The following is a 288,358-nucleotide window of genomic DNA, read 5'->3' on the forward strand; positions in this document are numbered from 1 at the left end:
TACAGTCCTCCTCCAGCGACAGGCAGGGTCTCCTCGCCCCAGGGGGAAGCGAGGGTGGGCACGGGAATGCTGAGGGGCGGAACCGAGACAAGTCCCCCGCAGAGCCACTGCTCAGCTCCCCTGCGCAGGTGCTGTGGCCGGAGGATTCGGGATAAGCTGGGCCCGGGGCCGCAGAGCGGGGGCAGGCCGGCGGGGCGGGCAGGTTCACGGCCGGGGGCCGAGCGCAATCCCTGACGAGAGCGGCGCCAGGGGGCGCGCGGGTGCCGCTCTGCCTTGCGCGGCCGCGCATGTGCCGCGCCCTGGCCTCAGGCGGCTAGGCGCGGCGACGGCTGGAGACGGGGGCTCTGGCCCAACTGAGCCATTTATCCCTGAAGGAGGTAAAAGCCTCCGGAGACCTAAAAACAGCCCTTGCCGAGGCCGAGCCGGCGGTCACGGCTGTACGAAGGGCGACGAAGGAGGCTGCTGAGTTTTGGGGTGGGGGCGAGAAGGACTGCCTTGCGGAACCCCAGGGCAGCCGTCAGCGGGGTGTTCAAATCTGCCTGCGTTTGGTCATAACTAAGTCAAAGCAATGGAGATGTCGGTGGAGGGCAGGGGATGCTGCGCCAGACTCCGACCTGGGGTGCTGGTGGTGCCCGGGGGCAGCGGGCGGCGGCGGGCACGGCCCTGAAAGTTGCGGGTCAGCCACGGCAAGCGCAGAATACCGCCCACCTAGCTCCGTGGGGGTCTGGGGTAGGATTCCCCGTGCTCTGCAAGAGGACAGATGTGCGAGGGGACACGGGAATCTCGCCTTGGTAAAGCGCGGCCGCCTCCCGCTACTACTGGTCCGGCAACACAAGCGAAGCTTTCTGAGAGCACCCATGGCGAACAAAAGCCGCAAGTGGCCCGGTCCCTTCCAAGCCGAGCTGCTGCTTGCGCTGTGTTTGCGGCATCCTGACTTCATATTTAGCCTCTTTACGGAGGCTTTATTACCGTCTGAGGCTTGGAACGCATGTGCGAGGAATGCTGCGCTGCCGGCCGCCTGCGTTTTGACTGATCTTGTGGCGAAGCGCCGCAGCCCGCGATCGCTCACGGTGGTGGAGCCGGCGACGCGGAGCAGGGAGGCAGCAGAAGCCGCAGCCCCTGCTCTCTCGGCCTCCGTGGAGGCACCCGGGCCCTCGAAGTCTGCCCCGCACACCCGCGGAGCCCGCTTGTTTCAAAAGCACCGTCCCGGGTGGACCTTGTAACAGGGAGAGAAAGGGCCAAGCACAGTAAAAGCGCCTAACTTCAGGAACAATGTCAGTATTGCTCTCTGGTTTTGTAGGTTTCCCCTGCTTGTCAAAGAGAGTTTATCACTATCCACCAAGAACCAGGAAAAGGCAACTCAGGTACATTGCAAATATAGAGGGATTAGAGGCTCCAATGTTCGAGTGGCGTCGATAATAATCATACGAAGAGGTTACTGCATAGGAAAAAAAAAAGGTATTATCGATGAGCACATAAAGGGGGGGGGGGGGGGGGGACGACGACACCAAAACCCCAAACCCACAGGGGAAAAAAATCCCAACCGAACAGTTTATTTTATTTCTCCATGAAATTTCGGACCGTTACTGCTACAATTAGTGTAAGTGGGAAACAATGCGCATAGTTACAAAGAGAAAAAAAAAATTCAAGAATGATTTAAAAGGACAGGGGGCTAGCAAGCAGCACACAAAACATCACAGAGACGGTAGCCTTGTTAGACACAGGGAATGTTTATCTAGATGGTTGCTCACTCTGTTTTTTCATAACAAACACTGTTTTCATAACAAAGCAGTTATTGCTCCCTACCATAACAATAATCAGTATAGGAGGAGGATTTTCCCCCTTTCTGTCGTGGATAATGATCATGTTCTGTTGCTGAGGATGTAATGATTTGGAGCTACGAAACTCGGATTTTCATCTTTTCTAGACACTCCCCGTACACGCATTTCAACGCCCCAGTGGAGACTAGTTTGCACGTATTTTACTCACTTGGCTTCATTCAAGTCTCTGGTCCCTGGCCACGAAGGACATCGTGTATGACGACGCTCTTGGCGGTAACAGAAAACCCTGTGAAGAAGATCGCAGTGATCAAGCCCTTAATTCAATGCAATGTTTTTGCTAATGTGTGCAGGTGCCCAGACGCCAGTGGTACGAGAACTTTCCAAATCTACAGCCATGAAGTTTGAAACTTCTGTTACCATTTCCGCACCTCAGATTGTACCTATTCATATTTATAAATGGTATGGCATTATCATCTCACGGGCGCTAGCTTTTTGAAGTCTAAATTAATGTAATGCACTCTTTGAGGCATCACTTGACAAAAGCGGATTTCTCCCTTTCCCTTCACACCTACTTTGTTGTGTTTCTTCATAGTGCTATTTATGTTGGACAGCTCGTAGCTAAACACAATGAGACACGTTTTTTAAATGGACACAGCCGTAGTGTCAGCTGAAAGCTCCAGGACAACGTGGCAGAGGGGAAGACGACAACATTTAAATGTACTTTAAAGTACTGTTACAGAAACTGTAGATGCAGAACTGCAGCAGGTCAGGGGCAGCTATTATAATGATATTTGAATTGACCCGCATTTTTAGTGCTGTTTATGAAGTGCATATGGGACTCCCCAAAACTGCTCAGCAAGTGCCGACAAAATGTATTTATCGAGAGGACAGGGAAGTATGCAGTATTTTTATCATTTCTTACTTATTTTGATAGCTGGGCACACAGTTAAGGTCACCATAAGGGTAGCACCTACAGTAGATTTCCCAGTTTAATATTTCGGGTATTTCCCGACAACATTTTAGAAACGTTTCTTTACTTAGGCGCTTGTCTACTTTGTTGAGAATGATTTGCCAAGCTAAGGGAGCCATTTCCTATAACAGGTACTTTGACAAGGAAAACCGACGTTCTTAAATATCAAAGAGTAGTCAAACCGCAATGAGATTCAAAGCAGGGAGTGTTGGAACATTTTGTTCCAGCGAACGAGCTAAAAATAACAGCCCCCACCCGTGTTGGAAGGAGGTTGATTTGACCACTTGGAGGGGCAAATATAAATTATTAAAGCAATCAAACAGAAAAATCCCCACCGGAGAGGTGAAGGGTGAAAGGGTTTTGTTCTGAAGTGTCAGTGATTTAAGCACACCCGAGACCAGAGCCGAGCCTCTGAACGGGGTTTGATGGGTGGTTTGGAGCTTTAATCTAATTTTATACCTTCCTCGTGGCACATCAGAAGCCAGACTGCAACAGCCAAGTGTAAATCCTGCTACTCCAGCCTTTCTGCCACTCGAAGCCAGACCTGAAAGTCTTACTTTCAGCCCAAAAGCAAGCTCTTCCTCCAGCTTCACGTTTTTGCTTACCTGCAGGACAAGCTCTCTAAAAGATGTCGGAAACTGCTTTGACATCCATTTCGGAGATTAAGAGGCTAAATGTGGAGTATGTCAGTGAGGAAATGCTTAACAACATGACAGTTACACCACGCGGGTTATTGAGATGTTTGTTTAGAGACTTTCACCATTCACGCTGCGGGAAAAGAGAGCTTGTTTAATTGCAGACCATAGGGGAAAATAAAAACAAAAAGCAAAACAACAGCAGCAAAACCCCGAACTCCCGCATTCTTAATTCTCCAGTCGCTTTTTTCTGCAGTCAGGGAAATCTTCCCCCTTTCCCAATAAACACTTTTCCAGATAGCTGTTAATTCTCTATTCCCGCGAGCAGCGTGGGGTTTGTTTTGCGGTTTGGCTGTTTGAAGTACAATAGAAACGTCCTAGAAAAAAACAGCCGGCGGAGTGGTGCCCCAACAGCTCTTTGTGCGGAGCCGCGCTGTCCCGAAGCTGCGTCCTGGGCTCTCCCCGTGGCCCCGGGTGCCGCAGCTACTGCTACAGCCCTCGAGCATCCCCGCCCAGCGTCGCCGACCCCAGCCCTTCCCTGCTGTCCGCCGGCGCTGGAACAGGCCCGCTTCGGCATTCCAGCCTTCCCGTCGGGGGCGGGGGCAGCCCCTGCCCCCTGTGACCTGGTCTTACAGCACAGACTCTTGCGACCACCGCGTCGCTCTCTGAACCCCTCCGCCCCAGGCACAGACACAAGCTCTCTCTACCCGCAGACCCTTCGAGCCACCGCCCCCCCCCCATCGGCCCACAACGTAGGGCGGCCGTGCCGGCCTCTCCCTTCCCCCGAGGCTAGAGGCTTTCCCCTCCCCTCCCAGCGAGCCGGGGCCGGACCTTCACCGTTACCTCTCTCATCCGCCAGGAGCAGGGAGAGCCCTTCACTGCCGCCCGCCGCCCCAGCCTCCCTCCAGGTCCCGCCTGCGGGCCTTCAGCGCTTTCCCCTTCTGTCCTCCCGTTTGTCTGCCTTCCTCCTTTTTACTTTCCCTGCCAGTGCTCTAAGCCCAAGCCAAAGGAGGCACAAAGAAAAAAATACAGCGTTGGCCTCCAAGTTTATAAATACAGCTCTGAGAGAGCGCCCAAAAGTTTAGGAGGAAGGCAGGAAGGAGAACGGCAGCGTACAGAGACAAAAGCTGCCCCCGCTCCGGCTCCGCTCGGGCTCCGCGGCGACTGACCGAGCCCGTTCCTTTCCTGGGGTGGGCTGTTTTCTGGGGCGGGGGGGGGGGGGGAGAAAGTTGGGTTCACTCGGGCCCAGCCCGAATTAAGCATTTCGGGCTTAAATACCTGAATTTTAGCGAAAAAAAAAATAATAATTACAGTCGATGGATCAGCCAACTTCGCAGCTGCTATTGCAAGTGGGAACTTCCCTAACGCGGCTGAAGCCGTTAGTACAGTGTGAGTTCTTTTGTTTGGTATGGTTTGGTGAAACCTAAGATGCTGAACATTTCCTTGTTCTCTCCGTGGTTTGTGTGCCCACCGGCGAGGGAGAGAAAAACCAGCAGTTGTCTCTCTCGCTAAAGGAGGGGTAGTGGCATCTCTACCTGTTCTGTGTCACTGTCACGAAGGAGTTTCCTTCGGGACACCGTAAAAGCAACACGGACATGTAGGAGGGGAAATGGCCAACATATGTCTCCTGTATCCTAAGTATGTATTTACGTTAACTACTTTCTTCTTCATCCTATGTAAGCAGCTGGTATTGGGGTGAAAGCATTGCTCTTTCTTAAGACTGAGCAATACCCGGTTGTACTGCGGTCATAATAAAAACAGCAGCACAGAAGAGTCAATGAAATGTGATACACAGGGTGAAACAGGGAGAAACCGACCCCGTTTTGGAGGTCGTCTATTTGAGGGATTGGGTTTGTAGGAAGCTGATCTGCAGTTAGGAAACAAAACTAGCAAGTGCACAAAGCGACTTTCAGTGCGCAGGCAGCCTCTGAAAGCCCCAGGAGGTTCGAGCCGAACTGCTCTGCAGTGAGGGTGCCAAGTGGAAGCAGTGAGAGGCCGCAAAACCGTGTGGAAAGATGCTGCCTGGAGCGCCCGTCTGCTGAGCCTGCGTCTGCCCGCCGGGACAGGATAGGACCGGACGATTCCCCCTTGTCCTTGCCCTTTTCCCTGCCTCTGCTTTTGCTCCTGTCCCTGCTCCTCTTCCTGCCCCACTGGCTGCCTCTGCCCCTCCCGGCTGGACAACGAAGTACTCGGCGTCTGCTGTAGGACAGAAATAAAGGGTGCTGAGGAAATAGGGGCTTGAGGCAGAAGGAAGCAGAAGGAGTTAATCAGCAGGAGCAAATAGCAGCTCAGCTCTGAAGCTTCGCAGGAGTTAGTGCTTGCTTTGCACCCCAAGCGCTATGCAGAAGGAGATACCCCCTGAAGAGATCCGCAGACTGAAGTCTTCAGAGAAGCTGTATTGGAGACCCTCCTACATCTTACACTGTTGCAGGAGATAGCTTTATTGTACAAAACGGGGGGCTGGAAGCTCCTCCTCATTGCCCTGCCCCATGACACCGTCACCCAATGAGGATGAGTTGAGTTGGCTTGCTGGGCTTTGAGGTTCGTGTTTGCTTAGGGGTGGCAAGAATTGTCCATGGCATTATGTTTGGGTAGGGAATGGGTGAGGAGAGAGAAATCATTTATCTAATTTATTTTTGAAAATTCACCAGTGATCAATGTCTGATGAAGTAAGAGTACTGTGCAGTTTTCATGTCACTGGGGCCATGGAGCCTTCCCACTCCCTGGGCTAACTCTAGGCACACTTGGCGTTTCAGACATGTAACACTTGGAGTGGGAGCTTCTCCCTCCATGCACATGTGCTGCCACGAGGCCACCACAGCTTTATTGATGACAGATTTCTAGTAACTGCAGAGTTACTTCCAGAGGATAGACTGCATTGCCAGGAGCAGGGAGCAGCGAGGGGCAGAAGAGAGCTGCAGACAGATGGAACCAAGACACTCCATAGGTGTGGGCATGGGGTCAGCGAGATGCAGATCATTCTGCACCCTCAGCCAGTATTCCCCTCACTGGGGCAAAGCTGACAGCCTTCCGGGAGCAGCCTGCAGCCAGGGCTCTGTCTATTTAAAGCCTCTGCTGTTGCTGCAGACTCCAGGCAGTGTGTGCCAATCCTCTCGGCTTGGCAACATTATATTTGGCTGCAGCTCCCTCCCGCAGTGTAGGAAACACAATAAAACTAAAACAAACAGGAAAAAAAAAAAAATGAAAAGAAGAAGGAAAAAAGAGAAACAAGGGGGGGGGGGGGGGTGGGGGGGGGGGGAAGGAAGGAAGGAAAGGAAGGAAGGAAAGGAAGGAAGAAGGGAAGGAAGGAAGGAAAAGGAAGGAAGGAAGGAAAAGAAAAAGAAAAAAAAAGAATAAAAAGGAAAACAAAAGGGAGAAATAAAAATAAAAATATGCTGAGCAAAAGATGCTCCTGGTGCCATGTATTGACCCATCATGATCACCTTCTCACTGCCCGTAACACCTCCTCCTGCCTGCTATGGAGTGGCAGGTGTGGGGTGACAGGAGGTGGCAGTATCGCTGCCATGAGGCTTTTTCCACAGCCGTTGCTGGTCCTGCCTCCCCTGGGCTAAAAGAGGGTGGCCACCCCTCTGACTTTTGCCATGGGGGCAGGACCATGTTGCAGGTGCCAGGGTGTCTGCTGGGGATGGGTTTGGCACCACCCTGGACTGCATTTTAGGTAAGATAAAGCTCTCTGTGTGCACTCTGCCAGCTTAGGGATGATGTTGTGTCCCGTTAAGTGTCATCCGGCTTTAGTCTTCACCCTGCCTTCAGGAAGAGATATTAGGATGCACTGTGGCTGTGCAGGTGGAACCTGAATTCCAATGTTGTCCATTCTTCTACCACACCTCAGCTGTGCAGGTGGAACCTGAATTCCAATGTTGTCCATTCTACTACCACATCTCAGCTTTAACAGTGAAGTAGTAATGAAAACAAGACTTAAATAAAACCTATTGCTGAACTGAGGCCATGGGAGCTGTAGGCACAATGCATATAAGAAACAAAGAAGCCCATGTTTTCCCAGAAAACTTTATCTGTCAAAACTTTACAGAAAATATTAGAGGATGTGGTTTAGGGAAGGAATATTTTCCATCAGGGGAAACTGTCAGGGGAAAAAGAAACCCCTTTCACTGGTGCAGAAGAAAATGCCACATAACTTTGTAATTGGAAAGCACTGCTTGATTGTCTTTCTTTCCTCTAATCTACCAGCCTATGTGTTCACTTCTATGCAGAGAGCATGATATATATGCATTTATGTAAAACACATCTTTTACTGGGAAAAAAAAAAGGTAGTATTTGTACTTACAGGCTGTAAAAACCTATAAATTTTGCCACCTTCTTTGAAGAGGTTCATGTATTACTTTCCTTCACACATTGTAAAGACTGATAGAGCTTTCCCCATGCCCTTTACACACCTTCCCACTGCTTCAGCTCCTCCTACTTCCAACATATTTTCCTTTCTTTGGATCAGTAAGAAGCAGAAGGAAGGGAGGGAAGTCTAATGATAGACATGAGGGGGGTGTGGGCTGGGAGAATAAAGAAAGAGGTGGAACTTGCTTTGCTTTGCTTTTGCTTAGCAATCAGTATGACTCTTGTGACAAAGCTTGTCTTTGCTCATCCCGGTCAGACAGAGCTGTCTTTGGCTAGACTGACCTCCTGCTGCTGGTAGTCACATCTTCCTCTGACTTTCTCTACTTCCTCTACTCAAGTGCTGAGTGCTGTCCTGCTCTGTCACTTGCTTGCGCTAATGCATATTGTACTGCAAAATATATTACTTCATTAATCAGTTCAGCTGGTTAACAGGGAGATTAATAGTCTTGGCTTATTAACTTGAGTGCATGTGTGTCTACATTCAGAGTATTCAAAGAACTACAGGGTATGATTAAGTTACAGGGAAGTTCCATTATAACCTTGTTTTCCATATGTTCAGAGTGTTCCAAAAATGTCGCCTTTGGAACTCAAATTTCCTGTGTCTAGTAAAAACTATTAACATGCAAGGAAGTCCTCCTCTGAACACAAAACCAAGCCTTCCAGAAAATTCACTGTATGTTCGAAATACGAAGCAGGACTTACATTTTAGCTTAAATACTTCCAAATAAATTTTTTTGCTCTACCTTACATGTCCTTTAGAGCCAGGATTGCTTGTCCAGCTGCTGGTACAGGCAGGATATGGGCTGCATTTTAAAATGGGCTCTGAAAGTCTGTGGGTTGGCTGCTGTCAAAGTCCAAAACCCAGGTTTTGCAGGGCTTTGGTAGCTCCTCAGTGCTGTACTGCAGTTCTCTAGGCCTGTACTGTTCCACTCTTCTTCATTCTCTTGGCTTATTTCTGCAGAACACAAATTAGCTGTGGTCACTTGTGGCTTGTACACATGTAACTCATGTCATGCAGCTCATTCTATTTTTGCATGTTTGTCTGACCCTGGACATGCTGCTGAGGTTAACCAGCTTTTAACAGCACCAGGCTCATTAAAGGGTTTGGTTGCCCCCAGTGTGATCCTGGCTTACAGTTTAATTTTGGTAGGTGCTCAGAAAAAGAACACTTACAGCAAGGCACGTTCAGAGATATAGATGAAAAAGTCTGCCGTGATTTCAGGGTGTGCCATCATGAATCCACTGAAGAAATGCAGTTGCAAAATACGGTAACAACACACCTTGCTGTATGCCTGAAGCCATGAAGTGTACAGCCGTGACTATGAAGGGTCCCTATGACTGCCCCAAATACCTACTTTTGACCTAAAGATTTTATTTTTTTTAAATAAAACTGTGAGGTTTGAGTTAGCCATGACAGCTTTTTTTTTTTCTCCAGTGCTCCCTGTAACAATCATACCAGTACAGCAGCATAGAGTGATACTCCTAGAACATTATTTCCTGTAGTTCACCAATGTTTGCATGTAGTATAAGTCTCCACCCAAGGATGTGGAATTTAGATTCCTTGAGGTTGTCCATTCACAACCTCATGTCCTAGCAGAAAATAAATTTGGCAGTATCTGCAAAACTTTACCTTAGTGTTCTGTCAGTGGCTGCTTAAATTTTCCCTCTTCCCTACTCAGGACGCTAGTATTTGCCTTTAGCATTCAAAGGTTAAAATATCGTCAGTCAGTAGGCTTTTTGACCAGAACAAACTTATGTACCTAACCAGCCCTCCCTCTAACATGGTCTACTGTTCACTCAGAGGCTCATGCAGGGACAGGTGGAGCTTTTTACACCTGAGAAAGTTACTTATCTTCTTACTAGTAATCTCTCCTTACTAACATCCTGGAATGACCCCTCAGTCCCTTTTCCCCAGGTTTTCTTTCCAGTCAGTTAAGAAACTAATCTGAAATCCCTCACATAGTGCACCCATGAGCTGGGAACCTTGTTGCAAGCAGATGATGTATGGGCCAAAATGCAGGGGAAAGAAAGAGGTCTGTGGTGTTGCCATGTTAGAGAATATGAAGGAGCAATCATTTTGCTTCTGTGAATAGAGGACAGATTATATAATTTACATTTTTCCTGGAAGAACTTTCCTCATCTTAGACTGGGTCAATAAGCAGAGCAGAATCAACAGAGTACAATAAAAGGACTCATAAGATGCATGAAGTACATACCAAGTCTAGACGAAGTTGGATGAACATTCGAGCCAGCAAAGTGAAGAAGAGCAATGACCACAAAAAAAAGGGAACCTGTGGAAAAGGAGGAGGGTAGAGTGACCTCTCTTTATGAACGCTGAGATGCAGCTCTCTGACCAGGACTGGAAGAGCACTCAACAAAACAGAAGAGGGAGAGGAGCTAAGTGGCTGGTTATTACCGCAGTTTCCAAGGTGAGGGTTCCCACTCCTGAAGCTTGCCTTTGCTCATCCCAGTCAGACAGATCTGCCCCCAGTATTTTACTGGTGCTCTCCTGTGTGCTATCTTCTTGTACAGCCAGTGCAGTCTTTAAGAGTATAAGATTTTCAGTGACTGGAAGCAGGTACTGCTCCCCATTCACTCTGTTCCCACATGGAGTATTGATGGGTGATCAGAAGGAAATAGTACTCCTCCGAAGTCCTTCTCATGCACCAGTGTGACTGTAGTACTAGCTCTTAGTGGCTTATCAAATCTGCATCTTTGAAAATTGTTATTATAAGGAGTTAGAATGCCTGTAACGGTTCAAAAAATGCTTAAATAGCATATTATTCAAAATAATATCATCTTGTTTTAATATTTTTGTTTAATAAATTGATTAGACAATCTTCACACGTATTCCCAAGCATGTGAATGTTCAGAAGAGAAGTCAGGAAGACTCCAACATATTCATGATAGTAAAAAAAAACAAATGAAAACATATCCATGGGTACTGGACAAGTGCGTCATGTACTGTTTTATTTTCCTAGCATGATATTTTCTCTTGCACATTACAAGCAGTGTGAGGGTGAGTAAATACAGGGCTTTCCTTAAGTTCTTTCCCAGGTTACTGGGCCCTGCTCCACCAATGATGAGTACTTTCTAACCACCTGTCTCAAGTCTCCGGCACCTTGAAAACTGGTGGAGACCCTTGGACATTCTTCTCCTTAGAGACATTGTGCAGGACACTTCAGAAGGCTGGAGTAGAAATGAGACTTCCATCAGAAGTGATTTGGTAAAGAGGAGTGTTTTTTCTTTAGCCTGCTGAATTGACACTCTACCACTCTCCTCCAGGTGATGTTTTTCAGCTGGTTGCAGTGATACCAGCACAAAGAGGGCAAGAGACATTCTAAAAATGACACACATGCCTTGCCAACATCCATACTCCTGGAAGGGAGCAAGTGCACTGCTGTTCAAACTTGTAAATGTCATCTCTGGGACAGCATCCTGCTGGTCATCTTTCTACTCTGTGGGTGACAGAGCTGCCTTTTGGGCTGAAATAGCTAGGTTTTCTCTGTGATCAGTGAACTGCAGCATCCGCAGTGTTAACACTGGCTGCAGACCAGTTTGGGAAGCCCAGTCTTTCAAACCTTAGCTATTACTTTAAGCACATTAGCAACAGGAACAAGATCATCGGTCATGTCAAAAAATCTTTCCTATCATGAGATCCTCAGCTGTCTTACTAACGCCATAATGACACAGACCTGTAGAAGTCTGGAAAAAAAAATACACCAGGTGGCAAAATCATCCATTCTGGACAAAAATGTCTGCCCCATGGGTAGATCCTGGAGATGGGAGGGCAGGAAAACCCAGTAGTCAAACCTCATGCATATTCCTTTTCCTTGCAGAAATGCTGAATGTCCCTAGACCACACTCTGAGAATAGTTTTCTTTTGCACAAGCTGTCATGCTGGTGTGCCTACAGAGAGCCCATAGTGACTGTGGCATGCAATAGGTGTCTGCCATGCTGTCATATCAGCACCCATTAGCAGAAATAAGCTCTCTTCCATGATTTTTATTTTTTTTTTTCCTGGAGATAACAGTGTAAAAGTGACATATTTACATGAAAGCAACTTTTGCTGCCTTCCCTAACTTCTCCTGCATCCTGCTACAAGAATACTTCAGCCACATTCATGAGTGGTTGATCCGGGTTGAGGCTGATGTGATAGGAAGGACAGAAATGAAAGCAAGAAGCTAGGTTTGCAGGTTAAAAGCACTTTTTCAAAGGAGCTTGGGAGAGGCAAAGTTCTTCCTTTGACCACTTGGAAACATGCTCTCAAGCTGATGTGGACTAAAAGCCCTGAAAGTCATGCTTAGAAATCCCAGTGCCAAACCTATCCCAGGGCCAAATACAACCATCTCTGTAACCTGTAACGTAGCTAAAGTCTGTTATGTGAGTATGAGCCATGCCCATCTTTTCAGGTGCTCATTCACATATGGGTTTGTTCAGGTCAGGTAAGCATGCTTGTGTCCAGAGCAAGAAATACTTTGCCAAGTCACTCTGGATGTTATAGGACCTATCTCAGAAACAGTATGGTATGTGAAGGTCAGTGGAATGAGACCCCTTAACTGGAGCAGGAAGAAGACTTAAATCTGGCAGATTGGTTTGCAAAAAATAGGAAACCAAAATAATTGTCCTCTAAGGGCCTGCCCTGGCTCCACTTCACAATGTTCCGCCATTCCTAAACCTACAAAAAAAAAAAAGAGGAATTAAAAAAGGTTAAAAACCCACAACCTGCTACAAAAATACAGCTGCTACAAAGTTAGGTAACATGCTCCTGGTCTGTTCACATAGCTTGGCTGAAAATGCTGCAAGGCAAAAGTAACAACAAAGATGTGCACCCCTTCCCTTCCTGTTCACCTTAACGAGATGTGAACTCAAAAGACTCTGTAAGCCATTTAAATGTTACCATTAAGCTTTGGCTTTTTTTTTTTTTTTAATTATTATTATTTTTTTTTAAAAAAGATGCTACAGCTCCTCAGCAGGGAGAGAGAAAAGTGTCTGAGGGAAGATATTACACTTTGCTGTATTATTAAGGACAACTGAAGAACTGAAGGCAGTCTGCTGTGTGGAATGTATAGGAAATTTTATGCTTCACTCTGTAACCTTATAGTCTTCCTTTAATTTGTTCTGGTGATGATGTGGCTGTACGGTGATGTTGTGATAGTGCTTCCAGCAGATTTTAATAGAAGGACAGGATTAAAGTGAAAGTACATAGTATGAGATTATTAACTAGGAAGAAATAGACGCTGCGCATCAGGATTCTGCAGCTGCTTCCCTGGACAAGGGAAGGGAGACCTGCTGCTGACTGAAATTTTATATGCCATATTTCCTCTCCTGTGTTGCTCTGTTAACCACAAATCTGATCTGCTGTAATCTGTAACAACTTTGCTACTACTTGCTTTAGGATTTTAAAAATAATTTTACAAAATCTCCTTTAATTCTTTCTTACCTTTTGTGTCAGAGCAGGGCTTGAAACAAATGGCACTTTTCCCTGTTGTGGCAAGTAGGAATTCCAGGCTTTGGCTGGCAGTACAGGGAATCACTAACACTTGTCTCTGTGAGCCTGCTGACCAGCACTGCACATCTCTTTGCCCAGTGCCTTATACCCTAGACTGCAGAGTACTTGCCTGGGGGAAGCAGCAGAAGAAACCACTTCGGTGGTGCCAAGCTCAGAGTTATAATTCTCCCTAGTTGTTACAAAACTATGCAGGAGGCTCAGCAGGGCCAGGAGCTCATAAAGAGCACAATGGCAAAAGTATGAACTTTCAGAAATAATGAGCAAGTGTCGTGCACATGTTCAAATCCTTCATTTTCCATGGTGTGTGGCTCAGAAGAATCTGAATGTATGAACAGAAAGCAGTACCTTTTTAGCTACAGCAGCCTTTCCCTGAAAAATGTGAAGCTCCTACTTGAAAGCTGGTGGGATGAGAGCAGGTTTTCACATGTGCAAAATGATGGGTTTGCCCAAAGCTACCTGGTTTTCTCAGTTGTCCTGTTATGCATGACCCCTCATGCACACAGCTGAACTGCACTGAGAATCTGCCTACCGTACTGTTGCTTAAAGTGATCCTGTTTACTCAGCTTGTTCTGTGACTGTGCTACTCACAGACTTTACTGCTGAACAATTGATATGCCAGATCCTCATTCACTCCTTTTATTTTCCTGGTTTGATAACTGGTGAGGAAACCCTGAAAAGGCAGAGACTTTAGTAAAACAAATTATATCAGCAGCTTTGAAAATAAGTCTGGAAAAATTTGTCCATTTTTACAAATTCTATTTTAAGGATGTGAAATAATTGTTGATTGTTTTAGTGGAAATTCTGCAAATGAGTCTTTCTCACTTCAGATTGTTATCTACTCATATCCAGATAGGTAATTGTTAAATGTTAAAATTATCCATGGAGGAAAACTCTTTACAGTCTTTTCATGTTTCATCCCTTATGAACATTAAAAAGTATCAAGTATACATATATATATATAACCAAAACCATGCAGAACCAACAGAACTTAAGGTCAGCCTGTTATGAAATATATGAGCTTTTGATTATGTCTGTGTAAAAAGAAAGCCATAATCAAGACAAGTTAGTGCTATACAGCTGAGGAATGAAAGGCAATGGAAATGACACATAACAATTTCTGGACTTAAAAATACGTTCAAGAAAGTTGCCTGTGACAAACAATCTAGACTTAAACTAAATTGAGTAACTATAAGAGCTTTGAGTAACACCATTTGTCTTTCTAAAAGACTAAAATATCCATAATTGTCCCTTAAGCTGTTATTTCTCTCATCTGATATAAAAAGTTCCTGATTCATTGCTAAATCACCTGCAGAGTTGAGCTTAGTAAATATGCAGGCTCAACAAGAACAACAGTCAATCAACTAAAAGAGAGAAATCTGTACAGAGCGATGAGCTTGTCTAGCAGAAATTGATTCTTTGTCAGCAATCACAACAACATCACAAGAATTAAACCTAGGAACAACAGAAAGCCTGGAAATCTATGATGAAATACTGCTAAACTTCTTGTAATGCATTCTGCTGAGTGCTGATGACCTGCCCAAATCATTGCCTGTGACTCCGACTCAAAGCTTGAAATGTACAAGGAAAGAAAAATATTAGTGTTTTAAAAAATTAACACCCACAGATTCCCTCTGGTGTGTAGGAAGGTCTGCCCTCCACTTGACTGACTGGCTGTCATGAAATTCACAAAATCTGTGCCATGCAGCATGAACAATCATTTCTCCCAGTCACTGACCACGCAAATTTGTAATTTAATTTTTCTAGATCTGATTTCTTCATAAAAGAATCAGAAAAATACAAATAAGAAAAAACCTCCATGGACTTGGTTGTTCTTAAGTCTGAAACCTTGTGTTTGGCTTTTTGTTTTGGAGGTTGTTTTTTTTTTCTTTTTCCCTATTTCATGGCAACTTGTGCTTAATTTTAAGTGTGGAATGTACTTTTAGCAGCTTAGAATGTTTTTCTTGAAACAAAGAAGATAAAATTGACTTCCTGAGAGGCCCCCATATTCCCAGCAATAGTCTCTAGGCAATTACGAAGATTCTTCAGAGCTTGTACTCAGCAAACGTTGCTGTTTTTCTTTTTTTTTAAACAGAAAATAACGTGCTTGCTATCTGACTGATTAAAACTCTTCACACACTTTTGCCTCATGCAGTTCTGTTATCTCATGGTAAGTGCCTCAGTTCCAAAAGATGTTTGAGATGCAGAACCCTTCTTTGCGAGGTGCCTTACTGCCTTTCTTCAGGTTTGGGCTAGAGGATCGCAGCTCCTCCGGGGAGGAGGAGTTAATCCTGCAGGGAGGGACTGGTATGATATGGTAAATTTATAAAAGGCATCTGAAGCAGTGAAATTGCACAACCTGTCTGCAAAAGCCTGTTATAAGAGCACGTGTGAAGAAACGTACTCCTCAAGCGTGGCCTGTGAAGGCTAAACTGAAATATTTTGGTGTAAATTTTATAGTTAAAACTTTAAAATACAACTGCAAGCGGCTGAGCCCTCCCTGTGCCCCTCGCCCAGCCACGCTCACTGCCCTGCCGCCCCCCGGGACACACCGGACCCGAACCGAGGCCGCAGGGTCCCACCCGGCCCTCAGGCCCCCACCGGCCCCGCCTTCATGCGTGAGGCCCCGCCCCGCGCTCTTCATTGGCTATTGCTTTCCTAATATGCAAATGACGGCAGCGGCCCCAGCGCGTGCGGCAGCCGCCAGGCGGAAGTGGAGAGCCGCATGTCCCGCGCCAGCAGCGCGCGCTGCAGCGGCACCGGTTTGCGGGAGAGAGGCGAGCGGCCGCAGCGCGGCCAGGACATGCGCGCCTATATCGGTATATATTGCATACATGTGCGTAGCTCTCTCTCTGTGTGTATAGATATAAATATATATATCAGTTTAAAGAAATGTGGGAAAAAAAAAAGTTCTTGGACCACGTTCAAGCCTGCCGCCACTGAAACGTGCTCTCCAGCCTGGCAGCTCGAAAGAGGAAGGAAAACTAGGAAAGAAGGAAGGGGGGGAGGTCGGGGAGGGAAAGGAGCTCGGGCTGCTCGCGGGCTGTGACTTTACCGCGTTTTCCCTCGCTCCAGCCAAAGAGTTTTCATCCTGTTCGGTGTCAGGCAAAAAGCCGGCAACCAAAATAAGATAAAAACAAAACTAAGCCAACAGCTAGCCAGAGCAAATAATACTTACCCCGCCGCCCTTCAAGAAAACCCAAACACGCCCCCCACAAAGAAACCAAAACCCAGCAACAACAAAGAAAGCAAAAATACCGCAACCCAAACAGAAATATAGAAGGCCACTTCTGGAAATGAAAACCAATAATAATAATAAAAACACCCAAACACACCGAGTCCCTGAGAGTATAATAGGTCTGTCTCCTGGACAATGTGAAGCAAACGGCCCAGTGGTGTGTGTTACAGATTTCGAGATCTCCATTATTTAGTGCCATACACTGCAATGGTACGTGGTATTTATTTTTTTTTCTTGCTTGCTTCTTGTTTTGTAATTCCTCCAGGCTAAGACTCTGGCTCTGTCTTTTGCACGTGGATGTTATACCCTCTTCTTAAATGTTGATACCACTTCTGCTTTACAGCAGGAGATGTAAGTGCTGGCTTGTTTATATTTTGCTTTTATTGTCAGCTTTTGTCTATGGGTCACACTTTTATGCCAGGAATCAGTTGATGGACGTTTAAGTCCAAAAGTGCTGAACTTGGCTCATTTCCTGTTTCAGCTTTGCTGCCCCCCCCTCCCCCTTCACTTTCTTCTCTGGCAGGCAGCTATCAGTTAAATCCTGGAAAGGATTAATGCAAATGCTACTTTGTTTGTAGCTTGAAGACAGTTCTTTCCCCCCTTTTCTTTTTGCTGTAGAGATTGCTTCTTTACTCACTTTTTAATAAATATTTTCTCGCTGGCTGTCTCGGTGGTTTTCGTAGTTAGTGGGCTGCAGTGTTAATGTGTAATGTTGAGGAAATGGCATTGCTGTTGTGTATGGTCTGCTCGATAAACTGTCTGGAGGCTTGTGCTGGTCTCTTTCACGGTATATTGCAGGATGCAGTGTTCGGGTGGCATTTCTGGCTTGTTTTTTGAAGTTACATTAGAAGGTTTCTCTTTGTCCTTTTTTTTTTCTTTTTTTTCCCTGCTGTTTTGTTGTGGGACCTGTGTGTGTGTTTTAATTCATTCCTTTCTCTCGCGTGTCTGTTTGTGTGTGTGTGTGTGTGTGTCTGTCTGCTTTCCCTCTTGTCCTCTCTTTGCCTGTGTGTCTGGGCCACATTTTAATACACAATATCCCATCCATTAAGTTGTGGTTGAATGCAGAGTGTGTGAGGACTTGGCAGCTCTCAGGTTGAAGGGGGCGGGGAAGCCAGTTTCGACTCTGACACAAGATGCCGATGTGGCGTGATCTGAATTATTATTAGGGCTGCGAACATGGCCATCCTCTCCTCCCGCTGCTGGAAAGTGCTGCCATTGAACTTGAGACGGGACAGACAAGATCTCCAACTCTTTTTTTTTTTTTTTTTTTCCAAGTACAGTAGCTGGCAGGGAAAAGGCGCCAAAACACACAAGATTAACTCGTAACGCTCTCTGAAGCAGCGTGCACAATTTTAACCTCCAATCACAAGGAAAAAAAAAAAAAGAAGAAGGCAGTTTTATAATTCTAATTTGGGCAGACATTTAAATCCAGCTCCTAGACGCCATGCCCCCTGCCCCTCATGTTCTCAAAATCTAGCAAGGGATATAAATTGGTAGAAAAAATGATGCCAAAATGTCATTGTTGTTGTTGCTGGTTATGTGGGGGCATTTAAGATCAGCAAATGTGAATTTTTAAAGAATTTATTGCACTGGGGTAAGAGAGTTTCCTGCCTTTGTAAGGCTGAGAAAGTAACCCACAGTGAGGACAAAAACTGCACACTTGTGTAACCCAAAACTTTGTGGTTTACAGCTTTACACTTGAGGTTTGGTGTTTTCATTTGCTGGTCTGGAAGCTGTGGAAAGCTCAAGTATTACAGCCCCCATCAAAACATATGTGGACAGGGGTCAAGCATGCACACCCTTCATGCATACATATGTCACTGTGTAGAGTCAATAGTGAGTTTCTTTGCTTCTGATAGTGTATGTGCACATTTTCTATGTGATCATACATATACACAGTTTATATAGGGTGTGCATTTCTTCTATCACTCAGAAAAACCAAACAAAAGTGCTAGTAAATATTGTGATACCTACCTTTATAGGTGTGATAATACACGACTTAGGAGTTTTACCGGTTGCTGTTTGCATTTTAAATCATAAATACCTTACAATTCAGCCACATATGAAATGCAGTATATTATCAGTTTGCTTATTTAACTAGTTACGTTAATTCCCTGAATGTTCTCTACCCAGCTTACTGTGCATATATGTGCATTAACACATACATACATATCCATAAGCATACACAATACACATGTACATAAGAACACTGACCAAGGCTCTGGTTGTTCCAGAGATGTGAAACTTGATTTTGTAGTTTAATTTTGTGGTACAAGAGGTTTTGCAAGGCACAAAGACTGGTCATACAGACAGAATCACTATTAGATAACGCTATGGTAATATAGTATGGCTAAGATAATTTGTTACTTGTAGTTGACATAAACCACACTATATTGGTGTTACTCAGTATTTATGTATGTACCTAAGTAACTATATATAATGGACATGTGTGTGAATGGCATTTTCTAACAAAGGGTGGAAAAGAAGTTAACAGTATCACTACTAAGCTAGAGGTAAAAATCAGTGTAAAGCTTGTATTTTGAATCACTGAGACCTCTTACGTAAAAATTTTGGAGCTGGTTCTCAGATGTTGAATCATTTAGGTAAATGCCATATGCCAGAAGCAATTGTTTCTGATTTTCACAAAAAGACCTCTGGAATTTTCATGAAAACTTAGTCTCTTGGTTCAGTATGTGTATGTTTAGATATAAACTGCCTGCTTGTATTCTGAGGGAATCTTAGGCTGCACACTTAAGCATTAGCAATACCTTTCTGTGATTTTTGGTGCATAATAATAGAATCATAGAATAGTTAGGGTTGGAAAAGACCTTAAGATAATCATGTTCCAACCCCCCTGCCATGGGTAGGGACACCTCACACTAAACCATGCCATCCAAGGTTTTGTCCAGCCCAGCCTTGAATGCTGCCAGGGATGGAGCATTCACAACGTCCCTGGGCAACCCATTCCAGTGCCTATCTCAGATGCTGCAGGGTGGGCAGTGGGTGTCCTTCTATCCTGGGCACCCCAGCCAGGGGTGGGTGGGAGGCATGGAAAAGGTGCAGGAACAGTCCCCCCTCTGAAAATGACCTCTCAGTGAGGATGGTTCACACACAGCCTCAGCATTTGACACTTACTGGTGTGGAAGGTGCATTTTCTTCCCAGGCGCGTGTCTTTGCTGCACATGTGCCCACCTGTGCATGTGTCCAGGAGTGTCTTAGCAGTGCTGATATACACATGAGGGCAGGATCCCTCAGGCCATCCCAGTCCCATGGAGTTGTGTCTCTCACCATGAAGGCTGGATGGTGACTTTTGTTTTCTCAGTTGTCCACCTGGGAAAGATAGCTGTACTTCCACATACAGTGTGGAGGCTGGCATAACTGGCAGTGAGGACAAAAAGCAACTGTTCGCCAGACTGGAGCTTCAAGGATAGAAAATGTGTGCCAGCAGCAGGGTTGTTCGTGTGTGGGGTGGGAGAGAAGGGTTTTTAGGGTGATGGGGTTAATGCAAGCCGGAACATGAAAGCAGTTGGACCACTTCACTGCAAACGTATCCCACATGCCGGTGCCCAGCCACAATGACTGCTGTCATTGTTTTGATACTGTGTTTCTCCAGGTTAACCCAGTTCCCAGCACCCTTGTGATAAAGTGGTAGAGAGTTTCTCTTTTTAAAATTATTTTAATGGAACTCTCTTCATTCTCAAAAGAATCTTTAACTTGCTTTCCTGTGAAAGAGGTGTGTGTGTGTGGAGTGAAATAGAGGGGGCATGTGCACATGTGTGTGTGCTTGAGTGTGTGTGTAGGGTTCTCCCAGGACAAAACCTCCCTGCTGTATGGGTTCCCACTGGGATTAACCAGGAGGAGCAGAACTGAAACATGCCTTCTGGGTGCTTACTTGAGCCTGCTATTACTGATGCACTGGGAGCCTGTGGGTTAAACTGAAGACACACCCATGGCTAACCGTACCATGGTCGCCTTGGCTTCTGGGTCTTGCAGAGAAGATGCTGCTTGAGCTGTGCTGGCCAGGCAGCTCCATTTCCCACAAGCATGCCTTCACATGAGGGCCTGCTCAATCCTGGCCAACAGATGGGCTCAGTGGAGGGACAGTCTGGCTTTTTTGTGATCTCCAGCAATGCTATTCTGGGGATACTGGCACTTGCTGGTGGGCTGGCTGGCTCAGTCCCTCCCTGACCACTCTGTGTAGGGATTCAAACCCACCCTCCGTCTGCTCTTGTGGGGATGCAGACCCAATTCCACCTCTTTACAGTAAGCAGAGAGAGATGCAGAAAGTAACCAGCCTGGTGTCTGCCCTTACCTTGCTCCTTTTGCTTTTTCCTGCTTGCCTCTTGTTGCTCCTGAGACCTTGCCAGATTGTACTTGGTTTTAGTGCACAGGCCTCTAGCACAGAGTGGTCCCTTAGCCAGTACCTGGGGGGGAGAATGAGGCCTTCTGCAAATGCTGCTTGGGAAAGGGGATACTTCTCACATGTGTGCAGCTCACAGGGATAGCTTTGCTGATTCAGTGTTGGGGGCTTGTCCTGATTCTCACAGAGGGGTGCAAGAGAGAAGGAGACAGAATGAGATTACTATGCTTTTAAATCAGGTCTGCAGTAATGGCATGTTGTGTAAGAAAGAGTTCAAGTGCTCAGAGAGGTGTGTTCAAGGACATCAGTGCATTTGTGCCAAGGGGAATGTCTTTTATGGTAAATTAACTCCAGTTAAATTTAATATTTATTCAAAGGGAAACTCCAGTATTTAAAGCTGGTGTTATCAGCTTTTTGCAGTGTCTGGGTAAAGGAGAAGAAGATAGGATTTTGGGTGTATTCTACACCAGATATGAAAACAAATGTTGCTCATTGTGGTTAACCCCGCGTTTGCCTCATCTCTCCTTGCCTGAGCATATGCTCCAGACTTGTCACTTACCAGTGTGGTCTGTAGGAGGAAAAAGCCGTGGATGTTTGCTTGAACCCCGCAAATCTGAGGAAACCCGGCAAGTGCAGTCAGAAATTGAGCTGCGAGGTTGCAGCGTGGTTTCTGCAAGGGGTTAACGCATTGGGCTCTCGCTGTTTCCTTTGACATTACCTGTCTCGTGTGGACTCCCTCCTTCCCCCGCCCATCCCCCTGCTTCTTTTGGTTTGTAAATTTATAGGAATTGCAGCTAGTAGACTTGGCAAGCTCCCCTCATTAAGAGCCCTCTTTGAAAATGGGCTGTGTTTGACCATTTCCCTAATGAGGACAGGACGGGGTTAAAAAGTGACCATTTCATGGTTGACTTGAACCTGCCTACTTTTCCTTGATGTGTCGTTGTGAAATGCCTGACGTGAATAAACTCTCACTTCGGGCAGGGAGGAAGTCAGCGGTCCCTCCAGGGCGCTCCGGGGGCCGCGCACCGGCACCGGGAGTGAGGGAGGCAGCGCCAGTGACGCCCAGCAGCCCCTTTCCACCGGCGGCGAGGTGGTGGTGGTGGGGGAGATCGCAGACACTGAGCGCCTCCGTTACCCGCTGTACGCTGCTCTTCTCACGGGAGCAGGAATAAGTTTCCTTCACTGCTTCCACCCAACACTCCCCTTCTGCCCCGGTACAAGCGGCCCAGGGAGATTGAAACCGGACCCGGCACCCTACTGCTGCCTGCGAGTGCCGGGACAGCAGCCATCGGCGGTGCCGGGTGATGGGGTGCAGGGAGGGGTGATGGAGTGGGGGGGGGGGGGGGGCTCTCCCTCCCTCTGTCCTCTGAGGGGGGCCGGGGGCCGCAGAGGGGGCAGCAGCTGTATCCGAACTCTGCCGCCAAGGACGGGATCGTACCCCGAACGGTGGAGGGGGAAGAGACCTCCTGCAGATGGCAACCTTCCCCCCGCGACGCCTTTCTCTCCCCCCCCCCCCCCCCGCAACTTTCTCCCATCAGAAGAGAGGGAAAATGAGGGATGTTCGCAAAACGTGCTAGCTCCTTCTGCGGCGCTAGCTGGTGATTAATAAAGGGGGAGGGCAGGGGAGGGGGATCTGAAGAAGAAGGAATGTGTTTGCAGGAGGAGGAGGAGGAGTGTAAGCGGTGATTGTGTAATTAAATAATAATAATAATAATAAATACTTGGGTTTCATCTGGGCAGACCGCTGCCGCAGCAGCGCGGTCCGCAGGGTGTAACCGCCCCGTGTTCCAACTCCCAAGTTTTGAGGAGCGAAGGGACACACGCGCGCACACGCGGGACGCGGCGCTGACGCGCCGGGAGCGCACCGGGAAGGAGCGACTTGCCGTCTGACTTCCCGAGGAATCGCTTCTCTTACAGACGGCGTTCGGGAAGAAGCCCCTCGCCATTAAGCCCTCGGCGCGAGGGCGGGAGCTACCAGGCCGCGCGCTGCCCGCCCCGGTGCGCGCGCCCCCGTCCTCGGCTCGCGCCCGCCGCCCGCATGGTCGCTGCCCGGCGAAGTTTGGGCTGCCATCTCTGCCAGGGATCGTCCTGCTCCGCTGCGGGCTGTAACCTTGAACTTTGGCGAGCGCGGTGACAGAGCCGAGATAACAACGCACCGACACCGGCGTCTTTAGGGGGGGAAAGAGAAAGAAAAGGAAAGAAAAGGATAAAAAAATATAATAATCCCAAGCAACAACAGCAACAACCAAATCCTCCCCCCCCCCCCCCCGAGTCCTTCCCCCCCTCATCTGCAAAACAACCACCAGCAGCAGCCGCAGCAGCAGCAGCCAAAGCAAGACTCCTGCGCCGCCGACTACAAGAGGGTTAAAAGTGTAGATTGGATTTCACCCCGGGAAATCTAGCACACGGAGTGAACTTGAATCTTTGGCTATTTAAGGAGGACTGGGGTTTGTTGTGAAGTTCTGGTGATACAGGGCAGAGCCCCGTCCTGATTGATTTCATCTTTCTTGAGTCTCAGATGACTGTAAAATGGATAGATGAAATTATTCCTTTTTGAGGCTTTTCTTAGGGGCTCTCCGGGCAGCGTGTTCTCAAAGCGAAGTCATGATGTATTCTCCAATCTGTCTCACTCAGGTATAGACGCGTTTTACTTATTTATTTAAGCTTTTTTTTTTTTTTAATTTTTGCATGTATCTGAGTTGGTAATGAGTCATTTCTAGTCGTAATGGGTTAAAGCACAGTTGTAATTGCTTCGCTGATCAAAACTCCCTCTCGCAGGAGGGAATAGTAGAGAATAAACTGTACCAGGCCATTGTGTTGGGGAGATCCATTCAAAGTGTCACCCGCAGACAAGTACTGTTACTTGTTGGTGCATAAGAAGTCAAAGGTTAAGAAAATGGAAATGAGCATAATTACGCTAAGAAGCATGCTTGAGAAGTATTGATTTGATTGGAATCAAACGATTTGCTCTCTTTTCAGCTCGCCAGGCTAATTAAAGGGTTTGAAAGGAAAAGTGGTGGTTTTGAGGAATAACCCACCCCCCCAAAACCTAACGCTAGCCGGTGCGAAGTAATCCTGCCGAATGTTTCCTTAATAATAATAGGTAGCCTGCCAGCACCGAGGGCAATGCGAGCGGGACGCCCGAGCCGTGCAGCCTGCCTGGGTCGGCGGTACCAGGGCATGGCATTTCCCCGCTGCCGGCTACCCCGCGACGCTGGCAGGCGGGCGCATCCCCCCGAGGGCCGGGAGAGATACAGCCTTTCCTCACCACCGCCCTTGCGGCTGCTTTCCCGGGGGGCGGCTGTCACCGGGACGGCGGGAGGGAACCGGGCGAAGCCGCGGCCGGCGCGGCGCGGTGCACGGAGGGAGCGGGGAGGCGCAGGGCGGTGCGCGGAGAGGAGGGGGACAGCCCGAGCGGAGGTCTCCGCGGCGGCAGAGTGCGGTTTTTGAGGCTGGAGGGAGTTAAGGAGCGGGCTGAGAGAGTTAAGGAGCGGGTTTAGGGATTTCCTCGGCTGCCCCAGGAGCGTCCTTGCCGGTCGTACAGTAACGGGGAGCTGGCGCCGGAACACCGGCGAGCGAATCTGGTCTGTAAAGCCCAGGGATAGTTTTCAGAGGTTTTTGTGAAAGTCTGTTTTAGGAGGATGTGATGTAAACTGATTAAGCGATAACTGCTGGCTTTCACATTGGCGCAACAAATGGCTAAAGAAGCAGAAAATGGGAGAAAGTAACGTCTCCCTCAACGCTGTAGTTCAGCAGCCAGCGATGCTCCTACAGTGGCACGGTGAATAAATAAATATGATTTAAGTTATTCCACAATTAGAAAGCATTGTAATTCAAAAGGACTGAAGTATTCATAAATTGTGAATGAAGATGGAAACAACGATAAGGCTTATGCAGTGATTGGATACAGTCCTGTAGCTTTTTGGCTGACACATTTTTTATTGTTTATATTTTGTTTGGCATATAAGTGTGATTGACTTAGATATGGATATTTTCAGCAAGTAAATGTGAGCTGCAGCGAAGCAAAGCTGGAAAAGAGTACTGTTGAGATGCTTCTTCAGCAGAAAAAATGAGTGCATGTAGGAAGCGTTATGTGTAACAGATACGCACATGCTTGCAGGTACACACATAGAAATAATTACTTATGGTGGGATCTGCAATTAGTAAAAATGAATTCTGTGTGGGCTGTCCATCCTGTGAGATTATTGACAAGCAATTAGACCTGTGCACCGGAGTAAGACCTCAGAACAACCTGAGAAAGTGAATTTCACATTGGAAACATGCAAGTTTTTACTACCACCTCTATTACAATGAGTAGTTCATGTTATTTCCTGCCCTAATGACATTTCCCCTCCCCCCCCCCCCCCCCCGCCCCATGTTTGCTTATTGGACTCACAGATGTAATAAATTTCCTCATTCTTTACAAATCTGTATTAAAATACTGCACTCAGGTGTGTATGAAAACATTGCACTTCTACAGCCGTAAATATAGGAAAGCAGTTCCTGGCTTTCATGTGTCGATGAATTCCCCATGATATTTTACAATCATGCTGTGTCATGTGCCATGCAGAGACAGTTCCCATTTAGTGTTGCATGTGTGGAACACATTTGCAGCAAACTGCTTGTAGTTTGGAATCTTTCTCTACCTGTTTGAAACGGTAAAGGCATTTTAAAAATCACCTTTCCTCTCCATAAATTAAAAATGAAGATTTCACTGATGATGAGAATTCATACTTTGTGTTATTTATTTATTTAAAGCAAAAGAGTGAGTTGCGACTGAGTTAAAATAGCACTACCAAAATTGTTCTCTCTATTGTGTTCTCGGTCTCCAGGGCTCCTGGCGATGCATGTTGACTGTGGTAGTGTATGCTCAGAGGAAAATATTTTGGTAAAAGTTCTAAACACAGAACACCTGTTTGAACTGAGCTCCTGGCAAAAGCAGTAGTTCAGTTTGTGCTGCAACGGTGCTGAAGCAGCTTTTAGATACAAGTTTAAAACCCAGAGTACAGCTTTAAGACAAACCTTGGCATTTTGAATGCTACCCATCACTCTTCCAGAAAAAAAATGGTGGGTGTAAAATAACTCCAAGGAAGAAGATGACTTACCAAATACAATTTAAATTTTATTGGGGTCCTTTCCTCTCCTTCCCACATACCTCTTTCCCCCTATTTTGGAACGAGTGGAAACTGCATTTATCTCTCTTGCTGAGGCTTGATGGGATGCAGTTACTGCAAGCCTTTAAGTGCTTGGTCTCTTGTGATATTTTTGCCATGGTTTATTTTTATGTTAATGGTGGTCCAGGAAACTCAGAATATGTTCTTCTTTTTCTTTCTATTTTTTTTTTTCTTTCCCTGTCCTAGAATATATTAAGTCCAGAGAAGGGAAATTGAGTACATGAAGTTTTCCCTATAAAATTCTTGGACTTCTTAGAACAGGTGTATTTATTGTGTGCTCCTTAGTTCAAGCTTGCATGAACTGTTACAAAGTTTATAAAAGTGAAAAATGGGAGAAGGGCACTGCATTTCCCCTTTACCTTTCACCAAAAGAAAACCTGGCCTATCTATCATCATTAGATGACTGTTATTTTTTCCTTTATTTACAAGCTATACAGATGTTACACAATAACTTCCACCTTAATTTAAATTGCCAGTGCACAATGGTTCACCTGAAATATTTGATATGACAATTGAAAATCTTACCTCCATAAATCACTTTATTGCAAGAGCAACTGTGGCACATGAGTGAGAACCACATAAAAAAATAATTTCAGTATTGCCTGTATGAATATTAAGGGGTAAAAAAATCAAATTCTGTAGATGGCTTTTTAGGAGGTTTAGTGGAGAATGTGTGTGATTAATTGCAAATCTCCATTTAGGATCATTTTTATGGGCACTTCTTCTTGTCAAGTAATGTTTCATTTGAAAGGACTCCAGATGCACAATGAATTTCTCAAAAATCTCTGATAATATTGCTTTAGAACAGGATGTTCTTTACTGTGTTTCTCCTTCACACTCTTTCACATATATTTTTATCTTTAGGACTTACTGACATTATGAAAGAAAAGCCTGAATTAAAAGTCACATTCCCCCTCACCTTTTATTTTATTTTATTTGCTTTTTTTCCTCCATTCTCCTGAAAGGAAGCATTCGACCACTGTAAACAGGAATTTAGAAAGTTCATTTTTCCTCTGTAACATTTTCATAGATAAAATGCCATAGGTTATTATTGTAAATGCTATGTACATTACCTGAAGACAGAGCCATTCCAAAATAGTTTGTGTTGTTCTTAGAAATAGAAGAATGTTTTCTTTCTTTCTTAGAAAACTAGGTGTTCAATATTCTAGTAGCACAGAATATTTCCACATTAATTTCATTTCCATTTTCAGTTATGAATGTTGAAGTCTGTGTAGATATAGGGGAAGTCATTGTACTGGGGCAAAAATTAATTTCTACCAAAGCTCTTCAACCCCCTGCCTTCACTCCACCTTTAGCCCCAGCTGTTAGAATTTTCAAGATCTGTAGTAGACTGTTTTATTCAGTCTAAAATGAATTGTAAGGATTTAACACCATGTAGTCTTTATGCTTATGTTAATTAAAAAAAATAAAAATATTTGAATACTTCTATTAAGATGACTTCTGTTGAAGTAAAAATAAACTTTCTTTAGTAGTTATAATTGAGGGGGAAAAAAGCATGGCATCAGAAAGTGTATGAAGATAGGGAAGTCTTATCATGGGCTGTGGTTATTCAGAGCCGTATTGCCTTCCCACACAAAGAGCAGATTGTGGTTTAACTCTTTCCATGGCCTAGTTTTATGTGCCAGTATAGTATCAGAATTGTTCAAATCTCTGCCTGAAACTACTAATCAGTTTAATTATTGCCTTTGTGGCTCTTTGTCAAGCATCAGACTGTAATGCAATCTTTTATGTCCTGAATTATCTTCCGATATTGTCTCTCATTTTATTTTATTTTATTATTTTATTTTATTTTATTTTATTTTATTTTATTTTATTTTATTTTATTTTATTTTATTTTATTATTTTTTATATATAGCTTCCCCCTCCCCTGCGAAGGTAACATGCTCTTTAGGTAATCTGCTTCAACTTTCAAGTTGTTTTTTGTTTGACTTGAGAATGGTTAGGGATAAGAGGTAACTAGATCTAATGGGCTTTTTTACTATTCAGGAAATTTTAAAGTTTGTTTGAAATTTGAAGATTTAAATACTGAATTCTTGGCCTGAAGCTTCTACAATGGCAGTCTGAACCCTGTATAATTGAGACCATTAGTTATACTTTCATCATTTTTACCTAATGGAGTTAATCAACCTATTGATTAAACATAATTCATTCCTTGTCTAGCAGCGTGGCTAAAATATTAGTTTGATAATTGTATTCTTGAATATAATTGTATAAAAGAGGGTCAGTTTTAGTTTGATTGCACTGTGCCACTCAATATGATGAGCAATCTGCATGGTATTTAAAACTAAATTTGCTTGCACACAGGAAGAAAGATACCTCCCCTAAGGTCTCTCTTCCAAGCCAAAATACAGTAATGTTTGGTAAGCAGATCACGCAGTTCTAAACAGGGGATTTTCTCACAAAAAAGAAATTTTTGGGAAAGGCCTGTTTAGATATTAACATGAATGTGGAGGATGGTACTTTAAGCAGACAAAATGAATTAATTTAATTGCTATAGGATGTACTTGTAGACAACAACTAAGCATTACCTCCTTAATGCAATCCGTATCGCTGCTAGGCAGAAGATAAGAACTTGCAGGTGAAGCCAGATGTCAGAAAGGGATATTTTGGAACTGTAAATAAATTACATGGATTTCACAAAAGCAGCATTTCACCAGAGGTGCACTTGTAATGTCACTCTGCCACAGCATGCAGAAACACAAAGAATGCAAAGTTTGTGCCAAGTTGCCATTTTTCATTGTACACCTTAGATTGATTTTTAAGGGGTTTAGAATAATTGCCACACTCATGTGATCAGTTAACAAATTAACTGACTTTGTGAAGCCTCAAAACCCACAGTGAACCTACTGGAAGAACATAAATGTGATTTTTGTTTTCAACTTCATAAACTTTTATTTTACCTAGATTGGGGGCGGCAGGAGGGAAGCCCAAAGAGCTGAAAGTATTGAAGCTTCTGTTCAGGATTTGTATACGACACACTGTGTCTTTTGCCTGCTTTTCCTTAGTGTATACTGGTTTCTGTAGTTACCACCACTGGAATGGTGCTGTTTCAGTGCTGGAATGCTGGACGTTTGATAAGAAAATGGATCAAGTTTAATAGCGCATGCTCTTTGTGCCACCAGCAGTCTCTTGCTGAGAGCATGCTCCAAAAGCGGGAACTGTGTGGCATTACACTGAGCATGTATATGCTTTGTGTTTCTGTGCCACAGAGAAGAGAAATGAACTGTGGCATTCGCCTCAGCCTTCTGAACATTTCTGCTCAGATTTTTTAAAACCGTATAGTGTCCTCTTTGTGCAATGGTACTTTTCTTGATGTTAGCCGTTCACTCAGATATTTAAATGTTAGGAACGAAACATCTTGATAATGCATCTTTTTATCTTTTAAATGATGTTTCTGCAGTTTTGTGGGATGAAGTGAGGGGAGCCATACAAAATAAAATGTTCACATGGTTCTTTTGAAGAGTGAAATATAGGGAAAATGCAATTCTTTGTGTACTTTTTGTCTGCCGCCTGGCAGCGGTAGTAATTGCATAAAAGGTGTTATGCAGAAATTTGCGTGAATTTTAAGTGTTTATCCTATTTGTCTTGGATTTCACTTTAAAATTTTCAGAAACTTTGATTGATACTGCTTTGATTATGAGAATTTACTGACGCTGAGTTTTCTTCTTTTCTTTTTTTTTTTTTCCCCCTCCACTTCTTTCCGCAGGATGAATTTCACCCGTTCATTGAGGCACTTCTTCCACATGTCCGTGCAATTGCCTATACTTGGTTCAACCTTCAGGCTCGAAAACGCAAGTACTTTAAGAAACATGAGAAACGAATGTCAAAGGATGAGGAAAGAGCAGTCAAGGATGAGCTACTTAGCGAAAAGCCTGAAATTAAACAGAAGTGGGCATCCAGGCTCCTGGCCAAGCTGCGCAAAGATATTCGCCAAGAGTTCCGGGAGGATTTTGTGCTCACGGTGACTGGGAAGAAGCACCCATGCTGTGTATTGTCCAATCCTGACCAGAAGGGTAAGATTAGGAGAATCGACTGCCTGCGACAGGCTGACAAAGTCTGGCGTCTGGATCTAGTCATGGTGATCCTGTTCAAAGGCATCCCCTTGGAAAGTACGGATGGAGAGCGGCTCATGAAATCCCCACATTGCACAAATCCAGCACTTTGCGTCCAGCCACATCACATAACAGTATCAGTCAAGGAGCTTGATTTGTTTTTGGCATACTACGTGCAGGAGCAAGGTAGGAAGCAGATTGTTGTTTCTGTTTCCCCTATGGGCTGGCTTCTAGTGAAATGTTATTCTGCAGTCTATAGACGTAATGTGGGTGCACATCCATATGTAAATCAACATGTATACGTATATACTTACACACACGCACACACATTCCTACGCATCTGTGTAACTAACATGTATGTTTCACATACGTGCCTTGCTCTCTTTCAAGAGAGAGCGGGACATACCAAAGCAATACTTTAGTTTCACTGAATTTGCCTTTTCTTTTTGTCAGAAAGTGGCAATATTAGAAAGTGTAGTTTTTCCAGCGGTGACTTCAGAAAACATTCTTCTTGTTTTTCAATGTGTTGTTTTGTCTTTTTTTTTGTTCCCCAGTACTGTTAGTAACAGATGCAGGTATGTGCAATTGCTCAATCACAATAAATACTAAAAATATTTATTATTGTCTTTGTAGTTACAAATAATCAAGAATTCATCCTTAGATGGATGAACCTACTATCATTTTGAAGAGGACTTGTAGACTTTCTCATGTCTATAAAATAAAATACAAAAAAAACTTTAGCACAGAAATAGTGCTTTCTAGATGCCATTTGTAGTCAGAATTACAATTTACAGTACTTAACATTTTATTCATACTTTACCACACTAGCTTATCTTACCTATCCAAGCTTTAAAGCAAAGATCCAGGTTGGAATATTTTGAGAGAATTTTCCATGAAAAGTATATTTTCATAATCACACTTGAATACTTAATTTTATTTGACAGGTAATTGAAATGTGAAAAATTGCAGGAACACTGTGGAAAAGCTTCTTAAACTTAGTTTTAGAGAATGAAAACAAAAACAGGGCTTCTAATAATCATGTATCAGGGAAGAAAGTGCTAGTCACGTATTCAGATAACAATAATGTTTTGGCAGGTTCCATGAAATTGTAGATGGCTGTAAGTAGATAAAGTTTTTTTCCTCTCATACTAAGCCTTCTGAAATGCTTTTTCTCTGTGAGAGGTTATTTTGGTTCTTTCTGGTAATCATACCACCCTCTAGACGACTTTCTGTTGCTGACTAATCAGCAGGAATAGAGTATTTATGTTTTAGCCACAGATCTCAACTAATGAAAGTTTGTCTGGCTGCAGATGGTGGGCCATTTCACAGCTTGGCCTGGAAGCAGGCAGAAATGGTCTGCAGAAGGTCAGATGGCAGACTGTTATATGATGCCTGATACATAACTGCCGGATTTAACTGAAAAGCGGAATGGATTTTATTAGTAACAAAAAGTTAAAATTGCATGTTTTCATTCAGTGTGTACTCATCCTTTAAAAGAACAGATAACACGAAACAACCTTTTTTGTTTTCAGTGATTGGTCTTTTAGCATTTACTCATGCAAGTGGAGCACTATGTTTATGTGAATGTATAAATAGGGTTCATTTTTTTTTTTGGTTATTCATCATGAAAAAATATGTTCCATTGTGTTTTATTTTTTTTTATTTTTATTTTCCTGCTTGTATTTTTTGTATTTTTTCTCTCCACAGCAGTAAACAGCACTGTAGATGTTTTGCAGCGACTATAAGTAGCTGCAGAGTCCGGTAAATCTAATCCCCAATAACACAGAAAGATTTCTTTGATAGCATTAAACAAAATAGACTAATGACAAACAATTTGTATGTTTAAACTCCTTTTGTGAAGAGAAATTCAAATGATATTTTGAATGCATTTATTGGAAGACGTAGCTTACTGGTTAATTCTAATGGATTTACCTCTCTCTAAAAGTCAAAACTACAAAGGGAGGCAAAGCTGTTTAAGTAGCTCTTGAGCCAAAGAAGCTGGGGTCAGAGTACCCTTAGACACTGTCGAGTTTGAGTTGCTGGAAGCCAGTAACTTGAAGTGGGAAGAGGAATTGCAGGGCATAGCTAATATTCATTTAAATAGATTGAGAATATGAGTTTATTTAAAACACTTGTCTAACCAGAAATTAGTAAGATAAGCATGCTGTAATATTATAACTTTCAAAGTTATACGCTATTACTTTGACAATATACTGGAAGGTGAAGCTGGCTAATTTCTGTATACTAAGGCACTCTCAGTAGACCCTTTTGTTTATTGTAAACTGCATATATTTTGTATCTGTCTTGCTGTTCACAGTAAATCTTCCATTAACATCTGTTGGCTATTTACTTGAAGAAGTCATATTAAGTTATATCTTTGTATTTTTTTCCCCCCATTTTGTCAAACCTTGATTCTCTGTCCTCATTGGAAGCAGGTTAATTGTGGCACTTGATTAAGAGCGCAAGGCTTTGCAAAAGATAAGCATGAAGTCGACCAAAATGCTGCATTATACACATGCTGTTTAGCTTTTTATTTCTCTTTTAGAATATATAAACCTGCCTAATGGTATCACGTAAAAACTAAGCAGAAACATAGAAATAATTAAATCCCTGAATGAAATATGAAGAAGGAATTAGCACATAAAATGAATAAAGGGGCCAAGTAGTTTGTTTTTTTGTTGCTTTAAAAAAGATTAGGGGAAAAAAGAGGAGGAAGGATAGTTTGAGTGCCAGTGATGGTTGCCAGTGGCACCAGGATTGGCATCAGACCTTCTTTGTTTAGCCTAGGATGCCTGTGATTTGTTGGTTGGCATCCGCATTGCAGTGCAGAGTAATGTTACAATATATTGACAATTTCCAGATCCAGAAATGTCAATAATCCTTTCAGTTCTTAATAAAAAGAGCTTCTACTTCCACGCCTGCCTAGAAAGAAGAAATAAGGACCAACTTCCAAAGTTGACTAACTTCATCTGGTTCTACTTTTCGCTCATCTCCCTCAAAATTCAGCATCTTCTCCCCCCATCCATTCTTTTTCTGCTATCCTCATGTGCTTTATGAAGAAAAAAAAAAATAATAGAAAAAGGGGCTTGACATAGGTTGCAAAGCTGCTTCTTTGACAGAAATGAAGGAAGAAAATGGGAAATACACGCTGTGATCAATGTTTAACTTCAAAGTAACTCTTAATCATAACACCCTTCTACGGTGCTCTGCTTGTTGTGTGCATCAGGTCCACCCCCCCGCCCCCCCCTGAATTTTTAGAAAGCCCAGAACTTGAAAATAACATGAACATTGTTTCTATTGACAAAAATGCCTTTTCTTATTTTTTTTTTTCCCTTCTGTCAGGCATCAGAGAGTGTCTATCATTTGGTATGAAACGCATCTCAATCCGTAAAATCATTTGATGGTATTTGATTCAGTGCAGTGCTTATGCTGTGTTTCCGTTGCTACAAGAACCGCCATTTTGTTTGTCGAGTGCCAGGAGAGGGGGAAAAAAAAGGCAGACAATGTGCTTGATGCCAATAATGGTTGCCAGTGGCACCGAGGTTGGCATCAGACCCTCTTTGTCTAGTTGCTGAATGCCTTTGATTCGTTGGTTGGCATCCGCATTGCAGTGGGCACATTGGAAAGTTTTTGACAATCAGTGAATGAAAGCTGCAGTAGTTGTTTGCTGCAACAGAACCCAGATAATATAAATCCCTTCTTCTGGTAGATGTTTTACTTGCTCTTACAATGGCTAATAATAAAAATATAGTTAAAAATTGCCTTTGCTGTTTTTCTAAACCATAAAATATCTACAGCAATGTGCCTCCTCTGCAGAATTCCTAATCCCTGCATCATCTCTGCTGTTTTTTTTTTCAGCATAAATAAAATGCAAACTTGATGCTAGCACATACTGAATGAAGCATAGTGGACCTTGAGAAATTCTTTAGGAGTTTAAAGGGCTGAAGCAATGATACATATAAATGCTAAACATTTGTGTCTTTAATGCATGTGCATCTTGGAGTACATTTCTCCGATCAGTCATGTTGCTGTTTACACTCTCCTTTGTCCTTGCGTAAAAGTGATATAATTGGGGAAACCCATATCCCCAGCTGTTAATAAACTCTGAAGTTGAGGGAGGGGAGCATCTTTCAAACTATCCAAGAAGGAGGGCAGAAAATAGATGCAGATGTCCTTAGTCTGATAGTGTTCAGGCACTCCTGTTTTTTTAACTTCTTAAATCATTAAGATGCTGCTACAGTTCCAGCTGCATGACTTTGTTACCAGGAAATCAGCAAACAAACTAAATAATTTCTGTTGGAAGTTCCTAGATAGTTAGCATTACTATTGCTTTCCGGTTAACTGCTATTATCTCATTAATTAATAAGAAGGATTAGCAGCTCTACCCAAAGGGCTGCATAGAAGGAAGCCTGGCCTATGTGAATTGCCAGGCTGTGTCCTGTTTCTTAGAGATGGGGGGTGGGGGTGGGGGAGATGGAGGAAAAATCCCCAACCCAAAAAACAACAAGGGAAAGGAAGAGAAAGAAGAATAGAGAAGAGGGAGGGCTGGCTTCTGCAGCCAAGGTAGGGGAGAACTCTTTGTGCAGGAGGACCCCGTGCTGCGCTGCTAGGAGGTTGGCAGGTGCCCGGTGCTGGCTGCAGGCTGATGCTGCCTGCACACCACGTCTCCCTGCTTTGTACTTAGTATAAGTACCCTTTCAGATAGTCCCAGTAGCAGGGTGTGGAGTGCCGCATTTGTGTTGATCTGAAACTGGTTTGCTTTCCCCTAGCTGAATGCCAGCAAACTGGTAATTGTTGACCAAACTGGGATACCAGTTTCTCACTTAAGTAAGTCCTGGAAACATGTATGCACTCTTTCTTTCAAAAATGTGTTCTCCTTCCAGGAGGAATGATATTTTTTTTGTTTCAAATGTGATATATCTGAAGTGCAGGAGTGGGTGGGTAAGCTCTCAGTGTACCAGCTGTTTGATCTTTTTATTAAGCTTTGTGAGTTCTGTGAATTTGTTTCTATAGGGAGATCAAATTTTGAAATAGGTTGGTGGTGTCATTTTCATGTTATACTTTAGTTTTTATCTTATAGGTATAGGAAATGGATGACACAGTAATATTATACTAATACTTTTCATATTTGAAAATGATAAATAAAATTGTTTTGGTCAGTTTGCTGTGATCACAAGAAATTCCACTTAAAATCACAATCAAAATTATGTTTAAAGCAGTCTCCTGTATGTGTAAGTCTTTTAATGGTCATATGTCCAAATGTCACACCACCCAGATGGATTTTGGATGAGGGTTTGCATTTCTACTGTGCACTGATGCTTCCACTTCATTCAGTTAATAAAAAAAATAATGGCCTTAGAAGAATCAATCAATCAATCCATTGAATTGCTGATTGTTCCTACTTCCATTAATTTAATGATTTGCCTCCTTCTGAATACTTTACCTGGGAACACAGAGTAGAACATTTTACCTGTTTCGCAGAAAGATATGTCAAAGTACAGGGTGATTTGCTGGAGTTTACATAAATTATTAGTTACAAATTATTAGTTACACTAGGAACAACAGGAAATAGGGCTTATTACTGCCTGTACTTATAGGCATTTAGGTGCTCTAGGCGTTTGTTACATAGTGAAATGGCATGCTGATCCCTTGCATCAAGTCTCAATTTTGAATCAGAAAGCCAGTGCAAAAGCAAAAGTCTGAGTTTATAATTTATCTGCTCTTGTATGAGAAGAGCTTTTTGTAGTTTGAGCATCTGATAGGGAATAATAAACCCTTTTAAGACTTTGCATTACTTTGGGCAGTTCCAGTCTATTCAGGCATGTGGAAAACATAATTTTTAGAAAACTTTTTGTGTCAACTGAAAAAGACACTGTTTTGATTTATTTTCTAGTTTTCTAATGTAAAATTTTGGATCACTGCTTTGTCGAGTATCTCTATTGTGCTGAAAATTACAGGCAGAAGACAATTGTCGTTAGGAGAGGGAGGTTAATTTGGTATGTGTATAACAATGTTTTTCAGTTGATGATTATAGATGCTTTGTTTATGAAGATGTAGGATATTAAAACGTTAGAAAAGGTCACCCATCAGTTTTCAGTTTTCAGAATGTGTATGCGTGAATTGACATTTGGACAATAGATCTGAAGAATTCAAAAAGTATATATTTTTTTAATTTTAGTTTCCCTCAGAACAAAGCTATGGGTTTTATGACAGGTTCATGAGAAAGAAAAGCGAATTTTCCATATTTAATTTTACTGTTGCAGTTAGGAATTAAATATATATACATTTTAGGAAGGAGCTTTTATCTTGTTCTTTTTCTTACCTGATGTACCAAGGGGAGTAATTTTCACAGGGTTAAATTAATTGTGTTTAAGACAAAAGAGGCTATGGTTAAATAAATTCTGTGCAACCAGCTGAAAATTTAGAGGCTAGTGTTAATTTATGAATGACATCCATATTGACAGCAAGAAGCTATAAAGTAAAGAAAAGAATGGGAAAGAAAATGGAAGATTCCTGCTTTATGGTAGTTTCAGACAGAACAATGCTGGGAACAAAAAAAAATGCCTAAAAACTATAAATAAAGCCACTAATTCATAAAGGAAATGCTTCAAATAACAGCAGTGATTTATGGTTTAAATTTGTTAATTTTCATGCATATTGAATTCATTGTAGCTGTGAAAACTTCATTAAAATAATTAAACACTAAATACCACTGCAGGTTGGATTTTAAAGTTAATTGCATAAGAGTGCTCTCATGTCTGCTTCTTTTTCTAGCTTTCCCTTCTTCTCTGCTTTTCCTACTTTTCCTCCTCCCTGCTGCTAGCATAGTAATGTAAACGTCTCAAGGACTGGTGGCCCTCCAGAGCTCTGGTCCTTGGAGGAGCGTAGCCAAGCACAAGCACTGCCAAGCACAGTAATTCAAGAGGCTTCCTAAAGCGTTACGTTCCAGTCTCAACAGCAAAGTGGTACATTGATTTGCTGTAATAACTCTGGTTGGGGTGATCTCAAGATCAAGTTAAATGGCTAACTTGACTGAATAGCTGCTCTTTTTGTTGTGGGGTGGAAAAGCAATACCTTATCTGGAGACACTTTCCAGATCCTAAGTGAATGTGAAAAAGGAATGCCTGTGTGATTAGCCAGTTTGTTAGACAGATGTCAAAACAAGATGTCATTCATTATAGCAAGGTTTCATGATTTTACTCTATCTCTCCTTTTATCTATCTGTCTTTCTATCTATCTATATCTGTATCTATGTATCTATGTATCTATGTATCTATGTATGTATCTATGTATCTATGTACCTATGTATCTATCTATCTAATCTATCTATCTATCTATCTATCTATCTATCTATCTATCTATCTATCTATCTATCTATCTATCTATCTATCTATCTATCTATCTATCTCTGGTAGAACTTCTAGAAGCAGTTGCTAAAAACCTGGCTCAGGGCAGTGAAGCCTTGATTATAAGAGGTTTGAAAGGCTCAGAACTTAAAGGGGAAGTAAATCTTAGATCATTAGCTTTGTCTAAGAGAAAAGTGTTGATTTGGGTATGTATATTGTACTGTCTGAGAGCAGCTAGTTGTGTATGAAGCTGGGAATATTCTTCTATCACAGCCTCCCTCCACCTTTTTATTTAAAAAGATCGCTTTCTTACACTCTCCCCCACCAAACTCTCCTTTTACAGAGGTTCTTTCCTTTTCTGAAGTATACAGTGCTTTTTAAAATGTAAATAAATACATTTCTTTAGCAGTTTTTTAGGAGCCTCGTTACTAGTGTGTGACTTTTGTTCTAGTTTTTTTCACAGCTGGTGGGAGATGGGCCTTTCAGGCTTGGCTTTTGTTGAGAATTCTGTATGAGGAAGGGCTGATAGACTAAAGTGTAGGCACCAATAATAGCATTTCAAATATTTTTAACCAGCCTGAAGACTAAAGCTTTTGCCTTCGTGTCCCATGACTCCTTTTTGTTACACCCCTCTTGCCCCTATGCCTTTCCTCAAGTCAAAAAGGCATCTTACAATTATAAGGACATTGGAGTAATTTTAATGTTAGTTTCTTCCTTACTACTTACAGTGTCTACAGCCTTTTAAACTACATTTTTACTTCAAGAAAAAGAATTGAAATAAGGAGAAGTTGCTGTGGTATGGCACTGGGGAAAGCACAGTGCCAAAGCTTATCTGAAGCCCATTCAACCATTAAGTGTTCTTTTCCCTCTGAGAAACCTTGCACTTTCTAATAGTAAACACCTATTTCTAAAGCAGAAGGGAAACGTTTATGGTTTCTAGTGTCCTTCCATAAAGGCATCTTCACTAAAGGCATGTCTGTGGCTTCAAGTGGGCTTTTAATTATTTCCCTCCTGAAATAAATACATGTAGAAATTGAACAAAGCTGTTCCCCTTTTCTTTCTTAGAGAGTTAACAGGAAAGACAAATGCAGAAATGAACAGTTAGTGAACTCCGCTTGAGAAACTCACTGTGTCTGTTGAGAAATCAGGAATAAAGATAAGTTTTCTGATGTTGTTTTGACGGAAATGCTGTCTGGGCACATGTAAGTATATTCTATATTATTTGAAGACATTTGACAATTGCGAATTTTAAACATTTGTGTCTTGAACATATTTCTTACAAGTTTTCTCAATCTTAAAGTTATAGTAATCTGAATTACTTTGCATATTTTCATAAAGGACAAACTTAAACAATTGAAAGATAAGTATGAACTATTTACCTTAAAACTAGTATTGTATTTTAATTTTTAGTTATTTTGCTATGTCGTTCACAATTTTCTGAGAATATGTCGTAGGATTTAGGCATTTTTCTTTAAAACAGAAGCAGAAAAATGTGCATGCATTAGAATCTAGTAATTATAAACTCCATGTCTTTAGAAATTAAATGTAATGGGAATATTTACAGAGTATATATTTTTCACTTGAGAATTACATTGGCCTAAAATGCCAAATCATTTTCAACCTTTTTTGATGAAGTGACTAACAAGGAAATGCTGGATTTTCTTAGAAGATTATTAAGGAAGTGCCTTGTGCCTGAGAGATAGCAAGTATATTTACTGCAGCATTGGTTTTCCATTGCATGATTAATGCCATTGCAAATGATGCCAGGCTTCTTGAAAGGATGACTACACTCTAGTGTCTCTCATTTAAAAGACTGAAAATATCTCTTAGTCAAGACAACTTGTATTTTATTATTCTGACATCTGCAGTTTCTGGATGGATTACCTTAAATTTGTTATGCCGTGTTAAAAGACATGTTTTATGAGGCTGGCCTTAGCTCCTGGCCTTAGTGTCAAGAACCCTGCTATGTGGATGCAACATGTCTTGTTAGGTTTAACTGACCAAAGCCGATTTGTTAAAACAATTCATTTGTGCTGTAACTCATGCCCAGGCCAAGCTGCTACCTGAATCTCTTGACCTTGACTTGTCTGGGTCATGAAATGGCTGCGCACTGCTTGACCTCTCCATTGTTCAGCAGCTGCGACACCACTTCCTCTGGTTCTTTGCTGTAACCACTGACAAGAAGACCTTGGCCCTGAATTTACACCTCAGTGGGTTCTGTGGTGTCCTTCTAGAGCAGCAAGTGTCCTTACTTGGACGTGCTGTGATGTTGCCACCTTTTGTCTGCTGACAGTGGTGGGGACAACTTGATGGCCCTCTGCAGTGGGAGAGGTGGAGGGAAGATTTCTAGGGGCTGGAGGGAAACTCTGTCCTCTCTCAGTCTGCAGTGCATTTCTCTTCTGTTGGGGTGCACGGGTTTGCTGCGCTTTTCAAGGGCAAATGCCTTAGCTCTTAGCCCTGTTTCACTGTGAGCATTTTTTGAACGGAATGTGCTGGGAAGAAGGTTCTGCTTTGAAAATATTTTGTGATGAAAATGTAACGTGTATGCACACCGCTTAGATTTTCAAGAAACGAGCAATCAAAATCATTTCTTGACGTGAAATGGAGGAGCAGTTTTGTCTTCTGCCTTTTTTTTTCTTCTTTTCTTTTTGTGAAATGCTTTGTTTCTAGGGAAAAATACTTGTCATTAAGAATTACCTTTGGTGAGGGGGAAACACATTGGCCCCACATCCTGACAGGCTGCTTACTGTTAAGTGTCCCTGATGCTAATGTGAGCTTCTTGCTATAGGCTTTGTGCATCGTGTAATTACCTACAATTTGACTGTTAGGACAGTTTAGTTTTTTGAGATGGGTATTATGCCTAATCATCTGCTGCATTGTGCTGTGGCTTTAGGAAGACATGCCTTTTGAAATCGGTGACTGGGTCTGCTTAAAAACTGGTGGTATGATACAGCCTTGCTGGGTTAAGAAAGCTCATATGCTAGTACTGGTAATGTTATAAATGAAATGAATTTCTAATCCTGTGGTCAATAGATCATTGATATATCCATAATGTAAGGCTCTAGCCTGAAAACCTTGCTTACATGAGTATAGATAGTCAATCAAATTGACTTAATTTAAACCACATTTCCTTCACAATATTATGCATTGATTTTGCAGCATATCATCAGGTTTGTATTTCCACAGTCCACCTGATTTCTCTGTTGACTTGTTCTTTTTTTTTTTTTTTAAGAAGAAAACCACCAGATTGTATGTGTACATGCAGCATGCGTGTGCACTTGCAGACCACCAAACCTTTTCTTTCAGTGTGAATCTCCACAATTTAGGTGTGATTTTTAATTGTGGTTATATAGTTCCTTTGAAGGAAGAGGGTGGGAATGCTGATGCAAGAAGCTTGAATGCTGTCACTGTGATGATAATGTAAAGTATGACTCAGTGTTTAGTCCTTATATAGGACTTCAAAATCCTTGTCCTGGTCCCCAGCCCTGCTGCAGCTCCCCAGGTGACAGCAGTCAGGTTGGTTAGTTTCTGGTGCCTTCGGTCCCAGGGAGAGAGAGCATCACTCACATCAGCGAGGTTTGCAAAATACTGAGATAAGTACTGACTGAAAAGTTATAACCCTTCCTGTATTACATTGCAAGCAAAATCTGTGTGCCGGTGCCCAGCCCCCAAGTGGGCTCTGCTCTGTAAAGAAATGTCTTACCGGGTTTTCTCATGCCCGGACAAAAGAAACTTGCCCAAGCAGGGAGGGCCGGCGCAAAGCGTTCCTCCACCACAAACCCTGCGGTGGTACAGCTCTATGGGAGAGGGCGTCAGAGAGGAACTGTGCAGCAGCAGAGTCGGCACACTGCAGAACACCAGGTCTGTGGTGGGAGCACTCCTCAGGTCACCCCTGCTTCAGTCTGCAGAAGCCTGGAGCAGGGCTGGCCCCCCGAGGATGACACCACAGTGCAGGGGCTTTTGTCCGCTGAGAGAGCTGTCTGAATTTTCTTGCCCTGTGACAGTGAAGGGGAAAAAATATTTTAGACAGAAATATGAAAGAAACAATCATCATGGGCAGTTATATGTATGCTCATCCAGCTGGCTCACCATGGAGGAGGCACCTGCAGTGCCTGCAGGGATGGCCTTTGAGCTGTCTGTTTCTCCATCCCTTGCTCTGCTCTCAGCCTATGGTTTTTAGTCTGGTGGGACAGCAGCTCAGACCAGAACACAACAGCATGGGAGAAGGATGGATAGTCAGGATTTTGGACTGAGTGCAAGATGAAACCCAAGCTAATGTAACAGTGTTCTTGTGTCTGGAATATGTTGGTCATCCTGTTTCATCTCCCAGGCTTGGGCAGGTCGGGTTTGTAAGGCAGCTGCAGGGGAGACCTTTGGTTTATAAGGCTCAGGGTCTTGTATTGGAGAGCCTACCTTTGCCTGAACCCCCTGCTAGTTGTATTAAAATTCTCCTAAATGCTTCATTAGCAACTTGTGCATTTTGGACCCAGTGTGCCATTTACTTTTTAAGTCATTAGTTTCCTCATCCCTTCCTTTATGATGATAATTCAGGGTTGGTAGTGAGCCAGCTATAACATCAACACCTACAAAATTACTATGTTTACTTCTCAGAGTGGGAAGTGACATTAATTTACAAAAATGAGAAGTCTGTCCATGCACTTTCCCCAGGCGACAATGAAACAGTGCAGTCTACAGCTAACCAAGGGTTAACATAAAAGATATTCTATTGTTTATCTTCCAGTTAAAGAATAACCAGCTTGTGCAGAAAGGAGAATTGGAAAATCGATGAAGCTGTCCAGATTAAGACATGTAACTTAAAGTAATCTATACAATGTGATTTTACCATATATGCATTCATAGGTGAGTTTGCTGCCTGCAGTTCTGTCATCACCGTCATGTTGTAATCACGGACTTTTGGTTTTATTTATTTATGAGGGATATTTTTTAAAAAAAGCTATGTGTAATTACTTTGGCTTAATTGTTGTTTTTTTTTGTGTTTTTTTTTTTTTTTTTAAGTTAGGGCAACAGATATCACATTTTTACACAGTGCATAAGAATTTTTTTCTGCATTTTGACTGTAGTGAGGAGTGCTGGTATGTTTTAAAATACGTATCTAATCTTGCATTGTCATACACAAATGCAGTGTGTATATATATAGTCCTCCTCGGCCTTCCACATATTTTTTTCACTATATCGCTGATATAACTTGAATATTTCAGAATGAGATTTATAGTTGTCCTGTAATGATTTCTGTTCTATTTACAGCCTCCAAATAGAGGAAAAGCTGCTTATAGTAAAATGAGGATCACTGGTCTTTCAGTAATTAAATAGACTTGTTATACTGCATTAATCCTTTTTGGAACATTTGGGATGACTTCTTAGCACTAACAAACACAGCATTAGGGCCAGCAATTAATCTGTTGTTTGTCCTTCAACATTTGTGTGATGTGAAGCATGTACTTTTGAAGATGTATTTCAGATTTAGGACTAGGATCATTGCAGAGGCAAATAAAGATATTGATCATTCAGTAGCGTGAACCATACCTTAGAATGAAGTTGCAACAGTCGTTAGAAGACACCTAACTGTGTCCAGCTGAAAGGGCTTGGAGGGTAATGGTGTCCAATGCTGTCTAGTTTCAGGTGCTGCACATGAAAAAAAAGTGTGGATTATTTGAAGCTAGCCAGAAACTTTCTAATTTCAAGATTTCTTGTCCTAACTTCTTTGTAGATAGGAGAAGGAAAGGCTTAACATATCACCAGTTATGACTGTGTTAAAGTAAAATAAACTAGCAATTTTTTGGCTGATGAGGGTAGTATAGACTGGGAGAGAAGAACATGTTCTTTTTATCAAGGTCAGGTTGAGGAAGCATCTGCCAAAATGACACAGCTAAACTTGATCAAGCTGTCTAGCAAAGAGGTGGTTCAAGTGGTCTCTTTATGTACTTTATTGCTTCAGGGTCCAGTGATATTAAAGCAATAGTCAAATTTGCTCCAATTCTAAGCTTTGGCTTCACAAATAATGAGAAATTAAAATCACCTGAACATTGTCTCAGACTTTTGCAGGTTTTGTAAGTGCTTTCCTGGGCAGAGCCTGCTTAGTTTTCTTTGATCAGAAGGGTATACTAATTCTGTGATGCCTGTGCTGGAGTCCTGTGCTGTTCTCCTGTGTTGTTTGGCAGTAATTAACTTGAAGCATGGCAGAGCATTAGCTTCTGAGACTAGGTTAAATCAGCAGAAGAGTCTTATGCTCCCATGGTATATAGCCTTAGAACACATTATCCTATTGCAGTAAGATAGAAGTGTTTTTAAATATAGTCCAGCCAGTCTGACCTTGTCAGAATTCAAGCCATATTAATGGTAACTTGGGCTTGATGATGTGTTGCCCAGTAGGATGAGCATTAACAGAACTTCCTATTCCATCTGGTAAGGAACCTGCAGAGAGGGCTATACTTATTATAGACTTATTCTTAAATTCCGTATTATGGTATAACGAGATATTTTGTACTCCCTGTGTTCATGACACTTCCCTTGCCATTGATAGACACCCTGTGTCTGAGAACAACAGACACAGTTAAGAAGAGACACTATAAAGCAACAACGTTAGATCATGTAGATATGACCACCGAATAGTAATAGTTGAGTTGCACTTTGGGAAGCGGTGATTAGTGACAGTTAATTCTTCCAGGTAGTTGTAGAGTGATAGGGTACCCCCTAAGCCTTCTCTTCTCCAGACTAAACAGCCTCAGTACCCTCAGCTATTTCTCATCTGACTTGTTCTCCAGACCCTTCGTCAGCTTTGTTGCTCTTTTCTGGACCCACTTCAACATCTTGCTTGTACTGAGGCACCCAAAAACTGAACACTCTGTGGCCTCACCAGTGCCATGCTTGCATATTTCTTCTTGTCTAGATGGCAGACACCTGAGCAGCAGAATAACTACATCTCTGGACATCACAGGTGATAAGTAAATGTGCCAGCATTTCCTAGCTTTCCAGACCAAGTGTCTTCACAGAGGCAGCTACGACTCATAAGCATTTTTGGAGTTTGTCACAGTTTTCTTGGTGGCTGTGGGCTGTGTGTCCCTTCTGGCCAGTGGGAACTGCAGCAGTAACTCTGCTCTAGCCAGAACCTGGAGTGAGGTGAAAGAAAAATATGCATGTGGTGCTATGGAAGAGTGGAGTGTGAGTGATTGTGGGCAGTCGAGTGTGCTAGGGGATGCAGTGGAGTGTGCCCAAGGATGGGTGTGAGGAGGGGGTAGTGGAGGACACCATCTCAATTGCCAGCACCACTATTTTTGTTGACTTTTGTTTGACTAGTCTGTTGACTTCTGAATAGTCTCTGTTCTGTCTCCATGGTGACCCAAAGTTATGGCATACAAAATGCTTGTTTTAATGTTGGGAGAGGACAATATGCATATCCAATACTGTGCTCCATTTAGGGGAAAAAAAAAAACTAAAGGAGAAATTTTTTTTTCCCCTTTTCCCCAGTTTTGTAAATGCAAGGGGCATTCTTGTATTTTCTACTAATACGGATCAGTTCTGATGTCTTTGAACCTCATTTGACTCAGGAGGGGTTGTTTTACAGTAGTGTAAAGTCCTAATACTGAATTTATGTGGCAAGGACTGTGTTCAGATTCGTACCACTTCTGTAAAGGATGCTTAACGTGTTCGGGAGCTATTCTCGTGTACTGGGTTCCCAGGCAACACAACTAGAATACGTATGAAGTACTGAAGTACTGAAGTACTGTAGACTCTCTAGACTGTAGACCTAATCCTGCAAATCCCTATTTACATAAATCCCACTGATTTCAAAGGGTCTGCACATGAGAAAGCAGGTTTCATAGGATCAGGCCATTCTTCCTAGAGACCAACATCTGTTGCACCAACTGTGATAATCTCATGACTGTTGAAGAAAACTCTGAGGGAACATTTTATCTGGCCTAAAAGAAAACAGCAAAAAGGTAACACTGTTGTTGCTATAAAGTGGATTATTATTAAAAGCAACTCTCTGTATATACTGTGTCTCTTCTGTTCCCACATATTTTTATTTACTTGAGAGAAAATGCTATATGTAGTGGTGTGCAGTTGCTGTTGTTCTTCACCTGTCCTGTATAAAGTTTGCGTGCCAGACTACAAATACTGAGAAATGCTTAAATATTGAAAGAGGCTTCTGGCACATAGATTAATGACTGCCCGTGTCTTGCATTTTCTGGGAGTTTTTGGAAACTGAGTAAGAAATGTTTTTAATGAAGTTTTAAGGCATTTTGGGTCTTGCAGTTCAAGTCTAGGCAAAGTTTTGGCTTTGGCCAAATTCACTAAAGTAGTACATTCAAAGACTTCACTTGGCATTCACTGTGGAATGGTAGATGGTCAATTGGTAAGACTGCAAGAAAGAAATAAATCTGAGCAAAAGCAGATGGTAGTCATGTCGGGAAGAATAGGATTCACTTCCTTTGCTCTGGAACAGAGAACACCTGCCTAGCTGTGGTGGCACTTGCTGGGGCTGGAGCTGAGTATCTTTTGTAACTTCTACTTGGAGGTCTGGTGTGGAACAACAGGCTTCTGCCTTACCCTGCTTGACTCCCTGTTCCTGTGGGCCTGGTTTCACGACACACAAGAGTGTATGGAATCAGAGCGCTGGGCTCATTTGATGCGTAGCCTGGAGACTTCATGTTTCCTGCATGCCTTGGGCTGTGCAGCTAAAGATAGAAACAAGATGTTACTCACTGTCCCTTGCAGTACAGATGTTATAATAAAACAGCTTTAGAAAGTATAACAGAAAGAGCTTGGCAGCTCAGTTGGGCCATTTATGGGGCAGGGGAAAGACCTCCCTGAAGTCCAAAAGCAATGGGAGTCTACGTCAGTGATGCACAACACTTCTAGCATTTCCCTGCATTTTGGATTCCCTCCACTTTACAGTCTGCACATGGCGGACACAGTGATCTGGGATTTCCATAAGCCATATAATGGGCAATAAGTCTCTGCTACTCATGTCATCAGACCAATGGAAAAAAGGGGTAAGATAGCAAACATGCTGACAGTGCTAGCTTGCTGTCAGCAGCTGCAGGATTGGTGGACAGAGGCATATTTCTCTAGGCTGTAGTACATTCTTGAAACTTTTCCTGATAATTTTGAATAGTTTACATGATTATTCTTTTACCACCCTGAAATTAGTAAAATAATACTCAAAGCCTAGCAGACTAGGCTTGGGGTGTGGTGTTGCTGTTGTATTTTGGCTGATATGCAAAAGCTAGAATATAAATGAAGCCTCTGTGCAGTTCAAGTTGAGAATGTAAAATGTTCAAAGATGGTTCTTTTATTCACAAGCTGTAACTTTATAGCATCTTTTCTTCTCAGTATCTTTTCTGCTTAGTATAAGTCAAGTTTCCTTACATGTGCAGGAGTCATAATGAAGCAGACTTTTCACTAGGGGAACAAATGCTTTCCTATTGGTTTTCTTTTATGTCACATGTATCTCCACACTGTAGTTACCCCAGTTCCTCCTTCCTTATCATAGGTCTGCATTTTCTCTTATGTTTAGGTGTAAAGTCATTGGCAGTTATATTCTTAATGACATAAAATGAGGTTTTAACCGTTCCTTTTTGCTCAGAAGTAACTGCTTTTGTGAAGTGGACAATGATTTTTAGTATGTATTTTCTAGAGTTTTATGGAGCTCTGTGGAATATAAGACCTATGGGAAATGTGCAACTTAAATCAACTGTACTATGCTTAAAAAAAGCAGAATGTAGAGGATTACCAACTGAAATTTCAAAATGTAAACCTCCAGGGAACAGGTCTTGGAACTGAAGGCAAAGCAATTTACACATCTATTTTCATATACATTAATATGAAATATTTGGAAAAAAAGGCATGCAGAATCTCTATGAAGATTATTTATACAGAAAAAATATATCAAGAGAACTCTTGTGCTAATTTTCTGTATTGGGATATTGTCATATTAATTTTCTAGGAGCAATTAATTAATTCAGGCAGCAGATTTTTTTTTTTTTTGGAACTTGTTGTGGTTTAAGCCCAGCTGGTAACTGCTACAGCTGAACCCAGGACAGAATAAGTATTCTCAAAATATGAAGTGTATAAGGTTAGTTTGCTCAAATGTGATTGTTTAGCCATCTCCCGTGCCTCAAACCCCCCAAAATACTTCCAGTTCTCTAAGGTCTAAATTTATATTTTATTTGTGCTAGATTAAATCCAAACATTGTGACAAACATTTGTGGTAGTTTTAAATTTTACTGGCTTTTTTTTCTGTTGTTGTTGTTTTCATTTGGGATTTTTATTTTGATATCTTTGAACAATCCTTGCCAGGATTTGCAAATATAACATTACAGCAGATTGTGGCAGCATGGGAAGAAGATGAAACTGATTTTAAATAAGAAGAAAACTAATTAGTTTTGATGAATAGTTCATTGTTTTTTGTGTTTTTTTTTCTCTTTTCCAGAAGACTACTTGTAACAAGTGATTCCTTGTCCCATTCTCCATAGATTTCTATATTGCTGTCTTGTATCTCAGGAAATGAGATACAAGATGTTCTTGTATGTAATGTTCTTCTGCATCAGAACTAATATACTTCACTAAGTCATTAAGATAACAGGATGTTCTGTTATTCTGCAGTGTTACGGGGCTCTTGCTGAAGGTGAACACCTTTGGAATGCAAAAGAAGTTTTGCATTATTTTCCTCTTAAAATAAAATTCTCTCTGCTGGCTACATAACTGAAACAACAGTTAATTTATATAAACATGCTACTTAATCTTGCTGCTTCTAGAAATGCTTTTACACATATTTGAAAGCCAGTGTCTGAGAGGAGAAGGAATGCAGGTTTTTGAGACTGGTGTTCTCTGATGCCCTAGTTTAGCACCAAGCACAGTTAAGATCCTCATCCCTCTTGAGATCGAGGTTTATGGTGGTATTTCAAACACCTAGTATGGAGTCTCTGTGCTAAAGCAATACTTGGGCATTCCAACTTGCAAGCTGTGATTCTCAGCACTTATTGCTAGACAAAGCAAATCATTGAACTGATCAAGTCCATTTGTTTGCGATAATGTATTCTGAACATACATTCTACGGGTTTTCTGTATGAATAAGAAATTATTTTTTCATGAGCATAAAAAAAATGTTCTGTGTCACATTCTTTACAGCAACTATTGCATTCGTGTATCTTGCTTTTTGCACTAAAATCTGAAGTCAGTAGAGAAATACTGCTCTCCTGCTTGTAAATGCTTGGATTTTTAACTTTTTCTCAGAATAGTTGCTGAAATGCATGTCAATCAATAGTGGAGACCCTGGAAGCAGGTAAAGTTTGATTTTAGAAGAACAGATTTCTGTTAGTCATAGTGAACAGTTAGATTTTTTAATCTGTTTAGCTTAAAAGCTTAATACACCTAAACACATAGCAGGAGACATTGTATATAAAAATGGTTATGCTTTTAACCTTACTAAGAGAGAAATGAAATAGTTTTTCAATAAAATTTACTTATTTGAAAAATAACAAATGAAAACATGTATAAACTTCAAGGATGAGTTCACTTTACTGGGTTGTGCTGAGAATGCCTGGTAGTCTTTGAGAGTTTGGTAGATGGTGCTTGTTCTTTTGAGGCTGTCATTGCTATTGGTGCAAATAGGATAATTTCTAAAGGCTCTGACCCTAAGAAATTCTAGGACCACAGCACATGTTTCTGTGAATTCTCTTTAAATCAATCATTTTTTTAAAATTGTATTAATAAATTAATAGTGTTTTTAAAATGACAATATCCATTTTTTAATTTCAAAACACTTTAGACACAGCTATGAGGTTTTGTTTTTTGACTGGCAACATGCACACATGCATAGCTTTCAGAAGTGAAAATATCCAGAAGAGGGTTTTTGAATCTTTGGTGTTTGTCCATGGAATCGTATTGAACAGTGTGTTTAATAGCCTTTTTAAATTAAGCATTTAATTCCAAAAGTATATGGTGGCTTGTAAGAAATGGTGAAGATTATTAGTGTAGTGTTCATTGATAAAAAGTGTTTTGTTAGCATGGGCAGTTCTTTTGCAGGCAGTTCAAACTCTCTCTAAAGGAAGTGAAAAAACACAAATCAAGATATATTTCTAACAGAGCCCTTAAGATGTTCTTCTTGGAAACCACAAAAGCATGACTCTGACACAGTTTTAATCCAGATAATGGTATCAAAGTGTTTTACAGACTGTATGAGTTGAAGACACCTTTTTTTTTGCTACACAAAGTAAATATTTGAACACGCATGGCAGGTAATATCCTCACACATTCGTTGAAAAGTGAGAAATTTGAGGCACCTAAGCAAGTCCAGATTTTTAAGAGCCTCTTCTTTTAATGTGAATGCATTTGTTCATGTGAATGAAACGAACTTCTGGCCTGCAGCAAATTAGTGTAAGACATTAGTGACCTCTATGTGCTTTTTGGCATAATCTATATTGTTGCTGTGATTGGCTTTCGTTTTGGTGTTTCAGGTTTATTTTTTTCACTCCTTTACCTATTGTCAAAACATGATTATTTATAATGTGTATGTTCACTAATAGCAGTTTATCTCTGCATGGTTAACAGAATTAGAAGCCAACAACTATAATTACACCCATGTTCATAGCTTAGCAGCAAGCTAGGAAAATGAAGTATGCCGCTGATGCAGTATATCCAATAAGAATTGCAGGGTAAAGTCACTGCTATACATTCTTTTGGTTTCATGATAATTGTTACTTAGACTTGGTTTTGAGGAGGTTACCACTGTCTGTTGTGTTTCTGTGACCACATAAAGAGCACTCAGGTTCTGTGTTTTGTGACTTTCTTCTTGTATTTATTTACTACTTCTTCTTTCTGACTCAGCAAAACTTTAAACTACAGATAATAACTTTCTTCTGTAACCTGGCATTTGTACTGTGTGGAACTGGTGCAGTTTTTACCTCTAGTGGTGCAAGTACATAAGCAAGGTTGCAGCATGTATGTCAGAATTCAACTTTCAAGTGTCATAGTCACTATTCTCTACCTGGCTTACTTGCTAACATTTGTTAAACGTATTTTAATAAGGCAGCTGCCTGCAAGGTTGAAATGACTATAATTGAGACTAATACACATCAGGGTTTCTGTAGTGATGGAAGCCTTAACATTAGGAATTCAACTCAATTGTATGATGCATAAACAGGTATAATTATTTTTTGTTATTTGGCAGTTAAATTTGCATGTTCTTTCAGTATGTAGAATATAGCTTATTTGTTGTGGTTCATGTGTCGTTGGTTTTTTTTTTTTTAACCTTTGACAGAACCATGCGATTATTTAAATATTATTTTCTTACTGAGGCAGACTTGAATTCAACACAAGAAATATGCAATTTCCTGAACAACCCTCCAACAGATGAAAAGATGAAAATCTTACATAATTTATATTATGAAAAAAGTTCAGCCAAATATGGGAGAATAGTGCAGACACACAAGATAGGTTTAAGTGTATATGACAGGCAGCAGGAGGTATGTAGAATATATAAAGTTTTTTCAATTAAAGTATTAAGCAACTTTCCTTAGGCCAAACAAAAAAAAGTCTATGGCAAATTGAAAAGGAAACTCTAACATCCGGTGTCTGGTTCCCGGGCCCATTCAAATCAGCCATGCTGCATTCTAAACTGTTGAAAGTTAGGACTCGTTTTTCTGCCCACATGGATCAGTATGCTTCCTGTTGGTCCTCTAAGATTCCACCAGACTCCTTTTTCTATTAGTCTTGTGCGGTACTATAGCATCGAGTTTTAGGAGCCAAAGCTCAAATTCCATTTTTATGGATGTTTCTGAGTGCTGATGTAAAGTGTGCTGGAGCTGGGCATTTTTGTCAGAACCTAATCCTTAGACAAAGAAGTCTAAGCTCACCTTCCAGGGAAGCACTTTGTGCTAAAGTGGATTAGACAGTAGTTACGTAAAGAAAATTGAAGCAACATTAGGACATATTTATATTGCTTTTTGTAAGCAGACCTAGCAAACTTTTTCTATGCTCTGAGCCAGCAAAACATGTTGCAGCAACTGCAAGGCACCTGGTCCTGGCCAGCTGGCTCATGGCACAGTCAAGGCTTGGGTACGGCTGCCTAAAAAATGCCATGTAAATACACCCATACTCGTAATAGCAACGTGAATAGGGGAGTGGACAGCATTGACCTCTCAAATTGCTGCTTTCCAGCTCAAGAGGCAGGCCATGTGTCAGGGGCGGGTGACGGTGTTCCTTTTCAGATGCAGCTTGTCTTCTAGCAGGCTGCCTTTGAAGTTCCCAGCTGCCACTTAGCAATGTAGCCCACCCTTGTAACATGACCTAGAGCAGCAGCATCAGAAGTGGCTCCAACTAATTATCTTCCCTCTTTGCACGACCTGGTTGCCGGTTTGCAGTTTGCATGGAGGGATGGGCTTGCTCTAGACTACTTCACTCTCTGTGTTTCCTAGTTGTAGAGCTTCCTTGTTTAATTGAATGTTAATTTAAAAACATTATTTCAGAGCACGGTATTTTATTTTTTATTGAGTTTTGGTTGCTTTTGGGTTAAAAGTCCCAGTTTCTACTGGCAATGACTGCAGCATTACCTTTTCTGTTTCAAAGCAATCCTTGAAAATGTACATTCGGACAAACAGAAGAATTTACAAGGTTTTAACCTTCAGTTTCCAGCTGTTCCTCTCTCTGTGGTCTCCAAACACTCAGTTCTTATCTGATGGCAAATTGTTTGACAATGCCTATTCTCATAATAAAATATAAAGAATAATCTGAAATAGTTGAATTATGTCATTGAAATAATTTTGTAATTTTTGTAATTTTTCTCAATATTTGTCAGAAAATTTAGCGAGGTCATTCTTTTTTAGGGACTGAAAGGAGACACTCAGATTTAACATGTGTACCTTGTTAGCAGTGTTTTGACAAATAGCAGCAGCTGTATAAACTAATCTTTCTGTAGCTTTTGCACATGGGACTCAATTAACAATAAGCCACTGTCAGTATCTACTCCTTTCTATCTTTTTTTAAAGTTTCCTGGTTTCTGTACATTTTTCCATGTGTACCTCAACTATTATTTTCACCTATAAAAATGAGGAAAGTGACAGACTGTAAATGGATTGACCTTGTGTGAAACTTTATATGTGATTTTTAGAAGACAATAACACTTGTGTTTATATTCCTGGTAAATTCAGATTAAAGTGAAGATTGAAGTCTGTTATTTGCAGAACCATATAATGATTGCAGAATCTAGAATAAAACTTTGAAAATCCTGTGTTTCAGGCTCTGAAGTATAGAGAATCAAGAAGTATTGCCCTAGGTGTGTCATTCAACCTTGTGGTAGCAAGTAAGAGGAGGAAGAGCTCTGTGGATGTTGATTATAATAAGCCTGTGAACCCATGGTATGTGTTGTGCAAAAGTCTGTATTTACCTGTGGCACAGTCCTAGCACAAGACTTAGACATTCCAAATAATTGTGCCTTTAATTAATTTTCAAGTGGAGCTACGGCCAGAAATTGAGGTATTAGAGATTTCCACAGTGAGACCTCTGGAATTTTTTAGGTGTCTTAGAATAACAGTAAGTACAAATGCAAGCTCCATTTTAAATTCACTTGACACTTGAACCTTCCATTTGAAATTCCTGCACTAGAATTAGCTAAAGAGGACATTCTGGAATTGCAAGGACTTCTTGTCTTTTGCAACTGAGCAGGAAGATGGCAAAAGGATATAAAGAGAGAGCCCAAACAATATATTAAAAAAAATTAATTTTTATTTTTCACCTAGTAAATCTCAAGTAAAGCTTGAATTGTGGAATTCAGAGTAGGCTATTGTCACTACTTGCCAAACAGTACATGCTTGTGCATCTGCCTAATCCACATTTGAAAGCCACAAACAGAAGCACATAATTTGGCACAGCACCAGAAACATGCCTCGGCACACTTCTGGAGATTCTTCCAAATGACTTACTGATTCAAAAATTCTATACTGTTTGCCTGGGTGCGCGTGGTGAGTGTCTGGAGGAGTTCAGCATGAATTCTGCCAGAACACTATGTGTGTTATGTTTGAACTGGGATATGATGGTTACGTATCTCTATTGATTTAGCAGGAGCTATAGAGGTATTACGAGGTTTTTTCTTTTTGTCTTTTTTCTTTTCTTTTTTTTTTTTTTTTTGGCGGAGGTGTGTGTGAGTGCAAGGAATGGTGGTGTTTCCAGTAACAAAATTCACAATGTACATGAAACGGGCTGTTGACAAAAGCTTGCTTGTTAGGCAGAATTGCTTTTTGTCCAGTTTCTTTGTTTTCTAATATTTCTTTGCTCTCTCTCTGTTGAATTTTTAAAATAGGGGATTGGCTAATGCTTAGAGACCCCAAAAGCAGAGTACAAACTGCTCCATAGAATAAAATCCACAGTCAAGAAATTAGGGTATTTTTTTTCCTCCCATAGTAACCATTGTTCCTTATGTTAATCCCCTTAGGCTCTGGCACATCCGCTTTTATTTCACAGTGAAATGTTTCAAATATTCAGATAAATTTAAGGGCACAACTCCATGAAAAAGCCAAGATGACTGCGTGGATAGCTGCTGCAAAAGGGGCCCTTCCCCACTGGTCCCCTCCACCTAGCTTCCCACAGCAACCTCCTCCCGCCCTGGCACTAGAGGTTTGTCTCACCACTATGCTGATTTCATGCTAGCGGAAGTATTTAGGCGGTCAGGGGATGAAGCTAGTGTGGGAAGTGATTTGGTTAAAATATTAAATTTGGAAAACAGATGTAACGTTCTAACATTTTGAAATACAATGCAATGAAACATAGCACAAAAGTAATCAGCTGTTTCACTTTTTGAAGGGGTTTGAGTTTGTCCTTTAGTTTTAAAAGAGTAATCTTGTTTCTCTCATGCCTCTTTGCCATATACAAAATAAATGTAAATATACAAAATCCTAAGCAATTTATTCTGTAGTAGTTATTCCAGCATAAATTACTGTTGTGGGCACAGGTGTTTTAGGAGTAAAAAACAATGCTTTAGAAGAGGAAAAGATGCTTTTATTCCAAAGGGGTATTATAGCAGAATAGTTGTTTTGGTAAATTTGCAATGTTGGACAAATCTTTATGTGAACAAATATGTTTTTTGATTGCAAAATTTTTGTACACAAAAGTGAGACAGATGCATCTGTACTGTGTTTCATACTTATGTCCACATCTCAGCAGAACAATAATAAACATCATATAAAAAATGAGAAATATCTCCATTTTCTTAGTTTTGAAAACCTCAGGTGTGGAAGTTTTGTTACCTGACAGTTTGCATTGAAATGTTTTTACTGATGAACAAAGAATGTGCTGGGAGATAGAAGTGATGAAAGACAACTTATGCCAGAAACTGAGCTTCTAGCTTTTAGTCGGGACAGTACTACTAAGGCAGACAGGGAAGTACAGTGTATTCTGTATTAACAAGAAAAAGACAAAGCCTGTTTTTGTCTTCTCCCATTGTGGTAGGTTGATCTTGGCTAGCTGCCAGATGCCCACCAGTCTACTCTTTTCCTCCTCAAAAGGACAGGGAATAAGGCCAGAGATCTGCTGTGTTGAGATAAAGTTAGGGAGGTTACTTACAAATTACCCTCATAGGTAGACCCTCGTTGATAGAACAGACCCAATGCGGGGAGAATTAATCTAATTTATTGCCAATTAAAATAGGTTTGGATGGTGAGAACCAAAGGAAAAAACCTTGAACACCCTCCCCCCACGTCTCCCTTCTTTCCAGGCTTAACTTCACTCCTTTGTGCCTGACTCCTCTACCTCCCTCTACACCCAGCCCAAGTGGCACAGGGGAATGGGAAATTGGGGTTGCAGTCAGTCCGTAACAGCTCCTCTTGGCCACCCTTTCCTCCTTTTTCCTTGGTCCAGGGTGGATCTTTGTCACAGAGTGCAGTCCTTTGGGAAATATTCACCTCCTCCAGTGTGGAGGAGGCCTCCATGGGCTGCAGTGTAGAGATCTGCTCTGATGTGGTTGTCTCCACAGGCTGCAGGGAAATACCTGCTCTGCTGTAGTCCTGAAGCATCTTGTCCATACCCTTCTGTGAACTTGGTGTTTGGAGGACTATTTCTCATGCTTTTTTTCCCCTCATTCTTCACTGTTTTGCTATTGCTGAAATATATTTTCCTAGAGGCACTACCGTCTTGGCTGAGGGTCTCAGCTGTGCCCTGCAGTGGGTCTGCTGGAGCTAGGTGAAGCTGTCTGTGTCCAGCACTCTTACACTGATGCTGACCCTGTAGCCACCACCTCGACACTTACAGAGAGTGCACCCAGCCGTACAGGATGTTCTTTCCTGTTAAAAGAAGACTCCATTACTGCATACACCATGGGGCTTTAAGCCTTCCTTTAACAGGTAATGAAGAAGGAAGTGAGACACTCTTCTTCCTCCTTCATGCTTCCTTCAAAATTACTGCATGAAGCTATGTATATATCAGATATGTAAAGCATCTGAAATGTATTCTGTAAGGAATTTCTCAAAGACTTGATATGGAGCAAAGTCTTTAACAATTACATTCACTGCTTTGAACACGGTTTTCAAACATAGCACTACGTGTAAGGAGGTGTAAAGGAGGATGAGATGTGTCAGCAGTTGCTTCAGCTGAGGTTTTGGGTGAGCTTAAATCATGGAGGTGTGAGTGAAATCTGTGTTAATGTAGGTAAACAGGTACTTGGCATCTGTGTGGGAAGCTGTGGTTTAGTATTACAGGACCTAATTGTTAATTTCAAAACTTTTGACATAAAACTTTGCATTTGCCTACTTTCATGTTGTGGTTGTAGGCTCCAAAACTGAATGCTATTGTTCTCCTGGTGCGCACTCCCTTCCACTCTCTCCCCTTCCCCAAACAATAGGGAAATTGCAATTTTAGGACAGTAGTATGATGTATTTATTACCCTTGAGATTAGTTTAGGGTTTTCTGTCTGTATGAAAGGCAGTTTAAAGGAAGCTAAATAAGCACAGCTGCAAATTTAGCTACTCTCTTCTACGCTCCAGTAAAAACTTTGTACCAGCTTTTGGTATGAACGTTCTCAACTTGTGCTGAGTGCCTTTGTGCATGGCAATTTATTGCACTGGCAGAGTTTAGTAATATGATGGCATTCCTAACTCTGGAGAATACTGCAGTGGTTGCCTAGTGTAGAAAGACCGTTAAATACATCTTGGAAGCTACCATATTTTCCTGTGTAAATGATGTGGATGGCTGTTGAAGAGAGAATTCAGCTGTTTATATGTTGTCCACATTCGGGACTTTTTAGAAGAAGGCTAAAAGCTAACTTGCTTACTCTAAAATTTTGTTGACAGTGCCAAGAATAAAATTTAGTCATTTTTCCTTGAACACTTAATAACAAAAAAGTTACTCAGTAATGACTTTTGTGAGGGTAATAATCATTGGCAGAATTGGGATTAAAAATTTGCAGAAACACATGAAAAATAACATGAAAATTAATGTTACAATTAATGCTATTCTACCATTACAGGATCACAAAAATGCATCTAATATAATGAATACAATTTTTATGCATATCCCTGACTTCACACCAAAGAAATTGATTTCTATTAAAATTATATAAAAGATCTGCTCTTGTCTTACTCTTCTAGTTTAGTGAAGAATTTTTTTTTAATTACTGATAATAAATGAAATGTGCATGGTTTCGGACCTGTATGTAGATTTGACAAGTACTTCAAAGATCCATTTCCATTTTGCATACACACATTCAGAGTGTAAACTGCCTGTTTTGATTGTTCTCGGTCAGTGGTCAGGAACTTTGATTCTGTGCAAACAATTCTCTGGGAATTTGGGTCAGGTTCTTCACGTTCATTAGTGAGCTTGTCATTAACTCCTGCCTGAATGGAGTTCAAAAGCAAAACTCCTTTGGACATCAGTAGGTGCTTCAGCTGCTCAGCTCTTAGGCTAAAACGCTTAATACATTTGCTTATCTCATCTCCCAGTTGTGGTAAGTCTTAATCATGTTTGTAACACACTTCGAAAGGCTTGGATACAAAGCTGCACAATGGTTATCAGCATAAAATCTGTAGTTCTCCATGGTTATTGCCTTGTTCTGTCTTGGAGACTGCTGTATCCCCTTGCTTCTAAAATAGGAAATTACTCTAGTATTTCAGAGGTTGTGGTTTTGGAACTGTCAATAAATCCCAAACAGGAGTATATGTAAGTCCGAAAGCTATGGATCTGGTTTTTTAGTGTTCTCTGTTCTGTTTTGGCTTGCTATTTGAGCGCAAGTTTTTCAAATTTTACCTTCAGAATTTAAGCTGATGGAAAAAGTAATTTTCATGAAGTCTATGAAATTAAAATGAAAAATTGGGCATACTGGTAGACCAACAGTAAAGATTAAGTTGTGCTCTCATGTAAAATAATGAAATCTTTATTTTTTGGGACTTAATTGTGAAAATGCAAGTCCAGTTTTGTACATGTAGTTTTGTGTTCTCAATTATGCCCAAAATCTTCTAAGTGAATTGTCAGCTGGCGAAAAACTGGGAGAAGAAAGGCTTCTGTTGAGTCCAAAAATGAGTTTGCAATTCTGAGTAAAGCATTGATGTGTCACTCTGGGAAAACAGGGTCCAGCCACTTTATTGCATAGACAGAGAGGAAAAATGATTCCACAATGGGTGGTGTAGTCTAACAGTAGACAACTGTTGGCAGTAGTGCCACATTTGGCACCAACAGTTTTGGTTTGGCTTAACGACAGTGAGCTATGTTGCTTTTAAAAATAATTTTGGCACCCAGCACCAGAAACATACACCCTGTTGGTATAATCTTTAATTGAGTGTGATTCAGAACAGAAATAGAAAGTGTAGTTACAGGCAGGACAACACGTTTGGACAGTCCTTATCTAGCAGTGGTGGAACGGCTGTTACAGTGTCTCTCATCTTTGGTGCTGAGGGGTGCTCTATGAGAAGACAGAATATATGAAAACATGAACAAAAAAACTCCAACAAACCTAAACCACAAAACCCAAACCACCCAGACTTGGAGTTTTCCCTTTTTATTCTTTGCTAGTGCTTGATGTCCCCTTCTCTGCTCTTCTGCAGTTCAGAGGAGGGCTGTGGCAGGGGTGGTTTCTGCAGCATTCCCTCCAAGCACTGTTGTTGTTGGAGCATCAACAATGCTAATTAATGATGTGAACATGGACAAGTATCAGTCTGAAAATGGTAAAAGCTGCCCCCAAAAGACTAGGAGCTACCACTGTGATGAACAGTTAAAGTCTGGAATAAAAGTTTTGTCAGAAGTGCCTGCCGAAGAGCATGATCTCACTGGCATAAAAGAGAAGACTGAGGGTTTAGTCTGGTGTCTGGTGGACTGGTGTCTCTTTCATAGAAATGCCCTGCTGAAATGGTTGATAATTTCAGCAGAGGAACCCAAGAATGAATAGACATGGTTAATTGAACAGTTAGTTGTTCCCCTCTCTGATGTGGTTCTTTTAGAAAATCATTAAGGCATATTGGTGGCTCAGCGAAAGAAAACTACTGCCTCTCTTTGTGCATGATTTGCTCTGTAGCTGGGGTACTTCAGCCATTAACAGGCCTATTTTACATGCTATTTCTACCTCTCTGCTCCCCACATGAATAAACTTAGTATGCAGTGTGTTTGGTCATTTTCTATTAAATCAAAACTGCCGTAGGAGCCCTGAGGTATGGGAACTCCTATCAACAAGTTTCATGATGAATGGCTGCAGAGAAGTAAATGATTGCAGAACTGTCTCTGGTTCTTCACTTTCAGAATGACTTACAGCACAGGGGCAAAGGCTGGGTGGACAGATAAAGGAAAAGAAAGTTGCTTGGCGTTGTTCACACAAATAGGCTGGAGAATGAAACCTTTTCAGTCTAAACCATTTTAAATATCCAGAGTGTCACTTTAGAAATGATATAGCCATATAGAGGAGGAGGAGAGCATTTATAAAATCAGGAGGAATCCTACAGGCCGCATTTATCAATAACAATTTAAAGAGGAAGATGTAATCACAGGACTTTTTTCTTGGTTGTATTAGGTTATTTTTTTTTTTCCTCCTGGTTGCATGTGAATACTATTGGTGATAACAGTATCTGCAGCTACAACTGGTTTTGAGCAGGTTTGTGTGCTTTGATTTTTTTTCATTTCCTGCTTTGTCGCACAAAATGTCATTACTTGTCCATGTAAGAACTTTTTTGATCAGACACCTTTGTGCCTTCAGATATGATCTTGAATTCATTGGCTTATCTCTTTAATGCCATTGGAGGTGAAAAAAAGGCTGTTTCCCGCTTGCTAATTATGGTGAAGTGACACGTTATGTTGTATTGTAGTTAACAACTCCAGGGGCACAGGGAACCTTTAGTTTTGCCTCTTGGGAGTGGGACTTTTCCTCTTTAGCTCAGCTCCAGGAAACTTGAACATTTGTGCTTTCAAGACCACATACCATTGGGAAGGAAGCAGGGGTGGAGATGTGTGCAGAGATTAAGTGGATATGAGAAGCAGCGTGCTTTGTAAAGATCTAGGAACAGCATAATTTTGAGAAAGACATGCTCTCTCTGGCGTGTCCTTTGGCATTTTTAAGAGTTCAATGACAATGTTGCTAAATCTAGCAACCTGTCAGAAGATTCCATGTAGAACTGCTTTTCAGTTACTGACTCTTTTTTGCATACCGTTCCCTTGTTGCACTTTAGCATACATAACATGTATGTCTTTGTGTGCAAGTGGACTCTAGCTGTGTTTTTCTGGAGTACATGTTTATTATTCATTATAGTAAAGGAATTCCATAACTGTGGGAACTTGTTATTAAAAAATAACAGTAAAAATATTTTGACCAGTTTAGCATTAACTCTTCCCACTCTGATGCTACCATCTGCAAGTAGTAGCCTGATTTTAAATTTGGACTCATGAATTCTGTGCCTCTACTTACTTTAATTTCTGATGAGATGGTATTTTAAGAAAGATAGAACACTCAGATGAAATACAGGTTTATAGGTATTTTGTAACTTGATGGTACCACTCAAACTTTTGTTATGCACAGTGTTGAAAATTCTGTCAACAGTGTACCAGTTACAAACAAATTTTCCTTTCCTTTTCTGTTAGAAACCCTTAGATATATTAGCTCAAGGCCAGATTCAGTGTGTTTCACAGCTATGCTTAAAAGCTTCTTCAGGGCAACATGTCCTGCAGCAATATGTACTCTGTGGGTTGTTACAGTAAAAACAGAAGCAGTACATTCCTGCAAATTGAATTATTCATCTCTATATCAGTCATTAAAAATTGTACATGTATAATTTTTCCTTTTTATTGAGCAGTTCATTAGACTAAAATCAGTAAGAATCCTGAATGTACCGTGCTCTTCCTCCTTTATTTCTTCACAGTTTTCCTGCTTTTCTTTTTTTTTTTGTGATATGAAGGAGCAATATGTGCTTGTGGATGTGACAAGGCAGGAACAGGTTGCAGAGACAACAGTGCAAACAGTTGTGTGGCAGGGAGTATGAGTGTAGCAGGGAGGAGCACATTCATTTTTTTTCTGTATATAGACGTAATCCTGCTGTGAAGGAAGCCATAGGCTTCCATATCAACACAGTAAGTCCCCAGTGAAAAGAATTTCTCAAAAAGTAGAGCTTTTGAGAAGACTGGATTAGAATCATCTTCCCAGGCATATAAATCTGTGCAGAACAGCCTGCCTGTGTGATTAATATATTTCCTGTTTCTGCTTTATTCAGGTTCTGCAACATTGACACATTCAAGTGACAGTAATTTATTTTCTAGGATGTGTCTCAGTCTTCTTTTTTGGCAAAAGTGAAGCTGAGACTGCCTTTTTAACATTTACTTTCTTTTTATGTCTATCAAGTTTGGGCTAAATGAAAAAGTTGAATAAATCAACAAAAATCTTTTGAATAGGAAAAATATATAATTGAAGTAAAAACAAATAAAAGCTGGCAGGTAAATTGAGGTTACAACATGGTTTTCTCAATAATTAGCATAGATATTACCTAAAAAATATGAAGAGGTTAGACAACCAGTATCGTCTTGTCTGAAAGTTAATTCTGCAGCATTTTTTTTTCACCAGAAATAACTCTGGAGGTCTTTATTTGCAAAGGGTGGTGGTTGCTACTAACACAGTGAAAAATATGCAATAGTGGGAGAAATGGTGTAGGTGAAGCTGACCTGTAACAAGTAATAGCGCATCTACTTTTTGGCTTTATGCTTTGTGGCTTACTTTTCAGTTCCTCTAACTGATAAAAAAAAGTATTTGTAGAGACATTTCTTGAAGGTGGACTCCTGGTAACAGCGAAGTTACTAAGCGATTCTCTGTGCTGTTCTGGAGGAAGTGCTGTTGACAAGGAATGAGTTGGAACTAATGCAAGACAAACACTTTTCCAACTTTATGTATTTAGTGCCTGACATTTTTTATTTACTAATTCATTTTTTATTCACTAAACACAATATGTGAATGTATTAATGGTTTGTTTACTTATCACTTAATTTTGATAATAAGAAAGTCTTGGAATTATTTAAAATGAATTAGCCATCAACTGCCCTTTGCATTTAAGAATCACTTCTGAGAGTGAAGTACACAGTGAGGTGCAGGGCTGTGTCTTTTACAGTGAAAAAGATGTCATTCTTTACAGAAAAGTGTTACAGTGGACAGGAAATGCGTACTTTTGTATATGAATCCCAGAGAACTTTGGAAGTGTAACAAATGAATGCATGATTTAACCTTTTTAGTTGAATTCATACTTGTGATTGAAAGAAGTAGAACATCATCTACATGATTTGTGGCATAATAATCCAGGATCTTCTGTAATCAGATTAGTAGGCAACATCTGAATATGGAGTGTGGCAATACTTTATCCATTACAGTCTGAACTAAGTGGAATCTGTGTGGCAGGTATTTTACATTTTGAAATTTTTATTCCTTTTGCTATTTGCCAGAGAATTTGGCATAGACTTTAGACTTTTTTTTTCTGTGGTATTTTCCTTACCTTAGTCCTTTTTAAGTGTGCTCCAGTGTGAAAACCTATTTTAGGTAAAGATATGCATGTTACATTTGGAGTAATAGAATTGACACTAAGGGGAGATGATATGTGCACTTCTCACACCAGGTTGTTATGGAATCATATGGAAACAGGATTTCTCACAAAAGAGCGCGCCAATTTACAGTCCTGCTGTGAAGATTACTGTGTTAATATGTTTTTCTTCCCCTTCTCTTCACAAAGCCCATACAGAGGTGTAGAGATGTGTTCTACAGGGAAGTTTTACCCACTCCTAGCTTCTCTTCTTTAGTTTCTGCCTTTGGCAAGTTAATGATGCACATTTTTAATAACTGAAAAGTGGAGGGCTAGATATTTTTATTCCGGACCTTTTTGCTGTATGTTTCCCTCCCCGAATGCAGAGTGTGTTTATTTCTACATGTGACAAGTCTGCAGTCATGTGTTCTTTCTGGGTTAAAATGACTCAGATGTCATAATTAATTTGATGAGCAGGTGGGGGTTATTAGCCTTGTGCTTCACTTGTTAATAGCTGCACAGCTTTTCTAAAGTACTCTTTCAACTAAGGAGGCATTTCTTCACATAGAATAAACAGTGCAGCACAAAAGCCTCAGTTAGATAACTATCCATGGGTTTGAAAAGCTGCCAAGCAGATGTTGTTATTGGAGCGGTCCCAGACAAGATTGGGCAAACCAGATGCGAGATGGGGGAGGAGGTTACACACAACCCAGGCGCGTTTGCTGCGGTGGCTGGAGAATGGAAGGCTGGGAGGTGTCTTCCCATAAACCAGATCCATCCTTCACTGGCCTCATGCTCATTCCTCAAGACCCACCCCGTAACTGTAAATAAACGAGGAGGAAGCCCCCTCCCCCTTCTTTGTCTTAATATCCATTTGGGAATGAAACTGAATGTTCATCCAGCAGTCAGTGACTTCTGGTTTGCATTAAATCGGCTGTGTGCAATTTTTGAAGGGCCTACAGAGACTTTGCTTCATACCTATCAACATATGTAATGAACATGACTGCACTGACATTTACCAGAACTCTTAGGTTCTGCTTTATTACTATAAATTAGGTTGTGCAAATTTAAGACAAAATGCTGTTTTGTTTCCTGTCACCTCTCAATATAGTTTTGTGGTTTTTTTTTTGTGAAATATTTTTCTTCTTTATTAAAAGATTACAAATACCAGTCTTCCCTTTTTTTTTTTTTTTCATAAGAAAACACTTGGAAGTCTGGTGGATTTGTATGTGGAAGACAAGTAGATTGGACTCAAAGTAGAGCTTATCTGTCTTTTACCCTCTCTGGATTGTTTCCCCCTCTGTGATTCTGGTCTCTTTAGAACATGTATCTCCCTCTTTCATTCTCTCTCTCTTGAACTGTGTAATCCCATTTTTTTTTTTTTAACTTGATCTCAAGCCACTGGTCTCGGCTTTTATTGCCAAGGCATGATTTTTGATAATAAACTATTAAAACACTTTGAGCTTCTATCTTATCTTTCAAATCTGTATATGCATAGATTGTCTTTCTGTGGAAAAAGAAAATCCCTTGGTTGGCAGAAATCAATAGATAGTATGTATGTATGGTATAAATGACTTAAAAGAAATAGAATAGATGCTTGTTAAACTAAATACAGGATAAAATATCACAAGACTCAAGTGACTGTACTTCATAAAATATGATGTTGTATGACTCTTGCCTCTACATTTTTTTGTTATCTGCAATGATAGTTTGTCAGTTCTTTTGCAGACTGATATGGTATATGCAGATGATGGGTTGACCTATAGTCTCCTTAACACTGGAAATTTACTGGTACATGGCAAGACATACAAGCCATTTGACCTCTCATTGCCATTTAAAATGTACTTAGTACTAGTTTTAAAGGGATGGAGAGCTTAAAGTACGTCTATATATTTTATGCAAATATGCATACAAAGTATTTAATATATTTTACTTGTGAATTTCGTTAGTCTTCTTCAGTAGGTATTATTGTAAGAGTCATGAGAGCTCAAAGGAAGAGTTTATTTACTGGGATGTTCTTGTTACGAGCTTAGGTTTGATTTTCCATATTGAACACAGTAGGCTTACATGCTTTGCAAGATAGCAAAATGTTAGTGACTTCTCAAATTCAAGCATTCTTTTTTCATTTCATGAATGAAATGAAGCTCCAGGCTGCAGTGGTCTAATGTTTTTTCCCCAACAGTGTTGTATTTCAGGAAGTTGTATTTCAGCAAGTTGTATTTCAGCAACAGTGTTGCTTCAGCAAGCCCAAGGAAGTTTTCTGACCTGCTAGAAACAATACCCCTTTAAAATCTGTATAGCTACGTTTGGATATAATACAATTACATAAAAAAAGAAACCAGAATAGGGAGATGTTTCAAAATTCAAGTAATCGCATACTTTTAGACGAGAACAGAAAGACACAGCTTCCATACATCTTCATGTGCCAAACAGGCTGACCCAAGAACATTTGCTTTGTCACTCTTGTTGCTCAAGGATGCTGAGGTTGTAAGACCTCAGTTGTCAATTCTTACCTCCAGACATTACTTCTATTTTGTCCCACTCGTTTTGCTCCCTTGACTGACAAGTATCAGATGTTAACATTGAGATGTTGGTCCTTCAACTGTGTTCCAAAATAGTGCTACTCTCATGTCTCATTTAGATGTATGCACAGGATTAAGACCTGTCTTGTGTCCAAGTCTGATTAAAAAAAACTCAACAGAAAAACCTCAAACACCAACTAAAACCATGTATCTACCAATAGACAAATGTGGTGGCAAACGAAGCAATTAATATTTTTTCTGTAAAAAAATTTATTCTCAGATTATCTGCTAGGAAAAAAAAAGGTTAGCCTGAAAAGGATATTTACAAAAAAATTTACTGCTAAGTAAATTTTTTTTTTTTGCACAGTTGCTTTCTGGCCTTTTTGCCATCTTATCTGTTTTGAAGTTGATGACAATTTTATTGGGAAAGGATCCAAATAAGAAATTGGAAATGAGCTGGTTAGTTTATATTTAACATTTTTAAAACACTGAATGATTGGCTATGTGTTTGCAGCATGGTTCGTTGTTTTTCTGATGGTCTTTCAATCTCTTTGCTGCACAGTATGTCCTAATCATGGAAAAAAATTAAGTCATAAGAGCTTTAATGTACATTAGAATAATTTTAACAGTCTGTAGGTCTGTGGCTCAGCACACTTCTAAAGAAAAAAAAAAGAGGGGTTAAATTGAATGTGAAATAAAAAGTTCCTTTTCATGTAAAAGTCCAACTTATTTTCATTATATTTTATATATTTATTTGAGATGGCTGTAACCATCCCTGTAATAGATTTGAACAGTGCAAATAATAACGTATGGAGCTGATGATCAATGGAAACACTTCTCTGACATAATAATCCTTTTCTCTTTTAACAGTTTCTGACATATTTCACACAAGACCTAAAACCTTTGCTGATAAAAAAATTGTGGGTACAAGGAGAGATGACATGTAATAACAACAACAACAACAACAAAATCACTGCCATTGAGCAGTCTGGACTGGTTCATATGTTTTTTCCTTTATGTCTTCTAACTCATCCAAATATAAAACTGCATGGAGAAAAGAATAATAATCACAAGCATGAGAAACATGCTGGAAAAGTAACTGGTAATAGACAATGAGAATAAGAGGAAAGTGGCAACAAGTGTGAATGAGTTATATGTAAATAGGAAAATTCTAAACAAGAAGCTGGTGGCATTTTGGTTGTCTGGTCCAGAAGCAGTCACTGATACAAGGCTTTGTTCTACCATATGCGATTTAAGACAAAAAAATTAACAAATGGGTTAATGAATGGTGCTTGTGGTAACCGTCTATAGCTAGTTAAAGCCAATTTTGAATCACAAGCATTTTAGAGGTGGTAAAATAGTTAACTGGATTTTCATCAACTTTTTTTTTTTTTTTCTGGCATCATTTTCCAGTGCATATTTCCATCTGGGACCAGAAATGCTGAAATACCACAAGTCAGTCAATTTTTACACTATTTTTGCTCCAGTTGGAGAAAGAAAGTATTGGCTTGATCTCGTAAGATTCTTAGTCCAACATTTCCTGAAATATCTTCTTATGAGGCAAGGGCCAGATCTATAACAAACACTTCTGCCAATTGAATAATGCTGGGTAGAGGCTATGACTTTTTGCAGCAAAACTGTAGCCTGTGCTTAGTTCAGCTGCAAAAATATTTGTGTTGGAGTCATCTGTTTTTCTGTTGCACTCCTAAGATTAGGTTGGGCTTCAGATAAGTTACTGCTCCTCACTGGCTTTTCTTCAGTAAGTTCTTAAAATCAGGTACTTTCCCCTGTTCCATATATTTTTTTTTTAGCAAAGAAAAATTAATATGCAATCAACAGAAGTAATAGCTGCAAAAATACAGAATATGATTAGAGCAAAAACACTGATAATCTTTGATAGCCACAACACAGTGTAAAGTCATAAAAACCTGTGTATCAGTTTTATTTCAAAGCAGTGAACAGCTATGTTTTCTCAGTGCCATTACTATCTACAGCAAAAGCTTTGCATTTTTAAATTTATTTCCATTTCTTTATTTCTGTTTATAATATTACACAAGTATTGAGATTTTAATTTCATTAACTTCTTGAAATGTGTGCGTTGGAAAATAGGAGATATCTAGATATTTCAAAATGCCAATGTGTTTTTGAAAATCCTAACCTGAGTGCTTCTCCATAATGTCTCCATAGCAATCATATGCTATGTAACTTGACTAAAAGTGACTCCTATGTTTGAGTATACATAAAGTTGGAAGAAGTGCAAAAATTCTCAGTTACCCCAGCCAGGGTGGACCACTTCACAGAGTCCAGGAATCCAGAGATACAAAGCTGTCCATGTAGAAGTACTGATAGGAGCTAGAATATCTGTGGTCCTCAGTCTCTCCAAGAAGCAGGGTCCCCTGAGACAGACTACAACACACAGTTCCCTCAAAGTCATACAAATCCCCCAAAAGAGGTAGTACTTTCATAGTTTAATTTGATTCTATGTCTTTATGATATACGACCTCAATGCATAAAATCTATATTTTATATTTGCTAAAGAAACAGCTGCTTTTTCTGTGTATTATTAGCTTGGTGATTCATCTAGTTTTTTACTGTACATTTTTCCATTTACAACTATTTTATATTGTGTTACTATGTACTTAGTTTCTTGCCAGTGTTCTCAAAAGCATGTTTTCAGAGGCAGATCACCTTAGGGTGAGTCAAGTGTGCTGCCTGCCACTGAAGGTTTGATGGGCAATATGAGAAAAGATTTCTGCATGGCCTTTTTACTTGGCATCATACTGAGCAGAGTTTATTGGAGGAAGACGTTTTCCTAGTCACAGCACTGGAAGGAGCTGCAAAGGAGCCTTCTTTCTTAAGGGGCAGAAGTTATTATATGTGTCTATACTATAGGCCTTAGAATGCATCTAAAGTGAGAAGAAAAGCCTCTGTTCATCAAGTAAATCTTAATATTTGACCTTATCTTTTCCACACAGCTGTGGAAGAGGTAAGCAGAAAGCTAGGCAGAGAGAGAGGTGCACAGCCATAAGTCAGCTGAGTACTGCTCTGAGCCCCAAACACTTCTTAGAAAACAGTGAATGTGAAGTGTCTCACAGGATAAGAAGAGTGGATTAAGCTTTTTCTTCAAGCAGCTGAAGAGAAAATAAAACTGCTCAACTTCTTTTGGGCCCAGAAGTTTGTCAGCCAGAATTGTTTCAAAGACAAATCCCTTAAGAGGCTAAACGCTGTCACTGTACCCTGTGGAGACCATACTGGATATCAAGCTTGGCTACTATTCGTTGCCTGTTTGGCAGTGATCTGGAGAGATATTTTCAGCTCTTGCCCCAAATAAAGGCTTTTGCTGTGTTCATGTTAGTACAGTCCTAAAATGTCTGAATTAAAGGTGCAGTTGCTTTCTTTTTTTTTTTTTTCTGTAAAAGGGTCATTCTTTTTATTCTAAGAGGAGATGGTAACACTCTTAAGAGTTAATGCAGCCAAGATCTTTCTATTACATGTATGCTTCCATTGCTTATCACTTATGAGATATGACTTCTCTATGCAGTGTCATCTGGAGCTGAATTTTACAATACAGTTTCAGCAGAACTGTGCTCAATGTTCCTAAAAATAAGATTAAACAAAAATATGTTAATTGTAATAAATACATCTTACAGCTGTTTCATTGAGAAGCACCTCCATGATTTGAGCAAAATCTTGAAGTTTGACAGGTCATTCTAGTGTCAGGGGATGCCTGTTGCTATTCTTGTGAAAAAATGCGTGAATGTGGCCAAGTTACAAGCCTTTGCCAAGGCTTACTTTGCACATAACTTATGGGCACATCAGACTTCAGCAGACAAATTCCTCAGAAGGTGCTGTCTGCTTTGAGCATGTTCCAGTCCAGGAACAGTGCTGGACTTTCTGCAGTTTTTGATACCCACTTTCTTTGCAGTTAAGATGAAGAATGTATTCTCTTTTCTCAGTTCTTCTTCAAATAGGCAAGCGAGAAGGAAAGCTTTTGGATTTTAATATAGTGGGGACAAAGGGTTACTTCAGAGGAATAGAAGAATGGCAGTAAACTAGGATAGAAGAATGGTTTACTTGTAAACATGCTGTTGAAAGTTTATACTGGATTTTTTAATTGATATGATAGAGTTTTAGAAGACGAGTGGGGTTTTTTAGGATCATTTTAAGTGAGAGAACAAGAAACCATTTTTGGCTTGCTCAAATGGCAGTAGTGAATGGAGGAAAGGAGGACCAGTAACTAGTGGTGCCCCTCAGGGATCAGTGTTGGGATTGGTCTTGTTCAACGTATTTGTTGGTGACACAGACAGTGTGATTGAGTGCGCCCTCAGCAAGTTTGCCAATGACACCAAGCTGTGTGGTTTGGTTGATACCCTGGAGGGAAGGAATGCCATCCAGAGGGACCTCGACATGCTTGTGAGGTGGGCTGATGCCAACCTCATGAAGTTTAACCATGCCAAGTGCAAGGTCCTACACCTGGGTCAGAGCAATCCCAGGCACAGCTACAGGTTGGGCAAAGAAGAAAGTCACAGCAGCCCTGTGGAGAAGGACTTGGGGGTGTTGGTCGATGAGAAAATGAACATGGGCTGGCTTCAGTGTGCACTTGCAGTCCAGAAAGCCAGACATATCCTGGGCTGCATCAAAAGGAGTGCGACCAGCTGGTCAAAGGAGGTGATCCTGCTCCTCTGCTCTGCTCTCATGAGACCTCACTTGGAGTATTGTGTGCAGTTCTGGGGTCCTCAACATAAAAAGGACATGGAACTGTTGGAACAAGTCCAGAGAAGGGCCATGAAGATGATCAGGGGACTGGAGCACCTCCTGTATGAAGACAGGCTGAGAAAGCTGGGGCTGTTCAGCCTGGAGAAGAGAAGGCTGCGTGGACCTCGTAGCAGCCTTCCAGTATCTGAAGGGGGGCTATAGGGATGCCGGGGAGGGACTCTTCATTAGAGACTGTAGTGATAGGACAAGGGGTAATGGGTGAAAACTTAGGGGAAGTTTAGATTGGATATAAGGAAGAATTTCTTTCCTGTTAGGGTGGTGAGGCACTGGAATGGGTTGCCCAAGGAAGTTGTGAATGCTCCATCCCTGGCGGTGTTCAAGGCCAGGCTGGACAGAGCCTTGGGTGACATGGTTTAGTGTGAGTTGTCCCTGCCCATGGCAGGGGGCTGGAACTAGATGCTCTTAAGGTCCTTTGCAACCCTAACGATTCTATGATTGTATGACTCTGTGAAATGAACAAACCTCAGCTATCCTTCTTGCCTTTCCTAGGCATTTTTTTTCTTCTTTGAAATAAAAATGATAATGAAGCCATGAAGCCAGAGAACTATTAAGCGTTTTTTAGACCTGATACTGGTGTGGTCAGCAGCCATTATTTATTAGACAATCAGTTCTTTTTCTTTGCTGGCTCTTTTCTGTGGCCAGTGCCTTTGTATGGTAAAGGTATGAAGAAAGATAAGCTCCCTAGTAACACAGAATCAAACTTTGATTTCTTCAAAGTATTTTGATTGCATCATATAAGCTGAGTTAGTTTAGATTATCTTCAGAAGCCTGCTTTGAATTGCAGCATTAATTGGCATGCAAAGGATGGCATAACAGTGTGCTGTAATTCTAAAAATTAGCCAGTCTGAAAAACGAGAGTTCTCTGTTTGTGTCTGAGCAACACAGTGTAAAATATCTTTGTCTGGTTTCCACGCTATCAACTTGCAAACTTAGCCCGAGCTGTTATAGCTGCACAGGGCTTGTTCCTTCTCATCTGTTACCAGGAACAAATATCCTACAGGCCAAACTATGTCCTTAACTGCACTTTTGCCTTGAGTCAATCTGCACAGGTGTGCAACTTTAATAAACAAATGTAGCTGTAACAGACGGGCTAGAATCTATTTCTCATGTGCTCTTCAAAGCTAATCAAAGTAAAAGTCTCTTTTATTTTTCAAAATGAGTAGGCTGGCCTTAAAGAAGCTTGTTGTTGGTGTTTTAATAATGAACCTACTTTTCAAACTTTTTTTTCTTTACTTATTTTTTTGTCCCTTTTTGAAGGTGAAATCCCCAGACCATATCCATCATGCACCTATATATTTGGAAAGACATATTAAAGACTAATAAAAATGTGTTCATGAAAACTACTAAATATATGCATTTACATAAATTTTGCCACATTTTTGCAGTTATTCATATTTATTCAGACTATCACTCAGACTTTATATTACACAGGAAAAACATTCTGGTCAATTCTAGCATTTAAGGAAGAGATTGCTTTCATAAACACTTCTCATGGATGAGAATAACAGATTTGGTCCTTTGACCTTTTTCCTTTAATCACTATGTAGCATATGTGTATCCCCAAAGATTTAGTATGTCCACATAAGTTTATCTTACATAGACCATCACTGAGATCTTAGTTGTTAGTTGAACTGCAGTCTAATTGACTAAACTTGCATTGTTCATTTTAGTCAGTAATAATTTTTCTTAAGAGAGCTGTAAACTCCTGCTGACTATGTTTTCATATGGAATTTGAGGATAAAGCTGCTGTTGTGTACATACTTGCATAGCAATCAATGCCAAGCTCAGACTTTTACATGAAAGACCATTACAGTTTTAGTCACAGATATTTTTTTTTTTGTGTTTCTGAAAAGGATAAAAGCTTCTGCCATAAATAGAGTTGAAGCCTCTAGTAGTAATGCTACACAGAGCAGCAGTAGTAGTTATGGTGCACAAAATTACCTGGATAAAAATTGGAATTTTTCACAGAGAACAATAAGGTGAAGTTGAGAAAAACTTCCCCCCTCTTCTTTTTTTTTTTTTTTTTTCCCCCTCTTATTTTCTCTGATATTAGAGCATTATTTCATGCATTGCATATTTTTGACAGAAATAAAATAATGGATGTTTCATTTGAGATTTCCACATTGTATTATCTTGAAAGTACATTTCTTGAAAATAGGAAATAGCAGTTTTAAAAAGAGTTTTTCTTTTGTACTTTCCTAGACTAAGCAGTAAAAGGATGAGCGGTGAAATTACAGCTTCAGTTGTGCTTTTCATTTTGGTTTGGGAAATTCACTGCTGCCTGTGGCACATAATATGCAAGGGGCTTGTCTTTCCGTAACCCTCGGTTATACAGGGTGGGTTGTGGACAACTGTCATAATTTGTCTTGCACAGCAGCATGAGCCTGGTTGCACAGATTGCCCAGCAGAGTACACAGAGAGTGTGTACTTGCACTGAATTGGCATTTACCCTCTGAGTATTTGAGGTTATTTTTCACTGCGCTATTCTGAGCCCTGATCTTCCCCCAGCCCTGTCCTGCCACCCCTCCTCCACTCTCTCCTACCATCTTTGATCCTGGGAACAAAAGTTCATTCCATAGCTCAGGTCAGAAAGAAATGATGCATTGCATCATAGCTGCTTTTATGAAAGTGTTTATTTCATATCTGAAATGTTTTTATATACATTTGCTCTGCTATGACTTGCAGGAGGAGAAAGAAAGCAGTTTTACTGGAGGCAAAACAGCCACCTGTGAAAACTAATTGCGTAGGTTGTGTTGTGCTGGTATCTCTGGGAATGATCCATCAGGAAGAAAGTAAATATCCTTAATCTGCTAGGAGATCACCTGTGTGCCAAAATGATCTCCTTTATCAAAGTGGTGATTGAAATAATCCCTTCAGATTTGCAGTGGTATGTTTATGGGGGGGAAGGAAGGAAGCATGACTCCTGTAGGGACAGGTGCCTCATCCAGCAAAGAGTATAGACAAATGAAAAATTATGAACTTGAGAGGCTCTAGTTAAATTGTCTCATTAAAGACTGTAATTTAATATGCTTGGCATCCAGTTACTTTCAAAGAAGAATTTTAAGAGACAGGGGTGCTCTTCAGCTTTGCCTTTTTTCCCTCAGTAGCACAAGGCTTGTAGTGTCAGTTTATGCCCCTCTCCCAGCAGAGTGTTCTGCTCTCCATCACTTCTCCAAACATCTCTCAGAGCTCTAAGGCACTTCAGCTGCCTGCCATCTCTGGGTGTGCTGCTCAGGCCGTGCTGTGAAAGCCTGCCACAGAACTGTTAAAAATTCATTGGGGCATTTCTGCAAGGAATGGACAGGAACAACTGCTTTGTTTCTGCTACATGGCTGCAGACTTGCTGCTGCTGGTCTCCCCACTCCTCAGACTGCAAGGGCTTGGGGGCAGTGCCTGAGCACCCTGGGCTTGGTTATATGTCCCTGTGTAGCAAGGCATGGTGGTGAGCGGACTCCGTGTGAGCTTTGGAGCACTGAGAGAACCTGCCCCCAGGATGCTGCTTGGCTTCCTGAAGCATCAAAGGCGAGGGGGTTCAATGGACAGGATTATTTCAGTCCTGTGGTTTGGCTGCCTCTTCATGCCAAGATTAGAAGAAGTTTTTCCCCTTGCTTCCCTCATTGCTTCAGTTTCATTGTGCTTTAGACTCTGACTAGTCCAAGAAATGACCATTTCTCAACAGCAACATGGAAACTTTCTACCGACTCCATCCCTACGATTCATGACCACTGTGTAGAGTTTTCAGATACCCTTCACGCTTTGTTTTCCCATCCCTATTACTTGTTTTTAGAAAATTGGAAAGAGAAGTTCTAGGGATACCAAGAGATAAATGGTAATTAATTGCTTTTGTGACCTGCTTGTATGAACAGGATATTTGACTGACATTTCACTACAGCTTTTTCCTTGCTATACGGACTCAGTGAAGGCAAAATACCTTACAGCAACTTATAAATGTAAAAACATTTTGCAGCTCTATGTTTTAAGCAAAATAGAAAAACATGTTTCCCCACCCCTTTCTTCAATCTTCACCTCAATTTAACATAGTTAAAAGTGGAATTTGAGGGAAAAAAATATCACCTGATAAAGAAACAACTGAATCAAAGGTCTAGGCTTGTCCTGTGGCATCTATTGTGGTTTCCAGTGTTCAAAAATCAAGAGTAATGAAGTATTCAGTAACAGTAGACAGCCTCTGTATGAAATTCATATATTCAACACTATTCTGTTGGGAACTAGAGAATTCAAAACTAGAGTGACCTTGCAATCTGAAACTGATTTTTAGTATTATACCACTAATTAAATTAACTTTGGGATTGACAACAGTGGATGTAAGTAGCAAGAGGGAGATGTCGAAATGACAGATTGTATACAGTATTGAGGGATTTTGTAGCATATGGAACCAGACGAAGTCATGGAACAAGTTGTTAGTGGCAATGAAGATCGTGTTTTATTAAAAATGTATTTTTTTTTCAGTAGATGAATGTGGCTGCCTTGTGTAATTGATAGACTTATATGGGGCAAACTGAGTCACAACAATTAGCTTACATGGAATTTGAGAAAATGCTGAAACTTGAATGCCAGCTCCATGCTTTGCCTCCTGGTTGTTCAGATTTCCTCAGATATTTGCCCAAAGTGTTTAGATATAATTTGTCAGTCGTAAGTCATGGTTTTGACTAGTTTGTATATAGTGTAGCCATTGTACTGTACTTTTCCTAAGAATAAGTGACATTACTCTGAAAAACATGCATCTTCAATTTGTCTCTGATGCTGTGTGATATGGTATACATTTTAAACAGGATTTAGAAGAATATACACTACAAGCGTAGTTGCCATAAGGTGGAAGGTAGTGAACCTGAATAACAAAATAATGTCTCCCCTCCCCATCAGACAAACCATGTGTTGCTTTTGTTCTTGTGTCTTTCAAATTAAGTAAGTGAGTTTTTACCTCTCTTGGTTAGTATTGGACTTGTTCATTTTTTAACTTCTGGAACTTAACTTATTTTGCTTTTGCAGTCAAAGCTGCTTTTTCAAGTTAATAGCTATGTTTGTCATAGGTGCAGCCTTATGCCCTTTCTGCTTACACTAGGGAGAAGACAGAAGAGCCACTTGTCAAAAGATTCAAATGTTGGAGGGGAGGAGGATGTTGCTGATGCCAAAGAAATCTGAGAAACACACACCTGTTGTTATTTCAGTGTCCTGTACTTCTGCTGATAATTGGCTGAGGTTTAAAGTTATATGTGATTTAACTGTAATTCATAATTCCACGGGAGAGTTACACACTAGGGTGAAGAAGGACAAGTCAAAAGCTGAGATGTTACTTCCTGTTACACTGACTTCAGAAACTGGCAGTGGTCCTCCAAATGAAAAGGAGTCCCTGCATTTTTACGGGAAGACACTGGCACACATCTACAGGGACAGGCATTTGAGCCAAAGGGGCTTGAGGCTGCATTTCAACCCCATTTTGTCACCTGTCCATCCTGACATGCTTACTTTGTCAGCCAGAGATTCCCCCCCCCCCCCCCGCTCTGTGTTTATGTTGTGAGAATTCCTAGCTTCCTAAACTGTTCTGGGCAGCTGTGTGGGGCCTGAAGCTGTAGCTCTGGTTTTAAAGCCAATTTTTCTACTATACTCATGCTGGTGGTTTGTATCTTGCATCACTGCCTCTTTTGCATCTGACTCTGAGATACTAGCTAATAGTGGTTGGGGCAGTAGAATTAGGCTTTGTAAAAATTACTCTGGTACCTTGTTGTGGCTTAAACCCAGCCAGGCAACTCGTTCACTCACTTCCCCTCTTCTTTCCCTCCCCCCTGTCCCCCCTGCTCCCGGAGGGACGGAGAGGAGAGCTGAAAAGAATGCAACTCCCACGGGTTGAGATAAGAACAGTTTAGTAACTAAGGTATAACACAAATCACTACTGCTACCACCAATAATAACAATGATAAAGGAAATAACAAGGGAAGAGAATACAACACCTCACCACCAGCCGACTGATAACTCGCCCCCCAAGCCCAACCAAGCTCTGACCGATACCTCCTCCAACCCCGCAGTCTCCCAGCCCTTCCGGCTAACTCCCAGTTCCATCCTGGGCATGACGTGCTGTGGTATGGAATACCTCTTTGGTCAGTTTGGGTCAGGTGTCCTGTCTCTGCTTCCTCCTGGCTTCCCCTCCTCCCTGACAGAGCATGAGGCTCACAAAGTCCTTGGCCAAACCAAAACATCATTGTTATCAGCTCTGTTCCCGAGCCGAAAGTCAAAACACTGCACTGCACCAGCTACCAAGAAGGGGAAAAATGACTGCTACTGCTGAACCCAGGACCTACCTGAAGGCTGACCATTAAATCCACCATTTCTGTATGTGTTTCTTCTGTGGTAAAGTATCTGCCTTGCCTTGCCTTGCCCTGGAGCTAATGTGAAACAATGTATCTTTACAACTGAAGGTGGGGAGCAGTGGGAACTCCATCAATTTTTCCTTTGGCGTACGGGTACAGGAGATACTCTTCAGCCTCTCTTCCTAACCTCATATTTTATTTTCCCTTCTTCTTACTGGTTATCTTCTGTGGCTCCCAGAGGACTCTTCTAAACATTCCCCTGTATCCTGCAGGAAAAGGGTTGTCTGGTTTAGCTCCATTTAGAGAGTTCAGAACCTCAACTGCCCCAGCGCAGCTGCCTTTTCAGGAGAGATATTGACAAACCTGCAAACTTATGAAGTAGAAAAAAACCCTGGTTCTTCTTTAAATCATCACTGTATTTCACTTTGCAAATGTTTTGCATATCTACAGTATGTTGTATGCTTTTGAGTATATCAGATGAAAGTGGAAGTTCTGGTTGTCGAGTTGGGTGCAGTTTGCAGGGAGGGACATCTTTTGTGAAAAACATACCGCTTGGAGATCAGTTTCATTATTTCTTCTCAGTTCTGAATTTCGTTAGATGTTGAGTAGATACAAATTCACTTCTAAAGCATTTTAGGAGTTTCATTGCTGTTCTATACAAGTAGCTGTAAATATCAACCTTGTTTCTGTTCAGTTCTACCGCACCCAGTGGTCTGGTCTCCTCTATTTCTCTAAAAATACTTAGAAACATACTTTCCAGAGTGGTATTTGGTCAGTGCAACTCCTGTAGCAGTTTTGTGTAGCTGCAGCCAGAGGCCTGAACTGGCACCCCTCCGCACCCCTTGGACCACAGAAACACATGTTGCAGAGGTGAGTTGTGCCTTCCTGTGTCTGTAACCCCTGGAAGTTAATGAATGCACAAGCCTTGCTGAGCTGATGCCATTTGTTTGCATGCCATTTGCAGCAACCTGAATGACTGGTTATTCTGGTCAGGAGAAAACAGCACTGACATCATGTGATTCTGGCAAAGTGAACCACACTGAATCTTGGCCTTTGAATACCCAAGGGGCTGGCAGCAGTCTCAGGGGTTGGCCGGCAGCCCCATTGAGCTAGCTAGTAATCAGTTGACTGCCGGACTGGACAAGCTGCCCTACTTTCTCTGACAAGCTCTGTCTAAAAGAATGATGGGCAGCCTGCCACTAGTGCTCTTTAGTGGAGTTACTGAAGATTAACTGTTTAGCAGCTCAGCTCTGGCAGTGCTTTCCTTTGAGTAATGGGTGTCGGAGAGGACATTGTTGAGTAGTGAAGCCACTTCTATGCCTCACTCGTTGCATATTTTAATCTTAAGAAGCAAGATCTCTTTTTTTTTTTTCCTTCCCTAATGCCCTTTTTGCCAAATTTCAGAGAAGTGCCATTAATTTGTTTTCCTTTGAAGATTCTAAAGTTTGTTTTATTTTTTAATGAAATGTGACATTCTGCTAATTGCTCAAACCCTAAGATCCTACACTGCAGAAATCCCTGGAGGAAAGATAGACAAAAGAAAAGTCGACTCTTTGAAAGACTCAGAACATTTGGTATTTATTTATTATGACAGATGTACTCATGTATATTTCTCCCCAAAAAACTTTTGATGTGTCCTCTATGAATCATAAAAAGGGATACTCAAAGTAGAGGGAGACTTACATTTGTGAATAGTTTCGAAAACCTAATTGTCATAAACATGAGACTGACTTTTGGCCATCTGAAGTGTAATGAATAAGTTATAATTATAAAGAAGAAAGATTATATTAATGAAAAATCTGTTTATTGAGTTGGTAGAAATACAGTTATTGTGCTGTCCCACAAAAGCAAGGAAGTGCTGAAATAGAGACTGTAAGATAGGTATTTTTTCAGCAGGTATTTTATGTAATATTTTAGTTGATAATGAGATTGTTTCCAAGATAAATTTTTGCCACTGGCAAAAGCCACTGGCTTTTTTAGATAGAATTCTGAAAAAGAGAGTTTGCTGTATTAGTATCCCGAGAATGAGACTAATCCGAATTCTTGTGAAGTCAGTGGAAGTTTTTATGGACATCTCTGTTTCTGAAAATGGTGAGAAACATAAAAGCTTATTCTGGAAAGTCTTTGTATTCCATCTCTTACATGTGTAAACACAATGTCAAATCTGTACGTAGTGTAACCTGGCATACTTTTGCATTAGTTACAATGCAAGTTAATTGGTTCTGTCATATTTGCTGCATTTGAAAATTATTTTCCTATCTGTTAAGAAAATGGAAGGCAGAGAAATGCAAAGATAAAAAATCACATCCTTGAGGACACCCTTAGTAGTTAATAGATTCTTTTGACACATGCATGTAAAAGGTTTTCATTTAAGTGTTTTGAAAAATCACATATGTATATGTTCTACCATCCTACCTTCTCCTATAAATGTAATACTTGGTCTTCAGTGATTTATAGGACAATACCCTGAACAGCTCAGCCAGTCATTGGCAATTTGGAAATACTCTTTCTGCTTTGAGACCACATAAACTCATTTATTTTGGTGTTGCTTTCAGAATTCTTTCTTCTCATGTTTTCTAAAACTTGAGAGTGATTTTATTCTTAGGCCTGTTTGTTTTAGGTCATAAGTTCAAATGGCTGCCTGGCAGATAATGGTTGATTGGTGGACTGACTGGTCATTGTAACTAACTTCCATCAGCTATCTATCTGCTAAGAAATGAGACCTTCCAAAACCCTGAGATAACGTGCACCCATTGCTGTGAGGAGAAACCTTAGCTCTTTCACCTGGAAGCACATATTTGCATCCCACCCAACGTGCCATTGAGATACAATTTCTTTGTTCATGAGTGAAAATATGGTAAGAATGTGAAACTGTTTAAATCCCATAAATATTGTAGTGAGTCTTGTGAGGATCATTCATTATGAATGAAAAAACAGACTATTCATACAGAGGTAAGGTATATTTGTAGTATTTGAGGTATATTTCAAGTATATTAATTTACTCCAGTCTTAATCATAGCACCATTTTCAGTATACTTCTAGTGGATATCAGTATATTCTTTACTCAGATACTCTTTCCTGTGCGATGTAACTTTATGGAGAAAGAGAGTATTGTAGAAACTCACGAAGAGTTATTGTATTCTAATTGGTATGCTCCTATAGTGCATTCATCCATAACTCAAAGAAGAGAAATTGATTGTATATTGCAGCATAAGTGCTGATTTATGATTCCTATTTTAGTTGTACATTTCTAATTCTTAACAGATAGCTTTACTTAATTAAAGAAAAAGCCTACAAGTTAATTTCTTTGCCAGTGTTATTTTAAAGAATTGTCATTTGAATTCTCTTAGAATCATTCTTTTGTGATTATGATGTAGGTGCCTGTGTATCATGGCAGAAACATGCCTTTTATGTCTGCCTTTCCCAACCTCTGTTTATAGACAGTAGATCATTGCAGTAAGATTGCTTCTCCCATTTAACTGAGTGTACTCATTTCTTTTCTTTTAGACCATTAAGCAAGAAGAATGTAGTGTTCTAGTGGGCTACTCCTGAATGTGAGCATTCAGAAGGGTTGGGAAAGAAAAGTCATTGAAACTGGGAAGTTATACTTCATTTTACTTACGGACATATTTATTTTTTAAGTATGTATGTTCATACCCAAGATAATACTAAAAACTGCTGCCATGGTTTGTAGATGTGCAAATACTTTACATTTGGCAGGGAGGGGGAGGTTACTAGACTAGCTTGTGGAGGAATCATCCAAAGTAACTAATTTTATTAAAACTTCCAGGACTGGAAGATATTGCAGATATTCTGCAGTGATTTACAAAGCATCAGTGGGTTTCTGAACGTGACAGTTTATAAAGCTTTCAGTTGCTCTATCTCAGTACTTCAGTGTGAACAACTATTTCAGACATAATTTAAACATTTTCTTGAAAGTTTTCTATTTTTTATTGAACAGTGAACTGTATAGAATAAATTCCCATGCAGTAGAAGTATGTTGTAAGGTCTTTGACTGATACAGAATAATTGCTTTGTTGATTGTATATCCATGCATGATAAGATATGCATAAGAAGAAATCTGGTACAGAAGTATAAATAATACTTATCTTTAAGCCAGCATCTGTCATCTGCTTCAGCAGACAGTGTTTTTTTTCATTCCTGCACAAAAAGAGCTAAGAGATTTATGGAGCAGCTTTGTTTGTGCTCTGTGATGCTTAATCAATTTTTATTAAGTTCTAAATTAAAACTTGGCTTTCATCATAGTCCTTTTTTTTCTCCCAGTAGACATCTGATGTATAGACCAGGAGGACGGCTCATGACAGCTACAAAGTTTATGCAAAGGTGGGAGGGCTTCAATCCTGAACTCCTGAGCACTTTGTTTTTATGAGGGGCTGCTCTCAGTCATTTTTAGAGGCTACACTGGTATTTCTGTGTTCAGGCTGTGGCATTCATGACTACAACAAAGCCAGAACAAACTTGAAGGTATTAAAATTTTTAGACTCCCTTTTCTGTATAATTGTCATTGATCTTTGTAAGAAATCTCTGAAATAATTTTACTCTTATGAATTTGTAGATAGTATGTATAGTTCTGTTAATCAAACTGTATTTAAAGATGGCTTTTCAACTTCATGGCACTTTAAAACATTAGCTAATCCACATTATAAACTGAGATATGTAAATAAGTAGCATTATCTCCATTTTACAGATGAAGAATTTAAGGCAGAAGAGCTAAGTTACTTGGCCAGGGTTACATCTCTTAGAGGCAGAATATAGACAACAGGAGTGCTTGAGTTCTCTGCTAAAATCACACCTCTTTAATTACAATAATAAATAATAGACACCATACAGAAAATCTTATTTTCAGAGTTTAGGTACATGAAACAAATGAGTCATCTGAGACACAGAAACATGCCTTAAAATTTGTTGCTGTGAGAGAAGCTGATCAGAGCATTGGGGAATTCAGGTTGGATGATGTGAATTTTTTTATCATAGAATTATAGAATAGTTAGGGTTGGAAAGCACCTTAAGATCATCAAGTTCCAGCACCTGCCATGGGCAGGGACACCTCACACTAAACCATGTCACCCAAGGCTCTGTCCAACCTGGCCTTGAACACCGCCAGGGATGGAGCATTCACAACCTTCCTGAGCAACCCATTCCAGTGCCTCACCACCCTAACAGGAAAGAAATTCTTCCTTATATCCAATCTAAACTTCCCCTCTCTAAGTTTTCACCCATTACCCCTTGTCCTGTCACTACAGTCTCTAATGAAGAGTCCCTCCCCAGCATCCCTATAGCCCCCCTTCAGATACTGGGAGGCTGCTATGAGGTCTCCATGCAGCCTTCTCTTCTCCAGGCTGAACAGCCCCAACTTTCTCAGCCTGTCTTCATACAGGAGGTGCTTCAGTCCCCTGATCATCTTCATGGCCCTTCTCTGGACTTGTTCCAACAGTTCCATGTCCTTTTTATGTTGAGGACCCCAGAACTGCACACAATACTCCAGGTGAGGTCTCACAAGAGCAGAACAGTGGGGCAGGATCACCTCCTTCGACCTGCTGGTCACACTCCTTTTGATGCAGCCCAGGATACCATTGGCTTTCTGGGCTGCGAGCGCACACTGAAGCCAGCCCATGTTCATTTTCTCATCAACCAACACCCCCAAGTCCTTCTCCACAGGGGTGATCTGAATCTCTTCTCTGCCCAACCTGTAGCTGTGCCTGGGATTGCTCCAACCCAGGTGTAGGACCTTGCACTTGGCATGGTTAAACTTCATGAGGTTGGCATCAGCCCACCTCACAAGCGTGTCGAGGTCCCTCTGGATGGCATTCCTTCTCTCCAGTGTATCAACCAAACCGCACAGCTTGGTGTCATTGGCAAACTTGCTGAGGGCGCACTCAATCACACTGTGTCACCAACAAAGATGTTGAACAAGACCGGTCCCAACACTGGTCTTTTTGCTCTGAGTCAGGCCAGTGTTCATCCTCATTTCACACAAGAAGGCTTCTGTATGAACAATGCTAACAGCCAAGCAGAAATCAAAGGTAAGAAGACAGAATTAAAATTACATCTGCATTTATTTCTTCTAAAGAAGAAATCCTGTAGACTGCTTTAAAAAAAAAAAAAAGAAAACAAACATTTGGAGCCTGAGGTCAGAATGGACACTTGATGTGGTGGCTTGACTTCAGTGTAACCAAGTAGCAATTCTTCTTGTCCTTTGCAACTTATATTTGATTAAGCCCATTTCTGAAAGCTATCCAGCCTTGGAGAGAAGTATCCATTGCTTGCCTTAGTAGTTGCCAAACTCTGCTTGCTGTTGTTAAATTGAGGTTGTTTAGCTTCCCTGTATAGTTCTTGTTATGCCATTCATGATTAAATTGATAAGCTCTTTAGGCCGTTTTCTCTTTGTGAAGGTACTTCTTCTATGGTCTTTGAATAATGTTTATGTCTTAATGCTTTGCTAAAATATGAAGACAGAATGGTGCTTCCGCTGCTTTCCTTGTCATAAGGCTAAAACTGGTTTTGTTCTATATTGTGGTTGGGAGCTTGTATTGAGTTTTCAATCCTTAATGCCTTTCAGAGTTGCAGGTTTTGGGCAGATAGCCCTCCATTCTTCTTTGTCTTTTCTAACAACTTGAGGGGAACAAAAACTGAAGAGAAATCATCTTCTCAGTACACTCAAATGGATCTTGATAGATAATAAAGAACTTTCTCTGTAGATGTCTTCAAGAAAATTTGAAAAGTAACAGTGTGAAAAGAAATATTTTTGTTGAACATAAGACCTCTGCTTTCAGATACACACAGTCCCTGTACACACCAAGCTGACTTTGAGACTGTTTATTATGCTTACTCTGCTGAGCAGTTAAACACTAACTATAGGGTTTGCTAAAAAGCGAATCTGTCAGTCCCCAAAGCTGCTTGAAAAGACTCCTTCCAATTTATGCATGTGCCTTCTAAGAAATGTGGCAGGCAGTATATTCTAATCAATGTGCCTGAATTAAGTATTTTCATTTGGTGGGATGTGGTGAAAAATCTGAGAAATAATTTTGGTGATAACTAAGGAAAGTGAAATACAGACTCCAGAGTTTTTATAGCTCAACTCCTAATCACAGAGATGTCAGTTAGTTCTCTTTGAGTCTTTTTGCTTCTTTTGTTCACACAAAACACTGGTTGTTATCTGTCCTGAACATATTACTTCAGTGTCCAGTGTAGCAGCAGCAGCAGCATGGAAAAAAAATTGTGAAGCTGAGAAACTGGAAGAGCTTAGAAAGGAAGACAAATAAAGAAAAGTGTCACTGAAATTTCAAAAAGAAATCAGGATGTGGACGTGGTATACAAGTGTGCTTCCATGATACAGTGCAACTGCCTTTGTAGCTGCCTAGCTATCTGCTGTAACTGCTGTTGCCAGTGTTCCTTTTTTCCCTGCACAGAACACAATGCCCATCTAGTAAATTTGTGTCCATTTCATGTGGAGTAAATTTAGAGTAGATGAGCTGAGTCTTTGGAGCCATTGCCAAATGAGGTGACGATGATGGTTAGAAGGGTTTGGAGCTGGGGAGTGATTCTGACGGGAACACAACACATACTGTATCATGACTTTGACCACAGTGCCATGTGTTTTTAACAAGATAGTGCTGTTACTGCACTTTACTTTTAACTTTCCTGTTGCACAGAGTATGTTTCCTTTTTTGTTTTATAAACTGTGCTCTCCGTAGTTTTTGTACCTCTGTAAACAGTTTTGACTATTGATACGTTGGCAAAGTATGATATAGGTTCTTTTTATGCGCCTTTATATACTCCATATTCAGTTTTGGAAATACGGCGGGTTCAGTTCCCTAACATATAGTAAAGCTTTGAGTGACAAATAACATTTTACTGGTAGATATTAGGAAAAATAAAAAGGGGGTGGGGGGGGTGGGGGGGACATGACATTACTTGTATCTTTCAAATGAGAAAGAAGTCGATCAATATGATAGTCAACAGTATATATAAGGTTGTACCTTGATGATAGATCATCTAGTACTAAGAAAAATAAGAATTTAATCTTGCTGTTTATTATAAGAAGAAAGTCTTCTTTTTCATACAATGCAAAACCTGATGATTTTAAAATCTAGTAAATGTAACTGAATTCTAAACTGGAATACTAATTTTAATTTGTGATTTATTCACATATATATATACACACATATATATATGTGTTTACTGAAACATCATCTTTTCAAAAGGAGTACAATGACATTATTTTTACAGTTGGCAATGGTCATATAAAGCTGAACTGTCACCATTGAGTCTATGCTACAAACTAACTTCTGAAGATGTTAAAAATACAGTAATACCTTTCAGTATTATTAAAGATAGTATAACATATTTCAGCCCAACTCTTTCTTTTGTCTTTTAGTCTATTATTAATGCTGTTCCACAATGGATTTTATAACTGAGGTCTTCATTTGAAGCCCCTGCCTGAATTGAGGTAGCTGACCTGTATCTGATGGTGGTATCTAGTGATTGTGAAGGATATTTGGTTTGAGCTTGGCGTCTGCCAGTCACCACAGGTACCTTTGGAAAGATAATATCATATTAACTAGGAATGCTCATAACCACAGAGGCTTGTTATACTCCAGCTTGAGACAATTCTGAGACTCTGAGCTTCTGAAATACTGAGTATCTCTAACCAGTATTAAATCTCTTCCTCTATTTGCCTTAAAGGCAGCTGCATATCTATGGTGAAGAAAATGATTTCTAGTGGTATGGAACTAGATGATCTTAAGGTCTTTTCCAACCCTAACTATTCTATGATTCTATAAACCAATAGCAAACTTTTCAATACCTTTATTTGTAAAGGTTTTTTTTTAAATGCTATGATGTTTGCCCAGTAGCACACCATATCAGCACACAATAGTGCAGCTCTTGTAATTTTAATTTGGTTGTCCGCATCATAAACAGTATTGTAGGCTAGTCAGAAAAGCAGGGCCAAAGCTGTGTGATGTGGTTTTGGCAACTCTTCCGCTGTTTCTTCATGCTTATGCTTTTTGTGAAAAGGTATCTATTAACCCTAAAAAAAAGAAAGCTAACCAGTAAGTGAAAATGTACTTCTTGTGGCTTGGCTACCTTAGTTACTACTGTGAATAACCTTCCTACAATATGTGTTCGCAAGAGTGGTTTTCCACTCAGGAATGTTACTGAGTCACCTTCTCAGCCTGCACACCTTCTCTCTTTCTTCCTACGCAACAACCGTGGCTTTGAAACAGTAGCTCAGTGCTGGGCCATCATAGCAGTAGAAAAACTGATCACCACGAGTGATTTCCTGCTGGTGAGTAAATGTTATTGCAGAGCTGGAGATTAGGAAATGAAAAGTTAAGGACCAGGAGATCTCTTTTGAACAAAGCATTTATCTGAACAGCCTACAGTGTTTATCTGCTGTTCTGTGGTGTTTTTTTTTTTTTTTAACTTCTTCTGGTAAAAGAGTGTAGAATAGGTACTGAGTTCCAAAGCACTGACTCATGGGGCCACAATGAAGCATTAGGATACAGCCATTTCCTACCTTTGTTTGAAATCAACTGAGTAGCCTTGGCGGATGCGGGCCCTGGGTTGCAGGACTTGGTGGAAGGAAATGCTTCTCCTCTTTACGGAGTACAGAGTGCTGTTTAGCCATCACGTTGTACATTGCATGCAGCAGGCTTGTGTAAAAGTCTTTGGTGTTATGCTGTAGCCACCTCAGCTACTTTCAAGGTTATTACTGTGCACTTCAGGAAAAGTACTTGCCAGGTAGTTAGAAGAGTCTGGTGTGTTGTAAGAGCACTGTCTACTTGAACCATATCTTTCTGAGCCTGTTTTACAGGTGTAAATAACACCAACACTTCTTTCAGTCAAAGAAATATTGTTATGGAAAGATGAAATTAAGTACAGAAAAGAAGTATGTCTTGCTTGAAATGATGTCACAGATTCCGTGGCTGAATTGAAAATAGGTAGTGCAAGCTTTGTCTCCTATTTTCCTGCTCTGATCACACAACTCCATTTAAATTTGGAGTCATAATCTCAGGAAATACATCATATTTGCATTAGCGAGAGTGAATGTCTTAAAAAAGAACACCTCCCAGGGTAAGTAAAGCAATGAAGCACTAAAAGATGTAACAGGAGGACTAAAAGAAAAACAGTAACAACTGAAAACTTATGTGGTTGTTGTGTATTTGTTTTTAACCTTGAAATTCACTGAGAATCTTTACAGTATTTTTTTCTGGGTTCTCCTATAAATGCCTCTTACAACCTTTCATTTATCATCACTAGATAGAATTTTAAAAATTTTTTTTTTTAAACTTCCTTTAATCTGTATGGTTTTTCTATGGTGACTCCATGTACATCTCAGAGGCAAATTGTTTATTTGTTCCTTATCTTTCTCTTCTTAAATAGTGCCTTATTGGCATCTGCAATCAGTGTTAGTGAACACATTAGTAAAACAAATAAAACAACAAAGGAAAGAAGTATAATCCTGGAAACTCTCCAAAGAAGGGTTAGGAAATGATGTACAGACAAATGCTCCTGCTTGGAACAAAATTGAAAATGGTCCCCGGTTCATGTGTTTGTCTGTGTGTGTGTTTTTAGTTTTTGTTAAGCCAAAATTAAACACAGTAGAGTTCACTGTTTGCTAATCACCATGTGTTTACTTTCCCTTCCAAAACTGAAGTTGCCAACCAATACATTTCCTACCCAGTGCTATGAATCTGTCCAAATAAACATGGGAAGTAGTAAAACAATGACACTATATGAAAATACATCCTCATTCATTAAACAGAGTCCAAAAATTTTTGTGGAATTTAGCAGTAACAGAGAAATGTGCATCTTATGGGCTCTCCAGCATATGAAAAAAATAATAACATTACATGAATTATGCTCTCAAGAAAAATACTTACCCTGTTGACTTACAGAGATGAACATTGATTCTTCTGTATTATGTTCCCTCTGTAATCCCTGTGGACCAGTGCATTTTGGGAATCTCATAGTTTTATGTTAATTAGCAATGTAAGCATCTCACAGAGAACAAATAATCAATTCTAACTACCATCTCAATCATTAAAGATTAACACTGTATCCTTCAAAGTGAATTTTATAAGAAAGAGCTCCTCTCTCAGATCAGAGAAGCAACAGCAGAAATGTTCAGTGCAAAATTAGGTCATGTCATTTGTTTGTATGGCCAACTAATGTTGAAAGAAACAGTCTTATGTGTCTGACAGAAAAGCAGCTGTACCAAATAGCTCTCCATCTCTTCCCACCTGCCAAATTAAATTAATTTACAATATTTTTGGTCTGTGGTAGAATTTATGCTGATGTCAGCAGATGGTTCACAAGAAAGTCTAAAGTAGCATTAAGCCTCTATATTGGCAATGGCTGAGCTGGAGGATGGGAGATGACTTCAATTGACACATCATTCTCTGATACACACATTGGGCAGAAAATAAAGAGCTATTCAAAATGCATGGAAGCATACCATGATATGAAGATCGACAATCCTAGCTCCTCAAGAGCATACTGGTCGATACATTTTAGGTCTCATTCAAAGGAAGAGGCTTTCAGGGAGTGCATCAGTCTTTGATGCTTGTGGTTTAGAGGAAAGTTGGTTTCTGTATGAGTCATCTACACTGCTGACTGTTGTGGTTCCCTGTCCAGAGGGTGGTATGGAACTACATACAGACAGCAGTAAACCTCAGGGCAAGGTACAGTGTGTGTAAAACTTCAAGGGGACAGATGATTTTAAAAACCCTTGTTCTTGAGATACAGTCCCAAAATGGCAGGACGTTCCACCCTGGGGATGCTCCTTGGCTGTCCTTGGCAGTAAGTCAAACAACTGACTCTTCCAGCAAACCACTTATTCTCTGTAGATGTGATTTTCTTAACCCTGTCCAAAGCATGATACATTTAAATGTCCATGCTTAAATCTTAAGACTTGTCATGCATTGTGAAGCACTGTAACAGCTACATCATTCCCACTCTGCATCTGTGGTCTTTTTTTAAGTGCCTATTTCAGCAGCAATTACCCCTTTCACTGATATTTCCTTTGCTCTTTTAATTTTATTTGTTAGTGTTTATGAGCTCGAATGCTATGCAAAATGCTTCTATTACATCTGGGAGCAGATCCTTTACAGTGAGGCATGGTGCACAAGCGTCCTGTTAGTCTGCTGCTATGCAAGCTGAAACAAAACCAGCAAGAGATTTGAACTTCTTACAGCCCTCTGTGACTGGGGGGCTCTGGCTTTAATGTAAGTTGGACAATTACCCCTGGTATGCCTAGGAGTTAACTAGTTCACTGTTAATCATAGAGGGCGGCCAGCAGAAACACTTGCCTGAGCCATGCTTAGGGCCTTTTTACCTTCATCTGGCTTATTCATTCCTTGGAAAGTGAACTGTGTTTGACTGAGGTTTCAGATTTGAATAATCAGGTTGGTACACAGAATGCAACTTGCTGAATTTTGATTGTATAATTTAGAAAACAAGGTAAACAGAGTACTAATATCAGCTGGAAAGCACTGGGTTTTATCACATGGTCAACAATCTCACATCTTTCAAGACAATTTTAAGATAATCAAAAAAGGTTAGGTATTGCTTCCCTGCCCACCCCCAAAACAAGGAATACTTAAATCAGCTGAACAATGAAAAGAATGTGCCATTTCCATCTCTGCTGAATGAGCTGTGTGGACATGGGATGTCTGTGAGCGTGTGAGGACAGCAAAGGCATCAGGACAGTGCACAATTTTTCTTGATGATTTACTACAGATTTAAACCACTTTTTATTCCTATTATAAATCACAGTTTTCCATTACATGAAGCAAAATTCTGATGTCAAGAAAAATGTGAACAAAATATTGAAGACATTTGATACAAACCGTGCAGTTCCCCAAAGCTGCTCCTTAGCCAACCTGCTTCCATTATATTTGAAAAATCTGTAGAAATGACACTTGGGATCTAAATTTAATTATACTGGGCTCTGTGCAAAACCAGCACAGGCATAATATCTGCCCTAAGGAGTTTACACTTTATTTAAAGGCTTGATGCCAGGAGAGGGTGTAGCAAGCAGTGAGAACAAGGAAGAGGTAGTAGTTCTAGGAACTTGTGACTATCCTGTGTTGCTCGATAAACACTGCTCAGTGTCAGCATCATTCAGTAAGGTTAAGATGCAAACAAAAACACCAGTGCATTTGGTAATCTTGGCTAGTCATTTGTCTTGTGACGGGCTTGGTGAATTTATGAGATAGATTTACTGTCAGCTTTATTTCTCAGATCTTACTACACTGGCTTGTGGGGAGGAAGGTTTGGGCCTTGATTTATTAACATCTTGTTTGACAGCCGGCTGTTAATGTGCCCACCTGTACAAAGAGGCAATGCTGATACGTATCTTTAGAACATTCATTTCCAAAACAAGATTGTTTTGTCTAAAGTTAGTAGTAGTTCAGAGTTTTCTTCTTCCCTTGGATTTCTGGTAAGCTGAGAAATACTTTCTCCATGTGAACATTTCAGTCTGGGATTCTGGAGAGCTGCGCTTCAGCTAAGAAGCGAGTGTACAGTTTGTCTGAAGCCGATAAACCACTTTTGTGGGTACAGGATGCTGCACTCTTTACTTGTTTTGACTAACTCTCCTTTTCTTTGGCTCATTTGTCTGGTGAAGGAGGCAGGCTGCTGGAAAAGCATGAACAGATAGTCAGCATTTCAGGAACACATTCTCAAATACATTCTCAGAGCTCATAGAAACTGAATTGAACACCTGCTTAAATGTCCTGAGCAGGGAGGAATGTAATCAGAGGAGCCCTTACACAGAGGCCACAATTTATACGTGGAAGTGTGTAAAATGGTAAGATAGGGTTATACTATGACCGCTGGAATGTATCATATTGGATGGGATCAGTGGTTCAGGATCTTGGTGCAGTGCCCTGGGTTTGATAGCAGTTGGTGGAATGTGCAAGAAAACCATTAATTGACAGTTACAGAATAACCTGCCCATAGGGGAAATTGCTTTCTAAGCTCAAGCAATTAGTGGTTTTCTTTTGCCTTTTAGTAGGAGTTTGTATACTTTGTCTTCAGTGAGCGAGCAGTTTAGTTTGCTGAATAAGAGTTTTCACTTGGCTGCAGGAAAGTGTGTAATCTTGTGCTGCTTCTTTCAGAGCTTGCACTTTGCTGGTCTTTCTGCCACTCATAGGTACAGTTTCAATGGAAACCAGCAAGCTGCGAAAGCACCAGGCAGAAAGACAAGAAGAATTTCAGTGAGACATCAACAGTAAAATCTGTATAATTTACCCTTTTTTGGGCTGGTTTTTAAGTCTTTAGGGAAAATATGCTTCTTGTTGTTGATGCAGTGATATATGTGTATTACAAAGCAACACAGCATGTTTTATTGAAGGATATTGTGGTTTTTATGTAATATATTTTAGAGATGTATAAGATACATTCTGTACACGTTCTAATCTTGGGTTTGTAATGTTAACCAGTAAATGAGACTAACACTTTCAATACCTAGTGCTCTTCTCATCAGGTGTCTCACTAAAATGCACATCTCAAATATGCCTGCTTCCACAGACATACTCTGGTTCAGCAGAGGGAGCGTTAGGTCACTCCTTTGGGAAAACATGCAGCCGTGCGAAGTGTCTCCTGAATGCAAAGTTTTTCCTGAAATTTAGACTAAATATTACATTTTTAGTTTTTTTTTCTTAGACTTTTAGATTGTTTATACTGTGTTGTGTGATGTGCCCCATGTTTTCACTATTTGAACACTTTAAATCTCTGCTGACCATCATCAACTGGCCTTTCAATTCCACAGCTGCAGTCCAGTTCCTGAGTCTAAAACTTTGATTGTAATTGACATCAAAATTTATAGTGACATCAGTCTTAATGTAAAACATTTTTCAAGACCAAGAAGAAAATACATTCGTAGTTGTTTACAGGATTCAAAAGCTGGTACTTGTTGAGCGTTTTGGATGGACAATGGTAAAATGCAGAGTTAAACAAGTGACCAGTTCTTATGTTGAACTGAACATTCAGTGTTGCTGGATCCCTAATCCCTAAGCAGATGGTTTACCACAGTATCTTTGTAGGCAAGAAGTACTTCTTGTATGAGAAAATGCAGTCGTGCAGAAACAGTACAAACACTATTGACTTGCCTACTGCTTGTTCCTCCTCCTTCTTTTCTCTTCCTCCTTTTTTCTTTCTTTTTTTTTTTTTTTAAATAGGGTGCAGTGTTTGTTTAACTTTTATGACCATAATACCTTTATACCTTCTGCCTTTTACCTAGGATTTCTGTTTTGCTTCTAAATTAAATTAATATGGTGAATATGATGGATCTCAAAAGCCTTCATTACGAACTGCTTATGAACTCATTTTCAAATAGAACTGTTTTCTTATAACCAGAGGAGACTTCTTTTGCTTCACATAGCTTTTCAAATTATGGCATTTCAAATTCCTTAAGTCCTGTAAAGCTATATTTTGTGAACAAGAGAGAGGATAAAATAGAGATATTTTAGTTCCTGCTTTTGGTAACCCAGTCTTGTTTTAGGTAGAGAAAGAAAGGGGTTTTGTTACTCAAAGCTAAAGGTCTGGCAGCCTGTAAAGTATTCCTTTTTATACAAAAGAGATTAAGTTGGCATTTTATGCAATTTCTCTAGTATGCACCTTTGTGTCTTGTCATAAAGCATATAATTACTACATTTCACCATCAGAAATCATTCTTAAGTTAAAACCTACTATAAACCTCTCATTAACAAACATAAGACAATGGAAGTAGGACATACACCTTCAAAAAGAGAACCAACTGTTAAGGGAGTTAATCTTTTCATTACACAATAGATAAAGAATAAATAATTTTCACTTAGGGCTTTTCTTTTACATGCAATCAAAATAGTTTGTGGTAACAGATCTGTTGCCAAGGGTTTCATAAACACAGGGTTTTTATTCAGATAGGGTTGATCTTTCTGTGCTGCATTCAAATAAGGTAATTTTTTTATAAGTGTGTGAGGCTGGGTCACATCCTCCTTGCAGCCTTGCTGTACAATGTAGGCAGATTTTGATATTGCTTGTATTACAGAGGGTGGAGAGTCATCACAGGGAGCTCTGCATTACCTATTCACAAGCTCAGCCAGGGCAAAGACTGTTTTCTGGGTAAGGAAAAGAGTGTGGCCAGACCACATCTTCTCAAAAATACTTTGGCCTGAAGGATAGTCCTAGGGCATGAGGCTGATGCTGGCCCTGGCAGTGGTTGTTGGAAACTGTGAGATTATTTTCTGCTAGGCGGAGACCTGGTGTGTCTTTCTATCTTACCTCCTATGTAAAAATTATATTCTCTTCCTATTCACCTCCATCAAACCAAAAGAGCCAACAAACTAGATTTTTTTTTTCTTGTTTTCAAAGCTTTTCTGAGTTATCAGGGAAGCCTGAAATTTTTTCAGTGTTTCATCTTCCAGAGTGAGTTTCACTGAAGATGAAAATATACCTAAGATACCCTTCATGCAATGTCAATATTTTAAGTGGCATTTTCCTGTGGAAGGCCTACTGTGGGATCATTGGCACTTGTGTTTGGTACCAGTATGTAGTGGGCTGCTATGTTGATGAAATTGCAGTTTTAAAACTGTTGAAAGTTTTAAAAGAAAGAGAAGAAGGTGAAAAAGGAAGGGAGACAAAGAAAGATGGAGGGAGGGAGGGAGGGAGAAAGAGGTTGCAGATCCAGCGCAGTGAAAAGAGATGTGATGACTGAGCTGTGTTCATGACTAGCACACCATTGCATGTAATAAAGACTATGCCATGAAAATTTTGCTTATGGAGTCACTGCATGAGATTTATCTCCGGAAAGTATTTTATCTTGCCATTGGATTTCCCTCAAAATTTGTGTTCAGTGTATGCAAAGTGGAGGAAGGTCAGCTGAGTCTCTTGCCAGAGTGCTGGTATGTTAGTGTTAGCAGGAGAAAAAACTGATGAGTAGAATAAAAATAGGTTCAGGTGAGATTTTCAAAACTGGGTATTGATCTCAACAGTAAAACTATGGGAATGCAGCCAGGCCAGCAGAGAATACTTTACAGAACCCTGCTTTTGTGCCAGGAGATGACCAGGCTAAGTATGCCTGAATATTCAGGAAGGAAATTTTCCGAATAAGAAGACCCAGTGTTGCACAGCTGCTTTACAGGGTTTACATACATGGCTCACAGTAGAAGTACACAACCAAACAAGCTGCAGGTAATTTTTCAAAACTTTTTGGTGCCAGAGACAGTTTGATATATATAAACCCAATGCATTTCAAAATCACAATTAGTAGAGAAATAATGTTCTGCTGTTGGAGTAGGGTACCAAAAGTTTATCCAGGCTGAATTCCTGCCCCAAAATAATTGAAAAATCTATTCAGCAATTCTGTTGTTTTTTTTTTGTTTGTTTTTTTTTTTCACATTGTTGCCAATAGGACTGAACCATGGCAAACTGATTTCTAAGAAACCTTCAGTTGTATAATATCAATTATAATAAAAATGAAAAATTCTAAATAAATCAGTTCTTCCAGAAAGTATCCACTAGAAATTAAAGTGAGAGCCAAACCACAAGCTCTTTTTTGCCTCCTTGAAAGATTTAGTTGTCAGATGGAGTGCTTTCCGAGACAAGGATGTGCTTGAGGGTAAAAAGAAGACAGGTAATCTTGTTAACCAAAATAAGTAGAATTCAAAATTACTTTTGGAGCTTTCCCTTTCCAATTAAGAAAAAACTAATAGGAGGGGAAATGCGCTTAAACTGAAACCAGTTTAGGTGTAAAATACACTTGCCATTGCAGGGTCCATTTTAGTTTTCGAGTGGGAATCTTCTCTGAATTTGCCTAATATTATTCTTCCAAGGGTAGGGTGACTTGCTATTTCTACAAGGGCTTTTAGAGTAAAGAGTGCACATAAGGTTAGTTCCTTCAGGTGTGTGTGGTACACATCACAGAGTCATGAAGCAGTTTACACAGAGAAATATCAGATAAAACCAGCAACATTCCACTACTGACTTTTCTTCAGGCTTTTTCATCCCAGTTACTGTAACCAGTACCATGTGTAAATATCACTTCAGCATAGTGGGCCACCTTTGTTCTGAGGTCCAATTAGACCACAGCTTTTACAGAAATCGAATTGCACGGCAACCAATTAAGTGGCTCACTGCTTTTCCAGGAGGTTTAAATCCCCAACTGGTACATATACCCGCATCAACCTGCCTACTAAATGTAAGCACTTATATTTGGGATTCATAAAAAATCTGGAAAGCAGTTATTTCTTACACCATATTTATGAATAATGACAAGACGCTGCCAGCTGGTGTGTGTAAAGTTGTCTAGACCAATCTCAGAGCAGTATGTTTTTGCATCTATTCTTATGGCAGCTTTGAGGGCCAAGGAGGCAGACCGGATAATTTTCCAGTGACTGCTAAATGACCTCAAGCTCTAGTAGAAGAAATGCCTGCAAACTCTGCAGCTTTGGCTGCTGTGAAAGAAATATTACAAAAGAAAAAAGGAAAAGTTGGAAGGGTATCAGCCCTTACGCTTTAGGACAAATGCTAAGAGAAAAAGGAAATTTTCTACCTAGGTATAATATTTTCATAATTTTGCAAAGTGGAAGTTTTGAATCATCATAAGAAGTACATAGTCCTGATCACTATTTGAAATACAATCATGAGTTAACATATGGAGATGTGACCCAGTAGGGTAGGCAGTTTCTGCAGTGTGTTCTGCAGGGTTCCCAAGTAAAATACTGCAAGTAGCCATTTGGTAAGTTTATTTTTCTTTATAAACCACATTTACTGACATCCTTTGACATGGATTTCTTTTGTATATTGTGTACAAACTGGACTGTAGATGGCTGCACAGTTGTAGGACATCACTTGTTCCCCCCCCGGCCCCTGTACAGTTTTGTTAGAACAGAGCTGTCCTGCAATAAATATCTAACATGCAAGGTCTTTCTAGTAAGGGTAAAAACTCTAACCAAACATACTGGATTCTGAAAGGGGTGATATGTAGGGATTAGAAAAGAAAGGAAAAAAATGAGGGGTAGAATGAAGAAGAATGTTTTTGGAAAGGAGAAAAAAAAATAGGAGGACAGCTTAGGAACCATAAAGGAAAGTTAGTTTTACTGGGAGAGACCTCATTTTTCCTGTAAGTAGTTAATGTTTTCTTTTGGCATAGACAACAACTCCATCTCGAGAAGCAGAGACACCAGCTTACACCAGGATCACAACAAATTACTTATGACTTCTTAATTCTTCTTAATAATAATGACTTGTAGATTTATTGGAACTATCTTTTTCTTTATGCATGACAACTACTAGTTTATGCTGAAAACAGTTATAGCTAATAGTTTGACAGTTTGAGAGCTCACCTCTTTCCATTTTTCAAGTTACAATGCGCTCATATATAACGAGTGCACTCATTTAAAGAAAATAGAGTTCATCCGTGAGTAAGAAAAAGAAATAATTCTATTGATCTGATAAAGTCTCAAAAGAGGGATAAATTTGAAAATGTTGTCTGTTATAGTTGCCATCTATTGCTCCATTGTGCCACAGTATTGTAGAAAAGGGAGATCAGAGCATGAGTTTGTTTACCATTTTGTTTTACACCTGAATACAATGTGATGCTGTGGGGAAGATTGTAGCTCTCAGAAGGCATCTAGACAAACTGACTCATTAAACATTCCTGAAGCATGGTGAAATGGAAAAGTCCATGGAGTACTGTAATATCTGGGTATAAGTTATGCAAGGACAGTTAAGAGTATAGTGTTGAGGGATTAACATTATGTGGTAGAAATTCCATTTAATTAAATAGGTGATGCCATTCCTACTACAGTGGCATCTGTAGAGAAACAAATCCCATATCAACATGAACATTTAGAACTATCAAATCAAAAGCAAGGTTTACTAAGTAAGGAACTTGCATTTATTTTTGGAAATGAATGAACTTATATGTGACATTGCAGAAATAGCTCCTTAGTAGTTATTATTTTGGAATGAATACCTGCCTGCATCTCCAGGAGATGCACTCATCCATGCTTTGTGGAAGGAGAGTTGTTTAATCTCCTATTAAGACTCTGCATTTCTTGTTGAACCACTAGTGATTCTGTCACTGAATAGATAGAGGGAGCAGATTCCCTCCTGTGCTGGCTGTCAGCTGTTCTGTATCCCTGCCATGGCTGGTGCTCAGGCCTGCTTAACCTCTGACTTCTCATTGGGACCCTCAGCTTCGTGGCCTTTTTTCCATGGTGGACACTCCAGCATTCTTGGCTGATCACTGGAATGTATAGGTCTTGCTACATCTTCTTTGTGTGCCAATCAACAAAATGTCATTTGCAGTTTTCACACTCTCTTCTCCCAGGAACAAGAGAGAGAACACCAAATCCCTCCAATATGAGAGAGGGGTGGAAGGAGGTAGCTTCCAGCAGTCTTTGCTGTCCTTCTTCACCAAGCACTGCAGTTAAGGAGAGGCACAGAAGAATGGGAAAGTTAGAGAAACGGCTGCTTACTTCAGGATTGGAGAAGGATAGGTATGCACAGGTGTACATGTATATATTTTGGTTTGGTGTGGTTATTACCAGAGATGATGCAAAGCCCTGGTTGAGTTTGCAGGGCTGTCATTCTATGAAAAATAAAACCCTGCCCCATTTTGCTTCTCAACTGACCTGAGGTTCTTTAACAGCAGTCATAAAACAGTGCTCCAAATTGCTTCATCACATGATTTTAGAAAGCCTTCTAACATGATTCAGGATTAAAACAGACCTGTTCCATTGTTGGTAAATGGTGCACTAGGGTGTCAGCTAGTGTTGAAGATTCTGGTAGCTATCCTGACTGACATCAGTCATGTCTTGGGCATGCAATGTTATCTCGTACAAGCCAGGACTGGCTATTAGAACTGGAAGTCATGGGTAGATTGAATTTTAGCAAAAAATTAATGTCTATGGCTTGTGCCCAGGCCACAACTCAAGCAGTCCCATCTGTAAAAGAGATTATATTCAACTAGTGCAAACTTCTCAAATCATCTGAGATTTTCTCTTCATAGAGCTGATTAGAAGTGGTAAAACAAGAGTTGACATCATCTTTCTATAATATAAAAAGCATTTTAGAACAAAAGAGAAATATATTTTTCCTTTGTTAAGAAAGCAAATCTATACTATTTAATACGGGATTTTTCCTACTACTATTTTGAATAGGCTGGTTGTTATCCATGTTAACACAAGAGCACTTGACCCACTAATCACTCTCTTGTGCAACTATTCCAGTATTCTAAACTTCTGACAACAATCACTAAAAAAAAGTAATAATACAAAAAAAGCCCCACAAATTTTTGTGGAAGGTCATCTCCTTTATTTTCAGCACAGTTGAAAAGCCTTCACTCTTTTTTTTTTTTTTTCCCAACACTGAAAAAGAAACCTAGGCAAATCAAGGCCAGATAGCAAAAAGCCCCAGCTGAACTTGGCTGAAAAACCAAGGGACTGAACCTTGGAGTAGTGTGAATGATTACTTGGAACTGTGTCGTGCTGGGAGACATGACTGTTCAAAAGTGTCCCCTATGTTAGTAGGAAGGAGAGAGATTATTCAGGATGCACAATCTGCATGTTCCATTTTGGAAAATAAATTGCTTATCTGGAACACGCAAAAAAAGCCTGAGGTATTTTTTTGAGATTTCTGTCTTCTGTTGCAGGTTTCTGTGCCTGTGAATTGTGGGGCTCAGTATCCTGTGGTGATTTTGGGAAGATGAGAATGTCCTGTGGTATCAGATAATCTTTTCCAGAAGTTAAGTGGGGTGGATTTTCAAAAATACCTTTCACAGGCAATCTCCTGGTGAATGCTGGCAGGAGAAATGAGTTTGTCAGTTGAGAATCAAAAGCAATTTGACTGCTCTTTCCTAACAGCCTGAACACTTGAAGCAGTTCAGCTTAGATACATACATCTTGTCCAGCATACATTCTCAGCGAAGTTTCTGTCATACGTGGCTTCTTTTTTCTTTCTTTTACAGTCGCATAGTTGACAGATCGGCTGTTATGATTTGCAGATTGTTTTCTGTAAGAAAATTTTTTTGAAAGCTGGGGTAGAATATCTTACCTCCTGCTTAAATTATTCCACTGGGCTTCAATATGACTACTCACAAGTTAGATGTGTATTCAACAGTATGAATTTGTTAGGTTAGGCTTATAAATTGTGGCATCTGTGAGTCGTACGCGGCTAAAAAAGCGTATCTCAGAGATGGCTGACATTCAGTTGCATGTAAAATGCAATTCCTGAGCCAGACTTTACACTTGGCTACATAAATCTGCATTACCTCTAATGAAGTCTGTAGTTATTTCTAGTTTACCTTGGAGTCATTGAGAGATGCAATTCAGTGCATAGATTAATGGTTCTAAACATTTTTTGGGCCACAGGATTTATTAGCTGTTTTAACATCAGTATGCCTTATTTTCAGTCCCCAGCCAATGAAAAACCTTTAGGATAACCAGGTCGCTTGATGCACACTGGATCAGGGATGTGTGTTACTAATTAAACATGTTTCGTTTCATGTAAACGAATTCAGTACTTTTCCAGGTGCCTACATGAGTTTTTGAAAACTATCCTATATATTGAAGTGGAAAGTGTTAAGCTGTCTTTGCTACAGAAATATGGCATTGCTGTTTATGGATGAAATGGTTGGTGCCCAGTGGCAGCTAGATCAATAGGAATTTGACAAAGTTGTGTCATTTATTTTGTAAGTTGCTTTTGTATCTAGTGCTGTTGGGTTTCACCCTTGGCCTCAACAACCCGTCTGTTTCACTACTTGGCGTCCTCTGAAGACACTGCTAATTTTCACACATTTTGTGGTTTTGTAATGTGGCAAATTCCCACTAGGTGCTAGACAAACAACTTCTGCATTTGTGATTTAAGCCACACTTGAACTGGAGCTGTCAGAGGTAAAATACATCATTCCAGCTGATTAGTTGGCTGTCCCTATGAAATCCTTGAGGGATGTTTTCACACAACAAAATTTATGTAACTTTTAAATTTTGAATTTCAAATTTTCATCAAAATACCAAAACCTATTATTATAGCATCAGTGAAGTCTGTGGCATTTTAATTGTTTTGCTAAGGAGTGCAGAGATTTTTGTACCACAAGTGGTCTTCTGTTTACTGTTCCTTAAAAATCGCTCTTTAATATGCTGTTTTTTTTGGAATATATTTTTAATCTTAAAGTAGATGTTGATGCTTAATGATAAGGCAAGAGGAAAGACTGGCCACACCTTAAGAAAAATGCTGTAATCCTACAGCCTACTTTTTTCCTTGCTTGGAAAATCTTGGATGGTTCTCAGAATATTCAACACCATTTAAATTTGCCTTTTCCTCTAAAAAGGATGCAGAACACTAAATCCCTTCTCCAAAATGGAATGTTTGTAATTTCATGAAAAGGGAGAACAGATGGTATCATAAAGCTTAAGGGGAAAGTATAGCACTTTAATTCAAATTGTTTGACAGAGCTAAAGACAGCCACTTAGTTACCAATTGCTTAAGTTATTTATGCTCCTTTGTGTAAAAGAATAAAGCAAGAACATTAGATTGTTTGTCATTTCAGAGAGAAAATGGTAAGATAAGGCAAAATGATACTCTATTTGCTTATTTTATTTGTTAACAGTAATACCCAAAATGCTATTGATCTTATTAAGCTGCCTTACAGAATTGTTAGAATAACTGAAAACTGATTATATAATTTTTGGTTTCACAGTGGGCCAGTTTGCCCTAATACAGTATGACAGCCCACTAGAAAAACACACAGAGCTTCATAACTTGGAATCTTTTGGCATTTTCCCTCCACTTTTAAGTAAATTACTTTTGCAGTGTATCAGGATTTAGACTGTGATTCAGTGCATTAACTTGTCCCCATACTGCTTTGATTGAGCAGCAAAGCATCCATTACCAATGCCATATCCAAAGTGACGTTTCCATACAGACTGCCTGCTGTTTCATTCATAACCACAAAGCAGCCTGAAATGACTTTACTTCTTTTTACAACTTGCAAGGAGTTAATGGACTGTGCTGGCCCCCTGCCAAAACCTTTAAGAAACTTTATTAATGTGTTATGAGGCTGGGACACCATAGTGTGGGATTTTATTGGTTATTCATTTTAATGAATAAAAATATGTATGTACAATTAAAACCATGTTTTCAAGCAATTGCCTTCTAGTAAATGTTAAGTCTTTGACAATGATATTCTTAATGTTCGCTAATCACATTTTTGTCTTTTTCTCTTTTTCATAATGTAAAAACTTTTCAAGAATATTAAATCTGTGAATGTTCCCTTCAGGGCAGGCCCCAGCTTTAGCCCAGAGAATACTCTTTCCTGAAGCAGAAAAAGAACGACTGCAAGCTTCTAGTTAGGCTCATAGTGTTGCTACAAATAAGCCATGGCAGAAGATTATGAGAAAGACTGTGAAGGCTATACTGCTGTGGAAATACAGGCAGCCTGTACACAGAATATAACATATGAACAGCTAACATAATGTAACAAGCTTCAAAATTAATGCCAGAAGTTAGCTGCTGGTAGGCTGGTTGTTTGATGTGATTTCAGTGTTATTTTGCAAACATTTCTTCTCAGCAGGCAAAGGAATTAGTTTCTGTTACACACTTTTAAAATTTAGAATTCACTGAGACAACAAAGTAGATAAGACTAGATAAGATTCTCGACAGCTTCTAATGTTTTGGAACAAGAACAGAGATGGTTCATTGCATAAAGATGTATGAACTCTTTTTTTTGAAAGAAGGTAGTTTCCTTACTATTCCTTCCACTATTCAGAAATAAAAATGGTCTCTTGGAGCTATCCCAATCTTCAGTCCCTGAATGCTTTTCTCTAAAACTGGTAAATATTATCAGAAAAAAAAAAATAAATAAACCTGTAATGAAGATAACAATAGGAAAGAAAGAAAGAAATGTGAAACTGAAGTTCAATAGGTGATGGAATAAAGAGTTAGTAGAAAAGCAGAAAGCTTAAATGAAAGTGCCTCAGTCCATTTAAGTAAGTTACTGTATTACCACATGTTGACAACCATTAAGTTTCCATAAACATTTCCATTCTGCTTTCAGACTTCTGGTTTGCACTTGAAATTTTCAAAGCTTGCTTCCTTGGGAGGCAGTTGTGCTTTGCATGCAATTTGAGCAAAAAAGATGATGATGCTTTGCATGTGTAAGGAGACTTGTAAAGTACTTTCTTTCTTGGTATAAAAATAAAAATGTCTTGTGATTTTCATTTATGCTGTTTTCCTGGGAAAAATACCTAGAGATAGAAAAGCTATTATTTCCTGGGGAAATAACCCTTACTGAAGAGTGCTGCCGTGATTTTATTTTTAGGTTTGATGGTGGTGTATGCTGTATTTTTCTAGGAATAATGATTCAGACTCCCACGTATAGTTTGCCCTGGATCCCTCCTCCCTTTCACCTCTGATAGTCTACACAAGAATTTAGGAATTGCCTAGTGGTGATAGGCCTACACAGCTAAAGGTGGCTATGAGCATCTGAAGCTAGTGAAGAAAGATAAACAAAGCACCAAGAAGGTGCTTTGTTTAGTAGATCATCTCCAATTGAAGATCTGGACACAGGAATACGTTTCTCAAATAAAAATGGGGCATCTTTATGCTGATAGAGATCCTGTTTGCAAAGTAAAGAGTGTTGTGGGTGTTTTTTTTTTTTAACACATCTTTACATGTACAGGCGCTGCATGGGTATCAGTACAGCCTGAATTTAGCTTCTTCCTAAGTATTTATATAAACTTCAATGCATGAGTATACAAGACAATAGCCTCATTTGATACAGAGTATGATCAAAGGAATAGGAAAAGTTAAATTGCAATACGGCCCAGAGACCTAAGGAGAAAACTGTATTACCAGCACTGATTGTGAGATCTTGACTTTCAAGTACCCACCTGTCCAACTTTGTATTTTGCATACAGCTTTTGTGTACTTCAGGAAAGATATATCAGAGATCTCTAGATGTGCAGAATAAACAAATAAGAAGTCGACACAAAAAGCAGAGTTCAATTATGCAAATTTTTGCCTCCTTATTTTTCAGAATCAAGTACATTTCAATGTTCTTTTCCAATAGATTTCCAAGGAACATAGACCTAGCCATTAACTAAGGAATATGAGGAAAGAGGAGGTCTTACAACACTTCTGTAAAGCAGGAACAGTAGTGATACTCCTAATAGAAGAAATCCTTTGATTTTTCCTTAAATAACAAAAAATTATACCTTCATCCTTTTCTCCTTTGAATACTTTAGAAACCCAAGTGCCAGTGAAAATGTGAACTAATTGGTAGGGGCCTTTCTAAATACACAACTGGAACTGCTATGATACACAAGGATGTTTTTTGTAACATTAAAACTATAGCATGACTATTAGAATATCAAGTCATTTTTTAATCTGGTAAATAGAATTTCATTCGAAACCTGGAAGGTTAAAATCAATTAACTATTTTTTATTTTATTTTATTTTTTTTTTTTTTTTAGCAAACCTGCTGGCAGTAGCATGCAGAAGCCAGACACTGGGGATTGGAACTTCTTAGTGCTTAGAGCATGCAAGTGCCGAGTTATGTACAAATATACATGTCCCAGGTTGCTGGCCTGATATTAGACCAGTCAGATAAAGTGAGATTCTGGAATTTGAGCTTCAGAAGGTTGTTATTATATGGATACTTTTTGTCTTTAACAAATGAACAGAAATGTATCCTTGAGCACTCTTAATATCTCTTTTAATCCAACTAGGTTAAAAGGGAAAGTTTTGAGATTCCCAGTAAACTAAGTACTTGGTGCCTCCATAGGGGAAAATGGCCTGTAGTTGTTTAGTATTGTAACTGAAAGTGACATTTTAACCCAATGAGGAGGAGAAATGGAGAGCAGGTAGGTATTTATTTTAAAAATACACACGTGCATTTTGAAAGGAAGAATATTGTGGAATTATATACGCAGAATGAAGCTTCATCTGCAGAGGCTGTAAGCAGCAGATAAGATAGATAAAACCGCATAATTCTGTGAGCATAATGTAGTATTTTACATACAGGCGATTAGCTATAACAGATTCTTTGGAAAGTAAAGGTGACAAAGATGTCCCTGTGCCTATCTGACTAATAAACTATTTTGAACATAATCCTTTCCTCTCCCCTCTCCCCTCCCCTCCCCTCCCTTCTCCTCTCCTCTCCTCTCCCCTCCTCTCCTCTCCTCTCCTCTCCTCTCCCCTCCCCTCCTCCCTTCTCCTCTCCTCTCCTCTCCTCTCCTCTCCTCTCCTCTCCTCTCCTCTCCTCTCCTCTCCTCTCCTCTCCTCTCCTCTCCTCTCCTCTCCTCTCCTCTCCTCTCCTCTCCTCTCCTCTCCTCTCCTCTCCTCTCCTCTCCTCTCCTCTCCTCTCCTCTCCTCTCCTCTCCTCTCCTTCCTTTTCCCTTTCCTTTTACTTTCCTTTCCTTTAACTTTCCTTTCTTTTCTTTTTCTTTTCATCTTTTTTTTTTTAATATTTTTTTTTCCTGGTAGAAAGCAGTTTAAAGGTGCACTTATTAAATATTAATAGAAGAAAGACCAATTGAAATTGCATGCCGATGCAGTCCCCATGCTCTTTGGAACCTTAACCCTAGCTTACTGGTACTTTGCAAGGACATCAGCATTACACAGGTGTGTGACTTTGACCCTGATTACTAATTAAACAGAGGTGAAAGTCAGTTAATTCAGAAGCCTGTTGAGTAGACAGAACTATCACAGTGAATGTCCTTTGTATTTACAGGGGCAAAGATTTTCTTGATAGAGTAGAAAGGATTAGAACTGAAATAAGAGTTATATAAATAATTGGGCTAAATCTGAAGTCTTCTGATGCAGCAGTGTGGCCATAGACAATAAGCAGTTCATGGATCAGCATTTTCATAAAAAGCTCCTGTTCAGATGTTATTATATAATGATAGTTGATAGGGAGGCTTAGGACAGTTGAATAGACATGGACAACACTCACAAGCTTTGTATTCACTTAGTGGCTGTAAATTTGCCATTCTTTTACTGATGGACTGTTTTCTTCTGATGTGGACACTTTCTATTTTCTTTTTTAATTCCAAATGATGATAAAAGAGTTGTGGTGGTCTGCGTTTTAAAGCAAATATCATAATACACTCAGCTGTCACCTGTCATTACCCAAACCACCAGGTCTACCTGGGACTCACGAGAATGTTCCATGAGCAATATGAGAGCAGTGGTCTCAGTGAAGGATCAAAATGCCTCTGCCTCAGTCATGGTCAGTTATGATTATTGCACAGTAAGCAGGCATAAGAAATCTCACCATTTATATTTGGTTTGACAATGGACACAGTGAAGGAATACTCTCTCATCTTTATTATTCAGGCCCAGGACAACATAACTGAGGTTTCCTAGTTCTGGCCAAGGGTGGTGAGAAGTCCCTTTCAAATCAAATACAGGGAGGCTGGCACAGCAAAGGCTTGAGATGTGTGGGAGGGTTTTGTACATTTTGCTGGTTGCTTGGAAAAGAGAGAGATTTTCCTTAAAAGTAGGCAAATACAGTCAGTGTGAAGGAGATATCAGGCATGAGGAACTTCACTGATGCCTTGCAACTGAGGGCAGAATAGCTGTCGTTTGCAAAGGTCCCCCTGTCTGTGCTCCTGGCACAGGGGGCATATATGATGATTTATGCATAATTTAAAACAATAAAATTAAGCTTCCCTTCAGGAAACCCTTACTCCCTCTTTTTTTCCCCCCAGATTTGGGATACTCAGAAGAGCCTGTATGCCATTTTACCCACTGCCGTGCACCATGTGCTGGTGATCCTGGCGTGACCAACATGTGGTGCCAGGTCCAGTACTTGTCTGGAAATCCAGCTCCTTGCCTCATTTAAAACAATCAGACAGTTTTAAATCCAGCTTTGGCTTTTGCCCTTCACACAGGACGACACTAGGTCGACGACATTTCAGGATAACGGTTTGGCAGCCATTTTAGATACTGCCTGCACTGAGAGCTCTCTGGCTGCCAAAAAACTGCAGACACTCCGTGCCAAAACAGTCTTGGCAGTAGAGATAAACTTTGCAGAGATACACAGTCCAGAAATATCTTATAATTACAAAGCACAGGGGGCAGAATGTTTTTACAATACAGCTGTGCTAATGTAAACATTTAATTTGGCAGCCTTCTCCACCCACTTTTCAATTAACTAGGTTTATGCAGATTCTTTAGGTCTGCAATAAACTTTATTGCCACTTCTCTTAGAGTACAGTTTATGAAACACAGATTTGAAGTATTCTAGGGGCTTTCTATCCTTTTAGCAAGGCACACTGAAAATGTCAGGCTGTCATAAAGGGAAGTGTCAATTTCTGTTTTAAAATGCCTTAGCCCTGGCTTCACTAAAAGCCTTTGCTTTAAAACTATATCTTAATTGAGGCCTGTCTCCTTTGGTTTCTCCCAAAGCAAGTAACAGGATATTAATAGAAAGAAATGAAATCACTTAAAGAGCTACAAAAGGACATTTGTGCTGGTGATCATTAGAAAAGACAAATGTTCCCAGCGTTTCAGAATGGTGCTACAGAGAACAGCTCTGAACAGCAGTTCTTATGGATATAATTGCAATAATTGTGTGATAGCTGCAGTAATTGTTCTTATAGAGTAAAAGAAAAATAATTTCCAATCACAAGCATTATTCAGCCTTAGATGGCCAAACCAGCCAAAGATCCTTTCCTGCAAACTTCAAAATGATGGAGGTTACAGTATTTTATAATGAGATGAGTTAACTGACTTTGTGAAACTGGTTAATATTTTATAATATAAGAATATGTATTAGATAGTATCTTTCTACTCACTGTCAAATACATTAAAGTGACTCTAATTCCTTTTGCATTTTTGTGGGAATGAAAAGCTTCAGTGTGACTTTGAAAGGATGAAATGTGGAGTCCTTCCTCACAGTGAGGTCTCGATCCCATGAGGGATCACACCATGTCAGAGGGACTGTCCCTGGTATGGAGGCCTCTGTATTCAGGGTCTTGGCAAAACAGAGTTGGTGCAGTCACAGAATTAGATTAGCATGTTCTTTAGGGATGACAAATGATCATTTCAGTTTGGACAAGTTGAGGAGTAGGAAATATTGTTTGTTTTTTTTTTTTAAAGAATGTTGGGACTTTGGCAATGAAGCTTGGACTAGCATCCAAGGAACTGCTATCTTGTCTGCTTTCATATTAGCATTTGTATTTGCAGGCCAAGCCACTCGTCAATAATTATGCAGTAGCAGCAACAGAAAGGCCGTTGGTTGTCCCACAGCACTCTAAGCAATGGTCTCTGCCCCACAGTGTCAAGCTGTGGCTCGCACTTGCTGGGGGGCAGGTGGTGGCATAAGGCAGGTTGGTGACTGGTAAAGGGCACCAAAGTGTCTTCATGTGTTTCTTCAGCTGACATGCAGAAACTATTGGGGACTTAGTGAAGAATTTTTACTTTAAACTTAAAATGAGGGAAAGGAAGGAAAGATATGAAAGTAGATACAAGTGATGAAGTTTGTGAGCATCGCTGAAGGCATAGTTTACTAGTATTATGATCCAAAAGTAAATGAGTGAAATTACTTCAGCTTTTAATGAATTCTAGGAAGTTTGATTCTAAAAGTGAGCAAAAGGCCATCACAAAACAAAAGCTTCTTCCAACTGATTTTCTCATTCCTAATTTTCATTGAACTAATGTTAAATTACTTTTTTAAAAAAGTAATTTACCTTTTCATAGTAGACATAAAAGTGATTAGGTAGTAAGTAATAAAACATAACAACAGTGATATATTAAAAAGCTAATTGAAGAAAGTCAGCAAAAGCATATGTTAAAGCACTGACAACATAAGCTAGGGTCAGGCTGTAAGGATAATTCTGCCTCTGTAACCTGTTGGGTTATAAAGATTAACTGAGAGGGAGAGAATATAGTTAACAGATGGGATCCCACACTGTTGATTGTTGGAGGAATACAGAATAATTTCTTGTCCCTTGTGACTGCAAGATATTTTTTAGACTCCTATTGTAGGAAGTGATGATTACTTTTAATTGATTGCCTCCTTACTCTTTCTACTAATTAATCAATAATTCAATCTTGCTGATAAATTGGGATTATCTGGCTGTTTTTCTGAAGTGCTATCCCCTTAATTAGGGGTCCAGTTATTCAGCATTACTGCTGTGATTAAAATGTAAGAGGGAACAGAGTGCTGAGAACAGAGTGCTTTTAAGAGTAAAATGAAACTTCTTAATAGATTTTTGCCATTTAATGAGCAAGATCCTTATTCGCTCATCTGTTTGGCCACAGAAGTCTGTGAGAATGCTGATCACAGCCCATATGCAGAATCAGCATTTCAAAAAACTGATGGTTTGTAATTCATTGGTGTTCCTTAAAATAAAATGGGTTGTCAAGGTAATAAAAGCCTGACCACAGGAATGAAAGTTGTGAAAGGCAGAAAGAGAGAAATGCATTCTATACCTATAAACAAATTATCAGCCACCTTAGACAACACTAATTTAATGTAAAATTCATAAAAAAGGTCTGTATAAATTGCAAAAGGCTTTACAGGAGCACAGGTGGTATTTGGAAAGGAAATAGCTCTCGTGTTTTGTCTATCAATAAGCTTCCTAAACAGCTGGGTTTGGGACAAGGCTGTTGTGTACCACTCTGGGAGATCTCCAATTCCACCTGGGAGCCCCACCTTCCTTGGGAGTGCAGCAACATGTACCATGCTTTGCCACATCCTCTTTGCAATTCATGATCCACTGTAAGTGCAAGGAACTCTGACTAACTGATGTAAGAGGCATCTATACTGTTCCTCCACCTGGCCACACTGGCAATGCCAGTGCCTGGGTGGTTCCCACCTCTGTCTTTGTGTCCAGTAGTCACTGCTGCACTGCCCCAGCTAGCAGACTGCAGCAATCTGCAGAGCACAGTGCTGGGAAGGGATCTACCTGATCCCACACCTGGGGTTGGAGCCATATCCACCGCAAAGCCTGAAAGAGCATCTCTCCATTCAGGGGTCTAGGAGGATGCAGGGATGGCTGATAGCCACTTTTGCTCAAAGCCTTTCATCCCAGACCTTAGGCTGGAAACTGGGTGTTTGCCTAATGTTTGGGCAAACATCAGAAGTCAAGTAGTCCTGCTCAACCGCTGTGGCAAGAATTAGAAAAATATTTTCAAGGAGGTAAATTCAGTTTGGGTCAGTTGGCTGTGCACTGGGTATATTGGGGGTGCTCAAATGCTTGGATGCTCAGGAGTGGGAGTTGAGGGCAGATGAGTGTGTGTGATGGAGATCCCCTGCTGTAGCATTATCTTAGAAGATGTTTTAGAAAGATGCTGAAAGCTCACGCGCATATAGTAACAGCAAGCTTTTAACCTGCCAGCCCTAGATAGAAATAACAACTGTGCCAGTTCCTTAGCAAAACACATAAACAAGGACAAATGAAGTATTCCCCTGTACAGCAAAAGACAGTTTAAATAGATTAGGCTCTGGCATAGCACTTAAGTTTATCAGGCATTTAGTGTTTAGGATGTACAATAGAGTTGTATATGACTTGCCAACTATCTGGGCTTCCCCCACTGTTTCTGGTTTGGCAATGATGTGGTTTTTCACCCTGTTGCAATGCTGACTGCCAAGGAGACACGGCCAGCTTTCTGCTTCCTGTCTTCCTCTTTGTCCTGGCTTGGCCTGTACTCTGCCTGCCAAGTCACAGATGCCAAAAGCTTATACAAAAAGGTCAAACAACTAAGGCTTGAAATCACCTATGCCAACATTTGTATTTTCTTTCTATTCTGCACCCAGCTAAGTGGAAAGTAGGCAGCACACAGCTAAGACAGGAACACAGAGAAATATTTGACAGTAGGAATGTGTGGATTACAGCTTTGCAAACTGCTTGAAGAGGCAATGAAAACTCGGCATTTTAAGAGGAATTGTGAATAAAGCTCAGTGAAATGTGAAGCTCTAAATATATATAATGAAGTTTTTGGTTTTGTGGATTTATCCCTTTCCCCTCCACTACCCAATTTGTTTCTGGTTACTCCTGTAATTTTACTGTATTTGGAAGTCAAGTTCCTTTGGAGTTGAGTACTATTCCTACAACTTCTTTGTACCTGGGTCTGCAGCTCCATTGGTATCTGTGACCTTGTTTTATTTACTAAGACCATAAAGCTTAAGGGAAACTGTAATAATAAGTATATAGGCATTTAGAACCTAAATTTCACCAGCATAAATCTGAAAACTCCTGAACTGAAAAGTTTTAAACATTTTTTCTGCAGACAAAATTTTTCATCTGATTTTGGTTCACCTTCTTTTTGACTTGTGAAGCTGAAGCCAGAAAATATATCTACCACTTCTATTTCTTTAATGTTTCTTATTGTGACTATGGTATTCACCTAGTGCTTTAATCTCCTGGTGTTTGACTAAACATTATAGCCATAAATGCAACATGACTGTTGGCCATGAATTGTAAAAATGCATGAGTGTAAGGGAAACCTTTTCAGGTGATTCATCAAAGCCCAGGTTGCAAAGCACAGCTTCATATTTCAGTCTTCAAAAGAGACTATTCACTTTGTTCATCATCTGCTCAGCCTCACCCCTGCCTTACACACCTTTAAAGAGAGGATGTTTCTTTAAAGTAAAAAGAAAAAAAAAAGAATAGTGATCCTTTCAGCAACAGGCCCCTTCATAATAAGCTTAAATTTATTGCCTGTGTCTTACTCAGTTGGTCCAGAAACCTGTACAGATCCTAGTGGCTTTAGTTTATTTAATTACAATATTTTCCTGGACACTGAGAAGATTGCAGTGTTGAGGAGTATTCCCAGGCCTTTGGTGGTGGGGGTAGGAAGGTAGAGAGTGATTGCAAAGAGAAAGTAGGGAAAAGAATTTGGTGGCTGTTTTGTTCATTTATACAGGTGGTTGCAGGTTATCTTATAGTAAATCTTTAACAATTTCATATACAGTATTATTCCTAAAGTTAATTATAGACCTAGACCTTGGGTAAAAAGGCTGCCAATGTTGTTAATGGAATAACAGTGCGCTTCCTAGAGTCAAACATTGCTTGTGGTCAACCACTTCTAGCTCCACACACACAAACCCACATATTCTGAATTCACTGCATACCAGGGAGTAATTTAGTCACATGTATGCCCTCTGCTCTTAGTAACGCAACAGAAGAATCCTCTGTAAATGTGGATGGCAATTGTTACCATTACTTGTCTATTCTGAAGGAGAGAGTTTGTGTGCCTCTGTCCTTCCAACTGTGCTTCACTGGGTTGTGGTTTACACACTGCTAACTGTATTTTCCCCTTGAGCAGAGAGCATTAGTAATAGTGAAGAAGTGGAGTAGTCATACAGCTTTGCTTCTTTGTTGGTGAATGGTTTGGATGTTCTTTAATGTCAGAGTGGGGATAGTAATTTTCTCACATACCTGAAACAAACTTTGATGCAGACATTCCACAGAGTTTGATTTTGTGGATTATTTCAGAAAGCGTTCTGCTGAGAATGCCTGAAATTAGCAATATGATTTTAATTGCTGCTGTTTATCTTGTGATCTTAAAATTGACAAATCTGCCCTGCAGAAGAAAGGACTATGGGAATGTTTATGTATGAGCAAGAACAAAATTAAATTTTAAATATTGTCCCTTGCAGGTCATCAGCTTGATTTTTTAGCAGGGACTGAATACAGGTAGCCATCTGATCCAAGGCTGTAAATGTTGCTCAAATTGTTCTGCAGCCCCTGTAAGAAGGAGATTGTCTTTCCTAGGAGGCATAAACTTCTTTTTTACAGATTTCAAGACAGTAAGGAGTTTGTCATTTGGGCTAAGAATATATCTTGGCTTTCTAATGGTTTAAACCATTCCAGTCTTGGTCACGAGAGTGCAAAAAATTTTGAGAGAATATTTTTCAGCAGTCTGTGAGAACACTTGAATAAAGTATTAGAAACATAGGAAAAAGTATTTTTTAACACATAGTAGAGATAGGTTCTCTCCTATTAATCTTATGGAAATATATAGTCCAGAGAATTTGTTTTGCTCTGCCCCATAACCACTGCACATCTTTTTAATGACATTGCTTAATAAGTTTTATTTCCTAACGTGATTTTTATTATGTATGTTTGGCCTAGGATAGCTTTTCTTTTTTTTTTCTTAATGCTGCAACATACTGATTATATTGTTTGCGTCTGCTGATTACAAGGGATTTATGCTAATAAATTTAGGAAGGCAGCTATCATTTTGGTGCTGACATATGCTTTTGCTCAGAGATCCTCATGTGATTGACTGTAATCTACATGAACTGATGTTAGGCTGTGGCATGTTGTTTGAAATGGTTTAGCTGTGGAGAGATACCCAACTGCTGTGCAAAGACACCCAATTTGCTGTGACTGAGCCAGCTTGTGTATGGGAAACAGCGTAGGCTTGAGAGCTCAACAGTCTTCCTGGATTCATGTTTTCTGGGCTGCCTCCTATATACATACACATACTGCCTAACAAACTGTGGTAACCTGTAGACTAAACTTTGTATAAAGCTTTAGTTTTATTCTTAACTGTCATGGCAATCTGTCTTCACGTGCTGTTTCTATCTCCTGAATGCTTACATCATGCTGTTATCAATAGCTATGCATATGGAAGTGATTTGATTGTTCATTTGATTAAAATAGAAGAAAGGGGCCGTACAGTAATGATAGTGTTTCCTGGGGGGACACGGGTCTTTAAACTTACAGCAGACGAACTGGCTTGATAGGAAGTATGTTTTAACTTTGTTACACAAACTTAATTTTGAACAATTGTGTATATAGGAAGGCTAATGCCAGAATCACTTTGGAAAAGTTGGCCAAAAACTGAGCTGGCCTATTTTTTGTTTCCGGTGATTGCTTTGCTGCTGGTACCCTCTGTTACCAGCCCTGATGCTGACTTGCTCTGCTGTGGGCAGGTCACAGACCCCTGTTCTCCCACATGTGGACGTGCATTGGTGCCAGTGAACAGAAGAGCATTATGTGAAAACGGTACACTGGTAGGGAACAGCTTCAGGTAGGAGGGGGATTGGGAAAACCTTGGAGCAGGTTGATGAGCAGGCTTCTTAGTTTTGCTGCATCCTGGACTCAGTGGTAGATTTTCTTGGTTTGTTTTCTGGAAGTGTAAGGTGTGACTAGTGGGCCTTCTGCAATGCTTGCCTGTCACACCCACTGGGTGGAGAAACACAGCCCTAGGCCAAGGTGAATTTCATTAGAGAACTGGATTTTCTCATGTTCTTGCTGTTACTGATATCATACCTCTATCCTGAATAGGCTCTATTGTTGTTCATGTTTCACTTTTAAGTAGGCATTAAAGGGATACTGTTTGTTTTTCAGATGTACGGCATCTTCTGGAAGACTGCTTGAAAACATAAAAGCATTTTGAAGCTAGGGAGATTTGCTTGCTGTAACTGTTTATAAGGGTAAAGATTATTGTTTAGCTAGCCAATTGGTCTTATTTGCAAATCTTAGCAAGTGTGTGGAAACTGAATTACTGCTGCTGATCTCAATGAAGTCTAGTCTTGGCAGTGCACCCTTTTCCAAATTCAAGTCCAAGCAGCACAGAAAGATTGACTTTACACTGCTCTAAAGTGTTGGCAGTAGCCACAATGGAAGGAGGCTGGGATAGAAAGGGAGCAGTAAGAATGTTTTTTTTTAGAGTGCACAAAGTGTGTGTGTGTCTATTTGTGCAGGACAGAGACAGCCAGGAGGGATGAAAGTAAGGCAAAAACTGAGAAGCTTGCAGGTTTACACTAAAATATTGTCGTCTCCTTGAAATCGCTCACCAAAGGGTCTGCTGTAATTAAAACGCATACAACCAAACTCTTGTGCAGTGTGCTATGTCTCAAATTAACTCTTTCAGGTCAAGCGAGTTTTAACTATTTGTTCAGGAAAAATGCACTGCAAAGCTGTCAAAGTGATTGAATACGCATAAGAAGATGTCAAACTGAATGTTGAGCCTGTTATGTGGATGCACAAGATGGAAAACGATTAGCATTTTTCCCAAGGAAGGACAGTGCAAGTATTAAGTTGCTATTTTTTCCTATAAAGCTTTTAGAAAAATCTGAAATATTGCTGAAAAGGAATGCTGTTGTGCAGGTGCTCATCAGATTTATTCCTGTTCTTTCAGTCATGCACAAGAGAGTTAATCTGTTTAACTCATTTTAGACTTTCCTCTCTAAAAAGCCCGAAATACTGGTCTATAAGTAGGATAAAGTGAAGCTAAATGCATTTATAATTTCACCACACACACACACAAGTACAGACACATGAATATACAAACTTATTAAAATGGAAAGGACTGTTTGGATTAAGTGTTATCGTACATCTTCAGGCAGCAGAAAGTTATTTTTAAAATAAAAAACGGTCTTCAATAAGAACGTAATTCTTGCAGTCATGAATGTTGAATGTCTAAGGTTACTCATTTTGGCTTCATGTCTTGGAGATGATGGGTGGTACAACCCCTTTTGCTCTCCGCCACAAACTGAAACTTGAGTTTCTGTTGTATTTTCAGAAAACCTGTAGAAAGTTTTTAACTTGCAGAAGGACATTTTTTTGTAGTTGCAGACCAAACCAGACTTTCTCAAGGTCCTGCTGTGGTGGAACAGTGGCAAGAAAACAAGCCTTAGAAGCTCTGGATGGTAAAATAATGTTCAAGGCACTGGCAATTTACCAGGTGCAATAAGAATCTGAGTTAAGTTTTTTTGTTGCTGGTGGTGGTCTTTTTTTTTTCTTTTCTTACTTAATTAACACTCAATTTTTATTCATGCAAAGAAACAAAAAAAAGTTGTAAGCAGTAAAAAGAAAAGCCTTGGAATTTGAATCCATGCATCTGGGTTTGGTTTTTTTTAGAAAAAAAAAAGTAGTATCCTTTTTCCAAGTATATAATACCCTTAGGTCCCCAAGAACATGTACCAGCCTCAGTAAATAAATTGAAATACAGAGAGCAAAAGCAGCCTCTCCTGTATACTGAACCAGCAAGCATATTTTAAAATCTTGGTTGCAGAACTGCAGTTGGTACTGTATCTATGTCAGGGAATTTCACCTATGTAGATGATTTTAATAGATTGGAAATTAGCAGAAGTGAGAGATATGCTGGTGTGTAATATACAATGAAAGCTGCAGAACTAACAGACGCTCCAGCGTGGTATTAGTCACAACATGAAAGAATTATGTGGTGAAATATGAAAGAATTATGAACATGATCAGATAGGATTTAATATACATTTTAAAGCTTTTGACCAAATGATTACAATAGCAGTACTATTGCTAATAGGGAGGTAGGGAATCTGTGGGACAAATATTCTTTAAAATAGTTTTGTTTAAAATGGAAAGGCAAGTTTTAAACCAGGATACTCTTTATTGTTGTTGGGGTGGGTTTTTGTTTGTTTTGTTTTAGTTACATGTTTTAAAAAGAATTTGATGTGTGAAACATCCCTGTCCAAACCCAAATCTGGGTTATTTAAATATTTCTTTGGGTTAGTCAGTTCTATATTATAAGTTTTCCTGTGGCACATCATGTATTAAGGTACTTCTTCACAGTGGGCAGAAAATCAGTACATTGATCAGATTTTTTTCTTCTTTCTTTTTTTTTTTTTTGATCTCTGTTGCTTCAGTACTCTAGACATTATTTCTTGTCGTTATTTATTTTTTACCAACTTGCTTATGCTGGAAAATAAACATGGTGGCTGTAAACACACGTGCAATTTCTGTCAAGTATACGAACCACTGGTATGAAAAAGCAGGGTGATTTTTCTCAGCCAGTTCTTGTACATTACCTACTTAGTGACTTAGTACCCACTGATAGATTTAATCTTTCATCACTGTTAGTTCATTTTAATAGTATGCGTGTGGGAATCTGGACATGCAAAGTGGTGCATATTTTATATCTGAATTTTTAGGTTATAGCAGATGGAATGAAATCCACTTTGTAAAGAATACAGTAACATAACCTAAAAATTATGTGTGTATAGTGCCTTTTGGAGCATTGCTTTCATAAGCATGATCTATGTTAAAAACATATGTTACTTAACTATGGCATTTCTTATGCCCCGTATCTGTTAGATGTAAATTAATATCCCAGTTTTTAAAAATTGCATATGGCATCAACTGGCAATCTCAAGAAATACTCAGAAGTGCATGGGCAGCAGTTGAAAAAAAACCAAACCAACCAACCAAAACCAAACATCACTTTTTGTGGGTCTTGGTGTATGCCAGATTCTTTATGCTAAAAGTCATGTTTTACCACCAGTCATAAAGTTGAAATTAATTGAAATGAAAACATAGTTGTGGTAGCATTGTGGATAATAGATCAAAATTAGGATATTCTTTGGTAAATGTTACAGTATTTAAAAACACTACAGTGATGCTTAGGTTGTCAAATCATTAAGCCTTTTCCCTCCTATTTCAGAGAAAATATTAGTATTGTTTTGGGCTACTAGACACAGTTGCACTTGATGACGCTGATGTGCCCTGAGATGCCCTGAAGAAATTCTAAACACTGCAGTGATCTAGTCTGATTTTGGAATTTCCATGATATATAAACCCCCAACATTTTAGTTTAACTGCTGTCAATTTGCCTCAATTAGTGTATAGTGTGGTGGCATACTTAGCATTTTAGGAGATCTCTGTCCAAAGACTATTAGTCTCATGACTATTAGGCCTCATGAGCCTCTACTAATAGGTGTAAACTACTTTGTGGGTTCTTTGTCAGGTGATGCTTTAGACTCACAGAGTAGCATGAGAGTATAACTTCCTGAAAGACTGAATAATCTGGCTTTTCTTACTGTATGTTTTAGTGGAGAATGCAATGCACTTTGAATAAAAAATGCACTTCTACCCTATAGTATTTGTTGAACTATGCTTTTTTTTTTTTTGTGTACTTTAAAACTGTAATCTACCATGAAGTGCCTCATCCAAAGCTCGCTGGAGCAACTTCCATTGATTTTAACAACTTTTGGCTGAGAACAAAACTGATTTTTTTTTTTGTAATCATGTCATCATTATCCCATGCCTAAAAATACTGCCTTATGTAGTGGAAATGTGTATTTTATCTCCCTGAAATATTTTTGCTTTACTGCCTTAAAATACAACAGAAAATGAAATCCTGACTGCATTGGTAAAATTCATGTTGACTTCCATGAAACCAGGATCTGCACAGAAGTTCTTAGTAATACTCATTTGCATGAAGGTGAGCATCAGCCTTTGTCTTTCAACAAACTAGCCAGTGAAGTGGCCAGTTTATTACTTGGCTGAAGGTATACTCAAGGAAATTCCTATTCCTTACATGCAAACATGAACTTTTTCATTAATATAGTCTATCATACAATTTCTTTCTTTAAACACTCAAACAAGTTTTTCACTGTGTTTTACCTTTTGCTTTTCATTTTCTGTAATAAAAGCCTTTTATGATACATACCTTAATGTACAAAGGTATTTGGTCTCCAAGAACAACTTCTGAATGTTTCTGACTACAGCTAGTATCCACAGTATCTTCCATATGGATAAAATTGAGTGTTCATATCTCATCCTTTCCTACTGAATCCAGCAAGTTTTGGAAAGAAACTTCATTGTTTCACATTCATCCACATGTGGCAAGATACCTGTGTAAGTCTCTTCTTAATGTACATGTCAAAAAAGAGCTTAGCTAATATTATGAAGTATGCGAAACATTTGTATCAGGCTATGAAAAAAATATAACCCTTTTCTTAACTTAAAAAGAGGTGTGTGTGCGTGCATTTGTGTGCATACACATATATAGAATATGTATATATTCCATGCACAACTTATAACACAGCTGGAGAAAGTTGTTCAGTTTTCAAAATGAGAAACATATGGTCTTTATAAATTGTATAAGAAATATTTTGGATAACTAAGTGTTGTGATTTATTTTACATAAACAAATAAGGGAATTTAAATTAAAAAGATAACTGTGTTCATGGGACATAAAGCTGAAAAGCTGACTATGCTTATTGCTATTTTGGTTCTGGTAAGTGCTTCTAGGTCCTTGAATTTCTTTCAACTATATAAAAACTGGATTTACTCCAGACCTCCACTTCTTAACTAGGACAGTTTAAAAACTAAACAAGGACTGAGTCAGTTAATTAATTTAAATGAGATTACAAATCAGAAACACATTACGTAATGTTGATTTAATTACCATTTTTTATTTACCTAATTAAAACACTCTGAAGAACAGTTCACAGTCTTGACAATGGCCGGTTGGGTGACTTGGCAGGTGCAGAGCAGAGCGCTGGTGAAAGGAGAGGTGAAGCGGAGCCCGTCGTGACCTGTGCTGCCCCAAACCATCATATGCTCTCCCTGCCAGCCCACGTGGCAGGCACTGCAGTGGCATGGCCTTGGCCAGCCAGAGTGTGGTGATGCTTCCCAGCCACAGACCCCGCTGCGGAGCTGGAAAGCATGCCCCATGGAATGGATGGGCTCTTGGCTGAAAGGCACGAGTTTGCCCTGTTGTGCCAGCCACAGGTGAGCTTGTCTGTTGTGGAAGGGTACACAGAGCGTGGTGAAAGGGGATGGCCAATGGATGAGTAGCTCTTGCTGTCCCCGCTCCAGAGCAAAAGTGTTCAAACCAAAATGACAACAGAGCTCAGCTACTGCCTGCTGGGTTGTCTGTCTCAGAGATGTGAAGGCTTTCCTGAAATGGCAGGTCTACTTAGGCTAAAACCTATCTGACTGAGCTATGGGCAGCACAGATCAATATCCTAGCTTTCTGGCATCAGCACCTCTGTTACTCGCTGTCTTTTTCAGGCAGGTATACCCTTTCATTGCAGAAACTTTTCCTAGTAGCCAGTCTAAACCTGGCCCGGCACAACCTCAGGTGTTTCCTCTCATCATGTCTCTTGTTACTTGGGACACTTTCAGCTCATTTGCATTGTAAACAAACTGTCATATCACTGGAGTTAGGGTGAATAATGTTCATAAAATTGTATAATAATTCAGGGTCATCAGCTATAGAAAGGGTAGACCGTGACAGACATTGCTTTTGCAAAATGGAATCATTAAACATATTTGCTAAGTTTATCAATCCAATCGTTTTGTCAGGGTAAAATAATGTAAGTAGTGGAAAGTAAGTGTAGTAAAATTAGAAATATAATAATTAATGGTGATTATTTAACATACACAGATAAAATTATTTATTTGCTTTATGGGCTTTTGCTGGTCACGTTATTTACTTTGTAAGAGAGGGAGATATCTCAGGTTTTTGTTGCCATGAATGCTTTCCTATCATGATGATGTTCTGAAAGTCTTTGAAAGATGAAGAGTTGATTTGGAAAGTCTTTTTCCCATGGGGACAGCCCAGTAGTGGAGCTGAGGACCAGGGAGGTTGGGCCATCTCCATCCTTGCAGGGTTTCATGCCCTGACTTTGTAAGGCCCTGAGCAGCTGAATGTGATTCCATAGCTCAGCTTTCCCTTGGAATGGATTGGGACTGGAAACCCAGCTCCCCACCAGACCAACCCCAGTCCTGGAATCCTGTGATTTTCAGGGGTACAACCATTTGACTCAAGTTTGTGGTGTCAGATCATGTAATCCTGACGAATGGCAGTCTGGGAGGTAGTTGTGATTCTTGTTCACGGTAGTGACTCCGTCAGTTGTCAAGTCAGATGCTGTATAGGTATGTGAAGGCTTGAACAGCAGCAAACTTATGCATGGTACCACATGTCTCTGGTCTTTTATCCTCCCCCATACCCAGATCATGGACTATCAAAGAACAAGAGTGTATTTACATGCTAGTGAATGATTAAATTAGTGTCTGTCAGCTGAGATTAACTGAGTGCAAAGGCTGCTGCCTAGCTTGTAGCAAATGAAGAGTGAAGTGTGTTCATTGAAACCATGGAGGAAGTTTGTTTGATTGGTAAAAAAACCTATGGAGAATCTGCTTATTTCTAAGACATGGCTTAAGAAAGTATTCTTTTTTTTTAGGTTCTGCCTCTATTTGATATTTGATAAAGGCCTTTAATATTAAGCTAATGCAGAGAGCCTTAAGATCAAAATTCCTTATAAAGGAAAGTGTGCGGCATAAGGGAGGTATAGCATAACTTACTTTTTAAAAACAGTATCCTCTTTTATGAGCTGAAAAATGACTACAGAGGTGAGCAATACTAAAAATCCCTCAGTAAGCTGGTGAATAGCAGTGCAACTTCCTTGGCTTTTTTGGGGTGTGTGTTCTTCTTGCTCCTGCTTGTCAAAGCCAAGGTGGTGCCAAGAGAGCATCTTGACATTCACTGGATGGCAAACAATCGGCTTTTTTCCCTCTTCTCTGCTTTATGAAGCCAAGAGTGATGTACCATGGCAGCACCTTTCTTCTAGCGTACAGCAGGGGAAATGGATATTTTTTTCTTACCAGCAGCAGGCCACAGCAGTCAGTTTTACTTAACTTGCTGCAGTGAGGACTGACTGAACTCATATATTCACTGGGATTGACCCCAGAAATATAAATGCGGGAAACAATTCAATATAAAATATACCAGCTTTGTGACTCATCCTTTTATGCCATCTTCTAAAACAAAGAGCGATTCGAGATGAAGAATTTGAAAATCCTGGTGGGAGCCATGTTGAATCATAATAAATTACACATAAGCTGTACCAGGGTTACATGAGTATCTACCAGGTAAGAGTAAAGGCTGTTCATCCATGGGACGATAAATTATCAAGTCACTGACTGTTGGAGCAGTCAGCACCAAAAAGAGCAGAGTAGAAGATATGCACACTGTAGTTGTGAGGTGTACATGAAAGCCATTCTGTGGAAGTGGTATATGCAGATGAGCTTTTGCTCTGTAGCAAATAAGTACTTCTCAGATCTGTGTGGAAGAATTTTTTCAAGAAAAGCACATTGACAGTAAAATTTGGGAGGCAGATTTCTGAGTGGGACTTATATTTGAGAGCTACATAAATGACATTGTTGAAAATTTAATTTTTATATCACGTGTATATTATGGGGTTTTATTTGCTACAGAGCAAAAGTTCACCTGTACAGCCTTGCTTACAACTTCTAGCTTAGGAAGTGTATATATACTTTTTAAATGTTCACAGAATTATTTGGTGGGAAAATTGAATGCCAAGCCAGCTAGACAGACTATGAGTCTGGCTTATGTCTTTCTTCACCACACTGGAAGAAAAGCCTGCAATTTTTAAACTCAGGACTCGTGTTGTTAATTAATGATCTTGTGCAGATGAGGACAAAGATTGATTTAAAGTGTCTTAGCATGTCTTAGTTTCTGTGGCTTTCCAAAAATGTGTCTTACTCCCTCTTTAGAAGAACATTGCTCCAGTGTCTCTTTTAATTCAATGTTCTGCTTATAAATTAATTCATATAATTTATTCCTATAATTATCATGGTTCTCTTGCACTTTGCAAGGCTATTTGCATCCAATCGAATCAGGAGAGTGCTTTATGATTACTGACACTGGTAAGAGACTCGCATGGTTCACAGGCCATTCTCAGGTTTGTGTCTTTCATCCTGAGAATGAGATGCTACTCTGCTTAAAGTGCAGATTTACATAGGTTGATAATTGTCATGCAGAATATGATTTTTTTGCTTTCTTAACTGCTTTAAGTGAAGAGTTAGGTAAATTGGTTCTCATATTCAGCTTTCAATGATTCTTTGCTTTCTCAAGATCATTGAGAACCCGCTGAATATATTCGTAGCATCTACTGCTTAAAACACTTTGTGAGAATCAATCTGTAAAAATTGTGATTGATACGTAGTAAACATAAAGCTAAGTCTGACTTTCAGATTATGATAATTAGTGAACTGCTTATCTCTATAACTGAACATTTCTTTACTGAGTTTCTTACTATGCTATGAAAAAGAATTATTTGAAACACTATCAATCTTTAAATCTTGTATTCAGAAAGTGACCACATTGAAAATGAAAAAGTAGTAGTAAAGGCAGATTGCTGTGCAAGATCTGAAAAATATTCTTCACTTTGTGAATCTTTTTAGTAAATTTTAACAGGAGAAAATGTCAAAGGCTATCATCTGGTAGGCCTCAGTAATCCCGATTCAAATTTCTGTGTTCCCCAAGCTAAACTGTCCAAGCTTTGTTGGGTGCATCTGCTACCAATTTGACACTTCATTTAGCCACATGTCCGCAGTAGTTTTACACTGCAACAATTGCTGTGTAAAATTAATCCTCTCTGATAATCATAATTTCAATAATTATATGCGTAGTTTGCAGAAGCAGAGAATGCCTATTAGAACAATATTAAAGTTCACCCCCTGCAGGGTGAACCTTCCCACTGCAGCTCAGGAAGGACATCCAGATGAAGGTCCGTATACAGAGCAGCATTGTATTTTTAGCATTCTTATAGCTGATGGAATTTTCAAATTAATGTGATTTGATTTTTTAAAGGGATGTGTTGTGTCTTACCATGAAAAGAAACAAGCGTGCTGAATGGCTACATATTGTGCCATACAGTAGGACTCTTTCAAGAGTACCAAGGGCCTAAACCATGGGATGTGCAGAATCTGACTGTCAAGCCTGCCCTTCATTCTTCCTACCCAGAGTAGAGGAAGACAGAGGAAATGTCATGTGAAATTCACCATCCAGTGTGTATTTTATTATGTGAAAGAGCGATTTCATTCTGTATTGGAAAACGTAGTTGCATTTTTTTGGTATCATCAGGACTGGTTTTCACCTGTGCTTTGATCTTCCAGTACTCTGGTAGATCCCCTGATGCTTGTCTTCTGTGACAGATGAATTCAGTAGAACTTGAACTGTGAAATAGATTTCCATCATAGATAATATATTCTGTAGAATCAACCTTGTGTTAATTTAAACTGCTTGAAAGATATGTGTGTCAAGCTATGTTTGCTAAGCTATGTAATAGATGGTAACAGAACTTGTAGCAGGTGGAGGGAATCTCATTCTAGGTTGAGGGCTACACAGGCTTTAAGAAGAAGTGATGAGGATTGAAGGACAAGTTTGTATTGATATGTACTTTTCTCCTTTTTAATACTTTTTTCTTTAATTTAGACACTGTAAGCAGCAATGAATTCAAGAACTTTGACTTCCCTCTGGGGCCCTTTTGGTAGTAGCAATTTCTGCATTGCTAAAATGCAATATTTTGGTGATCGTATGTTACTAACAAGCACTGATACATTTAAAAAATGGTATTTTAAATTTAGACTGTAAAACTGCTCCAGTTTTAGATCATAGAATCATAGAATCATAGAATAGTTAGGGTTGGAAAGGACCTTAAGATCATCTAGTTCCAACCCCCTGCCATGGGCAGGGACACCTTACGCTAAATCATACCACCCAAGGGCTCGTCCAACCTGGCCTTGAACACTGCCAGGGTTGGAGCATTCACAACCTCCCTGATACCTGTATACAGAACGAATGGCTGTGTTTCGTTTAATTTCCTATTCTCATGACGTACAAGACTGTCTGTCATGTTTTACTTTGCTAATAACAATTTCTTGCTGTAAAGCAGGTTTCTGTTATATTATTTTGTTATAGTACTGGTTTAGGAATGCAGCAAAAAGTAGAAAATTTTAAAAGCAAGTCCTTTTATGAATATTTATTATTTAGTGTGTTTGTTAACATCAAATTGTGTTCTCCTCTTGATTTATTAAGTGCATGTATCATGAAAAGAACACTCTTCGAAGTCTACAGGTTTTGGATTTTGTTAATTTTTAGGTCACATAATCTTCATTTCGCAACGACAATTCTCACAGACTAGGAACACAAAGCCTATATTGTATTAAAATTGACAGTCCTACCTTCAATGCAGTCCTGAGTCTGTGAAAGCAATGTAGGCCTTTCTGCTTTAAGGAAAGTGTAAAGAAACAGGACTTATCACTGCAAGCGCCATTAGTTGCCTAATCCATTAGATCTTTCTGCTCAATGCTTCAGAAGAAACTACTTCTGCTTTGCTGATTATGCAATATTATGTTTGGGGGATGGAGGGAGAAGGAATGAAAAGGTACCCTTGTAGAGGTGTTTACAACTTGAGTGTTTACCTGAATGTCTCTCTTGTCCTTATTCAGTCATCTATGAGTTCCTCTTATTAGGATCATTGCATCCTTCACAATGTTTCTGCTCCTGCACAAAATGGGTTACATACAGTGTTTCTTCAATAATGCCTTCATGTAGAAAATCAGGGAAATGACCTTTAAAGAACAAAGTTAAGTATTAATCTAATACTGAAGGAGTGTATTAAAGGTTGTGAGATACTTTCAAAACAAATTAATGAAACATTTCTTTCATTTCTTTATAGATTCTGGACAACCAGGAAGTCCAAGCCACAATGATCCTGCCAAGAATCCACCAGGTAAATATAAGTTCCAGAACATGTGCATCTAACATTGTTTGAGAACAAAGATACTACTGTTAATAGTTAAAAAGAGCATATTGGTCAGCAACCTATTTTGCACGCATAAGTACATATAATCAGGACAAGCTGTGATTACTTTAGTACTTTCAAGCTGGCAATGACACAATTGCGGTTTCATCAACATTTGTTTAATCTAAGGAATTCTTTTTTTCATTTCATGGTTTTTACAATTTTGTAAGTAAGAATGGGCAGAGGAGTAAGGAAACAATATCCCAAATTACTTTTATAAAAGTCTTCAAATGCTATAATTTTTATTTTATCTTGGACAAAACACAACTGACCTACCTCTAAAGTCTGAGATGTGAAGTTCTTTATTTTATACATACACTGTAAAATGCAAATATGTTCATTTATTATATTTTTCATATCAGCTTAGAAGAGTTTTTGAACACATTGTTAGTGGGTCATGCTAGTGACATTTGAAACTTTTGGGGAGAGATGTCAGTATAAACAGTCCTTTCAACGGTTCTCTAAAAATAAAAAATAAAGAGGAAATAAAAAACATGCCACACTGTTTAGACCAGAGATTTTTTGTATTTCATGGAGTTGTCCTTCTAATCAATTGGGCTGTGCTAGTAAATCTTGTAAATCTTTGTTGTTTCAAGTGTTGTCGGGGTAAGATAAACAAGTCTGACAGCCATACTATCACTTCTCAATGAGCAAGGCGTGACTCCTGCCATCACCATCATGCTGCATCTTCTGATTTTATTTCTCAGAAGTGGTTCTCTTGAAATAAGCTGCAACTAATTCAGTTTGCTCTTTTCCTAAATGCAAAATGAACCCCACTCTGACCATGAAATAATTGTGTAATGCTGGACTGATACTTTCTGGATCTGTCAAAAAATTAAGGGAAACAGCCTGCATTGTGACTGTACAGTTTTGTACTATGCATATGATCAAAATGTCATCATACTTTGTATCGTCAAACATCATGTGTGTTACATGTGAATACACGAAAGTGGGAGAACCATCTTAGATCATTATACAAAAAGTTGTATTTCTGTAATATAAAAGCCAGAAACATATAATGGAAGATGCAGATATGTTTTTGGAAGATGCAGATATGTTTTTGGCTATAGGCTTCCAAGCTCTTTCCAAACCGTGTGGGATGAGTAAGCTTTTATTTCTCTATTAAATTTGTGATATATATTGTTTAGGATAGAGGTTTAAAAATGCACAATGGTAAATTTACACCTAAGCAAAGCCTGCAAAATTTCCTCACAGATAATCACAGTTTTGTAAAATTTGGAGCATTTAGCTATAGAGCATTTATTTTTGTTTTAGAATATCTCTGTTTGTGAGTGCGAGGAAAGCCAAATACATTACCCCTTATCATTTTGAAAGATCCTTTGTAGTCTCTGGGTTTGGGAAGCTGAAGGCATGTTTTAAAATTCTGTTTCTAAAATACCAATTAGCATTTGGAGGATGAAGGTGGAAGGACGTATTCACTGCTGAGGATTACATTCTGTAATGAGCCCACTCTTAACCCCAAACTACTTGACTGAGGTCCAGTATTACTGCCAGAAACAGAGCTCTATTTTGGCAGCCTTGTGGGGCAAGACAAGATGCCCTTATATTTAACAAACTCCAGTGTCCCAGAAGATAGAGGGATATAAAGGGCAGAGAAATCCATTTGCTGATTTCATTCTGAAACTTTCTACTTGAAATTTGAGCATAATGCTTTCTCATGCTTTGGAGTTTCTTCTGGTAGTAGTACTCCTTTATCTGCTGCCAAGTGGGGACAGAAAATGGAAGCTGTGCTTTGCTTCCCTTGAAACCCTTCATTTAAGCAGAGACATAATTGAATGTCATCTGTATATTTGAGGATACATGAACTTCTAGCATCATTTAGCTTTCCTGTGTAATACTGTCTTGGGGTTAGACTGGCAGGGAGAACGTGTTGAGGTTTGTGGAACTGCAGGATACAGGACTTCTAGGCTGTGCAGGAGAACGAGAGGGAGTTGTGCTCCATTCAGCTTGTCTGGGAAAAGGACTGCTGTCCTGTTCTTTCTTATTAAACTTCACATGAGTCTTATTAGAACCAGGCAGTCACTTCTGTCAGAGCCTCAGAGGATACCCACTCTGAGGTTTGTTTTCAGTCCCAGTCCAGGAGCACTTTGACTGGCAGCGCCAGGAGGGTTTGTTCTATCCTGTTTTGGTCTCATGCCTGTATGTCAAGGAGCCAGAGCGTTGGCAAGGGATAGGTGCTGTTAGCTTTTGTATGCCACTACCTTCTCAAAGACATTGCCAAGGAAGAGGGCTTTGGAAACTGAGTTGGCAAAATTGCTGGTGTTAAAAGTGGGTTTTTCTAGGTTTGGCTAGGCTGTTGCATTCTTTAGGTTGTCTGGTAATTTGCTGTCTTAACCATGGAGAGAGGGCAATGTCACTTGCCAAACAAAAGAATATTAAGAGTACTTGCTGGAATTCTTTACAATATGTTCCTAAAAATACACTGAATACTTTGATAACATAACACAGTACTAAGATGTGGTGAAAGCGGTATGTAGTTCTTATATCAAAATCCAGGGATATCCATCTCTTAAGTTTTATTTTTCAATAACTTTCATCTGGTATATTTCTAAAGAATGAAACTTGCTTTTCTGAGAGCTGGGTTGTAAAGGTCACTTCTCTGCAGGGATAGCTATGTAAATTCCAGACAGATAGATGAGCTGAGCTGAACTGAACTTACATGAGTTCGAACACTGCTGTTGTCCGCATCACTCATTAAGTTCCTGGAATCTAAAAGTTTATGTTATGCTAGCACAGTGTTATTTATTAAAAGTTTACATGGTTTCAAAGAGGGAATGGATGTGTTTGTGGATCCATTGAGGGTGACTAAACAGACAGAGGCTCACCTGCATGGTAAGTTCTAAAAACTAAAATACTTGCAGCCTTGCACACTATCAGTCAAAAAATCCAACCAACAAACACTTCTGGCCTGCTCTGCTTTTTACTATTCTGCTGGTCATCTGCTCGGGGCTACTGCTGAAGTCAGGCTTTTGAAGTGTGGCGGTTTCAGTGTAATGTTGCATTATTTGCTTCCTGCAAGTCCTGTAGGTCTTTTATGTAGCTAAAGAAAATGTAAAAAATAAGCCTACCTGAACATGTGTGTCTTGAAATACCTGCAAAGGTGCAGGAGGATATGTACTAGAATGAGTGATCTTTCAGTAAGTTCATCTGTTAGGCATAAGAAAATTATGAAGGTGAGTAGAAAAACATCTAGAACTACTAGTAAGCTAATGAAACTGACAGCAGCCATAACAATTTGTTCTCCAGTGGTACAACTGTTACAAGCCAGTTCTTCTAGTAGACGATTTTCTAGGTTTTGTTCTGCTTTATTTTTTTTTCCCTTAGTTACTGCCTACTGGCCACAATTGTTTTATATTAATAAAGTTAGTTACTATCTGCCGTTGGTATGAGGTTGCAGCTTGGCAGACTTTATTTATTTATATTAACAATATAAATTAACAGTATTAACAATGCTAAACAACTATTTAACACCAGTTGTTTGGCTGGTCAAAGGAATATTTTCATATAAACTTGCAAACTCTATAACAATCAGTCAGAGCTGAATGAGGATTGAAGATGTCTCTGTTTTGAGCCTTTGTGCTGACGACTATTTCCTTATTTCTATGGGGTGACACATTTTTAGACAGAGAGGCTGAGAAACTATCTCTTCACCTTTCATTCATTCTCACTGTTTTCTTTCTTTTTTTCCCCCACAGTAACCTGTGAGATGTTGTCAGGGAATCCATCTAGTGAGAAAATCCTTAATCTGAATGAGGCATAGGTGTGTGAATCCCCATCCCCAGCTGCACTGCTCTGGAATTGGTTTTACCCTTCTGTTTTAATCAGAAATTTTATTCTGGGAACCATTTCCAAAGAAGGTTTGAGTGAAATCACCATCTATTAATTTTTATTTTCTTTTCCTAATTAAAGAAGGTGTTGCCAAAAAGCTTGCAACCAGCCTCACCTGTCTCTAAATATGCAAATCTTTCTTGCAGCTGTAGAGCCCCAAAGGCTTTTTTGTGCTTTCATATGGGCTAGCAGCCATAAGGAGAACATTCTTTTTTGGATCAAACTCTAAGTAATGTGCAATAAATTTGCCTATATATGACTGATTTAGATAGAGGTATTTCAGTTTGCAGAATGTATAGTTTCAGAAATAATCTCTGAAGAGTAACGTGTTCTCAACCTTTGCTGTCTTTTGGAAATGCAATAAGCAAATGACTAAGTTTTGAATGACTCAGAACACAGATGGTTTCATTATTTTACTGTATTGCCAGTTATCCTCTTGTGGATGGGGAATTAGCCCCCTAATTAATAGGAATTGAAGAGATATTTCCTGTCCTTGTCGTTCTAAGTGGCTTTTCTTCTGGAAGCAATGATGCCATACCAGCAGTTTGGGGATTCAGACAGAATTGTGTTTGAACAAACATATATTCACATTGCCTTTTCAGCATGGGAGTGGATATTCTCAAATGCTTGCTGTTTACCATATGCCTGCAGCCATGCCATCTCAGATAGTGATCTTCAAATAAAACAGGGTTGGGTTTGGTCAGGGCTTGATTTTCTGTGGAGTTCTCCCTTTCCCAAATGCTCTATGAATTAGTAATGCCAGTGATTGAGAGGTGATGCTCTTCCTTGTCAGCCTCTCAGCCCTGAGCCAGGTGGGGCATTCTGAGGGCAGTGTGCAGCTGTGCTATCTCAACAATCAGAAGCCTGTACAGATCATACAGCCTCTTTTTCCAAGAGGAAGAGTTTTTGGCATTGTGTACTGGTTTGAAATCTGGTGTGGGTAATTGCTACTGGCTTAGCATTACCTCTGAATTTTCATTTGCATTAGCTATCCTTCCATGTGAACTTAAAGTACAAATAAATTATTCTGTGATTACTTCTGATGTCATGTTTTCTTCTGATGCCATTGTGTTCAATGGTGAGTGCAGATTTTTTTTTTGTTTTTTTTTTTGTTTATTTATTTTTTGCTTCAAAACATGCACAAGAATTTACTAAAACCTCTTACATTACCAGTTAGAATTCCAGAAATCTACTTTGGCACCAGAAAATTCCTCTTTGGTACCTGCTAGTTCTGTAGCAGCTTAAAAATTTAGAGCTTCCCCAACCTATTTTTAAATCTTGGCTGTAGTTTGTATACAACATGAGACCTCCTGGAGTGAAAGGCAGAAACCATTCATGTTTGTGTTTCTTGCTAGGTTTTGGGTAACTGACTATTTGGATTCCTGTATGTGTATTCCATAGTCTATTAAAGCAGGTGTTTACTTCTATAAATTACTCCAGCATTGAAGGATATTATAGCTCTGGTTATTACTTTGAGTTTATTGAAAATCTCTTTTCTTTTTGAAAATGGCACAGACAGCTTCTCTAGTTACTTAGTTACTGTGTTAAAAAGTTCAGTGGAGCCAGGGTATCTTTTTGCAACATATTTTTTCATGTCCCAGTTACAATGGGATTGCAACTTTCAAGAAAAAAATAACCAAAATATTGTGCAGCAACCAGACTAGCCTCATTATCTGGACAGATCTTAGTTCAACTGTTTTAGATTACATTACCGCTGAAATCTTTGTCATTGCTTGGCTCATCTTATCCACCTTTAACTGCCTATAATCTGGTTTAGTGGGAACCTGTTTCTGGTAGTCTTCTTAAGATAGTGGCTTCAAAATGCATTCAGTAAGAAAACAAACTGCAAGTATGATGACTATATGTATGACAGTGTGAGACTAAGTTCTCACTACCAGTTCTGACTGTGAATAGTAGCTCTATGCCACTAGGATTCCTGCTGATATTAAAGAGCTTCCTGTAGAAGTCAGGTATTGCAGAGAGCAGCAAGAGCTGATCCTTAAAAAATCAGTTTTGAAAGACTCAAACAAAGGAAGCTATAAGGTGAAATGATTTAGTCTTTAACTGTAGCAGTTTCAGAAATCAAACCAACCTGTGGGAGCACCAAGAACAGTAAGTTGCATAACTAGCTCACTGCTAGTATTTTGTACGGAAGCTTCCAGCCTCTCTTCTCACAGTATCTTAGACAGATGTTGAACCTGTCTCACTTGCAAAAGTAAGTAGACTTAATATCCAAAATAAATATCCAAATATACAAAAATAAAAGTACAGTAATGCAAATTGTTTCCTCCACTGATTGGATCCTTACTCCAGTTTTGCAAGTTGCTCAAAATCAAGGTTGTATCAGTGAAAAAACTAGATGTTTAATGATGCCAGGAAGCAATTTTATGTTTTGGCACTAGTCAATATGCAACAGAATGTAAACAGACGTTCTATTCATAAAAACACAATGAAATCAGAAGACATAAAAAAGCCTGGTTAAAGATTTGTCAAGCCAGACGTCACTGGTAAGCTTTTAAGTAATGTGAGAACAAGCCCTTTACGTTACATGTTAGTGCAAACTGAAAATATTTTTCAGTAGGTTCAAACAACTTTCCCTCCCCCCTCCATTTTAAACTCCTAGCATGATTAAAAGTTATACTTGAAGCTCATGAAGTTATATCATAGGAACAGAATGGAAAATATATATAAGGACTCAGACAGAAGAACTGCTGCAGTTGAAGGCATTACTGAAGGTTTCTCCTGTTACTGACTGTATGAGGGGAAGCTTGATCAGAATTGCTGTTAGGCTTAACCTGTTTGCATTTAATTCTGATGACACTGGTCTGGTCATTGTAGTATTGTTTGGAAAATGTATTTTTTCAGAACTGAGTCTGTATAAATGTAAGGACAGAAGGCAGATTTTTATGCTGATCCTGTACAAAACCTAAAAGGAAATACAGAAAAATCCTTTTTCATGGATTTTGGAAGTTACTGACTGTTCATATAGAGCTGCACTATAGTGTTTCTAGCAGAAGTGATCTTTTGTTTTAGAACTCAGATTTTTAGAGTGTAATGACAATTACCGAAACGTATTTCAGGGAGCGTCGTAAGATGGTTTTAGAACGTGATGGTACTCAGTGCCTGCATTAGGTTTGAACAATAAAGACAGAAAAGTGTTATCATGACCATCAAAAGATACAGTAAATCCCCTGTAAGGAATACAACAATAGACTGTTATCAAGCGCATTAGTTTCTGTACTGAACAGATCAGAATCACACACTATGAATGCTAATTTAAGGCTCTTTAACATATAAATGCAGGCACTGCATTAGGGAATACTTAATAAAAAAAAAACCACACTAAAAGCTACACTGTATGGAATATTACCACATATTTTTTTGTTGCATGCAATGTGATAATGTGAATATGAATTTAACTTTTATTAAGTAGGGAGATCAGCTTCTCAAGGTAAAAGCCAGTTTCTCACACCATAAAGTCAGAATGTCGTATACTGTTGTCCTGCTGTATACTGTCTTGCTGTTTATCGTTTGTAGAGTGCATATTTCTGCAACAAATTACAGTGGTTTAATGGCACAGAACATTTTCTTATTGCACAGCTGGGAGCCAAGAACAGTTCTGTAATGCCCTCACCATGGATTTTTTTCCTGACCAGTTGAGTTTCACTGGTGCTGGAACTGAACATACTGTGTTTATTTTTCTGCACTCAGAAGCATCACTGGAATCCACCTTCCCTGTTAGGACCATCCAAGGCAGGGTGAAACCTGGGTGAAGGACAGTGATCCATCAGTCAACAATGCATCCTTTTGTGAGCAGCTGATAAGTAGTGGTACCACTCAAGGCAGAATTTTTCCCTGCTTCCATTTCATTATTACAAGATGACAAATGCATTAGATCAGATTGATTTTTGTGTTATGTGGGTATTCTCAGTATTGCCAGTAACAAAAGCCTGACAGTTCATGAGAGAAGGCTGAAGATTAAACATCTGTGTCTGTGTGCACATATACATGTATCCATATGTGCTCTTACGTATAAAATCATACATGGGAACTTTCTTTGAATATGAGCCTTGGGGCTTTTTCTTATTGTAATTATAGCTTGACCAGTCTACACTTGGTTGTATCTCTGAAGTTAGCCTAAATTGAATGAGGGAAGTTGTGCTTCAAAGTACTGGTATTTAGATAATCAGCAGAGAAGTTCAGTCTTGTCTCATTACCAGCTCCAGAGCTGGCTCCATGTTTGTACCCTGGCTTCAAGCCACACATTGCTTGCAGGCCAGCTAAAATCAAGAAACCAAATTTTTCTTGGGAAATCTTCCTTCATGTACTACTGCAGATTTCTCCTGCTGGAGGAAATAGGCAGAGAAGGGAAAGATTGCTGTTGTCAGAGAAATTATTAGTGTTCATCCAGTTTGCCCATTCTTAGGTTAAAAAATGAAAACTGAGAAAGAAGGGAAAAAGAAACATTAACTCTATGCAATTTTTTATGGTGTGGGTACACCAAGTTATGTTAAATAAAGAAGAAATATTTGAGAAGCCATGCCATGTTTTCATCCACACAAATACATGGAGAAAAGATGCAAGAGAATGCAGAAGATGAAAGGCTGTTACTAGTTACAAACTGCAGATGGGTAAGGTTGCAGAGATGCTGGCAAAATACATGTAAAGGACTATAGGAGAGGAAAAAGTAATGGACATGGAAAGAAGCTGTTGAAAATTAGATGGAGAGTAATATGAAGGGAAGTAAAGAAATAAGAGAAGGAGATCTGCAGAACTTCTAGTGGAAATGAACACATGCAGAGACATCCTGTGAAGTGATTTTGACTGGAAGATGAGAAGATGGTGGCATTGGCGTAACATTATTCAGGATGATTCCATGGGCCTGTGGTGCTTTGCATGCCCACTGCACTTGCTCCTGGATTGGCTTTTCAGTTGGGAAAGGCTGACATTCATGTATAGGTGTAACAGCATAACCCTCATAATAGAAATGTCAGGAAGTGTGCTCAGTTCCATGCACTCACATTGTTTCAGTTTAAGTTATTAGGTGCTGTGTTTATACCTGTGTTTATACCTGCACCTAGAAGATCAGAGGTGCTGCACAAGGTGGCTCTGTGGGCCTAGTAAAATTGTTAGGAAGCAGTGAAAACTGCTCTTTTTACCTCTGCCTTCACTAACCCTGGAAAGTAAGTAGAGATTTCTCCAGATGTACCAAGGACAGATCTCTCAAAGTGAAGTGTACTGCTTTTACAGTCACTTTTCTGATTATAATGGCAGTGTTTTCTTAAATTACTTGAAAATGAAAGCAGTAATTGCCTAAAGAAACCTAAAGAGAATAGTACTGAACCATTCTTTTCCAAATCAGTAAATATTCCAGAAGGTGCATTATTTGTTTGATTTTTTTTAGACATTTAGAGTGCTTTTACTCATTCAAGCATTTGAAACAGAAAATTGACAGTGTATTTTCAAAAGAAGAAAAAAATCAACTGTGTTCATTCAGAAAAGAGAGCAAACACAGTAAGAAATTCATAGTGCGTCATCTCACATTAAAGCAAATAAGAAAGTAATACTGTTGGAGCAGAAATGTGCACCAAGTATAGATCTAAATATTTATGTTGGTAAATTATTCTCATTCCTACCTGGAAGGACTGTGATGTCATGCAATCCCAAATTTAGTCAGGTCAGCTTATGCAGTGATTATTGACATAAGACTTACACAGAAACCTGGCTTTCTCAGTTCCCTTTTTATAATGTTATCTAGTTACATTGCTAAGTCTTGATTATCAGCTATTGTTCACTGCAGTACTCCAATTTGTGCCTGAATTTCATGGTAGGAAAACTATATCATATACATTTATCTTAGAATAAGCAAACAATACAAACCAAATAAGAGATAGTTTCTTTAACATAGGTTTCTAGATACATGATTCAGCATTTATACAAAAAAAAACCCAACCACTGGAGAGCTCAGCTGTTTTGCCCAGTTCCTACTTTTGTGGGAAATAATAGTAAACTCCTCATCTGCCTCAGACATGGTGATTTGGTAATGGAGGTGGTAAAGTCACTATCAGCAGGGTAAGAGTTAAGTAAAAATCTGTTTAACAGAAATGTTTTTGCAAGGGCAGGACTGTTCTATGGTGCAATTAGTCCCACTGATACCATCCTTAGTTCAATACTAATGTAACAATTGAAGATACTGATAAAAGGCACTTGATTTTAGACATTTTCCGAGTCGTTATATTGCCTGATAGTTTTCATGCACACATGAAAATTTTGCTTTTTCACATCTCTTCAAGATTTTTTGCTCCTCTCCCTGAATTTCAGCTCTCATTAGATCGTGTGATTGCATTTCAGTGTACTTTGGGCTGTGTATTATAGTTCTGGGACTCTTGATGACGTTGTTACCTGGTGTGTAAGCCTGTCTGTAGTTATTTATTAATCTTCTTATTACACTGATTATGATATTGTGATTTTTTTCAGTGTACCTTGAGGACAGTTTTGTAAAATCTGGAGTCTTCAACGTGTCAGAACTTGTGAGGGTGTCCAGAAGTAAGTTATCATTTTCATGTAATCATTTACAAAGCCTGCTGTAATCAAGAAAAGTTATTTGTTTGTTTTGTTTTGTTTTTTTTTTTCTGGAAGTTTGTTTTTCTTCCCAAGATTTGAGATGCATAGAAGATGTCTATAACCATGCAGATTCATATCTTTGACCGCAGTATCACAGTTCATCTCCCGCATGTTTTTAATAAAATAAACAGAAATCTTCTGTTGTCTTTTCAATATTTAAAGATCGAATCAATTTGTTATGTGTCCCACTGCACAGCTTAATGGACTGGTATGTCAGTAAAATTGCCATACGTAGTAAAGCCTATTTTGTTCGACTTCCTGCTTTTTAAGGTTCTCTTACACATCCTTGGATTTTGCCAAGTTATCAGATAATTTTTTGAGTCTGTTTTTAAATTTGTAGCTCTTAAAAAGAAAAATCACAGCATGGATATAAAGGATGGCTGGCTTAATTTATAATACACTAGCGTTTCTTTTACTTGTAGTACTGGCTGTAATTGAGTTTTTAATTACATTTGCTTGTTTTGGCATCAGAAGTGTTATGCACATAAACATAAAAAAATAAAAAAAGGTAAAATACAAAAATAAAAGGTCAAGTGAAGCTTTTATTGCAGAAAGAAAACCCAGAATGCATGTAAATAAGATCTGTTTTGTTGACACCTAAGAATTTGCTGTAATAGGACATAAAGCCAGCACGTATTTTCATTTGACACTGCTTTCTGAACACTTCTTTTCTCTGTATCAACACTATTAAAGTATTTCTCTTAAGACATCATTAGGAAGTGAAGTAAAACCCAACCCCAAACTTAAAAATTATAGTTAGAAGTGTCTGCAGTGATGGTACCAACATTATAACGACAGAAAGATCCAGGGAAAAGATCCCTTTTCTGATGAGGTGAGAAAAAAAAACAGTAAAGCACAAGTTTCCAAAACTGTCCAAATTTTGTACAGGAATTAATTCATGCCAGGTCAGGATGCTTGAAGAATTTAATTAACATAGTGAGGCTTAAGGTGAACGTGTGATTTAATTTGCTGTGATCAGAAATTAATATTCAACAACATTAAAAGTATATTAAGTCCTTCAACAAAATTGCTGTCCTGCAGTGTTAGGACATATTCTATTTTGTACTTGCTGAAGATACAGCTTTTCTGCTGTAGGAGGCTGAGGATGTATGAAATACAGCTTTCTTTTAGTTGTCAGGTGGTTAAATACATTTTAAAGTATCAGGACATTCAGATTAAAACAGAATCAATATTTTAGTTATGTTATGAAATTGTACCTTCTGCAGCTATTACACACAATATATTTGTAATAATAAGCTTTAAAGAACGTGGTTTCTGTGGGATTTCTCACCATGAATTTGTTTAACCTCAAGCCGCAACAGAGTTGTACTTTTAACTGTCAGGAAAAATACAAGCCTTCAGATACATTACACAACATGCAATTATTCTTTTAAGTGCCAAAGGTAGTTAAAATGCAGAATGCACAGACACTGAACAAAGGTAAATACACCACAATGTGTAACATATAATTTATTCTTGAAATACCAAGGTGTACGGTACACAGACTTTGTAAGGAGGTGAAGATAACATTGAGTGTATGTGTTTGTATATAGAAATACATATGCAGGGCAGTACCTGTGGCACTGGGTGAAAGAAAAAAAGAGACAGCAAAACATATTGATAGCACAGAAGGCTATTGTTAACATAAAAGAGTTAACATTAAGGGAAAATGAGTTTATGTGTCTCAAAGTTTTTCTTTCTATTTGTTTAAGTTCTTTAATGAATATTAGCTATCCTTACAAACCCTGCCTCACAGGTTACAAAACTGCTTCTACAGGAGGCTGGACTTTGTGCTGACGTTTGTGTTACCTTTTTTATATTGATGATTCCAGGTTACCTATTATGCAAAAAATATATTATGTCTGCATAACTATTAAGGGATTTCTAGGACTGGGGAAGATACTTCATTTTTTTAGATATATAAACATTGATAGAACTTGTGCGTACTTGGTTTCTGAAAGAGGCAGGAAATTAGATAAAAGTAGTAACATCTTTATGTTTTTCCCAGTGTTAAAAATGAAAAGATGGCTAAAAAGATAGAATAATGTATTTGACTTATTATGGTGATGTGTTTTTCAGCACCCATAACCCAGGGAACTGGAGTGAATTTCCCAATTGGAGAGCTTCCGAGCCAGCCATATTACCATGATATGAATTCAGGTGTAAATCTGCAGAGGTCCTTGTCCTCTCCACCAAGCAGGTAAAAATTTGAAATAAATCCTAAAGTGAATCCAGGTTTAATAGCCTAAGACAAGCAATTCACAAATACTGTCAACAACTAACTATTTTATGATTTTCCTCCGATTTTGTGAGTTAGGCTGCCTATGTATGTTACCATAATCTAAATACAAATATCTGTGTTTCAGATTTTGAAGCAGTGTCATTATTGCTTGTCATTGCTGTTGATATTGAAGATGATAATATTTGTTAGGGTTTGAAGTGTTCACAGAATCATCTGCCAAGATAACAGCTATTCATCCTGAAACTGCTGCAGGAAGGTCGAGCAGCTGGGAACCTGCTGGCAGGGCTCAGAGTCACAGGGCAGTTGCACACGCAAAGGCTGTCTTAGAGGGCTACCTCTTGGACCTCCATTTTGAAAGATATGTTGGGCAGATACTGCTTCCTATAGTAAAAGCATTAGAACATGTATATAAAGAAAAGATGTCTTCATCCATAGCATCACCCTAGCTCATGAAAGTATGTTTCCTGCCTCACCCTTACAAGGGGCATTTCCTAGCACAGTAGGTACAATGAGAAGCATGTGAGGTAGTCACAGGCCCTCTGTTTTTTCTCAAGGGTCTCCATGTGCCTGTTACAGGCAGTTTGATCCAAGGAACCTCCTTCTTCCTTGCTTTGACATGCTCGCTTCTCCCATCTCTAAAAGAGACAACATTCCCTCCCTCAGAAGCAGTTGGTGGGCCACAGAGATGGAGAACCTGCTGTGCCTTCCTTCTGACTCCCAAATCATGTACAGTCTTGCCCCTAGGGCCCCTTGGTTTTCTGAAACCGTCCGACGTACCATGAAATCGTGAGCACTGTAGGACCTCACATTAACCCATGTTTCTCCAACCCAGTGAGTCAGGAAATATCTACACAGTGGTATAGGGTCTAACAGTCTGCTAGGGACTAGGGTGTTTTTCTGCTAGCGTCTGGTGCTTCTGAGCTATTTTGCTCATATACCCTATTTAGTTCCACTATATTTTCAGCTTGGCATTTCACCTGCTACATTTTAGAAATGCACGAGTTAATTCTCACAGTGTTGTCCTAACAACAGTAATAACAATAATACCACCACCACCATTAAAACCTTCACACTGGTTTTCTATGGCAGCCAGCATAACAGCTTCAGTATATATTGTTAAAAAGAAGCTTCCACTCCCTCCACGGCGTTGAAGTGTCCACTGATTTTATATAGCGGAGTTGAAATATGGGCCTTTTTTTCTTTCTTTTTTTTTTTTTTTTAATTAAAATATTCTGAAATGAAAAGTCTTTGAAAAGCTTAGAATTTTGACTGCTGAAATACAGTAAACTACATTTTTTTCTTATCAACATGTTCAGAAAAGTTCCTGGTTTGCCTTTATCAGTCATGGTTTTCCAGTGCTTTTGTGGTTTCTGCTAGTGTTCAACACTCTCATGACACAACCTTTCACTGGTACATTACAGGAACTGGTTTCTCATTTGTTCAGCCAAATGCTGGTAGACTTTTATGTTACCCATTCATGCCATCTTTGAAATATTAAATCATGTGGAAAATGCAAGCACATGCCTGCATTACATATTATTAAATAACATCATCTAAGTTAATGTAGGCTTTACTATCCACTTTCTTTGTGCTTTGCATATTTGAATTACTTTCTATTTTACTTTCTATTGAAATATTTCTTGTAATCAAAGCAGTCTATATTCCATTAGTAGCTGTGTATCATATTCATTGCCAAATCTCACATTACAGCAAAAGACCCAAAACTATCTCCATAGATGAAAATATGGAGCCAAGCCCGACAGGAGACTTTTATCCTTCTCCAAATTCACCAGCTGCGGGGAGTCGGACATGGCATGAAAGAGATCAAGGTGAGTAACATGGGACTATTTTGCCTCCAAGTATATTATTCAAATATACATCACTGCATCTGCGCTTTCATTACGACAATAAAATGATGGCATTTTAGAGAAATCATTTTTCTGTCTCAAATACGTATTTGCTGGTTTCATAAATGTAGTTATAACCAGCAGTCAACAGGACATGGTATAAACAACCACATAATAATTTTTCCATCTGGTCACTTATCAATAGTTTGAAAAGATGTGTGCAAGTGAGGTACTTGATACTGTGAATGCTGTGATGATCTCAGCAGGATTTTGAGTACAGTGGTTTCAAGTAAAAAGCAAAATATCTATATGGTGGTTGGGTCAACATGCGTTTACTCAGTTCTTGTTTATCCATGACAGAATGCTGTATGTGCATTTAGTCCAGACATTGTGACACAGAAAGGTCCAATAGGCTCTTTTCTGAAGAGCCCACACGTAGCTCTGTGGGACTACATCCACATGCTAAAGGGTGTTGTTGTGGTTTGGATTATCAGAAGGTAGGAATATGTTTGTGTGAAGAATAGAGTTATGGCTGTCAAAACAGTAAAATTAATTCTCATAACTTTCCCTCATGTAATCTTAATGCTTTAAAAACCTAGATACCAGCATGGTCTTTTCCCTCACCTTTGTGATGTGAATATGCTTACATGTATTTGAACACTGTTGGTTAATGGATCCTGTGGCTGACGTGCTGCAGCTATCTGGGGAGTCTGGGAAATGTACAGCAAAGTATGTAGAAGCGAAACAGAGAAAAAGACATGCCATTGCTTCCTTTGCTAATCATCCAGTGTTTGCACTCCTTTTCACTGTCCACTGCTCATCGTTGCTTTCAGTTCTTCAGTGACCAACTGACCCTTTGGCCTTAGCTCATATTTAGATTGGTTTAGTCCTTTTTTTCCTTCCTTTTTCTTTTACCTGCTGATTTTTTTCTTTCGTTCATGTGTGCAAGGTAGCATGTGCTGGGTATTTAATTTAACTACCTTTTATTTTCAATTTTTTTTACGGTTGGTCTCCTTTTAATCTTCTGCTTATGGTTGGCCTGTGTTCTCATCATTAGGCTATTCCTCTCACATAACGTTACTAGTCTTTCCTTCACTGTTTCTTTTCTGTTTTTGTTACAGAGGCCGTAATATTTTTTTGTTTCTGTCTGTTTGCATTGACTGTTGAATTTAAAATAAAAACCCAAACTTGCCTGTGGTTTTGCATACCCAAACTTACGAACAGCAAAATAGCAGTTCTAACAGCCAGAATCTTCCCGCTTGTGTGAAATATTTCACTCCATGACTCTTAACTGACACTTTATTAGGACTTTTCCTAAAAGACAGGCTTGTACCTCAATATTTGTGCTTTTCAAGTTAAGTATTTTTTGCAGCTGTGGGGAAAACAGCCCATAGTTCCTCTGTAAAGTGGTCACCACATGTCCCCACTTGTGAAATGAAGTCCCTTTGTTCTGAGTGAACTGTAGGAGCTGCAGAGCCCTGGCAGAGAGTTTATCTTTAAGACACTATGAGGGATCTCAGATCTCATTTTTCTGTCCTTAAGATGTTCTTCCATTTCTGCAGAGGGACAGATAGACCATTGTATGGTCTGAAAACCATTACACTGGGGGAAGCATAAGCTTTACTTTGGCTGCATTCACTTTCTGAGGTTACCCTGCTGCTGTGGAAACACTGTGAGGTAGTGGGCGCAGTGCTTGTCCTTCATACCTGGCCTCACTGGGAAGGGGTATTTGGCAGCTCCTGGCATATTTGTTCTGCTGCTAGTTTGTTAGATACTTATCTTCATGTTAGCATGTATCTGTGGAAAGCTTGTTTTGGATACAGAAGTCTTACCAAGATAGGGTATTTGTGAAAACCTATGTTCTGTTTCCCTATGCCTGCAAACACAAAGATAATAGAAATGAAAGTTTGGAGTTGGTTTTCTATGCCAGAGGACTCACTGGTACTACTTCCCTCTCAAGCATGGAGATTTGTGTGTCATATTAGGTTAGGCATAAATGAAAAAAAGAAGCCATTTGGGTTCACATTTGTGTTCATCCAGTGTCACCAGGGGATGTTCATGTAGTCCCAGTAGCCACTATTTTTCCATGCAGTTTCCAAAGGTCATCAGCACCAGAAATATGAATCATTTCACAGTATCCACAAATGAGAATGTGCAGAGGTATCATGTTTATTGTTAAGTAAACACTCACTTTCACTTTCACTCTGATGCAATTTTAACTTTTCTAAGAGAAAGAAAATCAGAAATAGGATTAATATTAAGATATGGCAATATTGATTTCAGTTTCATTGTTTTGAACCTGACAGAACAAGACTCTAACTTCTGACCTGTACTAGATCTAGTTTCTTCATCTGCATACCTAAGTTTACTGTATTTTTATACTTAAATTTTAATGTATTTTCATTGAAATAGAAATTTACATGGGTTTGAAAGATTCTGTTGTCATGAAGGCTTTTCGTGTCTTTATTTAGCTACATTTCTAAAGTAGCAAAAATGAGATGACAGTGGTAGTTTGGAACTGGTGATAGTCACAGTAAAACAATGATAGCTGAAACAGGTTGGAATAAAGTAGTTAAGAGTTTCATAGATGTCTAGGGGGCATTTCACCATTTTGATAGAATGAATTAGATAAAAATTACTGGGTAACTGTCATGGTTTAAACCCAGTCAGGTAGCTTGTTCACTCACTCCCAGTGAGTGGTGCCGAGCTGACAACAATCGAGGTCCGTGTCCGTCTCCCCCCCCCGCCTCCCCGCACCAGGGCTCTCCCCTTCCCCGCTCCCGGAGGAACGGGGAGGAGGATCGAGAGAGTGCAACTCCTACGGGTTGAGACAAGAACAGTCCAGCAACAAATCACCACCGCTACTATCAGCTAAAACAATGATAAGGGAAAATAACAAGGGAAGAGAATACGATACCACCGGCCAAGAAAACGAGTTCCACCCGGAAGCCCCTGTCCTTCTGGGTAACTCCCAGTTACCCCTCACCCCGGGCATGACGTGCTGTGGTATGGAATACCTCCCCGGCTAGCCTGGGTCAGGCGCCCCGTCTCTGCTTCCTCACAGCCTCCCCTCCTCCCTGGCAGAGCATGAGCCTCACAAAGTCCTTGGCCAAACCAAAATATCCTTGTTATCAGCTCTGTTCCTGAGCTGAAAGTCAAAACACTGCACTGCACCAGTTAACACAAAGGAAAAACATGACTGCTACTGCGGAACCCAGGACAGTAACACAGAATGGTTTTGGTTGGAAGTGTCCTTAAAAATCATTTAGATCCAACCCCACTGCAACAGGCAGGCACACCTTCCACTAGACAGATTGCTCCAAGCGCTGGCCAACCCATCCTTGGACACTGCCAGGGGTGGGGCATCCACAACTTCTCTGGGCAACCTGTTCCAGTGCCTCACCACCCTCACAGTGAAGAACTTCTTCCTCATGTCTAATCTAAATTTTCCTTCTTTGAGTTTAAAGCCATTCTCCCCCCTGTCCTATCACTACATGCCCTTGTAAAAAGTCCTTCTCCAGATTTCTCATCGTCCCTCATTAGGCACTAGAAGCTGCTTTGAGGTCTCCCCTGAGCCTTCAGGCTGAGCAAGCCCAACTCTTTCAGCCTGTCTTCAGGCTTTCACAGGAGAGGTGTTCCATCCCTCTGACCATCTTTGTGGTCCTCCTCTGGACTCACTCTAGCAGATCCTTCTTATGTTTGGGACTCCAGAACTGAACACGGTATTCCAGGTGGTGTCTCACAAAAAACAGATTAAAAATGTGAGACATCAGGAAAGGAGTGATTTTCTATGAGTGACTCTGTTGTAATCCTCATAGCTTCTACAGCTTCTCTACTTTGCAAGCATGCATTATGAGGGGCAGGAACATGACTACAGGAGTACTTGTAGTTTAGCCAGGATCTGCATTTGCAAAACTAAGAAAAAGAAATCTAGCCCTGTTCCAACAAAATCTTCTGCACATGACACTTTCAGTTTTAAACCTCCAGACTTTGTCCTTGTGCTGTTATCTACCTTCTTCTTCTTGTACCACTTCCAAAACTTGACAAAATTTCCAGATGTTGTGTTTTATAGTCTATTTTAGTGGAGTTGGAAGATGTATATTGTGAAGTTGGAAGATATTTAAATATATAATTCTGGGCAGAAATAAGTGAGTGTATCTGAAAAGTAGGAACTTTAGGTGGCATAAAGTTGGTCAAAACCAATCTATAAAGGGTTATAAGCAGTGGATTCATGATCCAGTGCTGTAGTATTGTTATGCATGTTACTGTTCTGATAGAAAAATATAAAACCCCCTCTAATTAACCAAAACTAGTATTATAAATAATTTTTTATTAGTATTTATTGAAGTCAGATGATAAATCCATATGGAAGAAAAGCCTGGAAGCTATGATGCTGCACTGAAGATTTACTTCATTGACTTGCAAAAGTTTGTAACTACTCTAAAAATATATGTAACCAAAAGAGTATGTATAATAACTTCAAAACAGATTAAAAAAGATAGTACTGTGGATTTGCAGTGTTGTTTTTGAGTTTACATATATTCAGTCACTGTGGGAAGATTCTGTAGTTTGTGCCGTTACTTTTGCTATGTTAAAATACTTAAACTCTATTTGCATAACCAAACTAAAACTCTATTTGCATGTATTTTTAAGCAGGTGTGAGGTCTTCCTGCAGAGCAAATAGGCTGGTTTATAACGACAAAGATTACTCTCAAACCTTCTTTCGACCATTAGCTTTCCAAGTAACTAATCATCCCCCCAAAATCCCAAATCCTAAGAAAGTGAAAAGACTGGTGCGTTACTTAAAAATAGAGCCCTAAGATGACAATTAGCAGTTCAATTTTTGTGTTTGTTGCCAGACTCTGCGGAAGTTACTTGTTCTCTCTTGTACCTCAGTTTTTCCAGTTGAATGTTGTAATAATTTCAATAATATCTGTATCACATCTTACATTTCTACCAACTGGAAATATATTTAGATTTAAATAGTAGTTTGCTGTAAACCTCTTGCAGTCTTCCTTTTTCCAGATTGCTGTTACTGGATTCTTTATATTTTTCTCTATTAAAAAAACCTGTTTCTGCAGTAGTATAGTAATACTTCTTGAAACAGATGGAAGTTGCTCCATGAGTAAATTTGGTAGGTGTTTTAGAAATTTTGTACAGTAAAAAAAAAAAAAAAAATAGCTTTCCCATTTAGAAGAGAAAGCTATTAATAATATAATGAAACTAATGACTAGCACAGTGAATAAAAAATAGGGAGAATCTAGTAGGCTGAGAACTGTTGGAGAACATCTTGTTTTATTAACTGGTAAGTAAGTCAATACAATACTTTTTCCTTAACTCATAAGGAATCAGGAATAACAGAGGAACAGATCACATTGTGGGAACCTATGGCTTCTCTTCTAAAAGCTAGCTTGACAAAGTGCTTTAACATAATTGTATACTGTTTCAGTATTTGTCCTTGAGATCTGTTATAACACTGTGTATGTTATAAATAAATAAAATGCACGCTGGTCATGATAAAAGTGGAAAGATTCATGTGGATTTCTGTAGTAGTCAGGTGTCTGGAAATACTGAATGTCAATATACAATGAAGTGAATTTTAATTTTACAGTTTCTTCATCATGTTCACTCTCTTACACCTCACCCACCTCTGCCAACAGTCAAGAATCAAGATGCCAGCATACCATTAAAACTGAAACAGCTGGACCGCCTTCACCTGTTGATTGGCCAGCAGCTGTTGGACCCTCCACTTCTCAGGTCCCGACCCCCTTTGTTGGATACCCCTCATCTGGACACTTGTCCCCTTTTTCTCTCTCCCCACCCACTGGACATTCCTTCCCCATTGGGGTCCTTCCCGATGGCTCTTTCCTTCTTGGGCCTTCTTCTCATCAACTGTCAAAGATGGATGTTCTTATTTCTGAAGTGAGGGAACTAAAAGAGGAAGTAGTTAATGTGGTGCAGGAGTTGAGAACAGTAACAGATCACCTTGGCTTTTTGGTGGCCTGTGTGGGACAGAGTTCAGGAATTTTTCCAGCTCCCAGTGTTTCTTCTGAAGGTTAATGCTTTAGAAACTCATAGTCTCCATCTAACAGGTGAATTCTTCTTGCAAAGTTTTACCTTGAGGAATGTCTGTTAAATGCGTTTCTGTGTTTTTGACTCAGTCTGAGTTCTCAAAATCCTTGTATGTCAAAGCATGTTTTAAAGCAATTTATGTCTTGTTAGTAACTTCTGTTACATCTGCCTTTGTATTTTCTAATATTTCAAAATACTCTTCAGTCAATGTATACACATATACACGCACACATATATATATACACATATATCCATGCATACCTTGTGGATCTATTTGAATTTTCTAACTAGTATAATGTGTGCACAGTAGTCAAATACTGCCACTTGGTAAGAATTTTTAACTTAATATTCATAAATTAAGGGGTACTTTTTATCAAGAATAACTTTTCAGAGTGTATTTCCAGAAATAATTCTTAGTCATGGCTTCTCTTAGCCCCTTGGCTACTAAAAGTGGCATCAAACAATAACAAACAATAGCATTAGAAAGGAAGAGTTGCCTAAAAGGCTGGAAGTTGAGTTCTCCTCTTTCTTCCTGTTTGCAGAACAAGCCATTGACAGTGTTCAATGAATGGGCATTGTGCCTGCTCGTGAAAAATTGGCAGTTCTACCATGATAGTTAAATTTAGAATCAATAGTGAATTGGTTTACTTTTTGTTTCCATAGTGGCAATTTTACAAGAACAACTCCTAGCACATAAGTTAAAGATTATTTCCATCAAGATTAAAATTGCTTTCTTATCTTTAGAAGTGGAAAGGCACTAGGTATAGAAAAATAGGTGAAGGAGCTTTCAAATGCTTATTTAATTAAAAAGGCGGAGAAAGAAGAAAAAAATTCATGAACATTGTTAAAAACATTATCTTAAGTTGTTTGTACATCAAAATAATTTACATCCTCCATTACTGGGTGAGAATGATGTTAAGTTCATATTGACTCAAAAAATAAAGCAACAGAAATTATATCTGTTTTTCTGTGTTTAGAATAGCTTTAGACCAATTTTCAACTTGTTCATGATTATCTTCAAATATTCAGAGTAGCAGAAGAGGAAGTTTCTACTCTGGGCAGAGCAGACTTGTCCTTCAGCCCATGTACACTTCAGTTTCTGAATGAATGAAGAGTAATAAAATGTTTAGAAATAGAGACAGAAAGACAAATACAGTAGGAGATGCAGTAAGAAGCATTCAAAAAGGTTTGCTTTTTTGCGTTCCTGGAAATGGCTGTTATTTTCTCAATAAAGTAACTGTAAAAAAATCTCATTATAGGTTCTTTGTCTTTTATTTTGACTCGTATATTGTGGCAAGGCTTATTACTTAATGTTTTCCATGTGTGATTAGTGATTTGAATACACTAAGGGCTAGCGTATGCCTCTCTTATGTACCTCAGTGAAAGATGTAAGTGCAAATGGATATTTGTCTTGTATGCATAGCACTTATTCTGTGGTGAGCTATACACTAGGCAACATCCTGTTACCTTGACAGTGATGCAAAATGTCTTATGATTGAAATCGGTGGTAAAATGCATGTCTTAATTCAAGATTTGGCTCAGGAGCTATTACATGTAATTGTCCTATTCCAGTGTTGCTAAATAAGAGATTTCATTAGTATAATTGAAACTGATCAGCATCTATTAGAAATTGTAAGATAAGTATCATTCTATATAACCTGACCTATGTGGTGCAGAATATCATCAGTTCCAAAAGTATAGGTATATAGTACATCATGCATCATAGATGACTGCTCTGACATTTTTCCCCAGTACATCTGTGGTACATCCATGAGATGGAAAAAATAAATTTAGCCCACATACTGTATTTTTTTTTAGGCACCTGTCCTTTTTGTCTTCATTGATAGATTCTTTGTTTCTGTGCTGTATATATAGATACATTTGAAAAGGTTCTTAATTACTCTTTTTCACTGTGTTCATATGAACTGTATCAAGCTTGATCAGAGTAGTATATTTCAGTGTGAGTTAATGATTTTATCTCAGTTCAAAACCATTCCCTAGATGGATCTACAATTAATATAGAACATCTATTAAACCATCCTAAACTGTTACCAGTAGAGACTATAATAGTAATAAAAAGGAGATGCCATAACCTAAATGCTTCTAAATCAACAACTTCCCTTCATTTATTTTTCTCTCAAATGCCTCTTTTAATCTTACTGCATTAGAAACTGGGAATACTTTTCTGACTTTTGCAGTTAAGGTTGCAATATTGATATCATTTTCTGGCCAAGGTCTTTGGATTCTCAGCATTAATGAGGTGTTATAGCTGGGCATTTTTCCTTGTGTTTGGATGACCTTCTGTAGGATAATCTAATAAATGACTGAAATGTACTTAAAGTCTTTATAATTTGCTTGGCTTTTAATTAGATTTTCTCACAGTCTCCCATAATGCTCACAGCTGTCTACTGGAATCACATCTCTTAACAATGATTCATAGATAACGAAATGGCCCAGTCTGTTTCTGAAGTGTAAAGTTAAATAAAAAGGTAGTCGAGTACCTAAAGTACACTGTAGCTGCTTAAGGGTTATTTATTAAGGTTCAGAGTACCTGGGGGCCTCATACGGTTTTTTTTAATGGCAGTATATATGTTTGGTGTAGTACATTCTTTGTAGCAGCAATACTGTGGTTTTGGTCTCATGCTTTTTATCTCTATTTCTTAAGGCAGCCTTATTACTTGGAGTGCCTGTTCCATGTTTAAAAGGTAGCTACCCCACTGAGCTCTGAGTTACTCCTAAGTACTTCCCATATGACATCTGATGGGCTGTGCAGGTACAGAGGTGCTTAGATAAACTGATTCTCAAGTTGTGGGAAGAAGGGAGGGAGGAGAGGCTGAATAGGGGAAACCTGTCACTCTTCCTGCTGGCCCCCTGGGTCACTGCAGGGCTGATGGAGACATTCTCACCTCCCTCCAGCAGCAACAGTCCGCCTCCCCATGGCCTCTGTGTGGTGGCACCTGTGTCTTGGGCGTCTCCCACCTGGACAGTGCTTCTGGTATGAAGCACGTCAGGTTAGGAAGGCTGGCCAGCTTTATGCCATCTCATGCCGATTATGAACCTTTCCTGGGAGACTTATTGTTACTTTCTCGTGGGGAGTGGCAAGGTGGGTTTGAAGGATGAGAATGAAGAGTTGCTGCTGCCAATGTTATTCTTGCAGAATAACATGCCATAGTTTCAGCCTAATCTTAATGGGAATAGATGTAAATTTAAATAGGAATAATCTCTTCAGTAGGTGGTTACTACATGTCATATGACACTGTCAAACAACTGTTATGGGATTAGGGGTGTATGTCCTGTTTTACAGTTAAATGTTTTTTGAAATTACTTTAGGATATGGATAGTTTTGCTATGTACATATTCAATATTAATGCTCCAATCTGACCATCATATCTTTCCTCTTCTCCTGTTTTATAAACTGCTTTTTGTTAAAACTGAAAAATTTGAAAAAAAGAGTTCTCAATTACCCTAACTTAAATAACCATGCATTAGAATTATACTTTTCAAAAGCTAGTGTATATAATTTTAACAGAAACTGTACGAGTTGTTTTGCTTTCTGATGATAAGAAGAAGGATAATCAGTAATGCAATGAAGAAATTCTGTTGTACAACTTTTTACAGTTAGTCACACAGAGCAACAAAAAGCATCCTAGAACTTGTTTGTACAGACTTGCCTGGATTTTACAACCCCCCACTTCATCTTCACCTCCAGTATGGTGGGAAGTATAAAGGCAGGTAAATACAATCCCTCTATGTTTTGTCGAAATCACTTTCTGTTGAGGAAAAAAGCCAAACATCGAAGTTAACACCTCCCTCAGAATGTAGCTGTTGGCAGTAACATACAGTATTCTGGAAGTTTGCATGTGGGAAAGGATGAGAAGAACGACATGTTTACTCCATCTAAAGGGTTTCTGACTCTCACATTTCACTTTGAAAGTTCTTGCATCACTTTCTTCTCTTTTATATACTAATGGTTATGGAGCAATGCAAAAGAAAATAGTGAAATTTATTGGAAAAGATTAGCAGAGAATGATCAAGGAAATAAGTAAGCCGTTACTGTAATAAATTTACTCTTGTTCTGCTGAATTGTAAGGTAGTATTTTTCTCACCAGCTTGCAGCACTGAAAATGACGTTGGGAGAAATTGTAATCTAGTTCCCCTGTTAGGATGTTCACTTTTGCTAGATGCAAAGCCTGATCTCTGCCTGATACTGAACAGAAATTCTAGCAAGTTTTTCTCTATTCTAGGCATCAAGTATCTCAAACACCAGGCTGTTCAGGCACATCTTTCTCTCCTATATATTCACAAAAATATGCCACCATTTATTTTTTGTGAAGAAGATAAATGAATTAAAATGTTTTGATTTTCAGGATTGCTGGTTTTCCATCCAGCCAAGTCTTTAGGACAGATAGAGCAAAGCCTTTTTCTTACAAATGAGAGGTATTGTGCTTTAGAGGCACACAGCTGTCAATGTTCAGTGTTAGGTGCCTTATTAAGACCTACAGCTGAGAAATACAGGATGCTTACATGGGTGAAGGAAATTGGACTGAATACATCTGAAAATTAGTTTGCTGGCTCTGCCTGTGCAGGGTGGCTCTGCTCATTCGTCACATGCAGAGGTGTAGAACAAAACTGGTTCTCCTGAGCACAATGGTATTTGTCACAATTCATCATCATCATACAGCTATCCAATGTGAATTTAAAGTTTTACTTAAGTTTTCACATGTGCTTCACAGAAGCATACCCACCAGCTCTGTTAGAGGCAGTGGAAAGTGAGACACAGATGGATGTGATGTATGTAGTGTATCCTCCCACCAGGTTACACTAGGTGCTGTTTCTGGGAAAAGACCTGATTATTTAAAACTGTAACATGAAAAGATGCCTCTTACAGATTGCTGGTGGTGCTATGGCTCCATAGCTTTCCTGCTTTCACAGGGGTTATATATACAGTAAGCTGAATGTTGTTTTATCTTGGAGGTGAGTCTACACTAGTGACTTGTGAATGAATCTTTACAGATTGTTGTCTGCAGCAGCACACCTTGTAAAGATACACTTGTTAAACTAAGTAATAAAAAACATACTAATAAGAAGAGGTAAATAACTGTATTATAAGATTTAATATGTGTCTATAATTTCTTCTTACTCTGCTCATAAGCATGTCTCATGAGCAAGGAAGAGAAGCTGCCATGTTACGGTGGTGAGGAGGAAAGCAGATCAGGTGTCCAGAAGCAGGCAGGTGGATGTTTGAACTTGCCCTGGATCACTGCTCGATTCTAGCCAAGTTCTGCTAACAGGTGGCTTGCTGAGTGGTGTGCCAAGGTGACATTCATCCAGGGAACTGCCTGGATGACAAGCTGCTTCAGGCTGAAGAAGAGGGTCTTTGCTTTGATAAGGAAATTGCCAAAACTCATGTCTCATTAGTGTTTCCTAAGGTTCTTTGAAAGTGAACAACAGTTTAATTAAAGGCTGATGTAAACACATTTCTGCACACTTTCCCTGCAGCATTTTATCACATTAGAATTGATCAAAATTGTTGCCTTGGGCTGTCTTAAACAGCTATACATCTGGAGCACCATTTGTGCAAGCTGCTGATGAACAGGTTACATGCGCTACGCTTCACAGCAGCTCTTCTGTCTTGCTATGTAGGCAGATGATCTAACTCTTTTTATTTGCATAAACCCTTTTTTCTTTTATGTGATGCTTTAAAATGTATATCATGCCACCTGTTTGGGTGCATGCATACTGTATCTTCACAGTAATATGAGAATACAGATACAGGCAAGAGTGATCTGGAGCAGCACTGTGAATTTAAAGAAAAAACAAAACCTTTTCCCACATTTGAAGAAAATTGTCAGCAGGAGAGGACACAGTGTCTGATCAACCCTGACCTTCTGATAATTTCGTCTAAGTGCTTTTGGCATCTTTCTGCTTTTCATCTGTACTTAGCATTTTTTCCAGAAGATTAAAAATAAATCAAACTTAAAGCAGTTTTATTTTCATTCTCAAAGTAATAAGAATCGGAATCTCATTCCTGAAACTTTGACACAGACTTGAGAGCAAATGGCCTGTTTTTGTGACCACTATTTGTCACTCATTACGTAATTATCAGTATACAACTAAGCTCTATGTAGCCTACTAGACTATTTCTCCTGATGTGGAAAAAGTAATATGTTTTAAAATGAGAAAAATGTGTGCTTTCTATTATATAGAAACTACTATTAAAATCGTATGAGGTCTCACTGCCACTTTAACACATTCTGCTTTATTTAAAGGCACTGTTTCTTGTGAGCAAAATTATAGGCAGTGAAAAAGTGCGTTGCATTTGTTTCCTTTTTTCCACTTTTTGGTTTTGTAACTGGTAGCTCTCCAAAGAAATGTAACTTGTGTGTTTTTCTGTTAACGCTCTAAGCCTAGTCTCTTGGTCAAGAAAGATACGGCTGCAGCCTTTCTTCCTAACATATACAAATAGTTATTGTTCTGTCTCCCGTCGGCTGCATCTGTCATTTAGCAGTGACAGGAGCATGAATGCTCTGTTATGATGGCCACGCACACATGGGGAGAGGCGCGGAGGCTGTGGGGAGATGGGGCTATCTGAATTACTTCTCAATGCAAAGTGTGTTGTTTTAACAAAGAATCTGCTGCCTGTACTTCAGCCATTATTCTTTGCAGTTGCCTATGTTATGAATAACAAGACTTCTGAAAGTATTTAATTTTAGTGTGCTGCATAATATATATTAAAGTTGCTGTTTAGGTGGGTTACAAGTATTTTATGGCAGGGATGAATTTTCTATTCCTGACTACCAGTTGCATTTGCCTTGAAAGTCTTCTATACGAGAAGCAAATTGCATTTGCTTCATAATTTATGCTGTCCATTTCCTACGCACTAACTACAATTTTTACTTCCATAAAGTAGGAGCAGGAATAAGTTCCGCATTTTTAAAGCAAATGTGGGGGTTATCATACTCACCAAACTCCTTTTGAGTAGATTCTTTTCAAATTAGTGATGCCACTGGTGGGTTAATGGATAATCTGATTACATTGCTCTTCATATAGCATACTTCTTTCAAGCAACTAAAATATTTTGAAAAACAAAACAACTTTTGCTTATTTAATGAAGTAAGAGTCACCAAACAAATTAAATCCCTGTTGCATTCCAAAAATCAGAGCTGCTGATGCCTGCAGACCTTCAGGAGGTAGCAGCTCTTTCTTTCATGAGTTCTTTTTGTTGAATATGAGCTTTACATAAGGAAAAGATTTCCCTTAGGGAGACTTAAGCACAGTATTTCTAGCTTGAAGTAAAGTTAAACTGTACATTCTCTCTTTTGTCATTGCCTATATGTGGTAGGGTCAACAAGCTATTTGGTCACTAATTAAGTTCTGTGACAACTGCTGAAGACCACAGTGCTGTAGTGGGAGGCTGTGTCCACAAGCTGTTAGACATACTTATCTTTTTCTTTCTTTTTTTTTCTTCAGCTGTAACATTGAAGTGTTTCTGCAGAAACAGAGACTGTACATGCACAGAACCACAGTACAAAGACAATGGTTAATTTTGTCCCAGGCTTTTATAAAACCTTATATCTGTTGTGGAGGTGTGAGAGTTTTCTTGCTTTGATTGAACTAGGACCTTACATGAAGAAGCTAAGGCTGTCAATTAAGAAGAAAATTAGACATACTGAAATATTTGAAAGTCATTCCAGAATCAATATGCCATCCTATCATTGTTTGTGCAAAAATCAATTAAAAACCCCAGTCTTACAATTTAAAAAAATTTGTCTTAGCTTGGTAGAATGCATTCAACAAAACTAACCATTTGGCAGCTTTTTCTTTGCTACTCGCAGATAAATTCAAAGAAACAAAATATTGCTCTCTTTTCTTTCTCAACAATTTATTTACCAAATTTTTCTGAGAGAGCTAGAGGTGGCTCTGTCAGCATTAAGTGTTTTTGATAACAATATAAAATTGCAACATGTCAGAATAATAAAAAGCATGCACTAACCTTTGCTACATCTGTTAAAGCTGAAATAGTACTGAATTGCTGTATTGTAAAGCAATTCCTTGCTCTTGCTTAATGTTCTGATGAATAAAAGCCTTTCTCAGCAGCCTCCTTGAAAAAGTGAACCTTGATTCTGGAAAATCAGCAGACTTATAGTGAGGACCAGAGGGGAGCAGGGCAGTTGCAGGGCTATGACGGAGGGACACTGGCAGACTCTGTTTTGGGTCTGGTGCCTGTGCCTGTGCAGGGCTTGATAACAGGATGGGGCAGAGCAGGCAAGTGGTCTCTTGATTTGATTGTTACTGCTACAAGTATGGCTTTATGATGAAAACCCACTCTTAATGTCCATCCAGTTCAGAAAGCACTGCTCCAATTTGGTCTCAGTAAGGTGCTTACATTTTGCAGGCCTGTCTTTGCCTTCCAAGATGATTGTATGTCCACTCAGAAAAGCACAATATAGTGTTCTAATATTAAAAGCGTCAAAATCACTTCAAGGGCTGACATAGTCTGTGTAGGAAAGTCAGCTGCAACATGGCCCCAGTCCAGTAAAGTACTTAAGAAATTACCTTTGCTTTAAACATGAATTTGGTCATGTTGATTTGAAATGGAACCCACTTAGGATATTGATGGGTATCCCATAAGATATTATACTTTGAAATCATTTGGTGCAATGTCCAACAGATGTTACGTAATTAGTTTAAACTTTCAGGAATAATCCAGAACATTTGCTTTATGCAATATCAGTAAACCTGTATGGTAGGAATCATACATTTGTCGCTACTGGTGTGTTATCTTTACACAATGAACTCTAAAGAGATTTATTTTTTTGATTGGGAAACTAGGAGGAACAGTAGGAATACCCTAGTTGAGACATGGGAAAAGATGTAATAGAGAAGCTGAAGTAGCCTTTATTCTTAGGGAAGTTACATAGTTTCATTATGGTTTTGGGAAGGGCAAGGGATGGGTTTGAAATAACAAAGTAATAAATACCATAAACCAGCATGTGTATGGCAGTTACCCTACACACCTGAATGTAGGTGTTCCATTAAAAAAATGCAATAAAGATTATGTGGCTGTTGAAGGAGCAGATGATTTGGTGATGTTCTGGGGAGCTGAGAAGTGCCTAGGGAGGTTCTGAAGACATGTGTTTCTTTACTGTTTGGCTTATCTGGAATGAATGGAATGTAGTTTCTGTTTTGCAGGATGAAGACCAGTTATGGGATTATTATTCATTCTCAAGTTTGAAAGCAATAGTTTAAAATTAGTTTATTGGTCATACGGGAGCTGGTTTACCAAATAATATTTATGCAAGAACAGTGAAAAAAAAAAAAATCTTTGGTTTACAAAATGATGCATTCTGAGACAGGCTTCTAAGCTAACGTCACTATTCCATTTTTTCTGTTGCAGATATGTCTTCTCCTACAATGAAGAAACCTGAAAAGCCTTTGTTTAGTCCTACTTCTCCCCAGGATTCTTCACCGAGACTGAGCACTTTTCCCCAACATCACCATCCAGGAATTCCAGGAGTTGCACACAGTGGTGAGGGTTATGGAGGAGAAAGAAATACCTCCCTATTTTTTTGGTCTGTTATGCTTTCTTACAATCAGATTGTGATGCATTTTTGCAGACTTTCTTAGAGATTTAGTTCTGCTTACAATACTGATAAGAGTAGAGGTGGAAGAAGTCGGAATATACTTGCAAGAGTTCTCATTAAGCTCAGTTCAGGTAGTCTGACTGCTTCAAGTCACTGGAGAGGATTTAGGATTAACCAGTGAATAAAATGAGCTGTAGACTGCATGAAGAAGCTGACAGAGGAAAAATCCTCCCTGTGTTTTCTCTTTCTGCCTACATCCTTTTTTATTAATGCTGCTATGACTGTTGTATTTAAATACCAGAATAGGTAGGATTTAATGCAGAAAGAGAAGTCACAACCATGCTCACTATGTGACACAAGGAAATACCAGTGCTTCTTCTGAATGCTCTGTCTAAAGAAGCACAGTCCTGGTAAATATTTTCCAACATCTGTTTTCTGAACTCATAGAATCATAGAATCGTTAGGGTTGGAAAGGAGCTTAAGATCATCTAGTTCCAGCCCTCCTGCCGTGGGCAGGGACACTTTATGCTAAATCATATCACCCAAGGCCTCATCCCACCTGGCCTTGAACACTGCCAAGGATGGAGCATTCACAATTTCCCTGGGCAACCTATTCCAGTGCCTCACCACCCTAACAGGAAAGAATTTCCTTCTTATATCCAACCTAAACTTCCCCTGTTTAAGTTTTAACCCGTTACCCCTTGTCCTGTCACTACAGTCCCTAATGAAGAGTCCCTCTCCAGCATCCCTATAGGCCCCCTTCAGATACTGGAAGGCTGCTATGAGGTCTCCACGCAGCCTTCTCTTCTCCAGGCTGAACAGCCCCAACTTCCTCAGCCTGTCTTCACACGGGAGGTGCTCCAGTCCTTGTGGCCCTTCTCTGGACTTGTTCCAACAGTTCCATGTCCTTTATACGTTGAGGATGCCAGAAGTGCACACAATACTCCAAGTGAGGTCTCACAAGAGCAGAGTAGAGGGGCAGGATCACCTCCTTCGACCTGCTGGTCACGCTCCTTTTGATGCAGCCCAGGATACGGTTGGCTTTCTGGGTTGCGAGTGCACACTGAAGTCGGCCCATGTTCATTTTCTCATCAACCAACACCCCCAAGTCTTTCTCCTCAGGGCTGCTCTGAATCTCTTCTCTGCCCAAGCTGTAGCTGTGCCTGGGATTGCTCCGACCCAGGTGTAGGACCTTGCACTTGGCATGGTTAAACTTCATGAGGTTGGCATCAGCCCACCTCACAAGCGTGTCGAGGTCCCTCTGGATGGCATTCCTTCTCTCCAGTGTATCAACCAAACCACACAGCTTGGTGTCATCGCCAAATTTGCTGAGGGCACACTCAATCCCACTGTCCATGTCACTGACAAAGATGTTGAACAAGACCGGTCCCAACACCGATCCCTGAGGGACACCACTTGTTACTGGTCTCCAGCTGGACACTGAGCCATTGTTCATAACTCTTTGTGTGCGGCCATCCAGCCAGTTCTTTATCCACTGAGTGTTCTATCCATCAAATTGATGTCTCTCCAATTTAGAGGCAAGGATGTCGTGTGGGACAGTGTTGAAAGCTTTACACAAGTCCAGGTAGATGACATCAACTGCTGTGCCCCTGTCCATCAGTTCTGTAGCCTCATCATAGAAGGCCACCAAATTGGTCAGGCAGGATTTCCCCTTAGTGAAGCCATGCTGGCTGTCACCAAGCACCTTGTTGATTTTCATGTGCCTTAGCATGCCATCCAGGAGAATCTGCTCCAAGATTTTGCCAGGCACGGAGGTGAGACTGACTGGTCTGTAATTCCCCGGGTCATCCATTTTCCCCTTCTTGAAAATGGGGGTTATATTTCCCTTTTTTCCAGTTGTCGGGAACTTCACCTGACTGCCATGATTTCTCAAATATGATGGACAGTTGCTTGGCAACTTCATTTGCCAGCTCCTTCAGGACCCACGGATGGATCTCATCAGGTCCCATGGACTTGTGCATGTTCAGATTTTTAAGATGGTCTCGAACCAGTTCCTCTCCTACAGTGGGTGCAAGGTCTTCATTCTCACAGTCCCTGCATCTGCCTTTCAAGACTTGGGTGGTTTGGTCAGAGCTTTTGCCAGTGAAGACCGAGGCAAAGAAGTCATTCAGAACCTCAGCCTTCTCCAAATCCAGGGTAGCCACTTCTTCCGACAGCTTCCTGAGGGGGCCTACATTCTCCCTAGTCTGTTTTTTATTTGCTATGTACCTGTAGAATCCCTTCCTGTTTTCTTTAATACCTCTAGCCAAGTTTAATTCTAACTGAGCCTTAGCTTTTCTAACCTGGTCCCTAGCTTCTCGGACAACATCCTTGTACTCTTCCCATGCCACCTGTCCTTGCTTCCACTTACTATAAGCCTCTTTTTTCAATTGAATTTTCCTCAGGAGCTCCTTATCCATCCAAGGAGGTCCCTGGCCCTCCTGCTGCACTTCCTTCTGGTTGGGATGCAACACTCCTGAGCTTGCAGCAGGTGATCCTTGAATATCAACCAACAGTTTTGGGCCCCTCTGCCCTCTAGGGCTGTATCACAGAATCACTGAATCACAGCATCCTAAGGGTTGGAAGAGACCTCAAAAGATCATCTAGTTCAACCCTCCTGCAAGAGCAGGGTAACCTAGAGTACATCACACAGAAACTTGTCCAGGCGGGCCTTGAATATCTCCAACGTAGGAGGCTCCACAACCCCCCTGGGCAACCTGTTCCAGTGCTCTGTCACTCTCACAGTAAAGAAATTTTTCCTGATGTTCACATGGAACCTCCTATGCTCCAGTTTACACGCACTGCCCCTTGTCCTATCACTGGACATCACTGAAAAAAACCTAGCTCCATCATCCTGACACTCACCCTTTACGTATTTGTAAACATTGATGAGGTCACCCCTCAGTCTCCTCTTCTCCAAGCTAAAGAGTCCCAGCTCCCTCAGCCTCTCCTCATAAGGGAGATGTTCCATTCCCTTAATTATCTTTGTAGCTCTGCGCTGGACTCTCTCCAGCAGGTCCCTGTCCTTCTTGAACTGTGAGGCCCAGAACTGGACACAATATTCCAGATGCGGCCTCACCAAGGCAGAGTAGAGGGGGAGGAGAACCTCTCTTGACCTACTAACCACACCCTTTCTAATGCACCCTAGGATGCCATTGGCCTTCTTGGCCACAAGGGCACATTGCTGGCTCATGGTCATCCTCCTATCCACCAGGACCCCCAGGTCCCTTTCCCCTTCACTACTGTCCAGCAGGTCAGCCCCAACCTGTACTGGTACATGGGGTTGTTCTTCCCCAGATGCAAGACTCTACATTTGCCCTTGTTGAATTTTATCAAGTTCCTCTCCGCCCAACTCTCCAGCCTGTCCAGGTCTCGCTGAACGGCAACACAGCCCTCTGGTGTGTCAGCCACTCCTCCCAGTTTAGTATCATCAGCAGACTTGCTGATGGTACATTCAGTTCCCTTATCCAGGTGGTTGATGAAAATATTAAACAGCACTGGTCCCAGCACCGACCCCTGAGGGACTCCACTAGTCACAGACCTCCAGCTAGATCCTGCCCCATTGACCACAACTCTCTGCCTTCTTCCTTCCAACCAGTTCTTGATCCACCTCACTACCTGATCATCAAGCCCACACTTCCTTAGCTTATCTATGAGGATGCTGTGGGAGACAGTATCAAATGCCTTACTGAAATCAAGAAAAACCACATCTACCGCTCTGCCATCATCCATCCACCTAGTTACTTGCTCATAGAAGGCTATAAGGTTGGTCAAACATGACTTCCGCTTGGTAAAGCCATGTTGGCTGCTCTTAATGACCGCCTCATCCTTGATATGTCTAGAGACATATATCCCATGTATCCCATGGAACCTTCCAAAGCAGGTTCCTGAAGAGGCCAAAGTCTGCTCTTTTGAAGTCTAGGGTAGTGAGGTTGCTGCACGCTCTTCTTACTGTCCTGAGGATCTCAAATTCGAGCATCTCATGATCGCTGCATCCAAGGCTGCCCTGGAGCGTCACATTTCCAACGAGCCCTTCCCTGTTGGTGAGCACGAGGTCAAGCATGGCACCTCTCCTTGTCGGCTCCATAGTAAACTCCATAGTAAATCCATAGTAAAACTTCAGTTAAAGTGTGAAGGAGACACTTGAAATGTGATGGAATGCGTGTTATCATGCGGATTTGTCAGGAATGACAAGAAAATTCCAGCATCATGGTCTGTTTAATTTTAGAGGTAAGAGTGATCCTGAGTTTTCAGATGAGACCACGCTCCTCAAAAGTCTCCCCTCAGCAGCTCATCCCATCTCCATATAAACTGAATATAAAGGGAATAATTTCTTGATTAAAGATGGGTGACTAGAGGAGTAAGACTGATTTAAGAACTTCTTTACACAGTTCCTTTGTATGGACTATTTTCCCCTTAACATCTGCTTAGTTTGAGCCTGCAATCATTCTGGTCTCTGTAAGGTGTCCACTGTTAGCAAATACTCAAGCACATCAGAGATGATGGGTGAAATGGAAGGGATAGATTTCTGTTCACTTACGTTTGCTTTGCAGAGCTCCCACATGTCAGAGCAGTAACTAATGTTTTATGATTAAAATGAACTGGTGGGGCTGTGATTAAAATGTGCTGGTCACAAAAGAAGTTTCTGTAATTATTTTTGGCCCTATCCTTATGAGTAGGTCTTTATATTTGATTTAGTGTATCATTTTTAGATATATGTGTTTGAGTGGTGGTCATAACCTAATTTATAGATGAGATATTTACTTGCTAGAAAACCTGATTTCTACCATGTAGCCTCTTCTGTTATGTCCGTGAGTAATGATTTTGAGATTTGCAGGGTTTTGATTACTGGGTACAGCAATTTTGGAACATTCTTATTGTTGATTTTTCTTGGGAAAACTATGATTTGGTCCCAGCTCAAAAATAGCAAGTCATTTGAAAATTAAACTGAGAAAAAAAATCAAACCAAAACAAACCCAAAGGTATGAAAGGTGGTACAGAAGAGCAGTTTTGATGTGCTCGTGCTGTTGTGCAGTGTGACAGAAGAACACTCTCCACTTCCAGGTGGGCGACTGGGCAGCAGCAGGACATGCTGCATATATCTTTCATTGAGAAAACATTGCTGGTGGTTTAGACATTACATATAGTCTGTAGGTAGAGAAATGTGTGTTTGTAGGGGCTGGGAAGAAAGAGAACGATAAAAAAAAGTATAGGGTAGAAACTTTTTTGTCAGTGTTATTTTTATTGGATGGATTGGTTTCCCAGGCCCTGAAGTTTAATATTCATTAGGATTTTCAACAAAGGTCAGCTAATATTGCTGGTATTATTGTTGAGTAGTTATTACACTGTCCCCATAAGAGGCAGAAAGAGCCCAATGAAGTGAGGAATCACTAACTGTTTCTTAGGACTTGGTGACTTTTCTCTCCTCTGTTGGAGTGCTGTGGATAAAATGTAGGTTTTACTTACTGAGTAAAATATTTTTGTTTGTTTGTGCTGTAGATGGGAAAAATGTATAATTGAAATATCTTTTGTGCTGGAGAATGATTACCAAAGAAAAAAATGAAAATATTTGATGGAATAACCCACAAAATTGAACCAAGAAACACTATTTATGAATTTTAAAAACAGTAGCGTTTTGCATTGCCTGGGATGATGTAAGGAAGGGACATGTAAGTTTTTCTGCAAAGATGCCATGAAGCACAAATGTGGTGAACTGATTTATAACTGACTTTTTATTTTTCTTGCTGTAACACAGAGGTGAAGAATTTTAGAAGAAACAAGATGCGAAGTAATTTTAATTTTATTTTATCTTCTCCAGTCATCTCAACTAGAACTCCACCTCCACCTTCACCATTGCCATTTCCAGCACAAGCTATTCTCCCTCCTGCCCCATCTAGCTACTTCTCTCATCCAACGATCAGATACCCTCCCCACCTGAATCCTCAGGATACTCTGAAGAATTATGTACCTTCTTACGACCCGTCCAGCCCGCAGACTAGCCAGGTACTGTAAAATGATGTGAACCCTCCAAAAGAAATCCTATGAGGAATGTATGTCTTCCAGGGCATCTAGGCCAGTGTCTCACTAGTTCTGGTCTCAGAGCAAGCTGGGGTCTGGCATATAAGCCATCCAGCAACTTCTTGTTCAGCATGGTTGAATAAAGGTGCATATCCACTCAGTGTTCCTCTGGCAGAACAGTCTTGTTGTGTCGGAAAATTACTTGTGCTGAATGATCCAGCAGCACTAACTGGGCAAGTCCTAGTCCCTCACTCATCTTGCAGGCTGGGCACCTCTGTGGCCCTGCATGGCTGCCAGAGACAAAGCTTCTACTGCAGAACAGAGCAAGGAGTGTGCTGATACACACATGCATACACATGCACATGCACGGGCATGCAGGTACATACATAGACTGACAGTGAAGATAAACTCTGGCAAGGTAATGCTTGCCCTGTTTTGTAGGCACCTGACATTTCTTTGCACAGATCCGAAGACAATACTGTACAGCACAGACCCACAAAATTGTTTTTACTTGCTTTTATAAAGAACATGCAGTAATGGGCTGCTGCATCAATCCAGACTTGTGTCTTATATAGGAAATTAACATGGTTTTCACCAGCAAAGTAGCTTGTGAAGGACTGTCTGTAAAACTGCTTTCCATGACAGCATCAGCACATAGCATTAGCATGTGATCTGCGCTGTAGGATAAACTGCAGTTAAGACTTGGTCTGTCAATATTTGGAATATTTCCAGATGTAATCTTTGCTGCTTAGGCTGTTATTTATTTTTGATGCCTTGTCCAAAAGGCTTTTGTGGAGCCCTGTAGCTTGTGCTTTAGCATGTTTTTTGAAATGGTCAGATTGTTGCATTCTGAAGAGTTATCTTCCTTTGGAAGGACTGCCTTATCAGGGGTAAGACATAGGGTTGCTGTGACAGTATTTTGTTTTGTGCTTTCATTTATTTTGTTTTTCACCAATGATGACTGTCCTTTCAGCATGTGTTTTGGGCAAAACAGCAATAAAACTTGAGACTGAATCAAACTTTCTATGTTGAATAACAGGTACAGCTCCTCTGAGATGTCCAAAAGGTCACTGTGGTTAGTGTCCCCATGGGCCGTAGCTCTTGTCCAGCTACATGACTATTTGCATATTAAAAAAAAAAAAAAGAAAAAGAAAAGGCATGTCCGTAAAATCAAAATTTACTTTGAAGGGAGAAATCCCAACTGTGTGTTTTTTGTTGGTTGTAATATTAATGCAAATTAAACCAAAAAGTGAAAATGGAGTATGTTAGCTTTAGAATACAAATTGCTATCTGTGCATGGATTGAAAGTCTTTCAGTCCCATATAGCATTTTTTCTGAGACTCAGCTGGGAATGTTGCATGCAGGACCTGATTTTAATTTGTGTAAAATTTCCATGAATAACAAAGTCTAATTAAGACATCCATTAAAAGTCCTTAACGGTAATTCAGTGCGGAAAATCTTAGAGTTCTGTTGGATTTTTTTTTTTTTTTAAGCTGATGTCTTAATTAGGCACTATTAAGGGAAAAATTATGCAAATTAAAATCAGGCCCTTACTGTTATGCATTTCTTTAATTATTCAGTGCTTGTTTTACTTAGATTTTGATTTCTTATATATATTAAAAGAGCAGATTAGGTGATAATCTGTCTGGATTGTTCTGTGTTCTGCTTTGGATCATCACTGAAAAAATACAACATCTAATTGAAGTATCTGACTGTCTTTCAGACTGTTGACAAATGTGCAGTCTTGTGATTTTAAGATTGGGGAGTATATTCGTTGAGCAGGAGAAATGCTTTCAACTCTTTGCCTACCAAGAGTCTTACTCTCTTCCCTTATCTGCAGTTGAAATATTAATCTTTAGCCCTGAAACAATAAAAATTTACTTCATTGATTTTTTTCAGCAAACTGAAAACACTTCCTATATTTGCGTTGTGGCACCATGGGGAATAACAGTCTGAACTGGCCTCAATTTCCTCCTTTCATCACCTTTCATAACCTTTATATTAGGGTAGTGTTTTTCATTTCATTTGATGTTTGATTTAGTTCCTGAGAAGAGGGGATGGGGTTAAAAAACATGAAGTATGGGATTCCAGGCATCTGCATCAGCTATTCTCTGCAATTTATTATAGAATCATAGAATCATAATCATCAATCACTATTATTATTGGAATCTCTTTTAAATTTAACTCTTTAAAGTTCACCTCTGAGATATGCTGTACCTTAGAGGAGTTGCATGCCTGGTCAAAAGATCTCTAAGTAGAACAATTAAAAGGATGGGTGTACAAAAAGGAAACCAGCAAGAGTAATTTTTTGCTTAAGAAAAAAGCAGCCGTCTGTGAAGTTTCAGTGACAAAAGGGAATTGTTCTGATACAATAGCATGCTTTGAGACAAACCGGTTTTTCTTTTCTAAATAAAAAATGAATTTTTATTCAAACAAATTTAATTGTTATAAAATGCAAAACTGCATCTGTAGGAATACCACATGAAATTTAATTATATTTTCCTCACCTCAAAACATACTCATTTGGATTTCAAAAGGGGAACTATGATGATAGTTTTAATTTCAGCTTTAGAAATAGAAAGGATGTATACCATGACAGCATTTACCTAAAATGAACTGTTCCCCAGCATCTTTTGGTAATACGCTAATTTAGATTGTTACGACAAGCAACTGAGATGCCATGTACTCCCAGAAGCAATTTTGAGATTAATTACATTACTGCTGCACTGATTATACTGAAACAGTCATGGTATTCAATGGAATACTTTAAGTAAAATTAGTTTAAAGATAGAGCTCCCATAGGTTTACACAGTGGGAAGCAGTGGGCAATTTTCTTGACATAATGTTAAATACTCCAAATTATGTGTGATGAACAGTCAGGAAGTTCAAACAGGCCCTTTGGCTGCAGTGAAAAATGATCCAAAATGGATGATCCTAAAAAAAAGAGAGCCGTGGTTGTCTGTTTCATGCATCAATCTGGATAATAAGTAAACAAATGTACTGAACAGAAGTGGACCTTGGTAAATATAGAGCTGGACTTGCCTCCACGTGGTGGTTTGAAAAGGTCCCAAGGTTTTCAAAACCGCTGTACTTTCCATGATTTAGGTAATTCCGCTGAGTCCTTTTTATTACACTTGAAGACTTTTCTTCTTAGCGAGGCATGTATGTGACTGGATGTGATTGAGTGTGTATGTACCTGTATTATGATAGCGTGCTGGTCTCCACAGTTTGACTGATAGCTGTTACTCATGGAATCATAGAATGGTTAGAACTGGAATCAACTCTGTCTCCCCACTGCCATGGGCAGGGACACCTTCCAGTAGACCAGGATGCTCAAAGCCCCATCCTGGCCTTGAACACTGTCAGGGATGGGGCAGCCACAACTTCTCTGGTAAACCTGTTCCAGTGCCTCACTACCATCACAATGAAGAATTTCTTCCTAATATCAAATGCAAATCTACCCTGTTTCAGCTTAAAGCCATTACCCCTTGTCCTGTTACTACATGCCCTTGTAAAAAGTTCTTCTCTGGATTACACTTATTAGATACTACAGTCCAAGCGAACCATTGTCCACCCATTGACAAAAATTCCTGGAGCTCTTAAAATTTTGTTCCAATGTGAGCTATTGGCCACTTTATTTTTTTAATGGTTTTATCTTTGTCTGAAGACAGAAATATCTGAACGGCTTGAGAAGAGCTGCTTCTGGAAGCTGGTGAGGCCACTTATTTTTCTTTCATAGTTGATTGGGGCATTCAGATTTTTGTTCAATAAAAGATAAGCACACTCTTTAAGAATATGAGGCAGATGCTTTGTCATTCTTCAGTACAGTAGCTGCAGTCATTTGGCAACAAGGAGGGAATCTTCTGAGTCTCTTTGGGCTGGTCAAAGGGTTTCCTGCTGTTTCCTGGGAGAATACTAGCAGAATAAGCCAACACAAGTGATATGTATACGTGTGGTTCCTTTGGCATAGCTAGCTTCTTTCGTTGTTGACATTTAATAATTTCAACTTCTTGGACAAGTCTTTCCTTGTGAAGTTAAGAAATTATTGAAGATTAAATATGGCAATGTGCTGGTTTTAATTGTAATTGGGAGGTAGGGAGGGAACACTGGGTTAATTCTATTTACTGACAAGACATCTGAAGACTTAAATGCAGTTAAAAATGATTACTTTTTTATTTAGTTTGCTCATTTTAGTTTATTAAATGCACAGTTATAAGTCTCCAGAGTGCACAAAATACCATTTAACCCAAAGATATCTTCTGAAAATTTATCTACAAAAAGATTCTCTTTTCCGTGCTTGCGTAACATGGATTTACCCTGTTGTTAAGGCAAATACACGAGGAAAGCTGGGTATTTCCTTGTGCTCTACCTGTTGACAAATAATAAATATTTTGTGAGCTCACAGGTAAAATTGTGATTCAGGATGCAGGGCTCTTTGCCTAGGATGTCTTATGATATCTGATATCGGTTGCTGAAGCTCTGCAGTTGCTCTTAGTTCCAGCAGCATTACATCAAGAGGAAAATGCTTTCCTAAATGGCTGAGACTGAGAGCTTTATCAGTTAAAGTCAACACCTTGATTTCGTACAGAAGTGATGTTGTCAGCCAAGGACTGGCAACAACATGTTCCTTCTGAAGCTAATTCTGCATGTAGACAGGTAGCTGCGTGTCACACCACCTGAAGCTCTTGTGTGGCATCTCCCAGTGAGGTCTGTGTAAGATGTGCCGTAGCAATGAGTTACTCAGGTTGCAAGTGTATGGAAACTAATTATATTCGTCTTTATGAAAAGTGATAAGTGCCACTATGAAAAAGCTTTTCTGTTGCTACCATACAGTTCAATAGCAAAAAGGAAATCTGCATAGCTTTGTTTCTTGTTAAACAAATGTTTTATGGAACTCACCAGGTTCAAACACAGGAACTGCTGTACAGTACCTTCTACAGTCTCACTGGCAGTAGTAATGCCCTTCTTCTATGCTTAGCAGTCTCAAAGACACTGTGTTCTCTTAAGCAGGTAGGTAATAACTTGAGGATGTATCTTCTGCATATTTGATGAAACTACCTCCTGTACCACTGAGCTGTCTGCAGTGGGAGACTGACATGGCTATTGTATATTCACAGGTGATATAGAATTAGTGTGCCCTAGGCAAAAGCTCTACTGAGGTAAAAGATTTGGTTTGCATTGTATAGCAAAAAAAAAAAAGAAAAAAAAAAAGGGGGGGGGGTGGAGGGAGGGGAGAGCTAGAAAAAGGGAAGATATTTCCAGTTTCTTTTACTTGTAGATATTTTGAAACATCCATCATCTTCCGTGGGTGTAACAAAGCACAGTGCCATGGACTCAACGATGAAATTTATCAGCTATGATTTCCAGGTTCATTGATATAGCTAGTAGACAACTGTTAAAACAAGGTATTTGGTGTGTGAGCAGGGAACCAAACTGCGGAACTGTATCTTCTACCACTTCATCGACAAAATTAATTCTATCAATGGTCACAAAACAACACTGCCGTAGGTTTTTGCGGTGATGTTTTTCACCATGGTACCTGAACTCTGCCATTACAAGGGACTGTAACTGTGTAGAAGAAATAGGTGACAGAGTATTTCCAAGCACACTGAATCCATTTTAACTAAATCACACTCACTGATTGATCACCTGGCTGTAATACGGGAACGTCCTTGGGAAACAGAGTTCCTATTGAAAAACCCATGTTTTGAGATGCAAATATATTATTCTCTGAGTATAGTGGTTAGCTGGAATAATTAAATACTTATTAAGCCCTGAAACTTCTTTCTGAAGCACCTAACACAGTATCCTACGTAGCTCTACCTAGAAAATGCACAGGATTAAGATGATTTCCACCTTTGTTGTTTATTTTTTGAAGATGCTTTGTATTTGAGAGCCCAAGGAAAATTTGAATTATTTTATTTAGAATTTGGAATTATAATAAAAATATTTTGTAAAAAAAAGAAATACCGTGTAAATTTGAACCTGTTTAATCATTTAAGCAACTTAATAGTTTGTTAGATATTTAATATGCATGTCCAATTTCTGTTATGCTTGGATATCTCATCTGTAGATGTTAGTGCTGCCATTTCAATGTGACATCAGAAAGATTTTGTTAATACTGGATGTAGTGAGCTGTATGAAAAATCAATCTCCTAAAATGTAACTAAAGACCTAAGGTGTAAAGGTGCTGTTATTTGGCAAATATATAAACGGAAGTCTGAGAGGAGGTGATTGATTACTGATTACAAGTAATATTAGTAAACAGTAAATATCAGTAAATATTAGTAAAATAAACAGTAAATATTAGTAAAATATTAGTATTACAAGTAATATTAGTAAAATCCCAGCAGGAAAAATGAGTACAGTGAATCCAGATTTTAAGACGGTACATATATATATATCTATTTTCTGTTCAGACTTCAGATCTGATGATTAACTGAAAGTGTGCATAGTGCACACAAACAGATATTAACAGTCTGACACTCTTAGGTTATGCTACAGCTATGACAGATAATACAACTCATCTGTGGCTTTGAACACATGAATGGATTAATTTGTGACAATTCAAGATGGTGTGAATTAGAAAGCTGAAAAATGTAATACAGATCTGAAAATCAAATTAGCTTCCAATCCAACAATAGAAAAATGTACACCTGCATAAATTGGGCTAAATTTGCCAGACCTTCATTGTGTTTGCTTCTTTCCCTCTCCTATTTTCAAATGCACAGCTTGTTTATCTAACACAGCTGCCTCCATGCAATTTGCTTGAAGTTTATGCCTCAGGCATCGTCTCCCTGGGAATGCATCACACAGACATATTGATGCCCTAGTTGATGGTAACAGTTGATTTTTCACCTGTAATGCATTTGTCATTAAGAATCTCTTCTGGAAAAACTGGAACTAGAACCTAAAACTTGTTTTAAATAAGGATAAAATTAATTTGTGTTAAATGATGTGCTATAAATATTTGCAATTGTAATTCAAGTGGATACTCTCCAAATAGATATGTAGTTTCCATGCTAAAATATCTTCTGATATAACCGAAAAAGTTAAAAATGAGAAGAGGCCACAGAAGTTATTTCTAGCAGCCAGTTTTCAATAAGATTACGAATTGACAACTCCAGAGGTCTATTCCTGACCAGAAGTTTTCCATCTTTGCTGAAAGGCAGCTAGAATTGCAGAAGAAGAATCATGTATGTAGAAGCCCTAGTAGTGACATGCTCACCTTCAACTGAGATTAGTTAAAAATTTAAATACAGGAAACTTTTAGTATGGGGTAGAAGTTAGGTTCTTAGTCATGGTGCAACAAGCTCTGTCTTGTATGTACTTATCCCTTCTTGTGTTTGCCAAACAATAACACCCAAACAGTTATTACAATGTAGTTTTGATGTTGCTGCAAAATTACAAATCAAATGTTTTATTACAGATGTGAAAACAGAGTTAAAGTACTTGAGAAAGGAAAAAAATAGATGTTAGATAGTACAAAAATAAAAACAAAATAAATCATAAAGCGCAGTCAGAAGATACTTGAAGAAATGTGACAGTATGCAATAAAATTTTTTAAAGGCCTCTAAGTTTTAAAGTATCTTGGCTTATTTTTATAGGAAATTTACTTCTCGTATTTCTTAGAGATTTTCTGAATTTATGTTAGCTAAAATTTTCATTTTATTCTAATGCAGGTCAAGTCAGATTTTTGATTGCCAAGGTACCTGGTTTTAGAGGATTGCAGGTCATTAAAATAGATCCCACAAAATAAAATTCCCTAAACTACTGCTAAAGTAGATCTCAATGGACTTACTGTCACATACTTTATATGAGTGTTTGCTGTAGTATAGAGATGTAATTTGTATTCTTAAGGAAAGAATTAAATTAGTAATTACTGAGTGAGTCTCCTGCTTATGACCCATTCATTGCTCATGTAAGCATGCAAGCAGATGCTCAGTAAACTCTTAGGCCACATTATTTTCTAGAAATTGTTGTGTATATATTCTGTGACATCATTTTCATTTCAAGTACACATAATAAGGGAGCTCTATTGAACAGTGAAGTTTTAGCTAGTTTATAAAACTTAATGTAGCATGCCAGTTGGGGAAGTCATGATATTTGCAAATGTATTGTCGTTCCTTTGAATCCATGCTGCTTTCTTATTTTGAAGCTACTTTGACAGCTGACCTTATTCCCATTACTAAATGCCTAGTATTAACTTCTCAGTTTATGCATCTAGGAACATAAATGAAAAAGTGGTAAATACCATTCAGTTTCTGTATTTGCAAGATCTTGGGGAATTCTGTCTCTCCTCTCCCCAGCCCTGCTCCCACCTAGTGAAACATATAGTTGTGTTTAGGGGGTGACTTTTCTTCATTTAGTGGAGTATTTTGTGAGCCACTTCTCATTAGTATACATTTTTACTGTTATTTTTCGTTGAAATTCTTGTGGTTTTAGTGAGGGAAATAGTCTGCTAACTGCTCAATGTTCCTATAATATAAAATTGGTCTCCATTTGCACTTATGTTTTCTAGTGTTTTCTTCTAGCTTAGTTTTAGATGTCCTAAAGAACAGCACTCTCCCGTGGGGGCATTTGAAAAGTCTAGTAGATCATGCTGCCAGGAAGTTTCTCCAGCTATTAATTTTAAATTTCCTCCTTCTCTATTTTATTCCAATACCCAGAGTTTATACTTCCTGTACTTTCCAAATAATTCCTTCCTCTTCTGTGTGTTTATATTCTGCACATACCTGCAGTAATTGTCTTGGACCAGTTGTTAGTTCATTACCATAGACATGCTTACCTCTTTTAACCTTTCCTTGTATTGTTTGAATAACGCCCTTTATCAGTCCATTTCTTTAGTCTGAGTTATCTCAAATTTGACAAGATCCTTCTGATAATAAGATTACCAGTATTTTTTACTTTGCAGGGCTGTACTTTAAAGTACCTATGAGTCACAGAACACACAAGCAGTTTAAGACAAAAGTTACCAGCCACAGTTGAAAAAAAATTTTACTGCTTGCTAATTTTTACTGCAAGTTAATTATCGTTGGAGTATTTACAGTCAGGCAGAATGTTTAAGGCATGTTTAAGCATTGGATAAACATACATATTTACTTGTCAACATTGCCAAATTCAGATATGCCTATATTCAGAAGGTAGAATGATGACCTGTATCATCAGGTCATATGCAGATTGCTTCTTGTATTTATGAAAGAGTTCTCTTTGTAATGCTCTTGACTTGCAGAGTTCCTATTATTAAATACTTCTGTGTTTTAGGTAGGTGGCTTTTGGCCAGCTGTTGTGACATGTGCATTATAGTAACTTGTATCCTAACCCTCATCCCCAGTCCTAAATGTGAATTATTAGTTAGCCTTCCAGTATGCATAATCTCTGTGGACAACTGTGGTCAAGGCTTGGTTATGCTCCAAGCCAGAGTAGTATGGCATGTGAAAACAGAAGTTTTGCATCATTCATTTGCTCTTAATACTTCATACATTAGGGTTGTGCCTACTCAGTTTAATCTTGCTATCGTGGGATTTACTGTGGTTCACTTCACAGCCACTGCATAAACAGCAAATATATTTTAAAACAATCTGATGCATGCTGCATCCAGAAAGAAAGTTTACCAAAAAGTACTGCTATTTAAAAGCATGTGCTACCTATCTGAGGAGGGATCTGCCTGCTGAAAATACCACATAGAAATTTGTAGATTTTTTAGAATGGGGCATTCCAGCAAGCAGGTATTATAGTGATGGGCATTCTGGAAAACCCTAAGATAGGTGGGTAGGTTCCTTAAATGCAATGTGTATATTTCACAAGGCATTCTTTTGATTTTGTTTTGTAGCCTAACAGCAGTGGTCAAGTAGTAGGGAAAGTGCCTGGCCATTTTACTCCAGTTTTGGCACCCTCTCCCCATCACAGTGCGGTGCGACCTGTGACCCTGACCATGACAGATACTAAACCCATCACTACATCCACTGAAGGTGAGGCATCTTCACCTACAGCAACCAGTAAGTATTTCTTTAGGAAACAAAATATGTCCATCGAAGATTCGATATGATTTCAAATTGAGGCCAGAAAAAGGCGTCTTTTCCTACTATTTGACCAAGTGGATGCTCATCATTTTACATGGAGAGCAAACATGGTATGACTGGAAGCTTTTCCTCCCCAAATTTCAACCATCATGTTACATGAACCAAAGTTTGTGACATGACAATCAGAAAGAAAGGGAAAAGCCTGCATATTTGCCCACTATTCAAGAGAAAGAAAACGTGGTTGTTCATCTAAGGTGGACATTGTTAAGACATTGAGAAGCACACCCAGACAGCAAGGTTTTACAGTGACCTGCAGACAGAATTCCAAACAGAGATTGGATGATTTGCTCCTCAATGAGCTTTCCTACAGAAATCAAGCCTTGTTACAACACTTACTGGATCCGAGCTATGACAATTGCATCTTGATATAGGTTGTGTCATTTTTAGCAAAAAAACAACTGATGTGGCAAAAGAAAATTTTAATTCCTTGTCATTGCAACAATGGATGGCAGAGCCACTGTTGTCTCTTCCCTTCTTCCCAACTTTCACATTTAAAGTTCTTAATTACTACTCAAGGGCCATATTTTTATCCTGTCATCTTCAATGGAATTGCAGTTTTGGAAATAAGAGCACAGGTGTTATTATGTATAGGGTAATTTCTTCCACAAACTAGTGCTCAGTGATGCACTACTTTAACTGCTTTCTGCGTTTGTGCTCTGTGTCATTGAACTTTTATTTGAGTTTGAGATGGCCAGTGTTGCCCATATTGATCAGGGTGGTGAAGATTTCTAGGAACCACTTACAAACATACACTTTGGAAGGAAACTTGCCAGTCTTTGAAGATACTAAACTCTTTAGGGTCCATTACATTAAAATTACTTGCTTTAGGTCTGTGTAGTACTTGAGCTGTGAATCCAGTCCCTAAATTTTGGTCTGTTGTTAATGGAGACCATAAACTATATGTTTCTTAAGTGTTCTGATACTTTTAAGTCTTTTCATTAGAATGTGAAGCAGAGATAGACTCAAATGCATAGGAGTGGTTGAGATGTAAAGGAAGAAAATTGGTTATGCCTTTATTATAAAAGGATAGTAACTTTTGGACAAACTATTGTTTAAGTATAAACAAATAATTATGCAGATAGATTCATGGAAGCATTTTAGCTGTTCTTTCAGTACATCGGAGGTTCTGGTAAAAGGTGGTAGAGTATATCTATATCCTCCCTAGTGGTCTGTGGTACAGTTCTTGTGCCTTTTAAGAATTTTTAGCAGCAAACAGGAAGCTATCACTCTAAACTTTTGGTCCAGAACAGAAAACGGAGAAAAGTGAGTTAATGTATAGCTTCAAGTATTCATGGTTTCATTCTGCTTCCTGTTTGATGTGATTGTCCCTGGCCTAAATAGCTGTCTCAAATGAGGTTGGGATTTCCAGTACAAATGTCAAAAAGAACAAATACAATGTCAGAACTGCTTTGGGATACCTTCTGGTAATCTGACCATATTATTAATTGTTACAGGAATCTGTTCTTTGCCATGCTACTATGGGATTGCCATACTACTATGGGAAAAAATTGAACTATATTTTCAAATGAAGTTGGCACCCAGTTTCTTGGAACTTGGGTACCTGATTTCCCATGATCCTGAGAACATCTCTGCTTAGATATTTGAAATAAGGCCTCCTCATGCTTCCACAGGACTGTGCAAATAACTACTTGCCTAAAGGTCCAACATCCATTACTACAGAATGTAAATAAAAATGAAAAATCCTCAATATACAAATTTTATTAGGATGTGCCAGTTCTGAAAATGAGGTAGTGTATAAATGGTGAATGTTCAGTATTATGGTTTTCAGAGCAATGCAGTAGTCTTATCTGCTTGGCAAAGCCTTTTGAAACTAGATTGGTAATTGTAAGAGCAAAAAAATGAAGGAACGTATCTGGTTGATGAAGAAAACAGCAAATAATGAGGGATCATGTGTTGCTGATAGATAAATTATACATGGGTACATATAAACTGTATTATCAGTCAGAATAGGCCTGCCATACAGAGTGCTAATGTTAACTTAATGGAAAAATCAAGACTAAATATATCTTATGGCCTAGTTCTACTTCCGTTTGCAATAACTGATTGATTGGTTCAAGATATATATATAGAGAGATATACAAAGCATATGCTTGGCCAACAAGTTATCATTATTATCAGTCTGATAAAAACAAAATAGTAACTGATTAGCACTGCTTTTCATTCTGAAGTGCAACAGCAAAATTGTTTTGAATGAGAAAGAACAGCAGGAATTGATATTATTTGAGGAACCCTGTAACCTCCACTGTAATTTCGTTCTAATAACTGATTAATTTTTATGACAGTTTTTCAGTAAAGTCTGTTTACTGTATAAAACATTCTTTTCTTTTTTTTTTAATCTTTTTAAATTTAATTGATTTCATTTGCGTTTATTTGCTTTGTCACTTTAATACTAACAGGCCAATTCAGTAAATACTCCCATCCAGCACCTCACTGGTGTCCTTGTGTATGGCTTTTCAATTTTAGTAATTTTGCCTTGTCTACTAGCAGGTTTCCAGGTTGTCATGCTGCAAGTTGCAGTGTGGATATCTCCACACTGGGAAGTCAGGCCACCTACCTTGCTTCATAAGTACCACCAAAGCCATGAGAAGGTAATGGCTTTTAGAAATCATTGAGAGAGACCAGATAGGAGTGTGACCTATAGGTAAAGGATCCATATCCCGGAACTTATCCCAGCATCACCTACAATTGCTTTTCTTTTCAGAAATGTGTTTCTTCAATCTTTTGTATCAGTGAGAGACTTTCTAAAATTGTCCCCATAGGAAAATGCTGTTTCCTGATGCATAGGGGAGTTGAATATTTAATATTATATTGCACAGTAAAAACCAGCTCCCTTCTGATAAAAATGCTAATCTGATTACAACCTGTTTCCAAAGGCCTGTAAAGACACATTTTATGCAAAATGAACTGTTGCTTCCAATTATTGTTGTTCTTCTACAGTTTTGTGATGGGCCTTCAGAGCAGTAAGAATAATAACTGAGCACTAATATTTTCTCTCAACATTATAATCTCAGTGATTTCACTGGTGCCTTAGATTGGTGTAATGGAAATGAGAATCAGGCCCGTGATTCCTTCTAATACGTATCTTATTTAATTGCTTTAAAATAAAACCACTAATCAGAGCAACTTTTATTTAACAAGAGACATCATTATGATTTACATGTGCAGTTTCCATTGAAGTTTATAGGAATTTTTACATGGCTTTCCCAATTTGGTGGAATTTTTCTTTTGCATTCTATTAAATTTTAAATAAAGGAATACCACAGACACATCCTATGTATTGCAAAATCATAACTCTGGATCTCTCATATTTGTACTGTACCTTCACAGGGTAATAGTTATGATAGGTTGGCATTTTTATCAATCTGTTTTGTTCTTCCTTAATCAGCCTACACAGCCTCAGGCACATCCCAAGCCAATCGATATGTGGGACTAGGCCCAAGAGACCCATCCTTCCTACATCAGCAACAGGTGGGCAAGTTTCACATAGGTGTAATGATATAGAGAAGTTTTGCAATATTACCGTCCTACATGCTGCCACTGTTATCTTGGATTAGACTGGGATTCTAAGGGTTTCAGTATTTGTCATCTGAAGGTGAAGTGTATTCAAAACAACTGAAACCTTTGAGAAATGTCAATTTAGCATATGATTTCTTACATTTGTGCCATCTTAAGGAACTTCTAATCATATTTCTTTCAACTATTTTATTTTTCAAGATGCTTATATTTCAAGAATGCTTATTCTGTAATAGGATTTTAGGAAACAGAATGAAATGTATAAGCAGCAAATATTCATTTCAAAATGAGTTAAAAAAATATGCAAAACTTCCACAGCTAAAGGTCCAACTTATTATTTTAAAACTATTTTTTCCCCTAGATGTGTAAGCCTACATTTCTTCATTTTAGTTCTAGAAGCTGAGTTACAAAACCAAATTCTCAATGCAATCATTTATAGTTTAATAGGTTTAAATTGGTCTGCTGATTTCAAACATGGTAAAACCACATTCTTGTTCTGGTTTCTTACATCATTTATGTTTCAAGTACCATTTTAAATTTCACATCTCATTAATGCTGTAAATTTAATGCAAATGAAGTGTTTACCCAAACTGTGAAAATATACAGCCGAGATTAATGATGATTTACAAACAAATTAGCTGGAGTCAGTAGCAAGGCCATACATATACAGAAATGCTACATTACTGGTAACAGGAATAAATTCAAACCCTTTAGAACATGTTTTATAATGTGTGTTTCTGTTGCTCCTGTATCTTAACAGTTGAGGACTTTGAAATCAATAGCATGTACAATGTTATAAAGAAAAAAGCTGAATGTGGCAATAACAAAAAGGGCTGTTAAATAGTCCTTGGTATTTATTATACTATATTTTCTTCTCAGGCTTGAGTTCCTGTTAACAGTTGGTACACATGACTGTCTCATTTTTCAGTAAAACCTCCCTGTTTTGTGTTTGCTGAGGTGCAACTGAAGCATGCTTCATCTGGAACTCTCCACCTCTACCCACTCCCAGGGCAAGGTGGCAGTATGTCCGTTTTAAAGGTCACCACATGCAGAGTTTAGAAAAAATCATAAAGATGATTATTTATTCAAGATAGTTGATGCTTTGCCAATTTCTTTTTTAACCAGTGAGACCTAACTGGAAACATCTGCACACTTTTATGAAAATACCAAATGACAATTAGTGGGTTCACCAACCATTTATTTTTCAGTGAATTTCCTGGTGTATTGCTTTTTTTTAAAACCTGTCAAAGATTGTTCTCTTATGAAATGTGTTATAATTACTATAACATGGTTATTTTATAAAGATACACTGTATATGTTTATTGCATTTTAAAATACACACGTGTCTCTTTTTAAATACACTGGATGTAATTCTGGATTTCATGTGAAGTTTTACAGTGTCCTTTGAAAAGCCTCTGACATCCAATCAACAGCGTGGGGATGTGCAATTTTTTTTTTTTCACTACAAGTTTTTAGACACATTTTTTCTGCAAATTTGTTACTGCTTAAGCCCAATCCACCTTCATCCAAGTTCATTGAAAGAGTTATAGACTTCTTGTCACCTGCCAGAAAGCAGTGGCAGCACGCTTAATTTTCTCTTGGCTGAGTTTATGGGCATGTAAACTGTACACTGCTCATTTCATGCATCTTTTGTATATTTTTGCCTTTGTGTAGATGAATATAAATTTGAAGATTTCAGCAGTGTTGTAAGAACATAAAAGTGAGAAGGATCTCAAGGGTCATCACAGTCTGTGGTGTTTACATCTCTATGTCTAATAGTCCCTTTCATGGTAAAACATGTGTCCAGATGGCTCAGGGGGAAGGGGAAAGTAAATTAGGTGGTCTCACATGCACTTGATAAGCAGAAAAATTCTTCAATGCCACTGTGTGAAACCAGTGTTCTCCCTTCTAAAGTATATTGCTTCGTAGACTAGTTACATTAGTTCAAGAGCACCAACTGGTGATCAGTGAGCTATATAGTAAATTCAAAAACTGTGTCATGTTTTTGTCTTTGCTGTGAATTCTCTTCTGTTCTTATGCAGTGGATATATGTGTATGTTTACCTGAGTGTCTTTAAGGGTGAGGCACATGTGTGGATGCTTGCACATATAAATACACACAAAATCAGTGAATAGTATGTACTGCTGAAACCATTTGAAAGAAAACTTTTAACAACAAGCTTTTTCATATTAAGCAAATATGAACATATAAGTGTGTATATATAAGTTTCTAATTAATTAGTTACCTTCACTCACTTAAATTTTAAAGGCATCTCTGAGATGACAGTGCCATATATGTTTATTACCCAGAGAGTGTGGTAGAGCACTGAGATTGTCTAAACAGTTTTTGTAGAGCAAAGGTTATCCTTCGGTAAGGCAGAAATGAGATTGATTTACTATGTCCTTTCATTACTTTACAACAATTTAAAAGAGACCACTCTTCTTGTGGCAGATTTTAAATGCATTTGGTTAAAGCAGCCTATGATGAATGAAAAGAAAAATCAGAGGGTACATGAAATAAAGGTAATCAATCATTTTGTACTGTTGGAAAGCAATTCTAATTTAGAAAGCCAATGGTTTTAGTTCCAGAGAGGTCTTTTAAACATTCACCATACCCTGTAATGCACATTGACCCCTCAAGAATAAATATTGTCACCGGTACATTTTTTTACTTCATTGGAGGAGTCTTTATGAAGATTTATTCTCTCTGGTTATGAGAAATATTGGCATGTACTGTTGAGTACTTTTCATTGTTGTTAAAAAGAACCATTATGTAGCCTGTTTAAATTGCAGTAACCACAATAAATTTTAAAGTTACACATATATTTTGCAACAGGCATTTACATAAAGTCTTTTGACAAAGTGATAGTTCGCTAGAACTTCCAGTAAACAATTTATACTTCAATCTACCTGGAATAGTTAGATTTAGATGGGAAGCACTGAATAAAACTTTGAAAAATGGTGCATAATAGCACCAATGGGAGCAGTTTATTTGCTTTTATGGACCTGGATACGGTGAAAAATATACTGTCACAACGTGGCATGCTACTTTGTTAGAATGACAATGTTGTAATGAGGAATTGTAACTATGCAGTCCACTTTTTGCTGCAGTTGCTGTTGGGTCTTGGTCCCTGTTACTTGCCTTGAAATGCCAGGTATATCTATACTGTGACATGAAGAGTTACAAAACATGTCTCTTGTTCAGTGGCATCTAGAAAGTCACTTTTATCTTATAATTTTGTTGTTAAAAACTCATGTCATTCTTACCCACTCCCCTGTTATTACAAATTGTTAATGACCACTTGGTTTGCTTTTCTTTATTCAGCATTAGCTTATGAGAGCTGTTAAGTATTGATAATGTAACTGCAGGGAGGGCACCATAGGAAAGGGCAAGGAAGGTGATAAGAGCTAGTACCTTTGTGAGACAGTTTTTTTTTAAGATTACTATTACTGCCTGGTGGGATTATATTATGAAGTTAGATCTATTATTCAGTGCTCATCATATGTGCTGAGAAACATCTTAAATGAATTGCACATAACAGAAAGGTTAGATAATCTTCACAATTATATAGGAGCATTTCTCTCTGCCCCACCCCCCTTCTTTCTCTAATTTGCATCTACTGAATGTTTGTAGTTTCTAAGCGTAGATTAGAGAAGGAAGCAGCAAACTGAGGAAACACTGGAATTGAATCTTCTGCAAGTGGACACAGTCCCTTGCCAGATTGTGGCTGTGCCTCCATTCTTTTGGCTAAATAATTTTAATGGAGGCATCATTAGCTCAATAACGATGTCTTAAGGAGCAGAATTTTCATGGTTATGTGATGGCATTTCTGTAGCCTCCTTGTGTTACTGTTCTCAGTGAATTTATTATGTTTTTAGAGACAGGTTAATGTTGTTTGTGATTCTGAAGCTAGAATTTTGCTAGAAATACTAGTCATGCACTTTACCTGTGTAAACAATATAAAAAGATAGATGAACAGGAAGATAGATATTAGTATTTATTGCAAATACAGAGGAATAGTTTCACAAATTTCTATTGGAATGAAGGAGATAGATAACTGACAGGTTTTGTTTCTTGGATGTTTATTTAGTTTTATGGGTGATTTTGTTTTTAATCAGAAAATGTAAATAAACAAGATAGCTATTAAGGTCTGTAAAGACAATGACCTCTAGAATTTTCTGTTCTGTTACAGTAAACTGTGTTAACTAATGCTGGCCGAGTTACTGAGGAGCTACTGAACTTTACCAGTTTTTGCGCAGATTAATCCAGTGGCATGGATTTCACTAGAGCTTTGAATTTCTGGGTGTGGTGTGTGGTGTGCATGATTTTCACACAGCTTGGATGTTTATGAGTAAGACATTTGCCATGTACCTAATAATAAGAAATACTTAAGGTATCTAAAATGAAAAATCAGAGAACTGGAGATAGCTTTTTATTTCCTACACACCAGGCTGCCCTGCCTCTTTGGTAGGAAGTTGTTCTTACCAGATGCATCCTTTAGTTACTGAATCCCACAGTTCAAAATGGAGTTCTCTTCATACTATTCACCATGTAAATTGTAAACTTTAATGTCCACTGAACACAGAGTGTCTGTTTGTAAAACGTTTTGGGTGGATGTTGCTTTTGCTTTCATCGGAAGGCTGAAAGAAGAGCATAAGTGGACTCTTAAACAGAACTTCTCAGTAAAGCCAGGAAACAGGTTATCAACAGTTAGGCTGTTCTTATTGTGTCCCTTATCACAACTGACAGTTTGACGTAAAACTGGGTCACATGACCACCAGGGAGGTATGTAAATGGATAAGAGGTCACCTTTCACATATGCTTGCTGGAAAGGAAACACATTTAAAGGAAGTTTCAGTCAAACAATGACAATATGCAAATATTAATTTTTATGGACTTTTCTCAACTAACAGAAGCTATAGCACAGTCTCCTATCACACTTTCCAAAATACATATCTGCTTCTGTGATGGCTATGACTGCTTTTACTAGCCATCACAGAAGCTTGAAATGAATGTTAGTCTTCAACAGCAACACTTTAAATAGGAGAATATAAACCCTGCTTAAATATTAAGCTGTAAAAAATATTCAGACTATGACTAAAATTGAGCTGTCCACTGTGGATTTTTAATGTACACAGGATTTGAATACTTAAAACTCTGCTGCATGGTTTTGCTTGCTAGCTGCCCAGTTTAAACTGAACAGGGAGATAGAGTGAAATTTAGCTCTTGCGTAGAACTTCACATTAGTGTGTCTCACAGCACTGGAAAGTGCAGAACACAGTCAGTTCCCTGGCATCTTACAGAGGGCAGGACAGGAACAGGGAGGTGAACGTCTTTAAGAGAAGTGGAAGAGTTAGGCCTACAGCTCTGCTTCTGCTTGGGCTGTGGCCGCATCCCACGATGCAGCTGAGGTGGGTGAAAGAGTTCCACTGCCTCCCTGGAGAAACAGTTACAGTGGGCTTTGTGTTCTCCATTACTCCATGAGTTTAGCAGTGAAGATGTATCTCAGGGATGAGAGACTGCAGCAGTAAGGACATGTTGCTGCATCTCCATGTGTCAGGAAATGATTGGGCTGCCTGTGAAGTTTCCCCATCTGCTGCAAGGCTGGGCATCCTTTTCCATTTCAGAATACAGACTCGTTCTTTTTTTTTGTGTGGTTAGGTGAGAAATAAATAAAAAAATCAGTGATAATGTTTTGGGGATAGAAGGTGTTACTGAAGTGGTGTTCATGTGGCTTGCCTTGCTGAAAATAACGCTGTGGGGCTGAAGAGCAGGCCTTTGCAACAGGCTTCTAGGAAAGAATTTTCACCACAACACACGCCGAATAGGGTCATTTGTTTTGCATTCATAGCTTGTTTTTGAGAAAGTTAGTAATGTTTTTCAGCATTTATTAAATGTCTCCTGAGAACTATTTCTCAAGGCCCTCTACAGAGGAACTGAAGTTTTCTCAAGCAGCCTTTAAGTAGTTTCCTGCCTTTCCCTTTTACGTGTCCTGCAGAGAAACTTTTTTAGATGGCTTACTATGGATGAGAGTGAATGTGCCGCCTTGTCTCCAGCTAACACAGAGACATGATTTTAGAGGCTGCATAAGTTACTCTGAGGACTACAACTAGCCAGAAAACTTTCAACATGACTCTAGACAACATATAGCACTCAAAATACTGTACTAAAATGCCCTACATCCTCCCAAAGCTTGCTACTCATGTCAGGTCTGTGCCCCCAGGCTTTCCCTAGTGGGCTGTTAGGACATCCTCCAAAGGCAGTGTTCCCACTGCTGCTGTGAACAGACATCTTCTTCCATCAAATGGAGCCAGAGCTCACAGAGCTCTTTTAAGCTTCTCCAGTCTTTTACCCAGGAAGCACTCAACACACGTGAGGGATGGAGATTCTGAATATGATATTTCTTGATACTTTTGAAAGTATTTTTCTAAATCTTAGACATTCTGATCTCTATGCAGGAGTGATTTGGGAGGGGAAATTTTGTGAGAGGGAGGAAGAGAAACCATTTTCCTGGCAGGTTAGAATTTAAAGACAATGCAGCAGCTATATAAGCCTGCTGAGGAGTGTGAAGAAACAGTTCTGAACATCGGGAAAGTGCTTTTCAGCATAACTGATGTGCTCCTGGCCTTGTCATACAGATGTGTGGATTGTGCAGTTCTTCAAGGTGGTGTCAGGACTGCAAGTACGGCACATTTTGTCCAGTGAATAGTACTACAGTTTACATTAACTATAGGTGTGGTGCAGCATGAATCTTCATATACATGTGCATGTGTCTACAACTCATATATAAAACACCCATGTTCTATTTTTACCATTGCAGTATTCAGATGTATAGTATTGAGATATATATGACAATATAATATGAAGTATGTCATTATTAACATTATGAAATAGATTTGAAAAGCTTTTTAGACCTTTCTTAATGATAAATTTAACATATTAACTATACATGTGGAAAGTTTTCATACAGACTGTGGGAAGAGTATAATGATTTAGTGCAGAAGCTGATTTACTAAAATGAAATGTATCAACTCCTTACTGTTTTCCCCACACAGTAAATCCGGTTGGGTTCTTTAGCAGTCTAAGTACTTACCAGATTTTTGAGCTAGACCTAAGTGCATAACTCATTTGGTAACGCTAAGTTTATAATTTTAGTAATTTTTGTGGTTCTAATCAGCCACAGAACTTTTATTTGTAGATTCCATATTTCATAAAAGAATAAAAGGGGCATGTGTTAACCTTTCAGTCTTGTGTTTCAGCTGGAAGTGAGTTTTTATAGCTAAGTTATAAAGCTTTGAAATATGCACCAGTAATGAAGATGACATTCTTGAGGATTACAGCAGAAACACATCTACTGTACATTGAGTAACTGAGCTGACATATTTTACTATGTCTTTAATATTAAAGTCAGGTTTAGAGTACTGTTTTGTATAGTGACTAAACCAGGTATTTACTTACCCTTTCTTCAAATATATTTAATGTATTATTCACAGTTACCTCTAGCAAACTTTTTGACTGCATGCTTCCTTTTCTGGTTAATTTCATGTGGTTTAGTCATGCTTTTATTGGCCTTTAGAAGGTCCCTTGGAGTTCTTTAGATAACAAACAAGAAACAATCCCTATGAAAACATCAGAGAGTAACATTTCCATTTCTCAGACCTTAACAGCAGGAAGCTTATGAGTCTAACAGCCAGACAGGGTCAGGTTTGCAATATTGTCTTGTCCTCAGCATTTGTATTTTTCAGGAAAAGACTTCAATTAATTGTGCTCATGTGAAAATAGTTTGTTGTAATTTGTTTGCTGTAGCATGTGCTATCCAAAGGCTAAAATGAAAATCCATTGAATGCAATTAAGCTCAGCAACAACATTATCTTCAATTCAGAGTGCTGTATCATATATAATCGTACAGCAATATATATACAGCATGACTATACAGAGGGTGAAATGTGTGTTTTTTCATGAGTCAGATAAGTCCACTTCCTTAAACTTAAAAATAAGCAGTATATCTTTTCAATAAATCTGCTAACACTATAGGGCAGCTGTTAAATAAACAGAGCTATAGAAGGTTGCTTGAACAATCCATGAAGTCAGAACTGATGATTTGAGGATCTGGGAAGAATTTGTTTCAGCTGACATATAGTACATTCCTCATTATATTAAAATGCAATAAAGTATTTTAAATGCTATTATTCTTAGTCTACAGAAAGATTAGATTATTGTATCACCTCTTGCTAGGTAATACCACTTTCAGTAACACTAGATTAATAAACTGCAATTACAAAATACCTTTACACTTCTTAAATAGCAAGATAAGGACATAAAATTTGTTTAATTTGAGCAAATTTTCTAGAGATTGCATGTCTCCTGTGTTTCATTAAATGCATGCTAAAAGATATCGATTATATTTGACCTTTACTTAATACACCGTATGTAAAGCATTGCTTAGAGAAAACAGCATTTTAATTTCCTTTCTTAAAGTACCTTGCTATTGAATATTAACATTTCCTTTTATTCCAGCTCAGTTTGTAATCTAATAATAGCTAATTGTTATGTGCTAAACTCTAGTTACTCTTTTATGCTTTATTAATAGAGGAGCGAATTAAAGTAGCATTATCTTAAGCAAATCTGTAGGCATTTATTTCTCAGAATAAGTTATTTTTGTTTGTTTGTTTTATCTTTTAAAGTGACTTCTTGGGAAAGTAAGGCTTTTGCCATGTACAGTACTAGTTTGCATGTATTCATTTAAATACTAAAAACTGTAGTACTGCTCAATCCATATCTGACTGCTAGGTTTCAATTGACAGCTGAGAATTTGTGACTGGACCATGAATCAAAACGGCAGGCATTTATACCCCAGTGCCAGTGACGATACATTGGGAATTACCTGGCAAAGGTAACATTTTAATTATTTCCACCCCTACACCACCTCTAAAAAAGTTGCATTGGGCTACAGTATCTGTGTTAGTGGGCCTATAGAGGAATATGTGACGGCATTTGATCAATACACGTGTGTAACATTTCTCCATGCATATTGAGGTTATCTTTAGTGCAAGATGAATACTGCCTTAAGCACCTGGAATGACAATGCTGTGCTGTCAAATGCATGGGTTTCATAAATTCAAGGGAATACTGATCTTAGGCTTTAAAAATGAAAATGTAATTTGTAGTCATATTTTGGGGGGCTTAGTGGTTAACACAAAAGAAAATTGTGCTATAGATGAGTATAATAATAAATGTCTGAGGTGGTGGTGGTTTTGAGCAATGAATAACCATACTATTCATAGAGACTTTTATGACTAATCATAATCAGCTGATGTAGATTTAGGTCACTAACATGTACATGAAGGTAAGATTAACCCATCTTATTTCTCAATTAAATAACAGAATAATTAGAAGTGATTTACACAAACGAGAGGTGTTTTTTTAAAAAAAAAAAAAAAGAAATAAACATGATAAAACCCATTAACCTTTGGTACATTAATAAATTGCACATTATTATCTTTTATATCTCTTGATATATAATGAATTATGGTAACAGTAGAGGCATATTTCTAAATAGGCGTTGTAATGAAATCAGCATAATTGTGATACATCAGGTTTTCATCTCTTTCATGTGCAGGATTATGTGCAACATTCAACACTTAATGGGGGTTATATGGGTTAGAAGCCTGTCAGATGAAGTATTAGCTGCTCATTCTGAAAATAATGAAGTTCTCAAGTACCTTTAGGATCATTTAGGTAACTTTTTTTTTGCTGGACAGATGAAGAAGATACTTAGAATCTATTGAAAACCCAACAACAAACAACAACCTTCTTTTTTCATAACTACAGTTCTCTGATAATAACTGTTTTCCTAGAGACAGAAGGTGAGGGGAAGCTGTGAAATTCTGTATGGCTCAATTAGGAAAATACAACCTCAGTCACTTGTGTGAGAGAGCAAGAGCATATGCAAGAAGCAAACTTAAGGCATGAGAGTGAGAAAAAGTGTGTGTGTGATTGTGTGCACATGTGTATGTGTGTATGTGTTTAAGTCTGATAACATGAGCTTGAGCCTGAATCTCAGCCACTCATTACACCATTGATATTAATTCCAGTGGGACCACTCATAAAAGCTGGCATGATGGGTCTCTTTTAGCGCATGTTGAGTATTTACAGAATATTCACAGACTGTAAGTAAATTTTCATTGCAAAACTGTACATTTTAATTCAGCTATTGCCAAACATGTTTTTATTCCCAACTATTGATATTTATATTCATGTTTATAACAATCCTTTTGTGTTAGTTTTATGGATTAACCATTACTTTAACATCACATTTACACTACCCAGGCAAATGCACTACGTTAGCATTTCCTGCTTTCGGTCTGCTATCTTGACACGAGCTTAGTACAACAGCTGGCTTGTTCTTGGAGATGCTGAGTGGAGGTCTGTTCTCAGAGTGCTGAATTTCCTTCTCAGCTCTAGCTGTAGGGGTGTTCAGCTTTACAAGCATCATTTTCTGCCCCCCAGCACCACCCTCTATTTATGCTGTGGCAAGCACATTTTGGCAGACACCTGTTAGAGCAATGGTTCATACCATCTACCCCACCCTCTCTCTCCCCCACCCCCCTTTGCCCCGCCCCAGCCCCTTGGGCAGTATTTTGGAATAGAAGTATAAATTCGTAACAATTTAAGAGCAAAAATGCTGAAGTATCCTGATTGTAAAAGTGTTTGTAGAAAGAAAACCCAATATTTTATGGTCTTTTTCAATTTAAATTTCTAACTCAAGAGGTTTTGCCTAACTCTGTAATGCAGAAAGATGTGCAGAACATTATGTTTCCTCTCCATCTAGGCAAACATCTTCAGAACGCTTCCTCAGAAATTAGTTGTATTCAAGCCAGACTTGCATGCTGCCATCCCACAGGAAATGGGTCAGCAATCCATTAAGATGCCATTAGATAATCTAATTTGGAACTTAATCTCTAAATTAACCATGCTCCATACTTGAAGCATACTTGAGAGAAAGAAAAAAAGTTTATGTTTGAATTGATAGGGGAGCCGAAGCGTGAAGAAGGCTGTTTGTTTTTTCTGTAGCTGTGGTCACGTCTCAAGCTGTCTGGTAACCAGGAGAAACCAGACATGATGTAATTCCAGATTGAACTTGAACTTCAGGGACTTGGAATGGGGGAACAATGGACCATAGGAATCAATAATGTCCATTTTCTACATGATTATGTTTGGAGCTTTAAGTTAGCCTTTATGGGAGAAGCTGCAAGAACAGCAGTGTGACCAAAATGAATGAGATGATCCAGAAGCAAGATGTTAAAGTAAAGAAAACAACTCGAGTAATATTTTCTAAGCAGCACTGCGGATTCCAGCAGGATTAGGAAAGTTCCCGGTCTGCAGTGAGCTGGTTGCCTGCTCTGAGCACTCTTTGTTCACTTAGGTAGGACAAACTTAATCTTATGTTTCCTGTCAGATGATTTTTGGCAGCACTGCTAGGGAAGGAGGAGCATATTATAGAGAATTCCCAAGTCTGAACTGTATCTTTAACCCCTTGGTTACTCTAGTTTTCTACCTCCTGAGTATCTTACCTTGGATTGTTTCTTTTGGAGCAGTAAAATTGCACTGTTTTGGTTTTATTTCTTTGTTTGTTTTATTTTGTTTGGTGCAGTTAGGGTTAGCTGCATTGTCATTTAGTCATGCCAATTTGATAAATCAACTCTTATATTTTAAAAAAGTGCTAAGGTAAATAATACAACAGGTTAAAAGTGAAAATGGTAACATTTGGGGGCAAAAAAAAAGCAGCTTAGATGTGGAAAGTGGACAGTCAGTATTTTGTAGGTGACTGAATGGTCTCTGGTAACCCAAGCCCATGCTCTCCATGGTTTGGTGCTGTGGCAGGCAGTTCTCCACTGGGTCATAGCTCCTATGTGTTTGCAAACCTCTTGTAGCCTTGTGTCTGCACCAAACACTCATGTGTGCATGGTCCAGAGTGCAGCATGGGCATGCATCATTTCTTTGGGCCCTTCCTCTGCTGAGGATTTTCTTTGTTAGCAATGAGCTCTGTAGCCTCTTCCTGATCTTTCCTGATCTTTTTTTTTTTACACTGTCACAAAAAGTGAATATAATAAGAACTACAGCAGAATTCCTTTTTTGCCTCCTTTATCTGCTCAATGGGTGATATGTGCCTGCTAAACTATAAAATTCATCCTAAATAAAGTTGAGGTATACTTAATATATGTCCTGAAATAAATGCTCACCTTGGAGGTGAAATTTGACAGCTGTGCAACTAGAGACACCAGTTTAGAATGGTAACAGAAGTATCACAATCAGTAGATGCTGGAGGGGTGGTTATTCCTTTGGCAGAAACACACAAATGGGAATTTAGCCAGGGCACTGAGTTTAGCACAATTGCATTCCCAAAGCTCATACAGTCTTAACAGTTTGAAATGGCAAAGTTCCTTGTACTTGTGTGAGCAAGCACTTGCTTAGTACAGAGATAGATGAGCTCGGTGACTTGCTAGTACTATTTCTTTTGACACTGAAGGCATTTCTACCTTTTCTGTCCAGTGACTGACCTGGCATGATCTGGTCTACTTCTTCTAAGCTACTGCATTCGTGCACAGGGTAGTAAAGGGGCAAGACAGAAATACTGGTTTAGGTGTACTTTCTGAATGATGGAATGCTTTCACAGACTTCTGAAGCTGTAATAGAAAGAAGGTAGTAACTGGTGGAAAATAAAAATCTTGAAATCCTTCAGATTTACTTAGATCTAATTGGATTTATTTTTTATTGCGTTTAACATTATTATACTCTTTATTTTATTATAACTTCCAAAACAGACTGTATATACACATAATATTAATACTGTTTGTGGTCCTTTCCAATGATATTTTAATCAGAGGTTCTTGAAATAGCAATTACCATTTTTAAGAGGAAATCATGGCAGAACTCTTCATTGAATTAGTATGTGAAAACTATAATAGAAACTGTAAAGGGTAATGTTAACCCTGTGGGATGCTTGCAGACTTTTTCCTTGTGATTTTATTGCATTTGAACAGATAAATATGTTATACTTGCTGTGGAGGGAACTGAAGACACGAGTAGTCTAGTTATAGTAAGAGAAAACTCTGATAGTGAAATTACTTAGAGGTATAATGCTTCAGGAAGGTGGTCCTACAAATCATACTCTCTCTCACAAAGGCTACTAGTCTGACTCTCATAGCAGTTCCTGATGGTACTTCTTATGTAATTTTCTTCAAAACTTAGCCTAGAGCAGATTTTTGGAGGTATGGGATGGGCATTTATATTATAACCTCTGCCAGTGCAGTGCTTACAGATTTCTTCAGGAACAGCGAGCTGGATGGTAGGGTAGATCTGATTTATGCCACTCATACATGCAGGGCTTTTTTATCAGAAGGAGAAGCCACATGGGCAGAGGAACATGTTGTGAACTTCTGCAAGGACAATCAGGTTGCCTATGTTCTGGACAATGAAAGGAGTTTTGGCTTCCCCTGTGGCACTTAGTTGAGGCAGTTAGTTGAACAGAGGGATCATTGCCCCTGCTTTTGTGAAACCAAAGGCTGGAAGTTTGGACTTCTGTTCCAAACTGGTAGATAGTGTGGTGAAGGGAAGGGTGTTCTCCTCTTTCCTGCTGGTGCCATCCATGTGGGCTCCAGACTGAGTTTGCTTTGCAGTCAGCAGTAACGTGCTTCTGCTAGGATGCCCTGGAGAGAAACTGTAGATGGTTTCCACGGCAGAAGCTAAACTGTGATGCTCACAGAGGTCACTTCAGAGTAGCTTTGAGAAAGCTGACAGGGTATCTTCCTCTTCTGGGCTGTAAGTCTGGCTTGGCTGCACACAAGAGCACAGAACAGGCTTTGGTTCAAATGGTAGTTGAAAGTTCAGTTAAATTTACTGCAAATATAATGGGGTATGTGAGAATGTTAGATAGACAGCATATGCAACTTAGCAGAGACTGAGTTTTTTTTTTTTGTTATTGTTTATGTCATAACTGTTCTCAGAGCTTTGTGCTGTGATTAGTGCTATTTACCTCAGTAATTTTTATTCAGATTTCCTCTTTTGTCCGCAGTAAATGCTTGGTGGTGGTATCACGACTGGGGTGGCTGGAGATAGAGTTGAATCAAACTGCAGTATGATAGGGTTAATTTGTAAAATACAACTGGAGGCCATCAAGCCTTGAACATCATGGCGTAGGAGGTGCTAGTGAGCAGCGTGGATGTCCTGTCTTTCCCAGCTGCCTGTGGGGCCAGCTGCTGCCCAGGGAGTGCGTGTAGATCAGGGACTTCAGCATGCCTTTAGAGGCTTTCTTACCCCCTAAGGACTCATAAGCAGCATTGATGAATTTGTTGCAACCTGCATTTTTGTCATGGTCTTAATATAAGGTGGGAGGCTTAAAAGGTTTAAATAAACACCTATTAAATTTATAGATTATATGGTAGCAACTGTCCTATTGGTCATTTGCCACAACTTATTTTTATTGAGTACTTCCCACAAAACCAAGATCTCTGTCTCCTACACGAAATAGTAGATAAGAAAGCTGCTACAAATAGTACTTTGTTCTTTATCAGCACTGACTGCATTTCTTCACCTGCTGTAATCATTAGACGGCTGTCAGCTTTAAAGCAAAGAAAAACAAAGAAAAAAGTCACATATGTATGTATGTAACCACTGAAGTGCACTGTAAATCTTCAGAAAGATAACGTGGAAGCTGTGTGTTTAGCCTTTGCAACAGAAATTGTCGGAATGCCATGCTGACCTCACATAAAATTTACATTCTTTTAGTTAATGTTCTATTTTGTTTAAAGTTGCTAAACACTGTAAATCCCAAAGGACAGCAAAGAACTGTGCATTATAAAATGTATGTTCAGACAGATCCTGAGGAAACAAAACTGGTTGGGATTTTTTTTTTTCTTTTTATATTTTATTACTACTCTCTATTTTTACAGATCCCTGTGCTTTAAAACAATTTGCATTGTGTTTGTGATTTCAGAATTTGCTTCTTAATATTACTGAAATCCAAAGAGGAAGGAGCAAAAATGTTTTTAAATTGTGAAAGAATATGAAGCATAAGTTGAAAAAATTAAGCCCCTTAAATGGGGTTCTGTTACTGAATTTTTTAACTTTTGTTTTTGAAACATAATCTTTTCATCAGATCATATTGGACGAATCTTTCATGCATAAGTGGGTTTAAGTCTTTGTGCATATTTCGAGATTTTCAGCCCCTTTGAATGACATTCATACTTCAGGCCTTTAAAATAAATTAGGATATTCATATTTTTTATATTTCTTTGAGGAAAAAAACAAAGTCCCACTCCCTTCAGAATTTGATCGTCATTGAGACAAGGGGGTCAGCAATTTTTTACACTTTTTACTGCGCAAACGGCACAAGAAATTAATTGTTAGGAATCTAAGTAATAAGTTAACAAGTTTAGAGAGGTAAAGAGTATCAAACAGGAGTAAATGACAGAAGCTGTTTATATTACTTTTAATACTAAAGGCTTTAAGAACATGTCCTTTGGAGTTCACAAAATAAGTTGACTTCTTTTCTTACTGTTTAGGCAGCAACATAAATAAGGAAGGATTGCATAAATCTGCCAAGTGAAATGTAGTTATTTTATACCCATGTAAAATAGATAAAAATGACCTGTTTCCTCTTTACACCCACTGCTACAGAAGTTCACCTGCTCACGCAGAGAGAGAGCAGTGCAGAGGGGTGACCAAAGATAGGAAAGAAAGAAAACTTCCAGCATCTATCATCCACAAAACATATGTCAGAGGTTTTAGTCTTCAGATGTGTTATCATGAAGCTTATCAGTCTAATCACAGTGTGAATTCCCATGTAAGGTGTTGTGTTTGTAGAAACACCTAGTGTGGAGAAAAACTCAATCACAATGAAAAGTGGAGAAGCATGTGTTTGCACAGAGTGTTCTGGTGTTGTTGGGCAGTGATTGCTGACATAATGATGCTGGTTTTCTTTTGAATAAATTTGACAAGACTTTCTCTAAAGTCCGTTACTTCTAGGTTGCCAGAAACACATTTAAGGAACAGGCAGCTGAGGGTCTGCTCTGGGTACTGAATAGAGGCAGCTGAGGTCTTTCTTTGAGTATCCATCTTGGAAACAATGGGGGCTTCTGGTTTACCAACCTGCTACAGGTTGTTGTCTGCTAAACATGTGAATGTCATTGGGATTTAAGCTCCTCAGTGACAAAGTTATTTTGAAATTATGACTTAAGTCCTAAAGTCATTGAATTGCCTTTGAAAACATTTTCTTTCTCAGACGTTTGTTGAAAAATTTATAGTACTTACTGCTACTCTTGACTTATGGCTACCTTTGCTACAAGTGCTTACACGATTGGGCCCTTGTGTTATACAGTGTTCCTTAGGCACTGATACTTTTTGAGAAAAATCTATAAAGAAAGCAAGTTTTTCTTAATATTGAAGGTACTCTGGGGACCCACACATCTTGGAGGCTCATCTTGGGCCTGAGACAAGATAAACTGCCATGTTGTAAGAGGGTAGGAAATTGTACAGGAAGCTGAACCACTGAACTTGCATATTGTGTTCTTGGAAACAGCAACCTGTGCACTGTAGTGTATTTGACTAGCTCTTAAATAACATCCTTGTGCTATATAGTGTCACATGTATGGCTTAGTTGTGTCTGCTCTGTATATTTGCGTCTGAAATTTTTGGGAGGTTTCATAAACAAACAGTCCACTTAGTGTTAAAACAGCAGTAATACTACTTGTAACTCAGATCAACACCGTTTTTTATCTCAAATGTGTCATACTTTCACAGAGAAAACTATGAAGTAGAATCTCAAGCAATATGCACAAACTTAGTTTCTTATTTTATCTTACTAATAATATAATAATATTATTATTGTGCTATTAATAATGGATATGGCTTAACTTTGATTCAAATTATATGTGTTCTTTTTACAACATGATTAATTTTATTTTTTTTTTCCCTTTCTTTCTCTCTCTTTTTCTCTGTCCTTACCTTTTTCCCCTTTTTAACAGTCCTGGTACCTGGGCTAGCTTGGTTCCTTTTCAAGTTTCTAATAGGACACCGATCCTGCCAACAAACGTCCCAAATTATGGTTTGAACATAATTGGAGAGCCTTTCCTTCAAGCAGAAACAAGCAACTGAGGGAAAAATAAAATAAAGAGACAAATTTCAAAAAGAAAGGAAGACAGGAGGAGAAAAGAAACTGAAGAAAGAAGAAAAAATAGACCAGCAATTGCAGCTCTTACAATCACTAATTCCCTTATGGTTGAAACTGAAATGACATGCAAAGGGTCGATGATATTTCACTGATGAGTAGAATGCAGCCCCTGCTAAGTAGCCTTTGTTATATGAAGTCCGCTGGGAAATAGATGTTCTGTCTCTGACAATATATTTTAACTGACTTTCTAGATGCCTTAATATTTGCATGATAAGCTAGTTTTATTGGTTTAGTATTCTTGTTGTTTACGCATGGGATCACTATTCCTGGTTATCTCACAAAACAAAGGCTAGGCAGCAGCAACAAAGCTGCAGGAGGACAAGGGCCGTAGCCAGCCATTTTCTCAACACTCTGATTTCTAGGTGTTTTAAAAATAAGCTCTGTAGCCTTTAGTTATTAGTGTGGATTTATTAAACTTTGGCCCTTAATTCAGCCTTTTCTAGTGTGTTATGCAGTTTGACGTTTTCAATCAAATATGAACACACAAGCTCTGTGGAAGAAATGCCTCTATGAAGGTATAAGTGTTATCTCCTCATGCAACAGTAAAAATGAAAAAGAAAAAAAATGAACGTTTTCCCCACTAAAGAAACTTACAGAGGCAAGTGCAATTTAAAAATCATATCTAATGGGTCATCAGTATAAGTCCTTCAGCCCTTGGACTCTAAATTGAGGGGATTAAAAATAGAAATAAAGATTACATTGAACAAACTTATTTTTCTCCTCAGTTTTTGAGGGCATCAAAAGGCATTAAATCAAGACAAATCATGTCCTTGAGAAAAAGAAATCAATGGAAACACAGCACTTCTGTTGGTTTAGCTGCTGCCTCCACACAGGGGTAGGATTTATTTATTTAAAGTTACTGGTTGCATCAAGAACCCATAGGGTTTACATGTTTCTGTAAAATCTGCATCGTAGAGACAAAGAGATGGGCAAATCCATGTCACAAGGGCAAAGCTTACCGTTTACAAACTGGTAATACCAGGATGGGGATATGTTATATTTAAATAATGCACTCGTAAGTTTAGTTGCAGGGTGCTGAAAACTTGCATGGTGCTTTCAGAAGTTAGCCTTGTTCAACAATTATCACATATTGACAGAAATATAACGTGCATGGGCAGACATTTTGCCTCTATGTCTCTTTAAAAAAAGAATTAAAATACTCTTTCCAGTAATCCTGATTTGCACGAAGTTATAATGTCCACATTACGTGCCTTGCCTTGAAATCTAAAAAAATGGAAAAAAAAAACAAAAAAGAAAAAAAAACACACAAAAAAATTTGACATCACTACACTTGTTTTGCTGCATTTATTATAATTTTAAATCTTTACCATTTTTATGACAAAATATTTTGTACTCCAGATGGGAAAAAATGCGTGACATCATGGATTTTTTAGACAGTTATACCTTTATCTCACATTTATAAAGCATATCATGGCTGTGTATAGTTGCCGCTTAAAAATTGTAATCAACCAGCAATATTTTCAGTATTTTGGTGTTTTTTCTATTAACCTTTCATGTTTTTCATCTTCCAATTAATATTGGGGGGAGGGGATACAAATTTATATGAATTATGCAATACCGAGTTTTGCCTATGTAGGTAGTGCTTTTAGCTGTATTGGTTATTATAGGTAAGTACACAGATTTAAAACAAAAAGAAAAAAAAAGTATGCTTTTTTTTGTTTGTTTTAATTGACCAAAGTGGGTACTGCTATTTTTGCAGTGTGATGAGGTCCTTTTCTGTACTGAGAGGTGGACAGGGGATTTTTTTTTATACATACATATATATATATTCTGGGGTGGGTGGGGAGGATTTTTAACACTTTACAGTGTAGCTGTGAAGCAGTGCACCCTTAGCCAGGCAAGGGCTGCAAAGCGACTGTTCTGCCTACTGTGACAAACTTTCAAATCGGTTCCCTCTTTTTAACTTCCCACCTGGGGTGCAAGCTAAAATCATTTCTGGATTTTAAAAATAAATAATGAATTCTGTTGGAGGCAGACTTGACTTGAGGAAATTGTTTTACTTTAAGCTTTTTTGGTTTTGTTTTTTTTTTTTTCCTTGAGAAAGAGAGAGAGAGACACAGAGAAAAAGTTCAAGACCCACAGCGAGATGAAGCCTTTTCCATTCTGGCAAGGATACTGCATCCTATAGTATTCATGTTAGAAAATGTTTTTAGCTCAGAATGACAAAGGCAGTTGCTTTGTCTAGGAAATGCACATAGAGAGCCAAAGTCTTTGCTGGCATAACTCCACTGACAGCAGAGTTGCTCCTGCAGAGAATTTGCCTCCCTTAGTCTGCTCAACTGGTAAATAGTCTTTATTTTTTTCCCCCTTCTATGTCAAAATATTATTCTTTTTTTTTTTTACCCTCCCACGTTTGTTAAGTCACAGCATCTGATTTACAATTTCAGGCTGTTTTTCTCAGAGGTTTGCAGTGTCTTCTCATACAGCAGGTCAGATGGAGAGCTCTGGGCTCTTAGCAGGGAAGGAGTTTCTTAATGCACAGAATTATGATGTAAATAAAGTGTATTTCCATTGCATTTTGCAGATCAGTAGTGGACCTCTTGCTGCAGACCTCTGATGCAGCATGGATCTTTGAGATGTATGGCTGAACAAGGGGTGATTTTTTCTTAAAAACACATCCTTGTGTTAGAGCACAAGCAGAGTTTAGACCTGTGGGTTTGGGATACCCTGGTGGGAAAATCCATCCCTTTGCAGTTTTCTCCGCATTTTGGATGTTTTCCTACCATGTAGCAGCCCTGCAGTACAGCTCCAGTGACAGCCACCCAACTAAGCACAGAGCAGTGGCACACCAATGTCAGTCCCTTCCTGCTCTGGTCAGTGTGTGGCAGGTGAAGAGTTGCAGTGGTGGCACATCCTCATGTCTCCAGTAGGAGATTCATGTATAGGCAGGGCCAGCATGGCTACAGAGATGGGAACTGCAGAGAAGAAAATCTTTGAGATTTATCTATAGTTAAACTGAAAAAAAGCAAGCCTACATAAAAAAATAAGACATCAAAAGAAAATGAAAATCAATTTTATGTCACTTTTTTTCTGTGCTCCTTTAACAAGTGAGTTTGTTCACTAAACACTTGCCTATTTGGGTTACTGAAATGCACTAGACCCACCCAGAGTGCACCTCAGGCTCCCACCTGGTAAAACGACGTTTCTTCACACCATTGATGCTAAGCAGTTCAGGTGCAGAGGGTCCTTGATTAGTACCATTAGCAAGATGTCCCCCTTGAGCTTTTAATAGCACACCAGGATGAAACTGACAGTTCAGGCTTCAAAGTCAATATATAAGTCAATAGTCAAAATTATGATTGTCCTTGTGGGAAGATGGATGCCTTTAACAGAGCTTCTTTTTGTTATCTCTGACCTCCTGTATGAGAAATACTGAGCTTACAAATACAGTTTTTTAAAAGCAGACTCCATCCATGTGGATGAATTTGGTTGTTAAGCATCTGTGGGTTTTTTGAACCTGCCTCTCTATCAGAAAAGCCTGTTTGGAAGAAAATGAACTTTTCATTAACTGTAGGTTTGGTTTGGTGTTTTGTTTTTTTTTTTTTTTTCTTCAGTTATTGTTTTGTTTCTTTTTTTTTTTTTGTTTTTGTTTTGGGTTTTTGTTTGTTTGTAGGTATTTGGGGGTTTTTGTTTGTTTGGTTTTTTTTTAAGCTCAGCAGTCAAAAGATTAAGATTGAGAACTCAAATCCAGTCTCTAGCCTCCTCCTTCACCAGGAAGTGTATTCTGACTGAATTGAGCCACCCCGTTCTATGTGCACTGTTCTGCCTTTATTAAGTTGCTTTGCAGCCCTGGCCTCATGGCTGTGCCACTGAAGTGTGTTTCCCCTGTGACATGAACGTTTGAGGCTTGACTAAGGAAAAAAAAGGCAGTGAAGGAGACTGTACATAAAGGCATGGCAGAAATATTAATTATAGCAATATAGGTGTGGGGTGATGTTCAGGTGGGCAGCTCCATTGAAAATATGTGAATGAATTTGTAAAGCTGCAAGTAGCGAGAAGAAAGGAGGATCTTCTGAATGAACCGCCTACCTTGTAGACAGTAATTTGTACACTGTATAGTTTTGTTAAGAATTTTTTTTTTTAATTAAAATACCCTTGTTTGTAAAGCTAACTTTTTTAACAATTATAATGGAAATGCATGTCATTTCCATTTTTAAACAAGAATATTCTTTCTTTGGAAACTGGACTTGGGTTAAAACTCTCCAGTTTCTTAATTTATGTATTAAGAAAAGAAATCTGTCCATGTTAGGAGTTATTTCGCAGATGCCTGTGCTTGAAAAGCATAGGTTGCTAATCCTTTAAAAATGTAAATGGAGAAAAGTTATATTTTATGAAGGTTATTTTGTTGTATTTAGTATTGGAAAAGTTGGTTTTCAGAGCATTTCAAAATGTTGGAAGCACCACTGTCGTTTTATTAGTATATATGGCCTTTAGCAAAAGTTTCTGTGGTTGTTACATGATGGTATTTAAGATTAGGTTCACAGAGCAATTCAGGATAGGCAGAGAACTAAAACAGTACTTATGTCTCACATAGCTGTGTCCTCAGGGAGCAGAATTTTGGATTTGCAACTTGTAGCTTCATAAGGACTTAATGAAAGAGATTGCACAAGGACATACTCAGCTGTGACACCGGAGTGTGTCCTGTACCTAAATCTAAATTATATTTGCTGTGTGAGGTTATGAAGGCTGCAGAAAGTTATCCCATATTCAGTGTACAGTATTCACTTTTAATGAAACAGCTCTCTAACGTTGCTGGCAGTAAGGCCCTAAGCATGACATCAATATAGTTTACATGATCCTGTCAAGGTCTTTTGTTAACATTAACCAGCTGCATGCTCCTGGACTTTTTTTTTATTGGGTTTCTATAGAAAAAAAATAGAAAGAAAAAGGAGAATGTAAAAGCATATGCAGGCTAATCAAGTTAAACAGGAAAAGCTCCAAATTGAATGTTCTACTCCATGGTGAAGGAGCTGAAAACTGCCTCCTTCATATTTGCACTTTCTGCTAGTTTGCCAGTTTTCTCTAATTCCTCAAAATTGTGTGGGTGTGGTGGAGCACTGCAGTTGGAGGATAACATGGACCACTGATTTTGCCCTTTAACCCTGCACAATGACCTTTGCATCAGCCAAACTTATTGCCATGACAACTCTTTGTACTGTTTCCATGCCACAGCTCTGTTGGTCACATTGTTAATAGTAAAGGGGACAAGTTGGAGACGGTCAATTTTTACATTTTTTGTTGCAAATTTTTCTTCAATGGTTGTAAGTAGTTGGTTTGTTTTTTTTTTTATGATAAAAGGGTTCACTAGTTAGTACTCTTTAGAAATATCTGTGTGTTGCAATTCAAATGTATGTTGAATTTGTGAAAAGGGCTTCAGTGCCACTAGCATCATAATATCCTAGAATAAGCCTTTGATACTTTTATTGCCTGATACGGTGACAGTAAAACAAAAGGTGGCCTAAATAAATGGAGAGCAGTGTGAGCTAGTGACACTAAAGCCCGTCTTTGTATTACTGTATTTTTGACAGAATGGTTTTGAAACTGTGCTACAGGGACTGATGTGGCAAATCTATCTCTATATGCAGAAGGAAGTTTTTTAAGAAGTATGGCTTATTATGCATTCTTCATTGAGGGCATTGAAGTTGCATGGACTGATAAAAGTTGATGCAAAATGAGAAAGAAACAAAAACCAGCAAAATGTTTACCAAAAAACTCAAACAAATGAGCAGTGCCTGTTCAATTTCACAGTCTCTGTTGAGTTCAGTTGTAAATATGTATCAGATGACATTTTCTTCAAAAAAAAAAAGAATCTCTACAAAATTGTAGAATGTGAGGGGTTCCTCTATCCCAGGCATAGGCTTCTCAAGAGCTGCATTAGATTATGTCTTCATCAAGCTGTTAATTTGTGCTTATATCATATAGAACTTTTAGTAAGAGGGAAGAGGCACCCCATCTCGATATTTCTCTGAGAACAACTTTTGTAGGGCTGTGTGTTTCTTTAGATACATTTAGTACAACTGTAGGTGACAAGTAGTCAGTTATTGCTTGCTAGCTACACACCAGGGTTGATCCATTTTAAAACTTCTGGCATTTTTCCCCATACTGTAGGCCATAAATCCTGAAGGTTACATTTTAATTGAAAAGAAGGTGCAGGCACAGTCTTTGTGTAATGAACCTTCACTAGTAGGATGCATTACAGTGCAGCTACTTAATTTTGGAATTAGGGCCCTCTGGCATCAGACCTGTTTTTAGCCTGAGTGTTAACAAAGGTTTATGTCGTGCCTGGTTGAAGGATAATAATGTTCTTTTTTGGTACTTTTTTTTTTTTTTTTTAGGTTACAAATGAACTCAAGTGCCACAAGTTTTAAACTGGTGTAAATCAAGCTTGACTCAATGTGATTGTTACTGTTATATCCAGCCTATACTGCTAGCAGCTGCTCATACTGCAGTCAATTACTGGAAGCGGATATATTTCCTATGCAAAAACTGTTTAAACAATAAAAGTGAGCTATGCTACAGACCCTAGTCTTATGTTTTCTGTCTCTCAAATTTGTAATTAGTAATATCTTAGAAACTCACCTTAAAACTTGTACCCTAATAGCATGGCATAATTTACAGAGTTCTGTGTATACTTAGTTTAAATTTAACATATTTTTTGCATACATTTTGGCTTAACAGTTACACTGAAAAAGGGGGAGAACAGAAACAAATGGAGGTAGATATCAGCTCAATTTAAAAGTTAATATTTAGTTTTCATCATCATCTTTTACTAGCCCTAGTAATTCTACAGGTGACCTGAACTGCTTCTCCTATGATTCAAGATTGAGCATGATAGCAGAAGGACGGGAGACTTCTGTTTTCCTTCAATGTTATTGACTTATGACAGGCAGTAAATCTTTGGTTTCTTAACAACCTTCGTGGTAACATTTGCATCAGTCTTACCCAAATTCTTCCTGACTCCAAAAGCTTTGTTTTGTGTCAAGGTCTTCAGACTCTACAAAAGAATTCTTTTTCATAAGTGTGAATTAGCTGAAATCAGCTGAATATGATGTTTCATTCAGGTCATGTTCCTGGAAATACATTGTTTTTTCTTACACTGTTAAGGATCTATGAACCAGTAGCATCAGTCAGCCAGTACTATGAATATGGTCAAAAGATGGCTGACCGGATCACAGTGTAAAGACTTAAACTGAATTATATGAAAATCCTCAAATTTTGCCCCATAGTGAAGCTAGATAACTCTCCCTCTACTTTTATCTACTTAGACAAAAATACTCTGCAGGTTCTAGAGCATAAGCTTTATCCACTTTCAACCATTAGTGTGAAAAATGCAAAATGGTTTGTTATTTTTTTAAATGGACTAATATTTCTGTGAAAGACCCTTCGGTGTATGTGTGTCTCTCCAAAACAAATTGTCAGGCACCGGAAAGTTAGGAAATTCTAACAATTTGTCCTACTAGAACTTCCTTGAATGCTGTCATTTGAAAAGTGCAATGAGGATTTAGGATTTCATATCTAAAACTCCAGAACAGAAAACCTTCCTGCATGACCTAGAGATGCTCAAATTCAGTTCTGCCTCCTTTTCCAGTCACTCTGCAGCCCCCCTGCAAAGCAGTTGTCGTGGTTTAAAACCTAGCCAGACAGCTTGTTCACTCACTCCCAGTGAGTGGTGCCCAGCTGAGAGCAATCAAGGGCCGCCCCCCCCGGGCTCTCCCCTTCCCCGCTCCCAGAGGAAAGGGGAGGAGGATTGAAAGAGTGCAGCTCCCACGGGTTGAGACAAGAACAGTCCAGCAACCAATGTACAACACAAATCACCACCGCTACTTCCAACTACAACAATGATAAGGGAAAATAACAAGGGAAGAGAATACGATACCACCGGCCAAGAAAACGAGTTCCACCCGGAAGCCCGTGTCCTTCCGGGTAACTCCCAGTTACCCCCCACCCCGGGCATGACGTGCTGTGGTATGGAATACCTCCCCGGCTAGCCCGGGTCAGGCGCCCCATCTCTGCTTCCTCACAGCTTCCCCTCCTCCCTGGCAGAGCATGAGCCTCACAAAGTCCTTGGTCAGGGTAAACATCACTTAGCAACAACCGAAAACATCGGCTTCACCAGCACCGTTCCCAGGCTGGAAGTCAAAACACAGCACTGCACCAGCTACCACAAAGGAAAAACATGACTGCTACTGGTGAACTCAGGACAGCAGTCTGCTACTGTATACAGCCCACCAGAGTCCTGCGGCAGTTTCCTACATAACTTTGATCCTCTACTCCACGTATGCCAGTGGCACAGTGGCACTGATGGCAATAATTCAGGACAAAGAATGGCAGCTGCCTGGGTTTATTCTCATTTCCAGTGCCAGCGCCAGGGTTGCAATGCCATGCTCAAGATATGTAATGTAGAACCTAAAGACACTAAGCTATAGGGAGCAGGAAGGAGAGAGTGCGAAGACAGTCATGGCTTGAAACTTCATGGTGAGGACATGCTTAAGTGGGAGGAAGCTCTTTGTTGAGGCCTTTCTGCTTTCCTGTATGCTAGATTGTTGAGAAGAAACAGACAAACAACCCATGAACTAGTGTTCAACATTTTTTTTTTTAAACTCCGTTGTTATTTTTGTATGTTTTTCCATGAGCTTAAAACTTATAGTTGAAAAAGACCACCAGATCCAAACACATGCACAAACAGCAAGGTAGAAATGCGCGCTGCTGCCTCACAATTTTTTGCTGCTTAATTCATTACATTAAGTTGTTAACTTTGCTGTGTGAGGGATTCTTTTTGATTCTCACTTTTATTTCTACTCCAGTTATTGACTAAATTTGTATATTGCTGTTGCTTAGTCAACTTCTGGCTGATTGGGAAAAGCTGAAAACAAACATGGTCTTGGCTTCCTGCTTATGAGCATGGGCCATGGGCATCTCTTTCCTTGGGGATGAAGGTACTTAGAGAACCCTTGGGAGTGCTTACCTGCCAGAATCTGAATCATATCTGTGGGCCTGTATGAATATAAGAAGGTTATTGAATGCTCTGGACAAAACCAAGTTTTGCCTGGAGATAAAAAAGGCTCCTCTCTGCTATCCAGGTAACTCTCATGCCTGTTCTCATGTTTACTTAAAATAGCAGCAGCCTTAATTCTTTCTGATAAAGTAACATAGGATTGTTTTATATACGTCACCCTCAGGAATGGCAGAACCATGCCTACTGAGACTTAACAAGGGAGAGCAGTCTGTTTTTTGGTCAATAATTGATAAAATGAAGCAGGATCTAGCAGAGGGAGCTTCAATAGAAGAGCTATCCTACTTCTGCCTGGCAAATGCATCTTCAGAGCATCCACTGATGGTTTCTTTAAGGTAGTTATTGGCACAAAGTTAACCACTATTACCAAGGACGTTACTTATGAACGTTGATTGACTGAGCTGCTGAGATCTGCAAAGATTCAAGGATGTCTTGAACTCAATTTGTGTTCACTGTTATGTAGTATTCTGGACCAGTTGTACTCTGGTCCAGTTGTCTTACTCTGTCTAAAGTATCAGTGTGTTACCCAGACAAAGAAAGGAGCAAAAAAAGTGACAGGATGTTAGTTGCAAAATAGAAAGCTTTAAAAAATGTGGAAGGTGGTGCCACCATTAGTGCTTCATTTCAAGCCTGACTTGCAGCTGGCCTCTGCAAATGCTGTTACGTGGTACCTAAACAGACCCTGCTGCTTAAAAAAAGAGAAGGAAAACCTGCTCACCTAGGAGGTTGATCTGATGCTACTGGAGTTGATAGAAATCCCTCAGCTGATTTTTGACAAGGATTGGACAAAGCCTACGTTTCTGGCAAGGCACCTTTGTTTAGATGAATGTGGATTTCCACTTCTTAACTTGTGTTTTTTTTCTTTTTGCCTTTCTTAAAGTGGGTTCCTTAGGGTGAAAGGAGGTATTCAAAGCAGAACATAACTGTTTCTGATTTCTAAATTGATGCTCAATCCAAAAACAATGGCATCTATTGACAGGCTGCAATGCAGGCTGCTAAAACCAGCACACGTCGCTGTGGGCAGACAAGCAAAGCCACAACAGGACTGGGGCATGGATAAAAGATATATCTCCCCATAACTGACAAGTCAAGCACTGCAGCACTGTGAAGCTGGAACCATATCAATTGTAAGAAGCTGTCTATTCAGTTTTCAAAACCCGTCTGATCAGGTAATTGCTGATGTTTCAAGAAACAAATGGTGCCTGCAGTTGGACCACTGAAATGACCCTGAATGCAATGAGGTCATGAAAGGGTAAGTGGGGGCTTTAGTACTTAAACACCTTTCAGACATAATTCTGGTTGTAAAACACCTTTCTCTCGAAGTATCCGAGATTGAAATATTTCCCTCAGTGTATTTTTCTAATGCAGTGTATTCAGAAATGCCACGGTTACTTACAGTGGATATGTTTCACGGCCCAGAAAACCTGGACCTGTGAAAACCCTCAGAAGTTGAGTACATTTTCCTGTTTCATGGAGGCAAGAATAAAAAGATAGGATTATATGGGTTTGTTTTCTTTTTTTTTTTATGTAGCTTGATCTCCTTTTGTCCTCTTTCCCTCTTTTAAAACAAATTGATGTGGGAATTCACTTTGTATGCAATACTTGAAATGCCTAATCATAGAATCATAGAACCACAGAATGGTTAGTGTTGGAAACGACCCCAAGATCAGCTGGTTCCAACCCCCTTACTATGGGCAGGGATGCCTCACACTAAACCATGTCACCCATGACTCTGCCCAACTTGGCCTTGAGCACTGCCAGGGATGGGGCATTTACCACTTCTTTGGGCAACTTGTTCCAGTGCCTCACCGCCCTCACGGTAAAGAACTTCTTCCTTACATCTAACCTGAACTTCCCCTGCTTCATTTTAAACCCATTACCCCTATTGCTAGTTCCTGATGAAGAGCTCCTCCCAGCATCCCTATAGGCCCCCTTCAGATACTGGAAGGCTGCTATGAGGTCTCCACGCAGCCTTCTTTTCTCCAGGCTGAACAGCCCCAACTTTCTCAGCCTTTCTTCATATGGGAGGTGCTCCAGTCCCCTGATCAATCTCGTGGCCCTTCTCTGGACTTGTTCCAACAGTTCCATGTCCTTTTTATGTTGAGGACACCAGAACTGCACACAATACTCCAGGTGACGTCTCACAAGAGCAGAGTGGAGGGGCAGGATCACCTCCTTCGACCTGCTGGTCACACTCCTTTTGGTGCAGCCCAGGATACGGTTGGCTTTCTGGGCTGCAGCACACACTGAAGCTGGCTCATGTTCATTTTCTCATCAACCAACACCCCCAAGTCCTTCTCCGCAGGGCTGCTTTGAATCACTTCTCCGCCCAACATGTAGCTAGTGCATGCTAATTTGTTGGTTTTGAACAGGAGAGGAAGACATACAGCACAAAATCTGTAAAATACACTTAATAATAAGAAAATAAACTAAATATAATATGATGCCTCCCCAGGTCATCAAGTTTTTTGACGGTTTTTTGGAGAATGAGGAGCATGACAGAGCTCAGCATCAGGGTCAGCATTAACACAGTGAGGAACTTCCTCTTAATTTATTGTAAGCTCTTCAGAACTGTCTGTGAAGTTGTATACCTTAGTTTGTCAATACCATGTAAACTTAAATGTGAATACAAATTTCCAGGCTTCCCTTGGCTAGAGTTACAACGACTGAGTTACAGCATGTAAGTTGCCTTGGAGCCTTCTTGGTGCCACAGAATTACATACTTAGCTAGTTGCACATTGGCATTATTGTGATTAAAAGTGGGTTAAAATTATTAGTGAATCAGCTATATCACCGTGCAGACACAAACACACTGATCATTTCTCAGAGTGCTAAATTTGCATTCATAATGTGGTTTAAAACACAGTAGCCTGCCTGTAAGTGAAGTGACTTTTAATTATTTATGTTCTTCACTGACATGAGCATTGCCTTTGTAAGCCAGCCAGTCCAACCAGTTTTCACTGTGGAATAAAAAAGAAGTATCTGTGATTACTTGATTCCTTCAGCTTCCCTGCTGAGCCTATGCAAGTACTTCTGAAGATTTTTTTACAACCTTTATGCAATATTCAGCTTTCCTGCAGCTCCTTGTTTCATGCACCAGTTTATCTTTTGACAGAGTTCTCTGGTGTATTATTCAAAGATTTGGATTTGCATCAAGGGTTTTTGTTTTACCCACTTTCTCTTAACACTGTTACTGCTCATCTTTATGTTCAGCTCTTTCTCCCTTACAGTCATTTGTAAAGATACTATTTTCTTGCATTCATGAATAAGAAAACTTTACACCCTTTCCTTTAAGGAATTACTAAAATTTCACAGCTCCTGATTGGCCTTTTAATAGTTTTCATTTTTAGGTTCTTCTGCCTCAGAGAAATACGCTTTAAAAGACCATACAAAACCTCTCAAATGGTTCACTGTATTGTCAGAGTAAGCTGTGAACATCCAGACAAGGGAAAAAAGAAATGGTTTTGAGAAAAAAAGCACAAAACCACACAAAGGTAGATGGAGAAATTTCCAAAGGTAGAGGAATGCTCAAAAAATTCTAGATGTTAAGTTATAAAATATTCATGGGCTCAGTAGGTTTTTTGCGTAAGTCTGTCTTCTGGACCTTCATATCAACACAGTGTCCTTGACCAGCATTCAAGTCCTAGCTGTGCAAGTTAGAAATACTAGTGTGTAGCCTCAGGATGAGTTAAGGCACTTTGGAGGATGTGAAAATGATTTAAGCCAGTCATTGGTCATCTTGTTTTTAATTAGTGCCTTCCAGGCATGTGCCGCTAGCATCAAACAAGGCTGAAGGTCCCATTATACCTACCAAACATACTCTACTCAGGGGCAGTCATCAACCAGAGCCATAGGGTGCTGGCAAGCCCAGACTGGGGTATCATTAGGAAACTTTGACAGTGCCTGCTGCGGATGGCGTGTTTCTCCAGGCTAGCAGCTTTCAGTCGGTGGTCATAAGAAATGCTGGGGTCTTTGGAATACTTCTGCAAGAGCTGTGAATGACTATTAAGGAAAGAAAGCTCACTGCCAACAGGCTCCAATTCACTATACAACACCCATAAGAAAAATGGGTTCACAAAATGGAAAAAGTGATTTCAGTGTATTTGGTGTTTTCTTAAAACAAAGAATAGAATAAGATAGAGTGGAATGATGATGACCTTCTAGTTACTATTTTCCCTGTAGGACCATTAGGTTTTGAAGGACATGTGGAGATGCCTTTCAAGCATTTTTTAGATTTATAACACTTCGGTTCAGGCCTGTAAGGTTTCATGCAAGGAAGAATGTGAGGACAGAAAGCCCTGCTATCTTATAAAAATATGTTAATTCCCTTTGAGATTTGATAGATGTGCGGAAGGCCCCAAGAGAACAATATTAGGGTAACACAGGAAAAGAAAGTCTTGCCCTAATGCTCAGGGAGGAAATTTCCAAGGTTAAGCACAGCATCCCACTGTGAGACATCAAAAACCTCCATGTTCCCAGGGTGCTGGGGGCTGGAGAGACAGACAGCTGACATACGCAGACTCACAGCTGGATTCATACACAACTGCTGCTGGCAGCCCTGTCCTGGTTTTCCCAGGGTTGGGAGCTTTACAAGCCTCTTCTCCAGCATGATCAGTGTACCCCATTCCATTTCCTGTCCTTACCCTTCTTCATTTACTCAGACTCCTTACTTTCCATTCTCCACAGTCTCAGGTGGATATTAATCACAGAGGCAGCTCCCAAAGTGCTTCCCCTGTGTCATGCATACTCCTTGTTCCTCCTGAGGATGAGAGGCGGGAGATGGATCACTCTGCCCCAGCATGGGAGGTGGCGCACATTGGTGAGCAGTAGCTTGAGGAGGATCCTTTCCCATCACAGCAAGTATCAGAGGGAAAGGGGAAGTTAGAGCCCCACAGGAGCAGCAAGAGATGTCAGATGCCAGGCATGCAAGATGCCAGGCATGCTTTCGCTCTCCTTCACCTCCAATGGCACCATTCCTGCAGAGGTGCCAAAGTGCCAGGAGCCCCTCCCCAGCCTGACTTGGGCTTGGCTGACCTGGTACGTCAGGAGAGGGTGGGACCTGCTCAGCATTCTGTCTTCAGATCAAGGTATCTGTTCTGCCTTGGTTTCACTTAACTCCAAACTCAGTTTTGAACAGGGATTGCTAAAATGAATGAACAAAAGCTGAAGATCTGTGGTAGCTGTTATCTGTGGCTGCTGAGGCCTGAGGTGTTTTGTCCTGGAGAAACAGCCACAGTGATCAGATTTCAAGCAGAAGTTACGTCACTTCTATGTGTTTGCTCCAGGGGTGTGATGAGAGAAAGACTTTGCAAAGGTGGTTGACAAATGCTGGTAAACCAAACCTTTCTGCAGGACCTTGTTAAGTGTGGCTGGAGCAATAGGTACAGCATCTGGAGATCCTGTCTGGCAGTACCCAGAGGGGAGAAAATTTCTACAGGGTAAGAATAGTGCAAGGCAAAATTACGCTTCTAAATGAACTTATGTAGTCGTTACAGTGAAACTGTGGACTGGGAATAAGCTATAAAACTGAAGGAAGGACTGGTGTGGAACGGGAATATTTCAGGTTAATCACACCTTGAAGCAGCTTCAGGGAAAGATTTGGTCCCTGTTCCCTTGAATAGGCAGTGTGTCAAGGGCTCAGCTGCCTCGAGTGGCCCAGGCTCAGAGAGCAGAGAGGTGGGAGCTGGGGTTTGAAGCCTGTTCCAGGATGGGCCTGTGCTCTGTGCCTCGCACAGAGTTCATCAGTGGCTGTGTGCGGCAATGAGATAAATCCCAGCTGCTGCTTCACAAAACCTGCAGGAGATTAAAGACAGAAATATTAAAAGCAGTGCATAAGGAAGAGCTTAATCTTCACTATCTCCTTCTGCCCCTGTTTAATGACTCCCAGCTTAAATTCTCAGCCCTTGGTCTTGCATGATGCTCTTCAGGCACACTGATGACACCTGTAGAGTGTGGATAATAAAAAAAAAAATCTGCCTAAAAAAATAATAATCTGTCCACTTCCTGAGGGCCGTGGGTCAGCCCAAAGCACAGTGAAGCACAAATCGTGGTGGAGCTACTGGAAGTTATAAAATTCATTCAGACTTAATTTTAAATGTGGTCTCATAAATAGAAACACTCCTTCAAACCAGTACAATTTCAAGGCTCTGCTCAGAGGGCAACACAATGAATTTTGCAGGTAAAACTTCTGACTTCTAAATTATCTGGTGTTTGCTGCCTATTTTCATACTGGTGTGGGATGCAACGTTTGGAAAGATCTTTTCGGCTTGCCCTTCCTTTACCTCTGTGCAGGATGCCTTTCCTTCACCTGCAGTGTGGGTATATGGGTTAGACCTAAGAGTACAGAAAGAGATAGTTTGGGTAGCAAGCATAAAAATTCACATGAGTTTGACACCAAATCCCACCTGCCTGAATTGACGCCAGAACTCATGTATTTGGAGCTCCTTGGGAAGAGCAGAACACCTTTGAGCTGTCAGCATACACCTTACCACTAGCCACTCATTCCTTGTCTTCATGCCAGTACTCTGGGGAGTCTTCAGTCAATGGGGCATGAAAAACTGGAAGCTATAGGCAACTGTGCACTCTGTATGCTTATCTTGGTGCTGTTGGGCTAGCAGCTGACATGAGAATTTTGACAGGATTTTGTGTATGTCACCAAGGTCTTAATAGGGAGTACTCTCAGCACAGTCTGTTAAATGATGATTCCTAGCAGTAATTTTCGAAATGAAAGCCTGTGGATGCTGAAAGTTGGAATAGTTAGACTTTAACCTTCGTGTATCTTGGTTTCTATGTGGTCAAATAGGATGACAGCACTTCTTTCTATGGTTTACTTATTTAGCTTATGGGAATTTAAGCAGGTGACTGCAGAACCCCCAGTCTTCACTAAAGACAACTAAGTGTTCTCATTAATATAAGTAAGAAACTATTTTTGGAACAAACAAACAGCTTTGGGAGCCTTCTAAGAGAGGCTGTTTTCACTCAACTTGAGGTAGATTGTTGGTGCTCTCTCCCTCTATAGAAGTCACTTTTTATTTAGAGTTTTGCTGGACCTCCTATCTCTTAGCCTAGAATTTCCTAGCTTGAACTAAGGAATCAAAACTACTTGCTTTACAAGCAAAGCTTCCTTGCAAGACAGAAACATTGCAAAGAATGGAAATACTCACCAGTTTACATTGGCTCCTAGTACTAGTCTGCTTGGTTGTTACTGAAATATGTAGAATCACCTAACTTCCCACAACTTGTCTTTCATTCAGTAAAAGGTCTGGCCTGGGTTTTGAAGCAAATATAGGGATATGAATTCCAGTCTAATGCTAAAAATACATCATTAGATAGTGTGTTATTACTGAAGATGCCTCTCTGGAAGAACTTGGGTAAGTGCAAAGTTGCTCCAGTGAAAACTACTTTAACTAGAATTTAACAAATTTGACATCAAAGAAGAAGATAAAATTTTCCTGAAAAATACATTACTCCGTTCTGTACCTGGGGATAGAGGGCTGAGTGGCCTGATCCAATATAAACAATGCATTGCCTCCACAGTAGGACACTGGAAACACTGAACTTCAACCCAGGGAAAACAAGAGAACAGAGAAAAGTTTCCAGAGTTAAGTGTTTACTTTCAATTTGTTGACATACTGATTTACTGTTTTCACCCTTTGTATTAAATTCTTCTTTTACGTTCGGATATTTCAGTGAATAGGCAAAAGTATTCTTGAACTGGAGGAAAATGATGTTCCTTCACATTTTTCACATGATCATAGTGGTTCTGTTACCATTTTGATGATGTGTTCAGAACCTGGGTGAAAGCCTTTGCTCATTTGCCATTATTCTGTAATGAATATGTGGAAAATGTTCTCTGAAATATGGCTTCGTTGAAAGTGATCAGATAAAAAAACAACCTGGAGAGATGTATACGTATGTGGCAAAGCAACTCACATGCAAATGTGAACCAACTTTAAAGTAAGCGTCCCGCAGTGTCACAGGTTGTAGCTGAACAGCTTTTTCCAAGAGTGCAACAGAAGTGCCCTACTGAGTAAATGTGCAGGGTAAACACTATAAGGTGAAGATATGAACTGCTGTTAATAAAGTATAGGAACACATTTCTGGATAATGGCATCATTAGCTACTTGCAGAGAACAAGGAGGGCAGGGGAAGCACTCATACCAGTCTTGCCTGATGCTTCCCCGTTGTTTTGCTGTCAAAAGCTGCACATGAGGAACTCAAATTTTCTACTTAAATGAAACCTTCCTCCTGTGTTGTTTCACCAGCTTTTTCATTTAGTAGTATTTTGTTTCTCTTTAATTTCTTGGAAATTGATACTTTAGGGCTGTTCCACTGGTTATTCATTGAGTTGTCTGTCATCATGATTGATACAGTTTATTGCTTCACTGAACATTTATCTTTTATATATGTTTATCAACACCTAAGGGTTGCAGAGAAAAGCTAATTGTGGTACCAAGTTATGGGATTTTATCTGAACATCTGAAGCTTGAATCCTTCCTAAGACAGATGAAACAGAATTAAGTTGTACTGTCCTTTGTACTTCTCATCATCTGTTGACTGTACTTGTCTGCTGGGATCACAAATTATTTTTATTTTCCTTTTTTTTTTTTTTTTTTTTTTTCCCCTCAGTTAGTTAGACACGTGTGCTGCACCTGACCCAGTGAATTCCAGATTCCCAGGTAGGGTGTCTATGCACTACTTAATATTCCTGGAAATACTGGGAATAGGAAAGACTGGTCTCAAAGTTTTGAGGGAGATGAATTGTACAAAACTGAATAAATTACGGTTATTTTGTAATTACGTTGTAATTGTATATTGTAACGTGTAGGAGACCAGAAAACAATGCAGGCTTGTGTAACTAGTGTGCGTCTTGTTCATCACCCAGCTTCTTCAGGATAATGGGAGGTTTCCTACATGGTCAAGCCATACACTTATTTTTTGAGAATTCTGGGTTGTTTTTTTTATAATTCTGAGGAAGGAGAGGAGGGATCTGTTTACCAAACACCAGGTTAATATCCAGTCAGACTACTAAATTGTTTTGAACTCTGAAGTCATGACCTGTAGTAAAAAGGGTATGTTTTGGGATTTACCAGACTTTTAGTGGAGTGTGTAGAACGTGGATATTTAATGGTCTTATGATTGTTAATGTTTTTAGGTGCTGTAGGAAGTACTTCTCTGGGTTTCAAGACCATAAACACAACATGACTTGTAGAAATTAAAATGTAGTTGCCTCTTAGTCCTGTTTATTCTGTTGTGCTTCCTCTACCTATATGCTTCTCTTTTATGTGACCAGGAGAAGATCTTGGTATCTTTCTGAATATCTGTTGTAGAAGAAGATTCTCAACTGACTGGGAAATTTGAGCTGGGGAAAGTGCTTCCTCAAAGTTACAGAAACAACCTCCTTTTTTAAAGGATTGATCATGAGACCTAAAGGATTTGATAAAAACTATAAATAACACAAATTCACAACTGCTGAACAGGAGTTGGTGCCTGTGGCAATGGGACAGAATAGAAAACCCAATCATATTTTGAAAATAGTTAGAAGTGGTTTTAGTCACTATTGAACAGGTGGCTGCCATTTTCCAGTCTGTTCAGCATCTATGTCATTAAAATTGTGGAGGGATTCGTATGGTGCACGAGTCTAGAATTTTTTAAATCATAATTACATGCAGATGATGTGCTAAGAGCCAAGTGCTACCCCATTTCTTGCTATTAACATGTCTAACACAAGTTGCAACTTCTGTTGCTGTAACAACTTAAATCTCCTTATTTTCTGTATGTTTTGTTAACATAAACACTTGCAAGATATTCAGCTTCTGATTACGTTTATGCTGACAGGGCTTGCCTTTTTTCCTAGAGATCAACTGACTTATCCAGTATAAAACAGTATGAAATTTAATTGTAGTTTACAACCTTTTTTACAGTCATCATGAAAGATAATTCTTTTTTTCTGGCTTGAGCACTTTCATGAATAGTTGTAGGATTTCGATCCTCTCAAGTAGAAATCAAAGAATCTGGCATGTCTTTTCTGATGAATTTACATTCTGTATTTAAAAAAACCCAAACCAAACCCAAACCAAGCCCAACCCAACAAAACCCAAAACAGGGAAAAAAAGGGGAGCGCAGGGGGAATTATGTCGGGGGAAGGGGAAGAGGGCAGAAGAAGAAAAGAATGTTTACATGGTCTACTGATATCTGGAGGCAGTTGAAACCATTATTAAATATCTATGAAACCCAGGCTGCCTGCAAAGAAAGAGACAACTTTATATAAAATCTCATCTCATTAGTGGGAAAGTGCTGTCTGCTAACATAAAAATGGACAAAAAGGGAGAGCTGTAACATGAAAAAAATGATAGAGGGAAATGAGGGATATTAAGGAAAGTAACATGCTTGGCAGGGCTCAGAATAAGAAAGAGCCAGAACACGTTAGGACCAAAGAAACCCTTGCAGTGAAACAGGGCCATTGCCAAATGCAGAAAGTTTCATAATGATGCTGAAAAGACAGAACAGTTCTGGAGTTGTGCTCCATTAAAGGTGTTCTTATTTGGAAAGAAGCCGAATAAAGTCACTGTACGTCATCAGGATGCTGACATGCTTATCAGTCCTTTACTGAGGAAGAAAAGCACTAAGTATCTGCAGAAGCTAGTAACTAAATAACACAAACGGCCAGAAAGGAGTTCTCAAAGACAGTCAAACTCTATTTATATCTGAAAAGCTATTCACTTAATAAATTTTAAGCATTAAGGAAGTTCCAAAAGTCTGACAAGTGTTACAGTTTGGATGGGTAGTTTGGTAGGTTGAAAAATAACTCCTTCATAAAGAGGAAAGAGAACTGAAAAAAAATACCCTGAAAAAACACCGCTAAGTTAATGTTATAAAGGATGCAGAAACTAACGGCAAAAGGTTCTGCTAAATACCATCAGAACAAACAAACCAAGGGTTAGACTACAGCACATATTCAATACAAGAAATACTGGACATTATAACAGTGAGGGATTTCAAAATGTATTAATAGCTGTAAAGAGCAAACTAGTCAGCTTAAGCCCAGAAGCGACATAGTAGATGAAAAGGGTGAGTAAGCCTTTTTACCAGACCTACGAGTGGTAGCGCTGTGGTTTTTACATCTATCTGCAATGATAATGAAGTCTGCAATGCTGTCCTGTAACAGTTCAAAGGTGAACTCCTAAAGTAAAAAAAAAAAAATTCTTGGAGGAAGACAGATCTGATACTTTTGGAATTCAGTAAAAAGTGGGAAATTTAGAACTTAGCCTGTTTTCTTTATGAAATATTTATCATAAAAATAGTAGGAAAGTGCCTGTCAGCTGAAGCTGAGCAATTAAAAAAAAAGAGATTTTAAAAAAAAATTAATGTTACTAGCAAGCAGCCAAAAGAGATACCAGATTCTTCAGTTCTTGTCTTACAGCAAAATAAGATTTTTTTCTGGAAGCTGTTCTTCCATCAAATCAAAAAATTATATTCATATCAAAACAGAAATATCTGGAAAAAAATAACTGTCATAATAGGAGTTCAAACCAGACTGAAGCCATACTGCATTACTTAGTGTGTTTGGCTAATGTCTGTTTGAGGACATGTAATGCTTGAATTCTTTCTGCTATATCTTTCTGTGTTACTTACTGATAAGAAAGTGCAAAGGAATAGGTAAACACGGTAATGGTAGAAAGAGAAGCAAGAGTTATTTGGAGGTTTACTTTCTAGACCATTTAATTCTATGTGCAAATGAAAAGTTCTCAGTTCTTAAACTAAATGGATTGATGTATATTGAACTCTACCTTTCACTTTCAAAATGAACAGTGCACTTTATGCATGTTTAGTTTTAAAATGGTGATTTCTATTTGAGAGAATACCAGTTTTTATATTAAACTTTGGTTTACCTTTGAAAGGTTTATTGTTTCAGTAAGTTACTGAAGGATCACAGGAGTTTTTCCTGAATTTTAACTGGGCTTAATTCCCCCACTCCCACCCCCCAAAAAAGGATGACTTTTTTCTTTCCCCATCACACTATTCACAGTTTGGGTCAAGTTTGTGTAGGTGAGCTCTTTGTGTGTGTATGCCGGAAACTCGCCATGGCTCCTTACAGAGCTTATTAACACATTCTCTAGAGGAACCAGATCTGGCTGTTCAAAATCACTCCTTGCTGACCTGAAAGTTATGTGGTTGTTTGCTTTCAACTTTCTTCAAGCTGAATTTCTCTTTTTGTGTCTGTGTTGGGTTGACCTTGGCTGGTGGCCAGACCCCTACCTAGCTGCTGTCTCATTCCCTGTCCTCAAAAGGACAGGGGTTGGGGAGGAGAAAATAAGATGAAAAAGATGGTAGATTGAGGTAAAGACAGGAAGGTCACTTTAAAATTATCCTCAAAAGCAAAACATACTTGTCTTGCAGAAAATTAATTTGATTTATTGCCAATTAAAAATAAGAGTTGGATGAGAAACAAAGACAAAACCTGAAACACCTTCACCCCACCTCCCCCTTTTTCCAAGGCTGAACTTCAGTCTTTCATTCCCAAATCCTCTACCTCTCCTCCTTCTTAAGCAGTACAGGCGGATGGGTTGTTACAGCCTGTCCACAGCAGCTCCTCTTCCCTGCTTTTTTGTCCTCATACTCTTCCCTGCTCCAGAGTGGGGACCTTCCCACAGGCTGTGGTCATTCAGGAGATAATCAGCTGATCCAACATAAGGTCCTCTATGGGCAGTAGTGTAGATACCTGCCCTGGTGTGGTCTTCTCCTGGGGTTGCAGGTGTATGTCTGCTCCAGTTCTTCCTTAACCTCCTTCTTCTCTGACCTTGGCATTCACAGGGTTGTTTCTCAGACTTTTTTCCTCATTCCTCACGGCCTGTGCAGTGGTTTGGTTGTTTTTGTTTGTTTTTTTTTCTCATTCTTAAATATATTTTCTCAAGGTGTCACCAGTTTGGCTGATAGGTTCAGCTGTGTCCTGTGGTGGGTATGTTGGAGCCATCTGTGTCTTTCACGGGCAGTCCCAAACTCTTTTGCAGAGCCTACCTTTCCAGCCACCTCCTACTAACACTTTGACACCTACACCCAGTACAGTCTCACTGCCATTTTCCCCCATATGATCTACATTTAGGATTAAATACCATGTAGCTCTACTTTGCTCTGCTGTGAGAAAACGGAAAAGTTTTAGTGGCCTCAGTTGATATTATTTTGTGAAACAGCTTATGTCAAGATCCTTTTGCTAGTGGCAACCTTGCTGTCTTGCTGAAAAGTGATTTCTTTGAATGAAGTCACAGAGGAAGTGATGAGCTTCTGAATGTCAGTGCAGTAAAAGGGCATAAATTCTGGGAGGATTATTTCAATACAGAAAAATATTTCTACTTACTAGGTCTGTGTAACATTTTTACCTGGGACTCTACTATGTCCAGCTTTCTTAGGGGTTTTGCAAGAATGTCTTTTCCTTTGGGGTGCAAATAAACAAATGATGCCTATTTTACAGTCTTCTAGGTTTTGTTTCCAGCTGAAACCTGGAAGACTATGCAGAAAGGGGAAAATGCTGCTAAATGAGTTCCAACTGAACTGCAATAATGCCACATACTTCATATGCTCAGATTACCTTGCTTCACTTAGCCCAGACCTTGATGCAACTCCTGGGGTACTGGCAAACACAAGAACAATGCCTGCACTTGTAACCAGGACTCCCTTCTCATCAGGTGCCTGAAACAGAGCGTGATGGAGCGGGCTGAAGCAGGAGGCTGCAAGCAGCCTGTGGCTGTGGGATTCCTTTCATAAGGAGTTTGAAATAACACTTCTCCTGTAAGCTTCCAAAACAAGATGCATGACAGCTTCCTTTGAAAAGGCTCTAGCTAAATAACAGTGAGAGAAAATGGCCGAGTAGTTCCTTGAAGTGGAACAGCAAAGGAAGGCAGACAATAGCAAAGCTGTGCAAGTAAACTACTTTGAGGGCAGAGGGAGTAGTAAGTTTTGCGACTGATTTATGACAGGGAAATGAAGACTGTGCAGTGGTATGTAAATCTTATGCACCAGCTGAACTGATCAGTGGCCCCACACTTTTTGGTCTGCATTAAACAGATGGGCTCTTTTTTATTTCTAGGGATAAGGGAATAAATGATCTTTTTTCTCTTTTAAGTTCTGGGGCTGACAGCACAAATTTTACTGACTGCATGTGTTTTATCATCACAGAGAATGCGAGTAGTTGCAGTACTTCCCTCTGTCTGCACTGAGTGGAAGGCTGACCCAACTTGCCAGAGGCTGTCACTACATATTCTCACTGTTCCTAGGGATTAGGGAAAAAAAGTGGGAGCCTCTGTTCTATGTGAACTGTGCGGAGACTAGCTAAGATTACCATTTTTTAAAAACTATTCTGGCCCTTTCAGGTTACTGTCATAGGCCATAAGAGAAGGCTTGTGCATGGTTACAAGGAGGTGGAGAGGACATAAAACCCAAACTTATAAGACTAACTGTGCAGTACCAGAATATGGTGAAGTATGCTACAGGGACTTTGTGTCTGAAAAGGCCAGGCATTTCTTCTGTCCCACAGTAATTTTGGAGTAAAGGGAAACACACAGAGGTGAGCTGCAGCTCTATTACAGTAGTTGTTGCAGGAGGCACAGTAGTGGAAAGATGATGCAACAAACACACCTTGTTGTTTCTCAGCCATTCTTTTGGTATGGCTGAATGTTTGACTTCTGCTGGAGTAATTTCAGGTATTTCAGGATCTGGATCTCCAAACTCAGGCTGTAGTTTATTGTTAGACCTTTCCTCAGAGAACTTCCCCAAACACACCTACTCATTGTGTTAATCCTCAGACCTGTTAATACCCAAATCTTGTGGCACTTCAGGCTTGAAAGGAAGACAGAAAATTTAATGATTATACGAATTCATATTGCTTTGTAGAATACCAGGCCACTTTTTTCCTATCAAGAATGCACAAAATGTTTCTTGGGTGGGATTAAGGAATCCCAAGTCCTGCCTTGTGAATGAGATACTGTCTCAGGATTGCATTTTAGAACAACTACAATCTTTTACTTCTTCTTGCTGGGCCTTGGAGGATTGCACTATCCTGTATTGGAATTCAGTGGCATGCTGAGTTTCAAATATGAAACTTTGAGAGCTCTCACAGCAGAAATAAATTCAGATCCAGGGAGGGAGCAAACAAAAGAAACTTGACATTGGAGACAGGTAAAGGAAAAATAATACATTTGCAGGTCTTGGTTTAAGAACACCTTTAAAGCACTGACAGAGTTATTATGGGATTAACGTCTTTCCAAAAAGAGAATTTATCAAGTCACTACAATGAATTGTGCAAATGCAACATGTAAGATAGTAGCAAGTATATTTTCCTGTCTTTTTTTACTGCAGTGTCCCGAATACCTGGAAAATATTATTAGCTATGAAAACAGAGAAATTCTGAACACTCAAGAGGAAAACTAGCTATTTTAATAATTGCATTAAACTAAAACATTGTGTTCCCTCAAACTGTTTGAATGGATCTTTTTCAACTGCAGTTCTGATTTGTGTATTATTAACTCAGGAATCAAACTGCTTTTTTTGTTTGTGTCATATAAAAGTTGCCATAGCAAATGCGGCATAAAAAGATGCATTAAACCACAGGAACACATAGAACCAAGAAATAAGAGCACACACTAAAAATTTACAGAAACATTTCATATCTAATAAATCATAGGCATAGGCCCTTTGTGAGCAATGACATGGGAAAAAAATATGAACGGGTCTGTGGGATAAAATTACTCTTATATTGTGGTCATTATCATCGTAATATTTATCAAATCTGAGCATCCAGCAAAACATCTAGCTTTAAAAAACACGTAAGCTATGAGGTTTAGGTATTCCTTCATCCTAGATACATTTTATCCTCTTTGTCAGTGCCTACTGCCAGAGATTTCATGAAGCTAAATAAACGGCTCTTCTCAGAGTCAGGCTAGTTTTGCTCAGATGCAACAGTTTACATGGAGAGCATTAAAACAGAGATGACAACAAAGAAACTGAAGAGGAATAGATCTGCCTATTGAGAGTACACATCACTAAATTGTCCAGCAAGCAGAAATGCCCAGTGATCACTTCGAGGTGCAGGGCAACATTTTCTCTGTAAAGGCCAACTAAACTTTGCAGTTGCAAAGTACCATTTGTAAGTTATTTCCTTCTAAACATAATAATCTAACCAAAGGAATTGCAGTGCTTAATGAAGGGGGATTCTTTAGAAAAAAAAATCTGATTGTGTTTCAACTGGATAGAAATAGGATAACTGTCAGCTGAACAGCAGAGAGCTTTCAACAAGGCCAAATGCAAGGTCGTGCATCTGGGTCAGGGCACTCCCAAGCCACAACTAAAGGGTGGGTGGAGAATGGACTGAGAGCAGCCCTGAGGAGAAGGACTTGGGGGTGTTTGTTGACTAGAAGCTCAACATGAACTGGCAGTGCCTGCTTGCAGCCCTGAAAGCCAAGTACTGGTTTTTTTGGAGTTAGCCTGAAACCTTTAGCCTTTATTATAGGCTACCTGGTATGCCCACTTCCCATAGCAAATATCTTACACTGCTCTGGGGGTCCCTGTGGTGACAAATGTGGTGAAAATTACTCTATACCAATCAATACCTGTTGCCAGACAACATTATTTATAGAAAGTCAAGTTCAGAAGTTTATATCTCCTGGCTGCTCTTTGAAGAACAGTTCCTTAAATTGGACCCTCAAGTCAGTGCTCTTCAGTGCTTTGGTGACATTTTCAGTGCTATTTCTGAAGGTGCATAGTGAGTAATAGGGAGAAATCATCTCTCTAAACCAGCAGGCTAGGTAACAGAATTTGGGGAAACTAATCTACTCATCCAGTGTGGTGCTACAAGGTCCAAATGTATGTACTTTTTAAATCAAAGACCATTCTACAGCTGTATTTTAGGCAAATGTTGTAGAGAGTCAGTTTGCTAAACTGCCTTTTAAGTGAATTTAAAAGAAGCCTTTTCTAGACTCTCTGAGTGATGTTGCAAAAATCCCAGACCAGTCTTTAGATGGCTTCCTACCATAATGTCCACTCAGGTTCTCCTTATTCTGTGCAAAAACCACTGCCATTCCCTGAAGCACCGCATACTGCAGCTTGGTATGTCCACAGACCCCCTTACCAGAAAGGCTGTCACATGATGCATGATGTGCAGCCAGGCTGCCTTCTGCATGTTTTATTTCCCAAGCAACTTGCTGGAACTTTTACAATTAGAAAATGTTTAATGAATTAAACCTCTACTGAAGCAAGTTTTAGTTCAGTGCAAGGGCTATTTCTTCTTCCTTTCCCCTTCTCTGTCTCATATTCGTATTTGTCCTATGAGTGTAAAGGATTTCACTGTTGTTTATCTTCACATGGGAATAGCAGTTTATGGGAAGTGTTCTCATAACTTGGAAAGCAGCTGGCTGGAATACATTCTGTGAAGATAAGTAAAGATTATTCAGGAAATAGTAAAACTTTACTCCTGTAGCTGACACCTTGCTTAAATGTTTTAGGATTTGGATGAACTGGTGGTCAATTTATGGCATCAAAAAGAGAAAATGTGCAAGCCAGTTTCCTTGGAAAGGTAGACTGGTTGCTCCCAGATGCCCTGATTCTGTTGTGCTGTCAAACACTATGCCAAAGGTTTTGTTCTGTGTGTAACCAAAAGAAGTGTCTGGGATCCCTTATTTAATCTCAGTGGTGGAAGCATTGTTTCTGGTTTTGTTTTATAAGTACGATGTTTGAATTATGGAAGGTAACATCGCAGCTCAGAAATCTTACTAGCTTGCCAGTTTTTCCCTCTTATAAAGCCCATTTTATAATTAATATTGAATAATGTTGCCTCTTCCACCCTCCAAAAAAATCCAGTCTACTTGAGCCATCAAGGCTGCTCATTTAAAGAAAAAGAGGACTAACTTTGACTCACTCTTCTCTAGTAATAACGATCCCTTTCTCCCTCACTGATATATTTTCAGGTATTTCTAGACAGACATTATGTAGGTAAAGAAGCAAGGAGAAATTAAATGTGGACACAATCCAAATTCAGAGTTCACAGTTGAAATGTATTCAGTTCTAGTAAGTGCCCTGAATTTTATTTGCCTCTTAATAACAGCCCCAAAGGGCTTGCTTGAGTGAACACTGTTTAAAGGTGGCTTATCAAGATATATTTTTCTTATTTTCTCTGTTTCAGATTGAAGCTGAAGTATTAATTTCAAATAATCATTTTTTTTTTCAGTAGAAAAAGCCTCATAATTTCAAAGATATCTTACAGACTTAGGTATCCAACTTTAGCATTATAGGTAGACTTACAAAAGTCTTTTTGAAGATTTAAACATGATCATGAAAATTCCTCATGTGCAAGAAGCCACCAGAGATCCAAGACACGTGAGAAAAGGACATATAAATCAAAATGAGATATTTAATATGTTTCACTCTAGAGGTGCCCAGTTTGTTCCAGTTCAGTAGGTCTATTTTTCCTGTGAATACTTAACATAACCAAAATACATCTAAATAAGTATACATAACCTTGATGTCAATGCTAAGACAGCCATATTGACATAATATGGATTTAGACACATATTTAAGTAGACATAAACCCGTGCTACCATGCTTTTATTCCTATCCTGTACTAATGTGAGGTATAAAAATATTCTATCACACATTACTATTTACCTTCCTTTTGCTGTTCATTTATGGGTCAGATCTTCACAGAATCCTAAGGGTTGGAAGGGACCTCAAAAGATCATCTAGTCCAACCCTCCTGCAAGAGCAGGGTAACCTAGAGTACATCACACAGGAACTTGTCCAGGCGGGCCTTGAATATCTCCAATGTAGGAGACTCCACAACCCCACTGGGCAACCTGTTCCAGCTCTTAACAACTGTTTGCAAAAATCATGTTCAGGTAATGTATCTATCTTCTGAAGCTCCCATCTCAGCAAAGGTCTCCTGCAGAAGACATGTTATGTCTTTGCACCACTAGGACGAAAACCAGTTGCATCCCATCTGGACTACCCACCCCATCAGCTCAAGATGGGAAGTTTGATACATTCGTTTACAGTTGTAAAGGGTACAGTCAGGCCATAGTCTGACTCACTTAAGTCTGTTGGTGTTGGCTACCAAGAGAGAGAATATCTAATTTTGCAGCTAAACTCATGCCTGGAGACTGGTTTGCTGCTTTCACCAGGTGTTGTGGAGATTTATTTAGCTTGCTTTTTTTTTTTTTGGGGGGGGGGAGGGGGCAAAATAATATATGCAGCATCTGAAATTTTAGCAAAGCTTCATTTGCATTAATACAAAAAAGACATTTTGAAATGCTTGCTTTATGAGGTTCTTCCTCCTTTGCATATGATAGGCATTGTTAGAACAAAATGTAAAGCCCCTGGGGGTCCAAGGTTCACTTACTATAAGATTTCATCCTTGAGTTTGTACACTTACCTTTTTCCTTCTATCAATATCTGATTGACCAGTGTTTTGTTTCAAAGACCACTAAGACAACTGTGAAGTTGCGCCTTCATTTGGTATGCAGTCTGTACAACAGTGGTGGTCTAACTGTACTTCTTGTTAGCAAAATTACACAAAAGCATTATCATGTTAGCTAAAAATAAGTAGTTTAACTCCATGTAATAAGGATTAGAAAGAGGTACAGACTATGGTACAAGCTGGCATAACCTTTACTGAACCTTTACTGCTGTTCAAAAGCTAATTGTCCATTACAGTCTAGCTTGTCATTTCCTTAATCTGTGGACTCTGGTGGTGACCTGCATCACTTCTTGAACCCTTTTTTTTTTTGCCCTTATTGATTTGCTGATGTCTGTAGTGATTTCTGCACTTGATCTCCATTCTTAACAGCAACTTGAGGGAGTGCTTGCAGAATTAACTGGCCATTAGGAATACGAAGACAGCAGATCTAGTACTGAGGATACTGCCATCTTTCATTACTGGCCAACACCAGAAAAGATCTACCGGCCTTGGTGGGGTTCAGTTCTAACTGTTTCATATGCAGAGTTTTCATATGTGAAAGAGAAAGTGTGAATACTTCTTAAAACTGTTAATGTAATGCATTAAAAACCAAAAAGGTGCTTAGTGACAGCCAGCATGGCTTCACTAAGAGGAAATCCTGCCTGACCAATTTGGTGGCCTTCTGTAATAGGGCTACAGAACAGGGGTAGAACATTTGATGAGCAGTTGATGCAAAGCGTTCAACACTGTCCCACACAACATCCTTGTCTCTAAATTGGAGAGACATCAATCTGACAGGTGGACTACTCAGTGGATAAAGAACTGGCTGGATGGCGGCATGCAGAGTTGTGGTCAATGGCTCAGTGTCCAGCTGGAGACCAGTAACAAGTGCTGATCCCTCAGGGATCAGTGTTGGGACCGGCCTACTTCAACATCTTTGTCGCTGACATGGACAGTGGGATTGAGTGTGCCCTCAGCAAGTTTGGCGATGACACCAAGCTGTGTGGTTTGGTTGATACCCTGGAGGGAAGGAATGCCATCCAGAGGGACCTTGACACACTTGTGAGGTGGGCTGATGCCAACCTCATGAAGTTTAACCATGCCAAGTGCAAGGTCCTACACCTGAGTCAGAGCAATCCCAGGCACAGCTACAGGTTGGGCAGAGAAGAGATCCAGAGCAGCCTGGTGGAGAAGGACTTGGAGGTGTTGGTCGATGACAAACTTAACATGAGCCAGCTTCAGTGTGCACTTGCAGGCCAGAAAGCCAACTGTATCCTGGGTTGCATCAAAAGGAGTGTGACCAGCAGGTCGGAGGAGGTGATCCTGCCCCTCTACTCTGCTCTTGTGAGACCTCACCTGGAGTATTGTGTGCAGTTCTGGTGTCCTCAACATAAAAAGGACATGGAACTGTTGGAAGAAGTCCAGAGAAGGGCCACAAGGATGATCAGGGGACTGGATCACCTCCCATATGAAGACAGGCTGAGAAAACTGGGGCTGTTCATCCTGGAGAAGAGAAGGCTGCGTGGAGACCTCATAGCCGCCTTCCAGAGTCTGAAGGGGGTCTACAGGGATGCTGGAGAAGGACTCTTCACTAGGGACTGTAGTGATAGGACAAAAGGTAACGGGTTAAAACTTAAAGAGGGGAAGTTTAGACTGGATATAAGGAGGAAGTTTTCTACTATGAGGGAGGTGAGCCACTGGAATGGGTTGCCCAGGGAAATTGTGAATGCTCCATCCCTGGCGGTGTTCAAGGCCAGGTTGGATGAGGCCTTGGGTGACATGGTTTAGTGTGAGGTGTCCCTGCCCATGGAACTAGATGATCTTAAGGTCTTTTCCAACCCTAATTATTCTATGATTCTATGATTCTATTCTAATTAATTAATATCCAGATATGAAAACAAACAGCTGAAGCATTTGGAAGAACATGGTCTCCTTAACTGCTGAAAAGGCGGAAGGTAAAAACTTTTTGGTGTACGTTCAAGTTGTTTTTCAGTCTACAAGATTAATTATTTTGATATTTCATGGTGTTTTCGGCCAGATTATCGTGTTTGAATATGGCATGCAACACCTTTTTCTATTTGTCTCTGCTTTTTTATTGTATTGCAGCTATGATATTCATAAATAATTTAGGTTATATTAATATTTAATTTAAATATATATATTCACAAGTTGTTAACAGGAGCGTTGGGAGCTTGGTTGTAAAACATAGGCACACCTGTGGACTGTGCCATTTCTTTTTAACCTTATCATAGTTCTCAGAGAGAACAACATAGTTTATAAACATGCACATATGTATTTATACAACAAGAAATACTTTGTAGGAAATCCTGAGATCTGAAAGAGCTTACCATGACCTGCTTGACCTGATAAGGAATAAATAAATAGTCTCCTCCAGGTATAGACCAAGCCTGCAAATTTCTTCAGTCTTTTTCAAGATTGAAAAGTGAAAAATTGAGGTTCAGTGCTACAGAAAAAGAATGTTAAAATAGAAACCACTATATAACCTTTGCAGCATGTTATTTTAGCAAGTCTGAATAGGCATATGCATCTATATAAACAGGATGCTAATCATTTAGACTGTGAGTTGAAGAAGAAGCAAGGACAGAAATTGGTAAGGACTTCTCACTTCTTGATGTTCTATACAGTCTGCTGCCCAGAGACCTGTCTTTATAAAAGGCAGAGAAAATGCAGTTTTTGTTAAGGCATTGTATCAGCTATTTTGCAGAGTCCTCTGCTGATATTCACATGATTAATCAAAATTTCAAGCTTGGAAATAACAAGGAAGAACATCTCTTTTCCATGTCATTGTATTGACCATTTTGGAAATGTGTAATGCAATATTGTCTGTCAAATTTTATATGCTTAATTTCAGGGAACTTCAGAGAGAAAGGTTATGTCACAAAATGTTTGCCTAAATTTTCAACACCTTAAGAGCAGAAGGCTCTGGATTGATTGTCCTCGATTTTTAATTTGCTAAGCAAGGAGTGGTTGAATTTAAGCATAAATGCTGCAGTTTTTCTGCAAGAGCAACTTATCTGACTAAGGCAAAGCAGTGACTGCATTATAATTTTTCTTAATCTCATTTTAAATAAAATAAACCATTTCAAAAGCACTGCACAAATTAAAAAAAATGGCACAATCCAGTGTAAGAAAAATAATTTTTAAGTGTAATTTTGATTGCAGTTTCAAATGTTCATAAGATTAGAGCTTAAATAAAAAAAAGTATTTAGAACGTCACACTTTTTTCTTCAGAAAACTCACTAAGTACCTAATTTTAATTTAACTTGCTCTGGATTTTGTGCAGCAGCTTTCTTTTGTTTCTCATGTGTCTCTCTGCTTTTTCCTTTACAACCCCCCTACCACATGCTTTGCAATGCCTCCTGTTTCCATTTCATTCTTCTAAGAACTGCTCAGTCTAAGTACATTGTGAGCACTACAACACGTCTCAAAAATATAAAGTTAACCCGTAAGTTTCCCATGACACACTGCATAAACTCAGAGAAACAGTTCTCGCATAAGCCTGTCAGTCGATATACACTTCCTAGCAGCTGCTACTGCCCTGAAACTATGATAAAGGATACCTTCCTGGGTTGACCAATCACACAATGTGATGAAGGGGTTAATTAACATCATTTGTGTGCTCTACTTTATGCCATTTTTCTCATTAACGCTCTCCCTCCCTTATGTGCACACTGCATTTTGTAACTAACTGAAAAGATAAAAATCTTTGAACGAATTCTTGTTCAAACCACCACAGTCTTGATTATATGTGGTTGGGTATCTAAAGCCCTGTGCCTTCCAATGCAATGAAACAGTTAAGATCTTTAACGTATGAAAAATTGGTTCCAGTACTTTTTTGCTATTTCATTGCTATAAGAGTTAACTGTAATCATGCTCCTTAATTTATTCTTTCATTTTCATTCTGTTAAATAAACCCTGCAGGTTTACAGTTCCATGACTTACTGTATGTATGTATGCACGTATGTATGTATGTATGTATGCATGCATTATTCAGAACCTAAAACCATATGGTGAATTTTTCTTTCTTGGCTCTTTTTTCCTTTTTTTTTTTTTGACCAGGAAGTAGTAAAATGTTTTGATATGCTTTTAAGTCTTTAAGTTACAAAATCTAGATTCCACCTTAAAAATGTTCCATACTGTACGCTACATAGCCTGGGGTGCTGACTAGCTGCCAAATTTCTATCAGAAAGTGATTTATGATATATGATATGTTCCTCAGCCCAAGTGGAGACTGTTTAGTTGAAACATGAGAAAGGAGAGGCCTTGTGCTCTTAAAACCATGATGACAAGTTTCTGTTTGGCTTTCTGAGGGAACATACAGTACAAAACGTGCCATATTTTACAACACCAAAACTTATGTAAGGAACAAAACTTAATTCACTTAACCCCTGGTTTCATTAGTTTTTGTTTTTTTTTTCTTTCTCTCTATTTTTTCATTAAGTCTGCTTCCAGTGTAAAAATCTCTCCCCCCCCCCCCCCTTATTTTTTGTTATTAGCAGGGTCTGTGAAAAAGAATTTCAACAGCCTGATTTTGAATATTAAAATATTTCCAATAGATAATAGCTGTGTGAGATTCCAGACCCACAGTTTAAATTTTGTTTGTCATTCATTTCAACTCGAAGTGCAGTCTGTGCTATGATTTCTCATTCTTTTTGTCCTGAAAATATTTTTTTCCTGTAGCTGTGAAGAAGTACCTCTCGCATGTGGTTTGGGGTTCCACATTTTAACATGCCTGGGTAGAACAATATGCTCAGTGACCTCTAGGGTCTTAAACAAGAAAATTCCTCAAAGTCTTGTGATGGTATTCAGGGATAGCTACAGTATAGTGGGGGGGGGGTGGGAATCTGCCTGTTTAATCTAGCTGATATAGCTGTTTTAGTTAGACATTCAGTTACCAAAGTACCCAAGTGCTGAAAACCAGCATGAAACAGAAACAAACCCAAACCCTCATTACCTGCAATGGGCTGGATTTGTTTCTTCACATCATTATATTGTCTTTCTTTGCATGTCCTCTCTTTGCATTTGTCATTTTCCTGGGTTTGCTGTATGAGCATGGATGATGTGAAAGGCTGTCTTTACACAGGGCCAGTGTAAAGTGAAAATTATCAGCCTAGAGCATGCTCTGATATCAAGTAAAGCTGCACAGTAAGTACATATCATCTTCAGCGTTTTGTATTTATGGTACGTCAAAAGCCTGAGCCCAGACATAAGATACAGTAAGTATGTATCGTAAAAACATACAACCTCTGTTTAAAAAATCTTGCAGAACCTCACTGTTTGTGAAAAAAAACCAACCTTTTGAATCTAAGGGGTCTAAGTAAGTGCAGAAGCAAACAAATACTTTTACTGTCTTTCTATAAATGAACAATTATGGCAAAGGCCATACCTAGTCTGGTGTACCCAGGAGAGCTTTAGAGGTCTGCTGTGATATTGGTCCAGCTCCATATTCAAGTGAAGACGAAGGTAGCACGGTTCTCTGGATTGCTGCTGAAAGATATGGGCCCAATAGAGCAAGGGAGTACTTTGGCGATGTTCCCAGCCCTAGCAGCTGTAAGAACTTCACCATGGCATGTATAAGGGTATGTGTTCTCTGTTAAGTACAGATACAGCCAGAAAGACAAAGTAATATACCTTATAAAATAAGAAGAAACTGTTCGCAGAAAAAGAAACTTACTTTACCTCTTCTGAGTCCTTATATGGTCCTTAGAAACAGGACCTTATTTTTATATGATTCATGGAGGACAAAAATAATTTCCACATATGTGATTAGCTGCAATGACAGAGAAGCTGAAAATCATGATAGGGACTTGCGAGGTCACTTTGACTTCATTTTATTGAGGCTGCTGGGATGAAAGATCAGGCTTTTATATTGGACATGCAGAGAGCAGAGGGTGTAGAGAATAAACGTGCACTAGCCTAAGGCAATTGACACAGAACAGGCTGTAGGGGGGCTAGCTAAATAAACTGTGACACAGGTATGTTTCTGTTTACATAGATATTGTTCTTGCTCAGTCAGAATCAAGTGTCTGGGAAGATAGTTTTACTAGTCAGTCAATAGAAGAAAAAAACCAATCAATGCTTGCTATTGAGGTTGACTGTCCTTTTATTTTCTGGGTCAATATGCTATTGACAGACGTTTTCAGGCTCAGTTATTGACCTGTTCTGTGTATGTGCAACTCAGGAAAATCCCATTCTGAAATCTTGAAAGCACTCCTTTTTCTTCTGTTACCCACAATTCCAGGCATAGCAAGCTGCTGTGGGATAATGCAGCTGATTATTTGGAGAAAAGATGCAATCTGGAAACCTAACTAAGAACTATGCATGTGACTAGAAGGTAAGCAGTCATTAGTTTGGGTATGGAGACATTCCATCAGTCAGAGTTGTGCAGCTACTTGACTTCACAGAATCATATAGTAGTTTGGTTTCAAAGGGGCCTTTAAAGAGAAGCCTATGAATAGACTAATTCTCTACCCTGTGATCAGTGTGAACCTTTAGTTGTGTTCTGAATTAACCCTCTTTCCTGGATGGCTTTATAGTTACTACAGAGTAATAATACTGCAGAAACCACTGCTTAAGCTGTTGCCAGAATCTAATCTATCTTGAAGTCCTTACCTTCTTCTGTCTAAACAGGCACCACTACAACCATTTTGTGTAAAGTGACCCAGCCTTTTTTGCCAAAGGCTCTAAACACACCCCAGCTATTTTTTTTTCTGGAACACACAAGATAATAACAGCAGAGTTACAGGTCCGTGGAAAATGCCCAGTGAGCTACTGAGATCTATGTCAGGCCATTCTGATTGCCTTCCCACTGTATCTCACAGTGTTGCACCAATATTTGGTGTCCTGAAATAATGATGCTTTGTAATCAGAGTATAATTGTGATTATGGAATGCTAACTTGTGACTATTTTAGGTGACTTCTTGCAATAAATGGCAAAACAGTCTTCAGGCTTCTCAGCCTGTGGAATGCTGGTATTATCTATTACTTTACTGACGATACTGGAAAGATCTAGTTGTGTTTAAGAGAACATTGTAGGTTGTCTAATATCTGCTCTTCAGAACTGTTAGAAAAGGAAAATTGCTGAAGGTTAAGGGTTCTCCAGCAACTTTTCCTCACCTGGGAATAATCTGTTGCTGTTTTAGAGCATAAACAATCCTATTCATGTTAAAATAATTGTTCAAGACATTTTCTTATGCTTGGATATTCAGTGTAAGTGCTGAGACTTGCAACTTGGCTAGCAGCTGCAGCAAACAAACATCCTGTCGAAGTGCCTGGCACTCTGTGTTCCTGCATGATTGTCAGGAAACAGTGTGTTTGAGGAAAGGGAAGATGGACATTAAAAAACCTATAAACTTGTTTTCCCAAAACAATAGCATGATACAAAACCAAAGGAGCCTTTTATTAAAATATCTGCTGTTAGATTAATGTGTTCCATGGGCAAGTGCGGGAAGGACAGGGAGAAGGTATGATTTCTTAATACATAAGTGGGGCTTAATACAACTTAATACAGTGTTACACACATATTTGTGCATCAGCCACACTTCAGTATGCATGGAACTGAAACCACCCATCCGTATGTGCCCAGCCCTTTGGGGTTCATTTCTAGTACACTGTGTTGGCATTACTTGCTCCGTTAGTTTGATCTGACGGCATCTGTCTTTAGTATCACTGGGCAACGCAGATGTTCTTCTGCTCATTTGGTCTGTTACAACTCAAACCACAAGGCAAACCAGGTGTTTTTGTCCCACCAGTGCTACCCTAGTGTTCTGCAGAAGGTTGGCTTTAATCTTCTTGAGGCATTATATGCAAGTCCAGCTGGCCAAAGCTGCAGTGTGGGTATGCTGAACAAGCAAGTTTCCCAGATGCTTGGGCAACATCTCCTCCCCAGTCACCCTTCAAAACTCTTAGTGCTGTGCTGAGTCCTGGAAACTCCTATGATAGAGGAAAGCAAGTGAACTCTTTATGTGTCTACAGTCGTCCAACCTGAAAGTTTTCTAGGTGTGTCTGATGCCTTCCTCCTGAAAGTGACTCTGAAGCAATGTATGAGTTTTATACTCTATTCAGGTAGCCAGACAGCTAATTTAGCTATCTACACAGCAGCCAAGGAAGTGAGGCATATCAAAAGGGTATTGCTGGATCATGCTGTATTAGAAAGACAGTAAAAACTGGGAACTGGAATTTGCCTTTTCTCTTTTCTCTTCTCAGTAGGTATATCTGGAAACAGACCTGCTTGTCTGTGACACTCAAAGCAGCTTCTGAAACCACTGAGGTGAACTGCAGCTAGGTCTTAGAAAAAGAGGATGCAAACCATCCAAATGATGAACAAGTGGTGGTGAAGGCACAAATCAGCTATCTTTTCTCTGAAGGAGTTGGAAAAATCTGCAGAACTTGGTTTTACGTTCTGTTTTATCCTGAATTCACTGACTCTTAGTTGAATAAAAAGAATAAGAATGTTATGATTTCTAGATATGATTGTTACAAATATACAGATTAAGAAATTGAAAGACCTTTTCAGTAACCTTAGGATGAGAAATAAGATACCGGTATATATTTATTTGTTCAATTGCAAAACAGTTTCTGCTACTGTGAAAGCTTCTTGAAATAAAAGATATTTCTAATGTCATGATTGTTGGTGTGCAATACAACCTGACAGATATGCATCAGCAATTGCCTAATATCAATTGTGATTCCAGCAAGGAGCGTAATCAATTTTAGTAGGAAATTCAAATAACAATGAGAAAGTTGAGTTTCTGTTCATTAATCAAAAATAAGAACATTTGTTGCCTTACAGTGATATACCAAATGAAAAGAACTTGTGCTAGTGTAGATTTCTGCTGGTTTTGGCTGAGGTAGAGTTTATTTTTGTCATACTAACTAGTACAGAGCTATGTTTTGAGTATCATGTTCAGCATATAAAACTAGAGAGAATAATAAAGAAGGGGAAAGATGTTCAGAGTGATGGCATTTGTCTTCCCAAGTAACCTTTAACACATGATGGAGCCTTGTTTTCCTGGAGGTGGCTGAACACCTGCTTGACCATGGGAAGTGGTGAATGAATTCCTTGTTTTGCTTTGCTTGTGTGCACAGCTTTTGCTTTCCCTATTAAACTGTGTTTGTTTCAATCCACAAGTTTTCTCATTTTTACTCTGCTGATGCTCCCAATCCACTGAAGGGGGAGAGTAAGAGGCTGTGTGGTGGTTAGTTGCCAGCTGGGGTTAAACTACAACAGTCCTTTTTGGTGCCCAGTGTGGGCCTTGAAGTGTTTGAGATAACAATAGATTTGTTTAGAATGTGCTAGATCGAATTTATAACTGTTACTGCAGTTTAGCTATTAATTGGCAGACTCCTGTGCTTGCTGTAGGGCTTGCTTGCCTTACTGGAAATTAGAGTCTTGTGCTCATTAGTGGCTGCTTTTTGCTTTTGCTTCTTGTGGTACTGCTGTATTGCTTATCGTCTTATTCTTCTCTGCCTGAGAACATTCTGATAACAGCGATGGCCATGTGCCTGAGCTGGCAGATGGCCAGGGCTGCACTGCTATTTCTCTGCTGCTGTACAGCACAGAATGGAATTCCAGTGTGAACTTGAGTTGAAGGGACTGTGACCTGTGGATGGGTCCACGTGGGAGCAGAACACCCTGAAACATCTGGGTCTGTGGATAAGCCCATGCAGAGCAGATACACCTTGAAGCATCTGTGACCTTGATTGTGTCTGTGCTGCAGCAGATATACCTTTGCAGGGATTATGGCCCCAGGATAACTGCATGATGGAGAAGGTATACCTCAAAGCATCTGTGGCTGTGTATAAATCCATGCTGGAGTTGGTACACCTTGAAGCATTCAGTGTCTGTGAGTGACACCAGGGGTCATGAGGTCATACTGGAACACCTCAAAGTGGGTGACCATGGATAAGACCATGACAGAGCAGGTACACCCTGGTACCTGTGCAGCTGGATTGTGGCTGTGGGTAAGACCATGTTGCAGCAGGTGTATCTCTGAAGGCATTGCGGCCCATGGAGAAGACTACGCTGGAACAGGCACACTTCAAATCGACTGTGGCTGTGGATAAGTCTATGCTGTGGTATACCCCTGAGGAGACTGTGAATCATAGGTAGGGCTTCACTTAGAGCAGGTACACAAATAAGTCTGTGGGTATGTCCAAGCAAGAGAAGAGGCAAGGGGAGGAGTTCATTGCAATGTTAAACCCAATGTTGTGGTCCAAAGAGACCAGGGGTAGAAATTATAGTAGAAATATATTTAAATTGTAAAATGTGATGTGAGTTTCATGTTGTAGGAATTATTACAGCAGGATCCACCTGAACCATTGGAGGACAAGCCTTAGAAGAAGCATTGCAAGTGCAGGAGTGACGGGGCCTGAGCTAGCTTTGGTGCCCCGTAACTCCATGAAACACACCATCTCTCCTGTCCTGAGTCACCACCATAACAGATGTAGCAATTCAGTGGAATTTTGTGGACACTTAAGGACATTTTACATGATCCTTAGACTAGGGTTTGGTTGGGTTTTTTTAATTATTATACTATTTTGATATAATATCAAAGAGGCGGAAGGGGATTGGTGGTTAATAGGAATATATTTAATAGTGTGAGACCTGATCATGATGTAAATGGTGTGGAATAAGGGGTGGAGAATGTGCTTACACAGTCAAGGCCTTTTCTGCCTTTTACACCACCCCACCAGTGAGCAGTGCCAACAAAGAGTTGGGAGGAGACACAGCTTGGATAGTTGATGCCAACTGACCAAAGGGATATACCACACTATATGGCGTCATGCTAGCATGTAAACCTGGACAAAAGAGTAGTAAGGAGGGGCACATTCAGAGTGATGACATAGGTCTTTCCAAGAAACCATTCCATGCGATGGAGTCCTGTTTTCTAGGAGGTGGCTGAACACCTGTCCGCCCATGGGAGATGGCGAATGAATTCCTTGTTTTTCTTTGCTTGCATGCACAGCTTTTGCTTTGCCCATTAAACTCTCTTTATCTCACACCACAAGTTTTCTCATTTTTTTTATTTTTCTGATTCCCCCATCCCACTGAGGGGAGAGTGAGCAGCTGTGCATTGGAACTGCGTTGGTGCCAGAATACAGTTATGACAAGGATGATAAAGATCCTAAGAGGAAGAAAGGATGGTGCCATTTTTATTCTGAAATGTTGACATGGTAGTCCTTCCTTTAGCAGTGTTACTCCTTCTTACTGCAAGTAGCTAGTCAGTTTTGAACAAAGACGACATACTATAGACACAGCAGTAAGACTAGTCTGTGCTCTCTGCAGTCCACCACAAAGGTGTGGGCAGGTATGTCACACTGTTGAGCATAGCATTGCGCTGCTCTCAGTCCACACTGTTAAGGTCACAGCAGCTTGTGCGGTGCCTGCCAGGCTTGCTATATAGAGGAGTAACTGGCAGTAGACCAGCTGTAGAACTCAGTTTGGTTAGGCCTGGCTGAAGCTTCTTTACATCATGCTGTATATCCTCAGATTTAGCTTTTGCTCCAGATTAAAGTTTATGAATGTTTTTAATTAGCTTATTACAAAAACTGGTTTTTGAATTTACAGCCTTTTTGGTTCATTTTGATCAAATACAGGCTTCCTATGAACATTTTCCTGTCTTAATTTAGTCTAATATAGTCAAGAGGTTCTCCTGTTGGTAAACTGATTAGTTGGCATGTATGAGAAATGATAACAAAGACATGGACGATATTGTCTTTGAAATGGGAACAAATATCATGGAGAAACTGCATGCAGTCATTGGTGACAGTGAAGAGGTTTCTTTGTGAGTGGCATTTAATTTAATGACTTCACTTAAGGGTGGGGTCAACTCCGTCAATTTTCAGCGAGTTGACAGGATCATTACATTTCTAACAGCCAGGACCTGATCCTGCAAACCTTACTCACCAGGATGAAAAATATTTTAAGGCCATGCCATTGCTATGTATCAAATAAAGAAGGTTCAAAATACATTTTTTTTTTTTCCTCCTTTTTTCACCTTTACCATTGGAATATTTCTGAAGCTGATGAAGGGATTCTCATTAGCTCTGACACACAAATCAATCTTTGTTTTTTTCTGGCTTATGCCTGAAGTAAAAAGTACAACAGAAATAACAATAATAATAGCAATAATATGAAACTTATTGGATAAACAGTTTATTAGTTATTCAGCATTGTATGACAAAGCAATAATGTGAAGGTGACATAACCAAATATTTATACACTGAAACCACGGAACAAGAACACTCCAATATCTTGCAATGGTGTCTTTTTGCTAGAATTCACTCATACATTTAGTGCTTAAATACAGGGACAAAGTAAAATTCAAAACCTGCTCATGAAGAGTCTTGCTGAATGCCCGTCTAATATCCTGCTTGTGCAAGAGCTGGCAGCTGGACAGCACGGGATGATTGTAGGTCTGTAAGTCAGAGATCCTGACGAAACAGCCTCACCTGCATGGCTAATTTCTGTGCTGGAATGAAAAGTAAAGTTTGGTTATGTATGGAAAAAAACAAATCAACAATTATTACACTTTCTTGAGTCTAAAAACATTTAAAGGACATTTTCATCTAAAAGGAGACAAAAACTTTTTGTGCTTTACTAAGAACAGACATCTCCAAGAATAGGAGTTGTCATGTGCCAGCTGTGACACTCAATGTTGAGAAACATAATAGGAAAGAAAGAGAAGGGAAGGAAGAGAAGAGGAATGAAGATATGGCATAAGTATAGGGGAGGACAGTGGAATTTTTTCAGGACATACAGATTAGTACTTTAGGTAAAAAGTCCCCCAAAGTCTTAAATGTCAAATAGAGGTTTGCATTTTGTACTCAAGATGAGAGACAGAAATCATTACTTAACTCTGGGAATCAACATATGATGTAACAAGACATACTGCAGGTTATGCACTGTCCTATAAAGCGGTTTTTTGTATAAGATCTGTCCAGTAAAGATGCTTGTTAACTGAGACTGCATTTTGTTAGCATTATTTTATGGCAAATACTTCCTTTACAAATTGATAAAAAGGCTGATTTACTTGTAGAGTTTAATTCTACCTCGATTAGTGATCACTTCATCACCTGAAATGCTAGAGCAGGGGGGAATTAGAAAAGAACGAAGCAGTTTCCTATTTGTCTCTAAAATAAAAGGCATTAGACACCTGGCACCCTATAAATACTGTGACACCGTATGACGGCAAACACAGGCACAATGCAGTGCTTATTCTCAGTTGGAATCCATCTGTACACTACAGTAGTAAGACAAAAGAGGATTGTTAGCACTTAAAGGCACCTTGACGCAGTCATACCACTTGACTGTTTTATTAATTGCCCCATCTGTTAAGTGAGAACTTTCTGACGTGGGTTGGTACACTCTTAAACCCCTTGGTCTGCTTCCTATTGGTTCCACATGTGTTTGTATTTGTTCTCAGTAGGCAGAGATTCCAGAGAGAAAATGAACCGCTGCAGATCGATTGTTGTATCAGTCGTGCAGAAGACATGGTAAAACATGCCGCTTCAGTCTGGTTTACTCTTAACCCTTTGAACACAGAGAAGGGGGGAGGGTACAGAGGGGAGGGAGTGAAGGAGTGAGATGAAGGGAGGGAGAGAAGAAACAGCTAGCTGTCAGAGCTACTACTGGGAGAAATAGGATTGGTATCACCACTTCTGAATTACTTATCTCATTAGGGGCTCTCTGCCTTCTAATAATTCCTTGCAAATCACATTTCTACTGCTGCCTGTCTTAGAGTTATGTACTTTAGTATAGCCAAGCCAGACAGTATTGGGGTGATGCGAAAGATTACCCTGCTGTGCTGTGTATTGCTGCCCATTCTGCACTGCCTGGATAATTCTCTGACAAAATTACAGTGACAATAGCAGTGACTGAGGCACAGAGTGACAAAAAGCAGAACATTTGAAGGTAAGGCCATGATTCACACAAAAACATAGTGTTAAGTGTTTGCAGAAGGTGTAGCCCTGCTTACCAGATTTTTCAGTTGGTATTTATGGTATTGCTTGGAATTATATTCTAAAACATGATTTTAAAAGGCATTAAGGGAGAACTTATAGTTTGAAGATGTAGACAGTAATTTGAAGCATTTCAATTTATTGAGAAAGTGGGATCAAAATCAAAAGACCAACTTTATCTGAACTCACAGGCAGAAAAGCAGTATTCTTAGTTGAAAAGGATTGGCAGCGTTGTACTTGGGCAGGGCTCTACAAACCTGGTGACGAATTTCTGAAATTTGAAGGTGGTTTCTGTGAATTGCACATGTGCATTCATATGTTAATGCTTGAGGAAGGCAAGTAGGAACTCCAAATCCAAGGCAGCATAAAAATCTTCTCCTGTTATAGTGCTACAGTTGTGTTGACTGAAAGCCTAGTAAAGGGTAGATTACATATGAAGGCCCACATAATCCAGTCATTTCTCCTAGAATCATAGAATCCTTTAGGCTGGAAAAGACCCTTAAGATCATTACATCCAACCGTAAACCTGACACTGCAAAGTCCACCACTAAATCATGTCCCTAAGCCCCGTCTACACATCTTTCAAACACCTTCAGGGATGGTGACTCAACCATTTCCCTGGGCAGCCTAATCCAATGCTTGACAACTCTTTTGGTGAAAACATTTTTCCTAAAATCCAGTCTAAACCTCTCATGGCATAACTTGAGTCCATTTCCTCTCATCCCATCACTTATTGCTTGGGAAAAGAGATTGACATCCAACCCACTAGAAGCTTCTTAATGTTGTTGCTAAGGTTTCTCCTCAGGCTCTTTCTCTCTAAACTAAACAACCCCAGTTCCCTCAGATGCTTGTCATAAGATTTGCTCTCTAGACCTTTCACCAGTTTTGTTGCCCTTTGCATGCACTCCAGCATCTCAACATTTTCTTTGTAATGAGGGACCCAAATGTGAACACATTATTTGATGTACTACCTCATTAGTGACCAGTATGTGGGGATGATCACTGCCCTGGCCCTGCTGGCCACACTATTTCTGATACATGCCAGGATGCTGTTGGTCTCCTTGGCCACCTGGACACAAGCTGGATCATGCTGAGACAGCTGTTGAGCAGCACCACCAGGTCCTTTTCTACTGGGCAGTTTTCCAGCCAATCTTAGCCAAGCCCGGAGCATTGCGTGAGATTGTTGTGGCCCAGGTGCAGGACCCGACACTTTGCCTTGTTGAACCTCACACAATTCGCCTTGGTTCATTGATCCAGCCTGCCCAGATCCCCCAGCAGAGCCTTCCTACCCTTCCACAGATGAACACTCCCACCCAACTTGGTGTCATCTGCAAACTTTCTCAAGATGCACTTGATCCAGTTCATTGTCCAGATACGCACATATCCAGATCGTTGCTAAAGACATTAAACAGAATTGGTCACAATGCTGTGCCATAGACAGCCAGTTTCTCCAGGCAAATGCTGTGGGAAACGGTGTCAAACACTTTACTAAAATTCAGGCAAATTGTACCATTTTTGTACCAATTACTAAAATTTTCAACAATTTTCAACAATTTTCAATGATTTTCAACAATTACAGTTGAAAAGCAACACAAAGGATGAATGCATGAGTCTTTCTGGCCTGCAGCAATGACCAAGATTGTGCAAGTAAAAAGGAGGTAGCTTGTAAGTCATGGGACTCTTGCTCCATGCAGTCTCTGATCTTTCTAAAGTCAAGAATAGTAGGATGATCTGGCCAATATATTTATCAGCAATGTGGCTTCCTTGTACTGATTTAACTGAAAGTGCCAATAACTGTGCAGCCACTGGGTATCTGTTTAGTTACACAGTATATTTAGCTGGATAACACTGACCTTCTGAAAATGTTGAACTGATGGAGGTAAGCAGAGTTAGGTGCTGAAAAGCACAAGTTCTGGCAGCACTTGCTTCAAATTATCTGCTTGTCCCAGACTCATCTGAGCTTCCTTCAGTCAAGCTGATGATTGTGCTGGTTATGACTGTTGGATGAGTTGCCAGATAGTATGAAATGTTAATCCTTGTGACAAACACCAAGGCTGTGGAAGTTGTAAAGAGAGAGATTGTGTTATATGGGACTCCTGTATCTGTAAGGAATACCTTTGGTCAATTCTGGTCAGCTTTTCCAGCTGTGATCCCACCCAACTTCTTGACCACACCCAGCCTACTCACACTTCTTCATTGCTTCCCATCAGCTATTTATACACGTAAAAGACCCTTCAGAGCTTCTTCTTGTCTTGGATGAATACTCCTAACTCTCTTAGCTTCTCCTTATATGAGGGACTCTCTAGTTCATTAACCATCTTGGTGGCCCTTTGCTGCACTCAATCTATTATGCCCATGTCCCTCCAGTACTTGGGAGCCCAGAATGAGACACAGTACCCCAGATCCGTCTCACAAGGGCTGAGGGGAGAAAGATGGTCTCCTCTCTTGGCCTGCTGACAATGCTGTTGTAGGGGACTGTGGTAAGGGACTGTTGGCTGCCTGTGTTGCAGGAGCATGTTGCTGCCTCATAGCCCACTTGCTGTCCACCAGGATTCCCCAGGGCCTCCTCTCCAGCTCCCCAGTGCCCAGTGTGTACCTGGAGGTGTTCCTCCCCATGTGCAGTACATCACATTTCCCTTTGTTCTGTTGTATGAAGTTCCTGTCTGCCTGTTTCTCCAGTGTGTCCGTGTTCCCCAGGATCACAACAGAACCCTCTGATGAATGAGCCTCTCCTCATCTGAAAATTTATTAAAAGCGCAGTCTGTCCCATCATCCAGGTCATAAACAAAGATGTCAAAGAGTACCGGTCCCCCTTGACTCCTGGGGCATCCAATTGGTTACTGGACTCCAACTCAACTTAGTACAACTCATCAAAATCCTCTGGCACTGGCCATGCAGCTGGCTTTCAACCTCACTATCTGCTTATCTAGCCCAACCCTCATCAACATGTCTATGAGGATGTTAAGAGAAAGGTAACACTGTCAAAAACCTTACTAAAGTTAATTTGCTTCTGCTGTCTCCTCATCCACTGTGCCAGTCACTTCATTGCAGAAAGCTGCTGGGAATTTGACTTCTTGAATCCATGCTTGCTACTCTGGTTGACCTTGTACATCATGTGCTCAGAAATATTTTCCAGGATTATTCACTCCATTTCCTAGGGATTCCAATTCCTAAGGATTGAAGTGAGGCTTTACGAGCATTTTGTTCCCTAGACCCTCCTTGACATCTTTCTGGAAGAAAAGAGCAATATTTGCTGTCTGTCTGTCAGTCAGCAGGAACCTTCCCTGGTCATCACAACCTTTCCAAGATAACTGAAAGTGGCCTTGCAATGACATGGGCTGGGTTCCTCATCACTCCTGACTATATCCCACCAGGACCCAGGGACATGTATAGGTCCAGTTTGTTTAAGTACTTCCTAACCTGATCCTCCTCTACCAAAGGTGCAACTAACTACCTCCCCTTGCACTTTCCTGCAGTCTCAGGGGCCTGGAGACAGGGGCCTGAGGTTGTTGAAGATTAAACTTACCAGTAGAGACTGAGGTGAAGGAAGTGTTAAGTACCTGTGCCTTTTCCATGTTCTTTGCCATCAATCAGCTCCCCCACCCCATTTAGCAGTTGGACTACATTTTCCCCAGACTTCCTTTACTACTGAAGTTCCTTAGGAAACCTTTCTTGCTGCCTTTCATTTCAGAACTTCAGACTATTTCTAAAGCTATCTGAGAGACAATCAGTACTATCTTTTCTTAAAAACCTCTAATTAGAGATAAAGCAAAAGTGTAATGGTACTGCATAAGAAGAGGCTACTTTAGGGATGGATAAAATCAATTTTAATGCAGGTTTTAGATTAAATTTTAGCTTTATCAGGCTCAGAATGGCTCTAACAAATGCATCAAAGCTTTAGTCTCACAGTTTATGGTGACAACAGACACTCTATATAGACAGAATTATAATACTGTCTTTAGATGGCTGACGATGTTCCAGTCATATTTTTCTGTTTAACAAATATACATTTGTTGAAAAATCTCAGGGTTAGCCAAGCATGAGCATTTCCAGGTATGCATGAAAGGTATGTAAGTTGTCCCACTCTTTCGGGGCCTCCTGGCAAAAGACCATACGTTCATTTTTCTCACAGTGGACTGTAGTAAGGAGACGTGGCAATTTGGTAGCTTTTGGAGCTTTGAGTCAGATTAATATTCTAACATAATTTTTTTGCATGTGTTGAAATTTTTTGGCTTGTTAACACATGCCTTAATGACTCAAGGGAGGTTCTACTGAAATCGGTTCTTGCTCAATGCTCCTTTCTATCGATGTTCAATTGTAACTGCAAACCATCTTAGTGTATAGTGTTTGTTGAGAAGTATTGAGAGGCTGTGATCTTCAGGTTTTTGCCTTCTTCTAACTAAAAGATCTCATGGCAAAGGGTTGTGAGCACTGGACCACATTTAGAAGTGTAGCTACTATTGATATTCTGCTTTTATTTTTCAGGCCTGGAAAGAACATTGACCAAAATGCTAATATTTAAATTACCAGTATCTTCTAATTATTCTTCTTTTCTAAGTTATTACTGTAAAACTGGGGTTATTATTAATAAAAATTTAGATAGGAGGAGTTTGCTCTGTTCTGTTGCTGAGGGGGTAGAATAAAAACACAAACAAGTTTAGCACCACAAACCTACAAAGCAAGCTTCATCCCAACTGAGCCTTTTTACAGACAGAGGTAGTAAATACATTTACACATGTAATATGTTGTAAGACGGTAAGACTTAATAAGTCTTAATTGATAAATTTTGGGAAGTCACAAAAAGTAGCTGATAGAGAGACAGGAGTGTATTTCTCTCATGTCCTATTGTTCCATGCTTTGCCACTAAGGCCTCATTCTATGAAAACAGAATATTACAGACACGCTGTAGGGGTGTGTTGATTATAAAATTCTTTAATAAAGCCTTTATTTCTAGCAAAATAGTTTTTTGCATAATCATTAATTTGACAGAACATTTAAAATTTATTTATAATTAAGAGCTAATGCCCATGGACTAGAATATTGCCGTAGGTTAATGGCCTCCTGCTGGTTCATGAATGTAGAAATGTTTATTTTCCAAGCAGCAGGTGCTGATGCTCTGGCAGTGTTCTATTAGAACACTTTTTCGATTATATAAAATGACTAGTGTAGATTTAAACATTTTATCTGTTGGTTGCTGGTGCATTGGCATGACAGTTACTGTGCCATGTTTGACATAATGCACTTTTACAGAGTGAAAGATCTCTCTAGGTCCTATGTTAATTACTGACTTTGAACAGACTTTGTTGTTTGTTTGGGCTATCTGAAGAGTACTTGCTTGGATGTTTCTATTCTCTTCTTCCATTCCATTTCTCAAAAAAAACAAACCAGCAAAACGTAAACTTCTAGCAATTTGTAAGCATTTCCATAAAATAGTTTAGGGTTTTTTTTGGAAAGTACTGGGGAACAGGAAAGAAAAACAAGTACATCCCCTATAAAGCAAACAAGGATTAATAAAACTATATGTTACTGGCATTACTTGAGGGGAAACATGGTTTCAACAGCTTATGTACAGCTTGGGTCATACTTTAAATCTTGCCTTCATTATGATTTCCAAACGTGATCAGTGCCAATTTGGTAGGAGTCAAGCCAGAGAACTGGTCTGTGCACTCTCCTCTTTTTTTTTCATATGTTCGAGCCAGGGACTCAAGCATGGAAAATAAATGGTGAAGATGAAATGTGGGTTTATGCAATGGTAAGTCTGACAGGCAGGTGAATATATCTTCTAATACAGGATATATCACTGACTCCTGTTATACTGAGCAGTTAATTGCTCTGTCTCCCTGTTTGTAGTGTAGCTGTAGATGATTAACGTTTGTACAAGAATTCAAGATTCAAGAAAAAATATCATTAGTAAAAGTTTTTTGGGATATGTTAGGAAAAAAGGACTGGGTAACAGCTGTGGGAGAAGGAAGTCCTAGAAGACTGGGTGCTGAACAAGGAAACAGGTTGCCTCAGAAGACACCTTTTGAGAAAAATGCCGTAAATATTCTTTTTAATCTCCCAAAACAGGAACCCTCAGTAAATGGTAGCACTGTGAACTATACAACCTGATAAGGCAAATGATGCTTATGAAATCTCAGAACTAATGGGCTCTTGTATACTTTTTTAATGTCAATACTGTCAAAGATGTTGCAAAACCCCTTGAAAGGAGGTGATTCAGTGATTCAGAGGTTAACCTATAGCAGCTGAGTATCCTGTTAGTTCTGAAACACCTTTCTTCCTTGTCACACTCGCTAACTCCTTTGAAAGACTTTTTGAGTCAGTTTCCTTTGAAAGGTATTTTTTGAGCAGCAGCGTAAATTCTTTATCAAAATGTAGGCAATATGCTATTTCCGTTGTTGAACACTCTAATCAGCCTGCACTAAATTAATTTAAAAAATATTCAGTTTCTTTACTAGGAGAGGGAGAGAGTGCATAAGAAAGCAGGAAATGATCTTTACACATCAGTCTCTCACAGGGAATAATTGAATGCCAAGACTGCTGACCAGGCTGCAGCTATAATGAGCTTTTATTAACTTTTCCACCAGTGTTCCCATTCTTTGTCTACTAAGATCCCCTCCCTTCTTAGTATGGCAGCACTCCCAGGTGGATGACAGTGCAGTAGAGAGTGGTTTCTGCTCAGCTAATAAATGTTGACGTAAGAAAATGTTTTCTCTGAAGCTTAGCTCATTGTCTGGAAATATATCCTTTGTACACAGTATATCCAAATGTCTGGGAGCAATGCGGAACTTGGGTTCATATCACTCAAATTTTCAGTACACCTTAAAGCCCAGGAAGGAGCTGGGCCATTACTATGGGATCACACTTTTAGATCACGATTAGAGGTGGTTTAACACTATTGGTGTTGGGTAACTGCATCTGCCTCAAAATATTATGGGACGAATGGCTTCATGAGCTCTTATGTCTTTGTTACTCTGGTGCATTAGTATTGCTAAAGAACTGTTCCAAATATAAGTTAGCAGAAGCAGGAACATGAACATTCCTGAACTCAGGCCTCTGATGAGACAAAAACATTGTCTTCCTTCTCTACCTGAATTTCCATGGAAAGTAACCCCACAGCTTTTTATGATGAGCATTGTTGAAAGGATATTAATTCTGCAGAGGGCTGAGGAAGAGCTGATTCATTCCTGAAAACATAATGGAACTTATTGGAGAGTTATTCCAGTCTAAGATATCTCATGTTTTGTACTGTGGATTGTAGAGAAAAATCTGTGCAAAGAAATATCGTAGATATTATGTTGAATGTTCTCGCAATACCTTTTTAATAAGGGCGAGTAAGAAGGTAAAATGAGCCACAAGGAGTGTGCAAGCTACACAGGAGGAAGAGTATGAAGCAAAAGGAGGTGCCAGTATAAATGACTAAAGAAAACTTGAAGTTGGACATCCTAAGTGCATGTCTGCTAAGTCTTCCTGGGAAGATCTCACCCACATCTCTGGCACTTCCACAGCAGATAACCTAAGCTAACTTTCACCTTGGCTGCATTACAGAAGTAATATTTTCACCAGGACAAACTGTTGTTGAACATCAGCTCCATTGAATTACTCATGCTTTCCTTCAGCAGGCATGCATGTTTTCTTTTCCATAGCAGGCTTTTTTTTCTCTCTTTTTTTTTTTTTTTTTTTTTAGCACATACTGACTTTCGCAGTCCCCCTTTCACTTCTCAGACTTGCTAGGTTTGCTTCCACAGGTCATGTATCATCCACTTACAGTACTTTAGCAGGAAGCAAACAATAGTTTTAATCAATTTTGTAAAGCAGTTTTGTAAGTGTGTAAAAGGTAATTGTGGAAAAAGTGATTGCTCTTGCTATCTTTGCCTCCTAGATTTTAAATTTAGTGAGAAAATGAGGCCTGCATGGCTAATGATACAACTCTGGTATGAACAGCCTCTGTCCATCCTGGCCTACAACAGACAAGAGCCTAGATTATAAAGAAGGGGAAATGAAATGTTTTCACAATGGGAACTTTACTTAGAGCAGCATCTCAATGATTAAATTGGATAAGCAATCATTAGGCTGCCCAGTTGCTTCTGGAAAAAAATGTTTAGTGAAAAGGGTGGGATGATTTACACCAACATTTATCCTCCCAAAAAACTGTCAGTCAACAATGTTTTTCTCTCTTCTCCTGAGAAACAGGATTTGTCAGACTTCCTGAGCCAGTGGTATTTAAAATATAAACAAATTGAAACAAAATACAATAGGTGTTTTTCTTCAAAGGAGCTATTCATTTGTGTTTAGCTTTTCATAAAAAAACAGGCGTTACAAAAAACCTAATTACAAATCCACTCTAAAAACATTCTTGCAAAGGGACATAAATCTGGTTACTTCATTCTGCTCTGTTTTTTGTGACACTTCCCCCTTTTCATCACTGTCTTAGCATAGGAGTAGTCTAAAATTAGTGAGCCAATGTACGTAGTAAGGTGATAATGTGCTAGGCAGATGATAGGATTTGTTCTTATGTTAGTGCTGTGTTCTGCACACAAGTACTGGTACAAAAATGCAGAATTACATCTCTGAAGCATGTTTCTCAGATGCAACCATTTGATAGCACATTAAAAAAAAATATCTTCCACTGAAAACGGCTAACAAAAGTCACTGCAGGTATGGACATTACTATGTTCTCTTCCATCCAAACAGCCTCAATATCATAAACACTGATGACTAATGAAATTAATATAAAAATGATGAATAATTTTATTTTTATGCATTAGGGATAAGGTGATATAACTCCCCTGGGGTTTTCATCTCCCACTTGCTGTTTATGATGTTATCCCTTGGTCATTAAAACGAGAATTGTCCACCATTTTCAGTTCTTCCAATAGGTCATATACATAAACAGAGGGACAAAAGCCAAATTAGAGCTACCCATATGCATGCTTTGGGCTGATGGCTGGAATTTTCACACTATTACAAGGAAAAGCTCATGAAGCATTTTCAGTTCTTTTTCTAACAGGGAAGTTTGGTTTTTTTGTTTTTCCCCTGAACAGAGGGAAAACTTGTGTAAAGCCTCAGTTTATGATATAAAAGGTAATCAGAAGCTCTTGTTGTGGCAGGGAGAGAAATGCATCTTGGTGTATAGTCCTGGGAGAAGCAGGAACCTTGCTCCAGCTAGTGAAGACCCTGCCTCAGAAGTTTTTCCTAGGGTTCATAGAATCATAGAATAGTTAGGGTTGGAAAAGGCCTTAAGGTATCTAGTTCCCATCCCCTGCCATGGGCAGGGACACTTCACACTCAACCATGCTGTCCAAGGTTCTGCCCAATCCTGCCTTGAACACTGCCAGGGATGGAACACTTAACCCTTGTTTGGGCAATCTGTTCCAGCACCTCGCCACCCTTACAGTAAAGAATTCCTTCCTTATATCTAATCTGAACTTCCCTGTTTTAGTTTAAACCCATTCCCCCTTGTCCTGTCACTGCAGTCCCTAGAGAAGAGTCCTTCTCCAGCATCCTTGTAGACCCCCTTCAGACACTGGAAGGCTGCTATGAGGTCTCCACACAGCCTTCTCTTCTCCAGGCTAAACAGCCCCAACTTCCTCAGCCTGTCTTCATACGGGAGGTGCTCCAGTCCCCTGATCGTCCTCGTGGCCCTTCTCTGGACTTGTTCCAACAGTTCCATGTCCTTTTTATGTTGAGGACACCAGAACTGCACACAATACTCTGGGTGAGGTCTCACAAGAGCAGAGTAGAGGGGCAGGATCACCTCCTTCGACCTGCTGGTCACGCTCCTTTTGATGCAGCCCAGGATACAGTTGGCTTTCTGGGCTGCGGCACAAACTGAAGCTGGCTCATGTTCATTTTCTCATCGACCAACACCCCCAAGTCCTTCTCCGCAGGGCTGCTCTGCATCTCTTCTCTGCCCAACCTGTACCTGTGCCTGGGATTGCTCTGACCCAGGTGCAGGACCTTGTACTTCGCATTGTTGAACTGCAGGAGGCTGGCATTGGACAATCTCTCCAGCCTATCAGGGCCCCTCTGGATGGCATCCCTTCCCTCCAGTCTATCAGCTGAACCCTCTTAACTGCAAGGGGCTGTAGGTGTCTAAGCAGGGCTGACCAGCACTGCCTGTGTTGCCTTCTCATTGTCTCTATTTCTGCTTCCTGGATGAAGGGGCTCTGTCTGTGTGTACACTTGCGTGAATGCTCAGTGCCAGCTGTGTGTGTGGGACCACAGGCCACAGATGTATGCACAGCATGCCAGCAACCAGAGAGACTGCAGTGTGTGCATGTTGTCTGGGTGCATATGTCAGTGTGTGCCATTGCCAGCAAACATCAAGCCAGACTAGTGGTAAGTAGGATAAGGAGTTATATTGGAGTGGCCTTAACTCTGGGCTGGGTACCATTGAGATCAGAAGGTCTGATGTCTGGCAGTGGAAGCAGCTATAAGTCCAAGTCAACTATTGCAGAGACTAGGGGTCTGAGTTGTGTACTGGTAACTTCCATGGGTCTGCACCTGCAACCAGAGATACCTGTTTGTGTTTGTATGTGTGCACATGAAACAAATGGGAGACGATGAAATCTGGAGTTACAGGACAGATGTATGTCTAAGGCAGTTAATAGGGGGATCCGTATTTAACATATACATATGAATGTATATATTTTCCACAAACAGATTTTCATCCTGATCAGCCAGAGAGAAAACAGGATGAGGATGATAGTGCTATGTTTGTGCTGTCTGTGTCTTTGTAAATGCTGTTTCTTCTGTCTGTGAGGCTGGCCATATGTACCTGTATAGATGCACTGTGTGTATGTGAGCATGTCTGCCTATTAGGAACATATACTCAACCTAGCTCTTGCTGGTCCTAGGGATATGAAGCTGCAGCAGCCTCATCACAGTTGGGATGCTAGATTCAGCAACTGAATACATATCAGCAATATTTATTATTTAGAATACTGCCCCTGAAATACCATCCTTGTTACTTTACATTTGGGGAAGCTGAGGTAGAAAAAAAGAGACAACCAAATTCAGGCAGATCATCTGTGGCTTTGACCCACTAGAAAAGTGAGAGTCACCACTCAAAGGCAGTGAATCAAATGGCATCTCCGAGCTGAATGTGCTGTAGGTGAAGAGGAATAGACAGGAACAAAAGTCTCTCAACTCAACTAGCAAGATGTCTACGAGAGGGAAGATATAAATGTCTCACCTCAGCAGGTAGAGGTTATATTTTGGGAAACATTCAAAGTGAGGACATTGCAAGATTTATACTATTTGTCCAAATCAAACAAACAAACAGAATGAATAAACTTCTCTTTAACTGAGTGTCATACCTCAGGCTGGTAAGCTATAACATATAAGGTGCAGTAGCTACAATAATAACACATGCTTTATCATGCCTTGCTCATTAATTGTCTTCCACACTGGATGGTTTTCCATTCTATCCTCTGCCTTGCTCCAAACCACATAGGAAAGAAAGCATTCCTAGTGCTTAGTATTAAAGTCTTTAAGACAGACCACAGTGCAATTAAACAATTGTGCTTCTTGAGGTGCATAACAGCTTGGCATGTGGTTTTTCTTATACTTCACACTTGGGTTGTGTCAAGAAACAGTGCCAAGAGGCAACATGTGAAGTCTGTAAATGGTGGCTAAATATATCTTACTGTGGCTAGTCTGCAGATCACTGTTCCTTGCTTCAAGCACTGCAGAGCAAGCCAGAAATAATGCAAAGGCAAGATGCTTGGCTTGACTTCCTCCCTTGCTGACAAATCCTGAAGATATTTACACCCTGTTTTCTTTAATTGGAAGAAAACTTGTCAGGACACAGGGCATTTTGAACTGGAGCACAGTGGGCTGGTGAAGGAGACATGAGATAAATCCTGACGCAAACTTTTTTACTAGGAAAATACTGGAATTGTTTTGAGAATGCCCTTCTGTGCATTTCTGAATAGCTTTATTTTGTGTGAAAGCCACCTCGAAAATCTTCCTGACTCAGCTGGAGTATGAAAACAACTTGCCAAAACATCAGCTCAAGCTCAGCTAATTGCAATACTAGTTATTAAGTTGTTATTGGCTTAAGTAGCTCTTGGAACCATGGAGGATCAAAGTAAATGTGTCAGGAAGTGTAAGACAGGGGAGATAGAGGCTGTCTTCCCTTCCTTTCTCTGCAAAGCAACAGTATGATAACTCACAGCTTCAGAGCTGCGCATCTGTGCATTTGTGTGTGATGAGATTTAAATACATATATGTATGAATGCATACAAAATCAAAATACATACACTTGCACACACTTATATATGTTTATGTTGTTCATATGCCTGCATAAGAGCAAGACCCAGTGAACAGCTTGAAGTCTTCTGTGAAATTGCTTGCATTTTTGTAGGAATTGTTATGACATTATAATCCAACAACAACAAAATCAAGTTCGATTTTTTTTTCTGTCATCCAAGCCTGCCTTAATTTGACAGAGACTACCGGAAACAGGCATTTTCCTTGAAGGGAAATATGACTCCTTCTATCTTCTGCATCAAAACCCTGTGACTTGAGAAAGGGGCACTAAGCTGACAGTAGCACAGCAATTTTCTACTGGACATTTCTTAATAGTTAAATGGTACTAGGGTTTTATTGCTCCAGGTCTCATTCCGTATGTTAATGATGGCAAGGATGAGTCACTGCTGTATAAAGAAAATAAGATAAAAAAGCAGAAAAGGCCACTGCTTGGGAGAACTAGTGTCCTTTTCTAACATTAATTACCTGGATCTTTGACAAGCATTCAAGTCCTTCCCCATGCCTGTTTTGGAACAAGTGATTTCCTCATATTAGCCTAAGTGGGTTGCTGCAGTTGGAACTGAAAATAGGTATACCTCTATGGTGCACTCACATAAAAGGCTGAAGAATAATGCTGCTCAGTTAGAAGCAAACAGAAAATGAATAGAGATGATTTGTACCCTGATTAAATTTCTGTTGCTCAGTATGAAGACCGAAGTCATTGTGCTTCAAAAAACCTTTACAGCTTTCTGGATGGTTAAAAGGACTGAGAACCTTTCAAGGGTTCTCCAAAGTCAATTATGACCTTTCAAACCAATGACTGTCTTTCTTGAATAAAGAAAGAATAGATACAATTTCCCATGAAATGGGAACATTCTGCTTGTAGAACTAAATTATAGCATCGCTCCAGACTGGAAAACAGCTCTTGTTTAATTGCATAGCCTGGGGAACAGAAGGGTTTTATCAGTTCATGAGTGCCTGTTTCCTGTGGTACTGCAGTGTTTGACCAACTAGTGCTGAGAATGGGTCATAAGGCATTCTATGATAGAATACCTGTTCAGACTGAAAACATAAAGATCTGGGTAAGTGATGTATTAATTTCCACAGTATGTATATCTGTAAAGCCTCCAACAACTTCACACTTACCTTACAAAGAAAGATAATTTTATAATTTGAAAATGCTGCATAAAAATTTTATTCAAGTGTCCAGAATTTATATGGACATAAATATGGTTATTTTTCTTTCTTTTTTTTTTTTCTCCTAAAGAAGTCCGTACAGTTCTTTTACTGCTTTGGCCTGGGCTTTGTTTACTATTTTGTCTCATTTTAAATAATTTCCTCTGGCATAATATATGGTCATATAAATACACATGAAAACACACACTTAAGAGTGGTTTTACTTAGAAACTATATTTTTGGTACTGCAGCTAATATGAACTATTTTGATATTACTTGCATGTGCTTTTCTCCGAGTTTATTATAAACTGCAACATTATGTCATTTTTAAAGCATTTGGGAGAAGGTCCATCATGATTAAATTAGGGTCATTAAAGAATGCTTCTAAAGATATAGGGTGAATTATAAAGAATATCAAACACAGTATGCAAGTAACAAAATGAACGAAGTCTGGTTTTCAGTGAATTTGAGTCCTATTTTAACATCCATAATGACACCACCATAACCTCAGTTATCAACCTTAAACCTTTTTGCACCTCAAACTCCTTTTGCATCTCCAGTATCCTGCATGTGATACCTATATCTCTACCTGACTGGGTGGAAGGAGCAGGCAGGGGCACTGGTCTAGACTGACATATATGCTAGCCCGCTGGGACAGCTATGGCCTCTCTGAACAGGCAGCTGGACTACCAACCATTCCCCTTGAAGAGGCACTAAACTTGTGCTCTCTTCACCTCAGATTTTATGTGTATCTGTACCTAACAGATATTTCTTCTCTAGGTCCATTTTTGGGCCCCAAAATATTTGGTGTTCTCAAATACTTATTACTTAGTGGCAATTTAGCTGCTGTTTGGGGGGAAGCTATAATCCTTTCTTTACCTTTCCACTAAAAGAAAGTAAATTAAAATGACCAGGAATATCAATCAGAATCTGTTGGAGTGATCAAAAAAGCAGGTTAAAGACATATAAGGATGCCGAGGAAAAAAGGAAAGGCCATATTTGTATGAAAAAAGAGAACTGTTTCAGAACAAATTTGTTAAGGTTTGTCCTACAGGTCTTGACAGTTCTTCTAGGGCTTGCTTTGGTGTGTGTTTGAGCAGAGTACAAGCATAGAGGGAAATGGTAAGAAGGGCACAAATTCCTTACATATAACTGCTAAGGAAGTACATTTGGATTCCTGTGCTGCCAGGAAATATGTCAGAGTACTTTTGGTTTCAGGGTGGACTGGATCTTTGGATTTGGCTCTAGAACACAGAATTGGTAAGAAGGAAGCAGTTGTGGTTATGCTACAGCTGGCCCATCTACAACTGCAGGTCAGTGGGCAAAGGTGCTAATGGCTTGATTATTAGTGGGTCTTGGTATGTAAGCATCCAGGGCAAAATTTTCCACAAAAGTAGCAAAAAATTACTATATGATAATTCTGCCCAGAACAATACTGGTGTAATGAAAACTTGAAAGCACTCCCATTCCAGAGAGCCTTTACTTATACACCACACTGTCTTTAATAATGAGCTTGAATAGGAGGTTTCACAGCTGAATGGCTCAAATTGTAGTAGGAAAGGGGTCGCTGAGTCTGAACTACACCTAACAGAGTCAAAATGCTTAACAGAGGCCTTTTGAAAGTTGCTTCTTATATGCAACTGGATCCTTTTTCATTGCCTCTCTTCTACCACCTGCTCAAAGAAACAGGATTCATGCACACTCTGAAAATTAAGACTATAAAAATGCTGCATATAAGCACATCTACAAGCTTTGCAGCTCTGTTGCTGTATAATGAAGGTATTATTTCAGTAAGAATGCTGAAAACTTAATACAAAAGTTGAGGGATTTTTTTGCTCAGCAACGTTTATATAAAGTTTGCCATATCAGGATACTGAAATATTGAAAATATAATTTACTTTAAAGCTTGATAATCATTACACAATGAGGCCACATTTTAACAAATATTTGAATTAGCAATAAACTGCTGAAAACATTTAGGGAACTGGTAGATTGTGATTATAATAGTTCAGGAGTCTATTTCTTTGAGCTTAACAAGCAGACAGTCTTGCTACACAGAAGGGAATATGATCCTGCATTGGAAGCCTTAAATAAGAAGGGAATGTTTTCATTAAAGAAAATCTGAAAATTGATTTATGGCCCACCAGTTGCATCTCGTACTGGAAAAGGGAAACCCCATAAATAAAACTGCTTAGAGTGAGTTCAGTATGCTTTCCATAGAGACATCTAAAAATTTTTCTTTTAAAATGAATAAATGGTGAACAATAAAATAACATTGTCTAGTCCTAGCTGCTAGTCTAACTGCTTTGTGACTGTATTTTTCTAAATTTCTGAGAGAACCTTCTGAAGAGACAACTCCTAATGAAAAACTGCTGCTAAAGGTGATATATCAGAAATTCCTGGAAGTATGAAGATTCTTTGTATCTCAGTAATGCCTGAAGTAATGCCTCAGTAATGCTCATGGTTGAGATCCTGGTTTACTGTGTACTGCTTAAACATAAAGTACATTTCCCACAACCTACTCAAAAAAAAAAAAAAACAGGGAAAGGGAAAGGGGAAAGGGGGAAGGGGAAAGGGGGAAAGGGGAAAACGGGAAAAGGGGAATGGGGAAAGGGGAAAAGAAAGCATCTTATTGGATGCCTTAGGTTTGTCTCCACTGCAGAAAACATCTGTCTGGAGGAAATAAGCAGCTATTACGTATAACAGCCAACTTCAACATTGCTGTTTTTTGTGTGAGCGCTACTAGGGACTTATATTTATATTAATTAGTCACCTTACAAGAAAAAGTGTTTAAAACTTTTTTCTAAATGGCAAAGTGATTGGAAGAAGAGAGCAAAGTGGAAAAAATAATTTATGATACCCTAATTTCAATTCATGATAGACATGAAAGAAGTCCATCATGTACAAAGATGACCTATGATATGGCAATAAATTATCTTTGAAAAAAGATACTATTTGAAAAAAAAAAAATTCTCATAAGTAATTTTTTTTTGTGTAGTTATGTAGTGAAATAATTTGCATTTCCATATTAGGTTTTGTTTCTGAATACTTTATCTTCCCAGCCTATATACATGGACACCTTGTCTGAAGTTGATAATATGAACAGTAAAAAATTGGGCGAGTTGTATACATTTATAAATCTGTGTCTTACTCAGAAATAAATTAATTAAGCGAGATCTGTAAGCTGTGTTTTGGCCATCTGAGGTAGTAAATTGAGATATAAACTCAAACTCTTGCTCCACATGCTCACTGTATTTGAAGAAATTCAGAGACAGATCCTCTGCTGTTTCTGGTCTGTATAATGGACTGAACAAATACCTCAGATTCAAACATTCCTGGATTGAGTGGGAGTGCAAAACTTAGTCTTGTCAGGGAATGAACGGGACAATTTTTTTGTTCAGCATTCCAGAAAACACAATTTATGGCACATGTCCAGTTCTTATTTACTAACCAGAGAACTAGCTGCAGCTGTTTATTATGACTGGTTGTGCCAGTTTGATAGTGTGTAATCATATTTACATAAAGATAAAAAGGAAGGTGTTATAGAATAGCATTTAGCCATGCTTTTACCATGGATTAAAGGTAATTTTAGAGTAATTAGGTGTAATTTGTTAAAGAATTCTTCCCAGCAAATGATGACTCTGATTTCATAATTACAGGACAATGCATACTACGGCTTTCAAGGTAGGATAAAACATACCTGAGGGGATAGCGTCCCACACTAGACAGATCTAGTGTTGTTATGAAAGGCAGGTGTTTTGTGAGATTTCAGCTACACACTTTAACACCTGCAATGTATTAGCCATAGCAGTGATGTTAATGAAGAACAGGTGCTTCTTTCACCCTCCAGACAAGAAACTGGCATAAGTGTTACTGTGTGCTGTGTGGGAATCTCCCATTTGTATCTCCAGATGGGCTCTGATGCCTGCCAGAAGGTAGGTATCCTCTCAGCCTTCTAGTATGAGGAGCAGTTCAGGCCTGGAAGAAAGTCTAGTGGAGCTATTAGGTAAACTCAGAAAGAGAAAATTACAAAATCCAAGCTTGCGACAAACAACTGTGGTGTCTATGCATGGAGCAAGGAAACAGCACCTACAAAAAGGACAACTTCATTAAGGGTATTCATCCACATCTATTCTTTTGATACCAGGATCTGGGGCAGGGGTATGATTGTCCAAAAAATAGCAATAAAATATCTATAAAAGCTGCAAAATAAATATCGAAAAGTTGCCATATTACTGACAGCTGTCAGATACAGTCCAACTGAAGGGTCCTTATTCCTTTAAAACTTGAAAGTTTGCTATTTAATGCTGAAATGAGTAATGGATGCCTTGAGCAAGATTTATTTTTAATAAACCACAAAGTTTTTACTGTGATTACGCCTACATAGTTCTAATATTCTCTTATGGAACACGATTTTTTTTTTTTTAAGAAAATAATTTCTTTTTTCCTTTCCTTTCATTTCCATGTGTTAGGTTTCAGATTGTCCACTCCCTGCAATTTATAACAGTTAAGGAAAAGTTAATAATGGCTCTGAGAGGGGAGAAAAAAAGAAACCTATTGAAAAGGAAAATAAAAGGGAAAAGGTCTACATTCTCAGCAGGAGCTTGGTTAATTATCTGACTCCTTCCCAGCCACTTCTGGCACATGACATTACCTCAGCAAAACAATTAGCCTTTCTGCGCTGTGTGAAAAACACAGGGATGGCCAAACACCAGAATGTGTGACATGGTGTTTAACTCTAAGGGCCTAGTTAAATTAGAGCAGACCTGAAGTACTGCAGGTATATGGCTTGTTGTTCCTTTTTTTTGAACTGGAAATACAGAGTGGTAGGAGAAAGGAAAGTTATGCATAAGGTAGTTTTTAAAGGCTAAGACGTGTTGTAGTGTATGTAATGAATCCTATTGTAGTGTCCAATCAATGAACTCTCCTGTACTGAACTCAGAAGCAGCAAAGAAGTAGACTCATACAATGTGTTTTCTTTCCTTGCTCATTTGCTACTGACTTTATTCTGTGTTTGGAATACCTATGGAGTCTTTCGCCAAAGATTGCTGAAGCCATAATACGTTTAAACCATTTCAAACCAATATATCCATATATAACCCAACTATTGTGGATCTACTTGATTTCTGGGAAGGTGATCAAGCAGCTAGTCCTGAAAACCATTTCCAGCCACATTTAGGATGAGAAAATCATTGCAATGGATATTGCCTACATGACTTCAGTAAAGCCTCTGACACTGTCTTCCATAAGATCCTTGTAGACAAGATGTTAATATAAAGACTGGATGAGGATGCCGTGAGATGGATTAAAAACTAGCTAAATGGCCAGGCCCAGAGAGTGGTGATTAGTGAAACAAAGTCTATTTGGAGGCCAGGGCCATGAAAGGCCATGCAGACAACGAAGGGACTGCAGCATATCTCCTATGAAGAAAGGCTGAGAGCTGGGACTATTCAGCCTGAAGAAGGGAAGGCTCAACAGGGATCTTATTGATGTATCAAAATACCTGCAGGGAGGATGCAAAGAGGGTCTTTTCATTGATGCCCAATGACAGGATTAGAGGCAATGGGCACAAACTGCAGCACAGGAGATTCTGTCTAAACTTCAGAAAACACATTTTCACTGTAAACAACTGAAAATGTTTACCATTTCAGTGGTTAAAATTTTCAACATTTACTAAATACTGACACAGGTTCCCCAGAAAGGTTTTAGACTCTATTCTTGGAGATATTAGAAAGCCATCTGTACATGGTCTTGTTCAACTTGCTTTAAGTGGTCCTGCTTGAGCAGGGGCCTTGAAGCAGATGACCTCCAGAGGTCTCTTCCAGCCTCAACCATTTTGTAATTATGTGATTCCATGATAATATGATCTTTACCTGATCCCTCTTCCCATTGCTGACCTTAACACGTCATACAGCAGCCACTGACGTCCTAGCTGAGGAAAAAAAAAAGTAAATGCAAGTCTAGATGCTGCTTATATAAATGACTTTTGGAACAGCAGATGCACTGAGTGGATGGAGTATCTCTGCAGGAGCTTAAGACTACTCAAGTTGTATGTCTTTTAATTCAGTGGCCTCTGGATCTTCATAGGCTTTGTAACTCTTTAAAATCCAGCTCTCATTGCAGCCACCATATGTTCTAGGAAAATATCTTATTGAAATTATTAGAACTATTACTACTAACATTCTAGTTTGTGCAGCAAGACTTTTACATACCGATATTATAGATTGCTATCTATAGATTATAGATGCTATAGATTGTTATTGTTTTTACTTGAAGTTATAGTGCAAATCCTGTCTTTTATAAGAAAATGTTATCCTCCCCACTCTTTGAGAAGAATCTATGTTTTTAGAAAAGGTTCAAAAATACATATTTATCATAATTTTGAAGTCTAATAGATGAAGAATATTTTCACAAATTTGTATCTTGGTGAATGTGCCACTGACAGCAACCTGGCAAAACATTGAAAATTAGAAGTTTGCATGTGCTCAAATGAATCACCCACGCCCACTCATGTACAATAGGATGATTATACATAAGATGAAACAAACTCAACAATCACAGTGGGCACTATCAATGGGGTTTTATTTTGCTGTATACATTAATTTGCTAAGAGTGTGATATATCCCTGCAAATGAAAAAGCAGTCCAATTAATCTTTTTCTTAGCTTTCAGGTAATTTTACTGTAGCAACCTGAAATGGTGGTTTTTTCTGTGTGTGTGTGATTGGACACAATTATGAAGTATGAAAACATTTTAGTAATTGAAAAATTGAGACATAAATCTCAAAGATTATGGGGTTTTTTTTAGACATTAAAGTGTTTAAACATTTATCTGCATAGTTAGATAACTAATGTAATATTTTTGAAATCTTTCTAGTTGTCCTAATGTCTTTTTGGCACTTAAGAACTGATCCATAGTTACCTACCCAGAAAACTCCCTGGCAAAGCACCCCCTTAAACTGGGAAGAAGTATGCAGAACACCTCAGTCCTTGCTTTAGTCCTGGTCCTCCTTGTCCAGCCTGTTTGGACCTGGCTCAACACAGTTTTTTCACAAATCTGTACAGTGTCTTTATAACTTAATGATTATAATTATGATAGTGGAACAAACCAATGAACCACCTAGGCCAACTTTCTGAGTATAAAAATTTCCAAGTGTCTCAATGGATAGCATAAATTACTTTGTGCCATTTCAAAGGCACAAAACCATGGAAGAGTTTAACCATGGGAGAAGTTTTCCTAATGCCAGCTGCTTACCAGCTTTGTTTCCTGAGACATGAGGTCTGTTCATCTCAGGTATAGATGTAAACTGAGAGTACCCTGCCTCCCTTTCATCATTCAGGGATGATATTTTGTGGCACCTGTGAAACAACCACTTTAGTCTTCAACAACATGCTGACTAGTGTGTATGATAGTGATACCCCTGTGCCTGGGGTCTCTGCCATGGAGAGACACAATCTGTGTTACTATGTCTTCCTCCCCCAACCAAAACTTAACTCACCAACTCTTAAATCAATGGCATAAAACACGATTACAAATATTGTTACTGCACCTGAAAGTTTACTTTCAGATGAATGCCCGATCAGGCCCTGAGGTATGCTGCACCTGGACCTCTAAGAGTTTTCTTCTTAAACAAACACTGCAGCTATTAAAAATAAATTCCACTTGTTCTGGTCACCGTATCCTGAAACTCTCTTCCTTCAGTCTTTCCTGTTCTTTTTTAACTGCCTGTAATCTGTTTAGATAAGAGGATAGATGTAATATAGATAGATACTATATTCCTTCAGGGTATTTCAATAGGTAAAGTAAAGAAATGGCATTGTATGTCTATGTGTATGAGTTTTGACATCCCCTGTCTAACAGTGAGAATATTGAAGTCTGCAATTTTTTTTTTTACTCATAAAAGAAATTAAGAGATCTTTCCCATGATGGACAGATTGAAAATTATCTTTTACTCTGGCTGTTTTGCTTCATATACTACTGTATTCTCTACATATGTTCTGCATATTCTGTCCCCTGTGTCTTACTGCAAGTTTGGTAACTGACATCAGCCTTTAAATATGTAGCTAGTATTCCTTGTCCTCACATTCTGGTCTCTAATGCATGTAGTTTGCCTTCTTTTATTAGTAACACCGTTTTGTATTATTGGTTGCATACCCATGTCCGGCTGAAAATTCACTCATAATGTTTGCATTTAGAAAGATATTTCAACGTATAATTTTAACTCCTACTGCAGTATCCACTTCTTGAAAAATTTACCTGAGCTAGTGATGCTTTCATTCTCTTTGCTCATTTTACTGATGCTTGCAAAATTATGTTTTGCATTTCTTCTCATGTGCTGGCTATGGTGCTGACTTTTGTTGTTTGCAATAGCATATGAAGCATAGAATACTACCTGTTTAGTATTTTTCCCTATGCTGTGGAGCTCCTAAATCCCTTGCCTCTTGTAATATTTTGCATTTATTAAATAAGTATTCAGTGCCAGAACTTTGTTGACTTCCATAAGCATTGGCCTCAGACTGATGACTGCTTTTATTGGTTTACACTGGTTATTCCAGTAGTTATTTCAGATCTGATCCCTCCGAACTGCGCTATTTAACCCTTCAGCTTCATCTACTACTGCCAAATATGTTCTTCTCTTTATATCCTCTGTTTGACAGTACCCCACTGATAAACATCATATACCACTTCTGATAAATTGATATATTACTGTTTCCATAGTCCTGTTTAGGGAAGTTGAATAAAAACTTAGGCAGAACTGAAAGAAAATTTAGAGAACTTAGCTCTAAATAGATATTTTGTCATCTTCCAACTATTTGTCCTTTTGCTTTCACTTTTGTTTGAAAATATAAATTAAAGTCCTATTTATATATGCCTAAACAGCCTAGTAGATACTTTTTGGTTCGTTTGGTCCTTTGTAGTGTTAAGCGATCATTCATTGCTTAAGATACTTGCAGGAGTTATGCTCTATTCTCTGACGATAACACAGACTTCAGCTGTGTGTGAATAATAAAAATTGCTTTGCAATGGCTTAACCATGCTTTCTCTGAGGGGCTTAACTTTTCAGATACAGTTCCAGTCTGTAAGCAAAAATGCCAGTCTGTGGTCTGTAAAATTCTTGCAAGAGGAGTTGTTGAATAAGATCATAATCTTTGATATGTTACAGGAACCAAGCTAAACAGAGGTTTGAGATGAATGTGCTGAGATCATCTCTCATTGTGAGAATAGAAGACTTTAAAAATTAAAAAACAATGTTAGATTTTATAAAAATAAACAGTAGGACATTCAAGTTTTGAAAAAGAAACATAAAATGTCAGAGGGAGACAGAATAAGTTTCTTTTTAAAAATATTTTTTATCTACAGCTTTCCCACTGTGGCCTAGCAGGTAGGTTCCATGCTTGTTTTGAATTGGTTTCTGAAACCTTCAGAGTTTTGGTGGCACTGCAGCCTCCTCCAGTCACTGAGACATTCTTTCTGTCACATCTGGCTTATGTGGTTGCTCACTCAGCCTTTCCCAGGTTGCTCACACTCCCTTCCCCTGCAGCCCCCAGCACTCCCTTACCTCCCTCTTTCTAGGAAGGCTCACCCAAATGCTTCTCCTGAAGGGAACATAGTTCAAACCAAGAACTAAAACCCAACCTACTGTCCACCATGGAACCACTGCCTGTGATTGAGGGAAAAGTGACATAGAGTTTACTGGCACAGTAAATTGTTGCAGTATTTCATTATGAAATGCTCATCCAGAAACTGCACCTTGGGATCTGCTCTTCTCCCCAAGCTGTTTTTTTTATTTCCTTTTATTTCCTTTTTTTTTTTTTCAAGTGGAAGATTCCTAAAACGTGGATTACTGAGTGCAAATTCAGTTTGGCCTTCAGTCCACATGCTGAAATAAAAGTGTTATCTTTCCAAGTGCACAATTGTTTTTAATTACCTTGCCAATGAACCTGAACAAACAGCTGTCAGGTCACACTGTCCATCATAGCTCATAAGTTTTATGAGCTGTGTTGCACACCACAACAATGTGTACAACCGCCTTTCACAAAACAGCACACAATCTCTCAGCCAGATACTGCTTTTACTCTGGATGGTCCCAGCTGCATGTTTTCTTGCAAGGGCTGTTGTATAACTTCAGTATCTGCCATTTACATTGTTAGCAATGGATTCAGGCTGCCGTTACTATGACTTTGTCCTGACGCTCTTTACCCCTAGCATACATGTACTGTGTCCTGACTTAACACTGTTGGTTGAAACCATAGTCAAAGTATTGAAGAACTACAGTGGAAAAAGCCTTCTATCCCTTCTACCTGGGTTTATCCTGCAGGTAATTCAGGCAAAGGTCACTCATACTTTGTTCCCAGGTTTGAGGCAGGACTTTAATTAGGATGTGTCTCCAAGATCCTTGGCATTCTCTTTTTCCACTCAGATACTTTCTCCACTTGTGTGGGAGCATGTTGTTCCTTGGGTCCCCAAGGGATGATTGGTATTTGAGTTGCTCATAGAAGTCTATAAATCTCATGAGGAGTGTTTGACAGCTAAAAGTGAGAAGTGTTGCCAGCAGTTGTTACCTTCCTATCCATATTTCCATTCAAAAATTGATTTTCAAAGTGTCTCTCTGTTTTTCATGTAGGAATTGCTTATAGTGAAATTACTGCTCAAATTCAGATGTCCTGCCAATTAGACGTGGGTGGTAAGAAATCTTCAGGTTTTGCTTTCAGGGGTGGAGACTGGGGGGGTTGGGTGTGGAGAATGGGCGCAGAAACAAAATTGAAGGAGATTTCATTTCCTGCTAGCTCTTGCAATGTGCCTGAATTTTACTTAGCAGTATGGTGATGGCGTCCAGAGGGGCTGCAGTGGGGATCAAGCCATACTGCTAGGCAACGCATATGCAAGTCAGTGTATTGGTTGTGCTACAGGCAATCTTTATATTCTTTCCTGGGCATAGGTCTTTTGGTAATATAATTCAGCAATCAGGCTGCTTCTCCCTTCTAATTTAGCTGTTCTGGTTCCTACACAAAGGTGTTGGAACCTTGCTGGGGTGCACACCCAAAGTCAAGGAGGTGAATGATGTCCCATCAGCCTTAATCCCAGAGTGGTAAAAATAAAAATGGCATATGAATGTGACAAGGGAGAAGGATGGGAAACAGGCAGGGAGAAGAAGTGCATTTAATTAATTTGCCTGTGGGAGTTTTGCTCAATGTTTATAGACAAAGTAAGGCAGTTAAAAGAATGCTGCAAGGATCAGCTAGATAGGGAAACCCAGAGGAGTGTGAGTACATGGGAGTGCAAAAGACAGTCTAAAACTATCTTCCAAATCAGTAAATGTAGACAGCAGCAGAATGCTGACCTTTTACTGTAACCAATGCAGCTGCAAGCTGTTAACTTCGTGCTATTAGTTACAACTGAGCATGCTTGCGCAGTGTTACTGGTGAGTTTCTTCTGTTGGCATTAAAATTTCCTTTTTTAATCTCCCTCTTGCTCCACTCCAATCCCAACCTCCTGAAACAGGATCAAGTTCTTCAATCTGCACTCTAAGAAAAAAAAAAAGAAAATAAAATTAAAAAAAATGGAAAAAGAATAATAAGGAAGGGCCCTGGAAGGGAAAAACTAGTTGGTACATTTTAGGGTGTTTAGGGCCTCCTAAGGAATTCCCAGTGCTGGCCACCTCCAATTGCAAATGCTTTATCTACGAATGCAAACTTTATAGTATCAGCTCTAATGTTATGTCTTGCAGAAAGGATTAAATCACTATTCAGTAGAAAAGTTGCCAGACAATTCCTGCTTGAGTAATTTGTAAATTTGTACCTCAGACAAAGAATGAACCAATAATTTGGACAGAATCAAAAGGAACCTGTAGTTTTAACACTTTGAATCAAATCCAAAGTTCAGTCTGAGGTTTAGAGATGTACCCAAAGCACCCCTCTTAATATAAATTAACTGTTCCTTTTAGAGATGTTTGATGTAGGTTTGGGTCTGACTTTGGGGTTTGGAGTCATTTCAAGTTTGGATATATGTAATGTCAAATGTGTTGATTTTCTGGAAAAGGAGGGAGTACTTCTGCAAGCAGGCAAATTCAATGACACTTTTAAGTACACAAATTAGCAGCAGTTATAATTTTTTTTCTCTGATTTATTCTCAGAATCAATAACACTCCTGTGAATCTGAAGAAAGGAGGAAAAAAATCTAATTCTATTAACAGAAAAACTTAAGAATAAATAACATTTACACAACAGCATTGTTAAACATTTTGTCTTCCAATTAAACTTGTACACACTAATTGTTTTACAGGTCCAGGAGTTCTGCCAATCTGTTTTACATCCTACTGAGAGATAAAGAAATTCTGACTTTAATATATATGAAGATTTCCTATCTTTCAGCAAAATTTTGCAGGAAATAACAGGATGAAAATTTGCAAAAATGCAAACATAAACCATGAGGAGTGTATGTCTCAGCATTTTAATATTCAGGTACAAGAATACCCCAAGATAGGTACATCTTTCCACCATATTTCCACCTAATGGGCTCAACTTGGAACCCATTAGGTGTGAAAACTGCATTTTACTGTTTCTGTTTCTCACTTAGAGTTAAATAGACTCATAGAATAGTTAGGGTTGGAAAGAACCTTAAGGTCATTGTCCTGGGTTCAGCAGTAGCAGTCATTTTTCCCCTTCTTGGTAGCTGGTGCAGTGCAATGTTTTGACTTTCAGCTCGGGAACAGAGCTGATAACAAGCGATGTTTTGGTTTGGCCAAGGACTTTGTGAGCCTCATGCTCTGCCAGGGAGGAGGGGGAGCCAGGAGGAAGCAGAGACAGGACACCTGACCCAAACTGACCAAAGAGGTATTCCATACCACAGCACGTCATGCCCAGGATGTAACTGGGAGTGAGCCGGAAGGGCTGGGAGACTGCAGGGTTGGAGGAGGTATCGGTCAGAGCTTGGTCGGGCTGGGGGGGGGGCGAGTTATCGGTCGGCTGGTGGTGAGATGATGTATTCTCTTCCCTTGTTATTTCCTTTATCATTATTATCATTGGTGGTAGCAGTAGTGATTTGTGTTATACCTTAGTTACTAAACTGTTCTTATCTCAACCTGTGGGAGTTGCATTCTTTTCGATTCTCCTCTCCGTCCCTCCGAGAGCAGGGGGTGGGCAAGAAAAGGGGGGGAAGTGAGCGAACGAATTACCTGACTGGGTTTAAACCACGACAGTCATCTAGTTCCAACCCCCTGCTGTGGGCAGGGACACCTCACACTAAACCATGTCACCCAATGCTCTGTCCAACCTGGCCTTGAACACCGCCAGGGATGGAGCATTCACAACTTCCCTGGGCAACCCATTCCAGTGCCTCACCAACCTTACAGAAAGAGCTTCCTGTCCAGTAAAAAACTTCATTGGCAAACTTCCTGAGGGCACACTCAATCCCACTGTCCATGTCACTGACAAAGATGTTGAACAGGATCGGTCCAACGATGATGCCTGAGGGACACCACTCGTTACTGATCTCCAGCTGGACATTGGGCCATTGACCACAACTCTTTGATTGTGGCCATCCAGCCAGTTCTTTATCCACCGAGTGGTCCATCCATCAGATTGATGTCTCTCCAATTTAGAGACAAGGATGTCGTGTGGGACAGTGTCGAATGCTTTGCACAAGTCCAGGCAGATGACGTCAACTACTCTGTCACTGTCCGTCAGTTCTGTAGCCCCATCATAAAAGGCCACCAAATTGGCCAGGCAGGATTTCCCCTTAGTGAAGCCATGCTGGCTGTCACCAAGCACCTTGCTGCTTTTCATGTGCCTTAGCATGCCTTCCAGGAGAATCTGCTCCAAGATTTTGCCAGGCACAGAGGTGAGACTGAGTGGTCTGTAGTTCTCTGGGTCATCCATTTTCCCCTTCTTGAAAATGGGGGTTCTATTTCCCTTTTTCCAGTCGTCAGGCACTTTACCTGACTGCCATGATTTTTCAAATATGATGGACAGTGGCTTCGCAACTTCATTTGCCAGCTCCTTCAGGGCTCGCGGGTGGATTTCATCAGGTCCTATGGACTTGTGTACATTCAGATTCTTAATATAGTCTCGAACATGATCCTCTCCTACAGTGGCCCTAGGGTTTTCATTCTCAGAGTCCCTGTGTCTACCTTCCAAGACTTGGGTGGTGTGGTCAGAGCCTTTGCCAGTGAAGACCAAGTCAAAGAAGTCATTCAGAACCTCAGCCTTCTCCAAATCCAGGGTAGCCAGTACTGATAGCTTCCAAAGGAGGCCTACTGTGTCCCTAGTCTGGCTTTTATTTGCAATGTACCTACAGAATCCCTTCCTGAATCAAGTCATCAAATCATCAAGTGCTTTTTGTTTTGTACCTTAGAGTTGGAAGAAAAAAGTGAATTTGACTGTGAACTCAATCTGAGACATTGGATTTCTGAGCCTTTTCAGGTGTTCCGTGCCTGGTTGTAGTCTTGCAGACTTTAAGCACATTTTAAAGTCTTTGTCAAGCTATCCCAAGTTGGACACTCTACAGGACGTGCACTCTCCCAAATACTTTTAGCTGGAAGACGAGCGTTTTGTTGAGGCACTTCAATGATATAATGCTGATGCATTTGCTTATAAGGACAAAGAATTTTTCCTTCAGATACATTGTTTTTTACTGTGGGAAAAGAAGCTCTTAAGCTAAAATTGACCATGTAGGGGTTTGCTTTTTGTTTGTTTTTTTTTCTTTTTTCCTACCCACAGTTTGCCACTGTAAGTCATTAACAAGAAAAAATGGCAAAAACAACATGCATTTTCTTTGGTCTTTCTCTGTGTGAAGCCACCTGGGGAACTGTTTACACAAAGAGAAATCAGTTAAATAGAATAGCCCTTTAAAACATTTACTTCCATTCTGCTGGTGTTTGGGTTGTTAGCTTGTTTTTGGTTTGTTTGGGTTTTGTTTCTTTGTTTCTTTGTTTTTTAACACAAACAAATCACTTTATTATTGCACATAAAATGTCTGTATATGGAGCGAATATAAAAAGAAAAAAGTAATAGATAGGTCTGCTGGGAAACCTAAATGGTTGAAGGGGCTAAAAACCCACCAGTCTGCTGAAAATAGCTTTCAGGCTGGCTCACTTTCTAGAAGTGCCTCAAAGCTGTACAGGCAAGATACACATATTCCCTCTGTTTAGTCCCTTTTCTGCTTGGCTGAATCAATATGGAGGATTTGTGGAGGGATGTTTTTAATGGCAAGATTTCATATGGTAAGAATGTCATGCAGGAAACAAAATTTGGCATGCTGGCATCTGCTAAAGGCATTCAGCCCATCTTGATGTATGAAAGCCTGACATGACCACAATGATGCCGTCTCTTACAATTTTATCTTAGAGACTTAAACTGGTCTGTTGTTGCAAATGTTTCTAGGGATACAAATCTCTTTTCCTTGCTGTAAACGAAAGCTGAATGTGACAACTGACAATGATGTAAGTGTGAATTTTAGGTAGATCAGAGTCCCTCCTGACCACCTCAAATAGTTTCCTGTACTAAACGTTCAAAAAATCAAAAAAGTCCGGATCCCAAACTAAACTCTGGAACTTTCTGCCTGTGTTTCAAATACTGAATCCAAATATCTACTAAAAAGACTTGTTTACAAAATGTCACACCTGCTCATTGCATTTCATCACCCAGTTTATACCTACTGTGTGGTTGTCATCAATGTATTAATTCATTATGCATATTGTCCTATGGAGGAGTTTTCATTCCTGCCTCCTTTATATGCTAATGTGGTTTTCGTGTTAACTTCAGTTTTAACTAATTTTCACTTTTTGGGTGTCAAGTATATATCAACACTGTAGATGCATAGGCAGCTACATGTTCATCATTCAGTCTTGGAGATAGATTGTAGATATACAGATTTCTGATCAGAAAGAAACTCTTACCACTTCAGAAATGCAAATCTATGTAATTTATTTGCAAATTGAGTCTATTTACTTAAGATAAATTTTTATTGCCAGTTACTGGATGCTGGGGCAAGAATTAGCAGGGCTCATTTGGAGAGCTTTAAACTAGATTTGAAGGGGGATGGGGTTGTAGCTGGGCTTGCCCCAGTGGGGCAGCACTCCAGAATTAATGAAGACTGGGAGGCCTCCTATAATCCTAGGGTGAAATCGGTGTGCTCAGCTCGCTCCCTGGAATGTCTGTACACCAATGCGTGCAGCATGGGAAATAAGCAGGAGGAGTTGGAAACCTGTGTTAAGTCAGGAGACTATGATCTGGTGGCAGTTACAGAGACGTGGTGGGACAGCTCACATGACTGGAATATAGTCATGGAGGGCTATGTCCTTTTCAGGAAAGACAGGGCAGCCAGGAGAGGTGGTGGGGTTGCTCTTTATGTGCGGGAGGAACTACAATGCACCGAGTTCTGTCCAGGGACAGATGACGAGCGAGTTGAGAGTCTGTGGGTGAGAATTAAGGGGCAGGCTGGCAGGGGGGATACTGTTGTGGGTGTCTGTTACAGACCACCAGATCAGGGTGAGGAAGTTGACGAGGCCTTCTACAGGCACCTGAGAGCGGCCTCACAGTCACAGGCTGTGGTCGTCGTGGGGGATTTTAACTTCCCTGATGTTTGCTGGAAGGACCACTCGGCAACCCAGCCACAGTCCAGGAGGTTCCTCCAGTGTATGGATGATAACTTCCTCATGCAAATGGTGGATGAGCCGACCAGGAGAGGAGCGCTGCTGGATCTCATCCTCACTAACAAGGAGGATCTGGTCGAAGCAGTAAGGGTTGAGGGCTGCCTTGGTTGCAGCGACCACGAGATGGTGGAATTCAGGATCTTGTGTGGTAGGACTAGTAGAATACCAAGTAGAATTGCAACCCTGGACTTTAGCAGGGCAAACTTTGGCCTTTTCAAGCAATTGCTGGGGGAAATCCCATGGGCAAGGCTGTTTGAAGGTAAAGGGGCCCAAGATAGTTGGTTGACATTCAAGGATTGCTTTTTCCGAGCTCAAGATCGGAGCATCCTGACACGTAGGAAGTCAAGGAAGAGGGCCAGGAGACCTGCGTGGCTAAATAGGGAATTGCTGGGTATGCTCAAGTGGAAGAGGAGAGTTTACAGGTCATGGAAGGAGGGGCTGGCCACTTGGGAGGAATATAAGGCTGCTGCTAGAGGATGTAGGAAGGCAGCTAGGAGGACTAAGGCATCCTTAGAATTAAACCTGGCGAGAAGGGTCAAGGACAGCAAAAAGAGCTTTTTCAAATACATGGCAGACAAAACTAACACCAGAGGCAATGTAGGCCCACTGATGAACGGGATGGGTGCCCTGGTGACAGAAGATACAGAGATGGCAGAGTTACTGAATGCCTTCTTTGTCTCTGTCTACTCTGCTGCAGGCAGTCCTGAAGAGCCCTGTACCCCGGAGACCTTAGATGAAGTCAGGTCAACAGAGCGGTTTGCCTTAGTCGATGAGGAATGGGTTAGAGACCAGTTGAGCAACCTGGACATCCATAAATCCATGGGTCCAGATGGGATGCACCCACGGGTGCTGAGGGAACTGGCGGAAGTCATCGCTAGACCACTCTCCATCATATTTACCAAGTCTTGGGAAACGGGAGAGGTGCCTGAGGACTGGAGGAAAGCGAATGTCACTCAAGTCTTCAAAAAGGGCAAGAAGGAGGACCCGGGTAACTATAGACAGGTCAGCCTCACCTCCATCCCTGGGAAAGTGATGGAACACCTTATCCTTGGTGCCATCTTAAGGCATATCAAGGATAAGAGGGTTATGAGGGGCAGTCAACATGGCTTCACCAAGGGGAAATCATGCTTGACCAATCTCTTAGCCTTTTATGAGGAAATAACACGGTGGATGGATGATGGCAGAGCGGTGGATGTGGTCTACCTTGACTTCAGCAAAGCATTTGACACAGTCTCCCACAGCATCCTCACGGCTAAATTGAGGAAGTGTGGACTGGATGATCAGGTAGTGAGGTGGACTGTGAACTGGCTGAAGGAGAGAAGCCAGAGAGTTGTAGTCTATGGGGCTGAGTCTACTTGGAGGCTTGTAACTAGTGGAGTGCCTCAAGGGTCAGTACTGGGACCGGTATTATTTAATATATTCATCAACGATTTAGATGAGGGAATTGAGTATACTATCAGCAAGTTTGCTGATGACACTAAGCTGGGAGGAGTGGCTGACCCACCAGAAGGCTGTGCTGCCATCCAGCGAGACCTGGACAGGCTGGAGAGTTGGGCAGGGAATAACTTGATGAAATAGAACAAGGGAAAGTGTAGAGTCCTGCATCTGGGCAGGAACAACCCCAGGTTCCAGTATAGGTTGGGGAACGACCTGTTAGAGAGCAGTGTAGGGGAGAGCGACCTGGGGGTCCTAGTGGACGACAGGATGACCATGAGCCAACACTGTGCCCTTGTGGCCAAGAAGGCCAATGGCATCCTGGGGTGTATTAGAAGGGGGGTGGTTAGTAGGTCGAGAGAGGTCCTCCTTCCCCTCTACTCTGCCCTGGTGAGACCCCATCTGGAATATTGTGTCCAGTTCTGGGCCCCTCAGTTCAAGAAGGACAGGGAGCTGCTGGAGAGAGTCCAGCACAGGGCAACAAAGATGATTAAGGGAGTGGAGCATCTCCCTTATGAGGAAAGACTGAGGGAGCTGGGTCTCTATAGTTTGGAGAAGAGGAGACTGAGGGGTGACCTTATTAGTGTATATAAATATATAAAGGGGGAGTGTCACGAGGATGGAGCCAGGCTCTACTCAGTGTCAAACAATGATAGGACAAGGGGTAATGGGTACAAACTGGAACACAAGAGGTTCCACTTAAACTTGAGAAGGAACTTCTTCTCAGTGAGGGTGACAGAACACTGGAACAGGCTGCCCAGGGAGGTTGTGGAGTCTCCTTCCCTGGAGACATTCAAAACTCGCCTGGACACATTCCCGTGTAACATTATCTAGGTGTTCCTGCTCCGGCAGGGAGATTGGACTAGATGATCTTTTGAGGTCCCTTCCAACCTCTAGCATACTGTGATACTGTGATACTGCTGTTCTCTATGAGGATTGTGCTCTGCAGAAAATGCTATCTTTTGTCTGCACTGTTACATACCAATCTTCAAATTCCAAAAAGGCCTTTTGACACATTGCAATATGATAACAAACAGTGAGCTTTAAATCTTCTTTTCTTGTTTATGTTGCTGTGCTCTTTCTAGAAAGGAGAGTATCATCAACTTGTGTTCCACACTAAACAACTCTTAAGAAACCCCCCAAACCTGTTTTATTTTTCTTCATTTCTTATGAGTGGACTTGGGGAAGCTGAAGTTGTTTGAAATTTCTTCAGTCCTTATCTGTTTTCTAGCATCTTGCAGGGTCTTTCTTTATAACTTTTTGATTACAGTGCTAGTAAAGCATGGAAAAAAACAGAGTTTCTGTACAGGCTTACGAATCCACTGGTGAATTCCACTTTGTCAGCAAGCTGTTGGAAAGAAGGATGATAAAGAAGGATGAGCTTATATAGTTCCCCTATTGCTCCCACATATGAGGAAGAATAATATGGCCGTATGAATGTTGAATAGGGAACTAGCTTACTTTAAAATTAGAAATCTTTAAAGAAGAAAGGAAGGATTTAATGTAGGTTCCAATGTGTATGTCAAAATGAGATTTCACTTTCATTTTTTCTATGTTGTATTTTGTAAATTATTCATCTATTTTGCTTAGAAGTGTTTTTACTGGATTATGAATAATTTCCTTCTGAAATATGTGTATATGTGTGGTTTTATAGGAGGTTGTTTGCAAAATATGGAGCTAAGGCTCATTTTGCAGCCAGAAAAGGATTACTTAATGCCTATTGCTCTTAATTTAGTTGGCTAAGCTAATCAGCTTTTAAACAGGTGAAGCTAAATTTGATCCATTTCCAAAGAGACGTTTGAAATATGAAGGAGACAAAAATCTGCCTTCTGTGTGTGCTTACAAAACTGTAAAACTGTAATGCAAGTAAGGTCAGCTGATTAGATTTTTTTTTGCAACAGTTCTACACCTGAAAATGAAAAAAAGTTGTTTCTTCTATATCAGAACCCATTATTGTGACAGAAATATTAAAATAAGTTTAGATTTTCATGAGCTTTAGCTTTTATACAACATTATACCGCCACCATATTGGGGTTAGCTATAATGGAAGACAAATGTCTGAGATTTTTTTACTTTCTATTGCTTTTAAAATGATCAATTAACTTTGTTCTGATTTAGAAGGTAAGCAAATTTAAGTGGAATGAAATCACTTTTTTTAGTTCCCCTAAAAACACAGATCTTGAACCAGACCAGCTGGCATGCTTTCACCTTGAAAGGTGTCAGCACATCTCTTGGAATGCTTGGGTAGTCTACTCATACAAATAAGCACTTGGATCTATCACACACTTGTATCAAGCTCCATCTCATCTTGTGGTCTGACAGCTGTAATATTCTCCCCATCATGTCTCTCCACCTTGGTTTGCTGAAATGCCTTAAGGATATTGAACTAGGGTGAGCCAGGTGCATCTATTGACTTATATTTGGTTTTGGAAAGTGAATATCGTGTTTTTTGTAACTGCTGGTTTTTGTAATATGCTGCAGGCTAACTGGATGGAAATGACAAATGATTTTATGATAGTTCATGACAGGGGTCTGCAGACATTCACGGCAATGCTGTCACACTTTAAAGTGACTGTGCTTCCTAGTAAACGAAAGGCTTTTTCAGAGTGCCTCAACGATTCTGTGCTCCTCAAAAGGTGGAAACATACAGGCTGACTATGCTATACTTGAACAGTAATGTACCTGTTAAGTTCAAAAGGTCTACTGTAGCACCATTCCAGGTGTTTCAGTGGTATCTAATTAATTGTTTTATAGTATCAATATGCTATAAATAAGCTGTCATTAGTAGCAGTAGTAAGAAACCCACCCAAACAAAAAACCTGAGAATCAACTGACTGTAAACATGTACTAACAGTTAACCAGAACTTTTGGCATTCACACCTAAGCTGAATTAACACCCAAGACTATATAAATGTTTCCACAGCGAAGCTCTACCTCTGATACCACAATGTCTTTGTTCTACTCTTGATTTATTTGGGCTTGAGGATAAGCCCTTTATCCTAAGGCATCCCCATATTTTCCCTGATCATTGCAGCAGCGATTTCTTCTGGAAGAACTGTGGAATGTAAACTAGATGGCCATCACCATTTGAGAGATGGTTATTCCGTAGCCTTTCTTAACAAAGGAACTCCTGGCCCCTAACTTGCACACCAGTCTGATAGGGTAGCTGATACTAACAAAGCTCTAGAGTATGAATATTTTCTAGCTGTATGACACGGGGATAGGTAGCACACAAATGCAGACTTTCTTCTTGTCTCTCACAAGGGAAACTGCTTGCCATAAAGATACTAAGTGTTACAAATTCTCCACCTTCCAGGAACCATGACTGATGGTATACATTGGCACCTTGTCTTTCAGCCACTTAAACATATTTTGATGAACACAAACATATTTTGATGAATGCTGCAGCACCTGAAATGGTCAGATACAAGATATTCCCTTACTAAAGAGTTTGGTCTTGCCTGTAGCTCATGTGGAGTCAGCTTAGATTTGAGATTTAACTAACTCCACTCCTAAAGCTTTAGGTTATAAGGAAGTTTCTTATTATCTACAACAGGAAGCTGGAGAAGAGCTATGGGATACAGTGAGATGTAAAATATCACCTCAGAAATGGGAAGCACGAACTGCAGGTGCAGTGAAGAGACTGGTATTCCTAGAGTACACTGAAGACATACCTTTTTAGAGCACTACAAAAGGCAAGGAAGACCTACCAACAGGTTTTGGAAGCCCTAAAGCCATGTTTGCATGGTGTTACTCTGAGTTAAAATTGCTATGTTAAGGTGCTTAAAGTGACCAAATACCCATTTATGACGCAGCAGAAATAAGCTTGTGAGAAGATTTTGGGTGAGAAGTGAGTTGCTTCTTCAAAAAGTCTTTTCTACCTCTTGAATGAATATTGGTTAACTTCAGAAAGTGTCATATTGGGCAGTATCAAATAGCTGACTGAAGATATGAATTTGTACAGCTCAGTTGATATCTTTTTTTTTTTTTTCCTTAAAATTTCCTGTGTCCTGTAGTAATCATTCTGCAAGGAAGGAATAAAGTTGAAATACTTATGTATGGGATTCACGGCAATAGTTTATTCCATTATAAAGTGGGAAGATGGTTTTGAAATCTTTCTCATGCTCTATTAGTTAATTGCCTAGAAAATTATTTGAGTTGTAATTTCTTTTACCAGTCCCTTGCTGATGATGCAACTTTGGACTCTTGAGATTCAGACTTGACCTTTGGACAGACTGATTCTTCAAAATATCAAAAAGTATAGTTTTTCTTTTTAACCATGGTTTCTCTATCTGTTCTCTAGAAATCAACAGCAGAGCATAAGCTTTACTTCTCTTCTAATCCCATGCTACAATCTATGATACTACAGTCTAGCAATGGATAAAAGATTTTTTTTTCTCAGTTAGCTTTGTTGTTTGTTTTTGTTCCAATCTTTTTTTTGCATCTGTTACTTCTGACCTGTGTGATTCTATTCTTTTTTTTGGGGTGACAGTCTTGTGAGTGGCCTGTGTTACTGGCTGTAGCGAATGAAATGACACTAAAATGCAGTAGATTATATTTTAAGTTTTTTCCCTGTCCTCAATTCATACTCAAATTAGCTATCAAAGCAAAATAAGCACAGCCTGATTTACACCTTTCAAGTTCTCACAGACAGTTCCTGAGCAGCAGTCCTGCTCTGTAGGTTCATGCTGACCCACGCCCATCTGTATGCATCTTCCTGTCTAAAATGACCATATCTACCTGTCTGCTGTTTCTTCTTCAGACAAAATTCTCAGGCAATCATAAAGTTTTTCAGAAACCAGGCCTGTTTTTCTTCTTTTCTCCTTACCACAGGACTTTTCTGGTGTTCAGTTGACCCTTTACATTTAATTCACTTTTGATTTGAGTGATCATAGAATCATAGAATCAACTAGGTGGGGAAAGACCTGTAAGATCATTGAGTCTAACCATTACCCCAGGACTGCCAAGACTGCCACAAAGTGAAGCAAGATTTCAAGTTCATTCAGAAGAAAACATGTCTCTTAGTTTCTATGGAGACATAATATACACCTTCTAAAACTCATTTATGCTGAATGGAGGAAGTAACAAGAGAACACTGCAATGTACTAATAGCAATAAAGATTGAGGCAATGAGGACTGAAGGAACTGGAGATGAAGGATCTCATGCAGTTCTAGAAGAGGAAGTAAAAGGTTGTGCAGCTGGGGAGGAACAACCCAATGCACTACTCTATGCTGGGGGCTTCTCACATGGAAAGCAGCTTGACAGAAAAGAACCTGGGGGTTCTGGTGGACACCAAGTTGAACATGAGCCAGCAGTGTGCCCTTGTAGGAAAGGAGGCAAATGGGATCCTGTGCCATTGCGATGGCCAGCAGGTTGAAGGAGGTGATCCTTTCCCTCACCTCAGCAGTGGTGAGGCCACATCTGGAGTCCTGTGTCCAATTCTGGCCTCCACCATAACAAAGAGACATGGACATAACTACAGAGAGTCCAGCAAGGGGCCACAAGTATGGCAAAAGGACTGCAGCACCTGTTTTATGAGGAAAGGCTGTTATTGCGTGATAACGTTTAGGAAAGTTGATTGTTTAATCCTGCTGAGCGTTGTAGAGCTGAGGGTCCTCAGTACTGCAGTTTGGGTGAAGACAAGATGTTCTGACCTTTTTACCCCAACGATTGCACCCTTAATGTTTTCACATTCTTTATTTGCTGCAATGTTTACTGTACAAGAAATAATTTGGGAATTTATACAAAGCCAATGTTCCTTTGACCAAAGGAATATCTTTAAGCAAGCTTTCCTTACTAGATTCCAGGGTATTTTGGTACTAGATGATACGTTACCCCCACAAAAATGAAGGCAGCTGTAACTTTTAGTTTCTCTTTGCTGACCAGTGTGCAATTCTTCTCTCTCTCAGTACAAATCAGATGTTGATGACACACAAATAAATGACCTTCCTTTATTCGCAGCCTTAGAGGTTTGAGAAGATTGCAGTTTGCTCTTAGTTCACTTGTAAACTAGGCTGGGTATGCTTTCAGCAAGACAGTCTTACTTGAAACCCCCTTGGATTCCTTGAACAAGAGAACTGACTTGCAAATGTATTTTCACGATTTATACTCTCCCTCCTCACTTATGTAGCAAAGGGGGCATAAATTCTGTGGGGTTTTGTGGAGTTTTTTTTTGCCCAATGAGCTGTTAAATTGCAGCCGTTAATACTGAATGAATTTACCTCATGTAGATAAAATCCTTGTAATTGGTGTGACTGTGATTAAAGAAATCCCTTACCCCCAAGGCTTTTGAGTGAGTTTGCCTCATTTTGCTGACTGATAAGGGTGGTCATATTTGATCTAACATCAAAGGTGTAGAGAGGAAAAACAGAAGCAAACTGACCTGCAGTGTTTTGTGTTTTTTTGAGGTTGAGTAGGAAATTTGTAAGTTACGTGACTACAAATAATTATGCCTCTTCATGCTGTACTTGTTCAGATGTAGAGGTTTTTTATTCTTGTGAGATTTTGAACAAACAGTTGCCTCCATCAAGGTGGATTCCTTCGATGTGTGGCCCAAACTCCATGGAAAGCACATAGCCCATAGGTAAAACTAAAGGGAGCAGAAACATTCATTGATTTATCTTAATTACAAGTACATCCATTTTCCAGTCTTGGCTGTGTTTAACAGTTATTTCTAAGCACTGTAAATCACACATCTATACATACCTTCGGAGGGCTGCAAACAGAAATCAGGGATTTTCCCCCTTTACATTCACATAAAGGAGAAAACGTGTTTCCTTTTTTCTTGAAGTCACTATTTTTAATTATGGTTAGGGGTGGATGATAGGGAGATAATAACCATCTAAAACATGTAGGCCAGATTCTCACATGGTGTCACTTTGAATTAGATTTTCTCAGTAGAGAATCTGACTTTTATGATATTAAACCGACTGAAGCTAGGGGAATTATCTAGCATCATCAGCTATGCCAGCTCAGAGTATGTACAGCAATGTTTCTGAAAACAAAGCAAAATGCACATACGTAAAAAGCAGAGAGGATTTTAGTACAGATGGATTGAGGTAGATGATACATCTACCCGCTAAAATTCAGGTGTCAAAATAGGATGATTTCAACAGAAGATTGGGAGCAGAGATTTCTTGAGTGCTGTAATTAATTATGTTTATTATGATAGAGCCTAAAGGGCTTAAAAAAAAAAAAGGGCAACACTCAGAGTTGTTCTGGATTAGTTGCAGAGAAAAGGGACAAACAGGACAGAGAAGGCTCACCTCCTATAAAGATCATGAACAATGCAACAACAGCAGCTACAAGTTTGGTGTGATGACTGGAGAGGGAACGGGGTGAGGCAAAGAAGATTGCTTGAAGAAAGTCAGATGAAGGGAAGGGAAAGATGTGGGATTAAATAAGAAATGGATAGATGGGCAGCTATAATTAAGGAGAAGAGGTATCTGACTTTGACCACTTTTGCAACCGCTCTTTCCCCAAGGTGTGTTCCCTGAGTCCAAAGGCTTCCCTCCAAAATATGAAAGGTTCTGGGGGAGGAAGCTGAACTTTGCCTTGACTGCTTCCTCTTCAGTCTTCTTTCTCCTTAATTTTGCTGCTGCTTTTAATTTGGCAGTTTATCTAATCATGAGTCTGTTTCTCCAGGTGCGAAAGCGGCTATTGTCTGAAGTTGAAAAGTGCTATAAAAATGCTCAATCATTCTTCTTCATGTCAGGCTTTGCAATGAAACTGGTTTTCCACTTGTCACCTGTCTGTGCTTGTTCTTCATAATCTTTTTAATGAATACGCCATCATCAAACTGAGCTCTGAGATGAGCTCAAAAATATATATTATCAGTTTTAAAGAATTGAAGGAAAGGATGACTATACAAATGGAATATTTTTAACATTTATGATTTTGAAGGGCCTTCTGTGGCTACCAACGTTGTAAGCTTTAGGCCAGATTGATCAGGATGCAGGTGCTGTTCTGCCATCTATCCTTATCTGAAACTGCAGTACAATTTAAATCAGAAAGACTAATTTTGAGATGGATGAGTAGTTCCCTAAGTTCTTTAATGGTTTAAGTCAAATTCTTGTATTTAAAAACTCCTTTGGTCTTCTGATACAAAAAATAAAGTGGTAACAGTTTTCTAGGTAAAAGCTTGTGGCAAAACCATTCAATCTACAAGAAGTGATCATAAAAATGTCATATTAATATGCCTATGAGTAGATGACAATTGAAACATATTATTAATTTCACAGCTTTAAGGAAACCTATATTTCAAGGTTTTTATCTGGAAATATTTAATAAAGCCTTTTTTCCTAGTGCAAGATGGGATCACAATTTTTTTGAGTGTGATCATTGTATGAGACAAATTCTCCATTATTCAGGCTAAATTATCAAATTACAGGAAAAGTCTGGGATAGAAATAGAGGAGCAATTTTAACTGCTATGGTTGTTTGAATATTCTAGCCTCTTACTCCTTGAGTTTCATATTTTTCCTTTGTCGGCCTCTGAATAATCTCAGACCTTATCTTGATATATCTTTTTTTTACTTCCTAACTCAAATCACAGCAGTAGCTATGAGAGGAAAATTTTACATGTGGAAAACTATAAACGACAATTAAATTTTATCAAGTATGTCCATTTACTCATCATAAACCACACACTTAACCAACTAATACTTAAATTCTGCATATTTATTATGCAAGATAACCATAATTTCCAAATTAAAAACTTAGTGATGCTTTAAGAAGAAATGCTCCAGTAAGTTAAAAAAGAGATAGACTTAAGCCCTGTGAATTTTCTAGTTTATTTGAAATGGTGCCAAAAAGTCTTAATTTTCTGGGATCATGATGCATATTTGTAACTCATGATCTGTGCTATACAGGCAATTGCTCAGAAATATAGCAGGTTTTAGTGTAAAAAAAATTCAGAAAGTGCCCTCCAGCTGGATTTATGTCTTTGTCCACTTCAAGTCACTGACTCTGGTACAGCAGGAATAGTTTTCTGACAATGATGTTTGTATGGACAACGTTAGCTGCATTGTTTCAAGGCTGAGGAAACTGCTTGAAAAACAGAAGCTACTAAAAAACAGCAATTCCCTCCCCACATTTTTTGTGCCACTTCTTTTAATTGGGTGGATAGCCCTTGCTTTTCAACAAGATGCTTTGTCTTTTATAGCACACTCCGTATAGACTAGACTCAGATCATTAGTGCATTGTTCTATAATTTGCATGATGACTCTGTATCATTCTCTGAGCACATAAAAGCAGGGGAGGATGATGTGTTTCATTCTCTGCTAGAAGATGACGTTGATCATCAGGTCTTTCATTAAAGACAGAAACATGACAGAGCATGAGACACCATCAGTACTGTGGAACATTAGTAGTGGAGGCAAAGCGAGTCCAAAATCTTGAGTGCTGTCCAAATGTCAGTGGTTAAAACTCTGGAGTGATTTTTTTTACACAGAGAGAAAAAAGGAAGAGTATATTTAATTTATATTACTTATATTTATATTTAAATACATATAAATTGTTCTTCTATCTTCAGAAAAGTTCAGGAGCTGAGTCCTGAAGACTTTCTTTAATGATTTTTTTTCTCATATTTTTATTACTTCTATTAACATAGTTGCCATGTGGAGAAGTGGGTCCACTGCTTAGTGTACACACACTTATGAAGACAAAGTTCTTGAACCAACGTCTTTCCATGCAAGAAACACAACAGCAGAAGAAATATTTCATTATTTTCATACAGCTAGTTTTCTGCAGAGGCCTGGAAGTCTGCTGGAAAGTTAAAATATGCAGGTAGTGAAAGTTGATGTTTGTGTGCTATTTACAACTTTTCTAAACACACATAAGATTGAATTTACCTTGGACTTTGAATAGCTAGCTTGACTGCTCTTTTGTTAAAAATCTATTCTGACACAAATGAAGAGCCAGTCTTGATGCTAAAACTCTTTTTATGTTTGTGTGTGTTTTAAATACTCATTCTCAGCATTTAATGGTCAAGCTTTCCTTATTTCAAGCTGATCTAGCTTGTGCTGTTTTTGAGTTAAAAAAAACTGGAAAATTCTTCAAAATCTCAGTATCCAGAAAAATTATTTTAGTCTAGAGAATGAGTAAGAATCAGTCTAAGGGTTTGTTTTTTGTTGGTTTTTTTTGTTTGTTTGTTTGTTTTTTTAATAACACCATTGTGTACCTCTTTCCTCATAAACCAAGCAACATCTCCATCAGCCCTCACAGAATGACCATACAATAATAGACTTAAGAATATTATCCTACATGTACTCAAGCTCTGCTCCTATCAAACAGGCTGTTAAAAAAACACAGGACTGAACAGTAGTAAACGTGCTATTTTATATTTTCCTGACTATAATACTCAGATTAACTTTAATGAAAATTTGAAAAAATAAAAAACACTTTTAAAATGTTTAGTACCAGAATTGAAACAAGATAGGATAAGCATGCTACTTTGTAGATGTAAGGTTTCTTCTGAGAAGAGGATTAATATGTGATGCCAGCTCTGAAGATTATTTTTCTCCTGTTCCCCGTCTTCCCTTTTTTAATTGTTAGTACTTAAGTGGTGGACTGAATTTTCACAGCACAAAGAGTCTTGTGGAATTTATAAACCATAGATGCTGATTGCATACAAAAACCTGGAATAAATTTGCATTGTTGATACAGCTGAGTTTCTCATCAATATGAGATGTACTGTATTGTCCAATCAGCTTTTCTAAGCTGTTGTATGCCAAAATACCTTTAATTTAAATGCAGATGTAACATTTAGCTGACACAGAACTTGAGCACAACTTTTGAAAGCTGAGTGTTTCCACATATGAAAAAACTAAATGACTACGTTTCTATTCACTGAAGGTTATTTATACCTCAGAACTCACTGTTCTAAAAGTGCCTGTCCCATTGGAAATATGATTCAGATGCCCTGAACTGAAGAAACATTTTCCCTTTTCCTGTGTAGAATGTAAAACAAAAGACAACTGAAAAACACCTCATTAAAACAGTTCCTTTGTCCTTCTTTGACAAAGTAAATTGTCTTGACGCATGGCAGTTGCCCTATGTAGGTGGTCTGTTTTATGTGCTATTCTCACAATGACCTCTGAGATACACTGCAAGTTATTTGATAGGTTCTGAGGATTTTTAATGTGTTGAAAAGCAAGATACTGTGCAATGACAGATTTCAGGTTTTCAGAGTATTAAGAGCCTAAGTTTCCAAGTGCGAGAGACTTCTTTCAAAAATATCACTTGTCTTTGGCTGGTTCCACTTGCACCCAGGCTAGGTGAATGTTTTAGCCAGGATGACTCTTCCTTATTGGGCCATGTTGCCTTAACCTTTCAGGAAGACACAAGTTTTTATGATCAGTTGCAGGGAGCTGATCTCATTGATGTGTAATCTTAAAATAGGCTCCTGGAGTAACTACCACAGGTAGTTTTTCACATTTAGTCGTCTTTGTACATTTTACCATCCTTTTCTTACAGGCTGAATATCTTTGCATATATGGAGTCAGGCAAGGGAAGATTCTTTTGGTGAGTAAATATAGATACCGTGGGCCAAATCTTCAGCTGGTATAAATCGTTCTTGCTCTACCGGAGCCACTAGAGACACACTAGCTTACTCACAGAGGAAGCAGCCATGTGTTCTTTATGACTTTCATTTTTAGAAGCATCCTTGTAGAGCTGCAAATCTGTTTCACGTCCTTGGTCCTGGGAGGGGAGCAAGCCAACACTTGAGTACATTACACCATTTTAAATACAGTAATTTAATGATGCCCGTTAATCAGTGTGTTAACTCAAATGGAAAGTCTTTACAAATGAGAATAAATAACTTTCATTTGTTACTGAAATTCTTTTTTTTTTTTTTTTACTATAATTGGTCTCATTTTTTTTCAGTGCCAAGTAAAAGCAGAGGCCTTTTCCACCCTCTAAATCTTCCAAACTGTCATTACCCATAGTCTAAGACAGTTGTGAGAGACGAGCTGAACTGCTTCAGGGTTTAATGTGGTCTCTGAGAGGGCTGGGTTTGTCATTGCCCACTGATGTAATTTTATTAGTTTGTATAAAGTGGCTGGGGTGTGACAGTTTGCTTGCAGACACATTCCTACTACTTATGTAGGGAACCAATTTTCAATAGCAGATAGCAAAGACAGGATGGAAATGTTTTTCCTTGAACTGGTGCCACATGACTGCATCAGACCATTGAGGGGTGAGCAAGGGACAGAGACTCTGCAGTCTTTCATTAGTCTGACATAACTAGTTTATCGGCACACAGAAATACTGACAAATGAGCAACAAAAGGGGAGAAACCATATCCCTGAAGGTAAGCTTATGAAATTTGTTTTCCTGAGACTTATTTAATAGGCCACACATAATCATTAGATCATCCTATCTCACCTTCTGTATATCACAGGCTATTAAAAATCTCACTTAACTATCCCTATATTCAGCCCCAAAGCTGTCAGATGGATTAAGAATTTCTGCAAGGGTGTCCAAAGAAGGAGCAGGATGGTACTGCCAACACCTGAAGGTCTAGATGTTGCAGTGAACTGTATGTTCATTTCAGAAGATGAACCAAACTTTACGTTGCAAAGTAAGGTTTAGAAGTCCCAGAAAGAAAATGGACCTGTTCTTGTGAACCTAACATCACAAGAAATTCCTTCCACATTTTTGAGCTGACAGTTGTGATGCAGCTGTGGATCAGGATGAAGAAGTTCAAGGTTATTGTCTGATGAAAGGGTCATTCTTTAGCAAACCTACAGTGTGTCTGCTAGGAGCAACTGGACTTTTACTGTGTATCAGCAATGAAGCATACCTGGACCATCACTGAATCTTTGGCAAGGAATAGTGTTATTTCCATAGTATGGTAGGAGAAGATCCAGAATAAACTATTTGAACTCAAGTAATGTTCTAGGTCTTCCACAGGACAACTACTGCTAGAGCTGGACTATGAAGAACCCTGTTTTATAGATGTATGTGTATACCATATGAAGGACAGGAATGTGATTAGTCTTGTGAAGGGAATGTAAGATGCTCTGATTTGCAGTCAGGAACAGTGACTTGTCTCTCTCTCTTTGCTAACAGACTCTTCTCAGTGAGATGTTATGCTCTTGCTTGCTTTCTTTCCCTTTCTGTGCTCTACACTTTGCAGCCTAGTCAAGTAAGAATGACTAGTATGGTATGAGACAACATACCATACATCACAGTCATAGAATCATAGAATGATTTAGGTTGGAAAGGACCTCAAAGGTCATCTGGCTCCAATCCCCCCTGCCATGGGCAGGGGCACCTTTCTTGAGATCAGGTTGCTTAAAGCCCTATTCAGTGTATCTTTGAACGCTGACAGGGATGGAGCATCCACAGCTTCTCCGGGCAACCTATTCCAGTGCCTCACCACCCTCCTTATTCCTAATATCTAACCTAAATATAACCTCTTACAGTTCAAAACCCTTGCCCCTTGTCCTATCACTGCATGCCCTTATAAAAAGTCCTTCAAATTTCTTGTATGTAAGCAGATATAAATACACAAAGGTAAGAAAGAGACAAAAAAAAAAACCAAAACAGCAAGACAATGCCAAACTGCATCACTTCTAATCATACATTTGGAACTTGATGGTCTTAAGGTCCTTTCCAATCCTAACTATTCTATGATTCTATATATCTGGATTACAGGAGTTGAAAATGGTTGTGTTCAATGAAAATCTAAAAAATCCTTTATGTGGGCAACAATGTAATGAAGCAACAGACATTCTGGATTGAGAAGGAATTTCTACTAAGTCTTGTGCTGCTAAAAGAAAACAGAAGAAAGATGGGGTATGGCATGGCTAGGTAGCTGACCTGGTAAAGAGGAACTCATGTTAAATCATCAGCTTGTGAACTAAGTCCCAGTGACCCTTGTTTAAGCGTTGCATCTCTTTACAGAGAACAGTCACTGAGTGACTACATCACAGTGCTTTAATGAATATGGGATCATATGGCCTTGCTTCCTGCTCTATTCATCACATTTTATACTGCACTTACACTGATGCTTGTAGCACCCTGCACATGTGCTCTGCATAATTGAGTCCGCATCATTAAGTTTTGGAATACCAGGTATTGTTTGTTCACTATCAGCTGCTTCAGTATTTTATGTCAGCTGAATGTGAGCTTCTGCTTCTTAAATGTTTTCCCACATAAGAAAAAAAAAATCAAAACAAGAATTTTCATTTGTATTATTCTGCGCAAAACATATGTTGTAACTGATATATTAGGCCCAATATGCCTCTTGTTGTTTGACTTCACACTGTAATATGGCTGTTAGGTAGTATTTTGAATTTTAGTTCTCGAAAACACATGAAATGTGATTTAATTAAGATGGCTATTTCTCATAATACAAATAACTAAAGACTATTAAAATATCCCTAATGAGGATAAAACATTTGAGTGAAGTTCAAAGCTACGACAGCGCACTGTAGACTAATGGGTAAATGCCAACTGATTACAAAGGACAAAATTATAGAGGGTTAATAACTATGAAATTAATAATGTCTGTTAATCTTCAGGTAAGGTTTAATAACCACTTGATAATTATTTAATTTCAATAATTCTCCATATTAAATGTAATTGAATGGTTATGTTCCCAGTTTGATATTTGTGGCTTTAAACATTCTACTGGGAGCTGAGCAACTGAAGCCTTGTTCTTAACACTGTGACCATATAATCCGAATGGGAACCTTCATTAAGCGTTACCAAATGTATTTTACTTGGCAGTAGAAGGAGAAAGACGAAGCACTGGATCTGAACATAAGCCTCAGATCTACTGGCAAGTGAATGTATGTGTTCAGAGGGAGAGAGAGTTGTGATCCATGCTTGATTTGTTTTGTTGGAATGAGGTACAGCAGCTAAGATTAGATACCTGCAGCTTGGGCCAACCAGTTAAAAAAAATTTGGGAGGTGGGGTAAGGCAAGAGAGAGGGAAAGTCACCAGTCAACTTCAGTGTCATTCTGTTCGCTTTGTCCTGCTGTTTAACCATTCCGTGTGGCTGTGAGTAGTTTCTGGCAGCAGTTTGGGTTTCCTTTTCTCATTGCTGTACTAAACGCTCAGCATTAACTGGGTGCATATTATCCCTTTTCCGTTAAAGTGGGGATAGAGTTAAAAAAAAAAAAAGAAAGAAAAAAGAGAAAGAATACAAACCACAACATCTTAATTTAAATATCTGGTTTTGGGAATCCCATTTCCCTGCTTTGCTTACCAACTCAAGCTTCAGTTTTGGTAGAACCATTAAAACAATTACATCATGACTGAATACAACATTTATGCAAACACTGATAGGGACTGATCTCCCTTTTGGCTGTGCCAGGATGAGTACTCCTCTCATTACTCCAGTGCTTCAACTCCTACTGCAGTCAAGCAGCAGAGCTTGGAAATGGGAAATGGATTCTGTACTGATTCTTGCATTAGCATTTTGCCAACTCAGCTTGATCTGAGAGTCCCTGCCAAAGACAGAAGAAATATTGCAAAGCATAGAATGGAAAGTCTGGATTTCTGATGCCATTAAGTTTTCAGTGATGGAAATCAAATTTACAATTTCACTGGATTGCAGAACATAGCTGAAAAAAAGTAATCCTGAAAACCCTACCCCCCCCAACATTTTTTAAGATGCTTTCACATTTTTTATGCATTGCAAAAAGCTAAGTATAGATTCTATTCTATTATTGCCTTACTCTTTTATTGTAGCACACTGAAAATATATGAACCAAAAGTAAGCAAGTATATCACCGAACGTGAATACCAGTAAAACATATTACCATTATGACATTCTTTATCAGGCAAGGGATATCTTTACATGTTTTCTTTTCTTATGTTTTGTGGGTCTTCTATAATATGAACAACTATAGTGATTTAAATCCAGCTAGTAACTCAGAACCACACAGCTATTCACTCACCCTCTCCACCTTTCCTCCTCTGGGCAGGATGGGGAGGAGTATCAAAAGAATGTAAAACCAGTGGGTTGCAATAAGAACAGTTTAATAACTAAAATAAAGTAAAATATAATGAAAAGTGATAATATAGTGATAATGCCAACAATAACAATAACGAAAATAACAGGAAACAACAAGAAAAGAAAAGCTCAGAAAACACAAGTGACGCGCAATATAACGGCTCACCACCTGCTGACCAATACCTAGCCCTACCGCAGCAGTGATCTGCCTTCTCTGGGTGACTCCCCCCAGTTCATATACCAGTCACGACATGTTGTGGTATGGAATACGCTTTTGGCTAGTTTGGGTCAGGTGTCCTGTCTCTGCTCCCTTCCCTCCCCACTGGCCGAGCATGAGAAACTGAAAAGTCCTTGATAAGAGTAAGCACTACTGAGCAACAGCTGAAGTATCGGTGTGTTATCAGCATTGTTCTCAGACTAAAGCCAAAACATAGCACTGCACCAGCTACTAGGGAGAAAATTAACCATTACAGCTGAAACCAGGAAAACAACAACAAAAAGCTAAATAGTTTAAATTACACAGTGATTAATTTTGGAGGGATCTTTTGTTGCATGCAATCTTGTAAGTAAACAACAAAATACAGCAAAATCTTGTCATTGTTATTTCAGATTAAAAAGTTGTCATGTCATGAAATTACAGAATGAGAAAGAATTAGTTTGTTGGGATTTTTTTGCCAACATGGAACAAAAATCTTTTGGTATTATCCAGGAAGACACTTCATTCATATCTCATTTTCACTACCAAAATTCCACACAAAACTTTTTCCAGCTACTTTGTTTTGGCTTCCTGCTAAATGTTAAAAAACAAACCCCAGTAAAACTACTCTTTTATATAGTAAAAGATCTGCCAGAAGCAAAAATTTGAAAAGTAGATGAAATTAGCAAGTAGTCTTAGTAATTAAGGAGTAATAAAGATACCCTACAGCAAATTGTTAAATTATTCCAGGCTAATAAGAAAGACACACGCTTTTAATTTTATTTCAAGAACTGGAATGAATACTTCTAGAATTCTTTCAGAAATAAACTTGAAAACCCTGTAAACTAATGCCAACGTATTTGAGAAATGCAGGTAAATATGTCTTCTACATATCTTTCAAAAAATAATAGCAAAGGTTTTTTTTTTGTATATCACTAAGTATCAAAGAAATCACTTTGTTATATTATGATTTTTTTCATTGGCCTTTGCTGTAGTTATTTGTAATGTTCCTCCAGAACTTTTGGCTTAAAAATCATGAAATGTTTAAAGAGTAATTGAATCAAACTTCACAGTACCAATAACATTAACCCATTTTATAGATGGAGAAAGTAATTTAGCTGGGATTGCAGTTTGCCCGAGGTCACAGAGCATCCTGTGTTAAAACTATGGATAGTTCTTTGTTCATGATATTATCCGTTCTAGGCTGTCACACTGGACCAGTTAATTAACATTCAATTTCCATATTGTTCTTGATTGATAATGAAGTAAGCAAATATAAATAGAGCTTGACAATTTTGCATGTGGAGTTTGTAATAAGAAATATGCTACAAGGAAAAGAAAATGAGTATTAAATCAAGAAACATTATTTAGGAACATTGAAAGAAACAGAGAAAAAACAATATTCAAAATTCTCTTTGTTTTTTTGATGTACCGATCTAGTGCTTACTGTGCATCACCCCCAGTTATGAGTTTGACAGTGTTACAGGACCTATATTTTTCACACAGAAGAACTTCTCCCAAACAATTTCACCAATGAAGCAGATTCAAGAGCCATCACTGCGTTTTCTTTTAACTTTTTACCTACAGTGTAGTTATTGAGGAAACTACAGAGAAAATTCTGGTTTTCATTTGCATTTGACTTATTCTGACCATCTTTTAATACCCCAGACCAATAGGCAGGATACATGGTAAGATCTGAAGAAAGAAAACATATTTGCAAATGCATTAACAATGTCTTCCTTCCACTGGTTAAGTGAAAGAGGACTGAAATGCATATTGGCTATATTACTACACCTGTTATATCTAGAGGCTTATTTGGTAATAGAAGCTCAGAAACACAAAATATAGGTTTTGAGCATACATTTTTTGAACACTAGGACTTAAATAAGAGATCATTTGTCTCTTTTGACCTCCAGGGTACCATACAAAATGTCTATTTACTGAGGGATTAGACACAACAGAAATTCAAGAGTTATGTATTATGTCCTAAAAGTTGGTTAAGAATTATGCTTTTTCACTCCCACAGATTTTAGGAAATTTCTAGGATTTAACTAGTGGATTGCTTTTTATTTGCAAATTATTGTGTTTTTGTTGTTATCTGTCTAATTAATTTTGGTTTGAAGTGACAATTATGTCTGGAAACCACGGGTTAGGTACTTGCATCATAAATGACAAAGAATTTAAGCTGCTGTCTTTGAAATCAGATCTGAACATCCTCAGAGCTTGGGATGCTTAGGTTTTGATTATTATGAAGAATAGGTCAGCCTGGGCCTAGTAGAGGGTTTGCAATTTGTCAGTGTTTAGGATGATTCTGATAGGCAGTTTTATATTCCTGCATGCACAGTTGTAAAAATACAGATTCACATACATCTGTTCATGTTTCTGTCATGGTCTCTTAGTCAAAAGGCAAACCGAACTGCCCTTCATGCCTTTTATTTTCTGTTCCTGTTGTGCATCTTGTTCCGAAGATGCTTAAAACACCAGGTTTTAAAGACTTTGACATTATCACTTTCAGTTTCCAGGTCTTTGGAATCATAGGATGGATTGGGTTGGTAGAGACCTTAAAAATATCTAGACCAACTCCTCCTTGATGTGGGAAGGGATATCTTCAGCTAGACCAGGTTGCTCAAAGCCCCGTCTGACCTTGCCTTAAACACTTCCACAGATGAAGCATCCACAGTTTTTCTGGGCAATCTGTGTTGTGTCTCACCTCCCTTAGTGTAAAGAACTTCTTCCCAATATGTAATCTAAATCTAATCCCTTACAGTTTATAAACCTTGCCTGTTGTCCTGTCCTTACAGGTCCTGGTAAAAAAAAATCTTCTGTCTTTCTCATAAACCCTCTTTACATATTGAAAGTCTGCAGTAAGGTCCCTTGGAGCCTTCTCTTCTGCAGGTTGAATAACTCCACTCTGTTGCAGAATGACTCTAAGAGCAGAACCATAGAGTTCTGGAGGACTGTGCAAGCAAGGCAGGGGGTGGCCCCCACAAGTGGCCAGAGACCGGACCCGGGAGGAGAATGTGGAGGAAGCTGTGGGGGGCTAACCAACACTGTTGTGCCAAGAAGGAGTGGCTGAATACCACTCCTATATATGTGTGAACTGCGTCACAAATAAAGTAGAAGTTGCTTATCAGCCATATTGGGTTGGCCTGCCTGCTTCTCCTCGCCGCTTAGACCACTCTTTGCCTTTGAAAGGTGGGAGAATCACCCACCTCAACCTGCTAGCCATGTTTTTTTTTATGCAGCCCAGGATATGGGTTGCAAGCCATTTTCTGGGCTACAAACACACACTGCAGACCATATCTAATCTTTTATCTACCAAAATCTCCAAGTCCTTCTCCGCAGGGTTGCTCCCAGTTCATTCATTTCTCAATATCTGATGCTGCTGGTGATTGTCCTGACGTATGTGCAGGACCTCGCACTTGGCCTTGTTGAATTTCATGAGGTTTGCATGTGACGTGGTTTCACACTGATGTTTCTAAATGATCACGAAGATAAGGGCTGGGAGTGCACTAGAGAGTGTAATGACAACTTTATACAGGAAAAACCTATTAGAAATGCTCAGTTTAAAAAGATTTGGTTGTTGGTTTTTTGGTTTGGGGATTTTTTTTTTGTTTGTTTGTTGGGGTTGTTTTTTTTTGTTTGTTTTTTTTTGGTTTTTTTTTTGTTTTAGACAATGTCTCATTGCTTATACTGGAAAACTGAAACACAAATAAAGAAACAAAAAAACATTTCTGTTTTCTGTATGTTCAGTCATGTTCACCAATATTTAACATTTGATCTAAATGTCATAAAAGATAGTTGTCTCTTGCCAGTGTGAAGTTATGAACAAATAATTCTGTTCACTTTGCAGGGAATACCCTTTCCCTTGTTTTTCAACAATATACCTTCTGTCACTGGTCTTGTACCTGGTAACAAGTTTTTGTTGGGCATCTGTATGCATCACACCAGGGACAGAGGGAAGAGTGGGAAGCCATCCTTTTTCCAATGCCAGAATGGGCTTCATGGCAAAATGCTGCTTGTCTGTGGGGCTCTTGTACCAGGGTGGAGCACACCAGTCCCAGCCCTGGGCCATACCCTCACACCAGGGCTCTGGTTCTGCACAGGAGCATAAAAGCATAAACCTGGTTAACACAGAATCCTGAAATATCATTTGAAAATAAGGTAATAACCATGATAAACCCCTAATCTTTCTCCTTGAGTCCTGCATGTATTCCATCTACAAGCAATCCCCAACAGGGAATGAGCATTCTTGTTCTCTCAGTCTTGTGGTAGCACTGAGATCTCACGTGCTAGAGGTGTCTTTCCTGTCCTGGCATGCTTCTGGGATGGTATTAATAATATACTAATACAAGAAAAATATGGGTGATATTAGTAAGATTGTTAAATTAATCTGATTTGAAAAGGAGAGCTTGTCAGCTTTGACATGACAAAGAAAACAGGAAGTGAAAGCATTCAGAACAGTTTGAGGGCATGTCTGAACTTTCCTAGGCAGCGCTGTCATCCCACTCATCAAGTGGGAAGCAAAAGAAATTAAAGAGTGTTCTTTGTTTCCAAATTCCAGATTTTGCTTTTAAACATGTTTCTCCAGTTGTGTCTGGAAGGAATTTTTTTTCTACTTTAATGTATAATTTTCCATAACCATGTAAGTAAAAGTTTTCTGTGTTCAGTGTATAGTTCAAATTTTCACTCTGGTAAGGTATATAAAAAATCAGAAATCCCTGGCTACAGGAATAGTAAAAGTTCAAAGTTCATCTCATAATCATACACAGACATCTCTCTCCCTCTCCTCCTTCATTCTCTCCCCCTCTTTCTCTCTCCTTCCTTCTTCCCTTTTTTTTTTCCTTTTTTTTTCTTAAGGCCAGAATTAAATACCCACTTTTTCTCTCTTCCTCTGGATGAGCTGTAATTTCATAATATGATAGTTTTATCAAGAACTAACAACTTTGGTTTGGCATAGAACTATATAATTTAAAAAAATATAAAGTAATAGTTTAAAGGCTTCAGCTATGAAAGGAAGGAATACTGCAGTTTAGTAAAAGCATATGTTGCTTATGGGGACCTCACAACCACATTCAAATTCAGCTTTTGCCAAATCACGTTACATTGCTAGAACTCTTTCTTTAAATTTCCCCAGTGAGGCTCATATGGCAGGATCTATGTTCTTGCTATACCATATTAAGGAGGTTATTTGGCCTCTCTTTACCTTTTTTCTTGATTTCTTTAGAAAATTATTATGTCAGTTAGAAATTCACAAATTGAAAGCTCCTTACATCTTTGGGGGTTTTCTTCGTGCCTTTTTTTTTTTCTTTTTACAGTATGATTCCCAACAGGAGAGTTTCTAAAAGCTGTAGTAACATGGCAAAAACTCCATCATATATACAGACTATTTTCTGTTGAGACAGCTCTGTGCTGGAAGCTGATGACTTTTATAGTGAGGCACATGAGGTGTGTGGAAAGTATATTTGGCTGCAAAGGAGTTTGAAATCTGAGTACAGGAACCATTCGAGCTCTACAGCTCTGCAAAACTACTAGGTTTAGTTCAGAAAGTACTTGCAATTTCTGCAGGAGACCTACTAATGCATTTTTAAAGGGAGACTTTTCCCATGTTTTCTTAGATGCAGGGTCTTTTATAATTTGAGGAGGAAAAAAAAGTTATGAATGCTGTCATTGTTAGCTTGCAGAAAACTTGTAAAAAGAATAGAAATATTTGTTTTCTTAAAGGATCCACAAAATATTCTGAAGGATGTTATTTTCTGAGCTGATTTTGTAGACAGGAGTTTTTCCCCCGCATTAATAGTAGGGGACATTTAAAATGCAAATCTAACTGAAAGCTCAGAAGTCAAATTGTTTGGCAGCGTAATGTCAAAGTGGTGCACTAGCAGACTTGGAACAGGGACAGATATGGCTTTATGTATGCTCTGTGTATGCATTTGTAACATGTATGCTCTGTGTATGCATAGACTAGCAAGTCTAGTGCAATAAGAATGTCACTCTGATGAAACTGAGGCTGAAAATATCTAAAGTTTTGAATGTACCATTAACTCCTTTTAACTAACTTTTTCCTGGGGGACTTCCAACTCTAAGAAAGTCACGTGCAGCAGGACATTATGCCAGGCTGTAAGCCCTCAGAAGACCTCTCCTGTAGTTTTTTTATGAAGTTTGGAAAGATATTGACAAAACATTTACCTTGATCTAGAATTTCTGTACATTCATTTCATCAGGTGATATTTAATATGCTGCCTATTAAATTGAAGAGCTTTGTTGAAACTCCTACCCCATCACTGGTTAGTAGAATACAAATTTTAAAAATGGCAGAATTAAATGTTTTCTGCAAACACATGGTGCAAATGATTCTGCATGTTTCATGGAAAAGAAAGAAGAAAAGGCAGAAAACACCAAAATAATTTCTGTAGTGTTTCTGGACTTGTCCTACCCCAAAGAAGGAGTTTGAGTTGGTTGAGTTATGAAGAGACAAAAAGTCTTTCAGCTGCATATAGATGACAACTTGTAAGACTCATGGCTTTGCTAAGACAAAACTTACCTTGCAGTGAAAACTTTCAGACAACCCTATCCTTTGGCCTGATTTTTATTTGGAGGTGTAAATGTGCATGTGAATTTGTGATTATGTTACGTATCAACTTAAAACCTCTTTTCTGGAGAGATGCAGCAGCAGTGCTGACATTTTATTTTGTGTTCTATCATCTTGGTAAAACCCAGTCTTTCTGAGTTTCTTGGGAAACAGTCAGAAAAGGGGCATGTTCATAACAGAAGATGATTCACTGAATCATGTGGGCTGATGATGCATATGGAAAAATCTTTGCAAAATTCACTTGGCTGTAGTTGCTACTAAGTGTGAACATTACTGTGGGACTTTGGCATCAGGGTATGAGTGGGGAAAACGTTCACTGTATCATGATAAATTCAATATCAACACACACTAATGTTTGCCCCTCTTTTATTTTGTCACTTTTTAATTTTTTTACATGGCTAGAGTTATGATGGTAAAAGGAAACAAAACTTGTTGTAAGTTTTAATAAAATCAAGATAGTAAGAGTGTATGTTTTCATAATTTAAAGTGTCATTTTATAGAGGTTATGTTGAAAATCAGTCCAATTCCTTTTGCAAAATCAGCATATACAGTAGCTGAAAAAAATGATTGAAAAATTGATTCTTCTTCTGAAGTTTTTCCTGTTTCTTGTGGCATTTATCATCTTATATAAACTTCTAATGTGTTTGAAGTGGGATGAAGTTTAAGGTTGCCTATTATATGCAGCTTCCTTATTTATAAGAAGTTTGATTGTCCCTTTTACTCATAAGGAAGCAAAAATACATATAAGATCAAGAGGTGCAAAGATGTCTAAATAGTCATTTACTGTATATATGTAGGCTTAATTTGAGGCATCTCATCTTTTTTAGTAGAAGAGCAAAGTGCCTGCCCTACCTTAGTTCTGACTTGCTGAGACTTACATTCAATGTTCTATGTCTTCATCTGGAAGACGAAATTTCAGGAATACTGAAAATGGGTATATACTATACCTGCATGTGTCCTGATACACTGAAAGAACTAATTGATGCATTTCTAGTGAAAGAAAATTTCTTAGGAATTCTAAGATCAAACATGCTCAATGAGGTAAGAAGTTACAAAATCATTACCAAAAAAGGTAAGAAATTACAAAATCATTAAGAGATTCCTAAATCCTGCATTTTCCACCAGTATTCCTGCTCTGG

At 39.3% G+C, this 288,358-nt stretch overlaps 1 protein-coding gene and 1 long non-coding RNA gene across 12 annotated transcripts; both read left to right on the plus strand.

Moving 5' to 3' along the window:
* Positions 1-23,120: 23,120 nt before the first annotated feature.
* NFIB (nuclear factor I B) lies at positions 23,121-197,031 on the plus strand. 11 transcript variants are annotated; one of them, XM_062609047.1, is made up of 13 exons: positions 23,125-23,498; positions 29,766-30,297; positions 123,283-123,336; positions 133,735-133,803; positions 135,961-136,081; positions 137,834-137,952; positions 153,440-153,571; positions 159,445-159,629; positions 169,477-169,642; positions 173,133-173,215; positions 182,065-182,153; positions 183,355-183,429; positions 190,285-197,031. In XM_062609047.1, the coding sequence occupies exons 1-13, from the start codon at positions 23,469-23,471 to the stop codon at positions 190,412-190,414; spliced, it is 1,785 nt and encodes a 594-aa protein (XP_062465031.1). In that variant the 5' UTR covers positions 23,125-23,468; the 3' UTR covers positions 190,415-197,031. The 11 variants fall into 11 exon arrangements, with proteins under 11 accessions (XP_062465041.1, XP_062465031.1, XP_062465032.1 ...); XM_062609048.1 differs by having other exon boundaries at positions 23,126-23,498; positions 169,477-169,615; XM_062609049.1 differs by lacking the exon at positions 23,125-23,498 and adding an exon at positions 29,213-29,359.
* Positions 197,032-249,755: 52,724 nt separating this feature from the next.
* Positions 249,756-252,300, plus strand: LOC134158740 (uncharacterized). Its single transcript, XR_009962887.1, has 2 exons — positions 249,756-250,311; positions 250,849-252,300. It is a non-coding gene; the product is annotated as an uncharacterized LOC134158740 (long non-coding RNA).
* The last annotated feature ends 36,058 nt before the right edge of the window (positions 252,301-288,358 follow it).

Source organism: Pezoporus occidentalis, unplaced genomic scaffold, assembly GCF_034315485.1.
Source record: "Pezoporus occidentalis ecotype Australia unplaced genomic scaffold, CSIRO_AGI_Poc_V1 ctg133, whole genome shotgun sequence".
Taxonomy (NCBI): Eukaryota; Metazoa; Chordata; class Aves; order Psittaciformes; family Psittacidae; genus Pezoporus; species Pezoporus occidentalis.

Coding starts and splice junctions, on each gene's coding strand:
- NFIB (XM_062609047.1), top strand. CDS start 23,469: ATGATGTATTCTCCAATCTGTCTCACTCAG. Junction 30,298..123,282: donor ATACTACGTGCAGGAGCAAG/GTAGGAAGCAGA, acceptor ATTTCTTTATAG/ATTCTGGACAACCAGGAAGT. Junction 153,572..159,444: donor TCCAGGAGTTGCACACAGTG/GTGAGGGTTATG, acceptor TATCTTCTCCAG/TCATCTCAACTAGAACTCCA.